At 43.3% G+C, this 230,131-nt stretch overlaps 3 protein-coding genes and 2 long non-coding RNA genes across 11 annotated transcripts; 2 read left to right on the top strand and 3 right to left on the bottom strand.

The window, feature by feature from the left end:
* Positions 1-49,133: 49,133 nt before the first annotated feature.
* Positions 49,134-58,283, top strand: LOC135178114 (uncharacterized). The gene is made up of 3 exons (XR_010303360.1): positions 49,134-49,236; positions 51,714-51,814; positions 58,179-58,283. It is a non-coding gene; the product is annotated as an uncharacterized LOC135178114 (long non-coding RNA).
* Positions 58,284-61,684: 3,401 nt separating this feature from the next.
* Positions 61,685-194,519, bottom strand: LOC135178113 (uncharacterized). Of its 7 annotated transcripts, XR_010303358.1 has the most exons (11): positions 194,264-194,516; positions 193,707-193,784; positions 153,049-153,244; positions 134,015-134,086; positions 130,817-130,927; positions 118,500-118,587; positions 117,871-117,935; positions 93,399-93,539; positions 66,817-66,953; positions 65,219-65,292; positions 61,685-62,098 (listed from the first exon to the last, which is right to left on the bottom strand). It is a non-coding gene; the product is annotated as an uncharacterized LOC135178113 (long non-coding RNA). The 7 variants fall into 7 exon arrangements; XR_010303359.1 differs by having other exon boundaries at positions 153,035-153,244; positions 193,707-194,519; XR_010303353.1 differs by having other exon boundaries at positions 193,707-194,516.
* SFRP2 (secreted frizzled related protein 2) lies at positions 168,210-172,569 on the top strand. Its single transcript, XM_064148687.1, has 3 exons — positions 168,210-168,852; positions 169,470-169,550; positions 170,932-172,569. Exons 1-3 carry the CDS (start codon positions 168,360-168,362, stop codon positions 171,234-171,236), a joined length of 879 nt encoding a protein of 292 aa, XP_064004757.1. The 5' UTR covers positions 168,210-168,359; the 3' UTR covers positions 171,237-172,569.
* An 8,261-nt stretch (positions 194,520-202,780) lies between the features above and the next one.
* On the bottom strand, positions 202,781-205,175 carry LOC135178434 (toll-like receptor 2 type-2). Its single transcript, XM_064149376.1, has one exon. The coding sequence runs from the start codon at positions 205,173-205,175 to the stop codon at positions 202,824-202,826; it is 2,352 nt and encodes a 783-aa protein (XP_064005446.1). The 3' UTR covers positions 202,781-202,823.
* Positions 205,176-212,007: 6,832 nt separating this feature from the next.
* LOC135178432 (toll-like receptor 2 type-1) lies at positions 212,008-220,489 on the bottom strand. The gene is made up of 3 exons (XM_064149375.1): positions 220,435-220,489; positions 216,559-216,635; positions 212,008-214,766 (listed from the first exon to the last, which is right to left on the bottom strand). Exons 2-3 carry the CDS (start codon positions 216,570-216,572, stop codon positions 212,381-212,383), a joined length of 2,400 nt encoding a protein of 799 aa, XP_064005445.1. The 5' UTR covers positions 216,573-216,635; positions 220,435-220,489; the 3' UTR covers positions 212,008-212,380.
* Positions 220,490-230,131: the final 9,642 nt, after the last annotated feature.

Below are 230,131 nucleotides of genomic sequence, written 5' to 3'. Positions count from 1 at the left end.
GGCTGATTTCTGTGGGACTTGTATGAAAATGCACCTGATAGAAATGGACAACATGTGTGCCTCCCTGGTACTGTAACATGCGTTCCTGGCAGCAGAGAGCTGGCTCCCCAGCATGCAGGGCTGTAAACCAGCAGGAAGGAGCATTAAAAGAAGAGAATTCAAGAGCCTGGAAAAGAGACTAGAGCCAGCATGAGGCAGGGGTGGGCAGATTTGGAGGTTCCCTTATGCTTCACTGATGCAAGCCTTGCTGTATATGCTTATTTTAGTGACTTTTGGAGAAGTCTGAGAAGGTCCTTAAGAGAAAGGTTTCCCCCTTCTACTTCTATAGCAATTACAGTCTGGTGCCCAATTTATTATTGTGTTTTCTGAATGCACAGAATAATCCATGTCTTCAGACAAGAATTCCTCTGCTTGTCTTTGTCTTGTGAACACTTCACCTGAGGTCAAGTGCTGGGTAGAATTAGTCTTCAAAATGATCCCTAATAACTGTTAATATTAAAATGTCTAGGAATGACATGGGGCTTGTTGAGTGGTTGTTTTTAAGTGTGGTCAGGGGCATGGAGGAGGGAGTGTGGAGTTTTTTGAGAGATGCACATTGTACTGTCTCAGATTTAAGCTGAACTCCAGAGTCATGTAGCTGTTGCACTTTAAGTTTTGGCTTCTGTCACATTAATGGAGCGTCTTGTGCCATTGGGTGATCCTATATTCACTAGGTGGAGACCAATGAGTTTCAGCAGCCTGCTCTATTCTCTAGCAGAGAACTGCAGAAAATTACCCTAAACTTTGTTGCTGAATACTATACACTGTGCTTGATCAATGATACATCTGAACTTAACCAATTTTCCTACAGAAATTTTCAATATCCAGCTAAAATGCTCCAGTGTTCACCATTTTCACCCCTTCCATGTTTCTTCTAACTTCTACTAATTGAAAGTTGGGGGTTCTGACCCCTAGTTGGTTAAGGTGTGAAGCCAAGATGTGAATGTTCTGTATTAATGTGGTATGTTCCATCCTTATAATTAGATATAAATGAGGGTTTACTAACACATGCCTGTCTTACCAACAGTTTCTGGATGGGTTTTAATGAGGTATTTTGTAACTTAAATTGAGTTAAGCAGTGATGTTTATACCATAGAAACAAAAAGCAACAAGGAAATCAAATTACTGCAAGTAAGTGTAAAGATGAAATGGTGGAGCACGGAGGACATGTCAGTAATTGAGTTTTAAAGCGTGACACCGAGTAAAAGGCACATCCAGTTCACCCGCCTGCTTGAGACATGGACTGCATAGGAAGATCCTGTGACAGTTAAGACTGCTTGGTAGTGCTTTGGGGAGTATAGATCTGTCAGTCCATTGTCACAGCTCTTTTGGCTTGTAGCGATGACAGTGCTTAGGTGTATGAACAGAAGCGTCTGGTGTTGTATCCTGTGACAGAATCGGTGGTGTTGTGGCAGTAGTAGGAACCAGTAGAATACTACCTAACCCATCACCTGCTGAGCTGTTTCATTTGGAAAAAGTCCAAACCTGCCTCAAATAATAGTAAAAGGGTATTCTTCCTACAAGAGAGTCACTGTGAACGAGCAGAACCCAGTGACTGCTGCTTGCGTGCCTCTGAAATGTGTCTACGTTTGTGTACCTAAGCAGAGATGTTGTATCAGCAATGAACAAAGAGGATGATACATGAAAATCTGTGACCAAAAAGGTAATAATGACTAAACTTCAGTCGAAAAGAAGAGCAAAGATGCATACAGACACAGAGCAGATCTGTTACTGCGGACTTTGTTATAACTAAGGGCCTGCAAGCTCAGCTGGTCCAGAAGACAGCATTGTGCTGCCTGCCAGGGACAGAGTTACGTGTTGAAGATACGACATTGTGAAATAACTTCTGAGGGATAAAAAAAAATGCTTTATTCACTTGTGGTCTCACTACAAAAGAATCTCTCTGCTGAAATCTGCCAAGGATAGTGATGAGAGGCTGACATTTCAAGACCTTACTGCCTAGATGATCTTTTGCAGAGTTCTGACAGTCTCTCTAGAGAGAGAAAAGGATAGGAAAAGACAACACAAAGAAACTCAGGGAGGACCCATGTAGTTTCTCATGCCTGTTTCTATTCCATGAAAGAAAAATCGGATGAGTGGGAAGGGGATAATGGAGAAAGAAGTCACAGAGACAATGAGAATGGACAGGAGTTGAAGGTTTACAAAACTAAATGGAGCCCTGGTCAAATTCCTATAACTTTGAAGCTTGCACTGCTTGAAAGAATACTGCCACCAAGAACAGTGATTAGGCAGACAGTGCGGTGGGTAATGAAAGGTCAGGTAAGACATCGAATGAGACTGAACAGGCACAGCTGAAGTTCATGTGCATTTCTCAGAAAGATTCTTTGCAGCATGGTGAAATTTCCACTGCTCATGCAAGTATAATAGTTATGATTAGAACACAAGTGTCAAACAAAAGTGTGCAGCCCGGGAGAGCAGAACTGAAGGCAAAAATGGTGATGGGGTATCACCATGTATTACTAATGTGGTAGGCTGTAATGAAATGGGGAGGGACGGGAAAAATACAGCTGGTTTGGATTACTTTGGAAGAAGGTAATCAAAAAAGCTCCTTTTGCTTGGTTACAAAGCCTGCTGTATTCTCAAAGGCTGGCTTAGACACAGGTATTTATGTACACATCAGATTTCCTGTAGTTGTACCTCTAAGGATGTTTCTCTGCGGTAATATATGTTTGGCTGGTGGACAGGTACTACTAATCCTGCTAGGACCATATAGAGCCAACATGTTTATTCACACAGTTAACAAGAAATGGTGATCTCTCTTAATTTTTATTTTGATAAGTAACTAACATGTCATGGAAGACAAGGCTGTAGAAAGCAAGATTGTATCTGTAACCAAAAGTTAGTCTTGTTTAAAATACTTTTTTAAAACCCACCACAATACCTAAACCCTCTTCAGATGGAGAAAGAGATAACTAAGAATTATGTCACCCAGCCATATCTAGCCAGCAATAAGAACCAGATTAGGTCTGAACAGACTGATTTGAATATCTGAAGCTGTACAGCTACATGCTTTGCTCCAGATGAGAAATTCATATTATTTTAGGTCAAGTGGAACATCACACTGGCAGAGTTACACTACCCAAGACAGCTTTGATCTTATTCCTTTGTGTCACGTAAGCTAAATTCTAGGATTACTGACTTCAAAGAGTAAGGTTTCATAAAATATAGAAGTGATGACATTGGGATCCAGTAGTCTGAATGTCAAGGGAGGTTAGAATTCTATCAAGTTAAAGATGTGAACATTAGTGGGAACTGTCTGAACAGGAAAGACTATGAAGGGCAACTCATCCTGAAGCGTTTGTGGCCAGCTCTTATTTGATTCTTAAATGCAAAATACTCTAGCTGTTAATTCAGCTGTTTTCATCCTCATATGCGTTCTCTGGCCTTAGTAAGAGATTCCCTTCACTTAATAACGAGCTGGGTAATGGTCATTATCCCTAAATAATGTTGGAAGTTCTTTATGTTTCTTCAGTGGTACAAACTGGAAAGATGTATTGAACACTTTGAATTAACTGTGCTTCACACAGCTGTATTTGGAGAAAGAAATTATCTTGATTTGCACAGAGAAAGCAAATAATATTGTTTGGAAGAGTTCTGTAAAGCACAAATGCAAATACAGGGGAGAATGTACTGAGATGATGGTGTCCAGGATTGTTGGTTTTGGCATGGACTTCAGTACTGTTAAAGGCACCATAACTTGCAGAGCTCTGTTTAGTCCATTAGGCTATCTGGAACTGCCACTTCTCAGTGTGAATTTTGGATCAATGGAGTTGTTTCAAAATTTGCTCAGGAATTCAAATATTTAAAAATATTTTGCTTGAATTTTCATCAAGGTATTTTGAAATGTAAGAAAGACAATAATATTTGAAGAATAATCAATGAAAATCCAAAGACAGAGACACTGAAGCTTCCATTTCCCCTGTCCTGCATTACCGAATCATCTCACTCCGTTTTAGAGATGAGAAAGTAAGAAAGATGTGTGTATGGGATATGTGTGCAGATTGTAACATTTTCAGGCTGGGGTCTGAAAAAGTTTTGCAGCAGTTCTTGGAAAGATGCACTTTTTCTGACTGAGGATACCGTGAGCAAATTATGTAGGTCATCTCCAAGAAGCAACTGTAAGGCCTTCAGCGTGCTCTACGGATGTCTGATGTTTCGCAGCATCTTATTCATAAAACATTGTAGTAAGTTTTAAAGTTTTATTGTTTCTATTTCTGTCTTTGCCTGTAAAACCAAGCTCCCTTAATGCTACAGTCCCAACTGTAAGGGATTCTGGAAAAGGAAAGGAACTATAAATAATGCAGTTAGAAACCTCTAAAAATGGTATGAACAACTTTTGGCACACTTCTTAGCAGGGAATATCTCATCATCAGCCACAGATATTTTTAAGCAGAGACAGGTAGGAAGAGCTTCCTGGCTTCTTATTAGAATTAAATCCCATTTGCAGCCCAGGGTGGTCATTAAGCTTATCAGTAGTTTTTATATGGACCAGGCTAACTTCAAGGGGAAGATTCATAGTTTAATTTAGGGAAGAGGAGTTGACTTGTGGAAAGTGGCACTTAGCTTACAGGGTTCAGAATCTGAGGCTCCTGTGCAAATGAAACTAGTACAGCTGAATCCTGAGTTCATGGCTGCAGAACGTCTGCAGAATGTCACATGAGGCTCAAGGGCTGAATCAGTTACTGGATGTTATGTGTTAGAGCCTAGAATCTGCAGAGTTTTTCTGTGGATATTTTGATGGAAACACCCCAGATAGTAGGATTTCTTGCTCAGGAACTTACCCAGCAGTTTGTTGTTGTTTTAAATGACTGTTGATGGTTTAATTAACTATTTTTTCTTACCAGTATTCCTCCTGGTCAGAGTGCTGTGATACAAACACAATGCAAACAGTTCCCTTCCCCAAATGGCTTCCAAGCCAGAGGCTCATTACTGTGAAAGGATACAGGACAGAGAAATCCCAGTCTCACTTTTTTTTAAGCTCTCTCTAATATCTTTTCTGCTTCTTGGCATCATCCCCAAGGTTTCTTTCTTTTCAGTATCACTAAGTATAAAACTATAACTTAACCATCTGGGAATAATACAGTTGAATCCAGTTCTCCTCCAGGGTTTCAGTGAGTTCTCTTAGGGAGATGGAAGAGTGCTCACAAGATGCTTCCTGCCACAATAAATATATCACTAAATGATTTTCACAAGGCCCTACGTAGACCCCCAGATCTATGAGTCAGAAACAACTTTAATGAAGACACTGTAGATCTAGAGAAATGAGAAGAAAATAAGTAGCCTTTCTATGAGTGCAGAAAGGGCCAGTGGTTGAGATGCCTTTTGAGGCATGCTTAAATCCTGTGCCATTTCACTTTCAGATACAGAAGAGGTAGCTTGATGTAGCTTGAAGAATTTCAAGAATTCCCTGCTGGCTTTCACTAAAAGAAAAACAAATCTTCAGCTTCCTTTATTTCCTTCTCTGAGACATTTAAAATTATTTTCTCACTTTTTCATCTTCTGTTTTCTCAGTTTCAATGTATTTGAACACTGTGAAAGCATCCTCAGTATTTAAACTGCTCTAAGGACTGCAGAAGCAGATTCTTTTCTTTGTTACATTCCCATAAATGTTAAACAGTTCCTGTCATTTGCACGAGGTAAAGGCAAACCAGATTCCAGTTCAAGGAATAACTCTTTGCTTGACAGTGGCTGCTTAAGACCAAGCCTGGTGATCTTGAAGAGGAAAGCTGGAGCCTGGACAAACAGATAAAAAAGGAAGCAAACTGAATACTCTCTTAAATGCTGTGGTTGTCAGATGTCTTGGCACGAGTGTCAGGTTTTGGTTTTGTTGTTTTGGTGTTTTTTTTGTGAAGTCTCTGAATTGCAGCTCAAAGTTTTAAGCCAGGTCCTGAAGTTTGTGTCTTTGAAATGTGCTTTGTTCTCTGATGTGTTCCTGAGGTGATCCACCCACAGCTAGGATGGAGTTTAAAGTTGTAATCCAGTCTTTGTGGGATAAAATGCAACCCGTCAAAATGAGAGGGACTCTTGAGGATAAAGTCCTTAATCTGTTTCTTGCTTCTTTTAGTCCTTCCCACTTACTGTAAAACTATTTAGCACACAATCGAAGTCTTTCTGTGACAAGTGACGAAAATTAAGAACTCAACTAGCAGAACTGGGACACCATAAAAGAAAAGGTAATTTAGGGCTCTTTACAGAAACCACACTATTTTGTTGCCAAAAGATTTCAAAGCTGACTCTTTTGTTGGGTCTGACTCGGTTCTTGTTCGCTTCTGCCAAGATACTTCAGAATATTTCAGCCCTTCCTACGCTGGTTATTAGAGGTTGATTAACCTAACATTAAAATATTTTTTTACTTGGAAAGAGCAGAGGAGTTGGTTTTTTGTTTGTTTGGGTTTGGTTTTGTTGGGTTTTTTTTTGTACCAGATGCTTATTATACTTCAGTCTGGAATACTGCTAAAATTAATATTAAAAGGAAATCTGCACTGTGAAAGAAATAGAAATTGTCATGGACTGAATTTATGTTAACAGACTTTGTTCAGTTATAGCTGCATCTTTGGGGAAGGGTTGGAACTTGTAAAGCAGTCAAAGTCTAAGATTTTAGAGACTCTAAGAAATTTTCTCTTCTTCCTAACTATTCCCCAGGTCATCCATTATAGTGTTTTTAATATCAAAAGTGATTCTAGTACTGTGTTTGTGCATTGTCTGTGTGGTACCTTGCACTCAGTTTTCTCAAGGGCTCAAACTTTGGCACTGTGTACTTTGATGAATGATAGAATAGATAAATATTCTAAAAGCTAAATATACTAAACTAGATAAGCTTTTGAGGGAAAACAAAGAAATGTACAATAAGTGTAAATCATATAAATAACTTCTGGGGGAGGGGGTGGTGGTGGCTGTGTTTTTGTGTTGCCTGCTAGGTATTTCCTGGTGGTGCATAAATTGAAGGTAGTGATCTTTCATGCGTTGTCCAAATGTGACAGGCTTTAAAAACAGAAAACAAACATAACAACAATTTTCAGGTGAGTAAGATTGATATTTCCTTTCCTTATTCTTGTATTTATAAATTGATTCCCAGCAGAGGAATCTTGTTTTAAAGAGCTAAAAATGGACATGGTGGAATTAGCCTCGTAAGAATTTATGTGACGATTAATGCGAGAAGTGAAACCTTTTAGACATTGTGGGAACCAGGTAAACAAAGATGTGCAAGTGAGTGACACCTAGGTATAAGGCAAAATTTCAGGAGACCTCTCAGACTATGTAATAGGGTGAAGCTGGGGCTCCTTTTTGTTTCTTTGCTTGATGCTGTCTTATGCAGTTTCTTACATTGTATCAAGCGCAACTGAGCTTTAAAGCAATCAGACGTGGCCACCATCAAAGAAAATGCTCACTGCAAAAAGCAGGGAGAGAAGTTAATGTAGCCTGGCTTGGTCACCAACTATACCAATTTCCTAAGGATTTGGCCCTACTAAGGATCTTGCCTACTCTGATTTGTATGCCCAGTGAGTGTGCTTCCAGATGGAGCAGGTGCCTCTACACATGCGCTGCTAAGCAATCGGATGGTTAACTTTGACTCCGCAGAGGAACGCTTAAAAGATGAACAAACCACTGTCAGTGCACCATGGAGTTCGTAGAGAACAGCAGAAATCTCAAATTGCCTCTGTTCACCAGGACTCATCTTGTTCCCTGGCTGAAAAGGAGTTAAAGCACTCATCCAAAACATTAATGAATGGGGTAAGACCTGTAATCTAATCACCGCTGTTCATATATCAGGGGAGTCGCTGACCACCAGGGGCCACTGGATTTTCTGAGTGAGGACTCTCTCTTTCCCCCTGAAGCTGAGCTTCTGCAAGGTTTATCCTTCCCAGGAGGAGAGAGTGAGAAGCTGATTTTCTCAGAGTCAGTAGTGCCTTAGAAAAGATAGGGGCGTTATTGATTTATTCCCTTTTGCCTCTGCCTACCCTGTTCCCACAGTTTGAGCATGCAGAGCTCTGACACCCGATGGGTGTTGGAAGAGGTTCAAAGGCTCACTTGCTCAGATCTTGTGAAAAGCAAGCCCAGGGTGACAGTAAAAGAGAGTTGTTGTACATGGTGACTGCAGTGAGTGGCCAGTTTTGCAATGAACAGAGAGATCTCTGAAATCTGTATGTGTGCTCACTGACCCCTGCAGTACGTCCACCTGTAGGCAACATCTTAGCCATCGGTATCCAGCACGCCGGTTTTGAAAAGCTGTATCTTGGCTGGATTTAAAGCCAATTCCTTTCAAAGCATGCATAAGTACTAATTTTCATTGATTACTCAGTCATGTCTAAGTTTCAAATTTCATTTGTTTTTGCTGTAGTTCTGGAAAAAGTTTGGTTAGAATCACTCTCCCATAAAAATGGTTGCAGGGATTTTGCTTTGACTTTAAGGGGATAAGAAAAAAGCTCCTGTCTTTAGGCATGGAAAACTTCAGCCTGAACAATGAATGATTCAGAAGACTGTGGTTGTGAGAGAAATGGGGTTTTAATTGGATTCATTTTACTTATGTAACCGTTTGGCCCCCATCAGGCAATTGACCTAAATAATCGTTTTACTTATCAGTGAATTAATGCTCTGAACTAACACATCTATAGAAACAAAAATGTGCACACTTATATGCACCTGTGTTTGTATGCAAAGTTTAAAAAGTTCCCACAAAAGTCTGTGGATGAAAAGTCCTCCCAGAGGTCTTAAGAGAATGACATTGCTTCTGGCTCAGAAAATCTTTCAGCCGCAACTGGCTGGAGCCTGGGAAGGAATTCTGGAAAAACTATATTTGATTTAGATGAACCTTTGATCCAGTACACTCAAACCTGGGTGAACAAAACAACAGCAGTGTGAAGAGAGACTTCCTGTGAGAAGATTACATGTTTACTGCTTTGTCCTGGATTCCACGGAAGAAGCACAGACGTAGCCCTCCCACTGTGGCTGCTGTCATTGCGTATATCCTGAATGCTTTTAGCACCCTGCTTTGGCATTACAGGCACATGCTGAGCTTGTTCTCAGTGAGCTCCTGCACAAGATGGTTGGAGAGAGATCTTACCTCCCTGTGGCTGTGTGATGGTAAGGAGCTGCGGGTTGGTTCTTGGGTTTGCATCTGGCTTTGTTGTTGAATGACTCAAGCTGTTAATTCCACTGGGTCAGCCGCAGTGGATAAGGCTAAGCAGGAAGACTTAACACTGAAGTTCATATCAGGCAAACAGTGGAGCTGAGAAAAGTGGCAAGCAAGTGATGGTTTTATGCTGGCTGATGGTGAAATGACTTCCACTGACAGAGTAGTAAAGTAGGTTAAACCACAGGTCTCAATAATTAGATCATAAGAGTTCATAACAAGGTAACTGAGAAGGGACTAGTTTTCAAATGTAGTCACCCACACCCTGTGGAAATCATGTAAATATAAATGCTAAGTCAGTGTTTAAATGGAGGCTATTGGAGTCATCGCTGTGAACTTGTCAGTTTGACTGAACAAAACTCTGGGAAGGCTGAGGTGTGACTTAAGAGGGGATTCAGCAGCCGTAAAAGAGGTACTCTGACTCTCTAATTGTCTTCATGGTTGTCCTCTGGACTCCAAGAAATCTGTGTCCTTCTTATGTTAGGGGCTTGAGAGCTGGACACAGTACTGCAGGTGGAGTCTCATGAGAGCAGGAGTAGAGGGGGAGAATCACTTCCTTTGACCTGCTGGTTATTTTTTTTTGTTATGCAGACCAAGATACAGTTTGCCTTCTGGGCTAGAAGCACACACTGCACCATTGTGTTGAGGTTCTCATCAACCAGTACCATGAAGTCCTCCTCAAAGCCTTGTAAGAGTGAGTCTGACCCTCTAAACTGCTGGTTAGAGCCTTTATTTCCAAGGTAACTGGTGACTGAATGTAACTGATAACTGAAGCTCTAGAAGACAGTAGCATGACTCTTAGTATGCAAGTGAGAGGCTGCCTCTTCTGGCATGAGAAGTAGAGCCAAGAGGGCTCCCACACTTGTGTGTGTGATATATAATGAAAGAAAAGAAGGTCTGGACAGTCAAACAGTTTTGCTTAGGTAGAAATAAACCCAGATCCAGCAAAACATAAGAAATTGTGCATCCAAGTTTGGAGCATATTGCTGATGCAATCATCATAAGCTCCCAGAACGCTTTGAGCATTGGCAGTTTGCCTACGCACTCTCTTCTTGCGGATCAGCTGGATTAGGGAGTGTTAATGCTTTGCAGCAGTAAATCTCACTAGGAAGGCATTTCTAAAGTGCAGTAAGCAGGACAAACAGTTACCCTTGACTGCCTCAATGGCAGGGATGCTAATGCAATAAGCTTTTGGGTTCAGTGGACAACCTTCAGAAACTGGAAGAAGGGATGAAGAGGGCTTAGTGAATGGAGTCATGGTAAAATCATCACCACCACTAGAACTGAGGTCAGAATAAAAGCATTTTTATAAAGTCTTTGGTAAAGTAGGAAGAAAAACAGTCCAAGTGAATGACAAATCCAAACATTTAAACTTCTGAAATGTCTGGAGGTTTAATTATTTTTGTCTGCAAATATCAGTCAAATCACAAAGAATTTTGGTTGACATAAGACTTTTTTAGGAAAAAAAGGCATTTCTTCAAAAAAAAAAAGTCACTTTTTTCTAGTCAACAGAAATACTATTACACAAACCAGGTAAAATAATTAATCTGTTCCTCAAAACTGTGAAGACCCTACCAGAGAATGAGCTTTTTTCTTGAGTATATCTGTTCCACCTGATCAAAACTGTGAGCAAGAGTGTATGATGATAAAGGCTAAATAAATTTAAGGCTAAAGTTCCCTCCTTGCTCCACCTGTGAAATTAGGCAGTTTAATCTAAGTAGCCTAGCCTTAAAAATCTCAGAGCACTTCTACTGTTGTGGAAGATTTCTACATTTTGGTTCAGTTTTGGTTGTTGCTGTGGACTCTAATAGGATATTTAGTTATGTGACTTGAACAAGAGGGTTAGGATCACTATAGTGTGTGGCTGCTTGCCTTCTCCATGTGGCAAGCACATTGGCCATGTTCAAATCCTTCAGCTGGCTCTTAGCTCTGGCTGCTGGATTAGGAGTTAGTCCCCCAGTCTTCTGTCACACTGATCAGTTAATTCTCAGCTACATTAAAAGGTTGAATTTCAGTTGGTGTGCCACCACCACAGCTGTGACGTTGCAGACCAGCATTGTGTGATGGCTTAGTCACAGGGCCTGGAAGAGATCAGGCAAGCATTGAGTCCTTGAGGAAACACAGCAGAACCTCTTTCCTGCCATTAGAGTTGCCATTCAAAAGACTTACCTCCAGACCTTCTGTCAACCACTGCTTGTCCCTCTCCAGTTATTCCTTCCCTTGTCAAGCAAGTTTGCCTGGAAAGAGGAAGAAAAGTCAGGGATTGTAGATAGGCCCTAGTGGATTTTAGTAGTTTAAATAATCTGTGCTTGGATTTATTTTTCATGATGGAAGAAATTAGAAAACTCATTTTTGAGAGACTATGAAGAAACTTTTTGGGAAATGGAGAGGAAATTAAAATGGTTATTTTAAAAAGCATCAGGTTATTCACAATAAAAATGTCATCTTTAGAAATATGTTTACTCTTTATTATACATAGGTAAAGGAGATGAGAGAGGCAATTTTTTGGCATTTAAGGCTGAAGGCATTTAAGAAGGAAGAGCAAAAAAGAAATACTGCATCTTCATTCTGCTGTTTCTTCAGATGTGGCCTCAGTCTGAGCAGAGAGGCATCTCATAAGGATCTGCCAGATACATCAATGTCTCTGTAAAATTGAACAACATGGAACTGTCAGTTATTAAAAGCATAAATGCAGCAACTAGTTGAGCAGTTTGCTGTGTCTGGCATTCCTCACGAAGAAGAGTGCCAGAAATTTATTGGCAAAACAATTCAGCTAAGTGATCTCAGATGAAAAAATGACAGTTTCTGCTAATGAACAGTCAGTGCTGTGAGCATAAACATTCATCAGGAGTCCCAGAGTGGCAGGACTGTGGTGGTATCTGGCTTTATGAAGACTCTCCTTTTCATTGCACCCATGTGCATATTTAGCTCACTTGTACTCTGTGATGGTACTGGAGCTGGAATGTGTGCCACCAGAAGAAGGAGCAAAGGGCATGTGCTCCACAGACACAGCTCAACACCTTGGTGGTCTCATCCCAGAATGTCACAACATTGCTCCAGATCTGACTGCAGGAAGGCTTTCTGTATCCACAGCTCCTGCAGAAGGCGGTGAAGATCATAGGAACTGTCCCACATCCTGCCCCAGTGGAGGATGCGGGCAGCAGTAGATGCTTGGAAGAAGAGTGCCAAAACCAGCACAGCATGGTCCACTGAGAGCTGCAACGCATGGCAAGCTGCAAGCTATATGGGCAGAACTGTGCTTGGGAACCACTGCATGAAGCTGTTTTCTGTCAACTGCCCTAATCTGATTTTTAATCCCTTTAAACTTCTGGTTTCCATAAGGTAAGCATGGTGCATTTCACCATTTAATTATGCACTATGTAAGAAAAGGCCTTCCCTTCTCTCTCTGGCATTCAGAATGAATTGGTTTGGGTGATGTGTACGTTTGGGAACATTTCTGTGCAACTGCAAATGAATTGCTAATGTCAACTTGATTTAAAACCTAAAGCATTAGATCAGCAGTTTATGCACTGCAGACACTAGCAAACACGTTAAAGTGTTTTATAGTCAGAAACTTAAAAGGAAAAAGGCAGCTGTGGATATGGTGCTAAAGGTTTAGTGTCTTATTTGTGGAAAGCCCATGTGAACTGGCACAAATAACATCCTAACATTGCCAAAAGGGGCCTTTGCAATGCATTCCCCTCACCTCTAGATGACAGACACGCAGATGTGTGCAGCATTTCCAAATGGAATACATTTGCAGAAGGATTTTCTGTAGCATTTGAGGGGAACTAGGAATTGTACACATCTTTTTGACATAAGAAACCTTGCAAAAATGTCCAGTCTCTGAGAAAGTACAGGCTGTGATGGCAAGTTGTATGTGGGGTTGTGAGGCTTTAGAAAGTTGCTGAGGCTTGTTAGCCAGGCTAACTGGACTGCACCTCCTATCTGCCCCACCTGGGCCTTCCTCAGAATGTCTAATGGGTGATTCCTTGGGCATGGAGGAAAGCATAGTCAGCATCATGAGCTTGGGTCGATTGAACAGTGTAAAATCAAGGAAAGGTTCTTTCCTTAAAAGAAGAGATTAAACCAGTAAAGATGATCACATATGCTAAGGATATGTACCCTGGCAACTGGAAAAGTTAATGCTGGTGGCCCAAAAAATTCTGTGCTCCCTCAGACTGTTCCTCTCAGCTAGGTTACTTTTACTACAAGATTCTTGTTGTCATTTTAAAACAGGTCTTATCCTGCTGTATTCCCCCAGTATAATCCTCCTGCTAGAAGCAACTGTTATGGATCATGCAAAATTAATAATCTGTATTAATTTTGCTATCCAGGCAAAGATTGTTAGTAACTATGAAAGTTGTTTATTAACATTAAATCTCACCAGAAAACTTCTTTACATGGTTTGAAACGCATGATTCGGGTACTTATATGCACAGGGAACAGGCAAAACTAGAACACTGTGGCTAGCAAACAAAAACATTAAACTTAAAACAGGAAAGAGGTTCTTAGTTTCAATTATACCTCTTGCCCGCCACAGGACTTGAGAGGCTCCTTTCTGCTACTAACACAGAAAGGCAGAATAGAATCTAGTGACAGAATTTCTTAGAGAGAGGCTTTGAATATTTACTCACAAAATAGTATGAGACAGTATCCAAAATTCAAAGGGAATTCTGTTCATAGAATCATAGAATCAACCAGGTTGGAAGAGACCTCCAAGATCATCCAGTCCAACCTAGCACCCAGCCCTAGCCAGTCAACTAGACCATGGCACTAAGTGCCTCATCCAGGCTTCTCTTGAACACCTCCAGGGATGGTGACTCCACCACCTCCCTGGGCAGCCCATTCCAATGGCAAATCACTCTGGGAAGTCATCGCAGGCAAAGCAGAGCAGAGCGCGGCAGGGCAGAGCAGGCAGAGCAAAGGTGAAAGTGGAAGCATGCGTGTGGCAGGCAGGGCCTGGTTATTGCTTTGCCCAGAGGTAACAGCTCCTTTGGCCACACAGATCCAGCAGTCAGAGTGGCGCTTTGCCCAACCTGACCACATTAGGTGAAGTCAGGAGTTTGCTTCCCCTTATCTGGGAGGAACAAGTCTGGGCAAGTCTTGGACCCTCAAGGTGGGTGTCTCCAAGCCTTTTGTCTTCTCCCTGCGCTCTGCTTCTCCCTGCCCAGATAGAGGGAAGGGAACCATAGGAGCATGCCTGGGCAAGCCAGGACATGTGTCTTCCATGACAGTAACTATAGCTAAACAGGATCTTCTCCCTGCGCTCTGCTTCTCTCTGCCCTGATGGAGGGAAGGGAACCATAGGATCATGCCTGGGCAAGCCAGGACATGTGTCTTCCATGACAGCAACTATAGCTAAACAGGAATAGGGTGCATCTAGTTTAGTCAGATGGGACTCAACAACTTACCTTTTACCATTAAATATTATCCACTTCATCTGTAGCCTTTGGGACTTTATTGTACTCCTACAATACTTTAGCTGTCTTTTCTCAGGCAGGAGGCATGGGTTTAGCCCATTTACCACAAAGTGCTTTTTTTGAATAGGTAATCACTGTTGTGTTCAACCCCCTGCTTGGGAGGAAATGTTAGTAAAGAAGAACACTGTACAGCCATCTATCTATATGCATATAATCTATATACAAATGTCAGGGCAGCAATGACAAAACCTAAACAAAAAACTGAGCTAGGCTTCCTGTAATTTTGGCAGCTGAGGCTAGAGAAAGTGGAGCAAGGCAGCAGTATGAACTGAAAAAGGTTAAACGCGACAGCAAACCACTGTGATGCGTTGCCTGGGGGCACAGTACATTCACAACAGGTTTCTGCAACAGTGGCAAGCAGGAGGGATGTCACAGAGAGACACTCAAACAGCACCAGACAACCCCAGCACATAAAACACAACCAACTAGAATTGCCAACAGCAGTAGACTCACTGTTTTTTGACAGCTGTTCTAAGGATTTCAAGGAGAATAGCAGGTCCAACTGAGAGCAAATAGCACTATAGAGGTTGGTTGTGCCATCAGTAGTAAGCTTGATTTGTTATTAAGACATAGTAAACAGCCTTTGTAGGATCCATTGTGGTCAATAAGCATAATTCATGGCCTAGTGCTCTTGATCTAACTTACCAATTATAATTTCTGAGTGACCCCAGGCTTCAAACCAGCCACAGAGCACAAGATAAACTGAAGTAGCCTCACCCTCCACCAGTGGCCCAACACAAAGCCTGTACTGCAGAGTGTCAATCTCATTGTCCTTCCATATGGCTCACGTCTGTTGCTTCAGCTAGTATGGTAGTTATTAGCACATCTTTTCTGGTGCAGAGATGCCTGTCATACCATAGATGGCCTGCTTCCTCTGGCACTAGTCAGATCAAGAATATTTTCCTATTTCAGAGAATTCAGGCTTTCCCCAAGTGTTTCTTTTTTCCAGGCAATTCAATCCTCTGACTTGAATTATCCCACATCTGGCATCCGCAGTCATCCTCTCCGAACACTGGGAAGACACCCTTCTCTACAGAAGCTTGGCAGAGAATCCTCTGGTCCTATCTGCAAGTTGAATTGTCTTTGGTATTTGCTTAGCTTTTGGGGAGATTCTAAGCAAAATCACAGCCAGCAAATGTAGGCAAAAAGCCACATTAGAACACCTACAAAGCACCTCCCTCCAAATGCAGCAGTGCACCTGAAGAGTGAGTTTTCTGCATGGGCTCATACACAAGTCAGTCAGGTGGGCACCATAGAATACATGGATTGTGAGTTAATAAATAATGTCTTACCAGTCTTACGGGCTCTTAAGTCTACTGATGTTTGTATAAAAATGTTCTATAATTCTTGCTAGATTTCAGCCTTTATTTATTCACCACCATCTGTTCTTTGTCTTCCTCCCATTGCTTTACTGAGTTGTAGTATTCTTTCCCAGGCAGATTTTACATCTGTGGGGGTACTTAAGATGCAATCTCTTCTTTCTTACTCTGCAAATGTAGTTGTTACTTTGCAGGCTTCAGATTATTTGGTTCACATCTCAGTGGCTGTGTGGGGCGTCTTGGGCTAGTGCTAAGCAGTCATCACACAAGGAGTGTGGGGGTACTCCTTGCCTGTCTCTTGTGGGAGAGGGAAGGGCAGGGAGACAAGGAGAAGTAGCTTGAACTCATTCAGCTGTCAAATAGAATAGGAATTCCTGCTGTCAGCAGGAATAGAAGTGGGGCTTCCACCTACTGCTTTCTTACCTCTGAAAATGCTATGAACCATCACTCTCACTACAGTGTCCTTTAGGCACCTTACATATAGGCTGAACCTAGTACATAGGAGAAAATAGCCTGAGAAAGCCAACAAACGTTGATATCAGTGTTAAATACAAACACTTCTACCCAATGTGACAGAAGGAGACTGTAGCCAATTTTCTTTGCTTCAATCATTTGCAAAGCTCTGTTTTCACAACAAACGTTAAATTAAAGAGATTGATCTGAACCGTCTGAGGTGATCCATTGCACCTTTTCTGTAGCTGTCAATTAATTGCAAGAAAGTCATTGTTTGCAGTCACACAGCCAACTAAGTAACAAAACTAATTTGCCATATGTAAGACAGCTACTCTCAACTGGTGAAGATTTTGGGAAAATCACTAGGAGGAAGAAAAATAGGGGTTGAGTGTTATTGAAAATAAATCTAGAGCTTAAGACAATGAAAACATTTTATTCTCTAAGTTAAAACAGCATGTATTCAGCCTGTTTCTAATTCACATTGTCCATGAAATTGGAGTAATGTATTCATCTTGACTTTCATGCTCGTTAACCCAAGTAGAAAAATGCTCTACATCAAATGCTCATTATTTGCTGATGTTGTTTACTGTTAAGTTTCTGTATGATTGCAAATTAAATGAATGTATTTAAACTCCGTTTTCTAACACATAGCCACTATTCATATCTGGCAAGGCCAGCACTGAGAAACCTCAGGTGTAGGATTTTCCTTCATACTGAAAAAGTGGTGTGCTTCAAATCTTCTGCTGGACAGAAAAGATAAGCAGGTTTGTTTTGGTATTTTTTTAACTACAAAGCCAAGCTACTTTATACCTAAAATAATAATTGAACCTGTTTTATTCTAGCAATTGAATATTAACATTAGCTTAGTAAGAGGTAAGAAAGTAATGATCTTGCCAATGGCTATATGTAAAGTATCCAGCAGAATTTGACTGGTTAATTATGAGTACATCAAATGTGTAGTAGAATGGTTCCCAGCTTATACAGATGTTTTCTTAAACTCTTACTTTAGGTGTCAAATTTCTTGGGCACCTAGACCGAATAGCTTTAGAAAGGACTCATTTTCAGGTTGCTGGTTGATGCTTTATGAAGACTTGACATTGTTGGAAGGTCTCACATTGAAGACCTAAGATGCAATACACTCAGTACTGTTGTTTTTTATTTTGCCCACTTTTTTTGGATAAAACTAATGAAGAAAAGATCTTCAGAAAAGAAGTGGCTGAAAACATACCAAGGGAAGCTACAAGTGCTTCACATGACTATTGCTGCATGCTGTAGGAGAGCTCCCTGGCTGTTTTTCTTTTCTTCACCTCCAACTGCTGCAACCCATCTATCATGGTAATTGATTTATTTTTCTCAGTTAAAGACCTTCATCTGTTTTCTCCTATTCAGAGCCTGATCTTACAGGAGTCAGGGAAGGTGTAGCCTACGGACATCTGTGATGGATAACACAGTAAAAATAAAGGATGATGTACTGTCACTCTCAAAGCCCTCCACCTGTCACACTGTTCTCTGTGACTCCTATTTCCTTTCTGCTTCTGTCTCTTTTGGAAGGATGAAGTCCTGTGGTGCTGGAGCCCAGCCATTTTCAAACTGTTACTGGCCAAGGAAAGGAGAAAATGCAGCCTCCAGTTTGACAATTATGTGACAGCATCGCAACATCGGTGTTGCTGCTCCCTGTAACCACCGGATCTTGCTATTCCTGGTGGCCTGCCAGTGGGCATTGCAACAGGGTGATCATTAGCAGGAGCAGCGGGATGGATAGCGTCAAGTAATCACCATGACCTACAGCCATAAGCATGTGAAATCACGGCAGGCAGGCAGGCCTCCACCGCTGCGTAGATGAAAGCTGTGCAGTCTGTGAATGGTATGCAACAAACTGCTGGGGAAGAAGGGGCTGACAGCAAAATGGAGCCTAGTGAGTTTCCACATGGCAGCACACAGTGATAAAAACAGCACTGGGATTTGTGTGCCAGGATCTGACCTGTCATGGAACAAGTAGCAGTATTGACAGAGCATGCACAGGCAGCTTAACTTCTGCTTTTGGAGGACCCAAGAACGCCAGTGTGATGTAACAGCTGGTATCAGCCTACGAGTTCTTTAGCTCTTCATAAATGTATCTGGGTCTCATCTCTACACAATTTAACCCTTGGCTGGCACTGCCTTAGGGGCTCCATCTGCAGCAAGGATTCACCAACCTGGAGATCATTTGGTGATGCTTGGGCTCAGTCCAGTAAGTTAGATTAAAGCACTAGTGAAGGCAAGAGAGGGAGAATTTTCAGTTCATCCTGAAGAAGACCTGTTCTCCATTAGTTAAAACAAAAATTACAGACAGTTCCATTCATCAGCTTATTTCCTGTAGTGGTATGTTGGTGAGAAGATGGACATAGTATGCTAGCATGGCAGGGGTGGATATGACCTCTCACTTCAGAGAAATCCTAAGGTGTTTCCAGTGCATTCGGTCCTAACAAACAAACACACCCCAAAAAACCCCAACGTTATTGTCTTCTAATTTCTGCAAAATATGATTGGTTGCTATGGTTTTCACATTGACACAGAGCAAAATGTATTTTAAAGTTTCACCTCTGTTCCTCACCCATGGGTAAGGTGATGGTTTGGGGTTTAAGGAGAAAGACTCCAGGCATAGGAATGTGACAGAATGTTCTTTTGGTCATTGATTTGGCTTGTCACCAGCTCAAGGGGATGCAGGCATAGCTCTTGTGAAATTTCTGTCAGTACTGAGACTATCTAGGATTGCAGGCAAAATGTGCCAGCATGAAGAACCTGTTTTCATGTGGAGAAATCCCATCACAGAGTTTAAAGCATACCCAGCAGCGCCATCACTTCAGTGATACATAGAGTGGTCTGAGTGCACCTTAACACCACATCACTGATGCACTCTGCAGCACAGATGCACAGAGACATCTATTTCTGCAGTGGCAGGTGAGAGGCCTCCCTCTGCTCAGGGCAGTGTGCAGGCAGTGAAAAATGCAATGGTTCCCATCCTGGGTGGCAGGTGGCCAGCTCCAGAACAAGAGGACACAGCCTTAGGCTGTGCCAGGGGAGGTTTAGGCTCGAGGTGAGGAGAAAGTTCTTCACTGAGAGAGTCATTGGACACTGGAATGGGCTGCCCGGGGAGGTGGTGGAGTCGCCGTCCCTGGGGCTGTTCAAGGCAAGGTTGGACGTGGCACTTGGTGCCATGGTCTAGCCTTGAGCTCTGTGGTAAAGGGTTGGACTCGATGATCTGTGAGGTCTCTTCCAACCCTGATGATACTATGATACTATGAGAGCTGCCCACCACCTGTCCGCTACCTTCTTGCCCTAAAGCATGTGTCCCACAGTCAAGAGACACTTCATCCCCTGGAGTATGCACTTTGCACTGATGCAAAAGCAAGTTATCCACACTTCAACTCCATAGGGTAACCTCCCCAAAATGAGGGAGTGCTGGAGGGTGAAAAACGAAAATTACATACTTCCCCTTCCAAAAAAAACCACCCCTTCTCCCAAACCCCTCATTAAAATGCAAAGGTTTAATATGCAAACCATCAGAGGACTTAATCACCATGACTCAGCTCATGGGCAAGACATCCAGCATTTCAACTGAACAGCAGCACAGCGCTGGCTTCCTGTGAGGGGAGGCTACTGTTCGTTTTTCCCTGGAAAGCACTTGATGTTTTCATTGCTGGGGAGGTAAGCAATGGCCTGTTGTGTCTCACTTGGAAGGGAAGCAAATTCTGGTGAGAGAAATGAGGACAGCCAGGAGAGCAATCCTGGAGAAAGAATTGAAGATTGGGCTCATAGACCACCCAGATGCTCTTTTCTGCAACATCAGCTGCCCTCGCATATTTTTCAACAGACACTTTTCAGGTCTGATCTTGAGTGTCTCCATCCTCCACACACAGGCTTGGACAGTGTTTAACTAGCTACACTGTGGGAACTCTTTTTCTTGGTCTCTAGCTTAAGCATCCTCAGGTGCATGTCTGTCCCATTCATCTAGTGCCACTTGGGCAACAAGAGCTTTGGTTCTCTTTGCAGCCTTATTCTTGTCTCACATTGTGGATGCTGGGCACCTAATAGCACACATACTTGTCTATGTGCATATATATATATATGTATTTATGTGCTTTTATCGTAGAATCAGGCAGGTTGGAAGAGACTTCCAAGATCATCCAGTCCAACCTAGCACCCAGCCCTATCCAATCAACTAGACCATGGCACTAAGTGCCTCATCCAGGCTGTTTTTTTAACACCTCCAGGGACGGTGACTCCACCACCTCCCTGGGCAGCCCATTCCAATGGCAAATCACTCTCTCTGTGAAGAACATGTGTGTGTGTGTATGTGTGTATATATATATATATGTGTGTGTGGCACCAATCTTTTATTTTTGTATCAGTTTTATGGTACAATAGGTAGTTAATCACACTATAGATGAAATTTAAACTTTGAGGCATGTCAATTTACTTGTAAATTCACACAAAACATCATGAATGTTTATGATCAGAAAAAGAAGGGAAAAACAGACAAAAGAGAGAACATCCTTTTTATTCAACACTTGCTGAACATTTTTTTTTTTTAATTTGATTTTTTCACCTGAAAATTAGTCTGTTCTAAAAGTTTCAAATAGTGTAGAATGTTTCAGTGAACTGGAAGTAACACTGAGAAGGGGAGTATTCTGCTGATGAAACAAATAAGTGCAATTTGAATTTCAGAACAGTCTGAAACCATTTCCCTTCTGTCTCTCACAGGTTGGCTGGTGAATTGAGGAGAACTAATTGCGTGGCTTCCACTGCCCCTCAACGAAGAGGTGCAGGAATCCTTCTACGCTGGATCTGTGACCACAGGAGCCTGTGAATAGCGAAAGAACATTTAAGCACAATGTTCTGACTACAAGTGAAAATGTATCTTTGTGGACATCTAATGAGAAGATAATTCTCAGGCATGTTTATTAGGAGGAAGCCATTGCACAAAATGTATGGGTAAGGCAAAACATTGATTAAAATACCACCCAGGTAAATCAGTTTCCAAGGCAAAATATGGAGATTGCTGCCATTTAACCGATCTGAGGCAGCCAGCAAAAATGCTAGAGCAGCCTGCCAAATAGCTAGATGTTGCTGATGGAAAAAATTAGCCTCAGTTCATTGGCATCTGGAATCTGTGACTACCATCCAAATAGAAAAGGGATTGGTGCTGTGGAATATGATAATTACACTCCAGAAGCCTGCCACAAGCCTGCTGTGGCTTTGTTATTTAAAAAAAAAAAAAGGGGGAGGGGGGGGAAGAAAAAAAATTAATTAAAATGTAAGGCTTTGATATTACAGAAAGTAAGATGTAAGACTTGCAATTAACTGGGTAAAAGGAATCTCAGTTTCTGTGTGTGCCTGAGTAAAACACAGACATACATGCATATGTGTGCATGCGCCAGTTCCTGTTTCTGTGTTAACTCTGTGTCCATTTCACAAAGAATTATACACTCCATTTGCTTGAGATTCCAATGTATATTACTTGGGGGGAAAAAACCAGTTTCTGAGTACAACCCATATTTTAGTAATTGCATTTCTTTCTCTCTCCCCCCCTCACCCTCTCCCTTCACGTTTGTTATTATTATTTGGAGGGGAGCTGTCAGATGCAGGTAGTATCACAGTATCACAGTATCACCAAGGTTGGAAGAGACCTCACAGATCATCAAGTCCAACCCTTTACCACAGTGCCCAAGGCTAGACCATGGCACCAAGTGCCACATCCAACCTTGCCTTGAACTGCCCCAGGGACGACGACTCCACCACCTCCCCAGGCAGCCCATTCCAGTGCCCAATGACTCTCTCAGTGAAGAACTTTCTCCTCACCTCGAGCCGAAATTTCCCCTGGCGCAGCCTGAGGCTGTGTCCTCTCGTTCTGGAGCTGGCCACCTGAGAGAAGAGAGCAACCTCCTCCTGGCCACAACCACCCTTCAGGTAGTTGTAGACAGCAATAAGGTCACCCCTGAGCCTCCTCTTCTCCAGGCTAAACAACCCCAGCTCCCTAAGCCTCTCCTCGTAGGGCTTGTGCTCGAGGCCTCTCACCAGCCTCGTCGCCCTTCTCTGGACACGCTCAAGCATCTCAATGTCCCTCCTAAACTGGGGGGCCCAGAACTGAACACAGTACTCAAGGTGTGGTCTAACCAGTGCAGAGTACAGGGGCAGAATGACCTCCCTGCTCCTGCTGACCACACCACTCCTGATGCAGGCCAGGATGCCACTGGCTCTCTTGGCCACCTGGGCACACTGCTGGCTCATGTTCAGGCGGGTATCAATCAGTACCCCCAAAGGTTATATCCCTCCAGTATAACAGCCCAGTCATGTCTGTCGTCCCACCAAGTTTCTGAAATGGCAACTACATCGTAGTCCCCCTGGTGGACCAGGACTTCCAGTTCCTCCTGTTTGTTACCCAAGCTGCGTGCATTGGTGTAGATACACTTCAGCTGGGCTCTCGATTCAATTGTCCTTAGTTTCCTTCCATCTCTCTCCTTCTCAGAGAGAGTAATTTCCTCACCCACCCCCTTCAGACCTAGTTTAAAGCCCGCCTAATGAGCCCTGCCAACTCCAGTGCCAGGACTCTCCTGCCCTTCCTAGATAACTGCACCCTGTCTTGTGATCCCCAGAGTGGGGGTGTAGTTGAAGCAGCAACAAATTACCAATTCTTAACCTGAAAGCCTGCTTATTCATAGGAGAAATTGACAGGAACCCTTTAGTCCTCTGAATGGTCAGTTGTCAGTTTAGGTTACTGCTGATGCCCAGGGAAATTACTCTGAAACCACCCTGGTTATGTGTCTGTGTAGCACTTTCTTCCGACAAGTTCTTCTCTCCAAAAGCTCAGTGGCCATACTGCTTAGAGAGGAGACTTTTAAGGAAAATCTTCCTAGGCATTTTCTCATTGAATTAGAAATGGCTGTTTCTTGTGGAGACTGTTTGAGGTTTAAAACCTCAGGCCTAGTGAGCACCTAGTTCTGAGAGAGGAATGTATTCAGTGCCAAGTTACCTGTTTATAAGAATTCAAGAGTTTATCAATGACAGAAAACTACAGGACATGAACATAAGATACTATTCTGCCTATTATCACAAGGATATGTGGAACTGTGACCAATTCTGGGCTCCTCAATTCAGGAGAGATGTTGAGGTGCTGGAACGTGTCCAGAGAAGGGCGACAAAGCTGGTGAGGGGCCTGGAACACAAACCCTATGAGGAGAGGCTGAGGGAGCTGGGGGTGTGCAGCCTGGAGAAGAGGAGGCTCAGGGGTGACCTCATTGCTGTCTACAACTACTTGAAGGGAGGCTGTAGCCAGGTGGGAGCTGATCTCTTCTCCCAGGCAACCAGCAACAGAAAAGGGGACACAGTCTCAAGTCGTGCCGGGGGAAGTATAGGCTGGATGTTAGGAGGAAGTTCTTGCCAGAGAGAGTGATTGGCATTGGAATGGGCTGCCCAGGGAGGTGGTGGAGTCACCATCCCTGGAGGTGTTCAGGAAAAGCCTGGATGAGGCACTTAATGCCATGGTCTAGTTGACTGGCTAGGGCTGGGTGCTAGGTTGGCCTGGATGATCTTGGAGGTCTCTTCCAACCTGCTTGTTCCTGTGATTCTCTATCCACCGCAGAGGCCTTGAGAGGAAGCACAGTATTTATCAGAGACATTGAGTTTGAGGTAAGTGCTCTGCTGGATGATGGCCTAAAGGACCACGCATCCTGCACCAGCTACTCATGACCAGGATGAATGGGGGATGCAATACAATTGCAGTGTAACTCAGACTTTTCTAGATGCCTTTTTGACCTTCAGTGCTATTCAGGTATGTCTGTGACAGTAAATAAGCCTCATGTTCTATAAAGACAGCAATAAATAAGAGGTGGCTCAGGCACCACGGTGGAAGTCCCACAGAACAAGAGGGGCACTTCTGCCTGCCACAGCCTTTCCACCCTACAACCCAGTGTGCAGGAATAGTAGGGGGAAACATTTAGTAGTGATCACTATTGGGTGAAAACGTCCAAGGTCAAGAGGTGTTGTGTTATAAGAATGATACTTTTCATAGGGGATAATAGACATAAGAGATTGTTAATTTTTAGAGTTCTGGTATGCTTCATTAATTGCAGGTAAGAATTGTTAGTGATAAATACCTGTTTTTTTCCCTGCCATTTTGGGAAAGCTGTTTTTCTTTAAAAACAAATGAAGCAGAGACAAAAGGTGTTCACTAATAGCAAGGTGAGACAAAGATTATCAGAGGGAAATAAAATGCTTAAGCTAAAGCACAACCCTATATAGCAGAGCACTCAGGAAAGTACTTAAGACTGGGAATATACCTAACTGCTTTCCTGAGCCACAGCCCTGTGGGATGAATGGGATGTTTCATTTGCTCTTTGTAGCGTCCTGAGGTTCAGAGACCTTTTTGCTTTTATAAAGTCACTGTAATCTATCAAAAGGTATTAGCATTCCCACCACTGGGATTATGAATGCAATTTCCCGCATCTCCAGCTCTTTCAAGAGCCCTAAAAGTTTTATTTCAGCTTTCAAACTCGCACCGAGGGCTTTGGCTAAGGAGTTAGGGCTTCTGGCTTGGTTGAGCAAGTTTGGCAAGTGATTTTAAAGCAGCTTCTATTGCATGTAGAGTTGCACGGTTTGAAATATTGCTCAGTCAGATCTTATTTCATGAGTGGTTTGTTTGATTAGGTGCCCAGGTGGAACACAATCAGAGGAGCCTGGCGAGCTGTTAGCCCTCAGCAGGGAAGAGGAAATGAAGTGGGTTTGCTTGCCTCTTGGCAGAGCATGGCAGCCGCTGGACTGTGTCGTAAAGGGATAGCGCCTCCCTCTGCCCACCTTGCAAGAGCATTGCTGATGCATTTTGTGACGGTTCCTGACAACATTAGGAGTGCCCTTGGGCATCTACTGGAGCAAGCCTCTAAGGGAATCTCCTTAGGGGCCCTTCATTTAGCTTAAAGTTGGCAGGAAGACTATGCTCAGCTCATATCAATAGGGTGTCAAGAAGCAATACATCAGATGCCTCCTGAGCATGAGCTGACAGGATTTGTGTTGTGGATTTAACCTTCTAAACTTGATCTGAGCCCTACTTTTGGTGTCTTTTGGGATTTTTCTGGGCTTTTACTTCTGAGATTCCTGAAAGCTGTTTTGGTCAAGATGGGCTTCACAGCATCCATACAGCAATAAAGCTGAGCTGGGAGAAGGAGCCCTGGTTTGATCAGGATATTCAGAGTCTCACCCACTTCTTGCTGGTCGTGGTGGGCCCACATCAAAAACACAAGCCCTCAGACTTCAGGTAGATTTTAGGACATGCAGAAGTAAGAATGAGGGCGACATCCCTAATGCCCTGCTGCTGCAGCTGCTGTGGGGAGCCTGGCTTACCAGCTCCGCAAGGCTGAGGAGTCCCAAAACCACTGACAGAAATCCCACCAATAAAGAATTTACATGCAGCAAGGAATTAATATAAAGTATAAACATGAGCTGTAGAGAGGAAGAAAAGCAAAGCAAACCAAAACCCCCCAGAACATTTGTTTCCAAACTCTTAGCAAAGCAAGACATGCTGTATGCCAAAGACAGAACAAGAAACCAGACCGGGTTTACATAAAGCTGCATGTGGAAACCTCTCTGGTAACAAAATGAGCAATAAAAATCAAATATCAATAAGAATCCAAATATTCATCTTTAAAATCACTGGGCAGTAAATTACACAGGCCTCTTCAGACTTCTGGCAAAAGCTGCACAATGGAAACTCCTGAATGCAAGTAAAACCCAATGTATTGTTTAATTCTGCAGCTAGAGCAAGTCTCTGTACAAGCTGCTGTTCCTAAATAAGGCAGGGGGGTGTGTCCCTGGGGTAGAGCAATGGGTTTTTTTCTAGCACAACCTACAAAGTATATGATCAGCCCTCATTGTAGAACTAAAATGGTAAATTCCTTCCTCCCTTGCCTGAAAGCAAGGAGACAGGCACCTTTCTGAGGACAGTTTGAACAGCCTTGTTAGTCATTCTTTACTGAAACCCATGATCCTAAAATAAATCCAAAGGAACCAGGTGGGTTTGGTGTTCACTCTCTGTCAGCAAATTTTGTTTGTTTTCACCCAGGGCTGGATCATGGCTTGGTGTCGTGGGAGACTGCTCAGTGATGTGGAGAACAAGTTGCTGATTCCAACCTAGAGCAGGAGAAAGAGGAGGCTTGTGCTGCCCTGAGAGGAGGAAGGAAGACATGGATGTGGCATTTGGAGTATAGCTTGAGCCCATCTTTTGCCAGCAAGCCAAAGCCATTCCACCTCATGTCTAATCCTGCAGGCTGGCGTTTCCCCTTAAAGCCTCACTCTGAAGAGTTATCTCCTTTGCAGGTAAGGACCATTTCAAACAAGCCAATGCTCCATTCCCTATTTTTCCCATTTTGCATTTCAATAGCAAGCCCAAGTGAATGCAGCTTCTACTCTGTGTGGGAGGCTGTAGAGTCAGGCTGTTAAGAAGCAGGACGCTTCTCTTACCGAGATTGATAGGATATGGGTCTTCCATACCACTTTACTCCTATCTTGATGTGACACTCCACAGGTGTTCTATCTCAGTGCTTTATGTGGTGGTGGTGGCACAGTCTCTACCACCTGAACTAGAACAACTAGTTTTTGAACAACTAGACATAAGATATTAGGAAGACCTTCCTATAACTCATAGTTATTGATTGGAAATAAAGTGGTACACCATCTCATATTTTAAGAAGTAACACACACTTTTAACATGAGGAGCAGCAGGAACAGGGTTGTAAGCCCTTGAGAGCTCTTTTAGCCACTCTCCCAAAATATTTGGATCTTGCCCTATGGTGAGCTGTGGCAAAACCATATGAAATGCCCTTTTTTGGTAGCATTTAATTGTGGATGTCTGCACAAGACATTTTAAAGCTTCAGTGATAGATTATGACCCTTTCTTTTAAATGTGCCATTACGATTTCCCATTATATTGTTGCAGTGGACTGAACATAGCAGCAAACCAAATCCTAAATCCATAAAAGCAGTAAATTAAATGTGGCTCCAGTGGTTTTGGAGCTTGACCAACAAGTTATCTTTATTAATGCATTCAGGGAAAAGGTCTCATTTTATTACATTATATTTTTAATGATAAAGGCAGTAATGGAATACTCAGCAGAACATACCAAAGGAATCTTAGTTTGCTAGCACTTGGGTCAAATTTTCGTCTGTGTGTGCTTGGTACAGGGTTAAGACTTGGCAGTGTCCTGCTCACTGACTTCTGTCTTGAAAAGTACAGTCTTTTGCTGCTTCTCAGTACTTGCTAGTTGACATTTTCTTGGCTTCAAATGAAATTTTGACACATAAATCCCACATGTCAAATGATATTGTAAAACAAGCATCCAAGTGTCAGCACATAGCCCAATAGTCTAGGGAGTAAAGAATAGAATAAGGAACACCTTTATGCAGTCTTTCATCTACATCCAGCCATCTGCAAGTAATTTGAAACCAGTTTCAAATGAAGCTAGGTTGTTTGGCCTGTTAACACACAGAAAGCCAAAGCAGAAGTTTGGAGTCTTGATGGCTTTTATTGACTTGCTAATAAGTAGATAAAGGCTTTCTTTTCCAAAACGGTTCTTTTCACAGATAGCCCGTTCCAAAGAAAGCCTAATTGAAATTACAGAAGTCTCTTGCAGAGTGCCACAAATTCCATTTTTAAATAGCCAGCTGATATTGAAAGACTTCACCATGAGCCTTTCACTTGCAAAGCAGGGCTGGTGGGTTACCCACTGATAAGCTGTTTTGTTGGACTTGGGGAGACACTCATGGTACCAGGTTCCTACAAAACAACACCAACAAAGAAGTGTGGATTTACATGATGATGGGCTGGCTGCCGGTTCAGCACTAAAAATACCGCAGCAAGCCCCTTGTAGCTGCCAACTGCAGTAGGTACTTTGCCATGTCTACCTCTTTTCTGTGTAGTATCACTGGAAAAACAGAACTACAAGTAAGCCGTGGTTTAACAGGGGGTTTAAGGGCCTTCAGCTGGGCCAAATTCAGTAAAAATAAACTGCACAGTCAAATGGTGGTTTAGATAAGAAGCCAGTTATGAATTTCAGGTAACACAGCAGCATGGACCTTGAGAGGAGAAAAACAACCAACCCACCCAAAACCCCACAAACCACCAAGATTTTAGCAGTGTTCCCAATGTAAAAAGTCCTGCAAACTCAATGTGCAGGCACACATTGAGCATGGAGAAGTGTGAAAATGAGTACCGTGACATGCAGAGTCCCAAATGAAGTTTGTGAATGTACCCAGAACACAGTGTGAAGCAGGTCACAGATGTAAAGAACGTGCAAAGAGCCAGGAGATTTAGAGTACCATCTTAATTAAGTGCAATTATTTCTAGCGGTCACTCTATCTAGTAAGAAGTATATGTGTGTGTGTATGTACACATATATACCTAAATATGTAATTCCTAGGGGAAAATCAATCTGACTTTAGGCAAGGTCTGTTAGGTCTGACTGAAAAAAAAGATACTGTGGAGGCTTAACCTTAAATTACCCTTAAAGATTAATAAAGGCCAAGCATTTGATACTGATGTGATTTTACTGGGCATTATGTGCTATGACTGGTTATACTTCACTTGCAGCATCATGCTAGGGATGGCATGCTGAGGTATGGCAGAGAGTAACCCTACAGCTGTGATGTTTAGATTGAGTGTGCCCTGAGGACAAGTCCAGGTGGCTTCTGACTGCCTCTGCCTGTGGCTCAACAGAGGTCATTGCTCAATTTTTGAGTTGTGTAACTGGGCCCAGGGATTTTAACCTTTTGCCTAGCACACTGACTTGGCCCTGGGCTATATAAAACTTTGTCTATCTGACAGAGACTGTCTGGAGCAAATGACCCACACCCATGTCATTAAGCATACCCAGTCCATTAGTTAAGTTCTTAGCTAGATAAACAGATAGTCTTTACAGTTGTGACTAAACCTGAAAAGAAACCAGTGGAGACCCACAAGACAAATCTGTATGGAGAGGAGCTGGGTAGTGGTTCTGGAGGTTTTACAGCCTATTGAGGCCTTTCAGCTGTGTTTGTTATTTCCATGCTTGGGAAAGCCTCAGGACTGAACAGCTCAGCTCAGCTGGGGATGCAGAGGTAGTTGAGCCTCTCCCATGTCATTTAAATGCTTGTTTGGACTTCAGCTAGTGCCTGAGATGCCTTCAATTTGTGCTTATTGGTTTTAAGGGCAAAAAAGCCCCCAGTCACAACATATACTGTGGAACAAAACAAAAGATGCCGATTTTGACAAGCAAGTTTTTATGGTATGAGGCTGGAGCTAAGAGAAACTTTTGTGAGCTATTCATATGACAGGCATTTAAAGATCCCAGTCCTGTTTGGTCTGATTCTTGGTGCTGTGTATTGTGCTGTCTTTTGAGTTCTTGTGATTCAGCATGTGTGTGAGCAAGTAAGGAATTAGATGTTGCAATCTAGGGAGGTTTTATCCTGGTGCTGTGGTCCTTAGCCTTGCAATGATGGTGGCCAAGTGCTCAGAAGCTACATCTCCCTCTGGTGTCCTTTAACTCCTTAGCAAAGGGTGGCACTAGCACAATCCCCTGTCTGGGAGCTCTGAGGGGAATGCAGTCCTGGGGTGTTGGCAGGTCATTAACTCACTCCTGAAACATAAGGCAGTGACAGTAGGCACCATCCACTCACCACAGGAATGGCTGCAGTCCGGTCTCAACTCCTCTAAGAGGGCCACCAAGTGCTTCTGGAGAAGTGGACACAGCTTCACTGGGTAATGTTCCTATTGCACTGAAACATGCAGCTCTCACTCCTCAGCACCTACAAACCTGTTAGGGAAGCTGCCAAGTGTGGTGGGGCGAGCGGGTTGGGGTACTGGGTGCACAGACCAAAAACAGCTCCCTGCTCTGTTTCACAGAATTTCACTTTTCCAAGTGCAATGAACATGGGAGGAATCTAAGCTCCTCTTCTCCAGATCTCAGGCTCTTTTTCACCAGACTACTTGCTGCAGTGACAGAGTTGTCATGGGAACGGTTAAAGCAAGCAAATGTCTCTTGGAAGATGCATGTTGGTAAATAAGGGTCCACCAAGGACAGTGTAGACACAGCGATCTCTCACCACTGTGCTTAGGAACTGTTTAGGAGAACAAGTAAGGACCACTCCAAAGATATGTTTCCTGGCACTTGTTAATTACTACTGTAATTGTAGCCCATGGGAGCCTTGCCTGTTATCCCAGTAGAAATGTAGCCATTATTGTAGGATTAGAGTCTAAGCATCACTTTTTATCAGGTGCCTGGATTTCTCAGAATTTGTCCTGCTATCTTACTTCAGAAATAACTAAATCTGTTTAGTTGACTTGAAAGTAATAGCAGCTTTGACTTCCCTATTCCCAGTGTAGCCAAGGCCTTGCCTTGCTAATGTGTCATATAGTACATTATGTGGCACCTCTCTTTGCTCAGCTCTGCAGCACAGAAATGCAATGTAACAGACATTTCTAGAAGAACTTGTGTAGAAGTTTTTACTCAGTTACTTTATTTAGCATCTAGTGACTGTCAGTGTCTAACAATTGGCTATAGAAATATTCTTGGTGTAACTCCCTTAGGGTCCATGCAGCTCCCAGTAGGGAAATTTTTTATGCACACTAATTTGCTTCACGTTCCCCAAATGTTTTACATTGATGATTTATGAATTTAGGACTCCCAGTTGTAGCGTACTTGAAGCTGAGCTCACTGATGGACACAAGTGTTAGAAAACCATGCAGAAAAAATACAGGACCAAGTGTAAGATGTGGAACTTAAGACCTGTAGAGCTCAATCCATTTTTGAGGATGACATAATCACACCAAAATGAATGTGTTCCACTTTATGTACTGGTCTCATTCAACAGCTAACAACTTTGTTAAGTGTGCTTTCAGTGATAAATTCCCCATTTTTTTTTCCAGTGAGCGGAAATGGATTTCTTCCAACACACTCAGTTTCCTCAGTTCACAGGGCTACACCAGAAACTAGGTTCATTTCATGCCTGTGTGTAGCCAGCAAAACATACCAACACACTTAAATGGTTTATTGATCTTGGCCTTCAACAATGGCATCACAAAACTAGTGATGTAAATTGCATTTTTTTTGGCATTTCAAAAGTCTGCTCTTCCATGGCTTAAAGCAATATGCCTAAGAGAAAGGGGAAGGAGCTAGCAGAAAGGTATGTTCCTGCAATGACTGTAATTGTGCTAGGCCGACACAATTGACAGCTTTATGAAGTTTGGCCAGCTTCAGTCATTTTGTAATTAATAATTTCATCAGTGTAGCAAACAGAATGTGTCATGTGTGGCCTCTTAAGTCTTTGGTTTATTTTCTTTGCCGTCCAAATAGGAGGCTGAAACTATCTCAAGGCATATGCTTCTGTAACAAGGTCTACACTCGGTGCTTTCCCTCACTCAGTTGACTGTTTACCCTTTATATTACACAGAATCACAGAACTTCTTAGATTGGAAAAGACCTTCAAGATCATCGAGTCCAATCATTAGTTTCACACTGATAATGGTAAGATACAAAGTGATTTCTTTTACAAAGTTCAGTCCTCTTTCGTAGTACTGAAATGTATAGCAAGCAGCCTGCTATGCCTTCAAGAAATTATTCATCATCAGAGAATTTCCTTATCCAGAAAAAAATATTCTTAGGTTGTGTACAGTCATAACAAAGAAGCTTTTTTTATGTTGCCTTCTTGACAATTACAGAATTCATCCACGTTTTTACTTTTTTAAACCCACATGTAGATGAACGTAATAGACTGAACAAACTTCCTAGCATTTCTTTTTCTTACACTGTGATGGTTTGGGTGTTTCCCACCCCACTTTAGAAATCACCCAGACTAGACTCAGCCAGCTCTGGAAATTGAATGAAGCTTATTATTTACAGCTGTCGCAATATACAAGCAGATATTTACAGTGTATACAGTTATAGACAGAAATATACAAGGTAAAAGGTAATACAGAAACACAACTCCCCTCCCAGAAACCTGAGTCCCCAGGAGGGGCTCTCAACTGCCCTTTCACCTTCCCCTTACCCCTCTCAACCTTACCCCAGTCCCAAGGAAGAATGGAGGTTTGGCCAGGGGGTTAGGAAGCAAAGTGGATTAGTCCAAAATGAAGGGTGAGGTTAGAGAGTAAGCTGCAGCTCAGCCAGCAGCCCAAGTGAGAGTGGTTATCTATGTTTTTATTTCTTGTTCCCATACATCTCAGCAGGCCTATGAGTGAAGTAGACATCACCATTGTTTTCCTTTCACAGCCTGTAGCCTATTCAAACTAGCACATACACATCAATAGCATTGTGTAGTGAATCATCTGAAGAGGATGAGCAGATCAGCTTCATGCAACATATCCACCTACCTCATCAGCTGGATTAATCTACCACTATGATATTCAGGGCATTGAAAAAAAACCCACATATGTCTTTTCAGCAATGATTTTTTTTTTCTCCATGATTATTTTTCACTCACCACCAAATATGCTTTAAAATACAGATTCAAGTTTAACCCTCGACCAGAGACCCACTTCAGACATTTGAGGCATACATGAGATTCTGCATGCACTGTAAAATCCAGAGCTGAAGTATTTCTCTTCTTTCCAGCCTTACACCCCAACACATGAGAGGGTAAGTTGGTATGAGTTACATACTGGCATCTAAAATGTAGGTTAGGAAGACTTGATTTGAAAGATCTTTTTGTTGTTTGACTGTAGGATTTTTCCTAGCTTGCTGATCTGTGTCATTGTTTTTTTTTTCCTGTTATCCCTCTGCATGAGTGCAAAATGATGAATTTTTGTGTCTTTTGAGGGGATGCTTCTACTGATCTGCTGCATCTATATAAAACACGTACGCTATTCTCAGGAGATGTCTGAAGTAATGAAGGAACTTTCTTTAATATCCCTGAAGGCAGAGTGCTGAAAAGATGCTTTTACTGCTAACACTGTGACTAAAGAGACAAATCAAATATGAAAAAATAATAGCTGAATTGAAAACTTTTGCATATTTACATGATTTCTACTAAGTACACTGATGCTATTGACAGGGATTTGGAAACATCTGAAATTTAGCCTTGCGCTCAGTCTGATAGCTTTCCTTAAGAATTTCCTTGCTTTCCCCTTCCTCCCACATCTAGTGTTTGACCATGGGAATTCTCAATTTTACACAGACAAAGAATCCTTATTGTCTACTCTAACACAGCAAATTTTCTGTCTGCCTGTCAGAGTCTAAAATGGCTCCTGAGTTTTTCTAACCAGATTTAGCTTAGAAGGTTGGAAATGTGTACAGGAGTAACACATCATAGTACAAGTGGACCCTGAAATGTTAAGAGACACAGAGCATGCTTGCACATTGGCCAGATTTCATTGACTTATATTGAATAAGACTGAGGTAAGGCAGACTCAATTTCCAAAGTAGGAGAAAAGATACTTAAGAGGCTGCAGTAGTATTTTGGTGTAATTTCTGCCTAGATTTAAATCTATAATTCTGAACATTCACTTTCATCTGCTCTGTAACTTCATTCATAGTTTCTCTCCTATTCTTCAGACACCCAAGTTGTGCCTCTGAGAGGACTGATGTGCTTCCTCCTGGGAAGGCTGCTCCAGAGAGGTACGGCGTTGCTCCCAGGAGACTAAGACTTACAAAGCTGGAAAAAGATGTCAGCATCCGCTCCACACATCGACACAAGGTCAGTTAAACCTCCCTCATTCTTGAGAAAAGCTTTAGGTGGTCCTGGATTTAGAGACTCCATGTACAACTCTACGCAGTGCTGTGCTATCTGTCCTACTGGAAAGTCTCCAAAATGTCAAATGTGAACCTTTTTCATGGTAGGCTGAGCCCTCCACACCTTGTCCTATTCACAGGGACACTGAGAACAACATATTGCTTCTCACTGCAGCATGAAGTTACTTTCCTCTTTTTTGGTCTTTGTGTCTCAAGGGTATCCTGACTGGTCCTAGATTTTTTGACTCATTCTCTGGGGTCACATTTTGGAGATAATTCTTGCTGGTTTATTCTCTGTGCACTCTGCAGTGTCTTTATCCTGTGACTATTAAATATAAAATGTGGCCATGCAAAACGTTGCTTTTGGCACCTGTGGATGCTCCAAGTTGTGGAGACGTCCACATGAGCCAGGATTTCTCCACAGCTGTCTGGGCCATTCTGTCCTCTGTGGAATGCTTGTGGCAAGAAATCTGTGCATGAACTGAGCTCACAGCAGCTCATGTGGGGAAGGGGAACATATGTGAATGTCCTCTGACAGTTGAGAAGTCAGAGAGTGCAAGGATGCTTTACAGGGAGAGCACTTACGGTAATGTGCTGAGAAAAAATAAACATATTTCATTCTCCTGGCAGCCAACCAGCCTTGCAAAAATCTATTCCCTCCTGCTCAGAGAAGGCCTCAGGCAAGGTCAGTGGTACCCAGAAAGCAGAAAATGTTGAGTTTGGGAAAGGGATCATGCTGGTTTTGCTGGGAAGTTTGCCTCTCCAGCAGCAGCTGCAAGACCCCCTGTGCTTGGGTCGCAGGGGAGGGACATGCAGCCCTATGGTGCTGCTGGCTTAGGCTTCTATCAGCTGTGTCCCCCATCCAGCTGAGCTTCCCAGGCAGCCTCAAGGCTGGGTACTGTGGCTGGTAAGGCTAGACCCCTGTTTGTGCAACTTTCTGTCTCCCTGCCACTCTTTGGAGGAGGAAGAAGCCCACACTCCTCCTAACTTCATTTGCCCAGGGGATGCTGCCCTGCAGGGAAGTGGAGTGAGGATCCCTGGCCAGTACATCTCCTGAGGGGAAAAAAGCAGTGGTGCCCAGGACTCTGTGAGAGCAACCAAAACTTGTAACTCCCCGATGGAAGCAGGCAGCAGAGAGGATGCCAGCAGATGGTGCTCCAGCCCATGCAGCCTTGCTGTCAGGGTTGCAAAGGTTCTTACTGTAAGTTACGTTGTGTTGAGGAGCACTTGCTTCCTCTGCCCTTTGATTTGGAGCGTGGAGCTCTTTACATCACATGACTTACAGGGCAGAATCAACTGGTGCCGACACGCTGAATTTTGGGTACTGTCTGTGGTCAATGGTCAATGACCAGTTTGCAGAATCAAAGGACCTCTGTAAGAACTGTGACAAATGTGATGGAGAAAACAACAGCTAGAGGAAAACAGAATGTTCTTGTACTGGGACAGGCAGGGAACAAAATGAATTCTTAGAAAACAGGCATACTCTGATTTATTTTCCTAACTCAAAGGAGACCTCAGGAAGTCCTGTGTATTTTTTCTTCCACCTCTACACTGTAACAGCTCACAGAAGGTGAGATTAAAAATGGAGCCCCACCAGCAGAGGAGCAGTGCAGTAACTAAACATATACTGTTAAGTTAACATCATCTCACTCCCTCCTTTTATGTCCAATGTAAATTGACACTAGCCTTATGACAAGAGGGCAATAACTCTAGTCTAATCTACCTATGAATTGGTCTCCACTGGTTGATTTAAAGTTCAAGTACAGATTTTTTTTAAGATGCTTTAAATACATTTATATGTTTTAAATAGAATTACATCCATAATTGCCTAGTCATTTGTTTTGAAACATCATTGAAACCTGAAGGCACATCCAGTATGTCCATACAGTAAATCAGTATAGTCCATAAGGTTTCTCAGCAGATAAAGGTAACAGACACAGCCCAGAAACAATTTCAACATCTCTTCTTTCTCTCTGGCATTGCTTATACTTTACTCTGTGCTGTTTACTCTATTTGAACTGGGTTAATAGTGTTAGTCTCTTCAATCGAAACCTGAAAGTGAAATAAGGAAAAATGTGTTTTACTCAGGCTATTGCAGCCTTTGGCTTTTAAGCTGCAGTGTCAGCTCCATATCTTGCATCCCCTCTGCACACAGAGAGACTCTTCGAGTAGGATCTGCCACTAGTCCCAGCACTGGAACAGGCTCTCCAGAGAGGCTGTGGAGTCTCCTTCTCTGGGGACTTCCAAAACCTGCCTGGGTGTGTTCCTGTGTGGCCTGCCCTAGGTGACCCAGCTTTGGCAGGGAGGGTTGGACTCGATGATCTCTGGTGGTCCCTTCCAGCCCCTAGCATTCTGTGACTGTGCTTCTGTGATTTTCCAAACCTGCTCCTGCAATTTTTGTTATTTATTATTTCCACTAGGACCTGTGGGTTTAGGGGGCCTTGTCTGGCTATGTCATAAAAATGGTCTTTGTCTCTGAAACCTCATAATTTTTGGTATCTCTGAAGGAACTTAATGCATGAAACAATTTGGTTCTGTTGCTCTGTTTGAATTAACTAGTTACTTAGTTCTTTGAGTGATGTACATAAAATGTGGGGTACTGTGAAAGAGACAGCAGGTGTGACTCCTGGCAAACTGCCCCATAATATTTACCAGGTTTAGATCTCCTCATTTTCATTCTACCTCTAGTCCAGAGTAGTCACATGAAAGACTAAATGAATAAGCTATAAGAAATTCACACCATGCGAGATTACTATAGGTAATAAATCTCTTGCAGTAAAAGAATTTGTATAGAAATAATAAAAGTATCAGATGCTAAGAAGAAATAAAACCAGCTGTGTAATATAAAAGAAAATCTTTATCCTCATCTCACTGGTGAAAACTAATTCAAACAAAATCCATTACATAAATCATACAGTTTGAAATGATTTACATAAAACAGATGGAGAGTTCCTACTGCAACAATGACGTTTTAGCAGAGTAAGTCTTCCACAGAACAACCAGCTTTCTGCAAGCAACAGGTTTATTCTGCTCTTGCCAGGGGTGTGAATCTTCAGCAGCTCACCTGACTTCCCTGAAGGCTCAGGTATGAGGCAGGACATCGCCTGTCCTCACTGCTGGAGTACCCTGTGAGTTCCATGGTTGCAGCCTGCAGAAATGTTAGGGTCTACAGGGAGGCAGTGCTTGCACTTTCTGGCATGTGCTGGCAGCTCTCACAGCCTGAAGTGCTCTGTGGAGCATTACCTGCCTTTGCTATTAGTTAGCCCAATATGCCTCTATGTGTTTGCCCATTTGTTTATTTATTTCCCCCCCATGCTTGGTGAGATGTCAGCCCAAAGGCTTTTTTGTGGGCAGCCAGATGGGAACATGTTCCTCTGGAATACTATTTTCTGTCTCATAGTGCATCACAGCTCTTCAGCTTTACAAGTGGGTATAGGGCCCCCGCCTCCCTCTTTAAAACTTTTCTGTTCCTCTCAATTACTCTCCTTTTAAAAGGCAAAAAACCAAAACCCAACCAAACAAAACCCTCCAAACTAATAATTGTTATTTCTACTGTGGTGTATGGTGCTTCTCCCATCAAACTGAGAGTCCCCTGCAGCAACTTAATGCCACAGCTGCTGTGCTGCTGCTTCAGCTGCCACCAAAACCTGCTGCATGCTAGAAATGTATTATTCCTGTCAAAATAACAGCCTTCATTTCTTCCACATAATGGAAATATATGCTGTCCCTTTAAAAATGTATCAGGAAAATGAATGTTCATAAAATATGAGTCAAGTTTCCATATACCTTAATCAAATTCTAGAGGGTCTCTGGGGGACAGCACTTACACTGCAGCTGTGCAATGTGGAGATTGTTCCTGTACTGGCTGAAAATATTTTTGTGCTTCCTTCATTTTCGACAGTGAAAACCCCAAGGCACTTTGTGCAGGCTGAAGGCACCATTATTTGGGGTGACAGTGATGGGTCACAGAGAACTTACTAGCAGATTGGAAACTAGCAGAGTCTCCAAACCAATTGTCAGCCCTGAAACCTTCAGAATAAAGTGCGTCTGTCTTTCTCATTCCCTAGTTTTATTCTGCAGGAAAACAGACAGGAGCAGGTTTGCATGAGCTATAGAGGCTGTCTGTAGAAGCAATAACGTGATTGAGTGTCATATTTTCTAACATGCTTTCTATTCAATGAACAGTAGGGTGTCTGGACTTGGTTGATGTGCTTTTCCCCTATCCTCCATTGCTTTCCTCAGCAGTAACCATCACCCAGTCTACTGGGTTGGTGTAGGAGAGCCATGGAAGTACCCATGGTTTGCCCCAGACTGTTTGGTTTCTTCCCAGTCTGAATATTTCCACCCAACCTCAAACTTTCCATTAGGATGCACATTACTTTTGCAGTGTCTTCCCTTTTGTGGTATTCCCAGGAAGCTTGTCTCTTTGCTAGCTGGGAAACTTCCTCCCTTTGGTGACAAAGGACCCTCTAAGGTTCAGGACAGCTGTGGCAGGGCATTTTCAATGGAAAGTTCTCCAGTCTGGAAGCTCCAGCTAGCGTTAGGTTTTAATTACCTACCTGCAAAGGTGTCCTTATATAACACATTAGGTGAACAGTTGTGCAAGTCCTTCAGCTCCAGATGTAGTTTAGAAGCCTAAAATCAAATCAAAGCTCAGCCAAAAATTCTGGAGTTTAAGAGAAGCAAAAGCCATTTCAGTCCTTGAACAGCTCTGACAATGAGGCTCTGAACGTTTCGCTGTTGTGCCCAGGTGATGTAGAGGTAAGCACTGCGTGCTGAGGTTGGTGAACACTGCATGCTGCTTCTGAGCCAGGTTCCCAGATGCAGGGGCTGGTCTCAGCTCCAGAGTGACTTCTGTGATCACAGTTACACAAGTCCACATCTACCAAACCTTGTTCCTTCCCTAGTCACCTTCAGATGTGACCGATCTAGCAGTTTGAAGCCTTGGCACCTGAACTGCAGCAGTCCATCACTTCCAAATTTACACTGGGGGTGGCTTTTTGCTGAATGACATAAACCAGAAATCTGCCAGTGGGTATTTTCCATGGTTTTCTCCAGTCCAGTTTCAACTGATGCAAGTAATTTAACTTCTCTCTATCATGGCCCTGGAGCAGATATGCCACAGAGTAGCAGACCTCACTATTAGGACATCTTTTCCTAATGTTCCACCTAAAATGTCCTTTATTGTTTTGCTATCTCAGGACTACATTTTAGTTGTATGTCACTATCAAAAGAAAGAGAAAGTCTGCATTGTTAGCAACCAGCCATCTCCCTAGTAGCTGAACTGATGTTCATTTTGCTGTTCAGAAGATTTGTCAGGCTGCTTCACCATTCCTCTCCAGGCATGACTTCATTTTTATGAGCTACCAAACCCATCCATTTATTATTACTGGCAACAAGCAAGTTCCATCTATTCCTGAGGATGTAAAAAATGATCCAGCTGTAGACATCACCTGAGCAAAGACACTTAATAAACGAATGAAACCCATAGTTGGAATCCCCACATTTCTCTTCAGCCTGCCACGTATTTGCCAGATGAGGAATTCTGTGAAAAATGAACTGCACAATGAGGTCAATTTCTTGTAATTGTATTTCAAGGTTGTTGGTGATGCCCCTTTTTCTTGGGCAATTCCAGCCACAGGAAAATGCATTGTCTGCCTGCCTTTTTTTAAAGTAAAGAGCTGCAGTTATTGCTTAATAACTTAATTTTATGCTCACTAAAGATGGGGGTTCTCACTCTTTCAAGCATGCTTTTGGTTGAACCGAGGTAGGAAATGGGAATGTTAATCTCTAGCTTTTTCTTTTTACCCAGAAGAGTGCACAGACCCAACTTGAAAGAATTGTATTTGTTTATAGACTATGAGCAAAGCTTACAAACATGCTGAAAGTGTGTGAACCGTGTATGTTCTTCTCATAAAAGTAATTATATCCAGATGCAGAATAAAAATGGCTACTACAAAATGTCGCTGCACAGACCTTTTCCACCTCTGCTGACTGCTGAGCATGAAGTCCAATTCTTCCAAGTTCAGAGTGTCTGCTCTGAAAGTATTCCAGGTGTCCTTTCACAAGGTATTCTCAAACAAGATAAAGAGATGGAGGAAATGTGCTTACCTGTGTCTGAAATGTGAATTCCCCTTGAAGTTCTCCCTTTGGATTTTTGTTAACAGCAAGGGATGCCAGGACTGGAGCCAAAGATAGGAAAGGCTGCTGAAAGGACAGAATTTCCTTTGTAGGCATTGCTGAAGGGTTTAATGCACTTTGCGTAGTACGTTTGAGTGTTCATCACTGTGTAAGAGCCTCCAAAAGCTTCTTCATTTCCCGTGCACCTACAGCACAAAGTTTCGCAGCAGTTTTCAAATACCCATGGATCTTTGACCCAAATCTTGTAGTCTTCACTCATGCAAAATTTCCACTTGCTCAGAAGGCATCTTGCTTAATGCCATCTACTACTTGGGGTCACACCTACAGAGAAGAGCTGGACCTTCCCATTTGGCAGAGAAACCTGCTGTGATGCAAACAGCTTGCCCCTGACAGCACCCCATGTGTCACAGCTGGTTTCTTAAAAGCTAATACTGCTGTCTGAAGAGAGAGTTTTACCATTTCCTTTGCATATCGCCATAACTTTCAGTGTTGGCTTTTTTAACGTGTTCTTCTCTGTCAGCCTGATTGATGTCAGCAGGACTAAGCGTTGTGGTTTTAGTTGGGATATTTTTGAGATACTGTTACCTTTGTGGACCTAGAATAAGAGATGCATGATAAACAAAGTTGTAAATAAAGTGATTATTAGAGGCAGCGTGTCAAGAGTGAAGGAAGATTGAATGTTTCTGTGTTAGCAGTGCTGGTCTCCCAGGAATTGTGAGCAGATTGGGGCAAAGTTTGTGCTCCTTGTCAGCAAGGTGATGTCTCTGGGAGCTGTGGGAAACAGCTGGGACTTCTAGAGGATGGAAGGTTGTGTTTCTCCCTGATGGGTTGGATGACCGACCCCAGTACCTGCCCTTAAGGAGGCATCATAGTGCTCTCTAAGATACTAACAGTTGTCTACACTGCTCTGGTGAGGCCATACCTGGAATACCATGTCCAGTTTTGGGCTCCCCAGTTCAAGAGAAAGGGATCTACTGAAGATAGTCCAATGGAGAGCTATGAAGATGATTGCAGGACTTGACCATCTCTGCTGTGAGAACTGAGGCTGTTTAGTCTTCAGAAGACTGAGAGAGGATCTTAATCAGCATCTATGAATATCTGAGGAGTAGGTGTCAGGATGAAGGTGCCAGGCTGTTTTCAGTGATGCCCACTGATAGGACAAGGAACACAGGTACAAGCTAGAAGACAGGAGGTTGCTCATCAACAGAATGTGATGGAGCACAGAAACAGGCTGCCCAGAAAGATTGGGAGTCTCCTTCTCTGGTGACTTTCAAAACTGGCCTGGAAGCATTCCTGTGTGGCCTGCCCTTGGTGACCCTACTTCGTCAGGGGGGACTGGACTGGGTTAGCTCTGGAGGTCCCTTCCAACCCCTAACGTTCTGTGCTCTGTAAGCAAGTGAGCCATCGCTGCTATGTAGCGCAGGGTAGTGGTTGCTTGTAGACTTTCTAATTGCTTTTGCAGATGGCAAAAAGAGACACACAGAGAATCCCTTTACATGCTGCCTGTCAGATTTGTGCATGTGCTTTTACACCTAATGGCCTAGGTTGATCTTCTCTCCCAGCAAAGCTGGAATTAATGAACAGACATTACTGCGTTCAGTGGAGGTAAGTCCATGTCAAACAAACATATGTAAAGTCCAGTTTCAAACAGCTTTTTCAGACAGTAGAAATGTTTCTAAACCACCCCAATTCTGTAAACCCTGTGCAGATGAAACTCCAGGATCAGGATTTTTTTTACTCATAACATCATTGTAGCAATTTTGTTTGTCTGAGACATAAAGAACAGGCTCTGACTGTAATAGACACAAAATAATAATGAGTCATTTTTTATTCCACCTAGCAGTAAGTTCATTTAACTGATAAAGACAATTGGTGACCTTTAACCTGAGCATCTGTTGTCAACAGATATCTGAGCCTTAGGAAAAAAAAAAAAAGAAACAAACCAAGCAAAAACCCCAAACTTGGCTGATAGGTCAGATGGGTTTCATTTCGTGTTGCACATTTGCCAAGGGGAGAGGGGAGTGGCTGCAGGAGTTAGCATTTTTACACACTTGGAACAATGTTTAAGGAAAAGAAAAGATTGAGGGGCATAGGCTGAGGACTGGGCTACAGCTGTCTGTTGGAGTTAGCAGAATGTGTATGTGTGCACATCATCTGTGAGCTATTAAGCTCTCATTGCTTTCGCCATCTAATATCCTTGTTCAGGAATGTACATACTTCAAAATAAATTAGATGGGGATCTGGTATCTTGTATCTGTCTTAACTCATCTGGCTCTGCAGAAGGAAATTTCCCACTCCTGGGGTCCAGATCTTCCTGGTTGCCCAGAAGCAGTGACAACAATATCAAGCAGTGAGCACTCATTTGCAAATTGCTGTGTGGCTCATGAGGGTCATTCAATGACTCTATAGGGTCGCCAAGACATAAACTCATCTGGCTTGCTTGTTTGCTTAGAAGTTGCAACTGAGTTTGAGATATTTACTGACTATTCCAGATGTGTAATATATTAAAACAACAACAAAAATAAGCTACGCCCTCTTCCCCCCAACAAAAAAACAAGGCAGTGAAGATTGCTTTTCTAAGAGCAGTAAGGGCATGGGGGCAGTGACATGTCTGAGGCACCCTGGGGCTGCCCCAGTGGAGGACTGTGTCCTGCCTGGGGGAAGGCAGCAAATCCCTGCAACCTGCCCCTAGCTCTGGTCAAAGGCACCTCAGGTGCTGCTGTAACTCTCTCCCAATTAACACTGATCAGGGATTTCTCAAAATGTCTATTGGCCTGGAATTATGTTGCTTAGACTAAACATATTAAATGAATTACAGCAAATTAGTCCATGCTCCCTGGTGACTTCAGCCCGGTTAAAAGGCAGCTGTGGTAGTTATTAGAGTTGCCTTTAGCTACTGCTTTGTGCATTCAGTGTTTCTTGCATGTAAATAATCTGATCAGAGGAGGATTGCTCTTGACAAACAGGTACTTATTACCAATCAAAGGGATGGGTATCATACTGCACCATGGACCAACAAATATGTCTCACATGGTCCCAGGCAAGCTTTTCTGGAGGGGCACTCTAAGCAGAAGCAGCTGTTGTGGGCTTTCTCTCAGGCACAGTGAAAGCCTGGGGCACTGATGAAGGTTATGACACAGAGGGACCACTGACAGCTTCATTAATACAAGTGGAAATGTGACTTCTTGGTCTCTGCCTGAGCAGTTTTTTTAAGTCAGTGTATTTCCCCTTGGAGGCTTCCTCCCTGCAGGAGAGGCAGCTGTGAAGAATGAGCACAAGGAAAAATGCCATTTCAGGGCAGCAACTGCCATGGCTTCCTATTGCGTATCCTTTGAGGGCTGCAAGTATCTGCTGAGGTCTTGAGCTGCACTGCTGAGCATGCAGAAACATGAAGTTTCCACTGTCGTGGAGGACCCGTAGGCCTGAAAATAGGCTTATTCATACCTTGCCTGGACATGTTTTTCTGCCTGCACCAGAGGTAAACACATAAGCAAACACAAAAGGGGCAGAACAAACCTGATGCCATAAAGTCTGGCCTGCCCAGGACCCCTGATTGTGTAACGTGGTTGTATAAGCCCACACGCCCAGCTCGTGTCCACCAGGTGCTAGGCCAATGCCATTCCCATATTTGGAAGGTCCAGGCCTGTGGCTTTCCCCTATTATGGTATGGTTGGCTAACTGCCAGCCATACTGTCATAGGGAAGATGCCAATGGTCATTCTGGTGGCCAAAGGGCCATTAATCTCGGCCCACATTCGATAAATAGAGACACACAGGAAAACAAAGTGCTCGCTCACTCGCTCTCATTACTGGTGGAGTCGTCGTCCCTGGGGCAGTTCAAGGCAGGGTTGGATGTGGCACTTGGTGCCATGGTCTAGCCTTGGGCACTGTGGTAAAGGGTTGGACTTGATGATCTGTGAGGTCTCTTCCAACCTTGGTGATACTGTGATACTGTGATACTGTGCTTAAGCCTGCCTGTATCTATGGAGCTCAGTCTCCCGTGCAGCCCTGCACCCTACTTGTGCTCATTCTTCACAGCTGCCTCTCCTGCAGGGAGGAAGCCTCCAAGGGGAAATACACTGACTTAAAAAAACTGCTCAGGCAGAGACCAAGAAGGAGCCAGGAGAACAAGGTCAGACACTGTCCTTTCCCCTGAAGCTGGGAGGATTCCAGCCTCGACGTCCACAGGCAGAATCCCCTAAAGGTTGGACACTTGTAATAGGCTGTGACGTAGCCCCAGAGGGTGATTGATAATTAATAAGAATTTGTGAGTAAATGCTTTAATACCTCTGTAATTTCTGTTGCCTCTTGCTATTGCAGAAAGAGCTTCAGCCCACCTACTGGGCAATCAGCATATTGACCTCAAGCGGTATTTGCTGCAGGGAAATTTCTCTCTCTGTTTATAGTTTGAATGTATGCCACTTATTGTAAGAGTTACTGATTGATATTACTCCTAGAATATAACCATGTATGTGCTAGTTTGAAGCAGGCTAGAATGTTTTGGTGAGAAGAACTAGATTACAGGCTGTAAAAGGAAAACAATGGTGATGTCTACTTCCCTCATAGGCTTCCTGAGATGTATAAAAACATAAGTCAAAACATAGGTAACACACTCGTCACCACTCTCACTTGGGCTGCTGGCTGAGCTGCATCTCTCTAACCTCACTCTCCATTTTGGACTAATCCACTTTGCTTCCTAACCCCCTGGTCGAACCTCTACTCTTCCTTGGGACTGGGGTAAGGTTGAGAGGGGTAGGGGGAAGGTGAAAGGGCGGTTGAGAACCTCTCCTGTGGACTCAGGTTTCTGGGAGGGCTGTTGTGTTTCTGTATTGCATTTTATTTTGTATATTTCTGTCTATAACTGTATATACTGCAAATATCTTCTTGTGTATTTTGCTAGCTGTAAATGTAAGCTTCATTCATATTTCCAGAGTTGACTGAGTCTAGTCTGGGTGATTTCTAAAGTGGGGGGGGGCCAGGGAACACCCAAACCATCACAGTGTAGAACATTAATATTAAAATTTAGTGGTTGGGGTTGGTGAGAGTTCAGAATATTGAAGTTAACAAATTATCTATTTGTATAGAATATCATCTCACACCAAATAAATTTTGCCCCCCACCACAATTGGCATAGGCGGCAGAATACCCCTCCGCGACACCCACAGGTTCCACAGGACAAGCCATGAGCCAGATGCCACAAGTTTTGAGTTTGGGTGTCGTCTGCTTTTCTGAAAAACCTTTTCTTGTAAAGCTGGGTTCACCCTAGGCTGATGGAAAACATGGGATACTTTGGCTGCTGGAGTCACCTTTCTTCCCTGGGAGCATTTCACCTCGAGCAACTTGCTCTGCAACACTAAGATCAGTACAAAGTGACTGCTAACATTTAACCGTTCAGGTTGAAATGGCAGTATGTATAGGCTGGGTGTTAGGAGGAATTTCTTCACAGAGAGAGTGATTTCCCATTGGAGTGGGCTGCCCAGGGAGGTGGTGGAGTCACTGTCCCTGGAGGTGTTCAAGAAAAGCCTGGATGAGGCACTTAGTGCCATGGTCTAGTTGACTGGTTAGGGCTGGTTGTTAGGTTGGACTGGATGATCTTTGAGGCCTCTTCCAACCTGGTTTATTCTATGATTCTATCACATATTCAGATTGTTGTTATTTAGCAATTTTTATGATACAGGTAGTGATGAGTTGTGTTTTTTTTTTCCTTGTAATTTCAGCTCAAGAAAAAAAAAAACATCCTAATGTTACCACCTACAGAGATTTCCAAAATAGCAACCAAAAAAGGTAGGTTAATGGAGCATTTTGCTCCATCTGTTAACCCAAGAACCAAAAGTTGTGTGTTTTCACTTTAAAATATTTTATTGAAAATGCATATGTGAAACATTTTACAGTCAAGCAACGCAGCTAAGCGTTGCCTTCTGATGGTGTGGTGAACCTCAGATGCTTATCTTTTTGGGTTTTGGTACATGTAAATAAGAGCTGTTGTCAGTGATATAAATTTAGAGCACCGCTGAACTGAAACTGGCAGATTAAAATATGTCTCCTGAAGAGCTGTAAGTACAAGTAGAAATGGGACTCTGGTCATAGAAGGGCTCTTAAAGTCTACGTTTCGGCCCCACGTGGGGTTCCTGGTGTAGAACCCGGAAAGCTTTAGTCCTGGCAACCAGGCTCCCACTTCATGTTTTGTTTAATTAGAGAAAGCATGCAGCCATGGCACGGCTGCCTGACAGCCCTCCAGATGGGTGTACCTCACATCCACTTTGAGCTTCATCTTGATACCTCATCTCTCCACCACTGCATTCTCGTGTGCCCCCCAGGTCCCCCATCAGTTCAGGTTTCCCTCCAGAGCTCCTCTTCTCAGCTCTACTGCTGAATCAGGTTCATCTCAAGAAAATGCCCTGCAGCTCGAGGAGAACTTTGTGGGGAGTGAATGGCTCCAGTGCTGCATTTCGTCTGAGGACTGTGCAGTCATACTTCTAAGTGCATGCTTAATTTAATTTGGGTGGATGTTTGTCCTCAGAACAGCCCGTTTCTCCACAAAATAAGCTCCCCCTTCTCCCCTAGCTGAAGGAGCACTGCTCAGATGCCTGGGCCAAGGAGCGGACACAGGAGCATTGTTCAACAGATAACACTGGGCTGATCCCGAATTCCCAAAGGAGGCAAATGGTAAAACAAGGCTGAGACAAGGTCAGATTCCAGTTTCCTCTGGTGTTTGTATAAAGAGTATATCGGGTTTCTTTCTGTCAGCTAAGATTTGTCTATGAGCACAGCTTTCTGTCAGCTAAGATTCATCTATGAGTACGACACCAGAATAACTCACAAAATGACAGTGTTTTCCCAAATCTTCATTCAAATTGACTCTTTGATTGATGGGTTTTGTTTGTTTGCTTTGGTTGGTTGGTTTGATTTTCTTTTTCCTCATATCACTTTATTTCCTATTAAACAAAGTCATGCTGTGACATAAGCATAATAAACATTATACCTTAAAGCCTTAAAAACAGTACTGTTCCAGCTGATAGAGTATAAGTCATAGCTTGTGCAAGTGGGATTTCTTTTCAGTTCATACTCTAAGAGGTTTCCTCTGTGAAGTGTTTGGAAGCTTTAAGTTGGCAAACTGTCTTTGAAGCAAACTGTGAAATATAAGCTGCATATGTATGCATATGCATTCACTTCATATGTATTCAGTGATACAATGGTGACAGAGGGACAGACACTTCTGTTCCTGTGCCCAGACACAATGGGATTGCACACAGCGCTGCAAGCCTGCTGGGAGGAGGGCTGGGAAGGGCATCTGGAGGCCCATTGCCCATCCTGTGCAGGGTGCCTATAGCTAATGTCTCCGTGGTTCATCTAACTTTTTTCTAAATCTCTGGTGCTGATGGCTGAAAAAAACCACACTGAGCAATTTACTGCAGGACTCCTTACCCCTTCTGGTAAAATGCTTTGCTTGAGCTGCCACTGCTGAGGTGACAACACATCCTTTGGTGTCTGATCTGCAGCGGCCACAGAGAAGAGTTTCCTTTTGGCAACAAGCTTTTACAGGTAGTCTTGTCTCTCCTATATGTTTTCTCTGCTTGGGACTTTAAAGAATCACACAATGTTAGCAGTTGGAAGGGACCATGAAAGATCATCTAGTCCAACCCCCTTGCTAGAGCAGGATCACCTGCAGTAGGTCATACAGGAACATATCCAGAGAAGGAGACTCCACAGCCTCTCTGGGCAGCCTGTGCCAGTGTTTTGTGCTTCATAACTCTCTGACCTTACTGGTTCCATAGGGCAAATTCCTTGCTCTTGATCCTGACTTTGTAAGTGAGCCACAGGATTCATACTGGACTGAATGGAAGAACATCTCAAATGGCACTGGCACAGGTTGCCCAGAGAAGTGGTAGATGCCCCCCTTGCTGCAGAGATTCAAGATGGGATGGAGCTCTGAGCAACCTGATGTAGCTGAAGATGTCCCTGCTGGGGGCTTGGACTAGATAGTCCCTTCTAATCTAACCCTTTCTGATTCTGTGATTCTATAAAATAGTGTTCATGAGTCGCAGGTGGCTGCTCTCTTGTGCACAGAAGATCATGTGCTCATTTATTTGTAAATAAATAAGTTGTCCTAATTATCTTCTACTCTTAAATGATTAATTATCTGAGTCTAGTGAAATCAGACAAGAATCAGTGACAAGAGGCTGGAACAAAAAAGTATCTCTAGTATTCCCTCAGAAAGCAGTACACAAAGAGATGAAACTGGAAAATATTGTGGATTCGCAGTGGGAGAGCTGATTCCTGGAAAAGTCTGTTTCTGTGGTAAGAGACAGGACAGGAGTTCTCAGCTGGGCATTCTGCAGGGCTTGCAGGATTGCGGCAAGGTGGTGGAGGTGGCGAGTACATGATCTGTGACTGCATCCTCAGTGATGGTTTGCTGCAGGCAGCTGCTACCAGCCCAGGGTCACAAAGGCACGAGTCGCCACAGCAAGGTCACTGTCTGGAGGGAGAAAAACAGTCTGCAACTCTTAAATAGTTGAGGCATGAAAAAGCTGCTGCTGATGGCTGCTGAAACTCAGTCTTTTAAATACCATGATGATCTTGAGTCCCTAGAATTTGAAACTAATTAAAATAAAACTGGATGGAATTAATATAAACAGCCTCAAAGCAGGCAAAGGGAAAACAAAACTCTGTGCAAGCTGATCTCATGAAGATTATGGAATGCGAGTGCCATTCAGTTTTCTGGAATACCACATTAGTTTTTATTCTGTTGTTAATAGGAAAATATTTTACAGACTCTCTCAGTAGGTTATGTTGGACTTGATTCCAGTGTCTCTTTTTGCAGTAATGCCAATGGCAAAAGAAGTGCTCATCAGTGTTGTTTTAGCTGCAGGAGAAATGCCAAAGAACTCGGATCTACGCTGTGCACTATCACCTCATCAACTGGTAAATTACTAAATTAGTATTTTATGAAATTACTCAATCAATATTTGTGCAGATGGCTTCCAGGAAAAAGGACTTGTGTGTCTAACTTCTCTGTTTAACTCCAGTGTGTAACAGGTGGCTAGAGACAAGGCTTTTTTTTTTCAGCCAGACTCATATTGACATTTTAAGATAGCTTGCTTTAGATGCTTATTAGTTCTTGTAAGCCAGCCACTAAATCTTGCCTTATGGAATACAGGTGAAATAAAATTCAGTCACATACAAGGCCTTCAAGAATTGTTAAAGCATGTTACTTACAAAGAAATCAGGTGCAAACCATCCCTCCAAATCTGAATTTAGCTTTAGCTTATTACACTTAGAAGTCAGTTACTTGTCTACACTTGTACTGCTGTTCTTCAATGAATCATGGATTAGAGCAGCTCAGCCTTTATTACTTAAGTGACAGGTGTGACTTTCTTCTTGTGACTCTGGACAAGTCAGCCTCTAAGCAACCTAACAGACCTCAACATGGACTAGCAAAGAGAATGCATCATCTGTTTCTGTAGACTGTAGATTTAATCTCTGTCTTGGGCCACAGTGACACATGGCACATGGATGAAGCTGCCAGAGACCCTTGTTCCTCTGGGCTCACCACCAGCGCCAGCAGCCCCCATGTCTAGTAGTGGTGCTACATGAGCAAACCTCTCTTCTCTGCCTTCAACTCTGCCGCCGTACTCTTAACTTCAGCACCGTGTGTTAAAGCCATCCAGGTTTAAGTTTCTTCTTCATCATGTGGCAATGCAGAAAAGGGTGAGAGATTCTTTCCCAAGACTCCGAATCACCCCAACCACTACACACAGCTTGGTCATTTGTAGTCCCATTGCACAGACAGAAGAGAAGTACATGCTGGGATCTTAAAAGCTTGTTCTCTGGTTCAAACCATTGCCACTAGCCTCAGGCTCTGTCACCTCTTAATGAGTAGAAATGTACTTCTTTGTATTTCTCTTCCATCCATCCTTTTTAGCCTCCCAGTCATGATTACTTATAGAGGAAATACAGTTTTCAAATGACACACTTGTTTCTGAAATGTGATCACAGGGGAAAAAAAAGGAACACCTTATTTCAGAAAGTAATGGCAGTCAGAGAATGTAAATGCAATTTCCCACCGTATCCCCAAACACTGCATCTGATTTTGTTGACTTTTAGATGAGTCCTTCATCTGAATGCATCTTTGTTGAGCTTTGTACATTAACCACACAGTTTGCTGAGCCTTGCAGTGCAAGAATAGCATATGTACATTTTACTTTCTTGTATTATCCTGAAAATTGTTATGTAAGGAACTTAAACGTTCACTGAAAAGTTGGTAGTAATGAGTTGCTTGTCAGAAAACATTTACAATAGGACTCAGTACAACTTACTGTCAATTGAAAAGCTACCACTAAACTACTCTGAACAGATGGAGTTTTTCACCATCATTGCTCAACTGCAGTTGAGATGTTAATGAGTGATGAATGACTTCTCTGCAAGATCCATTCTGTCACTTATGTACTTTGCTTTCTTTTCAAGGGACAGGTGCACCAAAGAGCTTTCGAAGTATTAGTGCAACCTCACTGTAGGGATGAGCATCTGCACATCTCAGAATGGTTTTACCACCCATAGCTTTGCACCATGATCTAGCATTAAGATGCTCAGCCCTTTGGAGATCTCAAGGCTGGTCTCGCATCCAGGACAGGTTCTGCCCACCAGAAATGCCTACACAAAGAAAACAACAACAAAAAATACAGTCTAAAGATACTTTCTGCTCTTGTTTGCTTTGATGAAAGGATTGAGAAAGAGAAGCTCTCTATAGTTCCACATACCTGCACAAGTCAGCCACGGTGGATAATGATAACAGTGGAATTCTCAGAAGATCAATTTTGGTGATGTTTCACATAAGGAAAATTCTTGCAGAATCCTCTGATTATTTCAGCATCACTCTATTAATAAACTGAATCCTCACAGAGATTCAAAAAGCCAGTTTCTCCACCAGAGTTCACACAGGGCACCTCTGTCCCTTCAGAAAGATGATGGAAAGGAAGACCTTCCAGTGATACCCACTTCCAAACCTGCTTGGTTCTCAATGGCTATCTCAGCATTCTTGATCCCTCTTCATTTTCCTACTCACCACTATCTGTCTGGATAAGAAGGGTGGGATGCAATAAAGACTAAGGTTTTATACTCGCTACTCTGAAATGGAGAAGGATTCCCACATGGGTGGGTTTGAAGTCATCTTATAAAATGTTCTATTTGGGTGTTTTATCAGTATCTGTCGCAGCTTTAAGCAAAATCCCCTAAGGGGTAAGTACCTCAAAGTTACTGTGGACATGGGGATCTATGCACACATTTGCAAGGTTGCATTTCTCTAAAGATTAATTTCTTCTCTCCCCACAAAAACTGAAACCTTTGTGGAAATGTTACTAATCATTGCTGAGTGGAGTTCTCCCTATCTCACTCTGTTCCAGACAGAAGGCAACACTCCTTAAGCAAATGGTCCTGGTTCTAATGGATTTGATGAAGAGGATCCTTCCATGACAGATATGCCAATAGCAGCGCAGTACCTACTGTAAGTGTATCATCATCATTTCCCTTGGTCTGAGGAGGTTGAGCTTTGCTCTTTTTTTTTTTTTTCCTTTTTCATTTATTTAATCACAAAATGTTTTTCTTAAATAGCAAGTTTGTGTCCCTAATCTCTCTGGACTAGATGATCTTAAAGGTCATTTCCAAATGAAACAGTTCCCTGATTCCATGATTATAAATCACTGTACACAAACATAGCCCAAATGTTTAATGTAATAGGGGCTTGCAAACTTATTCAAACTGCAGGTTTGTTTTCAAATACTCACTGAAAAAATACCCTTTTTATAATATCCCTTATATAGCTCCACAGAACCAACCAGGCTGAAAGAGACCTCCAAGATCATCCAGTCCAACCTAGCACCCAGCCCTTCCAATCAACTAGACCATGACACTAAGTGCCTCATCCAGGCTTTTCTTGAACACCTCCAGGGATGGTACCACCTCCCTGGGCAGCCCATTCCAATGGCAAATCGCTCTCTCTGGGAAGAACTTCCTCCTAACATCCAGTCTATACCTCCCCCAGCACAACTTGGGACTGTGTGCCCTTGTTCTGCTGCTGATTGCCTGGGAGACCAACTCCCACCTGGCTACAGCCTCCCTTCAGGTATATATGGTCAATACTTTCAAAAGCCTTATAAAGCTACAATCTTTCAAAGCCAACTGAAGCAAATACCTGTGGAGAGATGACCTGTCCTAACCCTAGCACAGCCATGTTCCTGCTCCATCATTTAGGGCAAAGAGGAACTTTGGGCTGGGGCTGCCTGCTGCAAAGCTTCCCAGATTTCTGCACCAGCACAACAAGTTCTGCACAGCATAACTGGCAACTGGACTCTTTCCTACATGAGACACTATTTTCCCTCTGAGGCTCCTTTGGCAGCACACGTGAGTAGCATGTGGAGCTAATGATCGACCACATCACTGCTTCCCATGTTTCAGGGCTTTTAGAGGCGTAGGACAGCAGTTGCTAAAAGTCAGCCAGCTCCATCAGTGGGCCACAGGCAGGGAGAAATGTTCCACCACACCACCTGGCAATCAGCTCTGACCAAGGACAGGGAAGTATCTTTAAGACAGGCCTAAAGAGTATCACTGCCGATTTATGGTCATTCCTTCATGTCCTTTGGTTTTGTCTTGTTGACACCTGGAAAAGATAGCTGTGAGATTATCATCCCATAGAACATGATTCAAGTATTAATTTCATACTACTAAGCTGAGTATTTCATATAAGTACTACTACTTCATCATACAGCGTGTTCTTAAATGTGTTTTGAAACAAATGGTGGATCCCATTTTACCAGTTGTGTAACCTGGATGCTTGTCTGTCCAAGCAAAGCAGCCAAATGCATCAGTCTATTCAGGAGACATTTATGTGGGCAGGGTGCCTGCTGGGCTGAATTTTGCATTCAGACATCAGTTTCCTCCGAGTCCAGGGAATTTCTCAGCTGTCTTTTTTAAAGACGTTTTGATGGCAGTTTGTGCTACCAAGCAAGCATTAAGAGGTCACTTAGGGTTGAGAGAGAAGTAAAGCAAACTGATGGAAGTGACCACTTCCAGCTAGCCATGCCTTCATCCTGTGGGAGTTGAAGGAATAATCACAAAATCACACAAGTGGGGGGCTGGAAGTGACCAGATCATCCAGTCCAACCCCCTTGCCAGAGCAGGAGCACCAGTTTCGTACAGTCCAGTTTTCATTTTTAATGTTTTTTCATCCCACTTCTCCCCCAGCTCCCTCCTTTCCTCTCCATCTATTTTCCCCCACCTTCCTCTTTTACTGTCTCCTTCCTTTCACAGTATCACAGTATCATCAGAGTTGGAAGAGATGTCACAGTTTCCTCTTCATCTTCCTTTCCCTCATCTTCCTCCTTCTCCATCTCTTCCCCCATCTTCCTCTTTTTTTCATTTCTGTCTCCCTCCTTTCAGCACCATCTCCCCCTTTACACCATATCTGCCCCTTTCCCACCCCACACTGCATTTTCCCCCTTTTCTCCCCCAAACTCAGAGCACCTGGGTTCTGTTGGAGTCTCCTCCTACCCTAAGTGTGACCACTTTGCCCTTTCTGCCCAATCCCCTTTATAATGGGCCCCAGGAAAGACAGAAGCCTCAAGCTGTGCCTACCTGGCACTAGTGTCATCACTAGTGAGTCCCCACGGTGTGCACTGGGTGAAGGGGAGTGGGTCAAAGGCTGGGGGACCTGGTGGCCCCTTGGTCAGGCAGGAATAGGCACCAGCTTGATGGCATTGGAAATAGCAGGTTTTAAAAATGAAGTTATACCTTTCTTGTGTGTGTATAGATAATCTATCCATTCCTGTCTGTACAGTGTGAAGAACTTGACTACAGTAGTTTCAGCTGCAGTCTTGTAGCAGAAGTTCCATTTTCCAAGCATTTTCCTTGGTGTTCCAAGCATAAGTTATTGCTGCTGGTAGATGAATGGCTTCAGAATATCTCAGTGAAAGATCCTAGTCCTTATTTACCTTGGACTTGCTTACTTTGCTTATTTCTGTGTTCTTCTCTTTTCTTAGCATTACCCAATCTCAAATTCTATCTACTTCTGAGTTTTTCTTTCTTGCTCTTCCACTAGGTTTAGAACTTGTTCAGTCTATATTTGAATCATGAAAATGTTTTAGTTGGAGGAGACCTTTCAGATCATCACGCCCAACTCTGTTAAATTGACTGCACTGGACCTGTACTGCAGGCTGTAAGGGTTACAGTGCATCGAGAACACTGTCCAAGCAGCGCTGCTTCAGGCTGTGTGCTCTCACACAGAGGTGTCTGTGGATGTTATCCCCAGAGCCTGCGGTGCAGGAAGCATGACTAAACCTGGCTCCTTTATCTCCAACCACAGAACCCTGCATTTTAGGGGCAGGCTGTTTGAATCCTTCTCCAGCTAAATCACTGTCAGTTAAACAATGAAGCTTTACGTGTTTGCACCACCAGCATTCCCACTGTTGGGCAACTACTGTGGCTCACCACCCCACTCCTCCCTGAGATTCCTTCCAGTGCCTGGCTCATGCAGAGCTGGCAGGGAGGAGCTCACCATACTCTCTATGGGGGAGCTCCAGACAGTATCATGCTCTGTGCATTGCAACCCCTTACATCATCAGGACTGCAATTCTCAAGACCCCTCACACCAGCAAGAACAAGAGTATATTTTATTGCCTTGATGAGCAAAGGCAGCCCTTTGGGTTCAGAAATTTGCAGGTGGCTCCACAAGAACAAGACCTTGAGTTTTTGTATCAAGCCCTGTACAGCTGGGACCCCATAAACTCCTTTCCCTAAGCAAGGATTAATAATGATTCATGCCTGTGTATATACTGTTAATGTGTGTGAGTAGGTTTTATTGAAACTTAAAGGAAGTATGTGCCAAAAAACATACAACAATCCACTGATGGTCTCTTTGTGAAAGTTTATAGTGAGATAAGTAAGAACAAAAAAGTGTTTCTTTTCATTAATATGCAGAAAAGTCTTTAAGCTGAGAAATGGTCAGGTACTTTGACTGGAAAATGCACACCCATAAAAGAACAGCTAATCTCAGCACCAGTAAGACATTTGCATGCCTTGACACCACAGCCTCAAACCCCGTTTCTAGGCAGCTGCATTGTTCCAAGGCTAAGTGGACTGCTGGATGTGCTGCACCACCACCTTCTGCTAAATAGGCTGTTACTCATCCTGACAGAAAGGTTGTGCTGTGCGCTTCTAAGAGCGTCACCCAAAGCATCTGCACTGATGTCTCAGCATATTAAATTCAAAATAACACACTAACCTCAGTAAATCACTACATTACTCATTGTTTTCCAGAAGATCTGGAGGTGAAAAGCCAGGGTATAATCTGCAGTTTATACTTGCAAAGCAGTATCATAATGATCAGCTACCTTCTATTAGAGTCTCAGAGTCCAGCTACTGTATTGCAGAAATCAGGTCTTGAGGAAAGCTTCACTGCTCCTCTTTAAGCACTATGTATAGCTACATACTGCCCAGAGCTCCTCAAACAAGAGACCTGCTGTCCCACTGGGAATTCCAGTGCAACATTTGGTTTTATCTGCAACTGGAGCAAGCTTTCTGAGTGTCCATTTCCCACAGAAGGGAAAAACCTAAGAGAAATACAATTTTTAACAAGTCAGAATACCCTCTAATGCTGCCACAGACTGGTCCACAACACCAAGTGATATGGCTTTAAGCATAGCTTTAAATCCAGGAACAAATAGAAGTCAAGTGGCATGAGACTAGTAAAAGGTGTATCCTCATGTGTCCTCGGTCACAGGAAGTTTCACCACTGCAGTGTTTTAGCTCTGGCACCGTACAGCCACTGCTACCATTGTATGGCCACAATCTCAAGATTCACAGTAACCAGGTGGATTTGGCAGCTGACAGCATTTACAGCAGCGTGGAGTTTTGGGGCAGGTGCCAAAGGCTGTACTGTCTGAGGTTCATCTGGTATGCTCCTTCATGTTCCCCTTTCTTAGCCACAAAGTGAGTGATGACTTTAATGTTTGTCTTTATAAAGTGAGTAGGAGTTATATTGGCTATACTGTTACTTGGCAGGCTTAATGGCACTAGGCTCACGATTAACAAGGAATAACTGTCTTGCAGTTCAGCCATAGAATAAAATGGGACATTTCGGTAGCAGTAACCAAAGAAAATGTTGGCAAGAGATGCTCTCTTTGGGCTATTTTTGCCTAACCAGACTAATGAGAAGAGATTTTTTTTTTTTTTTCAAATGGTTCAAGCATATAAATATTCAAAGTGGTGGCAATATATTTTATTAAAACCAGTATGTTCCTTGGTAGGGCAGAAGGAAATAAAGGCTCAGGGGTCTAGGAATGGAAGATGGAACCGTTTACGTCTAAGTCACTCACTCACATCCAGCCAAGGTCAGCAGTAAACAAGACTCATATCATTACCAGCTGGTGGCCCACAGAACGAGAAATAAATTGATAGTGTGAGTCCGGTTTCCATTAACGGAGGCAAATATCTCAAAAACAGAACCATAAGTGGAACTAATTGACACTGCTGCTGGCTCTACCTGGGAAGTTAAGAACGGAGCTGTGGTGGAAACTTGACCACCTTCTCAGCGTGGCGGGTGGTCCCACCAAGGCCAAGGCGGAGCCCACTGGGCAACGCATGCTGCCCTTCTTGCTGCCGTGAAAGCATAATGTTGTGCCTGCCTTCCTCTGAGACAGTGTGCCCAGCACACTGCGTTAGCCCCATGGAGATGCTAAACCCAGAGATCTCCTCCTCACCCTGCTACCTTCCCTGGGATCCATGCACTCCCAGGACAAATTCCTATGACTGATGGATTTTCACAGCAATTTGCACCAATAATGGCCTCTTCCTCTACCATCCTGTAATTACACATCCACTTCAGATACTAAAGTTATACAGCATACTACATGAGCTTGACTGAGGTGGCAGCTGATGGTTGTTAGGACTTTTATTATTATTATTTATTTCAGCTGGATTTTTCTCATGCCATTAACTTATCAAAGCCATAATATTTTAAAAACACAATCAAGTGGCATTTTAATTTGAAGCCAAAAACTACAGACTCATAATACGTGAACGCTTAAAAAAAGATTGCTCTCTTTTATTCTTTCTGCTTTTAAACACCACAAAGTGAACGCTGGTTTAGCATAACTACATTAAAGAGCAATCTTTGGGGGGGGGGGGGGGAGGAGCAAAGGAAAAAAGGGCAAAAACCTGCCAGAAATAAAAAGGCTTCATGGGTCAGTGGTTGCTTGATTACAATGTACATGTTATAACATGAGGTACATGTTATAATGTGAGTGGGGGGTGTGGGGTGTGTGTGTGTATTGCACATACACACTCATACATAATCATATATAAACCAGCATGCTTTAACACTTAGCTCCAGATTTATACTTTTCAAAATGACTCTTTCATAGGCATTAAGAAAGCATGAGATCCAGAACTACAAAAGGAAGTGTGCTGGTTTGGTTTTATTTTTCTCATGACAGGTCAAATATTGCCTTTTTTGACGTTAATATCTGGAAATTTGTTATACAAGTAAGGTAGGGGGAAAAAAAAATTAATAAATGGGACTCATTAAAAGTAATGCCAGAAAAAACTTACTAGATTTGGCCAGGCCACTGATTTAATCAATTTTTTTTCTTATTGAAAGCAAATGTTGAAGTACCGTGGAGTTGAACAGGCTAAGTGAGGAATTTCAGAAAGCAGGAAAAGATTCTCTATAAATCTACATATACCAAATGTTAAATGGAAGTCTGCATGTTCTGGGGAAAGTAGACAGTAAGGACAAAAGGCAAAATAAAGCTCAGGTGTCTATGAAATTCTGTTCTATGAAGAAGGAAACAGTAGCTCTCCTTTTCTGTTTCTAGGCTTCTTGGGTAGCGTCCTGGAGACTGGCTACACTGCAAGGATGAGGCCACTGTGAGACGTTTCTTTCTCCCTGACATATTTGGATTTATAGAAGGGTTCACTCTAAGAGCTGGAAATGTACACTGAGCAGCAGTCACCAAGAAGAATGCTCCACACAGGAAGGTAAGGAGCTGCCCCGTGTGCCTGTTGGCTTGACTGCTGGCTCAGTCAGCTGTGTCCCCTCACCACATCACCTGCCCTGGCAAGTCCAAAGGCACTCTCATTGTCTTGCTGGAAAAGGCAGCCACATCCCAGCCACGATAGATGTATTTGGAGGTAAAGGGAGTAGCAGCTGAGACGATAGGGATGGTTTTCACCCCATCAGCCTCAGATGTCAATATGCACGTGCTTCTCTGAGAGCTGGTGCCTTGTAAGGAAGTCCTGGTAGCTCCAGCTCCCTAAAATAACCCCTGCAGCATGCATACACTTTTATATCCCTAAAGCAGGCCTTATAGCTCTGGAGAGATGGGGTGCAAATGCAGGGAGAAGTCTCTCCTGGCTTTCTCACCAGGGCTGGGGAAAAGGCTGGTATACATCATCTTCTTGCACAACAGTGTAGGAAAGAACAGCAGCATGTCAGATTAGATAAGAACTTTCATCTAAATTATTTCCTTGCCTGATATTCAACAGAGAAACTATTCATGCCATGCAACAAGTAGACCAGCTACAAGTTGAAGCAGATTAAAAAACACTAAGCAGAAGTTATGTGAAATGCCACATCTACAGGCAAGCCCCATACACGAGGTGGCTGTACAAAGCTCAATGTTTTTCTTGCCCCTCTGCGTGTGAGATCTGCACCTTGAGTCAATGATGCCACGCTGCTATAGACAAAGACATTGTTCTATGTACAGGAGTCTTAAAAATAGCCTTCACCTCCTGAGCCCCTTTCCACAAGTGCTCCTCCACTTAGGCACAAGCTGAAGTTAATTTTCACACAACATCTACTGTAATTAAAACCATCTGTGTGGCTATAAGTTACGGACAGAGAATTTATGGCCCGTGTTCTTCTCATCTGACACTGGGAAGCTTTTGTGTGCATTGTTAGCATTAGCTACATGACTTCGGGTCCAGACATCTACACTGTTTCTTCTTCAAAACCACTGCTCTTTTAAAGTCAGCAAGGAATGCTCATTGTCATGCTTAAGGAGGAGTAAGTGATGCCAAGCTGACTCTAGCAGAGAGGCAGGCTACTGTGCACGATTAGTTGTTAGGCACTGAAGAGGCTGCCACGGTTTTTTGATCACCTATTGTGTTTTATAAAGGTTCCTCAGCTTGGACAAGCTTTTCCTGACCACAGGTAATTAGGAAAGAAAAAATAAACGAAAGCAGGACTCCTCTGGCTGCAGGGGAGTGCTGAGCTCAACACAACCCCCTCAGCTGTACTGCACCAGAGGGAGTTGCTAACAGCACTGACAGTTCATGTAAGTGATTTATGAAGCTTTTCTTCTGTGAGAAGTTGGCATCTGGACAAACTATACCCCTGCTGCTGCCTCTGTACACCTCTGGCAAGTATAAAACCTGAGAATATTCTATAAACAGACCATTATGACCAGTAACTCCTCTTAAAAAGCATGATTAGAAACTAAAGCAGCATCACCCACCTTTATTTAATATACATATTGAGGATTAGGATGCAGCAGCAGAAGACCAAGACACACATCATACCACCTGGTATGAAGGAACATAAGTAACCATTTGTGTACTTAGACATAAACCTGAAATTCTCCCCTGATGAAGGCACATTGCTGAGCTAATCCACTGTTACATTAAATACATTTTCTTGAAGTATGGCACCAGTGAACAAGTTCTGTGCTGGAATGACAAATCTCTGTCCACGTAGTTTCCTGTGTGCCGTTCTTGTCACTTTCCCGACTGCAGCAGTATGCATGAACTGTGCAGATTAACACAGTGACAAGCACAAACTCATCGTCTCTTATACAGCTCCTATGGCCCTCATCCAGCCGCTCCGAGATCTCATGCCTGAACAGCATCATTAGGTTAATGTGCTTGCTCAGGCGCCACCCCAAGGGGCAGCCCATGCCCTCAGGCAGCAGACCACTGTATGTGTGACACTTTAAAGACTCAATACACTAGTTTTAAGAATTAATTTGCTAAGTAGCATACATTAAAAAAAAAAAACACCAAGCCAACAACCCTCTGAGACTGCATCTCTGCATTTCACAGGGAGGATGCAGTACAGCTTTATGGCCAGAGGTAAAGAGGTCTGCGTTATAAGAAACTCATTTCCAGGCAAGAAAACTGCAGAGCTGAGGAGGTGTCTCTCATATTAAGGTAAATAGATTGCACCATTACACTCACCACTTAATTCACACACAAGTTAGGATCCAGCCACCAACAGGAATTTATTTATGCCAAAGGCATGGAGAGTGGTAAGAGTATGAGTTGGAGAGGGGATGGAAAGGTGACAGTACGTGTGGGCATGTTCACAGTCACTTGGCTGGGCTGGTGTAACATCAGCTGAAGAGCAGCTCTGTTGACCACACTAGCATGAGATCCCTGAGTGTCTTGAGGCCATAGGGAATGCAGGAAGACACAATGGGGTCCTGCTTACCTTTTTGCTAGCATGCCCCAGCGCAGTCAGGAGGCAGCACCAGCAGCCATGCTGCCCAGACTGGACTGCATGGCTAAGGCTGGACCCTTGATAATCCAGACACTGGACATGAGCTCCATGGCACAGCTGGTTCGAGTTATTGTGTATCTGCAGCTCTTTGCCAATGCAACCCAGAACTGTCTTGTTTGTGTTACCAGGAACAAATGCAGGAATATATTACAAACCTCCTCACAAATGAAGTTGCAGTGACTCCCAGAGAGCTGTCTCACATCACTTCTGATTCATGAGTCTTTAGCTGTTACTGGTTGTTCAAGCTAACAAGGGACTGGACAAAACAGGACGAGAATAAGGAAATACCTGATCTATAGGACTACTCCAAAAACATACTGAAAGACATCTGTAAAAGAGCAGTGTTTCCTGACTTAAAAAAAATATCCAGAGGATGCCTTGACATCAAAGCCTTTCAACCTTTATAGCAAACAAAGTAACACTGCCTTTAAAATATGGAAAGAAGGTTTCCTCATGGCACAAAAGAGGGTCATAAAGAAATGCCTTCTCTGGGGACTTAATTTAGGAGAGCATATTAACCTTTTCCCTACCCCATCACAACATTTGTCATCACAATCAGATACAGAGGCATGTTTGGCTGCAGAGCTACAAGAAAAATGAGGAACTGAGATGGGTGTTTTGGATGACATCCATAGTGGGATACTGTGATTTCAGGGTGTTTTTAATTAGCTTTATACCTGTCCTACCTGAGATGCTGTACAGACCACCTGATTTAACACAAGTAAGTTTAATTGGAGCTCAAGAGGTCGCCTCTCTGCCAAAACTCTATGAAGTTTTTGTAACCTACCTATGCCATCGCATTAGCTAAATAAACATTCCCTGCTCTTTCTGGAGTTGTGACAACATTTATTTCATCTGTTTGGCATCACAGATTAAACTCAAAGATGCATACTAAAAGGGAGGGTTTTTTTTTTCCAATTATATTATAGTTGAGATGGAACAAGAGTAAGAGAGAGGAAACGTCAAATAACCAAAGAGCTAGGTAAGAAAAAAATGCCTTCTCCTTGATGCAAAGTGATTGTAAGTAGAGACAGGAAATTATGATTCTAATACCTACACTGTCATCCTCTTCCCCGTGTGGTCTTGGACAAGTCCTTTAACCTGTCTAATTTCTTCAACCTGTTAAATGGGGGTAACCAACCACAGAGGAGTTTGATGAGTACTAGCAGATGTTCTCGCAGCACACTGAAAAATGGTGGGAATCCATAGATGTACTACTTTTACTTCCCAGCAATACACCTGAATGAAATAGGAAAGGAAAAAAATAAGGTGCAAACAACACTCCTCTTTCTGCACTGAGTGACAAAATCATCCCTGCTAAGAATCTTGCTCTGAAGATGGTTAGAAAACAGCTCATTGCAAATTTATTTTCAGAAGTGTCCTCTGCTTTGACAAGATTCCTAAGATTTGTGCTATGTATCTGTTTCTTAACTACTGAAATATGTCATTAAGGATTAATTTGCTGCAGCAAATACTAGAAAATTTAGAATTCCCTCAAAGTGTCCTTATTCAGGGTGAAATTCAATCCATCCTTTTCAAGGTAGACCTAACTGAATGCTGTGTTCTGTCTTTGCGTTTTTCTCTTCCTTCTCCCATTTTTGACAGTAAAAACCACCTCTCCTGAGGCATCAATTTAGGGAAATGCAGGAATGCTGTGCACATGGGCCAACAAAAGATGCAAGAAATTAAAATGGGGAGTTAGCAGGAACAGCTGACAAGAACCTCCCCAGCTTTGCTGCTTCAGGATTCACCACGTTGCACAGCAGTGAGGTGAGCAACTCAGTAGAAAGCTTAAATAGCACGGTTTGATAACAGTCTAAAAGTAGTATCCTTTGCTCTTAGTCAGTACTTTACTATGAGTCTGATTTTCAGAGACACTGACCATTCCCCAGTTTTCCCAGAAATCCATAGGAGTTGAAAGACACTGAGTAGGGTCAAAAAGCAAGCCTCTTGCCTAGGTGCCTCAGTCCAGTGTTAAACTGCAACTCATGGTCTCTGAAATTTTGGCCTTAAATTTGCTTTCAAATGTCAGCTATGTTAACTCTAGCTTTGGTACAAATCAGTGGATTTAGGGATTTCTTATTGGCTTGAAATACTCTATCAAGTCCATTTCTAGCAGCTGAAGGGGGGTTAGGACTTGACTGCAGAATGGAAGTCAGGATGTGACAGTACAAATTCAGATTAATAGAGCTGATCCAATTGAAATGTCAAACTTTGCCATCCCCTGGAACAAGTGGTGTTTCAGACAAGTTGCACATGATGACAGAAGCAGCTCAGGACTTCACTGCCGTTCTCAAACAAAGAACATATTCATTAGGAAAGTCACCTTCTTTTTATGAGACTTGGACATCAGAACTTTGTCTTTTCAGCAATAATCTGTTTTCTGTGTTGGGATGTTAAATTAAAACTTTTTGCATTGTAGCTTTTCCACTTAGCAAGTGGATTACTGCCACTTAAAACAATGAGAGGCAAATATTATCCCTCATGTTACAGAAGGATCTGAAAAAAAGTACAAAAGCAATAGAAATATGCCAACTTTTGTTTATACATGTGTGCATATCAGTGGTTTTCTGTTATAGGCACTTGAGAGCAAGGCTGGGAAGAAAGTGCCAGCATGATTGATTGTGTTTTCCTGTTCATGGTCATCCGTCTATGGATGTGACATACATACAGCAGTACATATGGTTAGCATAACCCTCCTGACTCAGTGTATTTCACACATACTCACCTCAAGATCAAAATTAGAACTCCTTGCAACTGTTTATTTTGCTGGTAATATATAGGGATAGGTGACCTCCCCCCCTGCCAATTAATAATACAAGAGAATACATTTTCACTCAAAGCTCAGCAAAACCCAGATGTTTTCTGAGGCATACAGAAGAGGAGGAAGTATTGTGGCCACCTGACCTTTTCCCATGGATGCTGCCATCTCCATCATCAACCCTTTAACTGTTAGCTATTTTTTGGAAACTGTTCTCACACTAAATTTCTAAAAGTTGTTTCAACTGAGATAGGATAAATGGAAACTGAGTTAGGTCCAACATCTTGTCTTTTATACTGGTCATGTATTTGTATACTGGTCACGTATTTGGAGGAAGGACAGCTCAAATCTTCCGTCTTGCGCAGAGTGAACCACATGGCCCCTGCTACACAACCTGCCCATGAACAGCCACTGCTTTTCAAAGCCATTTTGCACCCTCCAGCATTCTTCTGAAGTCTTTCTACATCTTTCTACAGCCTGCAGGAAGCACTGAAATCACCTGCTGAGATGCTTTTTTGACAATGTTGCTGCTCCAACGCAAAGGATAACACGAAACAAAACCAACACACAACAAATCTTGCCACTTAGCTTTTGTCTTTAGACATAGAATCCTTGTCATTCTCTTACATGTAACCAAACAAGAGCTCTCTGCTGTCAGGGCTTCTAAATGTCTTGAAATGCTGTGGCCTTATTTTGATACACGTGGATTGTGGTTGCATTATACATTCCCACTGCTGATCCTATATTTGCATAGGCTCAGAGGCACATTTTTAAGAGAGAGACCCTCTATCTCCCAGTAGAAGTAACTTTTACTTCGGGTAGCATGGCAATCCAGTAGTGTTAGATCACACTTGATATCAATATCCACTCTCTGCCTTCAAAATACACCTGTCTTTGTTTCCTGCTTTATAGTTCATTTATCAAAGAGCAGAGAAGAGAAGGTTTAGTACTCATAGTCCCTGGTTTGTCTGTTTTGCCTAAATACATAGGAAAAAAATTTGGTGGGGTTTTTTTTTCCCCATATCTCCTTTTACAATTTATTTAATTTTAATTTGGTTTAAATTAATTTAGAATTAATTTAATTTTTAAAAAATTCTTTTTATATATTACTTTCTTAAAAGCTCGCTCAGGCCACGTTATCAAGAAGTACACTAGACCCAAACCACAGCTCTTGTTTCATGTATAGTATGAAGAATAATAACTATTTTAAGAATAAAACTGATACTTGAACAAAATTCTGTTATACAATACTCCCTTGCTGAGCAAAGAAAACAAACCATAACCATGGCCTATTCACTTACTTTTTCCATTTCTGTCTGAGGAACGTTGTCAACATTTTCAGAGAGAATAATGTGCCAGAGAAAGGAGCAAGAGGAATTTAGTGACTATTTTTTCCAGCCCTGTGTTTTCTTGCCCAGTTATCCCCAGCCATTTGATTCAGCTCTGTCCGGGAGTTCACTGCCCAACACCTTGTACAAACACTACTGGTTTTGGTGCATGCTTTTAGATGTGACTGCTATTGCCCAGGATGCTCTGTATGATAATGGGGTCAGAACTTCACCAAACACATTCTGCTATGGCTTCTAGCTCATACATACCTTCACTGAAGATATCTCCCACAAGAGCACCAGCAGCATCAGCTCAAATTTTGCAGAGTCCTGCCTCATCTTCTCTAAAGAAAAGGAATGGCAGATTATTTTTGCACTGTAACAGCCACGTCCCTTTCCTGTTTCCTTTCTCTTACAAATATAAAGGATGTGCCTGTGGCAAGAGTGTTTGCTAAAACTGCAAGCTGGGTGATCATTTTGGAGACTGTTTGAGGAGAGGGTGGCGTTTCTACCCCATGGTCATAGGAATATGCCCTGTGGCTGATCACAGCCAAGCAAGTTTGCTCATCAAGCTCTTAGCAAGCTGTTCACCAGCTCTTCATAGACCACAAGCTGCTTACAGACATTAGAAGAGGCTGGACTGCCATGGGCCAATACAAAGTGCATGCTTGTTTTTTGGAAATGAAAGCACTTGTTTTCCTTCAAAATGCACTTCTACATTTGGTGCACCTTATACTAAGCAACGCAGCTGCAAAGAGTCTTTCTCCTCCAAGTGATCTGCAGAAAGGGTAGAAGCTACCATTATTCTTCTACTAAAGCCTCATCTACTTCCTCAGCAAGGGCACAGCAGGGCCCCCCAGGCCATGAGACACCTCTGTGTGCCCTCCCTTACACCAGCCCACACAGCAGCATCAAGCCCAGACGAATTTGAGGCAGGAGGATGCACTGACCCTGTGCCAAGAGGCTTGGGGTGTGGATCTGCCCAGAAAGCGGCTCTCAGAGCGGCCAGGAAATTCACTTGGTGAGCTACCAGTTCTTCTGGAAAAAAGTTCCACCTGCTTGCAGGTGACTCACAAAGGAAGAAAACTGCTGAATGAAGTCTTTCCAGCCCCGCTAATTAGCTTTCCTCACACAGAATTTGTTGCTGTAACCAAAATGTCACCCTCCAAGCTGTGGCTATTGGGCATGCGGGAAGAGCAAGACTCTTCCTATGAAGCGAGGCCTCTGCCTTTCAAGACAGTCTGATAGGAAGAAGGAATTAAGATCCCTCCCCCAGAACTCAAACTAACCAAGGAAAACACACATAATTAAGTTAAGGCACTTTGGTTTTGTATCAGTGCAATTTATAAAGATACCAGTGTGACAGTTTCTAGGCACATATATCGTCTTCATATTTTTCCTGGATGTAGCACATTGTTTTCTCAGCCAGAAAGCTGTGGTAGTGAGACTCTTGGGCATGAAGCAATGCTCCAGGCTATCTTCCTTAGTAACAAAAAAGGGTAGTATCTGACCTTAAATAGTGTTCCTGTCTAATTAAATTCAGCAAGAGTGGCTTCTTTAACCAAAGCCAGTCACATGGAAGTATTTGGAGCTGGGAACACTGTTATCTGATGCAAAATTTCACACCAGCTGCCATGCCTTTCAAAGATCATAAAATGTTCAATCAAGCCATAAGCTGGACCATTACATTTTGACAGCATATTTCCTGCATCTGGAGTAACAGGGGATCTTTTTCAGCGTACAGACAGGTCACTTTGGGTGTAGGCAACTTTGTAAGTGCAGTTAGATGCAGATGCAATGTGATGCTTAAGCTGAGTCCCTGTTACTGCCTACATGGTGGAAGGGTTTCCTGGCAAGGGTCTCCATACCTCCTGCTTTGATAGCATAAAGGGTTCTTCCCTTCCCACGCTTTTCCCAGTAACACTGAGCAGCCTCTAGGTCTGTCATCTTTGCTCTCCAGTGGATTTTTTTGGGCTTTTGATTGTTTTGTATTTTTTTCTTCTTCCTGGAGAAGACATGGAAATTAAGAACAAAAATCAAGCAATAGCATCCTGACCAGTTTCAGACTGTATCTGCAGCTGCAGGAGTGGGAGGTTTATCACGGGGCAGCATGTGGAGGAAAAGGCTGATGCACTGCAAGCACAGAACAGGTCCAAGGGAGGAGGCATAGGTAGAACATTTGGCCATAGGCAAGGGAAGGTCAAGGATCAATGCAAAAGGGTAAAACTTTAAACTGTCCTCTGAAAACAAAACAACTTCTGGTACATCAAATGAGTGTCTAGTACACTCACATAAATTACAAGGCATCAAGCAGTTAAAAAAGCTGTGAGCTTGAGCCTTCCTGAGAGAGCATGCTGTCTGCTTAAGCCAGGAGTCCAGAGACATTAGCTTGGGAATAAACTTCACATTGTCCAGCCTGGCCAGGCAGGATTCTTATTCAACCAACTCAGAGCTGAGGAAAAGGTCAGCTATTTGAATCTCTGCAGACCTATTCATTGGCTTTCACTGGATGTTTTTGAGAGAGACAGTCCTTTTATGGCATGAGGTAAGAAATTAATACAAATTAGATATTTAGGGGGTAGTGCAAATGGATTACATTATGAAAAGAGAGGTAGATTGCGCTCTCTATGCCTCTTGTGCTTTACATAGTCTCATATAGGGTGGATCTTGGCTTAAGACTGCTTTCTTCTCCCTACACATTCTCTCTACTGCTTGTGTTAAGCCAAGGTTTGTGAAGAGTTCTAGTCTATTTGAGTGTGCTGGAAGCACTTGCATTAAGATCCGCACCTGAGAGATGTAGGAAAACATATTGCGTGCTTGCCTAATAGCTTGTTCCCATTTCTGGAACCTGAGATTGATTCATTCATCACAGAGTCACAGAGTATATTTGGTTGGAAGAGGCCTTCAAGGTCATCCAGTCCAACCTTTGACCCAGCACTGAAGGGTCATTAAACCGTGTCACTAAGCACCAGGCCCACACACTGCATAAACACCCTGAGGAATGGTGACTCCACCACTGTCCTGTGCAGACCATTCCAATGTTTGAGAACCATTTCAGTGAAGAAATATTTCCTCATGCCCAGCCTGAACCTTCCCTAGTGCAGCTTGTAACTGGTTCCTCTAGTCCTGCCACTTGCCACCAAGGATAAGAAGCTGGCCCCCTCCTCACTCTCTAACCTTCCTTCAGGTAGTTGTAGAGAGCAATAAAGTCTCCTCTCAGCCTCCTTTTCTCCAGACTTAATGACCTCAGCTCCCTGAGTGTACACTCAATTTCCTCATCCAGATCTTTAATAAAGACATTAAATACATCACCATTAATATCCTTAGTTATTGAGATAGAGACAATGTGAGGCACATCCTGAGTTTTTGGTCTTTTTGATTTTGTTCGGTTTACTTTCGTCACATGGCAGGGGGGTTGGAACTGGATGATCCTTGTGGTCCCTTCCAACCCTGACTGATCCTATGAAATACATCACTCCTCTTTATCATTCACTTCATTCTTATTAGTTTCCATTTCTCAGATCTTGTAATTTATTGCTTCAAAATAAACCATTGTCTTGCATGTTTGGCAAGTCACTTTATTTTTTGAGGACATGCACCACGTTCTTCTTCACCTTTCACAAGTTAAAATACTCCACAAAGCTATGCTGTGGTCGACTAATGTTTGAAAGATTCCCTTTTTATGGTGGTGTATCCTAAAAAGAAAAACTAAGTGACTGTCATTGAGCTTGCTTTCTTAAAAAAAAGATACTCATAATGTAACCATGGAATTCAATAGTTGGAGCTTCTTGCCTCTAGAGAGACTTACAAGAAATAAATGCAGTTATCCTTGCACACCCATTTTCACCAAGTGACCTTACCTAATAATTATGTCTTGTGTATATTGACATAAAACCAATCAGGCCTGAGGGAAAAGAGTTGTTTACTCGCCCATGTCTCAACCAAAGCCTTGCAGCAATCTTTCTGTTCTCAGGGATTTCATGCATTGACTCAAGTCTACCATGAACTGCTTGTGCCAACCTGACTTATTTCACAAGCATTAGCCAGAAAAATTGTCATTCAGAAATCTTAAAAGAGCCTCTCTCCTATGGCTGGGCTTATCTTGCTTCTCTGTAATGTCCTTCACAGCACAGCTGATTTCCTAAGGAGCATTTCTACTGTGCTCCCTATAATGAATAATGAAAGCTCACATGAACTTATTCTAAAGATCTAATTTCTGGGATTTTAAGGGAATAGAAAAAAATCCTTACAGTGAAGGGTATCTCTTCAGAAATTAACAGCAAAGCCACATGAAATGTGATAAGCCAGCCTAGAATTTGTGGCACTCCAAAGATTTTGCTCCCTTCCACAAAATGCTTTGCAGCTCTTTTCTATATCAAGCTAACTCAGATATTTTTATGCATTATGAAGGTTCTGCCTCTGATTCCCCAGAGGCTTACAAAAGGTCCAGACACACGGGGTAATTCTGGGGCAGCAACCCAGTGGAGAATCAAAAGGTCTTTGTCATCAGATATGTGCTATCATGGATCTGCTGGTTTGTGATTCTCAGAAGCAGAAGAGCACCATCAGCCATCTCCATTACTTATCGATTGCAGTCCAACAGAAGACACGAGCTGGCTTCAGGTATTAAGTAAGACTAAATTAGACAGAATTCTGAATGCAGGCAAATCTGTTTGAATCAAGCTATTCACACAGGCTACAGAGATACCCCCTAATGACCTAATTAGGCATTATTCTATTTTTGAGTTATTCCAATACTATCTTTTTTTTTCTTTTTTTCTCAAGTTAATCTCCCCTAGAGACTGGCTGATGCTGTTTTTTATCACACATACACCATTATGCTTATTTTTGGCATTTTTTCTTCTATTTCATTACATGCCTTTATTTAACTACAGATTTAGTTCTTGGCAGACTCAATGAAGGTCTTTTGGAAAAAAAAAATATCTCTATCCTGCACTACTGGCCCATCATGACTTCATCTGCTGTCTTATGAGGCTTTCCTTCTATGTGCAGGGCAATACTAGAGCACAGCTCCACACAGCATAACAGAGTCCACCTTCACTGAAGGCACATGGGGTTGATAGAGAGTTAGTATCCCATGGATGGGAAAATGGTCCTGGTTGGGAGGTTCAGGTCACACTGCCTGAGGAGGCATCTGAGCATGACCACTTGTGACAGACGTGATAGCCATTTCCATAGCAAATCCCTGCAGGCTTTAATCTCTCTTAAAGTTTACACTGCATTTCACCAAAACAATTTCTATGGATCTGACCTCATCCACATTTGGGAGAGGACTTCAGCACACGCTTAGCCCAAAGCACATGCTCAGAGACATAAGAGTTAATGATGCTTAGGCAGATTTTGAGGTTAACTCTGTATGGAGGGCCTCTCTGCAGCAGACACTTCCAACGGTTTGCCCAGAAGAAATTCCATCAAGCATAGCTGGACTGAACTGCACAGAGTTTTCACTGTGGCAAATCTGCTTGCCATGAAAACATGACTGTGGAAGCGCAAACCTCTGTACTAAATACTGCTAGAAGAATGATTTATAGAGAGTATTTAAACAAATATTTTTGCAATAGAACAGATTAGTATAAGCTCTCTGGGGAGACACTATGCTTGCTTTGGGTTTTGCACAGTGCCTGGCATATACCATGGGTGCCAGAGTTAACAAATAGTTATTAATAATAACAAAATATTTCCACTGACAGCGTAGACGCCAGTTCTCTCTGTTAATTACATGTCAGACAGATAAATATAAATCTGCTCAGATTAACTCTTTCTGAGTTAGTGGGGTTTGGTTGCTTTTTTTTTTTAAAGATGGGACTTAAAGCTTTAGTTTGTATCATTTCCACCCCTTCTTCTGTCTCCCTTCAGTTTAAATCCTCTTTATCAGCTCAGAAGCCTAATTTAAATCACCCAGCCTAAGTACGAGAGCATTGGCCACTCCTGCTTCATGACAGGAATAATGTAAAACAAACCCAGTGTGAGCAGAGCACAAGCTGTTGACAATTAATGGCTGTGTGGCTTGCATATGACTTTTTTTTTTTTCACAGAGTAGTTCCTAGACTTTAATTCATTAGAACTGGAAATGTCTTGTTGCAGGTTCACTGCTTTACTGTCCAGCCATGAAACATGCCAAAAGCTCCAACCTTTCAGAAAGGAGTGATATCTAAGAGGGAGAGAGGGCACATGCACTCAGACTAATGCTGTCAAATTCAAGTTAAAAAGGCAAATATCACCAGCCTGCCAACAGCAGCAAAAGTGTTGCAAGCATGTGACAGCAAGGCTGAAGGAATCTAAACTTGACACACTGAAAATCCACCATTATGAGGTTTGGGATGGAAACAGAGTGAAAGCAAACTAACTTGCTGGGAGGCACAAACTATTTCTTTTCTAACTCTTTTGTTTTCTGTTATAAACTGTCCTCAATGTGACCAAAGCTTGCACCAGCCCAGTCCTTGGGTAATGCCCACATGAGGCAGTAGTGTGGTAGACCTGACAGGACGAAATAGGCTCATACATGTCCTGGCTTGCCCAGACATGTTTTTCTGCTCTCCCTCCTTCTGTTTTGGGGAAAAGCAACCATGAGAAAGAGGACAAAGAACCTGGAGCCACTGAGTCTAAGGACTCTGGCCTGCCCAGACTTGTTTACAAGGTACACAGCTTAGCTTGTGCCTGCCTTGTGCAAGGCCTACGTTTTCCCAAATTTGGGTAAAGCAAGCCTATGGTTTCACCTAATATGGTCACACTTGGATAACTGCCGTTCTGATTGGCTATGCTGTGTCCAAAGGCCCATTAGTCTCAGGCTGTATAGATAAAAAGAGTTGAGCAGGTAACACAAGGTGTTCTGCCATTGTATTTGTGCTTGCTGCTTGCCTGCTGCCATTGCACACTGCCTCAGTGCATCCTGAATTGCCTGGGGACTGCATGGAGGTAATTAGAGCCTGTTGCTGGTAAACTCAAGGCAGGCAATCAGCCTGCATAGCCAGTGTGACATCGTGCTAAGACTGCACATGACAAGACATCCTGCCTGCACCTGAAAGTCTCCTGCCAAGACAGGAAGTCCTGGATACACAGATCGTCCAGAGGACCAGGTCTGCCTCCTTTCCCAGCACTCCCAGAAGCCTGGGAAGAATCAGAAGCCTCAGCTGCTGACAGCAACAGAATTCCCTGAAAGTGCCTGGGTACTGTCTGAAGCTGTAGCTAGCCCTGCAAGTAGGGAGATAATATTTTGTGAGTAAATACTTAAAGCCTCTTGTAACTCATCACAGCCTTGTGCCATGAGGAGAAAGGAGCACCTTGAATCCATCTCGTGGACAAACAGTATGTTGACTGTAAGTGATACTGACTACAAGTACCTTCTCTTGCAGCTCAATTACTGCTTATATTTTTGCTAGTTATTCCTCTGTATAATGTTTCCATGACTGTGCAAAGAAACTATTCTTGTTAAAAAGCAGTGGTTGGGGGTGGTGAGAGTTCTGAATATCATAATTAATAAACAATATTAATTTTGAACAAGTAATTCTCTCATTAAATAATTACCCTTCCGTAACAGGCAGCATGGCAGCAGCAGTGCAGCACATGGCTAGGACACCTTCAGCACGTTCTTGACTTGCTGCCTTGCTGTGTCAACCTCAGGCAAGTGCACCATGTCCTGATACCTCTGCTATAAGGATGATATTAAGTCTGAAGCAAGTGCAAGGCAGAGATAAAATCTGGAGTTAAAGAAAGAAGTGTCCCATGTCCACAGTCCCAGCTGGGCTCTTGTTCCCTTTCTGATTTTAGAACATCCAAAGCACACGGCATGTTTTCAAGCTACTCTTTCCACAGCCACAAAGACTAGAAACTTACTTAAAAAAACCTAAGGCTAGAATTCCAATCTAATCAAAGCACTCTGGAAGATGAGACAAACAAAATAACAAGGCAGCCATCAATGCAGCCAGTATCGTAGTCGTGCCCCTGCCACCTCTAGCTGCCTGGAAAGACAAGTGCTGAGTTTGTCAGGCACTCAGCTTTCTCAAGAGCCCAGAAATTCTCACATGTTTTGAAGAAAACAGGATTATTTTGACAAGAGCTGCCAGAAGCTTTAAAGTTCATACACCAGAGGAAGACTGACTCTTCCACTGACAGTAAACCAGCCCAGCAGCTCCCAGCCCAGCTCCTACAGCCTGTCCAGGGCAAAGGCACAAAGAGGTTTTATTGGAAGCCTCAATATTATCCGGTTGCCTCCAGGCAGCTGTCCTGTATTTTCTCGACAGGACTCTCCCAGCTGAAGCAAATGTCCCTGGCCAGAAGTCAGGCACCCAGCGTTACCTTGGGGACCTGCTACTAATAGAGCACACTCACCCACACCTGCTCCTCCCCACAGCTCCCAGCCCACCGCTTCTCTCCTCTGAACGGTGGGCAGCTGCCCTGCCCCTGCTGCTGGCATTGCAGGGGGGAGAGGCTGCAGGAGAGCTAGCCCTGCCGGCACAGGGCTCCTCTGCAAGTGGACTTGGCCCGTTGAGCTTTGCCCTCTGCCATCTACACCGGCTTTAAAAGTCTTTTCACAAATAAATACATCAGCCTGCGGAAAGTTGTTCTTAATAGAGCGTGTAAAGGGGTTTGGCACAGAAAAGGTGTGATAAACTGCATTCCAAACCCTAGCCCTGAATTAAATATTTAAGAACATCTTCCAATGGGGAAAAGAGGTGATGAAAAAAAAAAGAAAGCAGCAAAAAGAAAAGAATGAAAGGAGCTGGCAAAAAGCACAGATGAATCATGAAGCTCGAGGTGGAGCTGCCAAAGTTTCAAAAACACTCTTAGGTACAATTTACTAAACCAACCAAGAGGCACTCATAAATTACAGATGTACACAGAGGTTGGTGGACTTCAGAATGAACTCTAAACTTATTAAAACTTTAAACACTCAGTGTGCTTGACTGTCAGCAAAGGTTTCAAACAGCGTTGCAGTTTGCAGATCACCAGGGATTCAGACTTTCCCAAATTGAACATCTTTAGACCGAGGGCTCAAGGGGTGCAGCTTGCTCTGCTTTAACAGGATGTAAACCTCAGAAACATGGAACGTACCTGGAAATAGGTCAGAGCAAAGTCCAGCAGAGCAGCTGAATCTATGATATGTCACAGATTTAAGACTGAGATCCTTCTATGAAGGTTTAAGATATTTTGGACATGGCATTTACTGAGATGTTTGGTGCAGCACAAAGCACCTCAGTAGGGCACAGACTGGACAGCATCCCCCTGTCCTGCTCTGTGTATGGAAAAGATTTAAAATCCCAGGAAGACAAAACAAAACAAAGCAAAACACATTTTCCTTGATGATATGCTTAGAAACCCAGTCTTGTGCTGAAGCCATTTCTGCTCTAATGACAGCCCCAGCTTCACCTGAGATATCTCCATTTAGTGACTGTCTCTGAAGAGTATGAAATCTTTAGAGGACTAACTTAAAAACCACATTTTAGTTTATGATGTGAAAGTCACACTTAGAACATCAAAAGAACAGAGTATCATCTATTCCACTAAGCAAAATTCCAGCACTAAAATCCAGGACTACTTCAGAAAGGATAAAGGTGCACAACAGACCAAATCTGTGTTTTCTAGTAGACAGGAGCAGAGGCTCCGTGCTGGTTTGAGCCACTGGCCTCTGGATGTCAGTGGCTTTATGAAGGCTGCCTTTTTCCTAAAGACAAAGGGAAAAAGAAGAGAATGGATGCAGATACAGTATTACCTTTTTTTAAACAAAGTCCACCCATACTCTTGGGAAGGAGTGAAGCAAGAATCCTACTCCTTTGCTGATCTTAGCTTTCAAACTACTTCTCTTTCTTCCCCCCCCATTCTGACCTTATTAAAAGCCTTTATACACTTATAAATTCTTCCATGGTATATGATATGTTTAAAGCCAAAATAATAAAAGAAAGAGAATGTTTCTGCCCAGAGATGCTTAAATAATGGATGCAAATTTCCTGATAAAAACCCTGAAGAATCACAACATAGTCTAGTGTACTATAAATTATGCTAAATCAAATAAATCAGACTACAGTATCCCTAGTGGCTCTTGCACAGTCTTTAAATATATTACCCACTCCTCATCAGTCCATTCCACTCAATAACCAGCTCTGTCTTACATCTCCAGGCCTGCTTTAATTTGAACAATACATTAGCCCTTGCAGTATAAAGGAGAAAGAAACTTCAGGAAGAAGGTAGGCCAGCTCACAAATGAATCTCCTGTGGCAGCACACTCAGATGTGTAGGATGGATGGCTATTCTGAGCCGCCTGTATCCCAAAAGCAGCCAGGGCAATAAATCCTTCCCTGGCTGGCAGCTGGAAGCAGAAACAGTCTCCACCTCCACAGTTCTCACCCCACTCCTCCCTCCCAAATACAAGGGCTTGCAGTCTCTCCAGCTCCATTCAGAGGGCATAATTCATGCCAGACCCGGGAAGAGCAAAAGCAAAGGCCTTCAAGTCTCTCCCTCAGTGCATCTCCCAACACTGAGTGGCTGTGAACATTCTTGCACAGGAGATGATCCTGGATTGGTAGAGCCAGAGGCTGCATCTGCCATCCTCCCAGACAGCCCTCAGGGCCACCACAGGGCATGTAATGGGAGAATATGGGCCTGAGTATTACCTCCTATACGCTGGAGGAGGGCAACTGGAGGTAGCCAGCCAAAATTCTGCTCCCCCGTCAGGTGTCTTAGGAGTGGACAGACTAAATCGTCCAGCTTCTCCTCAAGGTACAGGGCATGAAGTGCCTGAGATACAGGGTCACAAGCTGAAGGCTCATAGTGCCAAGCCAAGGCTTTGCTTTGCTTTCCCTGGAGAAAAGAGCAAATGACCCCGTGTCAAGCATTGTAAAACATCTGGTAGGGCTATCAGGAGGGAGACTGCTGAGGATACAGTTTAACAGAACTGCTGGGGTTTTTTTTATTGCATTTATTTTCACAAATCATAATAATAAAAAAGGGAAAAGTTGGAGTCCACTCAATTGAGTTAATGCTTTTGGAATTTCATTAATCAACGTCTCAGCATTCACCAAAAAAATGACACCTTTTAAAACCAGTGGAGAGGAACATTTCCAAATACTTCCAATCACAAGAAATTATTTTAAAACTCATATTACATGTATTTCTAAACCAACCCCTCAGAGAGATGGGTGTGAACTCTGAATTATCCCAATTAACTTGAGTGCCAGACATCAAGGCCAAAAATGCAAAGTCAGCTCTAACCTTTCAGGTTGCTGAGGGTGTTACAACGTTGGTAAAGCACAATGACACAGAGCATGTGGCACAGCAAGGAATAAAGTGAATGCAGCCCGTGACAGACACAGTACTTGACTAAGTACAACCTGCCTGGTGAGGAGAAAGTGGAAATCAAATTATTTTAATGCCCATAAAAAGATGTTTACTGACCAAGCAAATGCATTCCTTTTGTCTGGGTGCATGGTCTCAACATTCACTTAAAGGCAGTAATTTCAGTGCTGAGTTAAGGAGCTGTATTTCAGGCCCAGGCTGAACATTAGCACTGTCACTTTGAGGCTAGAAGTAAGTGAGGTGGCAGCACATTAGAAGTGCAAACACCCTGCGATTTCCTGCGGATTTTGTGCTCTCTAATTCCAAATACCAGATACTACAGCATGTCCTGTCACTTACCCTGCAGATTACAAAAAAAAAAAAAGGAGTAAAATTTGAATTTGGAGCAGCAAAAACTGAAGCCCGAGGTCATGAAGGAACTTCTTCCAGGAAGACCTAGGATCGACTCAGAGTCTTTACCTTTGCTAGTTGCAGTTAAGAAGCTCTTTCCCTGCCTCTTTTTCCAAAGTTTAACTTCTTTCTTTTTTTTTTTTTTTTCAGTCTTTTTCTCTGCTATCTGACTGCTTTACTCTTTCCCTTAGGGCTTAAGTCTCCTGCTTATCCCATGCTCCTTTCTCCTCTTGCAGTATCTGTTTGGACTCATTCTCCCAGCCAAGGGAATTCGTTGGAGTTCAATCTGCCCACCTTGGGGAAGGTTGCTTCTGCTACCTGAAAGGGCAGTGCAAACAGGAGGTACAAAGGAAAAGTGGACCTGTCTCAAGCTCAGTCGAGCAGGTGAAAGAGCAGCTCCAATCTGTTGGGTAAGAGGGGACCACAGATACGATCATGATCAAGAGGATTTTGGTGGTCAAGACATAGTTACATTCACTGGAAACATGGCCTCTCCAAAGAGACAAAATGCATGCCTTGCAGTGGCCCTTAGCTAGATCCTGCTACCCCGTGGCATAACTTTCCCATCAGGAGAGCTGGCTAGCATGACTGCAGTCCTCTGAGCCACTTCCAGCAGGTCCTACAGAAAACAGAGGGCTGTTTCGATTTATCTTGTGACATTGAATGGTGAAAGGAAGGAGCTGACAGAGGGGAGTGGTTTTCATAGTCCCTAAGAGATGCAGGAGCTTTTTTCTAACTATGAATGAAAGAATAACATTCAGGAGCTATTAAAGCTTTTCACTCAAACAGATACTACTAAGCCCTATTCATGTCAGAAAGATTTATTTAATCAGAAGACAGTGAGAGTCCAGGAAAAAACAAATGCAGGATTTGAAAGTTTTCAAGGGCACTAAGTTAAATTCAGAACAATGCCCTATGAAGGCTGTTGTGTTCTTCACACAAGGCCTTTATGAGCAGAAATGTTCACGTGAGCACAAGCTTTTATGTCAGACAAAGACCAGTCCAAGAGTCACTCAGCTACCTTGAGCAAAAGGCAAAGTTTTAGCACAAGCCCTCATTCTTCAAAACAAGTTTTACTGCAACAGCAAGACTCTGTCTGCAGTAGCATCCAAATAAATCATGGTGCTTGAAGGACTAGGTTTCTGTTGACCTCATCGAGCCAATTTTCAGACTTACTTTATGAAGTGAACTTCGAGCTGAAGCGAGTGGGAAACTCTCACTTGGCAGCTGGCGTGTTCAACTGTCTGGGAGTAAGGAACTCAATCATGCAAAAACTGCTGTATCTTAACCAAATCCCATTGACTCATCTCTCAAATTATTCAACAGACTTCAACATTTACAGTCCGTTGTTCTAAGAAAATTACACAAACTATATGGCTTTGTCAGATGAGGTATTCACAGTGAGTACTATGACTCTGCCATCATACATAAATGCAGCTTCTGACCCAGCTATTTCTCCTGTTGTCTAACTACTGCTTCAGTTAAGCTCAGGCTTTTGAGAAGCTCTAGGATTCAGTAAAAATAAGGTAGCCATTTCAGTCAACCTATCTCTGCAGTACCACAACTCAGAGTGCTTTACAAAGAACATTGGGACTGGCACACTTGTTTTATGAATAAAGCAGCAGAGCCACAGTAAAGGCAGTGTGCTATTCAAAGATGAACAGTGGCTAGTGATGGAGCTAGAAGCACAATCCTACCCATAGGTGCTCAGCCCTGTAATACATACTCTTCATTTTAAGATGTGACTGGCAGCCCTGCCCCTTTGACAAATGCCCATTTGCCATATCTAAGCTGCTATTAAGCTGCCGGTTGGATGCTTAAGGATCCCAGAGCACTCACCAAGACCGAAGTTCACAATGCTCTGGCCATCTCAGAGAGCCCCAGAACCCACTTGAAGACATTCAGGTCAGAAAGATGCACAGAGCCCAAATCTGTGAGGAACTGCACACAGGGATACCTTTGCTGCAGCATATAACAGAAACCAAGCAGACAGCTGGCATTTGGGAAAAGAGGTTAGATCCATCATAAGCTCTAGACTAGACTAGTGCCAGAAAGAGTAACATTAACACTACAAGGAAAACCACAGGAAGCAGGGTGTTAATGGCTAAAATGCAGGTCTTAACAATCCAAGGAAGGAGAAGCAAAGATGCAGAGAGAAAACAGCAGATGCTATGGATGTATAGTATTTGTCTCCACCTCTGGGTGAAGAAATGCAGACAAACCTTAAAATCTTCATTGATGTACATTACTGAACGAATATAAGACTAGTGGGGACTAGTCTTCAGGAAGGTGGTGGATGCCAAATGTTTTTACTGTGCTTGATACACGGTTTTGGCAGGTACCACTATGCAAGTGGAGCACACACACTATGCCAGTTTAACAAAGGAAGTGCCACGGGTTTGAGTCTGAATGAGTGCACTACATCAGTGTGAAGCATGTAAAGGTTTACACAAACAGTTCTAGGCAGAAGGAAAATAGTGGGGGTAGAAGCTCTGCACAAGACTGGAAAAGAAGCACAGAGTGATGGTCTAAAGCTAAAAAATTAAAAATACATTTTGCATGTAAGAGAAACAACACTCCTAGAGACAAGAGGAACACAGCAAAATGGCCCAAGAAATATCAGAACCAAGACCATCACACTCTCAGTATACCAGCAGAGAGCTTCAAAAGGCCAAGAATCCCCCAAAATACTGAATCAGAAAAGGAAATTTATGCTTAATGCAGCTATTTGACTTGAGAGCCTGAAAGTGTGCCTGTGAAGACACCTAAGATAACCCTAAGATGCTTGTTGCATCTTAAGAGGTCTGAGGTAGTTAATCAGAGGACTGTACTGAAGAATTTCAGCCCTGGGATGCTGAGACAGTAAGCAAAAAAATGAGAAGCCCTTGGACTCTCCCATGAAAGGTACTGATGAGGTCCTCCTAAAAGCATGAGTTTACATTTCATGGATGCTAATAAGAATATCAATGCATTTTAACACAGAACAAGGTTTTGGCTTTGGTGTTTGGGTGTCAAGGGTTTCATGTTTTCATCTACTGGAGGCTTGTAATAGCTAGAAAGGACATTTTGCCACCTATTGCTACTGCTGAGAGAAGAATGACAAACCTGCCCTGGTAAAACAGTGGAGATTTTTTTGTTATTAAAAGGAGTATTTGTATTTCAAATAAAAACTTAAAAGAGAGATCAGTCAGAGAAACAGCTTCTGGAGCAACAGTCTGAAACGCAAGAGCATGAAGACCAGAGGTGAGTGACATTGTAGCCTCTGGTGAAGCGAACAGCTCCTCTGCATGTGTTAAGCACAGGCTAAGGTGAGAGAGAGATCTTCATATTACAAAGAAAACTGCCCTTTCCTCTCCAGGAAGGCAGGGAGAGGAGATCAGCCAGAAATCTGTGGGATGCTCTTCTGGTAAAGATTTTTATAGGGACACAGGACCTGCCCCACTTTTACACCTCAAGCCCCAGGTCTGGGAGCTGACTCACTCCAATCTCTGCACCAGCAGTGTCCACCTCCTGATACAGAGTATGCATGAGCTGAGTGCCTCCCCATACAGCTCCACAATCCTCATTCCTGGAGAGAGGATTGGCAGGGGAAAGCACCACTAAACAAAGGGCTACTCTGTGCTCTACCTGTTCTGTAGATGACACTCTCACTCTTCACATAAGAATACACAACCATAGGCTGCACCAGTGGACTGGAGTCTTAGACACATTGCAGTGAAGTCCCAGGCACACAGATGTAGGTTCCTTTTATTCCAGCATAATAGGCCAACAAGTGAAACTATCAATGTATTAAAGCACTGTTGGCAAAGGAGGGAGGAATGTAATCAGATCTATATTTAGTAGATTTAAATTACAAAACAACAAGAGTGACATATGGGCTGCCAGCTGAAGGCATTTTTTTAAAGGAGAAATGAGAAATCAAGATTGCCTGTACTATTACAAAGTTAGCTCAGGGGAATCAGAGGCTTGCTGGTGCACAGAGAACTATGAAACACAAAGGGGCACCCTGAAAGCTGCTGCTGCTGCTGCTGTGTGCTGGAAGTGACAGGTGTTCACACAGGAAACTAGAGGAGGTTCTGCAGGTGTGTGAAATAACCATCCAAACCATCTTATCCAGACCTTAGGCAGGAGGAAGATGAGGGCTGTGTCTACAGCATTTTTTACCAGAAAGGATACCTGCAGCAGCCTGAGTTCCCCACAAAACTAAATGGTTTTGCTTCTACCTGGAGCTCACAGGATTGCATTCTGAAGACAAGAGTAGCCAGAAATTGGCTGATTGGATGATTATGGTTACTTTGCTTAACAAGCGATGTACAAGCCTTTCATATCCTTTCTAATCTCAATGATGTTTGTGCAATGAAGCTTGGCTGAAAAAAGACAAGGTAGGGAACAAGTCTCTGGCATTACCAGGTTGCACTGACCACTGCACTAGAAAATGGTGAGCATTTAGAAGACAGGCATTAAAAGAAATCCACTCTCTCAGACTTCCTGGCCTGAAGGGCTCATTAACTAAACACAGAAATACCAACTAATTTATAGAACCTTTGTTATTACACAGTCACAAACATACTTCTGGTATCTCCTTGCTTCTCTCTGCTATCCCTAAAGGGAAGACTACATTACCTTCAAAAGAGAGATGCCCTTTAATAAAAGATGATGCCCAGAGACAGCATGCAGATACCCCACCAAATATGCTGATCTCTGAACATTAAAGGCACATTAAATTATGAGGCCAGAGGAAGCCTCCAGCTCCTTTATGGAAGGCTGTAAGTCTATTTTGTTGCTACTACAAAAAAACATTCCAACTAACTTAAGTCTTCTTTGACAGAACAGTTGATGTCTCCATCACTAACATACGTTGAGGTTTCAACATAGTTGATGTTTCTATCACTGAAAGATGTGTCTCTGAATTTGCATTTTCCTACAGACATTGGTACAGAAAGAAAAGGCTTCCTATGTCTATTGTACGAGAGTGGGATGTACAAAAGTCTATTTCCCACAGATGCCACCACTCTTGCAGCACACATAGAAATGAAGCAGCTCTTTCAGCCACAACTGTATTCCTTTACATAAACAGCAATGCATGAGAGAAAATGGAGCCCTGGAGGATTTTGCTGTTTTCACATGGATGGTCAGAAACCATAGACAAGCTTTCTCGGTTGAAATATTTTCTGTTTGCAGCTGTTCTGAGGGAAATTTGTAGCATAGGAGCAACTGCACCCAAACCTGTATCAGACAACAGTGCTGTGCTACAAAAGGAGGCATGTGCGCTCATTCCTGTGGATGTTAAGCCTTCCCTTTCCCTTCCTCTCCACTTGCCTTCTTTCCCAGTCAGCCCCTCCTTAAGAAAGGAGATAATTTGCAGAAAGAAAGATGCATTTCCCTCCCTTTGTTTGCATATAATAGCACATTTGTCTTTGAAAGATGGATTTGTTCCCCAGAGTCCATGGAGACTCGAATCCAGAAAATACCATTCTACAATGATGGCAAACTGTCTCTGTTTTGTACATGCCCATCTCTGCCAGGCTCACTGACACTCCATGTGCAGGCTGGCAGCAAGAACACTCTCTGCAGGTGAACAGCAGCTTCTTTCCTCTAAAAGAGGCCATTTAAAGCAATGTGAAAGACAACTTTCTGGTAGCTAGTTTGTGTGTGTGTAAAAAAACGTAACAAACCAAATAAAATTCTTGGTGTCCAGCACAATGTTACTGGTTCTCAGACTTGCTGGCATTCACTTCTGGACCCAAGAAGGAAATATCTCTGTAAAGTTTCCATTGATCTATAAAGCAGAAACATCTGCTGGAAGTGTTGTCCCAAGTCATCTCCAACTGCAGTCAGCAGGAGGTGATCCTGTGGTTAATAAGCTTTCTCTGTCCCTCCACAGTAGATGTCATTGCAAGGCGTACAGAGCACAATAAGAAAGTTTACAGGATACAGGCTAACTCAGCCAGAAAACACAAAACACAAACACGGAAAAAAAGCATCACTGAGAAGACTGTCAACAGCTTGCAGATTAGTGATGGAGTCCTGCCAAAGTGAAAACAGAAACCACTGGACCAGCTACCCCAAACCGGCTCTGGGACTTGCCTCCATTAAAAATGCCATAAGGACCATTTTAAAGCTCTTTTCTGCGATCCTGCATAAAAGTGCTTGCAAGGCTGGGATTTAATCAGTAAAAGGCTGTCTTCTCTGGCAGGATTTTCAGAGAATTTAATTCAATTCACAATGGAGTTTATGCTATATACCCACACTGAGATTTCTAATTTCCTCAGTCATGTTAAGCACTATGTACTTCCAATGGGACCAGCAGCATCCCACCAGTACCAGGAGTGGAAACTCCCCAGCACAAAGACATGCCTGAGATTCACCACCAGCAGAAATATTAAAGAAGGTGAGCAATGTTTTCTCCCTTGGGCAAAGTTTGTGTTCCCCCAGGCTGCTTTACACAAGATTGCTCACTGTTTCCACCTACAGCAAGTTTTGGAGGGAAACCTCCACTATTCCACCTAGATTTCTCCGTGATGAGGCCAATGCTGCTTCCCTACTGCAGCCATCAGCCCCAGAGTGCTGGGTTCCATGGGTCTTCCATCACCCAACACAAACAGCACTCTGTACCAGTGAGCATGTTCTGTTTCACTTGCTCTGCCTTGGAGAAATCAGAGGGGGCAAAAAGAGGATCAGTTATCTGCACCTGCAGCAGACCGACCCCAGACTGGCTTGTGAAAAAGACTTTTTCCTGCACTGAAGGGACCCTCCAGCTCATGAGTTCATGCATCCTCCTGCTTGCCAAGGTTGAGGTGGGTGCTCAGTGCTTGAGGAGGGCTTAGTTCGGATGTACATGTAAGTTGTAGGTTGCAAGCACCCTATCAAGGGCTGCCAGGCCTTCCTGAGGCTCTGCCAGCCAATGCCTCTAGGTCCTTAACAGCCTTCAGGTAAGCGGCCAGTAAATGTCAGTGCTACAGACGTAACCAGCACTTCTGTGAGGCTTAGTATCATTTCCCTCGGCTTGGGGAACCGAAAGTTAGCTGGTAAGGAGAACAGCCTTTTTAATAGCAGGAACAAGACTCTTCTTATTATGCCATGCTGGTTATAGCTTGTCGCTCTGTCATCACCCTATCATTGCTCTGCTGCGCACACCACTTGTTATAACTTTACTGGCGTTACACTTACCAAGGTTATAATTACACATTACAGTGCGGCTTGCCTACGCCGAGAAAGAGCTAAACGTACAATTACACAGCTCGTAAATAGGAGGACGCCATGCTACTGCCTAAGTGCACATGCCCACATAAAACCTTTTCCTTTCGGTGGCGAAAGAGATGAGGGAGACTTTTACCAGGCTGTCTGCGGTAATTGTTAGCGCCACCTCTTGGTGAAAACCTCCAACTGCACGGGACCCTTCCTGGCAATGGCTCGTTTTAACGGGGTCAGGACGAGGGGTCCTGCAAAGCCAGTCATCAATTAGGAAGACATAACAAACCCCAGATTTTCTGGTTGTTATCGTTCCCGTCGTTGTTCCCAATATTTAAAGATAAGTACTTGAACTTCTTTGATTCTTTAACTATTTTACAGTTTAGAAATACTTACAGATCCCTTATGGTGGGAGGCATAGTCAAGTGAAAAAGCATATGTGCCAAATTCAGTGACCCCTCAAAACTTTAACACTAAAGCTAAGGAGAAAAACATATGGCAAATACAGATGCCTAGACATTAACCATCGCTGTGACAAAATGAGACCTATGTGCTTCCCTTCAAAAGCACTCCTCATTTGAGTCATTAATACCAATTAAAAGGGATCGGAGGGCAAGCTAATCTCACCTCCAGTCCCCAGAAGGTTTCTGAGAGCAACATACTGCATGTTGTTGATGTGAAAAGTCACAGTGCAACTAGACCCTACCGAGAGGATATCCCACGCATTCAAGGACTTTCAATGCTCAGTAGCACTCCTTTGTCTAATGGCAGTCAGGGGCACCCAGCTCAGGTTTCACGATCACACAATTGTTTTCCTCAAACTGCCTGGCCAAAAAACCCACATACATCTCACCATATGTGTTCAAGAGTGCAAGTGTCCTTACTGTTGTAGGGTCACCAGTAGTACCAGCTGGGAAGGCCTTGGTGGCCAGCTCCAGCAAAGCTGTGCTGGGGTCATGGAGGTGCCAGGCGAGAGGGCAGAGCCTGTGAGAGTGGGGGCAGAGAGACTTAGACATGCTCAGAGCCCCTGACCTGGAGAACAGCACCAAGAAGATTTCCATCAAAGGGAAGCCATTTCCTACAGATCTTTCCATGAAAAGCCCCATGGCAGAGCAAATACAGATATGCGGGCAAAAATCTCAAACGACATTCCAGTCACCTTATGGTTGTGCATCTGCCATCCATGTCTTTTCTAGGATTCAAGCAGGTAGTTTATCAAGTGACCATGTTAGCCAAACGTTGTTCACACAGAGATTCAGTCCATAAGCATAAGAAGAGTGCGGTGACATCTTTAGTCCCATTTATGGATGTCTCGGTTCTAACTTAAATTCCTAGAGACTCAAATATATTTGATAGAACCAATAACGATTTATAGAGTGCTCTTCCCCCTTCTTTCCCATAAGAAAGGAATTAGGGGTAGAGAGAGGAAAGGTAAGCACACCCAAATAATCTCACTCCGTTTTGGAAGTTAAAAGAAGAGAAGTTTAACAATGAATAAAAAGGTATCTGAGGTAGGGAAGTTACAAAGGAACAGGGAAGGGAAAACAAGGTACAAAGTGTGTAAATACCACCAGATGCTGATGTCAGTGGCTTTGTCCACCTCGTGGGTGATGGCCATGTGGTGAAACAAAGAGAACCAGAAACAGGATGGTGACACTGGGAAGCAGGGAAGTGGGGAGTGCAGAGAGAGAACAGGAAGTCCCCCCTGCTTTTACAGACCTTTAGACAGGAAGGGGGAGTGGGCTAACCACCACCTGGTAGTGTTCAGACCCACCCCTGGGGAGAGGTCAAGACCACCTAGGGTCAGGTTCAAGGTCACTCCCCCTGGAGGGTTAACCCTGTACAATGGAGGAAAGAGCGAAGACAGGAGAAGAGAGAGAATGATGGAAAGTGAAAGAAAGGGAGAAAGAGGGGGAAAAAAGGAAAGTGGCAGACAAGAGGGGGGGGGGAAGAGAAAGAAGGGAGATTATTCTGTTAATTTAATTTTCAGTTTTGATTGTGCAGAACAGGCAAAGACAAATGAATGACTGATGTTCTTGGAAATGTAGAAAACATGAAAAATAGGCACTGCTTTTCAAGTAGCTTTTAAATTACTTACAGCACACTGCACTCAACTTGCTTATTGTGGTGTACTGAGTCCTGTGATCGACAAGAGACATGAGTTTCAGGACTGAAAGGGACCACTGCCATCTTTTCCTTCAATCTTTTTCTCATATTTAAAAAAAAAAAAAACAAAAAGGAGGAAAAAAATATCACAGTGCCTCTTAACTAAGACATCCTATGCTTTCTAGGAGGGAAATTACTGAGTCTCACATTTTCTACTTAGCTGCAGTAATTTCCTTTGTCTCCCTGTTGGTTCCAACAACAAAAACATCTCAATTTGTAGACTCACACAGGCAGAATTAACTGGGCCATGGGAGTCCTGACCATGGATATGGATAGGAACATACACATGCATAGATACAGTCAACTTCTACCTCCCCTATTCATTGAGAATTCCAACTGGAAGTACTTAACAGGGGGATATGAAGAAAATGTGCAGGATGTGGGTCTGGAACTTGGAGGTAGAGTAAAATTTCAGTTCTGAGGGTCAAACAAGTTTGGTAACTCCTTTTGTATTACAACTTATAGCAGCAGCTTAGGTCAACAGTTCTAAGGATGATTTTCAATTTTAAGTGTTTTAAAATGACATAGGGCCTGATCTTTTTGAAAGAGCAGAATGACTGCTCAAAACCAGACCCCTTGCTCTGGTCAAGTACAACACAGGGCAATATATATCGACTTTTGTTTATTAAAACTCCACATTTTTGCTTTGTCTGTGAAGTTCTGGACAAAACTGTGCACATGCACAACTTGGTCACCCGCACAGGGTAAATCCACAGGAGAAAATGGAAGGAATTTTATAGTCATTGTTTTGCAACAAGAAAACTATTTTCCAGGGAAACAATAGGAAAGTGCGCGTGCATTTATTTGGGGACCTTGTGCCCTGGCTAGCTATTAGCTGGCAGCAACAAAAACTCCTTGTGAGCTCCTCACATCTGCATTTTCTGCTACTGGGACACATTCCTAGTGAAAGGACAGGAGAGCTTCAGTCAACACAGGCCTTGAGACCACACTAATGTTGTCCACTCCAGCTGAATTGGAAGGAAGTAGTTTTGGCAACAAAAGCTGAGTAAGGTCCTCTTAGACTTTTAGAGATTGGTGCAGGACAATAAACAGGTAGAAAGTAGTCCCCTGGATATGAAGGCAAAGGATAAAAAAGAATCAAGACCCTGAGCCACAAGACAGCACTCAGAAATAAGAAGTGGAAGAGAACTGTTTAAACCATATGAGTGTCCAGGTCACTTGCACTTACGAATGAACATACATGCCACTAAGATCCATAGTAGTCTGCAGTGTTCCAGGACACTTGGTACACTGTGCTTGCTGCCAAGGGTTCAATAATTACCTATTCGATGGGATATGGTTCTGCTATATGAGATTGCTGTATTGGCCAAAAGAAAAAAGCATTAAAGCATTGGAAGGACGAGGACCACTAACCTCATCTCCCCACTACACAATGCAGTACAGCTCCTTATGTTGTCTAGAGAGTCACCATATGTTCAGCTTAGCAGCAAAGAGTAGGAGGAGGCAGTCCAAGCCCTGTCAGTGTTACAGAAGGAATGGCCAAACCCGCTGAACCGTGTTTACCGGCGGTTAGAAGTCCTTAACAAAAATGGCCGAGTCAGCATATCCTTTGACCTAAATCAATGAAACAGAGAGCTTGGGAGAAGCACTATCCTATCCACAGTGGACAACGTCTTTCCAAGATGAATGCCCAAGCTTTTTCCCCTTTTAGATGCCGCAAATGGTTTTTGGCAGATGCTTGTACACCCAGATGGCGCCAAGTTAACTACTTTTATTGTGCCTTTTGGATGGTAATCTTTCTGCAGACTTCCTTTTGGCATCGCTACTGCACCCAATATATTCCAAAGGAAATGACAAGGCTACTGCAGCACCTGGAAAGGGATAGCTGCTTGTACAGACAAAGTCCTGGGATATTGCCATTAAGAAGAGAAACATGATAAAAGCTGGTCTAGATTTCCAGAGACACTTGGTATTCAGGCCTAAAATGCAATAAACACTGGGCTACATCAAAACTAGCTGAACTATTGAGGCAACAGGCACGAAAACTAGGCCTAGGGGCAAACTGAAAAGGGTAAATTGGCCTAAGACAGTAATAAATTAATGCAAACTCCTGAATCTATGTCAAAGTGAAAAGAATGCTGGGTTATGAATGGCAGTAATAGGTTTCTGGAACCGAGTCCTGGAAAATGAAAGCACCTGATATTTGAACATAACACAAGAATATGTTTTCAACTGAGTAGAAGCCCTACCTGAAGCACATGAGTGCTCCCTTCCCATAATCACTCACAGCACTGCAGATTGCTGTATTAGTGCAACCTGGTCAGAGCAGCAGGGCTGCTACACACTGCTCCTGGACATTTGCTGATGATATAAATCACTCTCTGCAGGCTGAGGAGTGTCTCGCTCTGAAAGAAGCATGTGAAAAATGTATAAAAAAAGCTCTTCCAGAGAGTCATTTCAGCTTTTGACTGACCACAAACCACTTGTACCCCTGATAAATAGGAAAGACTTGGATCGTGCGCCAGTGACTTGTCAAGCTCTACTTAGTGCTTAATTAGTTACAATCCGCAGACACAGTAGAGTATTGTGCCTGGCACAGCCTTGGTAGTTGGTGGTACCCTGTCTAGATACCTGGAGAATGTGACAGACATATGAATATTGTGAATGTCTGAGGAAATTAAAGCTTTATGAGACAGGTCTGCAAGCCTTAAAACCAATGTCTGATTCATAATTATAACACATCTGACTGGTTATTACCAAAAATGCGGAGCTGCAATATTAGAGTGTGGGAAATATGACTGCCTCAAGTACATTAGAAGCACGCCAGTAACTGGACTCACATTCCAGAAAGAAGGAATATTTCAGAACCAACATAGATATTCCATCAAAAGTATCCCCTATGGCTCTTCATTAATGAGAATTATGAACAAGCCAAGATGTTCAATTAGTGGTTTGCCCCTGGTAGAATATATCCTGCTTATCCTAGCCCCTGTGTAGCCGCCTGTAAAACAGAAGGGCTGCCACAGCCTCCTGGTAATGGCTGAGTTACCTGCCTCACTCCTCTAAGTTAAGCACACCAAGTCCTCTTGAGTGACGTGCTGACCCAACCCTTGCTCACTGAAACTCTTCTGTATTATGGCAGTAGCATTGGAGCATGCAGTGGAATAACACAATTACTTCTCATTTATTAGGGATTCATTTTGTTGGGTTATTATCCTTAACACAATGGTTTCTAAACTGGAATGCCCTTACTCAAATGTTTTGAGGCTTAAACTTACCAGCAAAACATTCTACATCTCCATCTGACATTTTCTCTCCCCCTTTCCACTCCTGGAATTCTTGCTTTCAGCAACCACATCCCTGGGTTTTGATTCCTGGAAAAAATTCTCTTTTTTCATGGTGTCTTGCTCTATCATTAATGTTGACATGCCAAAAACTTCCCACCGAGATCTTCTTGGCTTTTTATTGCATCTCCCTTCACCACATCTGGTATTTTATACAGCTATCCATAATATTACAATTCTTGTGCCAGTAGCTTGTCCTCTTCATATGCAGACCACATCTTTCACCGACTTCTCCCCAAATGGGTGCCTTCCCTGCTACAGCACCTCCTTCAGCCCCAAACGACTCAGCTGTCTGAAAGCTCTACTTTTATTTCAGAAAACATAAAATAACTAAGTCCCAAAATATCTGACAACTTTATACATAACAAAATCCTTAACTAGAAAGCAATGCAACTCATAACTTGTGATTAAGGGTCAATGAAAATGACACAAGACACTTCACTTGAGCCCATGCTATTACAGTTTAAGTAGCATCCAGAAAGTTGCTAATGACTGATGCCTGCAGAAATAGGAACTGATGCTGTTTGTCAAGCAATTACCAGGGTTACTTTGTATTTATGCTGAAGTGAGATTCTCCTTGTAGATCTTAAAGTGATGTTCCTTTCCAAATCAGGAGGAACACACAACAGTGTTTGTATCTCAGATTATATGACAGTCTCGGTTCACATGATAAAAATTTGCCTTGAAAAGCTGATGAAAACTACAAGACAGGGATAAAAGAAGAGGGGTCCCAGAACAAAGGAACACCATACCCATCTCTTACCATATTCTCTAAGCCAGAGAAGGCTATTGGGTATGTTCATAACACGTGCTCTTGTTCACAACAGATACAAATTAACATGTATTGGCTAATTAATGTCCACACTCATTCCATGAAAATACAAAATCTGGTCAGTTTTATGGCCAAATGTCACAATCAAAAAAAAAAAACCCCACCATCCCAGAACCCCAGCTCTCAAAGCAAGCAGCTAGTGAGTTTTATGACTGAATTACCATTAAGAAGTCACAAAAAGGATTAAAAGCTTCACCAAACGTTTGAAAAAAAATCAATAGAGTCTGCTCCCAGTCTTTGTCAGGAATTCAACACTAGAGCAGGGTTGAGCTTTGGAGAGCAGAAATCTGTCTCCAGGCATGCACACAGCTACCCACATTTTAAGATGCCTAAAGAGTAAAGTGTCCAATTTATACTTTTCTGGCAGCCAGGAAACAGGTTTTTTTCTCACCTGTCTCTGGGAAGAAGGAAGAGGATTCTTCTCACAGGGGGCAGTAGAGCATATGAACTCAGCAGCATTCTCACTCCCTCAAAGATGCAAAGCTTCACCAAACAAAGCCTTGGCTAACCTCATCTAATTATTAATTCAGCTCTGCTTTCAGCATGGGGCTGTACCAGGTGGCCTCCAAACATCCTTTCCAATCTATGCTTTTCTATAGTTTGATGATTAAATTTTATCCAACAAATGGGGTTTGACATGTTTCTTCCATGATAAACTGTACCTCTGCTGTAACCATGTTAAGATAATGACATGATGGCTGTTGATGACTTTTTTTTTTCCCTACAGAAAAACATTTCTATTTATGCAAAAATGCTGATCAGGTGGACAGATTTTATCATTTGAACTATGATAAATGCCAGTGTTTGCTTCACCAAAACCTTAAACCTAGCCTTAAATTCTAAAATTAAGCTTATCCCTACATTCCCCTTGTGTACTCCTTCCTTCTTTCAGGGGTGGAGAAAAAAGGCATATAAGAAGTCTATGGAGAGGTTGGCAGCTGAAACCTTTCTCCTGAATTTCAGCCTGTTGCTTTCAACACAAATCCATCCATGGGTCCTTGTTGTATATTCTATGGGCAACTTTCAGTACATGAAATGACACAGAAGTAACAGCTGATCTAAAGTATTCAATGGCAAAACCACTGCCAACCAAACTGCTCCTTATGCACAGTTTAGTTCATGTTTCCTACAGCATATTTTGAAATAGGACACAACTGCACACATTTACTTCTGCTCCTGCTTTATAAAGACACCTCTGTGAAGGAGTAATACCACACTCATTACAGGCCACTGGAAAAGCTAATTATCTCCAAGATATCTTATCTGCTGGGGGCAAGCATGAGACTGAAAACACACAGGCCATCACATGCACACAGACTCTAGAGGCTGCACCACAGCACCCACTCTATTTTTAGACACTCTGTATGAGCACATCCTTAGGGAAGAGTAGAGATGCAGTGCCAAGTATCTTACACCTTTCCTGCCTTTCCTCATAGGGTCTCTTGTCCCCACAGCACACATCCTGCATCACATTGACCCTGGTGACCTCTGCTGATCAGTAGAATTTGTAGAACTTTCTGGAGTTTGTGATCTGGAATTATTTTTGTTCAAACCTTGCCACAGTTGCTAATAACCTCAGCAAAAATGTTATCCATTTCAACAAGAAAGATGTCCCAAGGACACAGATGTTGAGCAAGTATCTAACTGCTTAGCTTTCTGTTGGCCTACCAAGGTTATTTGTGTTAAACTGCCAAAAGCAGAACAACAAGACTGCTTGCCAGATCCTGGTCACTCTCTGTGCAAGTCCCTCCTCATCCATCAGACACTGCTCCAGTCAGGACAGAAGAGATTTCAAACTTCATTACACTGCAGGGGTATACACACGTATTCCACCCAAGTGTGCCTCACCACAGACCACTGATACATTCATTCAGGTGAAATGCCAATGCTCAAACCCAGTAACATTTCTAATTACTCATTCAGTAGTGGAAGCTGAGTTTCCAAATACTTCTAATGCACAGATGGGTGTTTCCAAGGGCATGAATGCCAGTTGTGTTCCAAACTGGGTGTTGTACTTGAAAAAATCTGTCTTGCATGTGTAAACTGCTGGGGCAGGGCATAATCTCCCTCTGGGGACATCCTCTCTTTGCATTGTTTTCCTTATTTTAAGAGCACAAGTGTTGGGCAGCAGCCTGCAACTCTTGATGTGTGGCATGAAATGAAACACAGTGCTATTAATAAAAGAAAAAAGTAACTCACACAATAGCAAGATTTAGATTCCTGAAAAAGGAAGAGCAAAGAGGGAGTTTTCCCCACATATCCAGAGCATTCTGGGGTGAATGTTTAGCCTGTGTATTTGTAAGGAACCTGGCAACGTATGCCTCATTTCCAGTGGGAGGCAGGCAGAAGGGCCAGTAAGGAGGGATGCTGACAGGCTAGGAATGAGGCAGCAATGTGGTATTCAACAAACATGAAAAGTGTTGCTCTACATCTGAGAGCAGCTTTGTTAATGCAGCTGCATTTCTCAGGCCACATAGCTGAACCATCAGTGGGTTTGGCTGTGTCACCTTGGTGTAAGCAAAGCTTGATGAAATGTGAGTAATTTTTAAAAGAAAGTATTTCTGTGGGTTTGATTGTCTGTTTTGTGGTCCTTGCCTTGGAAGGAACGTTAGTCATTTGGGGCTAAAAAAAAACCATGGGAGTACAGGTTTTAGTGGTGGCTACAAGCTCAGCGGGGGCTGATAGCCAGAGCCTTGCTGACCCACAGGGACACCTGACCTGCCAGTGACCAGACACATGGGGTCAAGAGAACTGCCTGCCCCAGGGCTTGTTGCTGGCTGCCCTCCACTTCCACCTACTCACAGACATGTGCTGAGCCAAAGGTGAAGCAAGCACAACTCCACTCACCTCCCATGCCTGAATGAGCCCAGCAGGGCATGCACTCACTGCCCCTACTCCACATACAGGGCAGGCAGTCTCTCTCTCATACAAACCAGGAACCACCAGGATGAGCAGGAGACAGTGGAAAGCAGCTGCTGCACAACAGTGAGAGGAGTGTTTAAAGTCTAACCAATACCTACACCCTGTTGAAGAAAGGCACCTATCCCATTCATCTGGTTTGCATATCTGTTCATCCCCCTCTTACAGCTGGTACAAGCCACTTTTTTCCAGAGAAGCTGATCACCAAATAAAATGGGGAGAATCATCATGCCTCAACTGAAACAAAAGCACACCCTCTGCCTCCCCAGAGATGCATCTGCCCCTCTGTGAAGGAGCTGGCATCTCACATCTCTGGCTATATCTGCCAGGAACTCACCTTTGAGGTTTCTGAAGTCTGTCAAATCCAAATCATTTCAAGAGCCTGGGTATCTTGGATGCTGAAAGCTGTACGGAGGTTTCTAACAAAATTCTGATCTGCTGAAAATTTTCCAAGCACACTTAAGTGCCAGCTGTGTAGCTGTGAGAAAAAGGAAAAAATATTATCCTAGTCTTATTTGGTTTGTAATTGTAGCTCAGTTACTGTTATCTGCTGTAAGAAAATCTTGCCTTTTGTAAAAGCTCTTGAACAACAAGAAGCTGTCTCTATTCCCCCTCAAATGTAGCCAAACAGGAATGGGATCTGCAACATACATGATGCCATTTGCTACATTCCATAAATAATTTTCCAATAGCTTTGAAGCAGAATGAGTGCAGTACATACAAGCAAACAGAAAGCTCTTTGGGGTTCGTTCTTTAAAGTTTTACCCCTTGTTTCTTCCTCCAAAAGTGCTATCTCTGCCTTTGGTGCTTCTGCAACAGATATGCAATAATTCATATATTTAGCTTTGTAACAGCCCTAAGCCATTATTTTGATTCCCGTGTGAGCCTTGGCTTGCTGATCTCTTGGTTTTAATAAGTTTCCTGGGCTGCATTTTTCCAGCAGGTTGAAGGCTTGTTTTAAATAGCATGATGGATTTGTGGCACTCAGGCTTGTCTCTCTATAACGCAGCACTGTTCCTCAAAGAAAGCAGGAAAGACAGCATCTGTTCTAGGTACCTTCAGCACGGTGGCTGTATTGAGCAAGAGACATCTGAAGTACGTATGGAGCATAACATCCTAAAGCAAAGATAGCTCAGACGAAAATGCTGGCATCTTTGAGCACTTCTTTTCTGTACCATTGTGTCCACCGTAGATTACCAGTGGTAGATATTGAAGGCAAAGCAAGTTCTGTGCTGCAGGAGGAACAAGCATGACTCTTTCTCCATGGCCAGCAAAAGGGCCGCACCACACCAAAGTTCCTCAGTCCAAGAGTAAGTCATCTTGCCATGCTGGTTGCTTACATGCATTATCCATAGGACCTAGGGAGCTGTCCCAACCAAACAGCTTCACTGAGAGCAGCAATAAAGAAAACATGTCCACAACTGCAGAACTGCACAAGTCCATCACAATTAGTCACCATTTTTTGTCAGTCCTTAAGGTGGAAAGAGACTGAGGAAATAAATGGTGGGTATGAACAGTTCATTTCAGTTAATTTTCTCAGCTTTCTTCTCTGCATCTGCCTCTAGCTTACTGTTTTGCAGACACTTTGATAACAAGCCACAGAAACCACCGTGGCAAGTGCTGCACCAGTACTGGTGAAACTCTCAGAGGAGAAGAGAAGAAATAGGTATGAAATTGTTACTCTTTTTGCCTCTCTGTGTTTATTTATTTTGGACCCATTGGGTAGACCGCAACTAAAAACTTTATGAACCTAATAAAATTCCCAACATTCTCAGACATGAGTCGTGATGTTTATATGTTAGGCAGAATACAAAGGTGTATTTATGAGGAGACTGGAAGCACTTAAAGATGCTTGAGCTCAGGCAAGGCATAAAGTACACGTGAGAAATGTTTTCAAACTTAGGACAGATATAATCAAGCTAAAATGCTCCTCCCACCTGGGAAGATGAAGATAACCTGCATGACACATCGAAATGAGAAGCATTTTGGAAATGCTGTGCAGCTCATCACAGAATCATCCCACCTTCTCACAGATGTTGGACTACAGGGGAATTTCCTTAGTTTTCAGTAGATGTTATGTCTTTGTTATAGTTCTTCTACGGCTAAAACATGAGCCCCCATTTTGGTAGTGGTGGTAACTATGCACATGAACAAACAGGGGGAGGTTACAAGAGTAAACATCTCTTTTCTCTTCCATCCTCATAAAACATAGAGTACTCCTTGATTCAAGAAGCAAGTTATACTGTCTGACTCAAGTTGAGGGATAATGGGTCTTGGCAACAGATTAGGTTTTCCATCTTTATAAATAAGGAAAAGCTAGAGGGACTGTATACTGAGATTTATTTTTGCCAGGAACAAATAAACAGTTCTGCCAGTACACAAATACTCCTGCTTCCACACTTCCCCCACCTCTCTCATGTCTTTGGCCATCTCCATCCCACTCCACTCCCATTCTCCTCCTGCACAGAGGAGAAAAAAAAAAGGAAAGAAAAGTTCTGTGTTCGTTCTCCTGTCATGCATGATTCTTTTACTGATTTCAGCATTAACTTTTTTGGATACTTCCTGTCACTGGAAGACCTCTCCCTCCCAACAAGAGCAGCATACGTTTTCAATTTAGATTATGTTCCCAGCAGATGTTGCAGGACGTGAAGGCCTTGCTTTCTCTTTCATTAAAGTGGCACTTGCAATACATTTTATTGTCTTGGACAGGGAAAAAAAGCATATATTTCAATGTTCAGAGAACAGTAAATGTGATTTTGGAATATTTATCTTAAAAATAGTGCTTGTTTAACAGAAAATTATAAAAATCAAGGACTGCATTGAATACATAACCCTGAAGAGTATTTGGAAGGAAAGGCTCACTCTCCAAACTTAACACCCAGTCAGCCCAAGAAATGCTTTTTGTTATCTTCATAATATTTTGCATGAAAATTCGGAGTGCCCATCAGTGCCTTTGGCTCTCCACATGGAGCTTCAGGCTACCCTGTGTGCATACAGCTTCATCTGATGTTAGACTTGTTAACACAAAGCCTTCTCTGTTGAGGAATGACACCGACATCCTAGCTGGAGCCTGAAGTCTGGGTTAGAGTGTTAACATTCAGATACACCATTTGGGAGCTTGCTGCTGACCAGTGGCCTGACTGGGGACATGTCCTCCATGCAGGTTTGAGGTGGACCAGAGCAATCAAAACCTCAGGGCTTTGAACTTACCAGAACAAGCAATCTGCTGCATCAGTGTGGTTCACTCAGTGATCCATAATGCACTGGAGAAAGGTAAAGCTCCAGAGCACATACAATTCATCGACGACATCATTGTGTGGGGCCAAACTGTTGAGGAAGTCTTTGAGAAAGGTAACAAAATCATTGACATTCTGTTGCAAGCAGGTTTTGCCATTAAGAGAGACAAGGTCAAAGGACCTGGCAGGGAAATTCAGTTTCTGGGAGTGCGGTGGCAGGATGGTCGCCGTCACATTCCACATGATGAGACCAACAAAGTCTCTACCATGGCAGTTCCCACCAATAAGAAGGACACTCTGTCTTTCTTAGGTGCAGTGGGATTTTGGAGACTACACATTCCTGGATTCAGTCAGATTGTCAAACCTCTGCACATCTGGTTTCACAAGTATCTACTGTTAAATACATATATGTGTGTGTGTGCATCTCTCTGTGTATACTCTACACACATTCATATTTACTTATTCCATCCTGTGTTGAAACTAGGAACAAAATGAAGCTGTACCCTACGGCAAAACATACACAAACATAATGCAGCTTCACCAGAGCTGCCAAAAAATCCCCACTGTAGAAAGAAGATTAAGTCTAACAAAATGGGCAGGAAACCACAAGTTTCAGACAAAAAGCTTGTTTCTAATACAGTTAGATTTTATCATTCCATTGCTTCTTCCTGTATTATGGAAGCAACTGGGTTTCACCATAGCATAGGTATGTCAGAGCCAGAAGCAATGGTCCACCTAAGCCTGTATTTGGGGCAGTAATTAATACAGACTAATTGATATCTCAGCATCTATTCCCAAGCACATAAATCCAGGCAGTGGCTATCTCTTCGGTTTCCTCATTTTCCATAAATTTGTCTGTCCTCTGTTGAGTTGATACATACCATCTTTCATTGCTGACTTTGCTCCACAATTCAAAAGTCCTTTGTCTAATAGAAAATCACCCTGAATTATAACTGAAGTTGGTTGTTTCCACCTGGTGTATTTGGTTTCCTGATTATATACAAAAATTTTCAACTTATATCTTTCTGTAAACATTTTGAGAGAACACTTGGTGCTTTAGGTGGCTGTTGGTGCCCTGGGACCAGCAGGGAGAGCCTGGAGGCAATTTCTGTACTTCATTTTCCTCCTCACCTTGGGCTGATAACTGGATGCCGACTGTGGTGTGTCAGCGCAGGCTGAGTCCTTCCTTCCTGGCTGCTTGTCATCCCCAGCAAGCAGCAGTAGTGCTCAGCAGCATCCTGCTCATACCTGAAGCCACCAGGATCACTCCCCAGTGGTTTGCCTCCCTGTAGGACCAAAACTAAACTCAGTGCAACAGGAGCAGCCACTCTGCTCTGGTTCACCACAGTCCCACAGGGACCTCAGGCAGAAAAGCATCCGGGGAGCAGAAGTGTCAGGTTATCAGTGCAATGGGAGATGAGATTTAAATACACTGTGTCAGAAATACTGCTTACAAATTTTGTCTTGTGAAAAATGATTAATGTGCAGACCAACATACAATCACACTAGGAACTCTGTTTTTTAAGACTGAAATCCTGTAACCACCAGTTATTTGCAGCCCAGGAATTGGCATTCTCTGATATTTCTCTAAGCCTTTTCAGGCTCCACATTGCTGTGCAGAGCCATCCCACTACCCTTTCTTTCTTGCTACTCTCACTTCTTGGTAACAGGGTCCACAGCACCTGTTGCTGATACCCTTGGGTTTGGTTCTGCATGATGAAACAGTAGCACAAAGCAATTGGCAATGCACATTCCACACACTTTGCACTAAAAAAGATCCCAAACATCCAGCCCTTAGCCCCTGCCACTGTCGGGCAGAGCAGCACCAGCAAAGAGGAGACAGCTACAGGCTGGCTACCCTTCAGAGAAAACATTGCTAAGGGAGCAGACAGCCTCTCACAGCAGAAGGGGATGGCAATGAAAGCAGCTGAGAGGTTCAGGAATGCACAAGGCAGCTGGAGTAGCCATATGCAGGAATGAGGAGAGGCAGCCATGGCCACAGGCTGACCAGCAAGAGGGCACCCCAGAATCATAGTATCAGATTCATAGAATGGTTTAGGTTGGAAGTGACTTCGAAGATCATTTAGTTCCACCACCTAGCCATAGGCAGGGACACTTCCCACCAGAACTGATCGCTGGAGGCCTCGCCTTACCTAGTCCTGAACACGTCCAGGGAGGGAGCAGCCACAGCCTCCCTGGGCAGCCTGTTCCGGTGTTTCACCACCCTCGCTGTAAAGAATTCCTTCCTAACATCCAGTTCAAATCTCCTCTCTTCCAGTTTAAACCCATTACCTCTTGTCCTGTCATTACAAGACCTTGTAAATAGTCCCCCCCCAGCCTTCCTGTAGGTCCCCTTCAGATACTGGAAAGCTACTACAAGGTATCCTCGAAACCTTCTCCAGGCTGAAGAGCCCCAGCTCTCTCAGCCTGTCCTCATAGCAGAGGTGCTGCAGCCCTCTGATCACCTTCGTGGTCCTCCTCTGGACTTGCTCTAACAGTTCCATGTCCTTCTTGTGTTGGGGGCTCCAGAACTGTACACAGTGCTCCAGGTGGGGTCTGACGAGAGTGGATTAAAGAGGGAGAATCCCCTCCCTTGCCCTGCTGGCCACACTTCTCTTGATGCAGCCCAGGACGGTTGCTGTCTGGGCTGCAGGTGCACACTGCCAACTCATGTTGAGCTTTTCATCACCCCAGGCTCCCACAGGCTTCCAGGTCCTTTCCCTCAGGGCTGCTCTCAGCCATTCGCCACCCAGCCTGTGTCTGTGCTTGGGATTGCGCCGACCCAGGTGCAGGACCTTACACTTGGTCTTGTTGAATGTCATGAGGCTGGCCTGGGCACACCTCTCCAGCCTGTCCAGGTCCCTCTGGGTGGATCCCTGCCCTCTAGCAAGTCAACTGTGCCACACAGCTTGGTGTCATCTGCAAATTTGCTGAGGGTGCACTCGATTCCTCTGCCCATGTCACTGACAAAGATGTTAAACAGCACTGGTCCCAGCACTGACCCCCAAGGGACACCACTTGTCGCTGGTCTCCTTGTGCCCTCTCTGCGTGTGACCATCCAGCCAATCGCTTATCCAGCAGTGCTCCAGCCATCAAGTTCATGTTTTTCCAGTTTGGTGACCAGGATGTTGTGTGAGACAGTCAAATGCCTTAATCAGGTCCAGGTAGATGATGTCAGTTGCCCTTCCCTTATCCACTGTTGCTGTGACTCCATCATAAAAAGTCACTAAATTTGTCAGGCATGATTTGCTCTTGGTAAAGCCATTGCTGCTTACCACCAGCCACCTCTGCTTTGTTTTCCATTTGCCTTAGCAGAGCCTTCAGGAAGATCTGCTCCATGATCTTGCCAGGCACAGAAGTGAGACTGACTGCTCTGTAGTTGCTGGGGTCATCCTTTTCTCACTTCTTGAAGATAGGCCTTATGTTTGCCCTTTTCCAGTCAGCAGGAACTTCACCAGTCTGCCATGACCTTTCAAATATGATGGAGAGTGGTTTAGCAACTTTAGTTCCTTCATGAACCTTGAGTGGATCTCATCAGGCCCCATGGAATTGTGCATATTCAGACTCTTTAGGTGCTCACGAATGAGGATGGAAAGCACAAAGGCAAAAAGTTATCCTAAGGATGCAGCAGACAGAGCCTTGGAACCAAGCATATAAACACCCCATGCTTCCCAACATGGCTTTAAATAAAATAAGCCTGATTTATAACACCACCAGAGAACAGCTGACTGACAAATTTATAGACTATCCAGGAATTCACTCCCTATTACGCTGTGAACATTTATTAAACATATAAAAATTAAATTAAAATGGCCATATTAAGAAGATTTTATGCCCTTTGTAGGCACATATAATTCATTTTTGGAACAAACTTTCTTTTCTTCCAAGAAGTCTGACGAATTTAGAGATGGGAACTTGCTAAAACCATCCACAATGGTATTGTATAGCACTGTTTTTGCTTGCTGTTAAGTGCCATGCTGTAGTTCCTCTGCTACATTGAAAAGCTGAGTTGATTGGCCTGGGTTAAGCCAGAAATAGAAACCCACAAAATATTTTAACAGATATTCAAAATCTTAAATCTGTAATCAACAAAGCAGAGAAGCTCTGTTAACATCTTCATGTAAAGCAACTATTCGTTGAGGCATGCACATAAAAAGAGTTAACAAGAGCACTTTAAAAAGTAGTTTTCATAAGACCAAGAGTTTTGGATTGCTTGTGTAAATATCCAGATTTCTGAAAGCTGGGCTGCTCTCAGGTACCCCTTAGCCTTTTGACATTTCTGCACCATGCATTTACATGCCTATAAGCTGTAGGTGTCTTGCCTGGAATGGGCAGCCTTCGCAAGGGAAGTTATGCATTTTCCATGAGCAGGCCCTTGGATAAGAAGCCAATTCCAGAATCAAGGACCACCAGCTACCAAGTGTGAAACTCCCCTGGGAGCCAGCCATGCCATGCCAGATTGCTGGGGACCTGCACCTGGGGTGGGCAGCACACCCAAAAAGTGTCAAGGCATCAGGATGCTCTCCTCCAGCACAGGGTGAGGATGCAGACAGTACAACTGCCATGAGACTCAAACACACACACACACACCCCTTGTCCTGTCTTTCTAGCAAGCAGCAAAAGCAGCTGAATTCACTTTGGACACAGCATTTGAGTGCAGTTTTGGCACTGCACATGTAACCAAATCGATAAAATAAATTAGTCATGCTGGTGTCTTCTTTAGGAGAAGTTCAACTGCTCATGAAAACAGACAACAGAAGAAAAGCTTTTCCATGTCTTCTATAAACAAACAAAAAAATCAATGTCTGCTCTTGGTTTAGATTATTCCTTAACACTGCTCACAAAATGCTATCACCTTGATATCACTTTCATTTCAAATCTGGTGCATCCTCTTATTCCTAGACACATCCTGCAGGTCTTTTAAGGACGATCAGTGAACACAAAATAACTATGAAACAATTGACCTGTAGAGCAACTTCTTCTCACAAGCAAGCTGGTGAACTCAAAAACATGTGCATGATTCTCAAAAGATAAACATGTCTTTGTGTGGCATATACTTGGTGAATATCCAGCATATCTGAATAAACTGATTTCTAGAGCCTTCCATAGGAATTAAGAAGTTTACCTTTAGACCCTAGTTTTTTAGTTTGCTGCAACACATACATTCATCCTGAGAATTAGACAGCATCTAACACCGCCACAGTCTTGGCAGAAGAATCCTTGTTGAATCCTTACAGCACTGTAAAATCCACTCATGCCAGGTGAATGAATAACCTCCTAATCTGACACTTTTTTAAGATGCTGCAATATAAAACTGATCCTGAAGGGAGGTTGTAGCCAAGTGGGAGGTGGTCTCTTCTCCCAGGCAACCAGCAATAGAACAAGGGGACACAGTCTCAAGATGTGCCAGGGGAAGTATAGGCTGGATGTTAGAAGGAAGTTCTTCCCAGGGAGAGTGATTGGCATTGGAATGGGCTGCCCAGGGAGATGGAGGAGTCACTGTCCCTGGAGGTGTTCAGGAAAAGACTGGATGAGACATTTAGTGCCATGGTCTAGTTGACTGGATAGGGCTGGGTAATAAGCTGGGCCGGATGATCTTGGAGGTCTCTTCCAACCTGGTTGATTCTATGATCCAAAAAGCTCAACATGAAAATACAGATATAATTACAAGTCTGATGAATTGTTAAAACACAAAATAGAATAATGTTTGCAGTGTTGAACCTTGGCCCTTAGATGACTTCCCTTGTATCGGATTTCAAAATGCATTGGTGCCTGCAGTCTCACACAGGTGTCTTGCAGTGCTTTTCAATGAGCATATCAGCCAGTCCAAACAGTATAAAACCTCTCAGAACAACTCTGGAAACTATTTAGCACCTGAATCACCAGGGAGGTGGTGGAGTCACCGTCCCTGGAGGTGTTCAGGAAAAGACTGGATGAGGCACTTAGTGCCATGGTCTAGCTGACTGGCTAGGGCTGGTTGCTAGGTTGGCCTGGATGATCTTGGAGGTTTCTTCCAACCTATGATTCTATGATTTTATGATTCTGTGATTCTATTTCCACCTAAATTTCTCAGTTCCTTAATAGTCATTGGGAAAATTGGACTTCTCTGCCTCTCAGGAATTATTTAATAAAGTCTATGTTAGACTTCTAAGGTCCTTTAGATATGATAGCAATGGAAGAGTCCAGAGATATCCTGGACAGATCAAAGTGAACTGAGGAATTAGGTGAGGGAGATGAGCATTGATAAGATGCTTTGGCTGCTGGAGATAGAGACAGCCAACATATAAACACACTACTAAAAGCCTCAAATCACAATCTGCAAACCCCAGCTAACAGCATTTTCAGTGTGCACGCCGAAACAAACTTACTTTTTTTCCAATTTCATGACACTGAAGTTTTCCTTAGTGCCACTTACAAGAGATCAAACTATTCCCATTACTCACTGGAACAGATAAATAGCAGAACTCAGAAATCCATACCAGAAGTTATATTTATGGAAATACTGTCTAATTTTTTGAGAAAACACTTCATACCAGGTCATCAGTTCAAGACAGATGGCCTCATAAACCTCTCAGCAACATACAAAACCTAAGGTTATATTTGATGTGTTCCAGGAACTGCATGGCACACAGATGACTGAGTGCTGCAGCAAAGAAGCAGAGGCCATTTATTGCCTAGTAATGGGTTGCAAGCTGAACACGCCCACCCCTGTGCGTGACTGACGCAGGGTGAGACCAAAGCAGAGTGACTGAGAGATGCTGTCCCCACCAACATGCCACACACACCACTCAATGGTGAGCCTGCAGATCCATGAATTTCTAAGACATCTTAAATCATTTTTCTGCCATTTGCTCACCTACAAGGGCTGAGTGGTGATGCTGAAACAAAAGGCCAGGGAAGCAGCAGGCTTCGTGGAATGTGATGCAGCAGAGCCTGAATTTATATACCTGGCCCTACTTGGCTCTTCAGACATTCATGGGCATCCCTTCTCTGGTACATGGTTAAGAGCATCAGACTGCACATGACATATACTCATCTACTGGCACTTTAACATGGAACCCTATTTACTGAAGTTGACATATCTACAGCTGAAATATTTATTCATATCTGAGAGATATATAAGCTACACAACATGAAGTGTATCAATCTTTTCTAGCCTCACCTTATATTGGACATATCAGTACAAAAGCTATCATCCCTGGTGCCTCTACTCATGAAAGTGCAGCAGAAGATACATTATAAATAAATATGACCCCTATGGTATGTTGCTTTTCATAGAATCAACCAGGTTGGAAGAGACCTCCAAGATCATCCAGGCCAACCTAGCAACCAGCCCTAGCCAGTCAACTAGACCATGGCACTAAGTGCCTCAGACAGGCTTTTCTTGAACACCTCCAGGAATGGTGACTCCACCACCTCCCTGGGCAGCCCATTCCAATGCCAATCACTCTCTCTGCCAACAACTTCCTCCTAACATCCAGCCTATACTTTCCCCAGCACAACTTGAGACTGTGTCCCCTTGTTCAATTGCTGGTTGCCTGTCAGAAGAGGCTATCCCCCACCTGGCTACAATGTCCCTTCAGGTAGTTGTAGACAGCAGTGAGGTCACCCCTGAGCCTCCTCTTCTCCAGGCTAAACACCCCCAGCTCCCTCAGCCTCTCCTCATAGGGTTTGTGTTCCAGGCCTTTCACCAGCTTTGTTGCCCTTCTCTTTTGCCACAGTGAAGCAAGCACCAGTGATTATTTAACAATACATGCTTTGCACTGGTTTTGCTCATTAAAAAAAAAAACCATCTCACACTATTGGATGTAAGTATCGCTTCCAAATGCTGGGGAATGCCCTGCCTCAGGTTCACCTTGTGTTTGCTCAGTGATGATGCCTGTGCTGGGCACAGCTGACATGCAACAGGGCCATGTAACTGCACTGATCTCCCAGAGCCTGCTCTTCTTTGCCCTTCTGCTGCTTCTTGCTGTACTTAGGTGCTGAGAAGCAGGAATCCAGCAGGTTTCAACAAAGTGGGGCACAGCTGGAAGAGGGAAGTCCATAAGGAAGTATTTATGGACAAGTAGCCTGCAGGAAAAGGGTGGACAGGAAGTAAAGGCAGGAAAATATGCACAGAAGTTTCTGTTCAAAATGTGTTACGAAGGCTTCCCTAAAAACACTGCTGGGAAAAAACTAGGATGAAAATCATCCACATTGTTTAATTTTAGCCCCTGTGAGTAAATCTTCCAGAAGCAGTTCGGTCCTGAGTAAGACTGCCACACAGTACACTCTGTCTCAACACACAGGGCAGATGGCACTACCTAATGAGCAGTGACAGCAAACATCTCGATCTTCCCCGTCTACAGCACTGCCAGGCTTCCGCACTGGAGCAAGGAGAAGCGAGCAGAGGTATACGCAGGCTGACATAGCTCTACAGTGCAGGGTCAGGCTGACTGCCAGGGATCACCCCAGGCATCTGCTGGCAGTGGAGAAGCAGAGAGCTCTGAAATGTCGTTGTTTTGCAGATGATCAGGGGAGCTGTGCGCTTTTCTCCCAGCCCTGACTCAACCTGCTGTTCTTCAGCTTGTTTTCATCCAGGTCTGTCTCTTCTATCTCCTTGGCCAGCTGCCCAGCAGTGCCCACCTGCTGGATGCACAACTAAGTGTCCTGGAGGACACAGGCATGACTCTCAACCCAGTCTGAACTGGACACTCAGTCCACGCTCCCCGCATCTTCCTGTCCAGCATATCCTTCTTCACGCTCTCTTTGAGTCACTCCTGGTCTCAACCAGGTTGGAAGAGACCTCCAAGACCATCCAGGCCAACCTAGCAACCAGCCCTAGCCAGTCAGCTAGACCATGGCACTAAGTGCCTCATCCAGGCTTTTCTTGAGCACCTCCAGGGATGGTGACTCCACCACCTCCCTGGGCAACCCATTCCAATGCCAATCACTCTCTCTGGGAAGAACTTCCTCCTAACATCCAGCCTATACTTTCTCCAGCACAACTTGAGACTGTGTACCCTTGTTTGTTGCTGGTTGTCTGGGAGAAGAGACCGACCCCCATCTGGCTACAGCCTCCCTTCAGGTAGTTGTAGACAGCAATGAGGTCACCCCTGAGCCTCCTCTTCTCTAGGCTAAACACCCCCAGCTCCCTCAGCCTCTCCTCATAGGGTTTGTGTTCCAGGCCCCTCATCAGCTTCATCACCCTTCTCTGGACATGTTCCAGCACCTCAACATCTCTCTTGAATTGAGGAGCCCAGAACTGGACACAGTACTCAAGGTGTGGTCTGACCAGTGCTGAGTACAGGGGCAGAATAACCTCCCTTGCCCTACCTTTTAATTTTCACAGGGCTCCTTACCTTCTGGGTTTTTACATTACTGCAACTTGTTTTTTTAACCTACAACCACAGGTTTTACCATACTGTGATGAGAGGCCATCACACTTCTAAAAAGTAAGAGAGCCCCTGCTCAGAGTAAGCAAAATAAAGCAGACTTTTTAGACTTCACATTTTTAACCAGTGGGATTTGCATTTGTGGAGGAATCTGTAAAAATCAGCTGTGAAGGCTCAAGCTGTGACGCTGCACAACACTCCTAGACTCTCAGGGCACTGAGAGATCACTGAGGCTTTAGCTCGTCTCCCTTATTACATCACTTTTCACCTTCCTGCAGAATGCCATACCTACTATGCATGCAGAAAACATGTTTCCCTGAGATGAAGAAACTGGGGGAGGCTTTTCACTTCCATGCCTCCTGGGTAATGTGTCACTTTCTCATCATGAGAGTTAAATGAACCATCCTGGAACACCAAAATTGTGATTCAGTAGTGTAGTACTGTCCTGGTAAAGTTTTGTGCTCACCCAGAGCTTCTAAAACCAGCCAATTTTGCTTTAGCTGCCAAATGCAAATTGAAAAGCAATGGAATGGAAATTAGACAATCAAGCAGAAAATCTTTTTACCTTTGCATTATAAATTAAAGCTCACAAAGATAATGCTTAAAAACTTTGCTCTTTGAGGCAAACAAGTAACTTACAGCTTCACTCACTGTCTGCAAAGAAATATGCTGGTTTGCTTCTCAGCTAAACCGTTGACTCGATGTGGAACATTATTTCCAGGCAAAAGGCAGAACAGAGCACAGACCTGCCTGACTCCTGACTTCATGTCCTGTCATTTGCTTAAACAAATCATTTTGGGCTGTCTTTTAGCTTCTTTTTCTTTTCTCTTTTCATGGTTTCAGCGTTATCTGTTAAAAAATAACGTGCAGCTTGATGCTATCACCCACACCCCAACAGCACTTTAGCACTTTATCACTTACTCCCTTTCAAGCAGAAGAGGAATTTTTCTTGGTGTTAATGGAAATGCAGTCAAGGGCTGTGTGGGACCCTTCAGAAGAGAAGCACATACCATGTGCTGAGGTTAGTTTAAATCAGGTTTGGGGGCCTTTTTAAACACAAAAATAAAAGATTTTATTAACACAGGAAATGATTCAGAAGGATCTGCAAGCTACAAAGTAGGCTAATATCCCTCAGATGGTAAAATTGCCCAGACAACTGGAATAACTTGCAATTGTACAAATGATGTATAGCACTGTGAAGCTGATAGCAGTGTAGGAAGCTACATAAAAGTACTGCTGTTCTAGGGAATCAAGGGTGAGCATGCTGCAATCAGCAGCCAAACTTGGCTGACATGATATCTGACATATTTAATAAAGATGTTTAACATTTCTTTGCAACAAAGCAGAGGAGCCATAAATCACAAAGTACTGATTCCTTTGAGTATCACAATTCTACAAGTTTGAAGACAAAGAAAAGATCAAGTTTCATTCTCATTAGAATCTCTACACAGTAACCTTGAGGTCAGAGAGAAAAGTGACAGCCTATGAAGGTATGCTTTCAATGATGGAGAAGTGATTTTGCTTTGGATCACTTGAATTTCTTGAAAGAAGAATCTGCTGCCTGACTAATTGGGAGTGTTTTGCCTCATAGGGCTGAAATAACAGAAAAATTGGTAATGCATTAAGTAATTTGGAGACTATTTTGTAACCGAGACTGACCTTTAAAGTCATCCACTTTCCCTATCAAATGCTCCCTTCCAAGACTTAATTACTGAGTCATTCTCTTTCTGTGTCATGTAAACACTGTTTCTTTCCATCTTCCAGGGGTTTCCATGTTTGTATGAACTATTCCTGTTTCTCCAGACTAACACACTCTAGCTACCTAAGAGAATTAGCAAATCATAGTAACTGCTGGGGCACTTATTTGCTATCCTCTGTGATCATTTCAAAGCACTTTTGAGCCATTAAAGCTTTACAACATCCCATGAGGTTGGTGGTTTTAACCTTCTTTCACAGCCAGTAAAAATGATACAGAAATAGTTTAGCCTCCATTCTGTAGGTCATATGGGCAGTAACAGAGTGGGGCCACAAACAACCAACAAAGCCATAACGTTCCACCCATTAGACAACATCACCTCCTTCTGGAATAAAAGGTCACTAACACGGATGCTCAATGCAGGAAGAAAAAAGTGAACAAACCACTGCAGCTTCTTGAAAATGCTTACAAAGCAGCCTTCCATAAAAACTGGAGAGCAAAACATGAATTACTATGTGCACCTTATGGATCACAGAGCATTTAAATAAACACATAAATAAATAAATAATAGAAAAGGGCACAGGAAAAAAGTGCCTATACTTTGGTATCTACATCTCACAGGAGCTGTGCAGGTACAGACAGTCTGCATTTGTATTAAAATCAGGGAGAGCACCAAGAAAGTGAGTGGGAAAGCTGCATTGTGCAGGCACATGAGCAAGCTTCCGTGGAGTGCTCCATCTCAGGCCCATGCTGAAGTAGGACGCAGCTCTGGCTCCTTTACCTGCTTGCTGGCTGGGTTTCACAACTTGTGAGGCTGCTTCCAGCACCTGGGCTGGGCAGCTCAGAGGTAAGTGTGCTGCTGTACATGTTTTGTATGTATGGCTACCCTGTCCCTCAGGTCAAGTGCCATGAAAAAGGGTTTCTGAGAATACTGTTCAGAGACTGCTTTTGAACTTTGAGCCCTATGCAGAGAAGACCCTTCTGAGCAGATTGCATCTAGTGCATGGGATGTATGGAGCTGAGATAGAGAATCGTCAGGGCTGGAAGGGACCTTGAGGATCATCTAGCTGGAGGGGAGGATCATTACAGTGCCGTGACAACCACAGCAAATGCTGAATGGAGTCCAGGCCACTATTGCATAAGACTTGAGCGCTTTCCTGGCAACGACTGTGAAGAACATGAAAATGTTGAAACTGAATTTATTCTCAATTTCGACATCATCTCAGAAAGAGTCAACCAGCAATGGAATTTCAAGAGGGAAAAGCTCCTATAAAACTAATTTTTTTTTTTTACTCTCTCTGTGTCAGCAGATGATTAATTCCTGGTGCTGGAGGTGCATCTGAGAGACTTCAGAACTGAGTTCTGGAAGTCATGAAGACTCAAGTAAGGTTTTGAACAAGGCTTAATCATTCTATTCTCAGCTCTTGTTCTGTCCAAAGTTCTACTGATTAGAAGCCAGCAAGAATTTTTCCTTGAAAAAGGCAAAGGAAAACGTGAAGATACTCTTGGTTTGCAACTTGAGATCTTATATTAAAAAGAAACTAAAGCAAGATAGATAGTAACATTTTTTTGTCAAAGTCAGATGCGAGATGTTCAACATCTAAATCTGGCTTTTGAAACTTGTGTGTCTACTTCCAAAGGCAGTATAAGCTGGCTGACTGAAACTTCTGAAATGCACACCACATGGGCTGATACGTTAATTTGGAATCACGAGTTTAATTAGAGGTAAAAAACTTTCTCTAAGTGACTCATCGGTGATTACAAGAAAAACAAGTCCTACACCTCCTCTCTCCCTGTTGCTATGTTCAGAACACAACTACACATAAACCTACACCACTCTCAACTCCTCAAGTGCAGCAAACTACAATCACTTCTGGAAATATATTCCCCAGCCCAACCCTAACTTGTGGTGGTCACTACAAATTAGGTCTCAACAATCTAGAGCAGAATACTGGAGAGAGAGAGAAGTTGATGTGAAAATACATCCTGAGCAACCATTTATAATGAGTGCCTTTAATGACATCCTATGCTAGAGCTGAGACCACGGAAGTGAGAACATACAATACCTTATCACTGCTCTCTACAGCTTTAAAAACTATCAAGTAAACAGTGTAGATGTAGCATGTATGCACACACATTAGATGATTGTATCATTTTTTTATATTTAAATATTTTTATCACTTTTTACTAAGCTTCCTTCCAAACATCTGGAAATTTTAATTTCCAAAAAGTCAGTCTTTTTAGCAAGCTGCAGAACAGCTACAGAATTCTTGCCAATCAAAACACTCCCAAATACTGATTTGTTTTTTCCAAAATTTCATAAATATTTTTGAAAAATCTTCATTTCTCTCTCTTCTTTTTTTTTTTCCCAAATGGAAAAGATTGGTTCAAGCAGCACTCCCACTACAAAGAAAAAAAAAATCCTGTTTCTTGAGGAAAATATTCTTCATATGCACTAACCATGCTCTGTCTGTTTTGCTCTTCTCTAGTGTGTGCTTGTGACTTCTGCAGTAGAAAAAGCAGGCATCCCCCAGAACATACTGCCTGATCCACATCTAGAGTGCCTTTATCAAACGTAATCTTGACCTAGAACTTGATTGACATGCTATGTTAAAAATAGTTTGGAATCACCTAATTAATGACTGGTTAATAATGCAAGCTATCTTCACACAGTGTAGGAGGTTACATGAGGACGGCTCATCAAAGAAATTTGTACTGAACTCTTCATTTCCTTCACCTTGCCTTTTGTGCTGCTATATTTTGTCCCATCTCTGCCATGCCATACAAAAAGTTCATCTCTTTTCCTCGGGATGATATTTCAATCCTTCCCTCAACAGACAACGATTCCAAACTGGTTTTCTCTGCCTGTGATTTTAGCATGCGTGGTGACCACGTTATCAATGGCACGATTAAACAGCAATGCTTTCCAGATGGTGTAGAGAGAATGCCACATCTTTCTTCCTTCTGGTTCAACCCTTGCCCTTTCAGGCAGCAGCTCTGTGGCCTCCTCTTTAACTTACTCCTTGACAGTCTGCCTACAAATCCTCATCTCCTTTAGGTTATTGCAGTCTCTTGCACAGTTCAGTGGCACTGAAGCCCTTCTAGATTAGATCTCGACATTCACTTCCTTTGAAGAGGAATTTCTTGTCAAAGAGAAGTATCAGTTAACCTGATACAATTCACCTTTGAACCTGTTGCTTTTATTTTTTCCATTTTCTACATACTTTCCTATCTCTGTTCTCTATTGTCTCAAACCCTTTCTTACTAGTGAGGTAACACTAATCAGCTGCCCGGATTACTTTTTCCTTCCTTCAACAGAGGGTGTTAAAGGCATTATCTACAAATCACAAAATGTTACCTTTGAGTTCATGGATTATTAAAATCCCTTTTAAACAAGTTTGCAATTTCCTCAACTAGATCCTGGAGTGTTGGAAGATGGATATTATCCAGTCGCTTTTCCACCACAAACACATTCATTTGCACTTCTGCAGTTACTACTGACTACTTCTATCCCCAGAGTCTACCATATGAAATAGAGCCTCATTTAAAAAAAAGGCAAAACATTCTTAATCTTCATTCTCTCCTTCCTTGATAGAGAGGAACAGAAGATTTTTTTCTGACCCCATTTCTAATCAGGGCAAGAAAGTATATTAATTTTTGAAAGGACAGATCTCAAAGCATGCCTGTAAAGGGTTCTAAGCCATTGATGGCATTGTGTTATGTGACAGGAAGGTTCTGACACTTAAAATACTCAGATGTGAAGGTTCTTTGCCCTGCCATTGCATTCTGTGATACAGTGGGAATCATCTAAAAGCAATATCTGGTGAAAAAGAGGAAGAAAACCATTCTGATGCTGATTTCAGCTTCCAGTGTATTTGTTATCTGGAGTATCTATTTCAGCAAGGACTGATCAGAAACAGTTTCAATGACTACCTTACCTTATGTGCTTCAGTGTCCCTACAAGAGTTCTATTCAAGCCGAATAGCCCCGTCTAGGGCTGGAGTACCTGAGCCAAACTCAGTGTTTCTGCAGAGCACTCCCTCATTTTCTAGCTCACCCACAGCACAGCAAACACTTCCCGCAACCAGTATAGCCGAAGCCCACGCATTGCTCAGCAGACTAAACAAGTGCATACAGAAAACATAAGAAAAGCAGGGAGGGTTTAATGATGACTTTGCTTCTCACAGGGAAAGTCATAGGCAGCTATTCATTAAATCCCCAAAACCCTCTTCCAACTCATGGCTTGAAAGCGTAAGGAAGATCCTCCCTTCTCTGTCTCAAGCTCCTTCCATCTTCGCCACGCCAAAAACCCAAATGAAGCCTCACTTAAGCAATGCACGAGGAACAATTTCAATACACCTAATATGGGTAATCAAATAACTCACTACTCAGTATATTCCAGAGTTAGGAAATGTTTATGAAGCTGCCACAAAGCTTTCAGGGCACTGCAGAGCTGTGCTTTGCGCTGCCAAAGAAACTGGAGGGTTTTGCCATAAAGCTGAGGTCCAGTGTGTCACAAAGTGCACATTGTTTTGTCTAATTTGAACCTGGAAACAATTTCTATGCATTTTTTGTCAGAGCTGGTGAGCAACCATTGGAGCGATGAGATTCATGTCTCCACGTTAGTACTGAAAGAGATTTCCACAGTGGGTTTGGCCTTCTAAAAACCATGTGCCACATGATGCTATCTCCTCTCCTAATTTCCACATATCAAATTGCATTAAAGAACAGCTGAAATGTTTTTCCCCTCTTGCTTTTTGCCCCTCTGAGTAAACCTTTGCTCCTTTGCTTTTAGCTTCAACAAGAATTTTATGAAAGACTGAGAGAGCAGAGCTTCCCCATGACAACCTCTTGTAAGACATTGATCAAAATGGTGTATTTTTAGACAGTTTCCTTTATATTTTATAGAGAAACTAAAAGATATGTCAGTGAACTATATTCCCATGAAAACTACCTAACCTGGCACTGGCATGATGCTGTTCCCAGGAGACACATGATTAAGCAGAGCTGACAGCAGACCTTTGCACTGGGGCATCCTTGGTGCTCCTGAGCTTCTGAGGCCTCTAACAACATATGGACATAACAAATGCCCTCTGAAGCCAGATGAACCATCCACCTAGTCCTATAACATATCTGACACAATGGCTTGTTGTAAATCATAGCATCATGGACCCATTTAGGCTGGAAAAGACCTTCAGGATCATCAAGTCCATCCTTCAACATAACACTGCCAAGCCTGCAGCTAAACCATGTCACCGAGCACTACATCTACATGTCTTTTAAATACCTCAGGGATGATGATTCAACCACTTCCCTGGTACCCTGTTCCAGGCCTTGACAATCTTTTCAGTGAGAATTCTTTTCCCAGTACACAACCTAAACCTCCTCCGGTGCAACCAGAGCCTGTTTCCGCTCATCCTGTGACTTGTTACTTGGGAGAAGAGACCAAAACCCACCATGCTACAACTTCAGCCTCCTTTTCTCATTTTCAGCCACTCCTCACAGGGCTTGTTCTGTAAACTTTTTACCAGCTTTGTTGCCCTTCTCTGGACCCACTCCGGCACCATGATGTCTTTTCTGTAGTAAGGCAGCCCAAAACTAAAGCCACTAATCAAGGTGTGGTCTCACCAGTGCCATGTACAGGGAAACAATCACCTCTAGTCTTGCTGGCCACACCATTCCTGACATAGGCCAAGATGCTGTTGGTCCTCTTGACCACCTGGGCACACTGTTGGCTCATATTCAGCCACTCTTCCCTAAGCCAAACAATTAAGTGTGTGTTAATACAAATGCACTAATACATCTGGCAGAGCATACTCAATTCCTGTTGCAATCATTGCAACACGATGTTTTTTCTGGACTGGTAATGTGCACCTTTACATCATGATTCATACAATCTTAATGATCAATCAAAATAAACTTGGTCATTTTAATCCATTGAGTTGTCCTCAAAGAGTCTTTCTGACTGCAAACAAGCAGGCAGCACCTCTTTACTAGGAAAAACAAGTAATACATGAAAATACAAACCCCAAGGGCTAAACTGGCCTATGAAAATGTTTTCTAGCTAGGCTTACCTGGCTAGAATATGTTATTGAGCATAGCCAAGAGAAGGGGTCTAAGTGTTTATGAAGGGAGTCTTCTATTTGCTAGCTTTCTTTGAAAGAGAGAGAAATCCACTGGAGTAAACTGTACAGAAGAGGTCCTTATGCGCTTTCACCTGGAGCTGCACATTACAGCTGTAGCCAGGCTGAGGGCTCGTAGAGGAAGGATGCCCTGAAGACTTCTCCTCTAAGGGTGTGCCACATCCCCTTTAGCCAACACCTCTCTCTGGGGGGAAGGCAGGACTGCAGTACAGGCAGAGGTACAGCTCCAGCTGTCACTCAGAGACATCATCAAGGTTGCAAGGCAACCTAACTACAAGAAGTCACCAGACAACACAGGAATATATCCAAATCTATCTTTGTTCTTCCTCAAAAAAGCAGGTCCAGTGAACAACACTTGACCAAGCCTTCTTCCAATTTCTTGCCTGGAGAAGCCTACACTGAACTGTGGTCCCTTTCTTCTTGCCCCTGGATTCACATATACTGACAGTAACTTGAGATATGGAGGGAACTACCTTTCACACTGCTTTCTAGCTTTGGTCATGTCATCATAGAGGAAAAAGAGAGATGGAAGTTGAGATAGTACTCAAGGAAGGCAGAGTTCATAGAAACAGCAAATAACAAACATGTAAGTCAAAAATTAAATACAATAAACCCCTACTGTCAGATGTTCTTAAGCATGGCCCATGGTGAAGAACTTGCAAGACACTAGCTAATAGCTAGTCTCAGCTGTTACATGGTTATGAAGCTAAAACTGCACAGAGTTTTTTACCTTTACTTCCTCATGTAGCTAATGACTATCCACACTGTAAGAGTGTTACAGAATCACAAGATAAGAAGAGGAGATACACATAGGACATCGTACTAAAACGTGATCCATGCTATGAAAACCAAATGACCTGGATCTGGCCTAATTGTGACGTAATTTCAAGTGATAATAAGACCTCAGTGATGAATATGTTAAATCTGGAGTACATGTGTAACCTGTCTGAAGCATATAGCCAAAAAATAAATACACTAATTTCAAAAGTGATGCCACATGGCATTTTGTTCAAGCAGCTAGCTGAAGATAGTTGTGATGGTTACCCACCCCCCCACACACACTCTTATGAAATCAGCCAGACTAGACTCAGCTGGCTGCAAGTTAAGGAATGAAGCTATATTTACAGCTTAGCACAATATACAAGCAGATATTCACAATATATTACAAATATATATATGTATGCACAGAAATGTACAAGTTAAAAGTCATACAGAAACCCAATAGCCCTTCCAGAAATCAGAGTCCCCAGGAGGGACTTCCAACCACCCTTCCACCTTCTTTCCACCTCTCTACCTTACCCCAGAGTCTGCCTTACATGCAAGGTGAGTTGCAAGGATGGGCAAGGGGTGTTAGAAGCAGAATGATTACTTGGGTTACACGGCAGAAGACCAAGGAGAAAACACAGACACCGACTCTGACAGAAAGAGATTGTCTTATCTGTGTTTGTGTCATTGCTTTTATACATCTCAGCAAGCCTATGAGTGAAGTAGTCAACACCACTCTTTCCTTTTCACAGCCTATCATCTAATTTTTCTCATTAAAATATTCCACTTAGAATCAAACAAGCACAAAAGTCTAGTCTGCAATTATATTTTTGTAGACACAAGTCTGGCAGTTATTTTACTGCATCTTAATATTTTTTTTGTTTGCACAATAGTTTAGCAAAGCAGCATTGGCAATTTAGAGACACCAAAAGTCACACTGCTAGGTACAGCAAAGCTCATACTAGCCCAAAATGATGCATACACAACAGATGTTAGTCTTTCAGCTCAGAGGAAATACAAACACCAGAGTCTGGTTTAACATAGATCACAACTATTTTGAATTAATCATGCTTTTCTAATATTAGCATGCTTAGAAAATGGCTAGATCCCATCCTTACTGTTACCACGTTGTCAATGTGTCCATAGCTGCACCAAAGAACTTAATCTTCTGAAATATTTTCCAGCACAACTTCTCTATTGTTTCACCTCACCAAGTATGTGCTGCCTTGCTTTGAATCAAGGTCTAATGTGCCCAGACTCTACTTCCTAGAGATTCTGTCTAATGTCTTCTTGAAAGACCTCAGTGGCAGCAATTTGGCCAATTCCCAACAAAATCTGTTCCATAATATAACGTTTTTAGACATGTCTAAGAAGTATCTCTGTTTTCCATCTACTATGGATCTTGTATTTATAGTTCCTTGTCATTCTGGCATTTATGGACAAGATCTCACAACAATTTAACTCGTTCTTACACTTTGATTTTTTTGCTTATTCATTTGATAAGGAACTTAGGTCTCTAAGACAGATTTCCTTTTTCTGTTCCCAGTGCTAGGAGCTTACAAATCAGGTATAGAGAAAGATGCTGAGCACTGAAAAACTAATGGATCTGGATGCAAGTACCTCTAGCCAATGAGACTCATCTACATAAAAATCTGTTTCAGAGCAAGGTACAGCCTGAACTGAAAAGATGGCTAATTTTATGACAACTCGATCATTAGATGAGCCTTTGGTGGTTAAAATAGCCTATCACTTTGCATTGGTTAGCTTTCAGGGAAGGAAAACTAAATGCCTCATCATCATCAGTGCAATTTGCTGTCAGGCTGCTTGCTGCAGGTTTTGTTTCTAATAGGTTTTGAATTTCCATAACTCCAGAATATTGGCCTACTTAAGAGAGATTTCATTGCACTGTAGAGCAAACCATTGAAATAGGTTAATACTGCCACATAACATAGATAATGTCAACATCAAAAGCATTTTCTATTCCTTACTTTTTGCTCCCTCTCCAAAGCATCCCTCATTTTTTTTAACATAGCCTAATGATAAAGTCTAAAGCCCAGGTAACATTTAACATTTATTTCTATGCCACACACACTGATCATTTATCAATAACAGAAGAAGGACAGAGATTTACTAAGGAGACAGATGACTAGTGGCTCCAAAGTACAGTGATAACTAAAACAGAGCGTTCTAAAATTTCAAGCACTGTTTGGAAAAGCTATTTTAGATTGCCCCATGGAGAAACCACAAAGCAGGAGCCACAGTCATATTACAACCTTCACAACACAACAGCCTAAGGGCAGTTAGAAGATTGGCATATTGCTAAGGGTAAGCAGTCCATGAGTCCTACAGTAAAATACTCTATGCCAGGAAAATGACCAGTTATGATGGGTGTTTAGATGTAAACACAGAACTCTCTGACCAAAAACATATGCTATTTTTACTCCTTTCCATTTTCACTCCCTTCCATTTTCTTCTGTCTTCTTGCACATAGTGTTACCACTGAGGATTAAATCCTCCATAAGCTGGGTTTTTAAGCTACACTGAGCATACTGAATAATCAAATGGACACATAATGAACATGGAACCCCCCCCTAAAACTGTCATGAAAAAAATAACCCTTTTAACTTTAATCAACTTCCATCAACATTTCCTTAAGCCTGCCTTCAGGAACTGAAAACTTGACCAAAAGATTTTTTTTCTATTGATTTCACAATCCAAGACACAAGTTATACCTTTTCCTTAACATCATCTTTAAAGACTTGCCATGCCTGCACAGCAACCACGTAGGCAAAAAAACATCCCAACTGGTAGATATTTGATAAGTGCAGCCACTCTAAGTATCTGTTCACACATTTATAAAGAGCACCACAGAAGACAGGCAGTCTGTTGCACCACCATTCTCTGAAAAATCTTTCTGTTTTGGAAACATTAACACTTCCTAACACAAAAAGAATAGGCCAAAACAAGTCATAATTCCAGTCCATATGCTGATGAAGTTTCAGAACAAGCTAATTTAGCATTGACAATGCTAAACTGTCAAGTGATAGGTTGGGCTGGGTGATCTTGGAGGTCTCTTCCAACCTGGTTAATTCTATGATGAGAAAAGGCTGGGGAAAGGCAAACAGCAAGTTTGACCCTCATCTAAACCAAGTCTCTTATGATAATTTGTCACTGTAAAATAAATAGCCTTTTCTGTTGTGCAATTTGTATTTCCACCCATGCAATGACTGCCTTACATAGAAGCTCTGGCAAATGAAAACAAGCCTAGCATTTCTATATGAAGTCTGTGTTCCTTCTTTTCTCAGTTGATGGGTTTCATGGCAGGAAGCCCACATGCACCCCCATTTTCACATAATTGCTTTCCAGTGTTATTTCATATGTAGGGGCAGGACTCAACATCTCACACACAAACACCAACTTTGCATTTTCAATTACAGCAACTGCAAGTTAAAAAACAGGCCTTGGCTCAGTATTACTCCTGAATCAGTGTGATCCATACACCTGAACTGCAAGCTTGTTGTTTAGTGTTACCACTCTCAAACATTTTTCAGCATAACATCCCACCAGCTACCAAAAGCATGCAAAAAAACCTCACCTAAAGCATGCAAAGATGTTCACTTTTCTTTAAATTTCAAAAGTATTTTCTTTGTGTCTTCTGGTCTGCAAGATCACAGAATCACAGAATGTCAGGGGCTGGAAAGGACCTCAAAAGATCTAGTCCAACCCCTCCACCAGAACAGGATCACCTACACCATATCAGCAAAGTCCTCACAGGGATCAGACAATACAAAGTCCCCTGGGTCATGACACCTACCCAGCAAAAGTCCCTGTCCTCCTCAATGAGTGGCATTAGTCCCTGCAGACATAACCCTCTCGCAGGAGACTTGCTGCAGAGAGACTTTAGCTGCCTCATCCATGTAGTGAGCCCTTACAACTTTGCCTTCTCACACACACAGGCACAGCCATGGGGAGGTGGACAGCCTTTGCATGTGCCTGTTAAGTCAATATTGCGATGGGAAAAATTCACCCAGTGCCAAGAGCAAGAGTAAGACTGCATAACACTTCACTGTGTGCTCAATGGGAATTAAAATGGATTAGATCCTTGTGTACAGGAGAAAGTTAACCCTCAATGAATAAGCATTTTGTATTAGTGGATCAGACTTAGAGAGGATATATTTCTCATGAAGCAGTTTTAGTCATTTAACTCACATTCAAATAACATACCTTGTCTTCAAACGTTTCTTTTTCACACTTCGTTCTTTTTTGTTGTTGTATTGCAAGTGCAGTGTTCCACCAGCTTCTTCTTTTTCCTCTGTGTAAGCAAAATACAGATAACTTCTGAAACCAGAAGAAATAAATCGCAGCAATCAAAGTCAAGGCTCTTGCTTTGGTTTGACTTTAAAAAGAAGAATCACAAAGTACAGCAAAAGTTTGCCAAGTTTCTTTAATGACCCGGAAACCGATTATGATGTTCTGAATTTTGCAAGTTAGTAAATCAGCCCACATACACGATAGGAAAACAAAACATTTGGATTCTGTCACCAGTGGGATTTTCTGTTCAAAATTACATGGATCCGGTAGCATAATGACTCTAAAGGAAATGTGTTTGTGGTTAACTGTACACAACCAACAGGCACAAGAAGACACTATCCGCAGAGACCAGTAGATGTATCTTTATAGTTCCTGCCAGCTGTGCCACAGAGTTGTCCACAGTGACCCCTGGCCCTCAAAAAGCCTCAATGAAATGGCAGGGCTAACACCAAATCTTCATCCTGATGTTTGTGCCTGCCTCCTCCTCTCACTTGTGTACTCTTGTAAGTGTCCTTGCATGTGAAACTAATTGTGCTGCTCCGTGCTCCCTTGTGGAGCAGCGGAAGACAACGCCACAGAAGTTGCTCTCAGATGTATCATCCTTCTTTGCATTAGCACAATTAGGGCCTGACTCAAAGCCATCTCAAGCCAGCTGATGTCTACCCGTTCATTTTAACCAGCACAGGTCCCAGTGTAGCATAAACCACAGCACAATTATTTTCACACACAAGTACACTGACAAGAGATCACCATCACTTTAAAGATATACATGCTGTGCCTATCAAAGCCATTAAAAAATGACTGCATGTGTATGCACAAGGAGAAGGCTAGAAAATGAAATTCCACTTGATATTAAAAATCCATCTTTGTTTTCCAAGCTGTCCTTGCTTTCACACTCAGCTGCTTTGTGTTTCTCTCATCAATAACGACCATTACCTGTGAATGTCTGTGTCCTTAGCTTGACATACTACTCACAGTTTTGTTGCTGCAGCTTCTAGGAGTCTTCCTGGCAAATTTCTCTCATAGCTGCACTTCTTTCATAAAGAAATATGCTTTTAAGTCAAACAGGGTTTACAAATATCACACCAAGCCAAATGAAGTCCAAGTGAGTGAATGCAGTTTTATTTTCCTGCTACAAATTTTCCAGTCACACCTATTTTTTATGTTAGCTGGGGAAATCTCCATGATTTAAGAACTACAAGCCACGTAACAAACATGAGCTGAAGCAAGCACTTGTAAAGAACAAAAACAAATGCTTTGCTCTGAAAGGTATGTTTTCCTTTTAAACATTTCTTCCATTAGAATAGGAACATAAATTTAACTGGGTTTTACTTTTTTTTTTTTTTTTATTATTTAAAGAAAAAGTAATTCCCTACCCTCCCATCACAGATGGCTAGATGTTGACTCAGTGTAAGGAACTTGGGAAGTTATACAAACACAAACCTGGTTTGACAATCCATTATAACTTGGCTAATGCCCCTCCACCACCAATAATCAAGGCTCTGCTAACACTTCCATTCCTTTATTTCTTATTTTCACTGAGTACTTTGCACTCTGCTCAGCTGGATCACCAGGATTTCTTTTCAGAAGGTCCCCTCTTTTACAGCCTCTTAAGGGAAAAACACTTATTTCTCAAATGAAACCCTTGCAGGTGAATTTGCAGAAATGTTCCTTTTCAGAGTGGTTTCAGGCATAGCTTTCTCTCTGCTCCTCGCTTTTCAAATGGCAGCACTCTGCAAGTAAATGGCACCCAGCTGCAGCTCCTAGCTCCGTATGTCTGCCCACCCCAGCACTACACGATCAAAATTCCAAAACTGAGATTGGATCTTAACAGAGAAACCAAAGTCCTGAGTCTGTGCCCATGCAAAGTTCCTCAGTCCTACTGGAAAACCTCCAAACAAAACAATCCTCCTGTACTGATTTAACACAGTCTGTTCTCAGAAGCAACCCTCTCACACAACTATCAGGAGGGAAAGCAATGGCAGAAGCCCTGGGTTAAGATAAGGAGTTTACTGGAAATAATACAATGTACAGTTTTACCTTAGCCTATTTCACATAAATGCACAGCAAAATCAGAAGCAGAAGCGAGCAATAGAATGATCCCGCAACCTGCAGCAAGCTCAGCAGAAAAGCCAAACAGCCCAAACACCTGAAGCAGCAACTTGAACAAGAAGCCTCTCAAGTTACAACCTGAACTTAAGCCCCATGGTACCTTGCTCCAGCCATCGCTTTCATTTTGCTGGCATGACTTTATCATGGTATCAAACACACACCAGGACAACACCTAAACTGGTTTTCCTTATCAGCTTCTTCACAGGGGTCTGAAATATCAGTGTCAAAGAAATATTGAGAGGGTTTTTTGGATTGGTGAGGGGCACAGTGTAAGCCCCTGTGGATAAAATGTAACTCCACCTTGCCTTCTCAGTACAGAAGAGGCTTTGGCATGGACACAGGTTCTGCTCTTGCCTTGCTCCCATGCAGGAGGGAGGTGTGGATGTGTGAAGGACATGTTTCCCAAGGACTAGCACCCCAGCACATGTCTTGGTAAGGGAGCCTGCTAGGGCACTGATCTGGTGCACAAATCACATGCCATGCAGGGAGGGCATGTGTCCTACTTCTGCCAGGCAATACATCACCCTTGATTGGTCCTCAAAGCATGTCAGATCCACGCATCTATCAGTGTGCTACATCACATGCTGAGTTAAGGTAAGTAAGGCTTGGCAAGTTTGCATTTCCCTGCAGAGCATTACTACTGCAGGCAGGAGCAGCTCTCAGGCTGGGAGAAACATAACGAATGGGGCCCTCTGAATTCTCTCAGTTGGGGTCTCTTTGATGAAGCAAAGCAGGACTGAACAAATAAACTAGTCTTACCCAGCCTCTGTGGGAATCCAAACATTTCAGAAGGTTTTGTCATCTGAAGTTGAATACAGAAGTGAGGGTAACATATTGAAAAGATCCTAAGAGAGTAAATCTTTATTTAAAAGAGAAGTGACTTAGGAGCTCTGGAACTTACTCCTGCCAAAGGTCTCAGACATCAGGTCTTAAATCACTTATGTGCTTTCAAAGACCAGGAATTTAAGAGTTTACAAGGGGTGTCTAAGGCCTTCATCAAGCCAGTAACCTTTAAAAATGTCATATTTGCAAAGGCTTTGAAATCTCATTCCTGCCTCGCTCATGGGAAGACAACCCACTCAGATGCAATAACGTTTAAGGGAAAAGCCTCTTTTCATCCCTTTTGCCACTTTCACTGAAAGAAGGCACAGCCCCATGGAGGACTGTCTGTAGCATGAGGTTGTTCTGGGCAGGGGATGACAGTGCTGCACTGGAGCTGATAGGATAGGTGGTCAGCTCCTGGAGACCAGTGCCACCAGCAGGGAACACATTAGCAGGACTTGGGACAGCCACGCAACTTATGGGGCTGTCAGCAAGACAGGACAATGTGGTGCGCCCCCACATGCCACAGCTCCTACCTGCTGGGGTGAGCCTGGGGAGAGCTCAACTCTCACAAGAATGTAACACAGAAGAGACCTACCTACTGAGGCAACGCTAGAGTGCTTGTATCATTTCTAATGCCCCAGAGGAGAGTGACCCAGTTTTTTGATGGTGGGAGCATCCTAAAGCATTTGTAAAGCCAAACAGTCAGGGAGCCCGGAGGTATGTGGAGGGAGCCAGCAGTGTGCAGCATCCAGTTCAGCAAATCCCTTAAGCACATATTTAAGTGCTTTACTAAATCAGGAGCATAGGGTGCCTGCACAGCTGGATCTCACCAATCCTGGGATACCTGCTAGTATCCAATGATAGAAGGAGATGGATCAGTCTCCTGCAAAACCAGAAAATGACAAGACAGCATGGGGACACGGGTAGAGTTTGCAGCAATCTGTAGCAGAGACCTGAACATCTCTCCTTAGTCAGAAGGCTGAGAGTGGATCTTATCAGCGTGTATAAATATCTGAGGGGTGGGTGTCAAGATGACGGTGCCAGCCTCTTTTCAGTGGTGCCCAGTGATAGGACAAGGAACAATGGCTACAAGCTAGAACACAGGAGGTTCCACATAAGGAGATGCTTCTTTACAGTGAGGGTGACAGAGCACTGGAACAGACTGCACAGACAGGTTGTGGAGTCTCCTCTGGAGACTTTCAAAACCCACCTGGATGTGTTTCTGTGCAGACCACCCTAGGTAATTCTGCTTAGGCAGGGGTGCTGGACTCGGTCCCTAGAGGTCCCTTCCAAACTCTAACGTTCTGCAATTCTATGATTCTGTGACTATCTGCATCCAGAGGGACGCTCCTTGGAGCAGTTTACTTCTCTGGGCAGTCACACTGAAATACTATCATACAGTATCTTTTCTTTCTTGCCATGGATTTTCTTTTTGTTTGGGTCTGTTTGGAGTTTTTTTCCCTTCCTCTTTTGTGGTCTCTTAATGTTGTTTATTTCAAGTTCCTCATCTCCACTCTTGACAGTGGAAAAGCTGTATCCCACATATGCTCTGCAGATTATTAGACCTACCTCCCCCCTCGTCTGAGCGTTTCAACAACAATCAGTTGTTTTCTGTGCAGCAAGCGGGATTACAGCCCTGTGGTGTCTTTCTGCATTCTTCAAAATCTTCTCTCCCCTCTGGGGAAGAATCTGTTTCTGATGTTAATGTGGTGTTACGTGTTTGTAAAGTGTTCTGATACTGCCTGCTGTCACCACAACACGGTGATAAATTAAGAGTTTAATTTCAGTTTAATTTGCACATGCAGATTAACAAAGGGCACAGAAGGACAAAAGTAACTCTAGTATCTGCCTCAGCTCACTTGTGCATCTCTGAATACTGTAACTGCTCAATCTTAGTGCTGATAGTACAGGCTCTAACTCTTCAAATTTCTTAGGTTTTGTCTATTTTGACTCAGATATTGTGAAAAGAGAGAATTTAAAGAAAACTCCTTGGTAACAGAGTTAACTCAAATCCTTCTCATTTGTTTGATGTTTCTCTTCATTTTCAAGGAGCCACAATGCATTGCATTTTTAAGTATACCCTTAACCTCACTCACCTGAAGTGGTGGATAAACAAGTACTCCAACACTTTCAGTGGATCATAGAATCACAGAATCAACCAGGTTGGAAGAGACCGCCAACATCATCCAGTCCAACCTAGCACCCAGCCCTAGCCAGTCAACCAGACCATGGCACTGAATGTCTCATCTAATCTTTTCTTGAACACCTCCAGGGACTCCACCACCTCCCTGGGCAGCCCATTCCAATGCCAATCACTCTCTCTGCCAACAACTTCCTCCTAACATCCAGCCTATATCTCCTCCGGCACAACTAGAGACTGTGTCCCCTTGTTCAATTGCTGGTTGTCTGGCAGAAGAGGCCACCCCCCCACCTGGCTACAGCCTCCCTTTAAGTAGTTGTAGCCAGCAATGAGGTTATCCCTGAGCCTCCTCTTCTCCAGGCTAAACACCCCCAGCTCCCTCAGCCTCTCCTCATAGGGTTTGAGTTCCAGGCCTTTCACCAGCTTTGTCGCCCTTCTCTGGACACGTTCCAGCACCTCAACAGATGTAAACAAATATTAGCAGGTTTTCATAGTGAAGGCAAGAATCTCCCAAGGCAGCGTGAAGGAGATGATCCCATTGCTGCTGAAGGCAAAAGATGGTCTTCAGTTCACGGGTAAGCTGTGAAGGATGCAGTACCTCCAGTCATGGTCATGCTCACCCTTGCTGTATGGACAGCTAGTCTTAAAGGCACTAAGTCACTGCTGGGACTGTATTTCCAAGACATTCTATTTCTCATCTACTTGGAAGAAAGTGATGAAGTCAGAAAAAGTTACAAAGAAAAGGTCTGCAGCAGAGACCCTGCAGATCTTGGCAAGCCATTTTAAACTGGTTGAAGTGTTAAAAATGAAAGCTCGCCTTTTGCCTGTGACCTATGAAAACTGTGCTAGGCATCAGGAACTTTTCAAAGAGTGTTAATTTATAGATGCTTTTCTAAGGAGGACAAGGGAATATATTACTTTTCCTTTCAAGTGCAGCTGCAACAGCAAACCACACACACTGTAGGTTTTATAACCTTGATAATTTTCCCAAAGTCTTGGGAGCTATTGGTGGTAAGCAGAAAGATATTTTGTTTCAACTTCAGCGGGAAAAGACAAGTGAAAACAAAACACAAACGAGAAAAAAAAAAAAACAAAACCATTTTCAGAGTACAGCTAACAGGCTCCACTAGAGAGACAGTGACTCTGATTGCCACACAACAGCCAGAACTGCCACGGGCACTGGTTTTATACCATTTACTCTCTATTCAGCTAAGGGAATTGGAATTCTTTTTTTTTAATTCTTCTTTGGGGAAATTTAGAATCACAGAATCAAGCAGGTTGGAAGAGACCTCCAAGATCATCCAGGCCAACCTAGCACCCAGCCCTAGCCAGTCAACTAGACCATGGCACTGAATGTCTCATCTAATCTTTTCTTGAACACCTCCAGGGATGGGGACTCCACCACCTCCCTGGGCAGCCCATTCCAATGCAAATCACTCTCTCTGCCAACAACTTCCTCCTAACATCCAGCCTATATCTCCTCTGGCACAACTTGAGACTGTGTCCCCTTGTTCTGTCGTTGATTGCCTGGCAGAAGAAACCAACCCCCACCTGGCTTCAGCCTCCCTTCAGGTAGTTGTAGACAGCAATGAGGTCACCCCTGAGCCTCCTCTTCTCCAGGCTAAACACCCCCAGCTCCCTCAGTCTCTCCTCATAGGGTTTATGTTCCAGGCCCCTCACCAGCTTTGTTGCCCTTCTCTGGACACATTCCAGTATCTCAACATCTCTCCTGAATTGAAGAGCCCAGAACTGGACACAGGACTCAAGCTGTGGCCTGACCAGTGCTGAGTACAGGGGAAGAATAACTTCCCTTGTCCTACTGGCCACACTGTTCCTCATACAGGCCATTGGCTTTCCTGACTACCTGGGCACACTGCTGGCTCATCTTCAGCCTACTATCTATCAGTGCCCCCAGGTCCCTTTCCTCCTGGCTGCTCTCCAGCCACTCTGTCCCCAGCCTGTAGCGCTGCTTGGGTTTGTTGTGGCCAAAGTGCAGAACCCTGCACTTGGCCTTGTTAAATTTCATCCCATTGGCCTCTGCCCACCCATCCAGCCTGTCAAGGTCCCTCTGCAGGGCTCTCCTACCCTCCACAGATCCACACCTGCTCCTAGCTTGGTGTCATCTGCAAACTTACTGATGCTGGACTCAATCCTCTGGTCCAGATCATCAATAAAGATATTGAACAGAACTGAGCCCAGCACTGATCCCTGGGGCACACCACTAGTGACTGGTTGCCCACTGGATGTGGCACCATTCAGCACCACGCTCTGGGCCTGGCCCTCCAGCCAGTTCTTGACCCATATCAGAGTGAATCTGTCCAAGCCATGAGCTGCTTGTGGCAGACAGTATCAAAGGCTTTGCTGAAGTCCAGGCAGACTACATCCACATCCTGCCCCACATTCACCAGGCAGGTAACCTGATCATAAAAGGAGATCAGGTTGGTCAGGCAGAACTTGCCTTTCCTAAACCCATGCTGGCTGGGCCTGATCCCTTGGCCATCCTGTAGGTGCTTTGTGATGGCACTCAGGATGACCTGTTCCATGACCTGTTTAACTTGACACAAAACATGCAAGGACAAAATGCTGACCTAAAGGAAACTCTGGATAAATCAGTGACTCTTTGGGCTATATGCAGGACATCTATATCTATACAGAGATCCTCTTCTGAAGAAGAATCAACTTCCAGCTGTGCAACACATTTTCTTGCTTTCATGTCCCTATTTGTGAAATGGGTACCTATAAAAGCAGTTTGTTGGGGCGTGCAGGAGGCTCAGATACTGCAGGAAGGAGGGACAGGTTAAGTGCTGCGGCTTAAATCCTCAGGTTCTGATCCCATTACCATCTAAAGCACCAGCCAACCATTTTATTTTATGCCAGCTCTTAAAGCTTTGTCTCATAGAAGAAGGAAAGCACATTTTTCAGGGAACCATGTCACATTGGGGTAACAGCCTACAGTGAAGACAACCTGAGGTCATCTTCCCATTTTACCTGCTTTTGATTTGTATCAAGAGAACAGAGCTTTGACTACAGGTTAGCCTGCCTGTGCAGAACAAGTGGAAGCAACTTTTTCAGCAACTAAGCATTCTCTGGAGACTCAAAGTGAAGATTTTCTGTCCAAACTCTAACCACTGACTAAATGTTTAAACAAAACATTTTTAGCTATTCCTTAATATGAGGCGGCAGGCAGCACAGAAAGGTTATTTGCCTCTAACAGCCCATAACTGGATATTTTCTCTCTCCCAGTTCTCCAGACTTTTGTCTTTGCTTGATAGTCTACAGGAAAAAATTCACTGTCAAACCCCTATGGAGGTCCAAAATGCTGCTCATGTTCCAAAATCACTGGAAGAGCTCACATAATAAAATTTACTGGGAAGGCACCAGAGAATATTAAATATAGAGAGGCAGCCTTAACTCTCACTTTCCATACAGTCAGAACTGTCATGTTTTTTGAGCTATATCTATTTTTTGGGTTTAACTTAGAGCATTTCTTCACCTGTCCAATACCTATTTCATTTACTCTCCTATATAATCTCATGAGTTATTTTAGCTGCATTTAGCATGCAGGTGATATTGCCAACTTGCTACCTAGTCATAAAACTAAGTATCCTTTTATTGTCATTGGAGTTTTCACTAATTCTACCACCTCAAGATATATTTCACCAGCTGAAGAGTAGATTGTTAAGCATTTCATTACCACAATAAAAATTAAAACATATAAAGAGAAAAGCATATTTTTCTTAATTCTGTTCTCATTATTCTGGTTTTCTTCTTATTCTATCTACATACAACTTAATAAATGTCACATGAGAGATCTAAAACTGAAATGGTCTGAAAACAGGAAAACAAGTTAAGTAAACTGCTCCTAACCAAGCTATAAAAGTTTGTGGCTAGCTATATTTACCAGCACAAAAGCAGTATCATCAGCTTGCAAATACATCTTCCATTTTAAGGCAACCAGTGGTCAAGCAGAAGATTCAGTCTGTTGAGTTTGTTCCATAAATAGTTATTAGCCACAGCACTGAACAGAGCAAGGAAAGAATGTTAATGTCCAGGAATGAGTTTGTGTTGCAATGAAGGAGCAGGAACAGAAATGATGACTTTATGATGTTTTGTCCTTACACTAAGAGATCATCCTCTAGGTCACAGAGTAAATACAAGTAAAGTTCCCGAGACTTTGCCACTTTCCCACTTTGCCTTTCAGGTGAGTTTAGCATAAAAATTCAGCATACAAAAAAAAAAGGGGGGGAGGGGGAAAGTTATAAATATGCATGATGAAAGCTGAGAGAGTTGTCTGGAAGCTCTACAGTAATTTACTGAATTCACAAAAAAATAGTTCATCACTTAAACATTTCCATGGTGGCTATTTCCCTAATAGTTCATCCTTCAAACATTTCCATGGTGGCTATTTCCTTTCTTAAACATTGAATCTGAAAAGGCATTCTCAGTGTTCCATCCTTCTGAAACTAAGCACTGCTATAGCATGTGTCAAACAGATTTCCTAATCTACATCATGAAGGTTATGTTCAAAACAGACTAGTTAATAAATGAGGATTGGATGAGATGGCAAGTAATTAATGTGCTGAACTGTTTCACAGAGAACAAGATTTTCTAGATGTCTCATTGGTGAATTTTCAGGCATGAAACTGGTGAAATAATAGGCAAAAGTAACCACATCAGCTCCTTTGATTCATTATAGGCTGTACAGAACAATCACACTTCACCCCAACCTGATGAAGACTGACACTGAGACCAAAATCGCCACAGTGACCAAAATCACCAAAGATTTAAGTAAAAGAAGCACGTGTTAGAGTTTAAAGTGTGGGTTTTCTCCAAGTAATTTGCAAATATTACTGCTCTTAAATGTGCATCCAGTCAGCCAACTCAGTACTTCTGAACAGCAACAGATAGGACAGGATCTTCAAACTCGCAGCAGCTAACTTCAGAAGGTTTCAGCTCTAATGAACCTTTCCAAGTATGCACTATGCACTGGATTGTGTATCAGTGAAATTGTCCACAGCCCTTCTACCTCTGAACAAAGAGATTAAAAGGAAACTGCTTCATACAGAGATATATACCTTACAATTACCATGTCTATAGTTTACAGAGGAGAAAAAATAACAGAACACAGCAAACATCATTCTGCTCCTGAAATTTTGCTGCTCCAGCAGCACCATCATCCCCAGGCTGCAGTAAGAACATTGTAAAAGCAGACTAAAACCTTGTCCCTCAGTCTGTCACTTGGGTATAACTTTGTGAAATAAGGCATGCCAAAGTCTGAGAAAGACTGTAGAGACACTCAAGCAGCGTCTTTTCTGAGGAAGACTGTATATGAATACATAGCAGTAACACAGAAATCTACTGCAGTAGCACAGAAATCTACGCATGCTTCCCTTATATGAAAACAAAACCAGTCCCAGATCTTTACCAGTCCAAACCTGCACGCCTTTATGCACTTCAACTTCAGACATGCAGAGAAAATCCAGCAACTATCACTGAGTGAGAAAAATCTTATGATTCACACACACACATTCCTTAAACCCAATGAAAAACAGTGTTCTGCGGTGGTTACTGCACTAGGACTCTGCTGAACCAAAATCTGTACTTGACATTCCTATGGAGAGACTGTGGGATCTTGACTACCCAATTCCTTCCTAATTTCTGAAAACAGAGTATGGCTGCCAACTACACATTGAAATATGTAAGAGCTGAGTCCTACAGCTATTTGTGCATCAGACACAAATCTTCAATACTATTAATTCCATAATTCTAACCACGTAACACCATGAACAGTGATTTTCATTAGCAGAGCATGGAACTCTATTCAGTATCAGTGAGTGAAGGTCTTGCCAGAACCTTAAGTTACTGTAATTACAGGGCATGCCAAAAAGAGAAGAATGTGTTGGCAATGCTTTCCAAATGATAATTCTTCACTTCTTCCTACTGCAATGAATATCCATCACATGCCAATTGTTTCAGAGTGCTGTATTTCTCAAATTGAAACCCACACCATGAAAGTCTGGTCAGGTGAAGCTCGTTGGTGTAAAGTATTTTGTCTCATCTGTCAGAGAATTACCTGTTAGATCTTGGATTTTTCAGTTATGTGTTTTGTGCTAGTTTGAAGCCAGCTAGAATGTTTTGGTGAGAACTAGATTACAGGCTGTGAAAGGAAAACAATGGTGATGTCTACTTACCTCAGAGTCTCGCTGACGAGTTTGGGAAGGAGAAATGAAAACATTAGATAACACTCTCGCCATTTTCTCTCACTCTGGCTTGGGCTGCTGGCTGAGCAACATCTTACTCCCTAACCTCACCTTCCATTTGGCCTAACCCACTTTGCTTCTTAACCTCTTGGCCGAACCTCTATTCTTCCTTAGGACTGGGGTAAGGTTGAGAGGGGCAAGGGGAAGGTGCAGGGGCGGTTGAGAGCCCCTTCTGGGGACTGAGGTTTCTGGGAGGGGAGTTGTGTTTCGCTATTACCTTTTACCTTGTATATTTCTGTCTATAACTGTATATACTGTAAATATCTGCTTGTATATTGTGCTAGCTGTAAATAAATAGCTCCATTCATATTTCCAGAGCCGACTGAGCCTAGTCTGGGCAATTTCTAAAGTGTGGGGGGGCAGGGAACACCCAAACCATCACAGTGTTTATACTAATCTACTTAAAGAATAAGTAAAAAATCATGGTATTTCATACTAGTTTAGCAGCATCTGTCACAAAAATTATGACTGCTCTGCTCTACAAACACTAACAGTCCTGAGTTCAATGTTTCTTCAAGACAAGGTAAGCTGAGGAAACAACATCCTTTAAGAAGAAACTGGATAATGCTCTCTAACCTCCTCTAAGAAGAAACTGGATAATGCTCTCTTTCATCTGCTTCTAGCTTGTGTGGCAGGAGAGAATACTTCTGAGAAAGGGTGCTGTAATATAACAAATTGAAGCGAGGAGTCTTGGAATTGTTTAAAAGTGAAATAAAAATGTCAGTATCAAATTCCTCAAAGCTACAGCCTTCATCTTAGGGCCTGTCAAAAGCTCACTAAAATTAATATGAATTTACTGATTTGCTTTAAGATCTGTCTTTCATAACCATTGTGCATGTAATATGAGCACAACCACATTTTGGATTCAGTGGGATATACCCCATTTCTCATACCAGTTCCAGGAAAGGATCAGAAATATCACATGATGAAAATGCTGCACTTAGCTGTGATTTTATTGTCCCTGTGTTTCTGATGCCTTGTGGAATGTGCAGAAAGGCTGGTTTCTGCAATGAAAAAAAAATCCAAAATGAGTAGAGAACAGAAGTTAAGCAACTATTATAACATTCAATGTAAATCATAGGGCTATCATTTCTGTCCAGTTCCCTTGAATATTCTCATTCAGAAGTCATCCTAATGCATCACAAGTCTGCTTTTCCAGCAATCCAGAGGATGTCATCACTGATGTAGCTGGTTACACATCACAACTGTTCTCCATCTGTGTAATCTATAGAACTGGTACATGACTCTGTATATGTCACTGATTAATTACTGAAAAAGACATTCATCACTGTGACAGACACAAAGTGGCACTATTCACACTCTGAACTGAGACATCAAACAGACCCATTGCTAATTACAATGATGACAGCCAGGAATTAAATTTAAAAGCCTCTGTTTAGTCCCCTCTTCTTGAAATTATTCCTCTCCATCCCATCCTTTTCCCTCTCACAAATCTGGTAGTAAACCGTTAGATTCTGTTAAGCAGCTTCCTGTTAACAGACACATATAACGATGATAAATGAGAGAGCAGAAAGTGGCCATTAAGCTATTAGAAGCTGAATGCACACTGTTTGGGCACACCCAGCATTTATCTAGCTTTAGCTTCTTTTCCTAAGCCAGAAATCCAAAATGATATAGAGCAGAAAATGTAAATCATCAATGTTTTAATAGTGAACGACGCAATACCTTGGAAGGGTTTAGGAAACACAAACAATTTTCTTTACAAAAAATGCCATTGTCCTATACTGACATATGAATGCTGCTTATTTGCTTCATGGCTCTCCAGAAGACATGAACACTCCGCATTTCTTAACACTGCACAGGCTCTTGTGCCTCTGAAATAGTATTTCCCTGCATGTGGCTGTGGACCCAGGTTTTGGCTCATGGAACTGAATACTAGGAAATGGGGGGTGGGGATTAAGTTTTATTTTTTAAACAACTTCTAAGAAACAATCAGCTATGGTACCAGTGATTTTCTTGCAGTGTTGATATAGAATCACAGAATCAACCAGGTTGGAGGAGACCTCCAAGATCATCCAGGCCAACCTAGCACCCAGCCCTATTCAGTCAACTAGACCATGGCACTAAGTGCCTCAGACAGGCTTTTTTTGAACACCTCCAGGGATGGGGACTCCACCACCTCCCTGGGCAGCCCATTCCAATGCCAATCACTCTCTCTGGCAAGAACTTCCTCCTAACATCCAGCCTGTACTTCCCCCAGCACAACTTGAGACTGTGTCCCCTTGTCTGTTGCTGGTTGTCTGGGAGAAGTGACCGACCCCCACCTGGCTACAACCTCCCTTCAGGTAGTTGTAGACAGCAATGTGGTAAAACACAAAATGGGAAAAACAAACAAACAAAATTCAAAGTAACAAACAGAAAACAAACGAACAAACAAAGCCAACAACAGTAAAAATGCTTCCTGAGTGATCTGTCATAGGAAACTGATAACAGCTTTTGTAAGAAATGCACTTAGCAGAGTACAAAATTACTATGAATGCTTTACCTTTGGCTTACCAAAAAAAAAAAAAAAAGGCATAAATATGATGAGAAATTTGACACATCCATACCTGGAAACTGCAGATACAGAGACCAAGCAGCTTGGGAAAAGTTGCTGGGAGATCCAAACATACAAGAAGAGCAGAGGTGGGCAGACCCACCCTCAAAACCAGATGATATTGAGAGAGAATGAATGAATCCACAGAAACAACTCAGGTGAATATTTTTCCAGAGATTTGCCATTGGAATGGGCTGCCCAGGGAGGTGTGGAATCACCATCCCTGCAGGTGCTCAAGTAAAGCCAGGATGAGGCATTTAGTGCCATGGTCTAGGTGACTGAATAGGACTGGGTGCTAGGTTGGACTGGATGATCTTGGAGATCTCTTCCAACCTGGTTGATTCTATGACATGACATACTGATGAGCTCAGAGATGATGATGATTTTTTTTTTTAGAAGGCTGTATTGGGGGATATTTGAAAAGTTAATTTCTTTCCTGTTTTCTCAAGTTTGAGGTTTGGTTGTTTTCCAAGTCATGTTTTGAAAGAATCTTTTATCAAAAATGGTTGATATTTTTAGATGTAACACTTTGATAACATGCTTTGAATATATTTCAATAACCATTTCAGAACAAACTATGGCTGACATTTTCAGGAGGGAAAGTTGGAAAAGCCCAGCTTTTCTCACAAGTGTTTGCTCTTGGGGGAAAAAAAAGAAAAAGAAAGAGAGAGAGAAAGAGAGAGAGAGAAAGAGAGAGAGAGAAAGAGAGAGAGAGAAAGAGAGAGAGAGAAAGAGAGAGAGAGAAAGAGAGAGAGAGAAAGAGAGAAAGAGAGAGAAAGAGAGAGAGATAAAGAGAGAGAGAGAAAGAGAGAGAGAGAAAGAGAGATAGATAAAGATAGAGAGAGAAAGAGAGATAGATATAGAGAGAGAGATAAAGAGAGAAAGAGAGAGAAAGAGAGAGAGAAAGAGAGAGAAAGAGAGAGAGAGAAAGAGAGAGAGAGAAAGAGAGAGAGAGAAAGAGAGAGAGAGAAAGAGAGAGAGAAAGAGAGAGAGAAAGAGAGAGAGAAAGAGAGAGAGAAAGAGAGAGAGAAAGAGAGAGAGAGAGAGAGAAAGAGAGAGAGAAAGAGAGAGAGAAAGAGAGAGAGAAAGAGAGAGAGAAAGAGAGAGAGAAAGAGAGAGAGAGAAAGAGAGAGAGAGAAAGAGAGAGAGAGAAAGAGAGAGAGAGAAAGAGAGAGAGAGAAAGAGAGAGAGAGAAAGAGAGAGAGAGAAAGAGAGAGAGAGAAAGAGAAAGAGAAAAGGAGAAAAAAAGAAAAGGAGAAAAAAAGAAAAGGAGAAAAAAAGAAAAGGAGAAAAAAGAAAAGGAGAAAAAAAGAAAAGGAGAAAAAAAAAAGAAAAAGAAGAAAAAGGGAAAATAAGAAAAAGAAAAATAAAAAAAAAAAGAAAAAGAAGAAAAAGAAAAAACCCAAACAAAAAACCCCAAACATTTCAAGCTTCAAAATATTTCTAGGGATACACTATTATTTAAGATGGCAATTCAATACTAGAAGAAAGACCTACTGAAACAGAAAGAGTATCCCAGCAGTGAATTTCTTACCTTGGTTAAAAGTTCACAGGAGAACTTCAGAGCAGAAAAGTGGCTTCTTTAGTCTTTGAGCAAAACAAGCACCTGTGTAGAAATCAATGACCTGTTAGCATTGTCAGTCTATCTTCTTAGAATAGGCCATTTTTCCTCTTTTCTGCTCATGTTGAAATGGGCCTTTTTTTTGACCTGCCTACATTTTGTACCTTTGTTTAACTTTTTTTTTTTCCAGTGGCTGGATAAAAAAGTGAGTTAAAACATAGCTGTGACTATAATTTAATTGATGTTTTTAGAAGTCACTACTGAATTAACCACAGGTTGACAAAAAACATGTAACAGAAGAAAAATCACACAATATAGTGAGAAAGAGACAGTGCTTTACAGTGAAATTGTTCAAATAGTTAAAATAACACATAAATCTCTGCATGAAGGAACTAAAACCCTTCACAGGTAATCTTGGACCCACGGTATGAGTACAGGGCAGGTAAGAGAAAATACCACTGGGGTACTAATAACAAGGGAAGTTCAGTTTTAAAAGACCCACAAGAAGAAAAACATGAATACCTCTTAATGCTTCTCACAGCAATGAAACAACTACTTAAATGGAAATTGAAAATTTTAAAAACAAATGGAGTGTAACTTTGATTCAGGATTTGTTTTTCAAAGGCATTCATCTACGGTACATGACTGGCTGACTTCAGTCTCTGTAGTGCAGCATGTTCATGCTGGAGCTTAGATTTTAGGGAGTATATGATGTTTTGATTGGAAACAGGATATAAAAGGACTCATTGAAACAATAACCAAAAATGAAGCCACTGACATGGAGAATTCAGCTGTGGTTTCACATGCAGCCCAGGCAGTTTGGCAGCTCACTGACCAAGGCAAGGCTGATGCTCTCCGCCACCCACATTTCCCTGCTGCTGTCACAGACCCATTCTTGCTCCTGTCCCAGACTGGCCCACTGCTCCTTCCCTCCACTACCATGACTCACCAGAAAGCAGAAACCAGGGCAAGATTTCTGCTTTGGGTTACTTTGGGTTTTCTATTTTGCATATATTTTGGACGTTTTAGCAAGTTAAGGCAGCTACCAGGGAGGTCCAGCAAGCACAAAGGCAGCACATGGGGAGCACTGAAAGCATGTAACATGGAGGAGGCACTCCATCTCCCTAGGTCAAAATCAAACTCTGTCCACTGAGGTCAACAGGTCCAGCTTGGCACTTGATGGGGGCAGAAGTGTAGATTGACATGTGAAGCAATGGAGCTTGTACCAAATTTGTCATAAGGAACAATCTATGTAAAGTCACAAGGACCTTACATCTTCCTCTTGCGCACAATGTTATTCATGTAGAAGACCAACACCACAAGTCTTTTGGCTCATTCCCCAGTTGTCCACATAGGCAGATTAGGAGATTAAGATGCAGCAGCAGTTTGGCTACTTTAATTTAGGACAAAGCAGCCCTACTGAAACAGTCCATCCTTCATTTCATGGAGAATTTCAAGCTGCAGAAGGTTAATTATGGACAGCAGCAAGGTGAGAATGAACAGCAGTGGCACACGTCAAACCACGAGCTGTGCTGGATTTATAAACAGGTTCTGCACTCAATTAAATGTTTGTGCCTTTGGCACACAGAACAAGTTTGCTCAAGAGCAGAAAAAGGCTGGGTAATACAAAGTGTCACACTGCAGCACTGTATTTGTTTTTTTGACGACCTAATTGACTCTGTTAGTGTAGAACTAATAGCACATTTATTATAGAGGCTGTTTCTTTCCTAAACATTTGACATAAAGCTCACAAGTCTGATATCACAGTGAGCAAAAAGCAGTAAGAAATGCTCTCCCTGCTCGTGAGAAATCTTTGTGTTGTTTGTTTGTTGTGTCTGTTCCTCTGCCTAGATGATGAACAAGAAAGACTTTCTCTTGGTTAGAAAAAACAGAGATCAGGAGGATCCATTCTACTGTTTTCAAAAGTGCTGAGGAGCAAATCTGTTCTAACCACGGATTTGTAACACTAAAGCAGCAGTGACTGTAATTTGTTTAGATGTCCCATAGTTATTTGTAAAACTGAGGACAGTACACAAGATACAAATGTGCCTACTGGTTTAAATGATCGTGGAGCTGGCAAAATAACAATGTCTATTAAGTACATCAGTAATTACACAGTATAGACCCCAACGGTCAAGGCCTCTTTTCCATATTTTGCTTTGTATGGTTACTTACACCACCAAGAAGGTACCCAACAGAACCAGCTTCCACTCCTGCTTGCTCTTTCAAGGATTTATACAAGTACCTTCTGCACATATGAAAACACCTGCCAGTGGCAGCCCTTTCACCCCAGCTTTCACAGCTCCCTGCAGTCCAAGAGGGCAGCGACACAACAACAGATACATTGCATGTGCCTAGCCCAAAGCTTCTGCACAGCCACATTTAAGTAATCACAGTAGTCAGCTCTAGTAACAGACTTGTCCAAAAACTTCCCCTGTTATTACAGCAAGAGGACAGAGTGCTGTAGGCCGTGCAACAGTAGACAGATACTAACTAAACTTCACACACATGCCCATAAGCATTTTTGTGTATGGCTATGAGAAGCTTGGAGAAGATGAAGCACTTCAGATACAGAAAGAGACTGAGCTAAGAAGAGAGTCTACATTCTAGCTGCCATTTGATGCCTCGACATCCCAAACCCCTTTTCAAAATCACCTTGCTGAGGTTATCTCAGTACACATGGGGTTTGGGCAGCAGACACGCTTCCTCCCTCTGACATCGATTTACAGCTGAATAGGTAAAAAAAAAACAACCAAATTAACATTGCTGGTTGTTAACTTTTAAAAGGTAAGTTAAAGGCTCCTTGAGAAAGAGAAGGGAGGCACAAACACCCACCATAAGGAGTGAGGTCAGGGAAAAAAGAAGCCTGGAGGCTAATCTCTGTGGTCTGCTTACCTGCCTTAGCAAATGGCTGCCTTAATGTAAAGCACACCAGCTCTCCTTCATGCATGGACTGCAACCCTGAACTGTCTTCCCAGACACACATGTAATTTTCCAGCTGTATGCCCTAGGCACTGGGTGCCAAGTCAGACACAAGAGTGGCACCCCCCCTCCTTCAGTGCAGTGTGATTTGATGTGACGTGTCACACCTTCGCAAGCAGCTCTCCCTGCACTGTGCCCCAACACCCCCCTTCCCCTGGGGCTACTGCTTCACTTGGCTTCAAGTCATACTGCTTTCCCTCCCTCCTGAAAGCAAAAAGGACTTACAAACACACAACATGATAGGCATGATTTAAAACACCTCCTAGACGGAGGTCTCCAGGGCAAACACAACATTGCATGGAGAGGTACTAAACTGCTCACTCACTTGTGCATGGCAGAAGAGCTTCATGGTCTCACCTGCAGCTCAGCTCTCACTGCCACAGAGGTCTAGAAACCTCAGCAGGCACCTCAAGGCCCCAGCTTTGGCCTCAAGCACTGACATTAGGTTCTGGGCCTTTAAAGCCAGCATTTTGTAACATAAATATACAGGCAGGTTTACTTTTTTTTTTTAATCAAGATATACATTTTCCTTAGAAGGGTTACTGTGTTCTTTTATTATCTGTGCATGAACTATGCAGGGCATTTGTTTAGGATCTGTAAAAATCTGTTTCCCATAAGCAGCTTGGCATTCTGTCTTTATTAGCTACAACATTCACAGAGAAAACATTGTACTATCAAAAAGAATCATTACTGCTTTCACTTTATCACACTGGGTGATTACAACTGAGATAATTAGAGGCTAATTTGAGAGAAACTGAAGGAGATGATCTCAGAGGTCTTTTCCAACCCGGTTAATTCTGTGATTCTGAGAAGTGGCTCTAGAAGTTAATCAGAGGAGCACACAATCAGGGGACTGATTTCTAGCAGGCTTATGCAACTCAAACAGCTCTCCTTGAAGGACATAAGAAGGGAAAAACGTATGGCAAAGGATGGAGGAGAGAGAACTGATGAGCACAGCACGGGGAAGACCATTGTCAACCCACTGGGCTGAAGTCAGCTTCCACATGCACGAGGCTCCTGGCTTGGAGAGCATGCTGGTCTCTCCCTCCCAAAAGCCAAGCATGAGCCCAGCCCTAGGGCAAGCATCCCCTGAGTAGGTCCATGCAGAATGTGTCAAAATAGGCTTTGCCCACCACCATTTCTGGGCAGGAGTTGGTGACAGAAGAACGCTCTGGGAAGTGGGAGGAGAGACCCCAAACTGAGCTGTGAGGATGAGTTAGAGCCAAAGCAATCCTGGCAGGTGGGTGATAATCCTGCCAGTGGGAAAGTTTAAAGAAAACAAAATACAGCACTGACTCTGATATTGGGTGAAGGTAGTAACTCTGGAGTGCAGAAGGGGTAATCTGAATCAGAGCAGTGGCTGCTGGAGAGCAGATTACATGGTGAAAGCTCTTCCCCAGAGCTGGAAGCTTTGAGGAGAGCACAGGAGGGAGCAGGGGCAATCTCTTCCAAGCTCTCTCACCAAGTAAATGCAAAGAGCAGATTGCCTTACCAAGATCCTGAAGCAAACTCTCACCACCAGCACTCTGGGCAGAAGTTAGGAGGTATCACTCTATGTCATACAAGTCAATCTGGGCTGCTTCCAGCATCCTTGCCAGCTCAATTGTCTCCTCACAGCTCTGCTTTACAGCACACACATGCATCCCTTTGCCTAGCCCACCATAACGCACCACAGACATCCAGCTATAGCAGCTCTGGTGTGCCACCACTGAAGCTTGTCTGTGCCACCGTAGAGACTAACTCCTGGCATTCTTGCTTGCTGTTGAACAGATACCTAGGACATTGTTATTGCTGACCTTTGCAGAGGAGTCCCTCTGCCTCTGCAGGGACCTGCTAAGGCTCTGTAAGCACAGGTGGCAGAAGAAGAAGCACCACAGGTTGAGCTGGTTTCATGAGAAACGGGGCCATATGGGACTACTTTTTCTGCCTGACTGTGCATTAAAAAATGTTCGGTAGCATATTTTTTTCCACCACAATCCTCTCTGAAAAACCTCCTAATGCGTTGTTTGCTTTGCCAGAATACCATTATTATTAATAATAAAAGCACTCTTAGAACAGGACAAGGGAAATTTATGGTAGGGCTTTGGCTTGCATGGCAACGACAGTCAAGAGAAGAATTACAATGGAAAAAGTACTGTTTGCTGCCTGAGAAGTGAATAAGGAAGCTCTTGGCTCCTGCTCACTTTCTCTGTTATTTCAAAGGGTTTCAGTCTGCAGGAGCCCTAATGTCCCTGTTAAGGGAGGATCCCAGACTCTACCACAAGAGCAGCACTCCCGTCACAGACATTTCAGCTACTCTCCCAGTTACTGACCAAAGTTCACCCAAAGACAGAACTGAGAGGAGACACAGCAGACAGACTTCAACAAGGCAAGAACCAGGGACTTTTCCCTTCCAGACCCAAGTCCCAGGAACCTTCTATCTCCAAAAGAAAGCCTTCCTGTGCATGTCTGCTGTCTACAGGTGACGTGGGATTTTGCTGGCTGCTTGACTTGCAAGGGCACGAACTGACAACACGAGTGCTAGACACACTAACGTCTGGCAACTGTCCCATCTGTTTTCTTGCTTCCTGTTTAATAGGCCCTTCAGGGAAGTTTATTGCTGATCCATGCTAGAAAATAGCACACATAATTGAAACATCAGTGTAATATTGTTTTCTCAGTATAACTTTTTCTTCAGGAATTTCTGGATGCAATTATCCCCTGTGACTAATAAAAACAATGGTTTAATTGCAAATAAATCGCTTGAAATGTCACTTTATGTTTAAATGTAAAATGCCTGTTATCTCAGTGTTTCACATCATATGGACTATCCTTCCCGGGGGCAGTCAAGGGAATTTTTGGAGCAGAAACAGAGAAGGGATGACAGGAGTTAATTATTTGCTCCCCTGGAATTTTTCTGAGTAAGGATTCCAGACCTGACCTACCATTACAGTCCTAAGATGCTCCTAAGAGAGTCACAGATTCATCTGAATTCCAAGACACCCTTAAACACACTAGCAATAGAAGTGGTGAGTCTTCACCAGATACAGATGTCCCAGTGACAGCCCCATCCTCTATTATCCCCACTCCATCTGAGCAGGAGCAGGGAGAAGGCATAACTATGGATGCTTTCAGCTTTTGTCCCCTGATTTCCAGCAGAGAATAACAGTTCACAGAAAACCCACCCTGTAGAGGTTTGTTTAGGCCATTTTAATTTTGCAAATTTCCAGATTAAGTCCATTTGATTTTATATATCTCTGTGCACATATACCAACAATTCTCCATACAGAGAGAAGTAAGGACAAGGAGGAAGAGGAGAGTGGCTCATAGGTTTTGAATCCCTATACAATTCTGTGCTAGTTTGAAGCTAGCTAGAATGTTTTGGTGAGAAGGACTAGATCATTGGCTGTGAAAAGAAAACCATGGTGATGTCTACTTCGCTCACAGGCTTGCTGAGATGTATAAAAACATAAGTCAAATCATAGATAACACACTCAGCACCACTCTTGCTGGGGCTGCTGGCTGAGCTGCATCTCTCTATCCTCATCCTCCATTTTTGGGCTAACCACTTTGCTTCCTACCCCTCTGGCCGAACCTCCATTCTTCCTTGGGACTGGGGTAAGGTTGAGAGGGGTAGGGGGAAGGTGAAGGGGTGGTTGGGAGCCCCTCCTGGGGACTCAGGTTTCTGGGAGAGGAGTTGTGTTTCTGTATTGCCTTTAACTTGTATATTTCTGTATATACTTTTTACCTTGTATATTTCTGTCTGTAACTGTATATACTGTAACTATCTGCTTGTATACTATGCTAGCTGTAAATAAATAGCTCCATTCATATTTCCAGAGCCGGCTGAGTCGAGTCTGGGTGATTTCTAAAGTGCAGGGGGACAGGTAACACCCAAACCACCACAAATTCCCAGATTGCTCCTTTTGAAATAATTATATCACACTAAAAAGAAGAAAACCTGTACAATCCCATGTTCTGAGAAGCAACAGCTACTGACAAAACATGACTAAGACTCAGTAGTTTTCCAGTCTGGTACAATCTGCACAACTTCACTAGAAACCAACCATAAGGTACTAATGGTTTATTTTCAAAACAATGTTAAGCAACTAATGCCCAAACAATCTCACAAAGTGGCCAAAAAATGGAAAGGGCAGGTACTCAGCTGTTAGCACTGAACGTCAGAGTCCTGAGCTCATAAAGTGAACAAATCATGTCCTTCTGTCCCCCTCTACATGAAAGAGGATTCCACTGTAATAGCATAATATTGTCTACATTCAGTGAAGCAGAAGAGAATTCCCACATTATGTCATCAAAATGTTTCATTATTAACTTTGAGAGTTTAAACAGAATTAAGATAATTAAGATTATTAAGATAGGAAAAAAATTTGGAAGAAAAACAAAACAAGCAAAAAGCACTCCCCCTGCCCCCCCCCCCCCAAAAAAAAATCCAACCCCTAAAAACAACAACAACAAAAAAGCCAAGCACCAACACAGACCTCTCAATAAAATCACAGTATCATCAGGGTTGGAAGAGACCTCACAGATCATCAAGTCCAGCCCTTTACCACAGAGCTCAAGGCTAGACCATGGCACCAAGTGCCACGTCCAACCTTGCCTTGAAGTGCCCCAGGGACGGTGACTCCACCACATCCCCGGGCAGCCCATTCCAGTGCCCAATGACTCTCTCAGTGAAGAACTTTCTCCTCACCTCAAGCCTAAATCTCCCCTGGCGCAGCCTGAGGCTGTGTCCTCTCGTTCTGGCGCTGGCCACCTGAGAGAAGACAGCAACCTCCTCCTGGCCACAACCACTCCTCAGGTAGTTGTAGACAGCAATGAGGTCACCCCTGAGCCTCCTCTTCTCCAGGCTAGACAATCCCAGCTCCCTCAGCCTCTCCTCATAGGGCTTGTGCTCAAGGCCTCTCACCAGCCTCGTCACCCTTCTCTGGACACGCTCAAGCATCTCAACGTCCCTTTTAAACTGGGGGGCCCAGAACTGAACACAATACTCAAGGTGTGGTCTAACCAGTGCAGAGTACAGGGGCAGAATGACCTCCCTGCTCCTGCTGACCACACCATTCCTGATGCAGGCCAGGATGCCACTGGCTCTCTTGGCCACCTGGGCACACTGCTGGCTAATAATTGTTTTAATTGTTTTAAACTACCTGTGCGATCACTGGAGACGCATCTGAAATGCAAGGATGTTCTTTCCTTACAACAAGCCAAGGCAAAACAAGACTACACAGGAACCTCAAGAAAAGCCATACCCACTGACAAATGGCTTCTGCCTCTTTTGAAGACAGGACAGCAGTCTCGTAGCTCAGAACACCATAAAAGCAGGGGAAGCCCAAATACACCCTGAAACTTTGCAGCTGATGTTTTCCTTTAATTTATCATGCAGCACATTCACTTTTGGTTCTGAATGATTTAGCACCAATACAGTTTAACTGTACTGAAGTTGAAATCGGTGTATTACCATGAATGCAAAACGATTTTGGCCTTTCGTTAGTCTTCAGACAACATCACTGTAGGCACCGGCACTGGTTTCAGCATCAGCAAAATGCACACTTTGATATGTACTCTAAATTAAACGTGTGTGAGAGCTTGAGAACCACAATGACAATTACTGCAAGTTGGAATGAGACTTGGAATATTTTGTCTGGCAGAGTTCAAAAGGCTTTTCAGCTAGGAGCAGCCGCAGCTTGGTTAGCGCAAGAGTGAACTGATTGCAATTCGTAACTTGGAACATGGATTAATGCAATGTCCATGGAAAACTGCGTGTGGGAGCTCCATATGGCCAGTGGAACGCTGAGAGCATTTTGCTTCAGAGAAGAATCACGTCATCAGAATGCACTGGCTTTTGCTGTATCCAAGTTAGGAAGGAAGGAAGCGATTTTTCTTACTTAGCTAGTATGCAGGTTGTGGGGCCTAAAAATTCCTTCACCTCAACCCAAAGAGGCTGGAACAGCCCTGCTCATTCCCAAAACACGGCTTGATGTTTGACTGTCACCTTTTTGTGCCCTTCAGACTGCATGATGCATTTGCTCTACCCAGATCATTCTCACAAATCCTCTGAGGTGGCTCTCGAGATCAAATGTGCTGTCAAATACAGACAACAATTGGGACCTATCAACAGCCTAGGTGGATTCTCAACAGTAAAAGAGTCAACACACATCAAACATGTCTGGCAGCTTTGTAGAATATAAATAAACAGATTTGTGACTCAATAAGCTATCACACAGACTCAGGCTTGTGCAGATGAGGCTAATGCAAAGACCGCAGGCAGGATGCAGCACTCACAGTTTTCTATGTTGATCTAGAGCACTGCAACTTTCCTTACACCAAGTATAAGAGGAAGGCCAGCCAAACTCCCATGCTTAATTACTTGGCAACTGCTTTCTTCTTGCACTTGTGCTACTCAAGATCTTAAAGTCAAGACTGAACAGTCTATCTATCATATTTCTGTTGGGAAGGCTAAACATGGGAGACAAAAATCCACCACAATGTGGTGCCAAATGACACTCTTAGTTGTGTCTCCATTCTTCACATGGCTTTGATTTAAAGCTCTTCAGAAGAATACTAAAAAAGAGGAATTATGCTAGATCACAGAATGGTTGAGGTTGGAAAAGACCTCTGAAGACTACTGATCCAACCCACCTGCTCCTGCAAGAGCCAGCTAGAGTCTGCTGCCCAGGGCCACGTCCAGTCAAGTTTTGAATACTTTCAAGGATGGAGACTCCACATGTCTGGACAACATATGTCAGTGCTCAGTCAGCCTCAAAGAGGAAGTGTATCTTCCCACTTCAGTTTGTTGCCTCTGGTCCTGTCACTGGGAACTACTGGGAAGAGCCTGCTTCTACCCTCTATGCACTCTTCCTCTAGATATTTGTACACATTGATGAGACTCCTCCAAGTCTTGTCTTCTCCAGGCTAAACAGACTCAGCTCGGAGAGATGTTCCAGTCCTTTGATCATCCTCATGGCTCTTCACCAGACTCTCTTCTATGTGCATGTGGCTCTCTAGTACCAGGAAGCCCAGAACTGGACATAACACTGCAGGGCTGGCCTCACAAGTACTAGTAGAGGGAATAATTACCTCCCTTGAACCACTGACAATACTTCTCCTAATGCAGCACAGAGTACCATTGTCTTCTTTGCCCACAAGTACACACAGATGACTCCTCAAGTCCTTCTCTGCCAAGCTGCTTTTCATCTGAGTGACCCCAGCATGTACCACTACCTGAGATTATTCCTCCCCACATCCAGAAACTTGTATTTCCTGTGGATGAAATTAATGAGGTTCTTGGATAAAAGATGCTGTGCAAAGATACTACTGTTGCAACGAGTAATACTCATTTGCTTTGCAAATTTGGACCATGCACAGAAATCATTCACCCTCCAATAGGGTGAAACACTGCATCTGCATTAAATACAAGAGGCATCAATGTAACATTTGAAGTATTCTTCTGAAAAGGAATATACTTCTGCAAGATGACCTTGTAAGAAAGGCAGAGTGCAGTTACCTGAGTTTGAATTGAGTCAGGATACTGGGGCATGACATAGGTTACCACCTTCACCCCAAAGAGGTCACAAGTCACCTTTACAAGATACACCTTGACCAGAGGAGACCACCTCCCACTGCTCAGCAGTGAGGATGCTGCTTTGCATCGCCTGCAGTCCACCCCATGCCCAAACCAGGAATCTGAGCCTTACCAGAAGATATCGGCCCTGAAAAAACAAGTAGCACGATAAGAGGAAAAGCAAGTTAATAACAGCAACAGGGAGACACCTAATGCACTTCCCAGGCATGTGTTCACAGGAATATAGTTAAGCCAACCACAGTCTACTTGAAAATGCAGCCTATTCCCATAGTTTTATTTCTATCAGGAGGATTGTGCTAAACACACTTTCAAAGACTTATTATAGGCATTATACCACCCACCATGCAATCCCTTTTAATGATTTGACTTCCCTTTGCACTACTGAGGCTGTTGTCTTTTCCCTGGATTAGTTTTACTGGGTGCACGGTGCACCTTTCCCTAGTGTCACTTAATCTCTTCCTCCTATGACTTCTGTACTTTCTGATGAAGTGCTAGCACACAGGGAGCACCCACTTGGATCAGAAGGGGCTATGATCTCATGTGCAAATTTCCAGCTAAACCACAGTGTAGCCCAGGGAAACAAGTGTGCTCAAAGCAACTTCTGCAACTCGTTAGAAATCACACCAGCTATTACACAGATGAAGGTGCAATTATTGCATTTGGTTACCTGACTTCTGAGAATTTAGAGGAGTTTTGCTCAAAAGTAAAACACCATCAGTGAAAGATTCCCCTGCCAATTTCCAAGGGTCAGCAATCCAGCTCTAGGTATTCTGTGCTCAAGGTTGATACCTCCTTGAAGTTCTTTTCCAGAGGTTAAAAGCGGTTTAGGGGAAAATAAATCTCAAATTCTCGGACTCCCACTTCTCCATAGTGTTTACCAGCTGTACATTTGCCTTCACAGAACAGCAAACCTTCAGCCAACATTCAAGTGATGCTCCTGCAAGCGCACTTCTTGACGATCTGCTTTTCAGCAATATCCTTGGCCGGTAGCCGATGTGGTAACTTGCTACAGCACTTTATTGTGCTCTTCAACTGTTTGCCTTGTACTCTAAGGCACACTGAAACTACCTAGGATCTGCCAGACCTGATTTGGGAAGTTAAAATGGCCAGATTTGATGCTAAAGTGCACTCCAGTCGATGTCTCCTCATTCTTTGCATGGCATTGTTTCAAAGCATTTTTACAAACTAGGGCCTCTCCTAGATCCATAGATTCAAAAAAGTATTGTGTCTTATCTTCTCAGGACTACTCAACAAGTATTGCCTCACGTGGGAATATTTCACAAGTAAATAATCAAGCTTTCCACAAGACAAAGTCAAAGCCGTCCTCCCCACCACCACTTCTTTAACAATATGTTAGAGAACCTGTGTGCTGTATTCTTAAGGTTGTTTTCCCTGCACTCAGGCAATAATTCTTCCAGGAGCTCCTGCAGTTTCCTGCATGCTGCACTTTCTGGCATCCTCCCTTTCCTAACAGCTTGAGAGCTTCTTCAGGTCGTTCAGAACCATGTAAGGTTGTGGTAGAAGATGCAGAGGTGAGAGAAAAACAGCTAGAGACTGCTGGGAGCTACAGAGTGAGAACATCCATCTAATGTCCACGTGCAGTTGAGAAGCAAGGAAAACCTACCATATGCTGAAGGCATATGAAGAGCCTCCTCTGTGGTACTGACATCAGATTCAGAAAGAAAAAGGTCATGAAAAAGCACTAACATCACCCTCATGCAAAGTAAAGATCAATACAGCCTAAAGCACATTCGCGCTCTTTCTCTCCTTACTCTACCACCCAGAAATTCAGCCAAATGAAAAGCAAAGCCTTCCCTCCAGGAAAACCAAACAAAACCCATGTGTCTTGAACCCTCGTTGTGTCCAGACAGGCACAGGGAGTTTGCCAGAGCAAACAAGTTCCAGAGTCAAAGGATTTCCGCTGAGAGCTCTCTGCAACCAGTCCTCCTTGGCCTGGCCCTGTGCTTCCCAGCCAGCTCTCACTGCTCAAACCACTGCAAAGAGGCCTACCACTGCAACGACACATTGGACAGCTTTGCCAAGAGCACTTGGTGAGATGCCAAAGAAAGAAGCAGTGTGCTTTCCTGAAGAAAGCAGACACGCTGAGGAGGAATACTTGAAATGCTCCTTCCAGCAAACCTGAATGGCTGAGCACCCATGCAGAGAAGTGCTTGGATTGCTGTCCTAAGGAAGAGTGGAGAATGTGCTCCACTGGACTTTTTCCCTCCTCAGAGCTCACTCTCCATTCTCAATGAAGCTCAAGGCATCTGCACTGAAGTGACCATCTCTTTCTGCATTTGGGCTCCCTTTGAAGACAGTCTCACCTGTTGAATTTCAAACGTGTTTGCCTTTTCTCAGTTAGCAATGCCTCAGAGCTCCAGAACTCAACGTGAGACTTTCTCATCAGGTCTCCTCATTACCTCAGTGAAAGCTCCAAGCCTAGCTCCAGCTGCTTCTATGGTGAGGAGCATCACAGCCACGAAACACTTCCAACCCACAAGGAAAAACACCACAAGAAAATCAGAGACATTCTTGAGAGAACACAAGTTATTTGGGCAGCATCATCAAGCATATTTCCACTAGGCTGAATGATGCAAAGATAGCAGCTTGACTCCAAAGCAGGTGTCATCTCAAAGCACCACCCCTGACTAAAGGGCAGGGATTCAGACTAATTACACTCATATGTGTCTAGACAGAGACAGAGGCCTCAGCCCTGTCCTGTTATTCATGCTGTAGGGAAAACCCTGAGGAGAAGTGAAAGCATTAGAGCCACTACAGCACTTTGTCCCATGCCCCACAGTGAAAGGACACTTTCCAGAGGCAGGGTTTTAAGGGACTTGTGAAACAAACACAAGAAACGTGTGGAACAAGCATATGAAATGTATGCATCATGAAGCATCACTCTACCTCTAAATTTCTATCTTCCAGGAAGAGTTCTAGCAGCATGACATCATCTAAGACATGTATCAACTTCATTTTTAAGACAGCTGACTCCTGTCTGGTTCACACAACTTCCTTCACAAAGCCAAGCATAATGGAAGACTCTTCTTCAACTGCTTTTATGGGCCATATATTTTCTTTCTGTTTCTTCTTTCAAACACATTGGGGTTTGGTTTTTTTTTTCAGGCAGGATTATGCACCCAGAGCCTTGCAGATGGAATGCATAATTGAACATTATATCCCACTCTTGACAGGCACACTGTAAAATTAATATTTGAACCATATTCTCACTGATCAAGGGACAGAGAGAAAGCTAACACAAAGAAAATATTCTAAAGTGATTTGTGGTCTATCTACAGAATACTTTTCAGATACTAGCATACTAAGAGAAAGACTTAACATTAACAGAAGTTGAGGTTTAATTCACAAGCACAGTTACACTGTGCTGGATTGCTTTGCATAATTTTGCAGTAAAGGAGTCAGAGTGAAGTGGGTGTGGGGTGAGAGAGAGAAAAGGAGAATTAGAAATGACTGGGTGTCAAGCAATGGTCACCATCCCCCCTCTCACCCCCCAACACACGCACACAGAGCTGTGCAGTAGGGAAACATAAAGTAAGAGCCTGAGAGAGATTAAACCACACTGCAGATGGGCCCACAGAGGGGTCAGCACTCACAGTGTGGAGGTCCTGACTTCAAGAAGGCATTTGAAATGCTTAGGACAGAACGTTACGGGTAACATTTGAGGCAGTACTACTCTAAAGCCAAAATAAAATAAAATAAAACACACGTGTATAAACTGTATTCAAGAGAGAATCAAGGTCAGGGGAATAGAAAGGGGATGGCCATTACTAATCAGCTACTTCAGTCATTACCATAGCCATGAAACTAACATGAATTTGGAGTAAAATGTGCCTCATATGCATCTGTTTTGCCTTGGGATATTGGTGTGAACAAAGACATGTCAAGTCATTAAAGTCTGAGCTGATGCCAAATAGTCTCAGATTTCAGTTAGGTTCCAGAATTTCTATTTGTGTCCAAAACTGTTTCTAGAAGTAGGAATAACGAATTTGAAAGCACTGATGCCTGATCTTGATACCTGCTGGCATACAAAAACATCTAATTTCTGTAAAGCTGTGCATTGCTAAAGCTCCATTTTTCATCTTCACCAGAAGTTAAGGCTTTACTTAGTTAAAATGTTGAATTCTGGTACTTGCAGCTGCAGAAACAGACTCTTAAAAGCATACAATAGGCAAATTACATTGTTCTGCAGCTGTAAACACACAGCTTAAAATGGTGGCTGAAATGGAATCTTGTTTTTTTTTTTAACTGGGCTGACATCTCTGCACTCCATAAATAGACAAGGAACAAAGCAAAGGTGCATTATTTTATGCTCAGGAATAGCTTAGGTGCACAACTATGACCAGCAAATGCCAGACTAATTAATGCTAGAAAAGGTCCAGGCAACAGGTACACTTACACTACCACATCTGCAGCTCAGATGTTTATTAGTCACAACTTGACATTAAAAGGCCTTCTAATTGGCAAGGATTTATTCCCTCTGATCTCAGGAAGTTTATAATTGTGAGGGCCACAGGCTCAACACAAACGATGTCTAAGCCTCCCACCCTTCTTTATGCACTACAGAAAGCATGCACTGTAGTGCAGAAAGCAGGGTGGCAGTGAATAAAAAGCAGGTCAGCTGCCCTCTCTGGTCTACAGGAAGAAAAGGATACCACCACCACCAATGCCCAGATTAGGTGTAAAACCAGTTACTCACGTATAGTCTTGATTACCTAACTTTCTGATTCTCTCCAGTGACCAGCAGCCACATCCAGAAACTACTTCTGCCACACCACCTGGCACACTCTATGAGGGAAGCAGCCAGCACCTGAATGGTCCTCCTGACAGGGTGCAGAGTCAGTCCCCCAGATGGCAGAATGGGGCTGTAGGAGGTGGCTAGACCACAGGTGCCCTAGTAATGTGGCACCAGACCACACTGCTCACACATGCAGCTGGCAAAGGCATACAGAGCGATGCCCACACACAGAGCTGTGACACCTTGACAGTGATGGTGAGGAAGCACCAGTTTGTCATTATCATCCTGATCTCCCTCACACACCCTGGTGCACCAGGCCTGGCCACCACTCCAGGAGGAAGTGTCATCTGCTGTGATGCCAGGGATGTCTGGCAAGGAACATTTACAGAGAGCTGCACAATTGAGGATGGACTTTAAAATCCCAGATCTCTTTGTTTAAATCCAACTGAAGACAGCTCTATAAACTTTGTATATTATTTGTTAGCTATTGTCTTATTTAATCCCATTTGGAGAGTCAGCAATAGAGGAATTGCAGCTCTTCCTTTTCACTTAAGAACACAAAGCAGAGAGTACCATACGTTTAACTATTAGCACAGACAGGTTACCGTGACCCACCACATCTGCCTCATTTCCGACTCCCTACCAGTCACCACTAGTAATGCACTGGTCACTGGTACATCACTTGGGAACACAGGTCTTTGCTCAGCTGCCTGAGCTCAGCACATTCATTTCTGCTCTCAAGTAAAACTACACCTTCCCAATCGCTCTTGGAGAAGAGAAGGAGTGTGATGCTGGGAAACAAGCCTCTGCGAGTTTGTGTGTGTGTCACACTACGTGCACCACCACCACACTAGCTTGAAATTATCATCTCCAGGATAGCTCAAAAAGGAAAGCCTGGAGCAGAAAGTAGCACTAGCAGAAGGAAAGAAGATTATCACCAACTTAAGTGTGATCCACTCATGCTGTCATTGAGGAGTACCAACACTCCCACCAACTTCAGAAAGACTGGATTATCAGTGAGAAAAAGGAGGAGGTCTCTGCTTTCCACTATCAGCTTCCTCCACAAAACCCAGACCAAGCACACAGAAACCCCCACACCACCTCTATCATGCTAGGTAAAAGCCTATTAAAGTCAAAAGATCAGCAAACTACCACTCTCACATTGAAGCAAACTGCCCTCAGACACAGGATTACTTCAAGCACATCTGCTGAGATTTTTGTTATGAAGAGACCTTTTTTTTCAGAGAAGACAAGCATTAAGAGTCAGACTGCACCTTGAAATCAGATTTTACTCCTTTAATGGTGGGCTTGGGCATCTGGAGTGTATATGTGCAACAGCTAGCCTCCAGTTCAGCTTGTAAAAATCTTTTTGTGGGGGTAGTGACTTTCCCAGTATTTTTCATGCTAGAATAAATTAACTGAAGTGCGCATGGAAGGTAGGAATACATGACTGAAAAGCTAGACTAAAAATAGCACTAAACCAATTGCATTGTTCATAGAGAGCGAAAGGAAACCTAAGGGGGTGGGGTGAAAGAAATATATTTAACAGCTGTCTCAACATAATGTCAGATTTAGTCAAGATTTCTAAAATGGTCTGCAACAAGCCTTGACTCATTGTGTAGGGTTGGCAAGGGTACTGAGGGTGGACTGGGTTTTGTGATTTATAAGAGAGACCACTGTGTCCAGCTTGAAAAACTCGCATACAAGTGCAGTAAATTAAAACAGAAGCCTACACAAGACATGTACCTTACAGACAAAAGCCTTAAAGCATTCTTCAGTTTGAGTCATCACAGAGTGGTTTGCAAAGGAAAACTGGTTTCAAGAATTTCTGCTAGCCAAAGATGTATTCTCCAATATTTAGAAGGCCTCATTTCTTCCACTAGGAAAGTAAAACCTAAACTCATGCAGTTATATCACACTTCCAACGGATACAGTTGGACTCTGCATGGAAAACTCCAGAAGTTTTCAGTGGCTCAGGAACACTGGGTCACATACTAGCCTCGTTTATCAAAAAGCTTACATGGCACATGCAGCAACTTCTACCTGAATGCAACTTAGAAAGCAGAAAAGTTTGCATGTGCAGAGGAGTGAAAAATGAAACCATGTGTATTTGACCAAAGATGGGCAGACTGGTCTTCCTCTTAGCTCTGAGAGATAACTGCACACATTTTCACACAAAATTCAAACATTACCTAATTCAGCAACAGACCCTTGCACAGGCTGTACCATAAAGAAAGCACTTCAGATCCTCACAGGAACCAAGGAGAAAGTGAAAATCCCACAGCTGGAGGGGTGCTGCACAAGAAGTCTGTTAGTTTCACAGATTGAAGAGAAGTCAGATCGCGATCTTCCTTAAAATCCTGGTTTTCCCTCTCCCTCCAGGCAAATACTTACATTCCCGTGCAGAGTCCAAGAAATTATTGAGCAGAGGTTCATTCCAAGTCCCACAGCCCTCTCAAAGCCTCATGAGTAAATCAATACAGGCAGCCCCTTTGGCTTCTACCAAATGTCTGCAGATATGTGATCTACACAGAATAGCTTGGGGAAAGCATCGTACCTTTCCTAGGAAGCTCTAGCCTTGATATGGATGGCCAGCACAAATGGATACGGAGAATGGCCACTTCTCCTTGGAAATGCAACACAGGACTTGCAAGCAGGCCTCAAATTCTTAGGTTTACAACATCTAGTGTATGCTAGAGTAATAGCTAGTGACATCCTACTGAAAAACAGATTAGGAGAAAGCGGCATCTTATGACTATGCTTTGTTTCCCATTGCCTTTTTGTGATGTCAGCTGATGATTTGTATGGCATCCACTCAAATCACATAAGGGAATTCAGGATCTGTGACTGGTACTGCCCAGACTGCATGATGGCCCTGCATTCTCTGCATCACCATGCATGTTTGGGTGATAAAAAACAACCAAACCTGCCAAAAAGGTCTACACAGAAGTAAGACCCCTTTTCAGTGATGGGGCTTTATTAGCTGGTGTTTATGAAGGAATGACCAGGAGCAGACTAGCTGATAATATTAATGAAAGTTTGACAGATGCACTTTGTATGATAGAGTAGTTAATACACTTTGTATAACACAGTAGTTACTACACTTTGTATACTACAGCCTGGAAGGTATAAGCATCTGGAGAAGAAGGAAGTCAAAACAAAAGGAAGAATCATAGAATCAACCAGGTTGGAAGAGACCTCCAAGATCATTCAGGCCAACCTAGCAACCAGCCCTATTTAGTCAACTAGACCATGGCACTAAGTGCCTCAGCCAGGCTTTTCTTGAACACCTCCAGGGATGGTGATTCACATACTACAGAAGGAGCTGAGATTTCCAGCCCCTTCATCATGTCTTGTTACACAGCTCATAACCAGAATATGAACCAGAAAGTTTGGGCCATTTCTTACCCAATGTAACTACTGCCATAGTAATTAAATATTTTCTTGAGTGCACCTGCTCCTATTTGCCTTGCACAACTACAGTCAAAAAACTTCTGTATTAAACCATGGGGGAAAAGGTCCCCATTTAGTATCAAATAATCCACGCTCCTCCCTTATTCCACAGAATCTATCCAATATCACTTCCAAATATGAGTTATAATTGCCTGTAGCAACTTCTCCCCTTCTTTTGTGTCAACTACAATAAAGAAGACTGATTTTTAATTCACATACATACCCATTTAAGCTTACCATCACATCAGCACAGCTCCACCAGAAAAGAATTTCTGTGAGAGATTATAATCAGATGCAAAGTGTCTTCTGTCTGCTGGACTTTCCTACACGTTTCTCTGAAATGATGGGTCAATTATCTCAGTGCTACGTTCTTCCTGGGCTGAAGAAGGATAGTAAGTTGAGATGTCATCAATCACTGTAGCTCCTAGTGCTCCTGCAGAGAGAATTGTTATGGTAACAGAAGGCTGAAACCCAGGTTTACAGTAACTGAATAGATGGATTCCAAAAGTCTGGAAATTCTTGCAATGGAAAAGTTGATGAATTACACAAGAAAAAACATATGCCACTAATTAACTTTCTGATTTTCTTTATTCATTGCTAGGACAAGCAACAAATCTTAAGAGGGAAAAAACAGTAATAAAAGACCTAAAAAGTAATGTGATCATGCTTGTATTTCACACAGTACTGACTCTTGTACCAGCACACTGACTGCCCCTTGACTTTCCTACCGCAAAACTTCAGATTTTACTCTCCTTTCTGCAAGGGTTGCACCTTACATGATAGCAGAGATGATGTCCCTACCTCCTCTCCCTGATTTTTTTCCCCACTGATGAACTGCATTAATATTTGATAGAAGGGTAGCAGCTCAAGAGACATTTCTGTACAAAGACTGGGAGTTAAGCAGCAGACAGAGACTCAAAGCAGTGCCCTCACTACTAGTAGGAGCTGTGGAAACCATATGTGGTCTCTTCCTCCCTGAGGAGAGGGAGGGTAAGGGAGAGTGGAGGTGATAGGCAATTGAAGGACCAGGGAGTACTGCAGGGGATGTAGGACACTTGGTAGGAAGGCTAGTTAGACTGCTCAGGAACAGATCTCTGTGCACATTTGTATTAAACACTGAAATACATTTTATCCCCGCCCAGAAGCAGAAGAGAAATGATTGTGGAGATGCACTGTGATGAAGAGAAGCATGAGTGCCCTGTGGCTGCGTAAAACAGGAAGAAAACAACTTCTGCATTCAACCTTTCTTCTACATGTCCATGTGCAACCGGAGTACATATACACCTACCCAACCAGAGCACATGCATAAACACAGACCTCCACACGTACACTCACACACACAAGGGAACAGTTAAACACAGGAATTACTGCAGGTATATCCACGCACGTGCACGCAGACAAAACTCAGGATTTACAGCAAAGCTCGAGTGATTCAGCGTAATAAAAACGGACTCCTGACACAAAGGCACTTAACGAATGGCAGACTGTGTCAAAAGGGTGCCAGTACCCAAGGGTGCCGGGGTATTTGGCTGCAGCATGCAGTATGAATGAAAGGCTTTAAGTTACCTGGTTAGGATAAACACTGGATTCAGCACAATCAGAAGGCTTCACATCCTCTGAAGCCTTACATACTTCATCCCCAGAGCAGATGAAGCTGCAGTATTCTTTCATACTGGAAAAGCCTTTTTTTTGTGAGAGGAATCTAATTTCTTTAAAATGTGATACTCTCTCAGTATTTTCAAAGTCAAGTTCTCCTCCCAGGCCCACTAGCAAAAGGCTAAATTATTATTTTTCATTTTAATTTGATTTAATTGTTATTTATCTTCTTGTATATCAAACAGGGGACATTCAAAAACCTAACAAGGGATAATGGCAGATGGCTGTTCTAAATGGCCAGTAGAGAAAAATGATGGCTCTGGCACTGGCTATCGTCTAGAAATCATCTTTTTACCTTCCCCCATAAGCCAAAATTTGAAGTATTTGCACCCCCTCTCACCATGAAGACAAGATATCATTTACAACACATTTTCTATTCTGGGAGCTCAGAATTCCTCCTTGCCTCCAGCTCATACATCACTTTTGTTTTGAACTCTGACCTCTCATCTCTATTTGCATTCTCTACTCTGATGGAGCAGCTATTTCTGATTACAGACTGGCAAAGCAAATCATAGAAAACTGGAATTTCAAGGAAAAGAGCATTTCATGTTTTGCCATGTTGTTGTTGGGAGGCAGGCAGGCTTTCACCTGTTTTTTTTTACCAAGAGACAGGCAGCACTGTTTTATGTGCTCTCAGAATATGAGCACGTGTACTCACGGTGTTCCTTAAACCCAAAACCCCACAGTCAATTATACTGCTCAAGAATGGTGATTCTAGATTGCTGTCAACCAGTTTCTCCTGAGGTACTGCTAACTCTTATCTATCCCATGCAGGCATACTCTTCGTGGCTTTAAAAGTGCACTAACTCACAGAATGGTTGAGACTGAAGAAGACCCCTGGAGGTCATCCTGACCAACCCCTTGCTTGATTCCTTGCTGCCACATTACAGGCAAGAGCTTGATGTTTGCCTGTCTCAGAGCCCAAATAAGGACTTTCACTGAGACAGTTTCACAAAGTTAAAAATATATAGCTTTAATTTGTTAAATTGATACAGGCAATATATTTAGGATTGCTGTTGATAAATCCAGTAACTGCAAGAACTGAGCTCGAGTTAGTAACTCTTGGGTAACATCCAACAAATCCAGAGACACAGATCCTTGCAACAGCGCTAATGTATAATAGTGATGTTAGCAAAAGTTAAGCCATGTCTTCAAGGTGCAGTTTTTACTAAGAAGGGATTCTTGTCTTGGGTGGAGGAAGAGGAGTATAGCCTGTCAACCATCTCTGCTAGATCTTTAGTCTTCTCCCTCAGAGAGGAATTCCCCTCGTTTTATTTAGTACCTCAATCCTCTCTGTTCCTGTCTCCTACATGACACCTAGCACGATTTGGGTGGAAAGCAGAGTTACATAGTTAGGTATGTTTAGTGTGTATTTCTCTGGGCTCATTAACGTATTTAGAAGTATACACTGAAATATTAGTTTTGCAAATAATGAGGTAAAGGTATTTGCTCAGACACTATAACCTTCATGATCTGTGTCAAAGCTGCTTAGTTCTGTTGTTTTAGCTGAAACAGGATCATCTTATCTTCACAAGACTACTACTTTCAGCTGTTTGGCATGCTAGCTCAGTAAATCTCCACCCCCAGAGAAAGCATAAGCATCTCTTGCTTGCAAACACCTTAACCTTTCTCCTGAAGCACACTAAATTTGCCTGCATTCCTGTCACATGGTAAGCTGGGCAGTTATCCCACACCTGGTCATAAGATGAACCATTCTTGAGCTTAGAGGAGATATCATGTCAAAAAATTACCAGCTTTCCTGGACTCCTCTCCAGGGTCATATTCCATTCTTCCAAACAAGTCTCTGAATAGGCCCAAGTTTTCTCTCCTGAATTTCAGGGTTGTGGTCCTACTATTTTCCTTACTCCTTCTTGTCAGGATCCTGAACACCTCCATCTGCTGCTCTTGACCTACACCTCCCCAGTCAGACCTTCCTTCATAGCAAGTAAAAAGTCCATCAGAGTATCTCCTCTCATTGGCTTCTCAATCACCTGCATCAGGATATCACAATCAACAAACTCCAGAAACCACCTGCATTTTTTGTGCCCTTCTGTGTTGTATGTTTAGCAGATACTAGGGTGTCTGAAGCCTCCTACAAGGACCAGAGCCTGTGAACATGAGGCTCCTACCAGCTGTCTCAGAGCCTCATCTACTTTGTCCTGACCAAGCACAGTTACAAATATCGTTTACTTCACACTAGTTTGTAGCTTGTGACATTTCCACAAGTGTTTCTGTGCACTGGTTCTTCATTGAAATATGAGATAAATAAAACCTAATGCAAGAGATACCTTTTCACTGTGTAGTCAAGCTCATCCTCTTCCCCTCCCCCCCCCCCTCCCCAGTAATTTCATCTGTGGGACTAACAACTTGCAAAAGACACACAACAACTGAGAACACATTGTGCCGAAATCAGTGTAAGTGCCAGCTTGGGATACACAGGCTTACACCTTCAAAAGCACTACCTGATTTAGGGATGCCCCACTCAAAGGCATTTTGGGCTCAAGCCTCCAGCCATCATAGGAGGACTGTAGTGCACAAAGCCACTTCCTCCTGAGGAATATGTTTGTAAATACTGAATGGCATCACCCACAATGCACTTCCAAGTCAGGGAAGGGAATCATCTAAAAAGAGTTGTATTTGGTACAAACTAATGGGGGAAAACTGTACCTTGTTAACACCATCACAAGAAGTCAGGCCCTTTTTAGAATCATGTAAGTCTAACCCCAAAAAGTAACCCACAGCTACACATTTCTATCACCTCTAATTTAAGCATGAACAAAAGAGTAAAGCAACTGAGGAGTGTCACAGAAGTAACTGATATACTGCCTCTTCTCACCATGCACAATATCAACAGCACATTATTATCAGTGAGTTACCAAGGTTCGAATATCCATTATGGTGTAAATGCTCCTAAAGTACTTCCTTAAGATAAAGCCACGTAAAGCAGTCAGAATTTGTCCCCTCCTTATGAAAGATGTTCTTTCTATTTAAAAATTTCAGTATGTAGAAATAATGAACAGCAAGCAGCAAGGGGCCAACTTCCTTCATAGGCAGAAGATGTATTGTCCTAGAAGTGCAAAACTGAGGCTTTCTATCTGTGAGCAGCCAAACTTGAGACTTGCTTAGGCCAGTATCAGAACCCATGTGCTGGACTAAACTATACGATTAAGTTTTGGAGGTCAGTGCTGGAGCATTGGGGTACCATAGTGGGTATTAGCAATTTGACTCTAACAATGTCAGTCTCTTTACTAGAAAACAAAACACATATAAAGAGATGCAAGTATTTGTTGAAAACCACACTGACTCAAGCAAAGTTAAAAATGTAAGACAGGCTTTTCCCATCCTCGTGCCTCTTTTATAGAGCCACCTTCTCCTTTCCCAGAACAAAGCAAGTTAAAGAGGAAGCATATGCATACATTGCTGTAAAGCAGAGAAAAGTAGCTGAGAACTGACATGATTAAATCATTGCAATCTCATCTGCTTCATGCACTAGGCAACGTATGAAGGGAAATCTCAAGGAACTCCTCAATAGTCACCATTATCCACAATCAAACAGCCGAAGGAAATTTTCTCCTCAAGCTTAAGGAATTGTGAACATAATGCAGATACACTTAATAATGCTAATAGGCCAGAGATTCCAGATGCTTTCCTCTCTTCTTCACCAAATCAAGAGGTCTAGAAAATAAGCTCCATATTCAGAGACATATCCCAAAAATAACAGCAGGGGTTTCAAATATGTGACTAATTCCTATGGCTACAAGCACAGCTGTGCACTGCATAGCGTTACAGCACTGAAGCTGTTACCTGCACACATTCTAAATGCACAGCCAGCATTAATGACACAGGCCATCTAGGAAGGATTAAGGATTAGTTATCATTTCAAGCCAATGAAAGAAGATCTATATTTCTCTTTTAGACACGTAATTCACAGGAGAATCGTGCTTGCCAACACTCTGAAAAAATAATCTTTCAGAATTCTTGCAAACCCACTGTGTTATGATTTCATCTCATGAAATACAACACCTTTACATTAAACCTCATAAAACTAAATCCTGCTGGATCTCTTCCAGGCTCAGAGAATAAACAGCTATATCAGTGATGCCTAGAACAGTAAAATCTGGCCCACTGTCATATGGCATGTTCCCACTTACAAAGGGAAGCAGGTCTACAAACAGCTAATTCACTTTGCTATTACAAAATCCTCACATATAATGAATTTCTCACATAATTGGTCTAAGAAATACTTCAAGGAGAAAAAGAATGCTTTGAACAACATAATACATATTTATTTCTACTAGTTTGGGGGTGGTTGTGGGTTTTTTTAACCTATTCCCTGCTTTCCTCTTAATAAAATATGTGCTGCAGAACTGCTGTGTTTTTCAGTGAGCAGGAGTGAGTTTAGTTGTGTCTAGAACTCTGGTAGATAGCAAACAGTGAAAGTTTCTTGTCAAAACAGTTCCAAAGCACAGGTTAAATATTCCTGAGGAGATTAATTTGCAAAGCCTGATTATTCCCCCTTTTCAGTCAGAGGAGATACACAGGCTCTTTTCAGCCTTGCCCATCCCATCCAAAGCATGGGTAAAAAAGGATATTAATATAACCAATACAAGTACAGTTACACCACACAACATAGGTCTGATGCAAAAGCCCTCCTCAGGAACTCTGAACAAATGTCCCACCGACATGGAGGCTGGAGCACGGCCAGAGAAAATGAGCAGTGTTCTGTGTGAATCAGACTCTTTCCTGTCCCCCATATAGACCTGCACCTTAACCTAACTGCAGCTACAGATCCAGATACGCAACACTCATTCCTGCTAGCTGTTAACAGGGTCGATTAGATGATGTTAGGTTGCTGACTTTGTCCCTGGAAATAATTAGGAAGGGATGTGCCCTTTGAGGGCGACAGATTGCACCTGCAAGCTTCTCATTAAGAACAGAACTATGCAGGACACCTTCACCATTCAGGTGACACAGCATGTCCAGTCCTTCCCTGGGGTGGAGAAAGCTGACACCTTGGAAGGCTGTCCATGGACTCAGGGATGTCCTGACCAGCAAGTGACCTTTGTCAGAAGACTGATGTATATATATGCAGTGTTACAGGGACAGGGGAAATCCAAATGTCCATAGAAACCTGTTATCCTTCAGGAAAGTTAAAAAAAAAAAAAGCCAAAGCACAGGTGACAGGATACAAAGCTAAAGTGAAACTCTGATCATAACTACTATTGCAATTCTTAAGGGCTTAGTCTGATATTTCAAACATCATTTTCAATACAACTTGTGCCAAGGCAGATTAAGGTTACCTAACCTGGCCTGAGCTTTGTTCGTCTTTTTCAGTATGAGCACTTTCAAGCTCTGGCTGTGTAACTCCATACATTACTAAGTAGCAAAGGATACATGTCTGTAAACAACGGTGCCTTTATTTTCACTCAAAACAACATGATTTCACTCACAGAGGTAAATATTAATTCTAAACTGACCCTAATCTACCTTCTGCTACAACGTTACTGAAGAGGACTAAACAAACCTTGTTTGCCTTGAAACCTATAGGAGGGGAAAAAACGCACAAGAAAAACAGAGAATCACATGCTCATGTTTTTTATTCAATACATGAATCTAAATTTTTTTAGCAAGGCATCATTCAAACCAGCTACAGACTAGTTGGGCACACAGGTTGCAAGACACTCGCTTCCCTCAAAACTAGCAGTTCCAACTAGACCAGAAGACTAAGCATTAATACTGTGAAGTTTTGAGTCTACAGCATTTTTTTATCACATACAAATAGTATAAGAGTATCTGAACAAAGGTGCACAATAAAACTGGCAAGCAAACTTTATGCCAAGTAAGGCTGTTGCTCTAGCACATCTCAATCTCCCAAGATTAAATCAAGACAATACAGTAGGAGAAAAGCACAATAGTTCTTTTTGCTGTTATTTATGTCATGCTTCCTGTGTTTCCATGCATGAACAGCCCCACTAACACACACAAGTGCCCCTTTGGTCAGGGATAGGATTTCTACCTCTGCAAAGCCATGATGAGCATTTGGGCAGGACAGCAGTGTCTTTCTATGCAGACAAAGTTGTCAGCTTGATGCACAGCAAGGAACTGCACCTTTACTTAGCATGCTGGTAGCCTGCCTTACACTCCTTTCCAGCTACCACCTCAGTCATGATGTTTCATGGTTCAGCTCACAAACTATTTGGGCAGAGTCATCAGAACTAGCAGAGTGCTAAGCCTTAGGGCTCTGACTCACCTGGCTTGCAGAATATAAACATTAACTACTAGACCAAGCAATACTAGGCAGAGTTGAAACTTGATCAAACCAGGCCTCAGGCTGCAAAAGGCTTGTGAGGAAATCTGCATTTGGGCAGAGGGAAATTGAGATGGATTAGAATCAAAACAGTAATTAGAAGTCTGATTAAAAAATAAAAAAGGTAATAAATAAGTTTAGAACCATCCAGTACTTTTCTCTCAGCCTATATTCCACGTATGGATTTGCACGTAATGAGAAAGAAAAAAATGCACTGTCATGGTTTGGGAGTTACCCACCCACATGGTTAGGAATTTATCCAGACTAAACTCAGCCAGCTGGAAGTTAAAGAATGAAGCTATATTTGTACCATTGCACAATTCACAAATGAAATATATACAGACATATTTACAACTATATACAGAAATATGCAAGGTAAAAGTAATACAGAGATACAAAACCCCCCCAGCAGCAGAGCCACCCAGGAGGGCTCTTCAAATCAACTCCCACCTTCTTTCCAACCCCTCCCTTATCTCAGAATCCCCCTTATATGCAGGGTGAGCTGGGAAAGGTCAGCAAGAGGTGTTAGAAGCAGAATGATAGCTGGGAATATGCAGGTTCTGGCAGAAGAGTTAATACAGCAAGCAGGCAGCCACAGTCTGACCTTATCTTTGTTTGTGTCCTTGCTTTTATATGTCTCAGCAGAACGAATGGGCAATATAGACATCACTATTATTTTCTTTTCACAGCCAATGATCTAATTTCTCTCATTAAAATATTCCAATTAGCCTCAAACCAGCAGATGCATGTAGAAATGAAGACTATGTTTAAATTGTAATTCAGACAGAGATTTCTTTACAAGCCTTTTAGGCTTACTTTTGTGAGCCAAGGTCAGCAAGATCAAACTAAATTTCTAGTTTGAAAGCAGAATAGTGGAGGAAAGAATAAATTGGCAATTATGTCCAAAAGTTTTAATGTATAGCTTGCTGTATACATGTTAACTGACAGTTGCTGCTGCTTTTTTCAACAATTTCTGAAACTCATGAAAACTTCAGCAGTAATACCATCATAGGTCATGTCACCCAAACTGCTTCTGGGTCAGCTGCTTCAAACATCTGCATTTTTTTAAATATTTGGAAATACTAACTTTAGTCTGCAGATATATTTTAATTACTGATTATCTGCCTACAAGTGGATCACTTAAAATCCCTTTGTAATTCAACTCCAATCTAATACAGAGAATAATTTGTTCATTAGATCAATCTGATATCATCATTTTTTTTTCAGTTATCTGTTTTAAATCAGGTTTAATAATACTGGGCCACGGGTTCTCTTGATTTTACTTTTTTTAAGTGTTTTATCACAATTTATCACTTTCAAATTATTTATTTTGACAAGTAACAGCTATTCAAGCCTTGATCCCATAAGATTACCTGCAAATCTGACCATTGCCCTATAAGTGGCAATCAGTTCTGAAAACAAGTTTCTATACCTGTCTCTCTCATAGTTTCTCATATTTTCTCTGTTAAGCACCACAGAAGCAGAGAGGTAGGGTTTTTTTGCCCATGCATCTGGGGAGCTGTGCTCACCAATGTCCACACCTTTGTCCAATCATCGGGGGAAGTACTACATCAATCTTGGATAAAAAAGGCTAAAGCCTACTGAATTCCTGATTTGGAGAGTAAAATTTGGAGCCAGGCTACTCATGACCTGCTGACCTGCCTCTCACTCTGGCCAGTGTTGTCAGCAGCTCTGCCCCTTGCCACACTGCCAAGGCTGAAGTAGCAATTTTCCTTTCTTCACTTCCGCAGCATCTGCACCCTACCCAAAGCCCAAACAGTTTGGTCTAAAGACCCATGTCTTTCTGCACAGCTCGCATAGCAGAGCCCCACTCAAGGTAGCTCAAGGTGCTAGCTACTATCAGGATGCAAACAATAGCTGTGAGGGGAAGCAAGAAAGATGTATTACATTCTAACTTCTTAAATAAAATGCACTAAGAACACCAGGTACCGTGCAATTGTAGTCCTCTAGGGCATGGTCTCTGCTATCTTCAACATCCAGCACTTAGATTAGATAATAAAGGGAGCAGTAATCACAAACAGACCTTCTGCATGAGCAAAATGCTCACCATGACAAAAAACACAGCCAAATATAGATGTGTGTCAGATAAATGTGAAGGATCATAACTTTGTAGAGCACTAGCATGCAAATAGATACAATGTTATATATATATATATATCAATATGTATATATGCTTGTGTATAACCCAAGCACCCATAGTGAACACTTCATATAAACTTAGGAAAGTAAAATTCAGCATCTGAAAAGATGATAAAAGCAGGGAAACTACTGGGGGAATGATCACGAAAATAAAAATCAAGAAACCTAGAAAACTCCTCGTGGCTTGGTTTTGTTTACATTTGAAGCTTATCAGCCCCAGTTTGATCCTTCCCCTTCATGACATTAAACCTCTGGTTTCAGGGCTTGAACACAGTGTTTGTGGGGCTGACCGGCAGCGAGCTGATAGCGCGTTGGAAGGTCGAGCGCCAGTACCACCGGGCAAAGGAAAAACAGAGAGAGTGTGCACAGGCGCCACCAAGAGGTTCCTCTTCCAAAACCCAGAGATATTTTATTCCCCCTTGAGCAGCAACCTGTGCTGCTTCGACACATTCTCAGCACACTGCAAGCATGAGCCACTGGCTCACACCAGGCGTCTGCTGCTGCATTTTCAGAGAGCACTGAAAATGGGGAGGGAAAAAAAAGTAAAACGATTTTTTTAGGGTTCCTTTCAGAACTGGGAGGTGGGGGGGACAGAAAGATATCTGCAGCACAAGCAGTTTTTGACAATGGAGCTTTTCAGTGTTGTGGTAACAGAAAACAAGACTGCTGCCCAGTCCCAGATCTGGAAAACGTTAAATTTCACCTTATCAGCCACCAAAACAGAGTCAGGAAGGATCTGTTGCTGAGCTACCGCCTGTTAAAACCTGTGCAATCTTACTTCTTTTCCCCTATCAAATGCAACTGTGAGATTCAAATAACAATAGTATTTTGTTAGTGTGATGCTGCAGCCTGTTTTTAAAGGTAAGCAGACATTTGTGTCAAATTTTTTTCATGGTGAGATGCCAGTTTTGTCCTCGCCGCTGCATTCTGTGAAGACAATGCACTAAAAAGCCACAGCTTTTTCATTCCTCTACAATGCTCCTAACCAAAAGGCAATTCCTGAAGCCTTGGGGAATTTTATGCTTAGAGAGCCCCTGAAGTGAATACTTCCCTAACCTGCTTGGCCTGGCTATTCCTACCAGTGGCCACTGGGGCCTGACCTCCTCAGGACTGAAAGCAGCACTTAGCCACTTGTGAAAGGTAGGTGCTTCATGCTCGGTAAGGCTTGGCTGGCCTCCACAGGTGTGCATCTCCCTCTGTAGACCACTGCTCTCAATGTGACTGATAGCCCACCCTTGATCTTCCCATCTTCCACAGTAGGAAATCATCCTGCAGGCTACCCAGAGCCCAAAAGCTCAGTTTTCTTAAAAGATGAAAAGAGGTGGCAACACAGACTTACATCAACCCTTCCAGGTAAGTATGCAAGCTGCAAGCTACCTAGCTAAACTCTGAATATGGAGCATGGTCTGGAATAGACAGCCTCCCAAGGTCTCCTCCAGCCACAGTTACCCCATGATTCTGCAGCCGAAAAGGGTGATGCTGCCTGCAAGTCAGTGACAAAGCAATATGAGGCTAAGGCTGAGCAAGCCACCAGGGACGGCAGCTTTCACCTCAAGCTCATCACATCAACAATGCACCTCTAGTGATCCCAAGGCAGCGCATTTAGAAAAGCACAAGACAGATTAACAATTTGATAGCAGTTATTACTACCCGTGTTGAAGCAAGTCTTGCCCACTCTTTAGCAAACTGGTGAGTGTCGATCCCCTTCCTACTCCTCAGCTTCCAGAACTGGCCAGGAAAATGTACAAAGATCTAAGTTCACACCAAGGCTTAAGAGCAAGAGGAAGCAGCACCACGTTTTTAATACAGATGGTACAAGCCAGACACACTCTTTAGCATGCTATGCTGCTTTTACCTTCCTGCAAGCACCAAAGACTCGAGTAATTTTCCCCAGTTCATTCAATTTCACCACCATCCACTGAAGCTTTTCAGGTGAAGGGTGGGCAGAGGACTAGGTCTGAGGTCTTTTTTCCCCCTAGGCAGCTCATTTTCTCACCTAACTCCAAAGATTTAAAGTGATTTAAGCACTTAAGGATTAAAACGTTTTAACGGCTTACACCGCTCTAAGTATTTGTGGTGGCTTAAATGCTTATGCTGCTTTCAGGGGTTTAAAGCAGCTTAACTGTCCATACTACTTGATGAATTTACAAGAGCACAAAAGCCTTGAAAACAATAAAAATGCACCTGAAAACATCACTGCCTTGTAAGAGACAATGTCCTGCTTGGCTCCCCTGAGGGCAGAGCAGCTCACCCAAGTCCCAAGGCCTGCCCTTGCGAGCAGCTTTAGGCCAGCTCGCCAGTCCGGCAGCCGAGGAAGCACTCGTTAATTTCATTCACAAGCGTGAAACAACGGCTGTCCATAGGCCTGCGTGAGTGCACCGGGACATCCCCCTCTAACCCGGGCCAGCTCCGGGCAGGAGCCCTGCTCCTGGGCTCTGCAGTCGCCACCCCTACCCTCCGCGCCCGACATGTGCCTTGCTAGCCGGGAAAGGCGGTGACACCCGGGACAGCCCTAAACATAGCCCAGCTCCCTAAGTGCTGCCCAAAACCGCCTTCCAGCGCTAGCCCCATCCCACCCAAAAGGTGCTGCAAGCCACGCAGGGCCGTACAGAAGGGCAATGCTGCAAGGGCTCCTGCCTTCAAGCGACCACCCACACACCGCGGGGACACTCGACGCTCTCCCTGGAGACAGACCACAGGTTTCTTCTCCTCCACCCCACAACCTCTTGAATACACTTGCAGAGACGCCCAAAGCCTCTACTCCTGCTTAGGCTTTGCTAGCCTTTGAGCATTCAGCACGAAAATCCAGGGCCCTGGAAACACTGGTTCAGACTTTCTGTCCACAGCAACCAGCCCCTGCGGCTTGCACCCAGCCTGCACTGGTGTACGGGCCCTGCCGAACCGCAGTGACCGTCACCAGCGCTGCGCTCCGCAGCCTGGGAATGCCAAACCTGTTCGCAGCCTGGAGCAGCGATGGCAGCCTCCAGCTCTGGTTCTTTCCTCTGAAAACGATCAGAGCAAGGGCAGTAACGATTACTGGGGAATGCAGTTTGGGCTGGTTTTGTTTACATGACCACTTTGAATTTATAGTAAATGAGTTTGCCAAAGGTGATTAAAAATGGTAATAGTAAGGTCTCATAAAGCCTCATTTCAAATCAAAGCTTAATCCAGGAAAAACTGTGTCTTTCCTCTTTATTTCCCATGGGCTGGAAACAAACAAGCAAATAGTTCTGGTGAAAGACAAAGATTAAAAAAAGGAGCAGATCTCTGCGGGAAATGTCTCATCCTCCACAACAGAAAATTGTTATGCCCAGCCTAAACAGAGCCTGATCAGATTTGGGTCCTTGCCTCCACACACACAGCACAGCTGACTGGACCTGCAGAAAGCCGTATACAGGACTGCCAGGAATTTAGGAAGCAGGCAATTTGTCTTCTGATCATTCTAAGATCCACCTGAAGGGATGTCAATGACTCAAAACCAAAATGAGCAGCAGTGAAAAAACTGAGAGAGGAAAATAAACCACAAATGTCCATTTTACAAAGACTTAGTGACTAGCCTGGCCATGTGGGGCAAGAGTAACACTCTACTGAAAAGTAGTTTGGGGATAAAGATCAGAGGAAACAGCACTGGGAGCTGGAAGAGACACGTTCTGCAAGTGGCAACAGCTACAGCCTCCAGCAATCTCCAGGACTTGGCAAAACCAGCTTCAGATGGGTACCATAAGTCATCAGTGGGGCTCAGTGCCACGGAAGCCAATAGAGGCCAAAAGTTTACAGATTTATTGTTTAAAGAAATTGATTGAACACAGATAATGAACAGCAAGAACATGACGAGCTGTTGAAATAAACTACTTTTAAGCTCTTCCACCAGTCATATTAGACATTAAAGACAATTATTTTCCAGGTATGGAACAACTTTAAGTATGAGAGAAACTGACCTACAGGGAGATTACATCCATCAGCATGGCCCACTGGGAGGGGTCCTGAAACCTCTTCTGAAGGAGCTGGCACCGGCTTCAGCACAGGACAACACTGCCTGGAGAAGCAACAGCGGCCACTCCAGCATCGCAGCCCTGTGCCTTCCAGGGGAGGATACTGAGAGTCCCATCTCTTTCCTGCACAACAAGCAGAGATTCAGACCTCCAGGAAGACCAGTCTGGAAACTGGACATACAGAAATCATGCAATTTACAGAAGTGATTGAGGCTCACTTCCCATAAAGCATCTCTATAAAGGAGACACATTCAGTAGCTGATTAATGAATGTGGTTTACCACAAAATGATACTACACATCCCTACTCTTTTCAGTCATAATCCCGTAAGTATTATTACTAAAACTCCAAGAAATGTCCAGATTGCACTGAAGCTGCATCGTGACTCCTTTGCAGTGCCCACTGTCCTCTCCATTGCGGTAAATCAACACAAACATAATTCTCTTAAGAGAAGTTCTAGGTGAAGACAGGAGCAAAAGGAAAGGGACATGCCCACACTGCACTGAGCGAGCCCCACGCTTTAGACTTCAGAAAGACGTGCCAATTGGCGGTACTTCAAAAGCACTTGGATGCTCCCACCCGAGGAAAACCCTCTTCGGCGGTCCAACCAAGGGCTGTAGGAGCGGGGTGCACTGCAGCCCCTCGGTCCTCGCAGGGGCCGGTCCGGGGCAGGAGGGGCCGGCGGGGCTACTGAGGGGCCCCCAGGGAAGGCCTCGGCGGCTGGGGACTGTCGAGCCCGCGGGAGGAGGGGGCCAGGAAATCCAGCAGGCTTCAGCGGTGGGCCGAGACTTGCCAGCATCGCGAGCAGGGGGCGGAGGTGCCAGACACCCCCCGGGGGCCGAGGGAGCAGACAGCCTCGCCCCCTGCTTGGGGAACCGGCCTGGCCACATCATGCATCCGCTGGCAGCGAAAGCACTAAACGTGGGCAAAGGGAGTCGGGGAGAGAGTGGGGGTCCCGCCGCTTCGCAGTAGCTGTGTCAGCGTCAGAGCTCACCTCCAGCTACTCGGCGGCCTGAGAACGGCCTCTCTCGCCCTGCCCGGCCGAGGACCTCCTCGGGCTTTCGTGGCTCTTTGTTCGCCGGGATGTTGCCCCCTTTCCCCGTGCTCGCACGGTAACGTTTCTCGCAACGATTTCCTGCCAAAAGACAATCCCCCTGAGCAAAAACAGACCGAGAAAGTAGTGACCAATCCTTTCTGGATGGCTGTCACCAGGCTCCTCCCAGCCCCCGCTCCCCCTGCTATTTGCATACAAAAAAATCCAGAAAACTCCCATTTGCCCCCACATCTCGCTCAGACCCTCCGTCCCCGTCTGGCAAGCAGGAGCGCAGGCTGGGGGACGCTGCCTGCGGCTGAGGGCAGCGGCGTGCCGCCCGCCCCACCACCCTGGCCCCCAAGCCTTTCGCCATCATCCCCCCACCTCCTCAGTGCCCCAAAATGCAGCGCCGCCTTTGCGCCCTGCTCCTGCTGGCGTCCCAGTGCTTGGGCTCGGCCGCCGGGCTCTTCCCCTTCGGGGAGCCCGACTTCTCCTACAAGCGCTCCAACTGCAAGCCCATCCCCGCTCCGATGCTGCTGTGCCGGGGCATCGAGTACCAGAGCATGCGGCTGCCCAACCTGCTGGGGCATGAGACCGTACAGGAGGTGCTGGAGCAGGCCTCCACTTGGATCCCGCTGGTGCAGAAGCAGTGCCACCCCGACACCAGGAAGTTCCTCTGCTCCCTCTTTGCCCCCGTCTGCATCGACGACCTGGACGAGATCATCCAGCCCTGCCACTCGCTCTGCGAGGAGGTGAAGGAGAGCTGCGCCCCGGTGATGTCCGCCTTCGGCTTTCCCTGGCCCGATATGCTGGACTGCAGCCGCTTCCCCAAGGACAATGACCTCTGCATTCCGCTGGCCAGCAGCGACCACATCCTCCCCGTCACCAGGGAAGGTAAGAGGGGGCCTCCGGGCAGGCAGTGTCTGCCCCCGGTGAGCAGCCCCGGCAGCGGAGGCCCTCCCGAGCTTTCCGCAGGGGAGCGGAGGCGTCGCCCTCCAGTTACAGCACGCCGCAGTGCTCCGGGACAGGGGGACCGGGAAGAAAGCCACAGATCAGGCTTAGAGAGGCTTTCCCGAGGGCACTGGGCAAACCGCAGGCACCGTCGGGGAAACTAGTAGCGGCCACCACGCTCGGCCTTTGCTCGTCTTCATCTTCAGAGAAAGGTCCGCGGCCCCATGCTGGAGCCACTCGGCTCCCGGGGGGGGGACAATCTACTTATGCAAAGATCATCCCAGAAGCTCAGGGCTGGGCTGCACAGTGTTGTGTGCCCTCACCCCGCGTCGTACACTTCCCACCGTAGAGAAAACTTTGGGTTGAGTTGCGACCTCAAAAGCGCCCTGTGCCCGCCTCGAGTGGGGCTGCAGCGGGGTATGGCGCGGCAGTACTCGGGCGGCCCCGGGCTGGATGGAGGGATCGGGGCATGGAAAACCGGCGTTTCCCGAGGGGTTCCCAACGCCACCTGCTGTTACCTTCTCCCCGAGCCTGACGGGGACTGTCCCTTGCATTTCCAGCACCCAAGGTCTGCGATGCTTGCAAAAGCAAAAATGAAGACGATAACGACATTGTGGAAAACCTCTGCAAAAATGACTTCGGTAAGTGGAAGCAGAGCCTTCCTCGTCTGAAACTTGAAATCAGGTAAAACTCCCAGTGAAATCAGTCGGCGATGTGCTCTCCAGGCAGGGCTTTGTTTTATCTGAGAATTGACCCATCTGATCACTGGGTCATGAAACACAAAATTCCACCTCAGAATAAAAAGTAGCTCTTTTTATAGTCCTTTTCTGTTTGCTGTTTTGAAGTAGTGCTCTTTTATGTGGATGTTGCTGGCAAGTCAAATAGAAAGTAAAATGGGGGAAAAAAAATCTTTCATCCAGACTGTTGCCTGGGGAGAAGTAGAGCAAAGCTTCATTTAGACGTATGAGAAAGAGCTGCATGACCAATCTCACGTATGGTAAGAAAGACTCTCTGCAGATTAAGAACGAAGCTCTATATATCATTTGACAGAGAAGGTAATGCACAGACAATTGGGGATATAAACTTAATGGGAAGATCTGGGGTTAAAAGAGGACAAGAAAGCCCCTTCGACACAGACAACTGAACGGCACATTATCCTTACATTAGCATTTCAAGAGAAAAAGGGTATAAGGAAGGGAGTCCTTTTATAATCGGTCAGTGATATACCTGGAAACAGATTTATAGCATAAACATCTACAACTATTTGAAAGTCATTCTTTAAAAACAACACTCAAATCCTGAAACCATGACTGGGACATAATTTGCTAAAATAACCAATAGCCTTGGCCTGGCAAATTGCACTCAGATAAAGCCTCCTAAAGCTGAACATGCCCCACAGATTCTTACAGAGCCCTGTGTCCTCCTCATAGTTATTTTACCAAATTAAATGCAGCTGTTAGACAAATTTGCCCTCCATGAGATCTATTCTTTCTAAAAAACAAAGCATGTGAAATATCATTTCCTTACAGGTTTGCCCAAAATCCTGTCCAGCCTAATAAATTAAATTTAGAAGTTTTTGGCCGCAGCAGAGATCAGGTTTCAGATTATGTCTAGGTGCTCTTGCCTCCCCACCTCCACTTCAAACTCTACTTTCAGGAAGGCTGTCCTCTCTTAGCAAAAACCAGAGCTCTGCTTAATGCAGCAAACCTACCCCCTTCTCTGTTTGAAAACAAGAGAAAAGCTGGAGAAAATATTAATTTAGAAAGGAAGGAAAAAGCGGGGGAAGTGAAATAGGAGAAAAGACCCAAACCCCCTCAGCCCTAAGGTTGATTCAAACTGAAATGACTTGCATGCCCTTTGTGGCTTTAGAAATGGAGCCACCTGCTGCCTCTTCTGTCAGCCCTGACAGTTTAATTAGCAATAGAGCACCTCCCTCCCCAGGTCCTCTTTATGTGCACTAATGGGAAAAAACTTCTTAGTCTCTCTCCCTCTCTCCACTTCCCCCTCCCTTTGCTCTATTAGCCTTGAAGATAAAAGTGAAGGAGATTGCCTACATCAATGGGGATACCAAGATCACCCCCGAAACAAAGAGCAAAACCATATACAAGCTGAACGGGTTGACGGAAAGGGATCTGAGGAAGATTGTGCTCTGGCTCAAAGGTGGCCTCCAGTGTACCTGCGACGAGATGAACGACATCAATGTCCCCTACTTGGTGATGGGGCAAAAGCAAGCTGGGGAACTGGTTATCACATCTCTGAAGCGGTGGCAGAAAGGGCAGCGGGCTTTCAAGCGGTTCTCCCGCAGCATCCGCAAACTCCAGTGTTAGTAGCTTCAGCTCGGGCCACCTCCAGCAGCTGCCCTTGTCCTGAGCTCTCCAGGCCTCCTGCACCTTCTTGCTTTGGCCTCTGAGCCTTGAGATGCCGTGGGCATGAGACATGGTGACCGCTCTCCAAGGGGAGAGGGAGCCCTCCATTTTTGTACATAGGTTAAAATGTAATAAAAAAAGCCCACATGACTATTTTTAGGAAGCATTAAAGTATCTTGCTTAAAGCTTTTTTTTCCTCCCTCCCTTTTCTTTTTTTCCCCCTTTTTTTTTTTATGGTTGCAAATGTGACTGTAGCCAGAGGCTTTTCCCTCTTCAATTTTGTTAATGCTGGTTCATTTATATTGCTGCTTCTCTGTATACATGCATGTTTGTTGTACAAAAATAGAAGATGCAGAGAAAGCCACACATGCGACTCGCCTGTCACAGTGGGTACAACTCGTTCACCAAAGTGAAATGGCTTGCCATCTATATTAACACTATAAATGTCACATTAAGACTCTTGCATGTGATACATAGGCACCAGTAAGAGTATATTAATATATCCTTTCTCACTTTTTATTTTCCACACCTCTGCACTCTTCTCTCTTTGGCAAAATGAACAAGTTTTGGAGCTGGTCATTCTGAATGCAACTTTTTTTTTGGTTATTATTATTTTGCAAATTAAATCATCTGTAGCCTAACTGTAAAATACCTAGTGGTTATCCTGAAAGAGTTGTAAAATATTGCTTTAATTAACCTTGTAAATATTCCAGATAAATGTTATATTCTTGTATATAAACTTTACATCATAGTTTACGCTTTGTCTCATTTGTAATCACTTCAGTCTGTTTTTGGGAGAACTGTGAGAAAGCTGTGCAAGTGGGCTTTGTCATGGCAAAGACAGCTTAGGTCTTCCAACCTAACTGGGTGGTAACTGTGTGAGGAAGCCTCTAGTGCTAAAGTCAGAAAAAGAAACAATAGCAAGACCTTAATTCCCCAAAGAGGAACCCATGAGATAAAGGACTGAGGTTCAGTCAACTCACTTAAAATATATATCTGCTGAGCTCTACGAGATGAGGAGATTTTTGTGGCGCATTTTTCAACTGCCTGCATTTTCATCTCAGAAGAGTGGTCTTTGCTGATGGGGAATTGTAATGAGGCCACTTGCTTAAAAATCAAATCCATTTATCTATTTCTTGCACTTCAAAAAGACATTAAGGAGTGCAAGAGCAGACAGAAAAATCTGACCTGCAGCTATCAATTCAGAATAATGGTAGGACAAGGTATGCTTTGTGTGTACGTACCCTCACTATTCTTACCAAGAAAGAAAATAAAACCTGCCTGATAATGTAAATAGAGGAATGTTTTTCAGCATTTTTCTTACAAGTGTTTTCTGATAAAGAGCATTACCTAGAATGTTGTTGTACTTGCCCTGGAAAAGAGTCTTGCTTCCCAATTCTGTCACACATGACAATTTCTCTTGGCTTCACTGAGAAGCGCATTCCAACATTCCCAAGGACAATATTCTATGTCAAGCATTCACAGGCAGAATACAACTGGATTTTTCTTTAAAAACATAAATTCTCTGTCAGGATAGAAAGAGTAAAGATCCAACATGGTACATTTGTTTTAGGAAAATTAGTTGTTTGCACTCTGGAGGTCTGAATGCACTCACTACATCTGATGTAGTCTTTGACCAAGCAACACAAGATCTGTCCTCAGAAGTATCATTTTTTTTTAAAGAGAGCAAGAAACCACTAAACAAGAAGCTCCATTCCAGACTGACTCTTGGTTATTTTGTGAAATGATATATTTAGAGGCCAATACATTGTTGAAATGCCGTTAAAACTTTTCTTCTGAATGGACCTGGTTTCCCAGGAAAGATATTTGAGTCTTTTCATGCTATAGTGGAATTATTTCAATACCAGCACTATGTCATCATTACTGAGCAATCAACATTCTGATGCCACACCTCACTCAGCATAAAACATAGTACCTGTCCTTGAACAGCCTTGATTTTAGTGGGAGCAAGCACATTAGGGGTAAAGAGGACCTGGGTGAAGATGAGCCTGCAGAAAATGGGTTTGTGCTGCATGCTAGGAACAAGCCAGTACAGCTCCACTCAGCCTGCCTTACTGACACTAAATCCTCCTACAGCAACCATAAACTTATCTTAATTGGGTTGTCCTAAGAGGCAGCAGTACTGATGCTGATGAGGACAGACAGGTCACAAGTTACTCTCTCTTAGGTCATGTTAAGGCCAAGACTACATAACTTTTTTTGTCAAATCACTTAAATGTATGAAGACACATTACCTATGACCAACATCACTGTCATACAAAACAAAAACAAAACCCCCAACCCAACACAACCAAACATTTCCCTTCTTCCAGCACAGAATAAACACTGTCACTCCTGCTCCTGTCAGGACAAATTCAGGAGATGAGGAATTAACTACACTGGCAAACATTCCATTTTACTAGTATAATCAGTGTCTCAAATTAAGACCATCCTGACATACAGCATACCCCCACTGATAAAGCCACCTGCACATGGCCCTGAGCTGAATCACCAGGACTATCTACTCTCAGAGTGAATTTGCAGAGGCAGGATTACCTTTCAGATAAGCAGGCTTTAGGCAAACATGAAGAGTAATGGGATTCAAGTTTTCCCAGTTCACTTCTAGTATCATGTTCTAACATTGTCGTATTAAAATGTGGGTCACATTCACATGACCAAGGAGAGGGAGAATTAGTTTCACACTATCTCTTTCTAAAGGTGTATAATCTAGACACTGCAAACTACTCAATGGAAAACTAGGATTTTGAAGTCACAATCTGAGGAAACAATCTCTTAGATGACGGCAAAGAATTAAACACATTCGTTTTTCACATTTCTACCCTTTTACACATTCAACAATAACTGTAAATCTTCCGCTGTGCCCAGCAAACAGTGTACCAAATGTAACAAAAAATTACCAGAGCCTCTTACTTCTGATCATTGGGTCATACATACTTCAGAGTATCTTTACTATCTGGTATGGCATGGTGAAGTTCAGTTCTAGCAGATTTTTTTTTGTCTGCAATTGGTTAAAAAAAGGCAAGCCACTGTTGTATTTTTCAGATTGCTTTTCCTTTCTAATCAAAACAACATTGTTAGGCAGCCAATTATGTAGTTACCCATTGTATTTGCTTTCATAAAAACTATAAAAGCAATTGACTACAATGGATTAGTTTAAGAACAATAATAATGATACTTGACATTTATACTGAACTTTCCATTTAAATTTCTAAGGCTGCCTTCACAAAAATAGGCATTAATATCCCTGTTTTGCAGATCAGGAAAATGAGGCACAGTGAAGTGAAATAACTAATTCAAAACCACCCAGCAAGTCCTTTGCAGTCATCAAAAGCAGCATATTTTTTGTCTCTAAATTTTATTTGCTAATCTCCAGGCCAGAGCAATAAGAATGGTGTCTAATCAAGGCAGCAGTTGGATTTGAAAGCAGAGCAGCAACCAAGTCTCCCTCCAACTACTTCTTTCCCTTGAGTACATTAAAAAAAAACCACTACTGCCCAAATTAAAAATTTAAACCTATCACCAGTATTCCTCACAGACTTTTGTTTTCTTCTTCAACGTTCTTTCCATCCTTTAATTACACCTTGATGCTTTTTTTTTCCTCTCTTGCTTCCTATTCACTTCAGACACCCAGAAAAGCTACTTGAGTCTCTCCATTGCTCTGATATCAGCACTTTTGCCCTTGATGTGACTTGTTAAAGACCTCACGTGGTGTAAATGCACACAGGTCACAGACAATTCTAATGTCTAGCTTAGGACATAAAAAGACACAGAGATGAAATTTAGCAAGAGACACATAAATTCAATTCATTATTTTCTGTGAGGAGGGCAATTAGATGCCACAAGGAGAACCACCGACACATGCTGGTCTCCTCAGGCATGGTCACTCTTCCTATTTAAAGAATATAGGGAGCGTGACAAACAAAACTAAAGCACACCTTCTCGTGCATGGCCAGATCTCCCACACTTAGAATCGTAGAACTGTAGAATGCACCGATTGAAAGGGACCTCTAGAGGTCTTCAAAGTCGCAGCCCCATTGGTATAACCCTGTGTTCCCTCACTGGGGTCGTGGTGCACCTCTCTCAACATTCTTCCAGATGTCTCACTATCACTTTTCAACCATCAAAGCCAAGAGCAGAGCCACCATGACTCAAACATGGAACGCCTCATCATCCCCCAAGTGCTTACTGGGGCATGAGTGGTGCCTATGCAGCTGGCAGGGCAGCTCCTTTTTTTGCTGCTTCTGTGACCTGCTGCTACCATCACCAAACCTACCAGTGCAGTGTCCTAAAGTGCCCACCACTGATGGTGTCATTGGAAGAGCAGTGGATTGATGGCTACCAGAGCAGTAGGTAGCCTTTCTTAGACCTGCCTGCCCAGGGTTTTGTTATTGGAGCCAGAAGTTCTTACTTCTAGGCTTCAGAGGCATGCCTGTATGATTTATCTAGAAGTTGCTTTCTTATCAGCAGATGTAGATTCAGTACAGCCTGACTGTCTGAGGAAGCAACCACACAACTGCATCGTGCTTGCCTCTGTACAAAGAGGAGAGTGCAAGATACATCCAGGACCCTAAGCTGTCTTACATAAATTAGCCCATGCTGTGTCCCTTTGGAGTGAATTTAATAGGGTAACAATTTCCAAATGCATCAGCCTCTTCAGGGTGAGCCATGGGCTCCTGAATCAGCTAAATGCCTTGGAAAATATTATCCACTATCCCTCACTGGAGTTAAAGCCAGTTGGCCGAGGTCAGCCAGCAAGCCTGTCACCCCGCCAGGAGGAACACCTCAGCAATCAGCCAGTCAGCCCATCGTTCTCACTTCTGATCAAAATAACCAGCAATGCAGAAAGCTGCACTGTGAAGCAGCTGATGGAGCAAACTTGAAAACCACTTACTGCACAGAGACGCTGCCTGGCTAGAAATACCAGCAGAAGTTAGGAGTGTATTACAGAACATACCCAAGAAAGAGCACATACACCACCTCAGACCTACAATAAAGCAACACTATTAATGCAGCTCTTTCAAAACTTAAATGCTACAAAACATCTTTTTGGAGGAACTTTCAATCCATAAACTGATGCTAGGCCATGGAGAATTTTCTGTTTGACACAACAGGTTGTCAGCAGAGGTACAGCCAAAACTAGGAGCAATTCACAGATTTAGTAGTGATCAGAAAGGGTAGCAGAAATGCTAATTTAAGCACACTTTCAAATTTCCAGACCTTTGTTTTCAGCTGTTAGCCCTGGCAGTGTTCATTAGACATTAAACATTCTGCATGGAGTCACTAAGGAAGGTCCATTTAAGAGTTTTCCATTGATACCTGCTTTTATCGGACAAGCGATAACTAACCCTTCCCTGGCAATATTCCTGCATTGTAAGTTTACTTCAAATCCCTAACATTGTCTAATTGCCTTTTTTTGTGAAGTGAACCTCCAGCCATGCACAATAGTGAACGCTGGCTGGTTACACACTGAGACAGGTGCTTTAGTGGCTGCAGGGCTCACATCATTAGGCGCACACAGAGCTATTAATCAGTTTACTCTGAGGCACAAACGTGAATTAAGTCAGGCCATTTTCCTAGGCAAAACAATAACTTGATTGTAATAGGTACAGCAAAACAGTTTTGAGAGGTAGAGTTTCAGAAGCTAGAGCAACTGCCCCTGTCAAATAATCAGGCAAGACAAGAAAATACACTGATATTAAGAATTGGGAGGTTTAATAATTTGTTTTCAGCAAGGCAAGAAAATTAGATTTAAGAATCTTATAACCTCACACAGCCTGTTTCTATCAGATGCTGGATTCTTCTACACAAAAAAATCAGCACTCTCATTTACATCTGTGATCTGTAGCACCAGAGTTATCCCAGTGATAGGAATGCTAGGGCTTTTTCCCCCCAAAACATGGGTTTTCAAAAGATAAAACATAAGATCAGTTTTCAAAGTATTCTTGGGTGTTGATTTTACAGTAACTGTACATAAAAAAAGGGACAAAAAAGTAGTTTTGTTGGAAGCAACATAAAAAGGCATATTTAAAATCACATTAGATACTTACAGATGTTTATCTGTTATTTGAGCTACATATATTTAAAAATGTGGCTGCAACACATATGTACTTAGAGAGTTTAATGTACTTAGCACCCAGGGATTTGGGGAATGAGATACAGACTGTTGAAAATATTAGCAAGTTCTAGCATCATAATCTGTCCTACACATGTGAAATGTTAAAGTTACCTTAGTCCTTTTGTTTCATCATTTGATCAAAACTGGGAGAGCTGAAATAAGATGGCTGTCTCTGCAGGGAATCCAGGACTTTATACATTCATAAGGTACCTCTCAAATTGTAAAGCTAGCATTACCTTTGTGAGAAATCAGACCCTCAACCCAGAAATAAGCTTTAGAAATCCTGCTGGAAGGATTAGCATCCTTCTAAGCTTTGTACTGCCACATCAAGTAGATAAGAAAATATTTGTGTGAAATACTGCTTTCTACAACACAGTATAGCTGAAAACTACCTTAACTGTTAAGAGTTGCTTGTAACTGCTGCAACTATCCATCACAAAACAAGGAATAATGCAAAAGTCTATTATTAAATGAGAATTCTCAACATGGAAGGTGGAAGACACCCTGCATTTCTTCCCATGTGACAATCAAAAGGATCACCAGAGACCTCTAGAATGTGGATTACAATATAACACATCTGCTAGGCTAGTAGGTGCCATGACCTACCTTAGGGTGCTCACCTAGCAATAACTACACTTAATGTATGAACATTGTCTCTAAATGTGAGCTTCTTCACAAAGGTTCCATCTCGCACATCCCCCTGCCAGCTGTGTGCTTCCACCACTTTCCTTAGTCACACAAGGCAGACAGCACATCCGTTCAGTTCTTTTACTCAACCCCAAATGACACCTGGATGAAAACAACTGAACACAATGGGTGGTTTGTGGTGAGTTCAGCAGCTGAGCAGACAACCCTCACAGTCCTGCGTTTGCAGCATCAGATGCATGAGAAGCAGGTGATGCAGGTAGGTCACACAAAGTGCATCCTAAAAACGAGCCCTCAGTTCAGACATTTGCAAAGGAAGAACTATGTTACAGCAGATTCAATCTCAGTTTGCTGCTATGGCTCGCCCAGGACCAAGGGATGTCAGTGGGGGCTAAAGAACTTGCTGCGTCAACTTTGTCTTCATATAACCTGTCCTTGCAGCATATGAAAGTGTCCCACAGCGACCCACCCCTCATAGCAAGCAAAGAACAGCCCTTTGAGATCCTACAGGGCAGAAGACCAGCAGGCTGCATCCCTTCAAATGGCAGCCTGATGACCATCTGCAGGGTAGGGCGCAGCATACTTGTATCCTGGACATGAAAAATATTCCTATTCAGACTTGTGGTAACCCTGATAAATTTGTGAACTGGGCCCCCCTCCTGCTTGTCTGTCTCTCACACTCATTCTATCTTTGATCCTTTCAAGGAGAAAAAGGACCTAGACGAGCTTGTGGAAAACTTTGCACACAGCAGCACTCGAAAAAGGGATAAGAAGAAGGTGTTGATGAATACTGTAGTGGCATAATCTGCTTCAACAGGAGATTCTCATCTGGCTGATGTATTCCATTTCTGACACACTACTGAAAGGACAGTGCAGAAACAGATCTTTTTAAAAAATGGATGACAAGATTTGCCAGGGAATTTGGTACCAATGTACATTCTAGGTAAACTTTATGAAGTGTGAAATGATGGCCTAGAGCTGGTCTAAGGGAAATCAGAGGTAAAATTCCATAAACTTTAACAGAAGCAGAGTAAATCCACTACTGACTACTTCTAAAGAGTCTGACTATTTCACAGTAAGACTATTTACTTTCTAAATGTCATGCTCTCTCTCTCTCTATATATATATATATATATATTAAGGACACTAAGAGTTCAGAAGAGCCACTCCTGCTCAAACTCCAGTTAGAAGAGAAGCATTTGGAATACATTTAATGGAGCCCTACTGAAGCTACTGCTCTAAAATTGTATTAATACACTAGCTGATTTAATCTAAATAAAGCATGTACTTGTATCTAAATGCAGTAGCAGCTCCTCTCTGGAGCTGAAAAACAGCAACTCTGTCACTGTTGCAGCATAGAAAGAAGTGGACAAGTGACTGTGGTCACTGTATAAGCATTCTCAGTATATAAGCTATTCTCACTGTATAAGCATCAGGCAACTGGATGAGTGCAAAGCTGCCTGAGGCTCAGAGAAGTCATCCTGGTAGCATGCAGAGCAGATGCTGAAAGTCTGACAGCTGGAAACGTTGGAAGCACTTGTCATCAGGAGGTGGCAGGAAGCTTGTGTCGGCTGCAGAAGAGCCTGGGTGCTTGTTGCTAGGGCAGCAGAGAGGGGTTTGACAGATAAAAGTGTTTACGAGCAATGACTAGAGATAAGGGTGCAGATCCCTGGGAAGGCAGTGGAGGGCTGCTGCTTCAAGTTTATCTTTAGAGATAGGGATATAACAGGTCACAGCAAACCCCAATTTGAGGCAGGGGCTCACATCCTCAATTCATCTGGTGCTAGCTTAACTGCAGAAGGGAACTGCTGGTTTCACATCTCATGCTCATTTTCAGTATTATGGTAACAATGCTACAGCTAGTAGGGTGGTTGCAGATAGGGAAGGAAGCAAGGAATGGGGAGAAGAAATGTTCATCTTTGGGATGAGGTAGATTCACTAGACTTGACCTTGAGAAGTTTGCATGCACTTAGGTTTCTGCCTGGCAAAGCACCTTCTTTTTGCATTTTACTGTCCTCAGAGTAAAGCAACAAAGACATAGCAGGTGTCTCTGAATAAATCTTACTTGGTCCTAAAAAAACCCAACCAAACAATAGAGGGGAGAAAAAAAATCCAGAGGTTCTTAATTGAGATTGATAAAATATGTTAAAGAATAGGAAGAATAACTGAGGACTATGAAAAATACAGAGTCTTCAGAAAGACTGAAAAATAAGACCTCATTAGTGGTTTGGTTTATTGCAAATCCAGTAAAAATACCAGAAAACAATAATAAATAGAAATAAGTTTGCAAGATTTTTGAAGTTTCCCTAAAAGTACAATACTGCTCAAAGATTTTTTTTTTCCAGAGGAAGAGCCTCTTCAAAAAGAGTTGTGGAAGTCTCAGTGTTGATAGCAATTTCAGATAAATGGAAAAGCCAAGGTCTTTGTCAATTTTCACACTACGAGAAGTTCTTTTAACTGCTGGTTGAACTTTTTTTTCATTAAATGGTTTATTGGTTTGGATGGCTCAAATAAATTGGGGAAATTCACCTGGTGCTGTTTCTTCTTCATTTCCAAGGTTGGGAGTGCACATTTCTGAAGTGAAATATTCCAGGTTTGGTAGCAGGCTTGCACAGCCGCCAGCATTATCTGTATTCACTCATGTACACTCAAATAGATGTGAGACAAGATGGCAAACACTTGCCTAGGCTGTTCATGTTCCAGGTTTAAACCTCTCCTCTTCTCTCCCCTGTGCTCCATTTCACAGTTCAGATCAAGAGCTCAGTCACTAGTGGCACACTCCAATGGGAAGTATGCTGGGTGTTTCTCTCAACATTTGCTACTGTAGCTTTTCCAAATTGCATACAATTATAGAGTCAATCAGAGAAAGAATAAGCTTATGGCCTAGTTTCTAGGTCGCTTGCTTTGCACAGCAGCAGGAAAACCTGAAGTAGAGGGGGTCAGAGCCCATCTCTTATCCTCAACCTCTGTCTTGCCCCTGTGGATGAGTGTCGTGGCCCCACAGCAGACTCATAAACAGAGATGATCAAAAGAAACTTGACCCATAGGTTTTTATTCTGGTCTCATGATCCATTTGGGTTATTTTTTAATCTAGGCATCCTAGGAAAGAAGCAGAGCTCCAGCCCAAAATACTTAATTTATTATTATTAAGTATTATTAAGACTTTCATCTAAGTGTTAAGTGAACCTTACTAGAAGCTTGAAGCAGTTTGGAATCTTGAATTCAAGTTGTTACCATCCCAGGTAAATTGCCCTACTCACTCAAACAGTAGATAAAATGAGAGGGCTGGAACTACTTCCCTTTCATGTTTATGATCCAATCCTTTTCTTTTATTAAATATACCTGAAAGCCAAATGAAACAGTTTGCCAAGTGTTTTAAAATGTTTCTATCACCTCAAATCAATCCTTGTTGCTGTGCTGACAACTTAAAAGAAATTAAGTTTCCATTCAGTTCATAATATTATTTTTCAGTTCAGCTGCCAAAATACTTTAAACCCACCAACTATTTACACAGCCCTATAAATTAGGTTTACTGAAGGAAACAATTAGCAAGCCTGTAGCCTACAGGAATTTCAACTGGTGCTGCTACAGTTCATTGTTTAAGTAATTAGAAAATTATTCCAACTATTGTAAGTATTTGCAACACAAATGCAGAGCACATAGATGCTATCCTATTAATAATGGAAGCTGTAAAAAGATTGAAAAGCCAGCCTGCAGAGGAGGTCCTGTGCTTATTAGTCTAACCTGTTTATGCTTTTCATTGTCACTGAATAGCAATATGTAAATAAAATAGGACCGCACAGGGAAATGTGCTCTTGTACTGCTAGACCCATAAGAAATCAAAAGATGCAGATGTGTCACTCCATTGGAGCTTAAACAGATGAGCATCTGGATAAAAGTATGAATATAATAATTAGTGAAATTATGGTGTATCAAAAGACTAGAATTTTATGTGAAATGCTGAGCAGAGCTATAAAATCAGCAGCAATATGCCATGAAGCCAAAACGAGTTTCCAAATGAATGCCTGTTTCCAAATGGAAATAGCATCAGTCATAATTGTTGATCTTGTGAAACCTAATTTAATAGGGAAACTCATCAGAGATGCTCAATTCACAGTTCAATACACTCTACAATCCTGAAATGCAATTAACCTACATAAGATGATGATACTTCCAAATAATAACTTGAAGCCTTAAAAGAAATCTGCAGCTCAGATTTAGCTATAATAGCTTTTGAGACGGGCTAGCAGCCAGATGTTTATAAACTCTTTTCAGGTTACGATTTAGCTACGGTTACAGGGTTAGACAATGTACTCTCATTTAGCCCTTCAACTGACTAGCTTAACCATTATTTGCCACTACACTAGGCATATGCACCCTGCTGGCTGCCACTGTCCAATGCCAAGTCATCTATTTCCCCACTACTGCCAGGCCCAGGCTGCTCCATTCATCCCCTAGACAGCCTCCTTTCAGGGGAGCATTACAGGCTCAACAGACCTCTTTGTTGGAGCTCTATTTACACCACCATTTTTTGTTACTCAGATTGTGAAAGGAAACAACAGGAGATGGAGAGGAGACGGACTGCTAACACAGTGGACCAGAAGTCATCAACCTCGGTTCTTTGAAGTGAAATGCACAGTAAACAGGGAAACTATACCAATATGTGAAATAACCTGGTGGTCTAAGTGCAGTTCCCAAGTGGATCTGTATCTACAGAAAGTCAGCATCATAATCAGCAATAACTGGCACTCTTCCCTGTTATTTACAAAAAGCCCCAGTGTAATTATTCACCCAGCTCCCATTGATTGTAATGGGATTTAGCTGGATAAATCCCCATGTAACTCTTTGAAAATTCGGGAGCTTTAGGGCAGTTGCTGCTTAGAGGTGCAAACCCAAACACATTCAGAGGGAACGTCCTCCCTTCCCAACACTGCTGAAGTGCAGCAGCAGCGCAATTGTGAGCCTTTGACTTGAGTGCTGCTGCAAGACAGACACGCGCATCTCTGCGGCGGGACAGCACAACAGCCCTGTGCCTCCCAGACACAGGAGTGCTGGAGCACATGCTGAATTTGAAGACCTGTTCAATTCTCTAGCAAAACTAAAGCTCACACATGACTGCTTCGTGGCACAGATCTCAGCATGTGACCCAGGACATAAGGCATACGGCAGGGGTCCAGAGGCCTCGTGTTGCCTACAGCTGTCAGAGTTTAGCTGGAAGAGCTCCTGCATATACACACCATGCTGCTCAGCAGCTGCCTCCCCAGTATGCCATGGGCTGGTGTGCTCCTTACTCACACCACAAAGGCATCTGCAGCCACATTGCTTCACTTCTGTGATTCACTCTGTTGACTGGAGTGGGAGCACCACTCTCCATTTCAGCAAGAGATAGAGAGGGCAAGGCTTTAAGTGCAAGAGGAGAGACGCCAGCTGAGCAGGCATAAAGGGCTTGGGGTCCAGTGAACTCTGTGCCATTCAGAGAGACTTCTTACACCTACACATAGATAGTAGCTCCAACAAAGGCACATGCGAAATGCTCATTTTTTGCTGCACTCTGGCTGATATATAGCTGTTATGGTCAGCCACATTATCCTCTTTACTTAGTGCAGCACCCTGTCACCCAGCTTCAGCTGTCTTTTCAGCCCTCAGCTATCATATTCCTTTCTGAGCTTCTCTGAAACGTAGGTCCATGCTACTTCAGTTGCCAGATTTTAAGTTTGCAAGCATGTGGCACCCTGCTCCCACTGGTCATGCTCTCCAATAGCCTTCTTAGCACTCTCCCACTCTCTGCTACCATCTTCTGCAGTGGTGGTGCCTTAGACAGCATAAGCAGCACTGGAAGCAAAATCAATGTTGCTTCTCTGTGATAATTGTTTCCCATTTCTACAGTGAGACAGATGCTCCATAGTGCTGTTGCATGAAATAGATCAACATATGTTGCCTTTACCACGAATCCAGTGCTAGTCTTTCAGACTGCTTTATTGGTGCCTAGGTTCTGGTACGACAAAGGTCTCACTGGTTGCATTTTATGAAATTAGGATGGGGTTTTTTTAATTTATCTTTTCAGGGGAAAAACAAACCAACCAAACAAAACAAACCAACAAACAAACCCTAACAGCCAAAAAATTTGAAGTGACTAACAAGAATTGTTTTGTTATTGCAGATTTTTTTTTCTTTTCCTAGCCAAGCCATATTATTTGGGAGAAAAGGAGATTATCACTTGAATTTTCATTATTTGAAGTCAAGAGTTTTTGCTTCACCAGCTTTTGGAGATATGAGGAGAAGCACTTTTTCACATCCTGCTTTATGGGAAAGCAACAATGTCTGGTGTGCTTTGCTGCTTTTTAAGAGCACTTCCTTCATAAAATAAGGTTCTTTCACCTGGCAGTATTCAGGCACTGGACAAAAAAATAGACAATGCAGAGAGCACAGTGTTTACATGCATGTTTCAGTGCATAGAAATTTGCACTTCAAATTTTAACCAGTGTAAGTGGCAATTAAAAGCCATAGCCTTTTAACTTTTGCAAGAAGAGGTCCCTTTTTTTTTTTTTTTCATTTTATGAGGTAGTTAAAAACCCAAAATTTTATTGCCTCTATAGGGGAACAGTGATTTAAGCTTATAGTGAAACTAGCTGAAAGTAGATTTTTCTTTATCCAGTTATGATTCTTTGATCATAACTGTATCCAATTAATATTCTCATGTTATTTTACATTCTTGGAAAATTGCAAGCAAAGATAGATAGAAAAAGTACACATTTAAATCCCCTACATTTGTGTACTCAGCCTTCACAGCCAGGGTGAGTCAGAGTTTCTAAACCTCTTGCTGCATACACAGCATCATGCTGTCATGTATTATTGGCCTCTACACATGTATTTCTCTACAGCCACTGTCAACATACTCCACTGTGCTTCCATAGACTACTTTTGTTCTTCATTCCCCCAACATTGCACTGCAGTACTCAGGTAGCAGCATCTTTCCATAACTCCTCCTGTCCAGTTCTTCACAGTACAGACAAAGCTTTGTTATGATAAACTTCACCCACTGCTCTGGTCTTTGCCTCATGCAGTACACCCACCTAGCGCAGGCAACCATTGCACCACCTCAGGGAAGGAAGTGAATAATCAGAGGTTAGAAAGGGAAATGCAAGGATTCATTCAGCTGTGCATTATCTAAAATAAAATAAAAAGCACTGCATGGACTGTAATTTTATTTTCATTTTTAACCACTGCCACATCTAAATTCTGGCCCAGATAGGCTGATACTTGAACTTACCAGTGTGTATTGGAGGAATAAAAAAAAAACACAACAGAAAATCACTACTTAGCACAAGTTCTTCCCTTTAGTAAGTTGGAAAGACATGCTAGTAGAATATCAGTAAATACTAGAAAAACATCTGCTGTCTTCAAAATAAAACTGATTTTATTTTTAAGGCCCAGTATCCTTCCTCTTAACTGGCCCCTAACTTGCTACAGTCAAAATGTTACCGTGAACAATGTTGAGAAAAGTAGGATTTAAACTATCTAAGTGCATTTCCAGGCTTATCACATAGCAACAGAAATCAAGTTCAATTAGCAAGATGTAAATGCATTTCCAGAATACGCAAGTTCTCTGCTACTTGCTAGCTGGTAAACAAATAAATAATGCAGTGTGAATTGAAATACACATCTGCTTTGAGCTATATCATGTAATCGCTGCAGTTTAATTCAGCTCTAATGAGATTAGTGTTTGCAGATGTGTAGTCCAGTACAGCTGTAAAGGTACATTAACATACACAGGATCTGCACAGGCAAGTCTCCCTTTTGCAGTATATTGTAAGACTAGACTGTCAACACCTTTACTTTTTGCTTTTTGTATTCCCTCGATCTGATCCTCATGAGCTCCAAAGAACAGAGATTAGGAGCCATTTGCCTCATACCTTTTTCAGAGAAAGAGCAAAAGGAAGCAGAGTGTGATAGTTTGGAAGTTAACCACCTCACACACACAATGAAATCACCCAAACTAGACTGGAAGTTAAGGAATGGAGCTGTATTTACAGCTTAGCACAATTTACAAGCATATATATACACAATATTTACAGATATATACAGGTTAAAAGTAACACAGAAACACAATAACCCCCCCCAGAAACATCAGAGTCCCCAGGAGGCTCCTGACCAAAACTTCCTCCCCCCTCCCTCTTTCCCTCCCTTCAGAAATAACCAGATCAGCCCCTGTATATCTCATATGATATATCTGGAGAGATCTGAGATCACATGTCAAAAAAAGAGATGACAAGAAGGTTAGAGGGAAAAGGGTTAGGTCAGATTAAAGAGTTAAGTCAGAGGCAACCACATGGACCTGCCAGAGAGAAGGAAGAGAACCAAGAGCTGAGAAGTGTGTGAGAAGTGAGTGTCTTATCTATATTTTGACTGGTTGTGTTCCTCATCAGAAAAACGAGTGATGTAGGGTACTGTTGTTTTGTTGGGTTTTTTTTTCCCTTTCTTCTCACAGCTAAGGATTTAATTTCTCTCAAAATAGCCTCAAACCAGCACACAGAGAATGGCCATTAGGCATCTAGATGAAGTTTGAAATTTCTGCTAGGTGCAGCTGGATCTTTTGGTGCAAACCAACATCTTTTAAGTTTTCTAAAAGTGGACCTTTCCCCTCCCCCCCCCCTTGTGTTCTCTTTTTCTCCCTTCTACAAGTACTAAGCATCACACAGTTACTTGAGGCAAATAGTAAAACTGAAGCATATTCCTCAGTACTCGGAGAGAAATACAAGGACACATCACCCCATACAGCTAAGACATTCCCAGCAGGAACTGGCATCTTGAAAATTCAAGTTATATTAGCAGCAATCACCACCAAACATGCACATTCAAACTGAAAAGTGCAAATATTAATAAAAAATGGGGGAAAAAATCCCCCTGATAGGTTTTTATATAAAATTTAAATACCTACAGAATTGGAAGATTTTTAAAGGAAACCAAGAACAAAACACCATGTTTGGTAATGATCTTTTCTGACAGACCCTAGTTTGGAACCTTAAGTATCATACAATCAACTAGGTTGGAAGAGACCTCCAGGATCATCCAGTCCAACCTAGCACCCAGCACTATTCAGTCGTCAAGACCATGGCACTAAATGCCTCATCCAGGCTTTTCTTGAACACCTCCAGGCATGGTGACTCCACCACCTCCCTGGGCAAGTGTAGTGTGTGTAGCAATTACTGACTTTAAACTTTGTTGAATACTGTTGAATTCCCCTTTTCAGCCTTTTTTTTTGTGTGTGTGTGTGAGCTGTACCAGAGGCTGTATGGTGTACTTGTACAGCTGTCTAATTAGAGCAGATGAAATATCAGACCTAGACTTTTTTAGATTAAATCTGGAAGATATTTCTTTTAAACGTTGGCTTGCTAATTTTTTTCTGCAGTTATTTTGTCCCCATGTATTCAGAAGAAAATTCACTGCCACAGGAAGCCCTGAGGGCAGTGAAATATCCATCCATGGAGATGCTGGACCCAGCCCTGAATGGCTTGATGTCCTTTGCTCTGTGTTGCACTGGACGCTGGTCCAAATAGCTGTCAAGGTCCCTTTTGACTGAAGTTATAGCATAAATGTAGGTCTCTAAAATACACCACCATCTCTGTTGGTCAGTCACCCTGAAGGGAATTCATTAACTCATTCCCTGCACCCACAGAAATTACATGACTGCCATCCTCAGCATAGCTGCGGTTTTCTAAGCAGCTTTCAGGCAAGAGGGGCAGTAGGAATTTGCCAACACAGCCAGCAACTCACAGAACAGAAGGGGTGGTGAGGGTTAAGAGAGGAAAACCCATCTGGCTGTTGTCCACCATGAAGTTATATTACTTGTTTTGAATGTGTTTCAGGAAAAATGATTTATTACCACCAGAGAAACAATGGAAGGGAGTTAATTTACATATTGCCTGCAAATGTTTTGCCAAATGAATACATTTGCAGTGATACCAGAAACCTTTAATGTTCTATTCGCAGAAGTGTCATTAGCAAAGAATTTTCTTCTCTTGAAAAGTTTTACTGGAACTTGTTATTCTGTCGGTTTAATCAATTCCTCAGCAAAACAAAACAGGGAACAGCTTTACAGCAATCATTGTGGAACTGCTGTTGCAGCAGGGTGTTTTCCTTTAGGTACAGTGACTATAGCTCTTCACCTCCTTGCCTAATATAGAGAATTGGCTCTTCAACCATTATTTAAATGCCTGTCTGGGGAAGGGGGGCTGGGAGGAGGAAGAGCTTGTTGCCTCCCGGTTGCCATCTTCCCCTTTCATAGGATGGACGTTGTGTCATCCCCAGCTACAGGCTTGCCCTGGCAGCGCTCCTGGTGCGGCTGCGCTACCCAGAAGGGGGCGCCCTCGATCACAGCTTGAGTGGCACCAAGCGCACCGCACCGGGGAGCTGCTTTGAGACGCACGACGCTGCCGGCAAAGATCGTCACGGAAACATTCCGGTTGGAAAAGACCCTCAGGAACACCAAGTCCAACCCATAACCCTACTCTAGAAGTTGCACCCCAAACCATACCCCCAAGCAGCGCATCCAAACGACTTTCAAACACATCCAGGGCCGGAGACTCAGTGCCCTCCCTCGGCAGCTCATCCCAGCGCCTGACCACGCTTGCTGTGAAAAAATGTTTGCTAAGACCTACTCTAAACCTACCCAGTCGCAGCTTGAGGCTGTTCCACCGAGGTGTGGTACTCTGTGGCACTTACACAAATTTGAAAAGAGAGACATTTGGCTCCGTTATCAGCACCGATTTGGGATCTGTCAAACGGAATAAAGCATGGCTACTGTTGCCCTTCTGCTTCTAGAGCAGTGGTGGAAAAGGGTAGCAGTTTAAACCTCTATCCAAATTTCTGCAAAGTTAAACCTTGCAATTGAATTCAGTGTTTGATTAATGTGGGACAGCAAGTAACAACAGCAAAGAATGGCTTCACAGCTCCTTGCTCAAATTTGGTCCCTACATGGTCTAGCAGTGGCTGTATCTGAAGAGGGCAGCTGCTGCCCATCAGCCACCATGACACAAAGTCTGCAAACCATCTAGGGCAGGCATCAGAGTATGCTGCAGCTCCCTTCCAGCCAGGGCACACAGTGCTTCTCCCCACAGGGACCAGAGAATGGAAGGGGATGGAAGGGGAAGTGAAACAGGGCATGTCTGTCTTCAGCTTCATTTCAGGGTGCAGTTGGGGTATATTCAGTGCACATGTAGATTTAGAAATCAGGATGTGCTGTTGAGTCCTGAAATGTAGGCCCAGAAAGCTCCAGGGAAGAGGAAAACTAACGGCCAGGTTAGAGTCAAGCTCAGATGAAAATCAAGATTCTTGCTACAGGGGCATGAGAGTCCAATCTTACATAGAAGCTGACCCATCTTGAGCTTGATTTATAGCTCCAAGACAATCTCTCCTTTATTAGGAGCTCAAGGAAACTTTCCTTAAGTCTAGAAGGAACTTAAATACAAGCTAAAATTCTCACTTTATAGAGAAGGAACCTTGAAACAAGAATTTAAGCCCTCTTCTGAAATTGCATTTACCTTGGGCTAAACAATTTTGCAGGGCTCAGATCTGCAATTATGAAAGAAAGGTCTGCTTAAAATTCATAGGCACTGTATGTTTGTGGCTATGTTTATGTTCAAGACTGAGTTATTAGAAAATGAAAATATAAAAAGACAGCTCTCTGCCCATTACTTCACAGTTCCATTTCAGGATAACAGTTCCAGTTACAGAGATCAAATATTCTCATCTAGCTTGTTAATCTTATGTCTTCATGTTTATTTCCTTATAAAGCACCTGTCATACACAGGCTTACTGTCACCTCTAGCTATAAAAACTCAATCTAAGTGTCCTTTTTCTTTTTTTTTTTAATAGTGCACTTTTTTTTTCCCAGGTTGCAACACCTGAAGGTGCATTCAAAGCACTGTGGCTATGAATCAATGCATGTCAGGATGATTTGTATTCTCTTTGCATCCTTCATTGTTGCCCAGATTGTTCTTGTTTGGTGGCAGCAAAATCATAGAATCAACCAGGTTGAAAGAGACCTCCAAGATCATCCAGTCAAACCTAGCACCCAGACCTATCCAGTCAACTAGACCATGGCACCAAGTGTCCCATCCAATCTTTTCGTGAACACCTCCAGGGATAGTGACTCCAACACCTCCCTGGGCAGCCCATTCCAATGGCAAATCACTCTCTCTGTGAAGAACTTCCTCCTAACACCCAGCCTATACTTCCCCCAATACAACTTGAGACTGTGTCCCCTTGTTCTGTTGCTGGTTGCCTGGGAAAAGAGACCAACCTCCCCCTGGCTACAACCTCCCTTCAGGTAGTTGTAGATAGCAATGAGGTCCCCCCTGAGCCTCCTGTTCTCCAACCTAGCTCCTTCAGCCTCTCCTCATAGGATTTGTATTCCAGGCCTTTCACCAGCCTTGTTGCCCTGTCTATTGTACAATTTGAATAGCTTGTCAGAAAGACATCAGTTCTGGAGCTGTGCTGGTTAATGGATCACATCTCTCAGGTAACAGTTGGAAGTCATGCCATATACTTCAGGGTTTACAACTAGCAAAATGGATGAGCACTGTGAAAAGGAGGAAGCCATAGCTTTTGGTCAGGTGTAAAATAGCTTTCATGCAGAAAGAAAAAATTACTTGTGTTTTCTCTTCTGTGTGTGCATACAGTCTTTAGTAGGTATGGGCTTTTAAGGAAAAGCCTTTGAGTTTTCAAATATCTACTAATGGACTCAGTAGAACAAAGTTATTACCCTGGTCTAGCTAAGGTAATGATTCAGAGACTTTACTGAGAGAATTCTTTATCCCTATTCATCAAGTTATTCATTCACATTCCTGATTAGAAAAAAAAATAGTCTGTCTTGTGGTTTGAAGGGCTAAACCTGAGGTTTACAGTGTTTAGCTCACTTCCTTTCCCCTACCACAGGCTTCTCTGCAAACGTGAGAAAACTCAAATGGCATGATTTCCATCCATGACCTCTGCCTATTCAATGGCATTAAAAGATGTTTGGCACCCAGAAAGGGCCTTAAAAATTATGTGAGTTTAAGTTAGTAATGAACAAATAACAGATATTTTGTTAAAACTGTATTGGCACAATTTACAGACCGTTCTGACAGCTATTAATGTTAGTAGAGTTTCACAGCAGCACATAATTGCAGTACAGAGATTGTGAAACAGGCTCTTCAGCTATGCTTGGTAGAGTTAGGAACAGTGATGAAACGTTTGTCATGGCAACATAAATACAGTTGAAGTGTCTAATGAAGTCACAGCTCTTCGAGGATTTTAGCTTTGTGTCACTAACTCTCTACCTTTACAATCCGAACGCACACACAGACAGAGAATACCTGAGCATTTACATATACTCTCTTTAACTTCTTTTTTAGACCAGTTCCACTGTATGATTCAACCACAGCCACTTGATGCTCATGTTAGAATCTCAGTCCAGAGCTTTTCAAGTATTTCTTTGTTATATTTTTTTTTGCCTTACTGATTTCAACAGATATTTAGAATAAAGGACACAACATTGAAGTGGCTGATGCTACCCGAACACCCATGTCTGTCTTTTACATTGGAAGGATTTTGCATGACACTGGTATCAAATCACCGCTGAAACATGCTTGAAACCAAGTATGCATACAATAATAAGCATCTGGGAAGCTCCTTATCTGCCTAGAAAAGCCTGCAAGAGTCTAAGCAGCATGCATTCTTCAGTGCTTTGGCATTGTCCTGTGTAACAGTACTTAGAATTAGTTAATGTATACTGCATAGACTTAACCTCTGCTGAGAACACCAATAACCTACACTTGTAACATTCCTATTACTTGTGCAGCTTAGTCTTTAGCAAATGAAGCTTTATTTCCAATTACCAGTTTACAGGAGCCAGTCACACCTACAAAGTAACACAGCTAACACACACACACACACATATATATATATATACTTTTAAATACATTTGGTCTAATTTAGGGAGGCTCCAGTACAACTACAACCATCACAACATTTTATTAAGACATTAGTGATGGTTTTTGAGGTCTTGCAGTGCATTCTTAAATAAAGAAAACATCTGTGCCAGAAATATATTTGGGGCTCAATTTTCAGTGCATAGCTGTGTGGCAGCAGCAAGTCTTCCTTCTCCAGTAAAAGAGGAACTGAAACAGAGCCTCTTTCAGTAAAAGGAGTAGCCTCTTTCAGTAAAAAGAGTAGCACCAGAAGCTGAAGATGACTTTGCACTGACTTCACAGTTCTGCTTCACACTCTGTTTAGTTGGGAGAGTAAGTAATACATCCTCATACCTATCAACTATCTATGTATGAAGTTACTCTAGAACAGTGAACACAACTTACAGGGGGTCCTCACCTCCAGATGGTTTACTGAATTCACTCCATGTTGGGTAGCTTAGAAGTGTTTGCCATCAAAACAGCTTACAGGTTTGTGCACTAATTTATAATTGCCCTCACATTTCATATCCAGATACTTTTGCATAGTTTTCAAACCTGCTGTCAATCTCATTGCATGCTTTTCTTTAAAAGCATGTCATGGAACAATGGTAAAGTTACAAATTTCTACCAGTATGGGAACTGCCAAAATCTGACCCATTGTATTTTGAAGACTAAGAAGTAGGACACAAATCTGAACATCTAATGAGATCCTTGCACAAGAGAGGTTAAAAATAACCAGTATACCTTGTTGCATCAGATAAGGAAACCTAATTTAGGGGCAGAAACTGTAAAGATGGTCACATTTAGGATTCAAGCTACTTAGTTAATGCATACAGGAAATTGTCCACCTGACATAAAAATAAACAACAATGACTACAAGTGCTCACTTAAATACAAGCAGGTCTAGACTGCTGCATTACAGTTCTTCCAGGTGGCAGCTATTATGCTTGTGTTCATGTGCATATCAGTTTGGTTTGATAGGAAGCATTTAAATAAATCAAAATTTGAGAAACAACCATACACTCCCTAAAGAGCAAACAGCCCTCTGCTTTTGCTTACACTTGTCTCTTACTTGCCATCCATCTTCTGACCACTGGGGTTACTATGCCTCTATAGTTCACATACAGATTATGCACAACAGTGTCTAATACTGAAGAGAATGAAACAAACTTTCCCCTGCTTTAATTTTGAAGAGTAAAAGAGAAGGGAAATCAGATAAAGAGGTAGAATATGTTATTTTCAATGGGAGGGGTAACTAAAACTCTTTTTCTCTGACTGAAAATTGCTTTGTTTTCTAATTTCTGTCCCAAGAGATCAATGAAACAAGTAGCTGGCCCCCCATTGCAAATCACAGCTTGGAAGGCAGCATCAGCTGACAAATCCTTCTGTCTGATTCTTTGAGGTCATGGTGAGAGCGTGTATACATCTCTGCTTTGGATACTCATGCTATTCTCAGACATAGTAAGAGCTCAGAGAGAATTGCACAGTTCTATTAGTAGAAATAAAGCAAAGGACTGCAGCGATTGACTCCCACCCTCCAAATCAAATCACTTTGCAAACATGTGAAGAAGAAAAGTTTGGTTTCTTTTTGAAAGAAAAAGGATCTGAAGGTCAAAGGAAGCATAAAACCAGCCTGAAATGGAAAGGGCATTCATTAGCTTGATCAAAAAGAACAAAAGATAAAAAGCAGCAACTACTTACCATATACAAGAGAAACAGCAACAGCCTGTACCTTCCAAGAAAGCATTATCCAGGCTTATCGGGAATGTAAAATGTCTCCTGAAACAAGAAAGGTCATGCTGGGGAAGACTCCTATTTCAAAGGGGCAGAGCAAAAAAAAAGTTGCAGCAAACAACCGAAGCTCAGCTGTGGATAATTTGCCAAGAACGAAGAGATTGCTCTTCACCAGATGGCTACTTATAAAGTAACATGAGTGTGATCCTGGCATGGGGCACAGGGAAAGGAAATAAGGGAGAATTTTTTTCTAGTAAGTCTTGTCCTGAAAGAAAATGTAGCCCACTGACTCTTGTGGATTTTTGTCTAGTTGATAGTGGACAGTGTGGGGTTCATTTCCACATGAGGAAGCAGCTCAGAGAAAATGATCACTTTTCAGTTATCTTTGAGGACACTGTTAATGTTATTTGAGATTTAAAAAAAAATATGAAGCCTATGTTCTGCTGATTAACATTGTGAAAAACCTGCTTCAGTAGATTTGCCTCTGTGTGCAGTTAATGCACTCATTTCTCTGTTTCACTCACAAATTCTCCACTCCTCTGACAGTGAGGTGCTGGCAATTATGTGCTAGCACCTGCGTTACATTCTCTGGGTTGTGGAGTAGCAACAAAGAATGCTAGTCAGAGAATTACCACCCTTGAAAAGCCATTCCTATCCTGTCCTAACCTATCCTATCAATTCTTCTCAACAAGAAGGCATGAGCGTAGCATATCAAATGAGAAGGAAGGAAGGAAAAAGCTTATTAGTGTTCTGACTCAGTACTTTCCCGAAGGAAATTCTGACAGGCACTTAACTGGTTCTTACAACGCAGTTTGTTTGTCATGAGCAGCTGCCAGTTGATGAATATAAACTATGTGGGCAAAGTTGTTTTCACCTGTGTGATGGTTTGGGTGTTACCCACCCCCCGCCCTACACGCACACGTTGGAAATCACCCAAACTAGATGCAGCTGGCTCTGGAAATTGAATGAAGTTTATATTTACAGCTTAGCAGAATGGACAAACAGATATTTACAGTATATACAGTTATAGACAGAAATACACAAGGTAAAAGGTAATACAGAGACACAACACCCCTCCCAGAAACCTGAGTCCCCAGGAGGGGCTCCCAACTGCCCTTCCACTTTCTCCCACTCCCCTGCCTTACCCCAGACCTTGCCTTCTGCCCCAAGGAAGAATGGAGGGTCAGCCAGAGGGATTAGGAAGCAAGTGGATTAATCAGAGAGACAGTAGGTGAGGTAGAGAGAGAAATGCAGCTCAGAGCTCAGGCTGTGCTTGAACCCCCTTACCTGTGTTAGGATTCTTGCTCTTATGCCTCTCAGCAAGCCAGTGAGTGACGTAGACATCACCCTTGTTTCTCTTTCACAGCCTGTAATCTAATTCTTCTCACCAAAACATTCTAGCTAGCTTCAAACCAGCACACCCTGGCATAACATAAATATTAAAATATATCTGAAACAGAAAGCCAGATTTGTCATGGTCTCAGAACAAGAGAACCTGGTCTGGTCTGAGCAACCAGGTCAGGAAAGTTAAAGCCCAGATAGAATTAAATCTGGCCAGGGACATCAAGGGCTACAAGAAAAACTTATATAGATCTGTTGAGGATAACAGAAAGACTAGGGAAAAGGTGATCCCTCTCCAGAAAGAAACAGGGGCCCTGGTCACCAGTGATAAGGAGAAAGCTGAGGTACTCAACAAGTGGTACCTCAGTCTTCCCAGAAAAGGGGTTTAACTACACCACCCAAGTGACAGAAGGTAAAAGCAGGAACTGGGAAAATGAACAATCACCCACAGTAAGTGAAGACCAGGTTTGAGACCACCTGAAAATCTGAAGACAATGGGACCTGGCAACATCCATCTGTGGATCTTGAGAGAAGTGGTGGATGAAGTTGCTGAGTCACTTGCCACCATGATAGAAAAGTCACAGCAGTATGGCCAAGCTCCCACTGACTTCCCATTTTCAGAAAGGGAAAACAGGAACTACAGGCCAGTCAGTCTCACCTCTCTGGCAAGACCACAGAACAGATTGTCCTGGAAACTCTTGTAAGATACATAAAAAACAGGAAGCTTCACCAAGGGCAAATAATGCCTGACAAATCTGGTGGCCTTCTATGAGAGAGTAACTGTGGTGAAGGACAAGAAAAGAGCAGCTGGTGCTGTCTACATGGACATGTGCAAAGTGTTTGACACTGTCTGCTACAATATCCCGGTCTCTGAACTGGAAAGACATGGATTTGATGGATGCACCAATCGCTGGATAAGGAATTGGGTATCACACTCAGAGAGTAATGGTCGATGGCTCAATGTCTAAGTGGAGACAAGTGATGGGTGGTGTTCCTCAGGTGTCAGTACTGGGACTGGTGCCATTTAACATCTTTGACAGCAATATGGGCAGTGGAACTGAATGCACCCTCAGCAAGTTTTCCAATGGCACCAAGCTGTGGGGTGCAGTTGACATGTTGAAGGGAAGGGATGCTATCCAGAAGGACCCTGACTGGCTTCAAAGGTGAGCTAACCTCATGAAGTTCAACAAAGTGAAGCATAAGACCTTGCCTCTGGTTTGGGGCAATCCAAGCACAAACACACGTTGGGCAGAGAATGGATAGTGAGAAATCCTGAGAAGGACTTGGAATTGCTGGTTGATGAGAAGCCCAACATGAGCCATCGATGTGTGCCTGCAGCCCACATAGCCAGCTGTACCCTGGGCTGCCTCAAAAGATGCATGACCAGCAGGTCAAGTGAGCTGTTTCTTCCCTCTGCTCCACTCTTCTGAGACCCCAGTTGGAATACTGCATCTGATTCTGGTGCTCCCAACACAAGAAGGACATGGAATGATGATCAGAGGGCTGAAGCACCTCTCCTATGAAGTCAGGCTGAGAGAATTAGGGTTGTTCGGCCTACAGAAGAGAAGGTTCTGGGGAGACCTTATGACAGCCTTCCAGCGTGTGAAGGAGGCCTACAGGAAAGGTAGGGAGGGACTTCTTACAACTGCATGTAGTATCAGTGTCCAACTGGAAGAAACTTGATTTACCTTAGACATTAGGAGGATACTCTTCCTCATGAGAGTGGGGAGGCACAGGAACTGGCTCCCTGGAGAACTCGTGGCGGCTCCAGCCCCGGAAGTGTTAAAAGCCAGATTGGATAAGGCCTCAAGCAACCTGGTGTAAAGGGAGATGTCTCTGCCCACAGAATGGGGGTTGGAACGTGTCCAGAGAAGGGCAACAAAGCTGGTGAGGGGCCTGGAGCACAGCCCTGTCAGGAGAGGCTGAGAGAGCTGGGGGTGTGCAGCCTGCAGAAGAGGAGGCTCAGGGCGGACCTCATTGCTGTCTGCAACTACCTGAAGGGACATTGTAGCCAGGTGGGGGTTGGCCTCTTCTCCCAGGCAACCAGCAACAGAACAAGGGGACACAGTCTCAAGTTGTGCCAGGGGAAGTATAGGCTGGATGTTAGGAGGAAGTTCTTGCCAGAGAGAGTGATTGGCATTGGAATGGGCTGCCCAGGGAGGTGGTGGAGTCACTGTCCCTGGAGGTGTTCAGGAAAAGCCTGGATGAGGCACTTTGTGCCATGGTCTAGTTGATTGGATAGGGCTGGGTGCTAGGTTTGACTGGATGATCTTGGAGGTCTCTTCCAACCTGGTTAATTCTATGATCTTTAAGGTCCCTTCTAACCCAAACCATTCCATGAAGTTCCAATATAGTACCCAGTATAAGCATGTTCATTTAAGCATTGTTTTAAAAATCCAAATAGCTGGTTTATTATTTCTTCAGGCACATGCTTCTGAACATTTGAATGCTTCCACATCCAAAGAAACAAGACTTTTTTTAGAGAACCAACTACCTTGCATTGCCAAGTTAACAAGTTCTGGTAAGGCCAGTCTCTTAGGGTAAATCTAATTATTACACAGTTATTTTCTTTGTATGGTTTTCACCATCTTCTGTAAGATGGGAAGGGTAGTGGAATAATGCTCTTCTGTTGAATGTTCTGGTGACAGGCACCCTTGCTTGCTCAGCGCCGGGGGAACATTGTGAGGGAAGCGGAGGACAGATGGATGCCTTTCAGTTGGTGTTGAATTACTGATTTAATCTGCACAATTAGAAAATGGCAAAGCTGTCTGTGACGCTGGTGCTGACTTCACTTCTAGGTCTTTTTGAGCTCATTTAAGGTAGGGTAATGAGAAAAACATTTACCTTTGGGCAGCAATCTGATTTGTCAGGAAATTCCTCTTGCGATGATGGGTGGATGAGGAAAATTTGGGATAATATGGTCCAGATGTTAAAACTCCCACTTAGCAGCAATGCAGATGTATTATTTTATGGAATAGTCCAGATGGTGACCTTCCAGTATTAATAATAAGTCAATACTGGGGGTTTCATCTATATGGCTCAATTCCTGTCTTCCTCCTCATTTATATCATGAGATACTCATGTAGAGGCTAGTAGTATTAAAATTAACTACCTGGAAAACATAAAAATCGATACAGAAATTTGAAACAATTGCAACTTAAAATATATGCTACTTGGTCTGATAATAGCATCACAGGACAGGAGGTTGTGACACTGCCTTTTTAGTTAGCACTTAATTTAGCAGCTAACGTGTTAACAAAGCTCTGTTACAGATTTGTATTAGAAATTAGTTGCTTTAATGAAGATGTGGTGCCTGTGCAGTTTTGGCTTCGTGAGTTCAGGCTTTAATTACAGACTACTGCAAAAAAGAGGAGCCCACAGTATATAGGCACATTGGACCTAGAATAGTAGCTGTTGAGCAGCCACTGGGCAGGCAGGTAATAGGAAAGCATTGGTGGCCTCTAGTGAAGGCCAGGAGACCTAAGACTCCATGATCAAGAATATGGGGGGACCACTTACCTGTGGCATCCAGAAGGTCTGTACGTCACAGAAAGGGCCCTGTCACAAGCAGCAGGGTTGCAGGGTGAAGCCCTGCAGGGTGCACCACCTGCAGGGTGGCATAAGAGTGATGTGATCTGTTGATGCTGTGTCATTATCTTTGACAATTCCACTGTGACATACCAGTTTCCTTAACCACACTGTGCTTTCTGCTTGATTGTTTAAAAAAGTATGCCCCCAAAACCAAAGATGAATTTGAAAAACATCTCTCCTCGTGGTTGTAGCTCTGCAAACACAAACTGCTTTGTCTTTGTCATCATCAGGCTTCCACAATCCCTGAAGCCATTGTTTATTAATGTGACCATGGAGAGAACTGGCGTTACAGGACTTTTGATGCATCAGCATCAGTTTGCATCAGTTTTGATGCATCAGTTTCAGAAGTTTGTTCATTGGAAGAGATGTAGGATGTTTCACTGTTGTGGGAAATTCAAGCAAATGCACATAGTAAGTTTTACATAATTTCATTTAGGGAAAAAAAGTTAAAAATAAGGTTTAAGAATTTAAGCCACAGAATTTTGTTGGGCTGCAGAAAGAGCTTTTAAGGAAACCTGTCAGTAATGTGGTTATTTAACTAAGCAGGCATCCCAAACTAATGCAGCCAAAAGTGCCTTTCTGAAAGCTTGTAAGAGCAACTGTAAGGCTTAAAGGCAAAACTTTAGTTCTATGGTCACCACATAGAATTTGAGCTAAAAAAACAGGTTTTGATATAGTTGGGTGTGGGTTTTGTTTTTTTTGCAGTAGCACTAATTCAGTCAACAGGAGGTTATGTTTTTTTTTTGAGGATAGGATGAGGGCATTTGATAAGTTGTGGGAAGAGACTTTGCAGATATTTGTTCTGACTATATGGTTTGCACCACTGGTGTAAGTACTGGGAACCATCATCCTGAATACCACTTGCAGGGACTGTAAGCAAGCTCCTGAATCTCTTGTGCCTCTGGTTCACGATAAGGTTTACTGGATGCTCTTGCAGTGAGCTAACCTCACTTTTCCTGTGTCATGGACCATGACAGATGCTAGGGGACAGTTTGGACTTTCCAACAGCCAGGTCCCTAGGTACAAGAGACTACATAGTTTTCCTAGTTGTCATAGGAAGAAAAGCTCCTTACTTCCCCGAAGTCTGCGAAAGACTCTTCTTGACCCTTCCTTTTTGTAGCATTTATCTTCCCTTCCTAAATAAGGCAATTACCTAGCACAATTGTCTTATGTCCCAGTTACTTAAAACCAAGCAGATGATTGCTAAAGTTCATGCAACAGCAATAAGATTTTAATTATTTCTTTGTAACTGTGCCTCCTGGCATTAGTAAACTAAGATAATTGTATCCATTTTTGTGCTGTCCATATCTTTAATAGCACTTAAAACATGGCTCTGCATCCTTGACTCTCAGCAAATATTTTGTTGTCATTTGGCTTCATTTTTTTCCTGTAAACTTGATTTTGACAGTTTAACAACATCAGTGGCATATTAACAGGATATTTTTTCAATGACATCTGCACAGTCTTTGGTGAGGAAAATTTTTCTGGCTATAAATGAAGAAAAGGTCATTGAAAATACCTATCAGCAGTCCTGTAATCCTGTGTATCCATTCCATGTAATTATGGAACCATTGTTTTCTTCTCCTTTATGCTGCATTAAAAAAGAAATATCCATGGCAATAAATACCAAGAAATAAAAGGAAGTCAAAACACATCTAGAAAAAACAGGGCACAAACAGAGCATTAAATATATTTCACTTCTGTGATACGAGGCCATGCAGACTTTGGGCACACAAACTGCTGCAAAAGTTGCTGTAACATGACAATTTCAGGCCTCACTCTGCCTTCCAGGCACTTCATGCACAGCCTGCATGGGTGTGCCTGTCTGTGTGTGTTAGACCAGGCACGACAACCCACTGGTAAGTGCTGCTAATTCAAGTTCCTGTGCACTGCACAGCATTTCCTCTGACTGTGCTTGCTGGGTAGTTTTAAGACAGGTGTGGAACCTTTCTGATGGCACATACATATACCCAACTGACTGATAGAAGAACCCATGTCTCCTGCTCAGGTATACCAAACTACTCAGCATTTTGCATTCCAGATGCTAAAAGGAAGGTACTGCATAGATGCTGGAATGATGTTACTAATCATCTCCTCCTGTGGTTCATAAAAGTACCCTGTGTGCTTGTCAACTAGAAAATCTGTATATAGATCTGGACATTCAGGATGTTGGATTCTGCTTTAAAATAGATCTAAATATTCTAAGTATTTCAAGTCATTCAAACTTGCTCAGTGTAGTGTAATGTTTAAACCCACCACAGTTACAAAACAAGGCTGTCATCAAAATTACCAGTTGATGGTTTGACTAGGCTTGTAGATTTAAGGACTGGGCCTTGTTTATGTTTTGAAAGATTACTTAACAATATATCTGATACCAGGTCGTGTGAATTCTGCATCCATGATTGATACACTATTAGCAAGAACCAGACTTGACCATAGCGCTCTGGGAAAGTTGATTTGAAGAGTGTACTGAGTAACCTATACATATTTCCTAACAAGGAAATATGCTTTTGATCTGAATTTTCAAAATCCTAGCCTGATAACTTACTAATTCTTCTTTTGATCTGCAGTGGTGGGATGAGATGGTCACATTAAATAAATGGAAAACCAATTGTTATTATTAAGGAACAATGATACTTAGGCAAGATAATAGTTTTGTTTGGCTTTATCACATCTAAGACTCCAAGTCAGTTGGGGGGGGGGGGGGGGGGGGGGGGGCAGAAGTACAAAAATATTTTCCTTCTTGATTTTAAGACATAGGGAAATAATTTTTATAATGAAAGGAACATTTTAAAGAATGCAAATCACAGGTTTAGAAAGGCCATGCAGCATATTCTCTTCTTTAATGAAATAACAAAATTGATATAATCCACTTTCAGAACAAGTGCTGGTTTTCCTCCTTCTCTGAGTAGTCAGCAAACATTTTTACTTTGGAAAATGAACTAATAGCTGAAGGTCTGGTGCTACATCTGTAGAAGCCTGCTGGAATGAAAGCAAAGTTTGGCTTTTTTTTGTTGTTGTTGCCTTCACACTTGGTACAACAGCCAAAACTGCAGCGTGAAAGTGCTTTTTTACATTAAGCCTTGTATCCACAATCCTCAGGAGATCTGGATACTTAACTGTTGTGAAATAGTGCTGAGAATCCATCCTTAGATACACTAACTAGGAGAGCTAGGACAAAAATCCTTGCTTCATAAGCCAGTTTTTATTGTATTTGTTTAAAAGTGTTGTACACAAAAGAAGACAGAAAAACCCTTGGCCGGTCAAGATCTGTCCTAAAGCTTTTATGAAGAGAGATGCACAAACTGCATAGCTGTGATCTAAAACACTTTTCATCCTTAAATATTATGAAGGAAACAGCTTTTGCTAGCGCTGCTACTTAACAGATGTAGAAAGTTGTGGTTTAACTCTGGAAATTAGCTCAGTGCTGCACAGCCGCTCACTCGCTCCCCCTGCAGTGAGGTGAGGGAGAGAATTGGAAAGGTAAAAGTGAGAAAACGACTGGGTGGATGTCAAGACCTGTTCAACAGGTAAAACAAAAGTTGCATGCAAGCAAAGCAAAATAAGGAACTCACGCAATACTTCTCATCTATAGGTGAATGTTGAGCCAATTCCATGAAAGCAGGGCTCCATCACCCATAACAGTTACTTGGGAAGTCAAACATCATAACTCCAAACATAGAATGATAGAATCAACCTGGTTGGAAGAGACTGCCAAGATCATCCAGTCCAACCTATCATCCAGCCCTATACAGTCAACTAAACCATCTTCCCTTTCCATTTCTTTCACATGGAATTTATTGCCTAGCACAGTGTTTTGTGGTATAGGACATCCCTTTGGTCAGCTGGAATCAGCTGTCCCAGCTGTGTCCCCTCCCAAATTATCATGAATCCCTAGACTACTCAGTGACAAGACAGCATGAGAAACAGATGCTGCTCAGGCACTGTTTAGCAATACTTAAAACATCCCTGCATTATCAAAACTCTTTTGGACAAAAATCCAAACCATGACACCCCAGAAGCAACTATGAAGAAAATTTCCTCTATTCCAGCCCAAATCAGAGCAATTCATGACCACAACAACAAAATTAAATTCATCTCACAGCAAGTAATGGAATTTACAGTGGCTTAGCTCTCTGTTCTTGAACTTCTTCAGGATTTTAGAGCTACTTTCAAATTAAACCAAAACATCTCCTGCTTCTCTTCTTCAGGAGGCCACTCTAGGTAGGTCTTTGTGTTCATGATCTTCCGCAGCTTGCAGAACCTCTTGGGAATGGCTTTGCTCTGGATGGGCTCCAGCAGGACAAGGATGGCCGCGTCGTTGTTCTCGTCAAAGAGGCGGAAGTGCGAGAAGTCCAGCTCGTATTTGCACCACTCGCTCCGCACAAAGTGCTCTGACAGCACAAAGAGCGTTTTGTGGCTCTTCTCTATGGAGTCGATGATGTTGTCCACAATCCACTTCCCGGGCACAAAGTCCCGCTTGTGCAGGCAGAGCCGAAAGGGGGGGCAGGCCTGCTCCAGCTGCCGCACCATGATGTTTTCCACCCAGTCAGAGTCGTTCTCGCTGTAGGACACAAAGGCGTCGTAGCAGATGTCCTTTGCGGGGGCTCGCTTCGGCTTCCGCTTGGCTTGGAGCCACGCCCAAGTCATCCGCAGGTACCAGACCGCATGGTACTTGCGGCTGAGGCCCACCAGCACCAGGACCGCCAGGAATGCCAGCACACAGATCAGCGACACCACGAGGGACCTGTGGCACTCCATCAGGGAGAGGTGCACGGCTCCAACCTGCGCCCCTCTCACAGCCAGCGGGGAGTCACAGATGTACCTGTCCGGCCACCCCACCAGCACCTGAGCTATCCTGGCCTCGTGGTGGATGAAGGCAAGGAATTCACAGGAGCAGATGAAGTTGTTGTCGCTGGCATCCAGCAGCTCCATTGCCTTGAAGGACTCAAACTCTTCCCTGGAGAAACCGTTCAGCTTGTTCCTTCTCACTGACATGGCCACCAAGCTGGGAATGGAGGCGGCACCGGGCAAGGCCTTCAGCTGGTTTCTAGAGAGGTACAGTTCCCTGAGAAATGGCAGCTGCAGCCCAAACTCCCTCAGGCTGTTAGCACTAACGTCCAAAATCTCCAGTGTGGGGGGAATGCAGGTTGTTAGTTTAGGAAGTTGAGTGCCGGAGAGGTTTAAATATTTCAGGGTTTTGGGCCATTCACACACATCTGGAATATCACCAAAATTATTCCGGCTAATATCTAAGATAATTAGGTTGCTTAGATGAGACAAACTTTTACCTGTCCTTTCTAAGTTACTTAGTGAATTCTGACTTAAGTTTAGAGTTTGTAGTGAGGGCCAACCACTCTTACAGGCTGAATGTTCCAAACTCAGGTCTCCAAGCAAATTTGCACTAAGGTCCAGGTACACTAATGACAGAAGATTTTGTGAGAGGCTGCATGGTACTAAAAAGACCTTGGTGCTTTCGACTGTGACTTTGGTAAGATGAGATACTAGATTTTTCACAGCGTGAAGGTCTCCAAATAGATAAAATTCTTGTATAATTAATTTCCTTATTGTCAGAATTCTAAGAGTCTTTGACTGGTTTGCTTGGATTTCTGTTCCCCAGTGTCCAGTTCCTGAGAGGTTACAGTCTATCAACTCCACCTCTTCTAATTTTGGCATGTCTTCTAAAATGCTGATGATCTCGGACACAGTAGCATCTGTTAAAAAGGTCTGTTTAAAAGAAATTTTCTTTGCAAAAGAGGAAGACAAAACTCTCAGTAACTGCATTTCAGCTGGTACACTGAAGGATATTTTTCTCACTTCTAACCACTCAACAGAGTGCAGAAGGTCACTGACGATTGCTGAGAAGAGATTAGTGCTTCTGATGTTCATGATCATATAATTTATCTTCTTAATTGATTTCAAACTTCCTGGCTCATACTGACTGAGATTGGCACCATCAATCCACAACTTGTCAAGAAGCTCAATGCCCTCAAAATTCCCTTGCCTTATTGTGGAGAACCATGGGTTGCCCAGGTGCAGAGAGCTCAGATTCCTCAGGCTAGAGAAAGGGGAGCTTTCCCCCAGGTCTCTGTAAGAGTTCCCTTGAAGGTGGAGGTGCTGGAGTGAAAAAAGGCGCTCAAACCACGCAGGGGACAAGTGAGCCAAACTGTTGTTTGACAAGTCCAAGAGCTCCAGTTTCCCAAGGGAGAGAAATGAGTCCTCGTCTATCGAGCTGATTTTGTTGGACTGCAGCAGCAGGGTTCTCAGGTTCACAGCCTGCTGCAGATCCTGGGATCGGATGTGCTTTATCCTGTTGTGAGCCAGGTTTAGCACTCTGATTTTGCCCGTTAGCCCCTGGGGAATGAAGTCCAAGCCCATGGAAGAGCAGTTGCAAAGCTCAGTGGCATCAGCTGAAGAACAAGCCTGCTTCAGCACCTGCTCCTCAGAGAGGTTTGCAGCCAAGACCAGGTAGATGGCCCACGCTCGCCACATGCACACAGTCATTATTTTGCCTAAGATATGAAATAGAGCAAACATAAGATGAATAATCAGTTTTTTAAAGGGTACATTTTGGATATATCTAAAACATAACCTTGCTGTCCTGTCTTGTGAAGGCACTGTAAATATATTTGATTTTTACATTCTAAAGAGTAAGATTAGTTGCAAAAAAATGACACAAATATTGAAGAATCATTTCTTAGATGCTACATACACTGAATTTATTTTTTCCCCTGTGTGGCTTCTAATTTTGGAATGAAGACTATCAAATCAATTAACAGCTGCACTAATCTGCAGATTTAGCTAAATGTCTGAATACTCATAAAAATTATTACTGATCTGGCCCTTATGTTCTTCAGACTTTATACATTGCCCCTCAGCTCCACCTTAGGTCTTTTTACTCAGGATCTGTAAATATTATTTTATATGTTCACTTTTTACTACCAGGACTCTCCTATACATGTTTCAAATCCCAGTATTACAAGATGAGACACCATCCTTTGTCTTTGCCAGTAGATTTTTCTGCTTTCAGCCTCTGAGGTAGAGAGAAGGCCAGACCCAGCCACAGGGAAGAGCCAGGGGCTTTTGGAGCCTCCTGCATCAGCTGAATGGACAAGAAAATCACAGAATTAACCAGGTTGGGAAAGATCTTCGAGATCATTGAGTCCAACCTAACACCTTCTAATTTACTAAACCATGGCTCTAAGTGCCTCATTCAGCCTCCTCTTAAACACCTCCAGGGACGGTGACTCCACCACCTCCCCAGGTAGCCCATTCCAATGGCAAGTCACTCTTTCTGCAAAACACTTTTTCTAACATCCAGCCTGTGGACCTAGAAGCCACATACCTGTGGATGCTGTGTCACTTCTTGTGTTACAGAGGTTGCTCCTTATCCTTACTCCCAAGAAGTTGTGTTTAGGTCTCTTGTCCCTCAGAGAAGTTGGAAAAACAATTCTTGAAGCCTGAAAGAACTGTTTTCCCTTCAAAACTCATATTACCTGTCAAATTATAATCATTTTTTTGGTCTATGCTTTCTTGAAAAGCATCAAAATGAACCCTTGACTGGGTTCCCAAAGATCATCATGGGCTCTGTATCAGGTTAATTGGATTAGAATGGCTTACTGAGGAGTACTTTCTCCTTGAGTCATCCAACTGAGACTCTGTGGAAAATATCTACTGTACTTTGAATTTGTACTCTAATTTGCTTTACAATAACTGACCCATGTAGGTAATTCATACAGACAACTCCTACCTTTCTTGTTATTCTTAGCCAAAGTTGCTTAAAATTATTCAAAAGGGAAATAATTAGCTGAGATTGTTTGAATATATGTGGAGAGGAGAAAAAGTTGTAGTAATTTGGAGAACTACAAATATTTTGCCCTCTTGTGTTATTTTCCTTTAATCTCTGTCTCACTCTGGTATAGAGCTTTGGCTTTTGAAGGGCACATTGCTCTCCCCTGTCTTTAGATTCCCACAGCTGAGCTGGTCAACCTCCACGTTCTCCAACATCAGTGAAGAGAAAGGGGCAATTTGCATCATGTGTCTTAAGACATCACATTAAGATGGGATGACTCCAAGTGAAATTACCTCATCAACATAAAACAGAGCACCATAGTTTAGATATCTAGAGATTTATGCACCTGAATCCCACCCACAGAATTGTGATCTGTAGTCACACTCACCTGCCATCCAGATGAGGCTTTTTTACGGGGCTTTTCCAGTCTTTCAAGCCTGGCTGAATGACACAGTGCTGTAAGTCACAGGAGCAAGGCTGTGTAAAATGAGTTTCATAAGCAACAAATTTAAATGGGATATTTAAAAGTTGCCATCAAAACGCTTCCTGCTAGAAAAAGAAACAACCAGGCACCCTGGCTGGTTAAAATCAATCTATAGTGAGATTATTTACAGATGGAAAATGGCAGCATAGAAGGGTACTAGGCAGATGCTGATGTTTGTGTTGGAAATACTGTCTGAGCCCAGTGGCTCTGCATTTGACCAGCTTGAAACCGACCAGGGGCTGCAGGATTGTACCCCGTTTGGTGGTCACAGGACACTTACCTTTATTGTCATTTCCTTGAGCATCTTTTCCAAGGCTATTTGCTCATCTGTAATGTGAGCACTCAGGGAAATGCCAGTCCTATCCTCATTAATTTTCAGCTATTCTCTTTGCCTTACTACTCCTGTCCAATAACTCAGCTTGAGATCCTCACTTGCAGGAGTGTTTTGGGCCTCTGTACACCCACTCAGGAATATAGTCCCAGTCCATGACACCACTTTTCTGTGTTGTGTTGAGACAAACAAAAAAGTCTGCATAGAAATTGAAAGGCAGCTAATACTACTGGAGTTGGCACAGATCATAGAACCAACCAGGTTGAAAGAGACCTCCAAAATCATCCAGGCCAACCTAGCACCCAGCCCTATTCAGTCAACTAGACAGTGGCACTACGTGCCTCATCCAGACTTTACTTGAACACCTCCAGGGACAGTGACTCCACCACCTCCCTGGGCAGCCCATTTCAATGCCAATCACTGTCTCTGGCAAGAACTTCCTCCTAACATCCAGCCTATACCTCCCCCAGCACAGCTGGAGACTGTGTCCCCTTGTTCTGTTGCTGGTTGCCTGGCAGAAGAGACCAACCCCCACCTGGCTACAACCTCCCTTCAGGTAGTTGTAGACAGCAATGAGGTCACCCCTGAGCCTCCTCTTCTCCAGGCTAAACACCCCCAGCTCCCTCAGCCTGTCCTCATAGGGTTTGTGTTCCAGGCCCCTCACCAGCTTTGTTGCCCTTCTCTGGACATGTTCCAGCACCTCAAAATCTCTCTTGAATTGAGGGGCCCAGAACTGGACACAGCACTCAAGCTGTGGCCTGACCAGTGCTGAGTACAGGGGAAGAATAACCTCCCTTGTCCTACTGGCCACACTGTTCCTGATACAGGCCAGGATGCCAGTGGCTCTCTTGGCCACCTGGGTACACTGCTGGCTCCTCTTCAGCTACTCTCTACCAGCGCCCCCAGGTCCCTTTCTGCCTGGATGCTCTCCAGCCACTCTGTCCCCAGCCTGTAGTGCTCCCTGGGGTTGTTGTGGCCAAAGTGTAGAATCCTGCACTTGGCCTTGTTAAATCTCATCCCATTGGCCTCTGCCCACCCATCCAGTCTGTCGAGGTCCCTCTGCAGGGCCCTCCTACCCTCCAACAAACCCACACCTGCTCCTAGCTTGGTGTCATCTGCAAACTTACTGATGCTGGACTCAATCCCCTGGTCCAGATCATCAATGAAGATATTGAACAGGATCAGGCCCAGAACTGATCCCTGGGGCACACCACTAGTGACTGGCTGCCAATTGGATGTGGCACCATTCACCACCACTCTCTGGGCCTGGCCCTCCAGCCAGTTCTTGACCCATATGAGAGTGAATCTGTCCAAGCCATGATCTGCCAGCTTTGCCAGGAGCTGCTTATGGCAGACAGTGCTGAAGTCCAGCCAGACTACATCCACATCCTGCCCCACATTCACCAGGCAGGTAACCTGATCATAAAAGGAGATCAGGTTGGTCAGGCAGGACCTGCCTTTCCTAAACCCATGCTGGCTGGGCCTGATCCCTTAGCCATCCTATAGGTGCTTTGTGATGGCACTCAAGATGACCTGTTCTATAACCTTGCCTGCCAGTGAGGTCAGGCTGACAGGTCTGTAATTTCCCAGTTCCTCCTTCCGGCCCTTCTTGTAAATGGGCATCACATTGGCCAGCTTCCAGTCTTCAGGGATGTCTCCAGTGAGCCAGGACTGTTGATAAATGATGGAGAGTGGCTTGGCCAGCTCATCTGTCCTTATATCAAAAGGTGCTGTGATGAGCTAGACATCCAAGGTGTTTCTGCATTATGGACAAAGAACCTGAGACATCAGATACAAACAGGAATCTGTTCCCCAGCCAGGCCAGTAGAAGTACTTGAGGAAACACATGTGTGTTCTTAAAGAAAACTGTTAGTGCCAACAGAACAGGTTGGTTCTGTAAATGCTAACAAAGGCTAATGTGACTCCCAAAATAAAGTGTGTCAGTAGTGTGCAAATTGATTCTAACTTGGGGAACGCTATCAAGCTAGATGAGGGCTGGTAAATTTGAGCAATACTACAGGGTCTGTAGTAGGAGGGAGGACCTCCTGCAGCAGGAGGATCACGGGTTGGTGCAGGAATTGATCCACAACCAGACATGGAAAGCTGCTGCTTTCCACTTGGTCGTGTGTGGTTCAACACGTGCTGACTATCCCCCACCAGCACTGCTTTGACAGCACATATGTGCACACACACAGGTATGCCCCTTCTAGTTTCCAACGCAGAGGATGTGCAACAGGGCAGAGTTAGATGAGGAGATGGCTGATGCCATCTACCAAAGACCATTGCTGAACGAGCTTCTTCCTGATCCAATTCCTGAAGTAAACTCAGCCCACCTTCACACCTAGCCTTCACTGGGGAGCTGATATAGACACACAAGTGAGACAACATACAAGCAGGACAAAGCAGATACAAAGCATCCTCCCATAAGGGCAGGAGTAGGAGCAGAAATTGCAGCCTGACCCAGCTCGTCTCTTTTTCATTTTCTGCTTTCAGCTCTTCTGTTTCATGAAGGATATGGCTCCCATCATCGTGTTCTAATGGTGAGCGTTCCTTTCGCTGCCTGCTCATCTGCCATGCAGTTGGAAATCTCCCCGTCCTGCATTTCTGGAGGAGCTGCCCCCTGGCCAGAAGCCCCAGGCACACTGAATCCCCCATGCAGAGATTAAGGACTCTGGCAGGAATTAGTCATCCTCTTCCCAGTACTCCCTTCTTGCCTCTTTCTCTGGCATTGCAGCTCCACTCTCTTCCTCTGCATCACCATCATCCTTTCACATGCAAACTCACCTTTGTGCAGAAGACGTACCCAGGGATGCCAGCTCCAGCTCTGGTGCCTGCATGCCGGCTTAACCTCTCTTGTCGATTGCTCTTTACCAAGCTTCCTCTCAAACTGCTGTTGCTTTCTCGCTCCACCTCTCCACCGCTATGTAAGAAGGGGAATTCCCAGCTAGAGGATCTGGTTGGCGTAGAAGCAGTAATACTATCGGTCCTTTTAAACCCATAGAAGTATGACTCTATGGTACTGTACGAAAGCCTAGGTTTCTCCTTCCTCTCTCCGATCCTCTCTGAAATGACCAGCGAGACATGTTTTCCTCTTCACCTCTAGGGCTGCAGTCTCCTAGTCTATCAGTGCTCCGTGTTTGCTGTCAGATGACTTGCTCATCGCATACTTGGAGTTGAGCCTTAACCCCTGAGCTATTCTTCTACAAACCAGAAACAGAAATATCTTTTCATAGCAGACTTTAGACTAAGCTAGAGATATCATTGTAACAGAAAAGTAGAACTGAAAGTGGTGTTGGCAGGCTGCACCCACAGAAAGGAACATCTCTTGTGTGTGTATGTGCACATACACACAGGAGTGTGCATATATATATACACACATGTGCACTGATGCACGTGTCTATGAATATGGACATATATGCCCACACATGTGCCAACACCTGTGCAAGCAATTGCTGTCATTTTTTTTCAAACAGAAGCACAGAATAATTGCACATATAAAGAGTAATCAAGATTCATTCACACTCCCCTATACCTAAGCTCCAGCAATACAAGCAAAGTGCAGCATGGAAGTACTGACTTAGAGAACTGCACACCTCAGGGACAGTTTCAGGGTTCCACAAAAATACCTAAAGCATAAGAAACCTGTAATGACTGTGGCTCCAGGCAATCACAGAGTGCCGCCAGCTATCTTAGTATGAGCACCTAGATCTACCTGCTTGTCTAAATTCCCTTTATAATCATAGAATCATAAAATCAACCAGGTTAGAAGAGACCTCCAAGACCATCCAGGCCAACCCACCACCCAGCCCCATCCAATCAACTAGACCATGGCACTAAGTGCCTCATCCAGTCCTCTCTTGAACACCTCCAGGGACAGCGACTCCACCACCTCCCTGGGCAGCCTATTCCAATGGTAAATCACTCTCTGTGTGAAGAACTTCCTCGTAACATCCAGCCTATACCTCCCCAGCACAACTTAAGACTGTCCCCACTGATGAGGAGCAATACAATAGCTCTAGAAGATACCTGATCCTGAAGTAGAAAAATTGAGTGTGTCTTACCAGTGTGATTTTCTGCACCGTTTGTAAAGAAGATATGCAAATCTGCAAGAGGTGGATGGCCCAGTGGTTACCTAAATAGAAAGAAAAGCAGAAGAGCAGAAACGAGAAGCAAGCCAGGCTGCAAGGCTGTCTAGTTCACTAATCAGAAACACATACTTGCAGAAATGGAAGACTTTAGCCATCTCCATGGTTAGACAGAAGGGAACATGGTGGTGACAGTGAAGGGAGAAACAAGTATTAACAGAGAGAAAGAAGCCTAAGAAAAGAAACAAACATCAGCAATAGCAATTCTACACCTCTGGCTTTCACCATAGTCATGGTAGAAGGTGCCAGGATACGTGTTTTGCACAGTATTGAGTAAACTCACATCTGTGCATTGTATGGACTCTGGTTTAAGTAGCCAGAATAACAAGCTTGGGAATACAGGTACATATTCAATACTTTATTCTATTTTTTTTTTTTGGTTGGTTGGGATTATGGTTGGTTGGGTTTTGTGGGTTTTTTTTGGTAGGTTGGGTTTGTTTTTTTGTTTTATGTTGCACAGCAATGATCGGGCTTCAGAGAGCTTGTTTTAATGTAAGTCCTCAGATTTTTTCCAGAATTTCATTTTAATTACCTTTGCATTGCATGGCAATGCTATAAGTAAACTAAAGGAGCAAAACAGACAATGGGGGAGTACTGAAGCACCTTTATTTTCATTCGTAAATTAAAACGGCACTGCTAGGAGCTATCAGGGATGTGGTAATAGGATAAAGAACTACAGAAATAACTTACATTCAACTAAACAAAAGTAGAAAAGGACATGAAGTCCAGTGTGGCTTCCAAGAGTCACAGTTCTTTGCAGGGATTTTGAAAGATCAGTATATCAAATCACTGGAAAGCCCAAAGTGCATCTTTCTCATTTAGGAAGATGATAATTAATGCTCTACAGAACAAAGCAGCCTTTCCTTAGGCATAAAAGTAAGAACAATTTCTTGGCAGGAAAAACACTGACACATGTCCTTTGTGGAAATATGCTGAAACAAAGGCTGAAAACCTGTTCTAAGACTTTAAGGCTCCTTTCAAGTTCTCCCAAAACATCTCCTGCTTCTCTTCTTCAGGAGGCCACTCTAGGTAGGTCTTTGTGTTCATGATCTTCCGCAGCTTGCAGAACCTCTTGGGAATGGCTTTGCTCTGGATGGGCTCCAGCAGGACAAGGATGGCCGCGTCGTTGTTCTCGTCAAAGAGGCGGAAGTGCGAGAAGTCCAGCTCGTATTTGCACCACTCGCTCCGCACAAAGTGCTCTGACAGCACAAAGAGCGTTTTGTGGCTCTTCTCTATGGAGTCGATGATGTTGTCCACAATCCACTTCCCGGGCACAAAGTCCCGCTTGTGCAGGCAGAGCCGAAAGGGGGGGCAGGCCTGCTCCAGCTGCCGCACCATGATGTTTTCCACCCAGTCAGAGTCGTTCTCGCTGTAGGACACAAAGGCGTCGTAGCAGATGTCCTTTGCGGGGGCTCGCTTCGGCTTCCGCTTGGCTTGGAGCCACGCCCAAGTCATCCGCAGGTACCAGACCGCGTGGTACTTGCGGCTGAGGCCCACCAGCACCAGGACTGCCAGGAATGCCAGCACACAGATCAGCGACACCACGAGGGACCTGTGGCACTCCATCAGGGAGAGGTGCACGGCTCCAACCTGCGCCCCTCTCACAGCCAGCGGGGAGTCACAGATGTACCTGTCCGGCCACCCCACCAGCACCTGAGCTATCCTGGCCTCGTGGTGGATGAAGGCAAGGAATTCACAGGAGCAGATGAAGTTGTTGTCGCTGGCATCCAGCAGCTCCATTGCCTTGAAGGACTCAAACTCTTCCCTGGAGAAACCGTTCAGCTTGTTCCTTCTCACTGACATGGCCACCAAGCTGGGAATGGAGGCGGCACCGGGCAAGGCCTTCAGCTGGTTTCTAGAGAGGTACAGTTCCCTGAGAAATGGCAGCTGCAGCCCAAACTCCCTCAGGCTGTTAGCACTAACGTCCAAAATCTCCAGTGTGGGGGGAATGCAGGTTGTTAGTTTAGGAAGTTGAGTGCTGGAGAGGTTTAAATATTTCAGGGTTTTGGGCCATTCACACACATCTGGAATATCACCAAAATTATTTTGGCTAATGTCAAGATTAACCAATTTGGGTAGACGAGTTACAGAAATTGCAGTTTGCCTCAGAGATTTCAGAGAGTTTTGACTTAGGTTCAAAGTTTGCAATGAAGGCCAAGCATCTTTGCAGACTGTCTCATTTAAGCGATTATTTACAAGCAAGTTATCATGAAAGTCCAGGTACAGAAGTGATGAAAAATACCTTGCAAGGCTGCATGGTACCATGAAAACTCTAGAGCTTGCAATGGTGAGGCTTTTCAGATTGGTTACTTGTGACTCTATGCCCTCCAGGTCAGTAAACAAATGAAAATTTTTGATAGTTACATTTACTATCAATATTGTTTGAATAAAACTTTGCCCACTTCTTGTAATTTCTTCCATGTTCCACAGTCCTTTTCCCTGAAGCTCACAATCAATTGCCTCTAGCTCTTGTAAAGAAATGATTTCCTTTAGTAACACCAGTATTCCACTAATATATTCATCTGTGACTGAAGAATCTTTAAATGTAAGTTTTCTTAGCCTGAAAGGAAGTGTAGAGTTCTGCACCAAGATTGTTTCTGCAGTCTCTAATTTGATGTGTCTCACTTCTAACCACTCAACAGAGTGCAGAAGGTCACTGACAATTGCTGAGAAGAGATTAGTGCTTCTGATGTTCATGATCATGTAATTTATCTTCTTAATTGATTTCAAACTTCCTGGCTCATACTGACTGAGACTGGCACCATCAATCCACAACTTGTCAAGAAGCTCAATGCCCTCAAAATTCCCTTGCCTTATTGTGGAGAACCATGGGTTGCCCAGGTGCAGAGAGCTCAGATTCCTCAGGCTAGAGAAAGGGGAGCTTTCCCCCAGGTCTCTGTAAGAGTTCCCTTGAAGGTGGAGGTGCTGGAGTGAAAAAAGGTGCTCAAACCACGCAGGGGACAAGTGAGCCAAACTGTTGTTTGATAAGTCCAAGAGCTCCAGTTTCCCAAGGGAGAGAAATGAGTCCTCGTCTATCGAGCTGATTTTGTTGGACTGCAGCAGCAGGGTTCTCAGGTTCACAGCCTGCTGCAGATCCTGGGATCGGATGTGCTTTATCCTGTTGTGAGCCAGGTTTAACACTCTGATTTTGCCTGTTAGCCCCTGGGGAACAAAGTCCAAGCCCATGGAAGAGCAGTTGCAAAGCTCAGTGGCATCAGCTGAAGGACAAGCCTGCTTCAGCACCTGCTCCTCAGAGAGGTTTGCAGCCAAGACCAGGTAGATGGCCCACGCTCGCCACATGCATGCAATTCTTGATTTGTGTTTCATTTGATTGAATACTTTGCTGTAGGAAACAGAAAGGAGAGAAAGTAGTGTTGACTTTTAGTTTTAAGGAACTGAAAACAACATTCAGATTCATTTTTTTCTTTTGCAAGAATTATCCTGTAAGGTCAGTCTTTCTCTTCTGCTGCAGCTGCTCACCCCTGGTAACAGCAGGCTACTCATCCCCAGAGTACAGCTATGCCAATCTCAACTCTCATAAAGGACCACTCTTAACAGCCTGCTTGTTCATACAAGTTTGCTGTGGCTCTTGCCTCTAACACCTCTCATATCACACCTCTCAGCAGCAAAGGTACAGCTGCATCTTTCAACCTTAAACAGCCTTATTCAGGGGAAGACAGTTAGATCATCAGTGATCTGGATGAGGGGATCAAGGGCATTCGCAGTAAGTTGGCACATGACACCAAGTTGGGCAGGAGTGTCGATCTGTGTGACAGTAGGAAGGCTTTACAGAGGAACATGGGCAGGCTGGATCGATGGGCCAAAGCCAACAGGATGAAGTTCAACAAGTCCAAGTGCCAGGTCTGGCACTTGGGTCACAACAACCCCATGAAATGTTACAGGCTTGTAGAAGTGTGGCTGGAAAGATGCCCAGTGGAAAAGAACCTGGGAGTGTTCACTGACAGTTGGCTGAATATGAACCAGTAGTATGCCCAGATGGCCAAGAAGGCCAACGACATCTTGGCTTGTATCTGAAACAGCATAGCCAGCCGAAGTAGAGAAGTACTTCTCCCCCTGTACTCAGGACTGGTGAGGCTGCACTCTACGTATTCTGCTCCATTTGGGCCTCTCACTACAAGAAAGACTTTGAGGTACTGGGCCTTGTTCAGTGAAGAGCAATGAAGCTCATCTAGAGCGCAAGTCTTATGACAAGTGGCTGTGGGAACTGGGGTTGTTTAGCCTGAAGAAAAGGAAGCTGAGGGGAGACTTTTTCACTCTCTACAACTACCTCAAAGGAGGTTGTCATAGGTGAGTGTCAGTCTCTTTTACAAGTGACAGGACAAGAGGAAGTGGCCTCAAGTTTCACCAGGAGAGATTTAGATCAGACATTAGGAAAAATTTCTTCACAGACAAAGTTATCAAACATTGGAACAGGCTGCCTAAGGAGCTGGTGGAGTCACCAGCCCTGGGTATTTAAAAGATTTAATGTGGTTTGGTAGTGGCTTAGCAGTGTTAAGTTGATGGTTGGACTTGATGACCTGAAGGGTCTTTTCCAGCCTAAAAGTTCCTATGATTCTAAATGCTCACAGCCTTTACAGCATTAGCCTGTCCATCTAGAATGGCTACCTGTGAGGCAGAAGCCTGAAGAGATTGTGTTTGCCTTCAACCCTTTGATCGGGCTGTGATTTCTGACACTGCAGACTTTCCTGGAAGAGATTTTGGAATCCCCCACACAGAGCCTCACCAGCCTCTGGGTTTCTGAAGTGAAAATCCAAGGCAGGCTCCCTGCACACTCTTTTGCATAATATGTAAGCAATTTGCATTCTTGACTGGAAAGGCAAAACAAGCTGATATGTAACCAAACAAGTCTATCACCCTTTTCTGTAAATCAGCACTGGGAATAGATGGGAAATGGACATTGCTGCCACCCTATAAACAGTGGATGTAATTAGAACAATATTGATTTCTAATGTACAGAAAGGCTGTTTCCTGTCACAGCTGTCAAAGAACATTTCACCATTGGCTATAGTTGAAAATAAGTCACTTACTAAAGCTCATAATTCGCTGTAAACAGCTGCAGGACTGCAAACAAACAGTATCCCCAAACCCCAAATACGCAGAGAGCAAACACTTACCTTGTGTACTTCATGTCATGCTTCAGTCTCCTCGTGTGCCGATGGTGCGCTCCGGCATCCAAACGGTCACCTCATACCTGGAAGAACAATGACAGTTGGAAGCTTCTTCAGCACGTCCAATAAAATGATATTTCAGCCTATGCTCCTCAAGCAAAATTTTATGTTGGCAGTTTCCCAATATCCTCTAACTTAGCTGGTGAAGCATACTGCTTTACACAGCTTTTTTTCAGTGGCTGCTCCCCTAAGGAAACCACAGCTTCTGAAGAGTTCAGCACTGTCCTTCAAACTCACATTTCAGCCACTTCCATTGCTGCTGCTGCCTGGGGACACAAAAATGAGCACAGATTGCAAGCTGAAACTCAGTGGCAGATCTCTCTCCTTTTGTCAGCCCATGACTGGAAAGGCTGATGCAACCATTTAGCTCAAGTCACTATTTCACAATCACTTCCTCCTGCACTAAGTGCAAAAGAGTTCCTAGGCAGAACTGTGTTCACCTCCCTGTATCTCTGCTTTCGATACTTTTTGTTTGGTATGCACTGTTGGGAGTGTTAGTTGTACTCAGCACAACCGACTTACTTTGTTGTGTGTGTTCTGTAAAATGGTTTGGGTCAGAAAGAACCTTTAAGGGTCATACAGTCAAAACCCCCTGCAGTGAGGAGGGACATCTTTAACTAGATTTGGCTGCTCAGAGGCCAGTCCAATTTGACCATGCATATTTCCAGTGGTGAAGCTCTTACCATCCCTCTGGACAACCTGTTTCGTCACCCTCTCTCTAAAACATTTCTTCCTTTTATCTAGTCTGAATCTACTCTCTCCTAGTTTAAAATCATAACCCTTGTACTGTGGCAACAGGGCCCTGCCAAAAAGACTGTCTCCTCATCTTCCTTATAGGGTCCCTTTAAGTATTGAAAGGCCACAATAAGGTCTCCCCAGAGCCTTCTCCAGGCTGAACACCCCAACACTCTCAGCCTTTCCTCATAGAAATGTTGTAGTCCTCTGACCATTTTCATGCTGTATCAATTGCACCACTCGGCTTGTTGTCATCTGAAAACTTGCTGAGGGTGCACTCAATCCCACTGCAGCATTGCTGGAGATGCTAACAGCACTGGTTCCAGTACAGATCCCTGAGGGAGAGCACTTGTCACCAGCCTCTATCCAGACATTGAGCAGTTGACCAATCCCCTCTGAATGTGGCCAGCTAAATAATCCTTTATTCATTGCTGACTGATATATTACTGTAGATGGATAGATTATATTATACTGATATAAATGTTGGAGTCAAATAGTTTAGTCAAAAAGAGTACTAGAGAAACACTCAACATCATTTAATTTCCTAAGACACCATAGCTGTATGCTGTGAGAACCAGAAAGTGCATAAGAATGGCAATTACACTGTTTGAAAGCATCACAGAATCATACAAAACCTCTGTAAACATCCAAGGCAATTCTGAGAGGGGTGCTTGATGATATCTATTTCAGCTTGACTGAATGGGAACACACAGCTGGTCAAATGGTCAAGCACACTGCACCTATCAAAGGGTATGGGGTCTTCTGACTGGGTCTGAAAGAAAACTCATTAAATTAAAAAACTTAACCTTTCTACTGAAGTTTCCATTTTTCTTCTGTGCCTGCTTTCACCAAGGGGTACCTGACTGAAAACAGACAGACTGACTGATTCTTGCCACCTGCCGCATGTCAGAGGGCCCATGGCTGCATCTGCATGTTCAAGGGTGGCAGAGCCCAGGCAGAAGCCTGAGTGCATCTCATAGCAGCCTTCAGTTCCACTGTGTTGAAGTTAGCATTGCACATTAGGCCAACAACTTAACACTTTCCCAAATTGGAATTGAAAGACTGAGCTAGGCTTGTACTTTTCTGTCTGCTTCAGAAGACAGATAAGCATGACAACATTTTAAAACAGAGCCAGAGCAGCTGCAGCCTACAGCAGAGAAGGGAAGTGGTCTTTCAGGACTGGGATGTCATCACCTTCCCCAAAACTACCTCTTCCCTCTAGCACCTCTCATATGGAATGGGTTTTGTTCTTCAACAGGGAAGACTTGCAGTTTTCAGAATGTTTAAAAACCTTAATTCTGAGTTTGGTGTGGTTATAACATTATTATATGTTTTCCTCATCAAAACTGCAGCTCCTGGATAAAACAGAGTTACACTGGTGAAGCACTTTGGAGAAGAAGACCACGTATGAGGCCACTGAATGCCAAACAGGCATGCTTTTCTATCTGTTACAGCTTCAACACCTTGTGGAGACTCAAGGTAAGCACCAGCCATTTTTTCAGAAGTAATGACTTACTCTTGACATCCAGGCTCAGCCACTCACATTGCACTTCCAAATGTCTAGTTTCTTTCACAAAGACCAGAGCAACCCTGCCCAACTTCCCATGCCATAGTTCACAAACCAAGCAGTTCATTTCATCAAGCTACTTAAAAATCCAAGAAATCAAAGTGGGCCTCCTTCTTTCTATCGGTAGGGGAAAAAAGTCTACAAGCAGCACAACTCTTCTGTTTCTCATTCTGTGTCAGTTTGTCAGGATTTATCACAATATCCAGCGTCAGGAAGACCTCAGGATGTTCAAAGTGGCCAGAAATGTCCTCCACAAACTGCCCCACAGAGACAAGGTATCAGCCACCTGCCTCTCAGAGAGTCAGCCTCTAAATCAAGCTGCAGTCTGGACTCAAAACAACTTCTTTTGAAATCAGTTTAAAGTAGAATAAAGTTCCTGTCTTAAGGTGAGGATACTGTCCATCTGCCTTTTCTCCATCCTAACTGCTTGTTTAGCATTGACCAAAGTTGCACCTAATGGGTACTTTCTCTCTTCCAAGTTTAACCTATGATTTTTCTTCCTCTCTTACAGTCTTCTGAAAAATGAAAGTGCCCCCACCTGCACCATTACCTTACTCTGTTGCAGCAGAAAGGCACAGATCCGTTAACATGCCTGTGCATTTGTAAATACAGATGTCTCAAGCAGAGATGCCACACAAGCCTTTGACAGCAGTTAGCTAGGGTTGAGGCACAGCTGTGGTCATCATTTTTTTACCTCTCTTGCTGTGCATATTAGTGTTTGTCTGGCTGCAGGACAAGTAGCCCATATTTACCTCAGCCTTTTTTCCCCTGACCCCCAGCTGCAGCCTGCTCAGCATCTCTGCCTCCTGTGGCTCAGTGCCATGACCCCGCATTGCCTCTGCTGGCAAAGGCACAAGTTCCTGCCACAACCCTCCTCCACTACTAAACTGTTACTGCTAGACAGGGCAGAGGCCAGCGATGAGGGGGGACAGGGGGCTATATTAGACAGATGTTGATCAAAATAGATGTAGAAATAGAAATATATTTATGTGGGACAGAACCCCACAAGAATGGACTTGCTAATCAAAACTGACAAACTAAGTTGCAAGACTACTCCTCAGTCAGTCTGCCATCAGAGTTACAAAGGGTATTTCAGTGTTTTACCTCCATTACCTCCTCTTTCTCTTTCTGTGTCGTGTTGCAGAATGTGACTTCAGGATCAGACTCCAGTTGTTAGAGCCTAGCAGCCCTGTCCCCTCTGTCAGCCAGAGGTACTGGCTCCTCCATCTCCCGCAGTGTCTGGGCAAGCTGCGCTCCTTCACGCATTTCTCTTTCCCAGTTTAGCATGAGAGGATCCTGCAAGCCTATCCCCTCCCTTCCTCTCTTTCCTCCTGTATGTCAGCAGTCACAGTCAGAGCTGCCTCTTGCTTTTCCGCTAAGAGTGAATAAGCAGCGCAGAAGGGGCCAAGAATTAAAATCAGAAGTAACAGAAGAGGAAGGAAACTCACAAACCCATTTGCCGTCTGCAACATGAGCAGAAATGCATTCTAAATCTTTGCTAGCAGTGCAAAACTACTTACCCTCGGTGGTCAGAAGGCACGTCAGCATGTCAGCTCGGCCACAGCAGTGTCAGCTGGGTGCAGCCTGGGCACTCTCCTCCTAACACCCCTGGGAAAGGCTGGTGAGGAAAGGCAGTCAAAGCTATACTGGCAGTCTTTGAAGCAGGAGGTACAATACCTGTGTATTGCAAAGCACAATGACTTTGCATCCTTTCATGGTCCTAGAGGCAGAGCCTTGGCATGTGCTGCTAGTCCCTTTTGATCTGCAGGGCTTTGAGTGTTCTTCAAACTACAATGAAAAGGAAAGTTATAATGAAAAATAAATCATGTTTCCTTTATCATGTTCCCTAGCAGTCCCACCGTGCCAGCAGCCCCATCACCTGGCTAGATCTTCAGACCAAAAGTTAAAATGCAAAGGAGTAAATTCCCTGTGTTTTTGTGTTGGGCTACCGCTGCCCTGCCGCTGTGGCGCAGCACGATAACACAGTGTAAATAGTTACTCATTCAGCAGCCAGCCTTCAGAACTGCCTCTGCCAAGGAAGCAGGCTTGAGGGTTTTTTTAGGCTTACTCTCATTTCTGAAAGTGTTCAGTCAGAAAAACATGATGCTGGCTTGCTGCCTTAACAGAGGAGGGCACAGCAGGGAAGTCTGCAGGCTATGACACCGAGGCTGCTTATAATAACATGGTAAGTTCTGCCTTTCTAGAACAGCTGCATCGCCATGACTCACCAGGGGAGAAGACCTAATTTCTCCCTTAGTCCTGTTTGAGCATTTGACTCCCAAGGAAACCGCATCATGAGGAAGCAGCTTGTGTGCAAGGCCAAGCTGGACCATGCAGTTCCTTTCTTACTTTGAACTTTCTTAGGTGAGATGTAAACAATTTGGTTTTGACAGGAACATTAGGGTTTTCCATTAACACACAGCCATAAGCCAGTAAACACTATAGCAACATTTTTGCACCCTGTTCCAAAGACCACCGTGGCAAACACACAAAACCCCATGATCAGCATCATGTAAATTTGCTGCTCCAAAACAAAAACACACTCAGAACCGGTCTCTCCAGCTGTCTCTGCTGGCTCCCTAGAGCTGTATGGGGCTGAATGCCAGTCAAGCACACTAACAGGTAGCTCAGCTGCACACAAATGCTGGGCATGAAGCAGTATCAAAGGCACCTGCATACAAGAATGCCTGTCACAGTACTTCCTGGCATGCTGCAGAGAGCAAGGCAAAATACAAACTGATACCAATGACTAACCAACCCCTATCAGTATGGATGGGGGAGAGGCCTTTCTGTAAATACATCGGGTTAAATAAGCATTAACTTCCTCCAAGCACCACCCAGGGCTTCCTATGCCCCTGCTAAAGGAGCCCAGCTCCCATAGAAGACACAGGGATGGGAACCACACATGGAAGCAGGTGCCCAAGACCCATAAAGGGGCTGCTCAGAGCAGCCTTGACCTTTACTTTTCTTGCAGGCTAGCTTGGCTAAACCAGCCCTTATATTTCCCATATTTGGAACCCTGAATCTGCCCACAGGCACTTCACCAGGAGCCTAAACACACTGCAGGTCTCAGGTACCTGAAAAACAAAGCTCACGGTACCAAGATCTTAGAGGCCAGCCTCTCATCACCTGGACAAACAGGCTCCCAGGTTGCTGCTGCTGAGAATCCATCCCCTGAAACAGACACAACTGGGAAATAATTCTCTTCCCTTTTAATTTAATATTTTCTGTGATTTTCATACTGTTAATTGACCCAGCATTATCAACATAAAAAGCTACTTCTTTTTCAATACACCCCCAGGAAATACCCGGGTGTAGCTTTCTGCAGGACCAGTACACTTAGTCTTTTGAAGGACTTTTTAAATTTGCCTTATGAGTGTTGCATTCCTGTTGCATCAGTCAGCTTGCTTTGCTGTATCCCCACCAGTATGACAGAGGTCATCTGTTATGGGCTGCCCAGAGCAGTATTTGGAGACATAAAACATCTTTCCATTTTCTAAGAAAATGAGGTGCCATGCCAATTGCAAAACAAGGATTTTGTAGGCTTCCTGGCAACCACCTTCATTCCTGACCTTCCAGGAGACACTAAACCTCCCTATGCAGAGATGGTGCCATCCTTGCAGCCTGCCCACAGCCACAGGGGCCACTGTAGGTACCTTCGAGTATCCTACAAGGCACAGGCTGCACTATGGAAAGGCAGGAAGAGAGGAATTAGATCTCTTATTCTCACTATTGGACAGCATCTACTTCATTTCAGCTCACCATGAGAGAAAAAAATACCCTGTCACAGCCCACCAGGTGCAAGCCATCACTGGCAGCCTCTTGTGAGGAAGTTAGGTTTTAACATCCTGGCACTGGAATTTCCTGCAAGGAGGAGAAGTGGCTTTACTCAGCTCCACGGAAAAGCTCCATGGAGAAATGATGGGGGAAAAGACACACATATAGGTGCACTCCAGTGCAAGAAAGGTCCAGTAAACCTTGTCTTGTCTCACTGAGAGGAATTCATGGACATACTGTTTTTAGTTTTGGTTTGGGGCTTTCTTGGGGGCAGGAAGGAGGATGATTGTTTTGCGTTTGGTTTGATTGGGTTTTTTTCCCTAATGGAAGGGAAAAAAACCTGGGAACAGGACCAAGTCATTGTAGAACCAGAGTTTGTTTCCTGTACATAGATGGAGAACACTCTGCTGGGATGCAGAGATACATATTGGACTGCTTGTTATTTATTTATTTTATATATATATATATATATATATATATATACACACACACACACACATATATATATATATAAAAAAAACAGTTGATCAAGAGCCAAAATGAGCAGGAAATGAATCAGATCATTATCATATGCCATGAAAATATCAGGATTTTTGTATTCATTAAAAAAAAAAAAAAAAAAAAGACAATACCAGGATATATTTTGCACAGGTAGTTTAGGAAATATTTCAGATGGGACAGGGTATTTCAGAAAGAGAATAGCAGTCTGCTCAAAATCTTATTTTCAGTTATTCAAAACCTCAGATGCTCTATGTTTAGTGCAAGTGCCAGCACTTTTTGTGACTTATTGCCTATCAAAGCTCCGTATTGGAAAAAAGAAAACAAAAGCAAACAAACAAAACCAGGAAAAAGTCAAACTTTGTAATTCTTAGGTTGTTTTTTGTTGTTGCTGTTGTTTTTTTCAGTGGAAAAATTACAGATTTCATTAATCTCTTGTGGGGATTATTTCTATTGTGTTGATATTGTATTCTGGAGCCCCCATTACAAGAAGGATGTGGACGTGCTGCAGTGTGTCCAGAGAAGGGCCACTGGGATGATCCGAGGGCTGGAGCACCTCTGCTATGAGGACAGACTGAATGAGTTGGGGCTGTTCAGTCTGAAGAAGAGGAGGCTCCCAGGTGACCTTATTGTGGCCTTTCAGTATCTGAAGGGAACCTACAAAAAAGCTGGGGAGGGACTTTTCAGGATATCAGGGAGTGACAGGACTAGGGGAAATGGAGTGAAGCTGGAGATAGGTAGGTTCAGGCTGGATATGAGGAGGAAGTTCTTCACCATGAGAGTGGTGAGACTCTGAAATGGGTTGCCAAGGGAGGTGGTTGAGGCCCCATCCCTGGAGGTGTTTAAGGTCAGGCTGGATGAGGCTCTGGCCAGCCTGATCTAGGGTAGGGTGTCCCTGCCCACAGCAGGGGGTTCGGAACTAGATGATTCTTGTGGTCCCTTCCAACCCTGACTGATTCTATGATTCTATGATTTTCAATTGTATAATTTTTTAAACCCAAGCTTTTAGAAGCTTGAATGCAACTGAGCTGTAAACACCAATGAAAAAGATTATTCTTACTAAAAAATTAAAGTGTCAATCACAAAATTACATCAGGATTTGAAAAGTGTGTGCTGAATCTGACAGAGCCACCAAAACACCTTCAAATAATGAGATATTTCTAATGTTAGACCATTCTCTTAACTTTCCAGACTTGAACATGATTGAAAATAGAGACCTCAAGCTGATTTTTCAGATAGGCACTCAGCTATTCTAATAATGCCTCCTAAATCATTCTCAGATTGCATTTTTTGGTCTTCTGCAAGCTTTCTTGAGTGTAGCAGTACCACCTCAGTAATGCTAGATTCAGAAGGGATAGTTTAGTTCTTCTGCTTGCACTGCAAAAAAAAATTGTCTTTATCACAGTATGTACAGAAATACATACTCCATACTAGGGGATCAACCCCCAAAACAAGCTGCTTTCTACTGTGGTGAAACATCCACATTTGCAAAGTTACTCAGGCACAGTATATAAGGCATGGCTGTGCCTTGGCAATGCAAGTATGTCCAGGGTACTTTGGAGATCACAGAATCACGGAATTTCTTAGATTGGAAAAGGTCTTCAACATCATTGAGTCCAATCATTAGTTTCACACTGACAAGTCCTTGACTATACCAAATCCCTCAGCACAACATCTAATTGCTATGAATTGCTGTGGTTGGAAAGGACCACCAGGATCATCCAGCCCAACCTTCATCCCAGCATCCTTAATCACCAGACCGTAGCCTCAAGCATCACATCCACTCTTTTTTTAAATGCCTCCAGAGATGGCAACTCCACCACCTCCCTGGGCAGCCTGTTCCAGTGCCTGACCACCTGCTCAGGAAAGAACTTCCTCCCAACATCCAACCTAAACCTCCCCTGATGCAACTTGAGGCCATTTCCTCTTGTCCCATCATTAGTAATTTGGGAGAAAAGACCAGCTCCAGCCTCACTACAACCTCCTTTTGGGTAGTTGTAGAGGGCAATAAGGTTCCCTCTCAGCCTCCTTTTCTCCAGACTAAACAACCCCAGTTGCCTCAGCCGCTCCTCACAGGTCATGTTTTCCAAACCTCTCACCAGCCTCCTCACACTTCTCTGCACCAGCTCCAGCATCTGCAGTAAGCCCCAGGCTTTGTTTCAACCAAACCGTTTCTGCCCTGTCACAGTACCTGTTTAAAGCAAACAGTGCTGTCTTAGCACTGTCCCATTACTCCAACAGTGATGGTCCAGAAACCCTGGCAACCCTGCAGACCTTTTAGCAGAACTTAGGAACTCCAGCAAAGGTCAGAACTCTGGTACAGTAGGTGACTGCAAGCACAGACTAACAGAGAACAGAACCAAAACTATCCCAAACCAAAATCAAATCCACTTTTCACTTGCAAGCAAGCAGGGGACTTGCACCAAGATTGCAACAGGGGGTCACGATAATGCTACACAGAGACTTTTGCAGATCATTCCTCTGGAACCAAATCTAGGTAAACCTGCTTTAGTGGTGGGGAGGTGGAGTAGATGATCCCCAGAGGTCCATTCCAACCCCTGCCATTCTGTAATTCAGTGAAATATCATAGAGGAGGAAAAAAAAACAAAAGGCAGTAAAACCAATCACCTTTAATCTCAACAGCTGGTACTGCAGGCCAAGAACAAGTAGGTTTACAGATAATCATAAGGCAACAAAATCTGTCCACCTGATGCCTGTTCCACTGTGGGAAAGGAACATCAGATTAGATGTACTCTCTTACCTTGTACTAATTCAGGTGGTGCTTCTCCAGTACTGCAGTTGCCATGAGGTTTGGACAAGCAGGCACAAGATCTCTGTTTCCTTGGATCTCAGCACCCAATGTTCAACAGCTCTTACCCAACAGATTGGCCACCTGGTTCCTTCTCAGTGCATAACTTACACAAGGGTTGGTATAAAGATTCTTTTCTATTTATAAAGACTACATTACATTTGCACTTCTTTCATGTGCTATTTTTATGACATCACTTTAAATTAATTTCCTGTATGCTCCATGATTAATAGATTCAACAAATTTCCTTTAAAATCAGTCCTCCAGAGTACTTTATTCCTCTGGGGTTGGTTCTTTGAACTCTGTTCCCAGCTCACATCTGGGACCATAAGACCAAGCAAAATGTACTGAGATGCATGACCCGCTGTTGAAAGGTTGGTCACCTCTCTGGTGTCCTCACATTTCTATTTGATAGTGTCCTCTCTAATGTTTGCAAAGCTTTCCAACTGAAGAGCACTTTCCAAAGTCACTAATAAAAGTGCAGAGGGTGGTGGGAGGAGTGATGTATAAAGTGAAGGCTGGCTGGACTCTTCTACTCTTGAGCAGTCTAATTTTTTCCATAAAATAAGCTTTCCTCACAACTTACCATGACAAAACAGAGTCTGTGAATGAATGTGAGTTATTCCCTATTCCTGCAGGTGGACAAATCCTGTCTCCAGGCAAGGTAGCACCCCCTTCCCCCGCCCTTCTATTTTTTTAATGTGGAACTTGGCAAGGAGCTGGCATCTGGTCTGCAGGACAAAAAACTCACTGTGAGCTCATAACTTCTCACCATGTAACAGGACAACATTGATACCACTGACTCAGTCTGGGTAAGTCAGGTCTGCAACTGGATTAAGGGAGGAGGGAGTGTTTCCATCCGTTTTGGCTCTGTACTGCTCCTTCTGTCCAAACAGCCTCCTGGTCGTGAAGGAACTGCTTTGTGCTCCACTTTGCCTTTTACTCCTGCTAGAAAATCCCCAAAAGAAACACTCCCATCCCCCCAGGAATGCCAACAATCATAAAATAATGCCTCTCCATTTGCTTTCCCTATCTCTGCTGGCACATCAGCTACACACATAGCCACAGTTAACAAGCAGGCACGTTAATCCCTCCTAAGAGAGAGTCTTTCCAGACCTGCCTAAGCTTTCTGCTGGTGGCTGCATAGAGAGGCAGATTTTTCTCAGGGTGATTCCTTATAAGACTATCTGCAGAACAGCAAGAGAGCATCTAATCTGAAATGACTAAAGCACTTGAGGGCAAACTCGGCTGTGCAGCTGGCTTTCTGATTTGCAGTTTCTCACTGGGGTGGTTTACTTTGGCTGGCCATCCTTGGTCATACAACATGGAAACCAAGTGACATAGGAAAATACAGAAAGAAATGGCAGTTATTAAATGATCTTTCCCTGTCTTCCCAAGGGTCAGCCTTACTCAGGCCAGATCCTGCCACCCTAAGAGCAGCAAAACCCCCTATGGGTGAAGGACACCCCCAGCACGGAAGACAGCTGGAAGGGGGAGCCTTACTGCTGGCCTCAGTGCTACCCACCTTGTGCAACCACTGACACACCTGCCTGCACAAGCCTTTGGAAATCAGCTGCCCTGGAGGCAGGGAGATGAGAAGCTCACGACCGTGCCTCGGATACTCCTCTGTCCTGTTCTAGCCTCAAAGTTTTGCACTTCACACTCCAGAGTTCGGGCAGGGCTTTTCCTGCTCCACGTTTCTTGCTGTGACTTTTGGCATGAAATAGAACAACTCCATAGGTAAAGTTCTGCCTTTAACAGTGTATTTACTCTCCTGTAATGCAGTAGGGGACAGACCCCTACTGCACTTTAAAGAGGGAATTGGATAGTAAAGGCAATGAAGTGCTGCAGTGCCTTCTGTCTGGAGTGGGGCTGGCATCCACCCATTCTTGCTGTACTCTACCTTCTCTGGGACAGAAAGCCAGAAGATGAGACAGACCACAGCGACAAGAAGATTCCCTAGCTCCCCATCCCCACCAGCAGGGAAGCAGCCACAAGCTGGGTCAGTGCAAGTACCTACATTACACCTGGTCAGCACATTTGACAGGCAGCAGGACAAGGCTGCTCCTTTATACAGAACTACTGGCTTTGCTTGGCTCTGGAAGCCACTATCTTGTGGCTGTAGCAGTGGGAAACGACCAAGACAAGTTGTCACAATTGCTCCTTTCCCTACAACGCGCAGGACATATACAGAAATTCAGGACAGATACTGCACAGCTGCCCCAGTCCCATTGCAGAGGGGAATTCTTTGGAACTCACAGCTCCCTAGACTTCGGTAAATGCTCTTTTGACTGAGATAGAGAAGAAAAAGAGGTGCTACTTTCTCTTTTTCTGGACATGTTTTCTGAAAGAGACAGATGATTAGGAAGTGGATTAAGCCTTGTAGAAAAGATACACATGAGAGCTACGGGATAACAGCAGGGATGGTTGGCACCAGCCATGCTGAGACATCATGAGCACCTTCAGAAGCATCTTCAGAAGCAGAGCCAGAGGCCCGAGAGGATCTTGTAAACCCCAGGGTCCCCACATATGAGTGCCATCCGAATACAGAACACTCAAGAACTAAATGCTAAACACTTTCATGTCTAAAGCAGCAGAAGGACCTCATTTTGCCCACATTTCTCTCTTGGTTGGCACTAAGGTAAGGCTGTGTTGTCCCACTCTTAAAGCACATTACAAATGTGACTTGATGATGATCCACCCACCAAACGAAAGTGAACCTTCTTTCCCCACCACCCCTTTTTCCCCCCCCCTCTCTATTGTAGGAGACACATTGAGATCTAGTGGACAATCTGGAATTTCAGAGGGAAGTCCCTGCCACAGATTTTTTGCACTATGTTCAAAGGTAACACCAACCTCCAGCTTCTTACATAGGCCTTCTGGAAACTCAGCTGCAGGTAATTTCTGATGGGATACACAGAGGAAAGGTACCATTACCAGATCCAGCAATTTCTTAACTATGCTTTGTGTTTCCATCTGCACTGCCCAATATATACTTTTTAATCAAGCTCAGTAAAAGGTTAGACTCCTTAAAATCAAACATAGATGCATGCAATAAACGAACCAGGCAAACAAAACAAATCTCTGTTCTGGGAAGGCAAGTTTCAGTAAGATAAGAGTCCTGGCACACACAGTGGCATTCCCCTCTAATAGTGCAGGGTTTGGCTTACATAGCAGAGCAGCAACACACAGGAGAAAGACTTTAAATCAATGTTCAGTGTTTGTGGAAAACAGAAGTATCTTTTTTTGCAGATAAGCTAATAAAAGTCAGCATCTCCCCTAAGAGCAAGCTTTAACCCTAAAAAAGTCTGGGCTCCCCCCAGCCTGGGAGAGAAGAAAAGCCTCTTCTGCCCTCAGAATAAACTGTACAAGGAGAGGTCAGCTTTCTGAATTTGCAGCAGCTGGAACACCTGCTGCTAGGCTGCACTGCAGTTCCTGTGGGCTCTGTCAGGTTAGACCTCATGTGCACAACCTCTCCAAGAGACCATGTTGCAGAGCAGAGCTAGCTTGTGCCAATCTAAGTCAGGTACGTTACTGTTTGTCTTCTCCTATTTTTGAGGAGCTTAAATCAGATACCCATGAGTAAGCAGATTGATCTAAACAGGGGTGACATAGCCTCTTGAGGAAACCTGGGCAGCTCCAGAGGCTTCCTGCTTCTTCCTCTCATGAAACACTTCATCAAGACACTCTCTCAGAGCCCAGACTTGCAGACTTCTTTTAATATCTGCAATATGTTTGAGGCAACACTGGTTCCACAGTAGTAGTAATTAAAAAAACCCCAAACAACCAAACAAAACCAAACCAGAGCACTCATTAGGCTTTATTCACTGCAGGAATACATGGGGAAAAGTGAAATCAGCAAGTCGGTCCCATTACGGTAAGGATACCTTTGGTCTGTCATCTATTAAAATGCATGACTGCATGCACCTGGCAAGTGCTTCAAAGTTGTTCTTTTGATCTTGGCAAAGATAAAACTGTAACATTTTTGTAGGTATATGAGAGCATTAGTTACTGGACTAGTTAAAAACCACTTAACTTTTGAAACTGGTGCCATCTGTTTCCTGTTTTTATTTATTGAATTCAATACTCAGTCTCTCTCAGGGACTTCTCCAGGCTTTCTTTACAAAATACCA

The sequence above is a fragment of the Pogoniulus pusillus genome, chromosome 9, assembly GCF_015220805.1.
Source record: "Pogoniulus pusillus isolate bPogPus1 chromosome 9, bPogPus1.pri, whole genome shotgun sequence".
Lineage (NCBI taxonomy): Eukaryota > Metazoa > Chordata > Aves > Piciformes > Lybiidae > Pogoniulus > Pogoniulus pusillus.
Note: the sequence above shows the minus strand (reverse complement) of the source record. Positions and strands in the feature narration are given on the sequence as shown.

Coding starts and splice junctions, on each gene's coding strand:
- LOC135178434 (XM_064149376.1), bottom strand. CDS start 205,175: ATGACTGTGTGCATGTGGCGAGCGTGGGCCATCTACCTGGTCTTGGCT.
- SFRP2 (XM_064148687.1), top strand. CDS start 168,360: ATGCAGCGCCGCCTTTGCGCCCTGCTCCTGCTGGCGTCCCAGTGCTTG. Junction 168,853..169,469: donor CCTCCCCGTCACCAGGGAAG/GTAAGAGGGGGC, acceptor TTGCATTTCCAG/CACCCAAGGTCTGCGATGCT. Junction 169,551..170,931: donor CCTCTGCAAAAATGACTTCG/GTAAGTGGAAGC, acceptor TTGCTCTATTAG/CCTTGAAGATAAAAGTGAAG.